Here is a 288,358-nt window from a genome sequence, read left to right as displayed (position 1 = left end):
GGCTGAAATGCATTTGCCATTGTTCACCCAAAAAAAAAATCAAAAAATAACCAAACAAAACTCCAAACAACAAATATAACTCCATCATATATTTAGTGGTGTTGGATTTGTTGGGCTTTTTTTCTTTTATTCACAATGCAGACAAGGACACCTGCTAGAGAGACTTTCTTCCCAAAGGCAGTGACTTCATAATTTTAGCCTGAGTAAGCTGCTGCTGTCTCGTTCCATTCATTTGCACAACCACCTCTATCCTCACAGCAACAATGAGCTGCAACCGACCTACTGGTAGGTGATGGAACAGCTTAGATTTGTGCACTGAGCAGAAACTGATTTTCTTTTTTTGGTGTTTCTTTCCCCTACCCCATCCTATGCAGACAAAATTACGCTCTGTTTCACCAACAATTGCCTTTCATGGTTGGTGTACAAAATCACAAGGTTAACCCTGCTATTCTCGCTATCTTCTGCTTTTAGGCTTGCAAAAATCCACAGAAGCTGCACCATCTTGAGCTGGTCATTGAGTGGTGGTGGAAATCATTTGCCATGAGGTCTTTAAGACATTTGACAGTTGTTGAGTGGTTGGATGTCTGGTGTTTGCTGCTGTGGTGAGTTGACCCTAGCCAGCAATCCAGTCACTCACTCACTTCCTTCTCCTCCAGCAAAACACAGGGGAGAGAATCTGAAGTACAAAAGCTGAAAACTTAAGGAATCAGACAGTTTGATAAGTAAAACAGAGCTGTGCTCAAGGAAAGCAAAACAAGCAAAGCATTCACTGCTTCCATGGAGTGGCAGATGTCCAACAACTTACTAGAAAGCAGAGTCTCATCACGTGTAAAGGACACTTGAGAAGCAAAATGTCATAACCATGAATGTTCCCATCTTCCTTCTTATTTCCCCCAGTTTTATTGATGATCATGATGCCATATGGTCTGGAATAACCCTTGTATCAGTCAGGGTCAGCTGTCCTGGCTGCGTCTCTTCCTTACTCCTTGTTACCCTCCAGCCTCCTTGTTGGTGGGGTGGAATAAGGAGCAGAAAAGAACTTGGTTCTGTGCGAGCTCTGCTGAGCAGTAATGGAAACATCCCTGTGTTACCAACACAGTTTTGGTGACAAATAAAAACTAAGGCCAGAACCAGTCCAAGAACCACGTTTGTATTTGTTTCCTTTCTTTTTTTCCTATTCTGCCTGTTTTGTTTCAATTTTGTATCTCTGCTGTTTTGGACAAGGTCTGTCTTTATCTGATATTTACCTACAGATGAGGCACACAGTACAAAAAAAAAAAAAGCTGTCAGTGGCAGAAAAAATATTTAAAAAAAAAGTAGTTAGGAGAGCCATGACTTACTCTTCTTTATTTATTTGTTTTGTTGTATTTTGTTTTTAGTGCATGCAGAAATGCCAGTTAAGATGAGGAACAGTGTTGTATTAGTGATATGGAAATGCTTACTAAGGAAAAGTCTATGCCTCTATGCAATTTTAATCTAAGTACACAACAGGAGAAAGGTGAACACAGCAAGTCATTCTGCAGAAGCTCTGCAGTCTCAGTTCATTGCCTTACTCAGTGATCCATGCTGCCTCTGCTTTGAGCTGTGAGGTAACCTCTGTCTTTCCCAAAAGATGCCAGTTTTCACACTTATTTTCCAAAGGTCTTTGTTATCTGGAGATAGGGTTTGAAAGCTGTTTCTATAGAAGTCACCAGAATGAAGAACTCTGCTTGAGAGGCATTTAAATGTCAGGTGCTTCCCCTAAGAGAAAATAAGACACTATGTTTGAAAGAATCTTTGAGGAGTTCTATTTTTAGTCAGCCTTGCCAGCTAAATGAAGACCTATGTACAAATATTTTCAAGAAGTCCCATGAACTCTAATAGCAGGTAACAAATTTTGACTCTTTCTTCCCATGGAAATGTGATTATTTATTTTTCCCTGAAGCAGGAAAAAACCCTTGAGAAAAAGTTGATTCATAATAATGAAATGGGGAAAACAGTGTGTATAGTTTTTTCAATAGCAGAAGTGTAGCTTATTGTGTGAGTTTGTCTGTGGATGCTGTTTTTGACTGCAGATTTACCTGAAAAAAAGAAAGACATGAAGCCAGTAAAATACTTAGAGCCACGTTTGGAGCTTTAATCATGTGAACAGTCTCCTCTAAGCCTTGGAGTTGTCATCATCCTGCACTTCTGAAGATAATTGGTGTTGCATTATACTGAAGGAAATTGAGTATACTTAAACATGATTTAGGGATGCTGCCTGCAACATGGGAATCAGATGTTTTTCTTCCTCCTGACTTCATGACTTCAGTCCACTCACTGCATCTCTTGGCTTTGCACCTCAGAAAATGGAACCAGTGAGCCCTTCCTTCCTTCTCTGGAAAGGGTCTTTCTAAAGGAAAAATGGTGTGTCAATCTCCATAGACACTCAGGCCTGAACTTCTGTTATAAAACTGCCTGTAATAACTTCCAGTACCCATAATGTAGAATTTAGACCATTACCACCTGAGCTGAGACCACCAGTTCCTTTTGTGCAAGCTGTCAAAAAGCTGTCAAGGCTACCTACTGCAGAGCAAAACTCTCTGCCAGTGCTAGTTTCCTGGGTCATCCCAGCTGCCTGTCCCCTGCCTCAACCCAGGTTCCACTCTCATGCTACATTTTTGGGGTTTATTTAGCAGCTAGACAAGAAATGGGACTGTGCTTGTGAGCCATTTCAAAGTAGAGGAAATAATACCAAGGGGAGGCACAATAACTATCTGCAGATAGAGAAAAGAATGTTGCACCAGAGGGCAGGAAGCAATTATTATCATTAGTCAGCAATGATAGAGAAAGAAGTAATTAAACTTCAGCTGCATCAGGGAAAATTTTAGAAAGAATATTAGAGAAAACAGCTGAAAAAAGGCACGTCTGTGCTGCCAAGGAAAGTGGTGTTCTCACTGTGGTATTCAAAGTCACATTTCATGAACGCCTTTCTCTAAAGAGGCTAAGAACACACTATGCCCAACTCAGTATTCTTGGGGTCTCGGATGGGAAAACATCCTTACTCACAGGAGTAGCTAAACATGCTTGAATCCCATTGACATTATCTGAAAAGGCAAAGACTTCAGGTAGAACTGTAGCTATTGAAGGGCACTGGATGACAAGGGAGTAGATGTGAATTCTCCTCAGGCACCAATATTTTTCCCAGTACAGGAGGACTGGTGAGTCTGTGCTACAATGAGCCTTCACCTCAAATGGGTGCTTGTAGAGCCAGACTATCTGTTCCTGCCCAGAGTGTCACCACACAGCTGAGACTTCCTCATGACAAGCAGGAGGTTATGGAGCAAGGAGAACAATGCCCACTCCCAGCCCAGTGTAAGGACAGGAGGGATGCAGCAGATGTTCCCTGTGGCTGTGACAGAAAAGAGCAGCCTGATCACGAGAGCAATGGGGGAGACTCTTTCCTCTCCACTACTCTGCTTTAGCCTTGCAGAAGGAATTACCCTTGAGGATTACTCCAAGCAGAAAACGAGTTTATATATTCTGAATTCTCTCTGGAAGAGCCTCTATCCTCAGGAAAAATACATGAAAGAGAAGAGCAAGTTCTCTTCCCCTCCTCCCTGTCCTCACCCTACCTAAAGCCCAGGCAAGGGTAGGTCACAGCTTTTCTTTTTGTTTTGAGCTCCCTTCCCTGTTGCAGTCTGGCTCACTGCAGCCCCCAGTCCAGTCCAGCCAGGGGGAACATGGCAAAAAAGTACAGGGACAGGAATGATGGAATTGCCTGAAAAATAAAGAACTTTAATAGTAAAATAGCAAACACAGAAGCCACACAATGTGAGGGGCAAGATCCAAGGACAGGGGGCATGGTGAATGTAACAATATATAGGATATTCTGAGGGGCAGGGCTCCAATCACAAATGTAAAGTCAGAGCATGACCTTATATGTGACAGGTCCTAAACCAATTGAGAGCAAGAACCAGAAACACGACCTATTATAGAAAAATTCCATTAACATACCATGAACAAACCAACTCCTATGACCACACTCTCCTCACCATAACCAGACCTGATATCTCCCTTTCAGTATCCTACTTTCCATGGTCTCAGGTTGATGTCTCCTGTATGTACCAGTGAGGTTAAACTACTCATTCTAGCAAGTTGTGGTCCCACACTTCCCACTTGGTGGATGAGGCAGAACAGAGAGACAAATTACAAGGAACTAGAATTAGTATTTAGAGTAAAATCAGAAAGAAGGAGAGAGAGAGCATGTAGACCTAATGGCATGGTTTCTACTGCCCTACTGCCTCCACATTTCATTCATTTAGCTAATCCATTGGAGAAATGGCTCGCTGGCAGGCAGAATCTTGAAGCAGCCATTTAAATTTGCTTGATGGCCCCCAAGGCAAGTCAATTTTCAGTCTGACTGGCTTTAATCCCAGTGGAGAGCCCTGCCATGCCATTACATGGCACAGCAGGAGTAAGAGTGGGGAGGCAATCATATTATAGTACCATTCCATTTAGCCATAATCTGTAAGGATCTCATGAAAGCATCAACCATTATTATGATTCCTGATGTCCTTCAGGCAAAGTCTTTGTGGGGAAAAGAAAGAGAAAAAAAAAATGTCCACCTGTCAAAAGGAGACAGGCCCTTTCATTCAAGGGAAAGGGAGGTGAAATGTAAAAGTGACACAATATTATTTAAACATCCTATTACTAAAATTACAGTTCATCTATATAAAACTGAGCTATAGGACCTTAGTCTGTCAGCCAGATTGATGTACCTGCCGTGGTCACAGAGATGCAACGAGCTGAGGAAGCATTTGGGAGACAGAATTTGCTGCAAAGGCTTCCAGCCTCAGTCCACCATGCCGGGTGTCCTTCCCATGGCACTAAATAGCTGCAGGAAGCAATGCTGAGGAGGGACAGGATGTCTTTTCCTCAACCCATTGCTGCTACATTCACATCCAGAGGCTTGAGGCAACTTTAGCATTACCACAGCTGATTTGGGGCCAGCAGCTTTATTCAGAATTGTATTTAAAATCCATCTCTGCCATATGACTCTCTGACCTCTTGTGGCAGATGGAGGCTGATTGCACTCTGTGTGTGGAAATAGCTGGCATCAGTGGCTGCAAATCTGCATAGCTACTCATTAAAGTGGTGAGCTCCAAGACGGAGTGTGGATGAGCTGGACAGGGTATTTGGAGATTTGCTCCTATTTCCACACCTGCTTTGGATGTTTGGTAACTCAAGTCAGATTTTTGGCCTCTGTTTCTCTGTTTGCAAATGAAAATTCCTGCCCATGTGTATAAATGGACTAGCAAATGCAAACAGTCACAAATGGGATCATGGAAACAACATGTCATCTGACCATGAGGCAAGGGAAAACAGTCCATTTATGTGGCCTTTTTCTCCCTTTTTTTAGCAGGAATATTTTGTGAACTGGCCCAAGAAATATCAAAGAGACAAGTAGAACTAAAGAATCTCAGTTTTGAGGGGTGATATACAGAGGGAAACCAGCAGGATCCAAAGGGCACATGGAGTGCATCCATGAAGATGACTGTTTCCCAGAGATGCAGGACAGGGCCAGGGAGAAACAAGGATGACACACTGGCAGGACTGAAAGTGTTATATATTGGCATTCAGCCTGTAGGAGAGGATGCCAAGAATGGCTGTAATTCTTAGGAGGGCATCGATCCAGGAGATGATGTGTAGTACCAGAGAAGCAGCTGACAGCAATCCAGGGCATCTGAATTGTGCTGGGACTCCTGATTCTCAGGGTGGGATGAACATGGAGCACCACAGCAGGAAGTCTAGGCATACCAGAGGGATAATGCTGGGGATGCTGAGGCACAGCTGCAATGGATATTGGTGGCCTGGGGTCGAGGGGAGTTCAGTCAGAGCAGTGAGTTCACAAGGAGCACAGGCCACTACTCCCTCAGTGCCATACCCAGCGACCTGGGTGCTGCAACAGGTATCTCTGGCAAGAAGGCAACCAAAGAAGGAAATGCTTGGATAACTGGGAGAATTTGAAAGAGCTGGAGTGCAGATCTGTCTCAGAAGGAAAAGGTGTTAAGCTTCCAAAACTGGGAAAAGTCACGAAAGGCTTTCCTCCTGAGTTGAGAACTGGTTTCTACAGTGGACTCAGGGGTGGGACAGATTAAAAAAAGGTAGAGGAGGAGGTGATGTTCTCCTGCAGGAAGGCAGAAATAAGAATTCATAAACAGTAGAATGGGGTGAGACAAAAACCAGATGAGGAAGAGGGTGCTTGAAATAACATCTTTAGTCTACCTATCCACTGAAGGGATACAGGGGAGGCCAAAGGGGCTCAACCTACAGACACTTGTATGGATTTTGTTTGCCTGCTGCGAATGGGTCATGATGTGCCTGACCTGCCCAGGAAACTGTGAAACAGGACATCACACCTTCTGTGAAAAGTTCAGGCATGCAGTCCCAGGGAAAAGGCAAAATAATAACCTGGATGGATGCAGTACTGTTCTGGCAGCTCATTGAGAAGGCAGCATCTCAGACCATGCAGGGCTTTTCTGTTTATAAGAAAAATATACATATAAATATATATATGTAACCAGAGATTTATGGGGAGAAAGGGCATGGAAAGTTTCACCCCCCCTGCTGTATTTTAATGTGGCACTCGATGACTTGTAATGGAAAAGATCTATTGTTTCTCCTGTAGCAATAAAGTAAGGTTAAAACAAACTCAAACATAAATTTTGCAAACAACCCCATATAAACACAGCTGTTCAATGAACTCATAGGACTGGCTGCTAGCTGAGGACTGCCCCCTAATGTTATCATTTCATTGAAATGTCCTTTACAATATCTTTTATTAATAAAACACCATTATCATGTAGGACAGTGGAGAAAAAAAATATCATTTTGAGATTAGGCTAAATTTAACATAAATGTAAAACTGACATAAACAGATGTTGTTTTGGCTTGGTTACCTACAAAGTCAGTTATTTTCTACATCATCAAATAGCTGATGTTTACAAATACTTTTAGAAACTTGTTGGAGTTTTTTGGAGGTTTGTTTGTTTGTTTGTTTGTTGTGGGGTTTTTTTTGTTTTAAGGTGTTTTTTTTTAGAAAAAGCTTTTTTTTTTGAGAAAAAGCTTGCTGTGGTTAGATGAAGTTGCTTGGAAAGCATAGCTGGGAATTAGTTCATAAACACCTCTTTTTTTGTGAGCAAAATTAGCCTGAATGTCCAGCATCTGGAGCAGTTAGATCTTGCTCACAGCCTTCCAAACGTTTTGATGCTTTTCAGAGCCTCTGGGAAATTGAATTCCAAAATGGACAGGATCTCCTAGGGGTTTCTGGTGCCTTCAGCCTCTTAGAAAAATGGGACTCTCCCTTCCTCCAAGATGTTTATATCAGTCCATACATAAAATTCACCTTTCATGCTATTTTAGAGTACAGATGGTTTGTATAGATATCCAGGCACATTTTCCTGTGTGGGCCCTAGAGATGCAGCAACATGAGAAATAACTCATAAAGTTAAATGTTGGCTTTTGCCCTGATGGGGATGATTTTTATTCCTTTCAGTCTTTTTGTTAGAATGGACTGATCAGCTCCATGCCCTCATGGTGCTGGAGAGCACCCTGGAGTGCTGAGCCCAATGCAGGCTTTAAAACAACAGGAAGGTGCATTTCTCATCACTCTCCACAACATTCATTGTTTTCCAGGCTTCTGCAAGCCCTTCTTCATTTTTTCTCCTGATTGCACCAGTTTTAACCTTTTCTCCTCCTGGCAGCACATCCCATCACCATCCATGCAGGATGTGGGGTGCAAGGGAGCCAGGCTTTGAGGTCAAACTGCGGCACAGCTGTCTTGCAAGAAGGCACCAAGTGACAGATCTTGCTCATGGCTCGGGCACAGATTTTCCCTGGTGGCAGCTGGCTCTGACTCACCTTTCCTGAGTCACTCTTCCTGACACTGTCATACCTACCTGACAGCATTAAGTCCCCCACTGTCACTTTACCAAATCCTTCCACCGTCATTTGCCTGGGACAGAACAATTTTCTTTGGGGGGCTATTTTTCATTCTTCCTTCTCTTATTGCTGTTTGACAGGAAGCCATCTCCTGTTGTTCTGCTCCAAAATGTCACCTGTCTGTGGAACTGCAGTCCCAATTTGCCTCCCTTCTTCCCACACCCTGCTGGTTTGCCTGACTTTAAAATGGGATCCCAGCAGACGTTATAGAATCCTATATTTATTTATTTATTTATTTATTTCTATTTCTGCATAGCAAAATGCAAAAAAAAATAAATAAATAAAAAAAAAAAAGAAATATATATGCCAAAAATTAGCATCTGACATGGGAATAGAAAGAAGAAGTTTCAGGGCAGACCTCCATGGTTTGAATTATAATTGTAGAAGCAGAAGGAAACACTGAGGTGTTGACTACGTAGATAGATAAGGTAGTTTTTTATATAAGAGCTCTGACTATTACATCTTAAAGGCAAGTGCCTTTATGCAGATGTGAGGTCTGCTGCCATTTCAGAACGGATAAGGCTATGTGCTCTAAATTACTGCAGGAAACAGAAGCACAAATAGCACTGTCTCCTGGATCTGGACAGATTCCCTTTTTATTGTCACCTGCCTGACAGCCAGGCTGTTGGTGCTTACTAAAACCTGTCTGTAACTGAAATCCCCAGGGTAATAAGCTCTCTGTGAAACAGGCTCCTAAGTGGAAAAATCTGCACATCTCCAGATTAAATCAATAACAATTAAGAATTCTTTGAAATCTAATTGGAAAAGCAGCTATTTTGATCAGCACCATGATGTTATCTGGAAATTGTATTTTGTTTATCTACAGCAGAATGTTTTCTTCTTTGTGGGATTGGTTTGCCAGCCTCAGACACATCCTTTGATCTCTGAGATGATACAGTGAACTGAAACATGGGGGCAATCAGAGGGATTATCACGGGATGGGGAAATCATTTGATCTATTTTTAAAAGTAATTTTTATGAATAACTTTGGGGGTTGGTTATCATTAGGAAAGGAAGAGACGTCTCTCCCATCTTTAGCAGTGTTATATTTCTCTGAAGAAGACTGATTCATGTAGTTAATAATACTTAGCATTTATATAGTGCTTTCTAACTTCAAAGCACTCTACAAATACTGCTCACTAATACTGCACACAAAACTTCTGTGTTATTACTTTCAAGGAGGAATGAGTCTATTTGATGTCTCTCATATTCCTGTGGATGGTTTTCTGTTCAGGGCCTTCTTTAGCTGCCTCAGGTTAACTGGGACAGAAAACCCCAGTGAGAGAAGAAAAAAGACTAAAGTTCTGGTCAAGAATACAGTGAGACTCTTTCAAGCACATCATCTGAAAAATCTCGTGCTCATCTTCAGAAGGCCTCCTACACCTTGCAAGGACTATCCCACCAAGTTAACTGAGTTCTTAGTGCTTATTGTAAGGACAGAACCCTTGTCTGAAGATATCTAGCAATAACAATCCTCAACAAAAGAAAGAAAGAAGGGATCGTATGAAGTCAAGAACAGAAGACATACTGTGCTTTGTGTTAACCTATCCAATACTTGAAACAAAACAAAATTGAAACTTTTGAATGAACTTAAATCTTTAAAAGGTTGGTGAGGGGTTTTTTGGTTTTTTGTTTGTTTTTTTTTTACCCTTCAACCTAGTTTCCTTATAGTACACATTCATGCCAACAAATAGCAGATGGTGATGGCAGATATGTACTAAAGCAGCTACAACTGTGTTCTTTGCAGGAGCATCTATCATGCTGATAGGGCTGAACAGTCTGTACTGGCAGCAATGTCTGGTCCATGACAGGAAGGAAAGATCAAAACCTTTCTCAAGATTTCCCTGGATGTTATTTCAAGTGGCTCTACAAAGGTAGAATTGGTCCTGTGGTGCCTGGGCACTGCTCAAGGCAGGAATGCAGCTGTGTTAGCCATGTGTCTGCTCTGAAAGGGTGGCTTGGAACAGGCCAGCATCAGGGATAGAAAGGAGGGACCCTGGGTTCATGGTGCTCCCCTGCTCTGGCAGGGAGCCTCCCTCTCGTGGGGAGTTGAAAGCAGCTTTGCTGCCCTGACAGCTGCAGAGCCTGGTGACCCAGGGCTTCTGCTTGGGCTTACTGTGGTGCAACCTTTCCTTCTTTCCAGAAAGATCTCCTAAGAGGTTTCTGAGTCTTCACGTCTTTGGATTCTGTCTGGTTTACTGCAGTCAGCTGTGACTTTGTTTCTTGTGCACAGCAATCTGTTTACCAGGAGCTGGCATAAGACTGATTTTGGAAAGGGTGCTAAGCCTGTCATGGATATGAAAGAATTAAGGGAAGCTTAAATGTCCAAGGAGCTCATCAAGAATTACAGTTGCCCTTCCCTCTAGGAGATCACTCCATCTGTGCCAGCATATTAAAGAGGCACTTTGGAAGGGTTTTCAAATGCTAAGATTTATCATCCCAGTCTCTCAAAACTTCAAGTGGCACAGACCTTGCCCTTCCCAGTCATTTTCCTTTTCCAAATACTTTGGCACAAGACTACAGGGTAGGATTTTCTTACAGAAAGAGCAGGTGGTCTGAGAGTCATAGGTCCTGGGCTCTGAGCAGATCTGTCTCTGGTTTGTGGTGTGGTCTCAGGCCAGTTCCTGAGTGCCTGGCATTGGGGGACCCACATCTACCACTGGCCACAGAGTCTGATACCTTGTTTGGTACCTTGTTTGGTACATTGTTTGGTACCTTGGAACGAAAAATCTTTGACTGTCTGGATTCTTTGATGTCTGTAATGAAAAGATGTGATTTCTCATACCTACCTCTGTGGGGTATTGTGCCACTTTACTGATATCCATACGGCACTGTCAGATGTAAACACTGTGAAAGAAACTACAGTAACCCCATTATGTTCTTCTCAGTGTTGGTGTAGCACAAAGCCTTGGCTTTGAGGAATTGGCCAATTTTTTTTCTCTACAACCCTCCAGGCACTTCAGCACACTGATCTCTCATATTTGACAGAGCTGGCTTTCTCCAGGCAACCTGGCTGGTGATTTACGTGGCCTTTTTTGTAGTGATACTCATTTTCCCCTATTCACACTGCCTACTGATGAGATGATTTGAAGTTACCTCTTGCTCATAGGTTCAGTCTCTTGTTCAGTCCCTTTGCACTCTTTTATGTGATTACTGAAGTGGAAACTGGGCCTCGCTCTTAGGCAGAAGCCAAGTCACAAAGCAGCACCAAATCCTGGCATGCAGGTCCAAGCTTTGAAAAATGCAAGTGTGTTGGGCTCTAATAGAAGAGAAGGCAGACCCTGCGCCTGCAGGGAGCTCAGCCAGATCCAGCATTTTTCATAGATGCCCCATGTCTTCATCAGTATGCAGATCCATCTGCGCTGCTGAGATATCTGCATAGCACAGACAGGGAGTGGGGGAATACATTTATAAATAGGATCACTTCATCTTTCCCTTTCCTGCTGTCCCCACTCTCCTTTATTCCCTACTGATGGAGGTACTTCACTGCTGAGAGCTGCCAGTCCCACCCTGCCTTCATACCTGCTCTCATGTCACCAAACTTCTTTGCATTGCAAAAGTGAGAGGAATAGACGGAAGGAAAGGGAGGGATGGGCTCCAGTGGCTGCTAGGACTATTAAAGTAACTTTTACCATTCAATTAACAATGACAGGTACTAGAAATGGTAAGAGTCTGACATTAGAGTGCCTGCCTGCTATTTGTAAAGGGTGTTTTTCTAATTCAATGCCTAAATTCTTAGAAAGGTTGCACACTATCTACCTACCTGCATAGCACAGCAGAATACTTCAGAACACCAAGTACAGCTCACTCTTCCTGCTCACTGTGCTAGAAGGTTGTTAAATGTTGTATGGTCACAGAGAAATTAAACATTGCTCCTACTCATGCTTACTCACAAGAGAAGCTGTTGGAGCTGGAGTCACACTGAATGCAGCAATCATGTTAGTACATCACAGTAACAGTTGCTTAGAAGAAAAACACAGGGGGAAAAAAAACCAAAAAGCCAACTATATGAGACAGAGCTCTTTTGCAATTGGGTTGAAGTTTTTTCTCCTGGCATCTTCGTGTAATTTTCTGGAAGTCAGAAGCATTCCAGAATCCAAATTTTCTATTCCTGTGCCCCAACACATGAAAAATTTCTAGTGAAGTTGTCCCACAAGCTATTGTGGTTTGGCTCCACAGCTTTCATGTGTGGTTTTTTTTTTTTCTTTCCTCAAGCTCACACCAAACACCCTTTGATAAGTAGATTTGTTCTTGTTTTTTTCTGATTGTAGATGTAGAAACTGAACTTGGTCCTCTGGCATCAGAGAATCCAACACAAACTCCTTGAGAGAGACAAATATCCTTCAAAATAAAGTTTTAAAAAGTCACATTTTCAATTTTTTTTTTCTTATTAAGGAAGTAATAGAGGAAATTCTACAAATTCCATCATCAGACACTGAGGATGTAAATGTTCACGGATAATGAAGCAATGCTTTCAGAAAGTTACTTTTGAACAAAAGATGAAAGGGACGCTGAAGGAATTTAGCCTCTAGACAGATGACTGACAGATTTGTCAAAAAACAAAAGGTCACAGCAAACACTTGGGGCAGTTCTACTATTTCCCCTGGAAAATAGATGTCCTTGTAATTGTTAAGTGATGCCTCTTGAAACACATAATTCGTATACATCAACCCACACAGCCGTGAAAGCAAGGGAGAAAAGCAAGTGTCACATGGACACAAGTCTGGAGAAACTCCATGGATTGATGGTACAATGGCAATGAAAGTTCATTGGCAGATCTGTCCCTGGATCCTGTTGTAATTTAATGGGAAAAACCTGCTCTGAAAGGCTTTGAGAACAGCTTTGTTTAAGGTGGGACTTTCTCCTTTGGAAGACAATCTCCCAGGACCTTCACAAGTGTCCAGTGGGACAGATGAGCAGAGCTTTTTTCTCAACTACTGTCTCCCAAAATGTCCATGAAGAAACTGTTCCCACTGACAAAGAGCTGTTGACCTCAGGAGGGAGTCTGGGACAGAAAGATGAGCTTGCCTTAGACAGGGAGACAGTCCATTCCCAAAATTATTCCCTCAACAGGGAGGAGCACAGATTGTCCCTCACAGACAATCTAACTCAAATATAAAGCTGCAGAACAGTGTTTTCTAACCAGCAAGGTGCTTGTTATTGAGGGAAAGCTCAATGACACACTGTCCTCAAGGTGGCCTTGCAACACATCCCTGGATGTCAAGTGCCCAAAACTGTTCTGGATGGGGTAGTCTGGCAGAAATCAATGCACTGCCTGGTTTCCAGCCCAGAAAAGAAGAGAAAGCAGGCACAAGCTATCTAAGAAGGGACAAGAAAAGGCATACATGAAGGGACAGTAAGATGGAAGGGAGAAGAAATCTGGGAGAAGAGGATGGGACAGGCAGCCAATAACAGAAATAGGAGATAATGGCAAAATGCAATACTGGAGGTCTCAAGAGATAATTTAACCTAATGGAGCCCACTGGATTGTTGTATTTGTTGTACCATAGCTCATGAGCTTCAGCCCTCCTGCACTCCTGTGTGTCTGCCTTGCTCCTCATGTTCCATCCCTGTTTGTGTTGCCTTCACCTTGGCTGGTGGAAGTCACCTCAGCAGCCCAGCTGACCATGAGCTCACTGAAGGACATCTTCAAGGCTCTGTGTCTGGTCACTGTATCAGAAAAGGTGCTGCTGCCTGGGTAGACCCAGAGCAGAGTGAGTATAAACTCAGGATATGTGCTGAACACCCCTACAGCATGTGCCTAGCTTGACAAATGCTTCTTAGAGGGGCCAGATTTTGTTCCATATGTGTTTGCAGGGCACCCAAACTGCCTTTGCACAGATTTACATCCAGGAAAAACCAAGAATAACTATGGCAGTCTTGGGCATTTGCACTGCAGGCTGACACTTGTGGGATGCAACAGATGGGCTGGCTGCCCATACACTGCACAGCCTGCATGTGCTCACTTCTGACAAGCCCTGATGGAAAAAATGGCAGTCCTGTGTCAAGACCAAGCACTCAGAGAGCTGCTGTGGTATTTGATAGTGCTCTGCATTAGAAAGTGCTTGTGGACATATAAAGTAATAGCAAATAAAGTCTTTGAGTCTTCATATATAGAAACTTGGACATCAGCAGTGCAGAACTATGGCAGTTTTCCCAGCTGACACTTGGCTCTGGAACAGCAATTCACTCCATCAGCACAATTGCTACTCTGGTGGTTCTGCCCAAGCACTTTCTCAAGCATCAAAGTCCAGCACAGACACACCCTGACACTGTCCCTGTGAAGCAAAGCAGCAATGATACGAAAATTTAGTTGATAACAGCCTGTCAGGTCTGAGCAGAACTTTAGGACTTGCTGACACACTGCTTTAAGTCTACCAGTACATTTTCTGGTTGGTAGCCAGATCTCACAACTTTGTCGTTGTCACAGTAAGATAGACCCTACAGATCAATCACCTTGCTTGGCAATGTCATGTCAGATTGGGATGACAGTGGATTTCATCAGAACCTGGCGTGGGTGCTTTTGTCACTTACTTCACATATGGAAAATCTCATCTATTTTTGCCAAAATTTAATGTGGATGATCTGGGAAGGGATGAGGAGGTGTAGAAGGGGAGAGGTGTGATAGCAGTGTCAGTCTGTCCCATTTCTGACATTTGAAAACAAGAGATTTTCATTTCCTATTCTGTGCTTAGTCCTGACCAAAAAAAATTGCAGTGTATTATAAATGGAAAGTCTGAGCTAAGATGTTATGTTCTGAAAAAAAAGTATTTAATTTCTCCCTAAAATTTTCATTCATGGAATTTATCAATATTTTTGTTGGGTTTCATTCTGACTTGGAACAAGCATGGACTTCAAAACCATATTCTTCCTTAAAACAAAGTTCTCATGGTGTCTTCCTGCAGTGCCAAACCCGCGTGGGCTCAGGAGGATGGCACTGCCAAGAGCACAGTTGCTGACTCCACTTTTATGTCTTGGTCTCACCTTCTGTGTCAGAATGTTAATTTTAATTCTTGTACAACCCCTGAATATTTCATGGGATAAACTAAGGGGCTGTGGGTACAGATATGAGATTTCTGTTATGCCCAAATCAGGTAAGACAGAGTGTCAGAAGTCAGAGTGGCTGGAAAGCACCAAGTCCACCACTAACTCTCCTTATTGCCACCTGGGCAATCCTGGACATGTTAAATTCCAGGGAAGTGAATAAAGTAGAGTTTAAGGCACAAGTAATGGGAGGAGCAAGCAGTCAGCCAAGAGGAATAACCTTGACTGATGAACAATAGGATGTGTGCTGTTCTTTCATGTGAAACAAAAGGCAAACATGAGACTTCACCCGTGTTCTTTCTGCCTGAAAAACACTTCTGAATGCACACTGCAGAGGTGAAGTTAGAAGTCAAACACAAGCCCTCAGTATTCTCTTTTGCAACCACAATCAGACAACAGACAGAAGAGGATAAAAAATGCAAATGTAGAGCCTTGCTAGAGGGATCCTAAATACAAGGAAGGGACTGTAGGCACTTTGTAATTTTCATGTCCTCTTGAGTGTTTGGAAAGGAATTGCTGAAGGGAAAAAATATAAATCCATTAATTACTGAGGCCATGTTGACTTAGACTATCCAAGCACCTCCTTCCTTTTTTTCTCTTTTTTTTTTCTTTGAAGGATGTGTGTCATTGTTTGAAGTCAAACACTGAACAAAAATAGATATAAGCAAATCAAAAGATTCCAGCTGAGTAATGGCTAGGAGAGACTCTCCAGATAAGTGATGGTGTACAACACTACAGGTCATTCAGAGCCCTTCATGACCTGATGAGAATCAGTCAGCAGCCCACAGAGACACTCACAAGACAGTCTTGCATTAACCAGAATAACCAATAGGCCACACTGGATGTAGGAGGGATCTTGGTTCACATTTTTTCTTGCTTGCTTACAGCGGTGGACTAAGATCTGCCTCTAAACTTATTTTGCAGCTGGTGTCATTACTTTCTTGGCTTTTCTGCACCTTTCTATGTTTCTCTGATTTTGCTCAGAAATACTACCTTAGGATCTGCTCCACTCAAGCACCTAAGTTCTATGGGAGCAGAAAAAAAAAAGCAATTTCTGATGAATTTTAATTTCTGAATGGAAAGCTAAAAATAATTCCCAACTAGCTGTAATCAAAGCACAAGTATAAATCACACATGATTCACAGTTCAGCATCCAGTGGGAGTTTCTTGGGAGGGATTGCTTCCCCAGGGCCCTGGTTTTCAATGTGACACTGATGTGTTTGGCTTCTCTCCCAATTCTGTAGAGCACGAGTAAGATTCCAGCCTCAAGACTACAAATTCACTTGGGATGTTGACATCTGCAATCACACTGAATGGTTTAAAATGGTTCCCTTCATCCCCATGGGAATTCATTTATTCTAATCTGTGGTAGGTGAGATACCTTTCCCTGTTTTGGCTATTACAAGAAAATAACAATAAAACTTTCACTTTTGTTTCTCTTTCTCCTGAAATTTTCTACATGCTTTGAGCTCTTATGGACTTGAGAATTCTCTGCTAACACAGGCCCAGGAACATCTCAGTATCTGTACCCAGAGATTTCTTTTCCTTTCCCTCCACATTTCACTGTGTGTCTCGGGTATTGTTCTACTTTCTCAGTTGCCAATGACTAATTTAAATCGTCCCAGTTTTCAACTCCCTCCTGCTGGCCTCCCCCAGTGATCCCAGAGGAATTTCCTGAGACACAACCCCTCCTTTCTTTCTCACACTCTGTCTCCCCACTCAATATCTAATAATTTATGTAAATTAATTCATCAGTATAAAACTTATATTGAAGGGAGAAGGAGATTCTGACTGATCATGTGGACAGCTCTGGGAAAACAGTTTTTCTTTAAATCTCTATGTCCTGCAATGCACCACATAAAAACTGCCTTAATCAAGACTGTTCATGTTAGCCAGTGATACTTAAACAATCTTAAGATAATAATTTTCAGGCGAACTGCCTTTCCAGGCAGTAACCATAAGTCACGTCCTGCAGCTCAAGCCTAGTAGACCATTTCTAATCCTTAAACCTAAAATGATCTTCACTTATAAAACTCCCCCTTTAAAAGAATACAATCCCTTGAAATGACCCTTTCTACAAGTGTGCTTCCACATGTTCAATATAGCAGTATGAAAACAAAGGTGGTTTGCTGATGAATCTGTGGCGTTTGCCAACCCTGAAGCTGTGTAACTGCCAGAAAAAAGTTTCTCTGGGGCACCTGGGTTGCCACAATCTCTTTTCCCCACTGGCATTACTGCTATGACTAAGAAGTTGTTCATTTATTACACAGAGGTTCATCTATTTCACTATCTCCTCTGGTAGCTTTAAGTTGTTCTGTATTCAGATTTTATGCTGCAGATACATCGGGCTTGATGAATGCAGACAGGAATTTTATTTCATTATCTTAAAGTATTCAAATTACACATGCACAATAAATATTGACAGGGAGGTGAAAGGAAGACTTCACTGCATCTCACAGCAAAAGTTACAATGACAGAAGGAAGTGTGTAGAGTGGGTGTGAAAAGCACAGCAGAAAGCCTTGAATCTTTGACTGGGGCACTGAGTGGGGACTGCTGCTGCTAAACCCCTGAAGAATCATGCCCTGCAAATGAGCCATCCTCTCCTTAGATCCATCTCCAAGATCCTCTGGGGGTGTGGGATCTTTTATGTTTCTGCACTCATTAGCAATACCAAGGGACCAGGAAGTAATTGCATAAATTCTCTTGCTCATATTTTGGTACTTTAATTGGTACTAGAAAATAAAAAGGGAAACATAAGAAAATTCAGCCTAGAAAAGACCTCAGGAGTTCTGTAACCCAGCCTCCTACTCAAAGCAGGGTCAGCTCTGGAATCAGGGGAGGTTTTTTGGGGCTTTATTGAGTCAGGCCTTAAAAACCTCAAGGGATGGAGAATGCACAACCTCTCTGGACAACTTCTGCTTCCAAAAGCTCACCTTTGCCTGCACTCTTGCATCTGATATAGATGTCGACTTTTTTTTTTTTTTTTCAGCTCCTGGAAGCTCCAAATAGTCAAACAACATTTTCTAGTTGAGGACCTTAAGCAACTTGCAGTCTACAAGCTGCCATTGACTTGCAGTGCTGGGTTTCCAAAGCTGTCCTACTCCAAGCCCTGGGCAGCCCCCACTCCCTGATGTGTGCAAGGTCCTGCCTCAGGTCCTGCTGTAAGTCTGCAGGCACACTTGGCTCAGATTTGCTGCCTATTTCATACTCAGGAAAACCCATGTGTAGAGAAGTTTGTGATGTACAGGCTGGCAGTGTAAAGTCACTTAAAAAGATGGGAATTTCCATTCACTGCCCTCAGTGCCATTCTCTACATCACCTCTCTTGCTGTCTATGCAAACTTCAGCCCAAGTCTGCTCTTAATGCAATGGATTTATCCCATATGGGATCCACAGTCAACTCCTTAGCCGCCACTTGCTTTTATTGCCTCACCTTTTTTACTGTATCTATTTAAATTTACAGTTAATTCATAGATCTTGTTCCTAATTTTGATTCTCTTCTCCACAAGACCATCATTCCCTGTTTTTCAAAGCTTTTCTTCACTGTGTTCTGGGCTGGTGTGAATCAGACCAACTTCAAGATGCTGCCAGGGGCAGCATCAGGGTTTGCATTTTTATGTGCAGTTCTGAAATCTGGCAATTAAGATGCCAACAGACAAAGTCCTGCCTCTGGCAGCCCCTTTGCCCTTCACAGCAAGACATCTGAGCTGCTCATCCATTAGGCTGCTCATCACTGCAGCCATCAGCACCACACTTTATGGAAACTCACCGCCAAGTCTGCTTTCCTTAAAATTCTGCCCTGTGGTCCTGGTGCTGTTTGAAAAGCAGTTTAGTTATTGGTGAGTGGGATGAGAGTAAAGTAGGGCAGTTTGGGGAGGGAGGAAGGGGGAAGTGAACTGGCAGTGATAACCTCATCAGCTGCTCAAGATAAGTCGCCTCCTCTCATCGCTCAGGGTCCCTAATCACAGAGGAGCACCAAAGGAAAAGCAAAACTTCTTCACCAGAAATAACCCTTCCTTTCCATGGCACAGCACTGCTGCCCATGTCCATGTAAGAGGGGTCTCTGTAATGTGAATATTTCTCCTCTGTGAGGAAATTCACTAACAAAATTTATTTCAGATTGATACAATATAAGGTAGATTTCTCGCTGAAAGTAAATTTTCCTTTCCTCCCCAAAATACCTTTACTGGGATGATCCACAAACTCCATTTGAGCCAGAAAATCAACATTTTGTTTTCAACATCTTTATTACATGCCATGAATTACTTTAATTCACTTTTCTTTGTTTCATAAACTTTCCCTTTAGAAATTTTTCTTCCAAAAAGAGAGGAAAATGTGCCCTGATATGACTGGCATTTTATGAGTTTTCTCCAAAACTAAATCCTCATTAGCTGATCTAATTTCTATAAATATTTTATCTTAATGGAATCATATATTTCAAAAGGAACACAGTTCTACCCCATGTCTTCTGATTTTCACTGTACTAGTTTAAAGATGCTTATTCCAGGCTGCTATGAGAACTTTGTTGGATTTTTCTATAACATTTTCATGGACCATGTAATTCCAGCCACAGGTAAGTACGATGGGAAACGCCTTACTGACCACATTTGCCACTCCATCCTCCTCATGTGTTATTTACATAATAGGAGGGATACGACCTGCTTTGATTTCCAACAGGTATCCAAACTTTGCTTGAAGTAGGAAGGTTTAATTTGTGTGAATCCTTGGAGCCTTGTTCCCCACACGGAGCCACGCACAGCTCCGGCCACGTCGCTGTCGCCAGCGCCAGCGGGGGCTCTGTGGATCACAGGGGCCCCCACAGCGAGCTGAGAACGAATTTCCCCCTGAGCTGCCTCTTTGAAGTGCTGCTCCAGCACAGCCCTCACAGGCCACGAGCAGCCTGACATTTTGTGCAGCTCCTGTTTGGCAACCAGGCTTGAAATAACAGCAAAGGAAGATCTTTGACCCTGGCTGATATTGCATGTAACTAGATACACTTCTGGAAATGCAGAGTTTTCACTGGCACGATATGGGAGAGGAAGAGGCAAGACAGAAAGAAACTTTTAATAAAGAAAAGCACAGGTATTTGTTTAAAAATACTGCATGGGAAAGAACATTGTTTGTTTGGCTGAGCTCTAGTCCTGAATCTGTTTGCTGTGACATTTACTGTTAAATCACTACCAGATTATCTCCACTATTTAAGGAAAAGCTAAAATCCACTTGTTTTTTCTCAGGGAAATTAGTTTGAGGACTGTGAGCTTGAACTCAGTATGTTCAGCTAGTGTCCTTTTCCAAATTTTCTCTTCTTTATGTTGAAGCTGTTACTGTTTGTAGCCAAAAATTACTTGTTCTCCACCCCCATTTCAGCACTGTTATATCTATGCTCTTCAACCACAACTAGCTGAAACAACTCTAATCACCTATTTTTACTGTTTGAGTTAGGGAGTGTTCACAGGACTCATTTTGCCAGAAGAGCTGAAATCCTTGCAGAAAGGGAAAAGGGAAAGGGATACAAACTCAGAGCTGCAAAAGAGCAGCTGAACATGATAATATCATCAGCTGGCAGAGGTGGCTGCACACTGAGCATCTGTCTGTAGCCTGAAATGGCTGTTTTGTTCGGGGATTTGTTTCTATGTTGGCTGGAGTTCTGGTTTGTTACGCTGCAGGATCACTCCTAACTGCTAATACAATTAAGAAAGAAACTTCAGAAAAATGAACAATAAGTCCTACGGTTTTTAATTCCCCATTGGGTTTTAGGAAGAAGTAATTTGTGGCAAACAAGGAAGACAAACCTGAATCCTTTGCTGCATCCTTCCTCCTGTTAAAGAAGATTTGTGATTCTACATCTAAATCCAAGAACTTTCCATGTGGCCCTGGTAAGTTACATAAGCTAAACTTTTTACAATTTGATGTCTGAAACTAATCCTTTAATCCATATTTAGGATCCTGTAATTAACTCGTCTTAAATGTTATCTGCAGGTGCTCAGACATACTGAAAAATTGATAAAGTGTATACTTATTCTTACTTAAGGCATCCAAATTTGAATTTTTTGACCATAATGACTGTTTCTAGGTGTTAATGAAGACTTTCATACATTGAAGGGTTCTTCTGATTAAGAAATTTTAAATCATGCTTCTCTGTAACTGCTGAAAATTACGCTTCAAGCACCAAAAGAAGTCCAAAGTGGCAAGAAGCAAATTCTAGCAATCTTTTTCCTATACCATGACAGGCATTTTTAGTCAATCTTCTTTTTGCAGTGTTTGGGGGAACCTCTCTCCTCCCATGAACTCTGTATAGGGCTGGGTGACTCATATGTTTAACTTGAGAGACACTTGCTGAAGGTCATGGTCCTGGAGATGGGGGGAATAAGAGCTGTCTATGCAGAGATTCTGCCTGAACTGTTGGGAAAACAAGTTTGTCCTAATAGCTAAGGTGAAGGAATTTAACTCTTTGTTCTCTGCCTTGTGGATTACAGCTACAGAGAAAACTTTTTCTCTGAGAAACATAAGCTTTTCAACAAGCTCCCATTAGTTTAGAAGTAGCAATACATCCCCACCTGTCCAAATGGTCCAAACACTCTTACCTCCTTTCCCATCTGTCATCATCTCCCTCTTCCTAAGATTACTGGATTGTTTTCCTTTAGTGGAGGAGTAACTGTGGGATTTCAACATTACCTAGTAAGTGGAAGACAAAGGGGGAAACAGGCCTGTATAGCAGGATAAAATAAATAAAGATGTGGTGTTTTCTTTTATCTGACTCTCTTAATGTTCCTTCCCTCCATTTCTATTACAGAAGCACCAGCCTGACAGTCCCTGTCAGATGATTTTGGATGAGTAATGAGGGTCTTGGTTACTACTTTTCTATGGAGTGATGCACAGGATTTGTCAGGGGGCTGGATTTTGGGGTAGGAAGAGCCAGGTGAAATCTCAGAGGCTGCACTCCTAAGCACTGGCCATTATCTCTTTCCCCAGGGCTGAGCCATAGGACTAGGAGCTGAAGGTGGTGTGACACTGGTGTGTCACAGGCTTTTGTTTCTGGAACAGAAATTCCCCAAGTGGCTGATAACAGGCTCAGTCTATTCTGTGAAGGATGTCTTTAGAGCCTGCCCTGATAAATTTATCATAAACAAAAGCTACGGAATGTTAAATTTTGTCTCTAACAAAATGCTGTTCTGGCTATTCAGATAAAAACAGGTTTGGCTTGGGGTCTTCTAGATGCAGAGCTGCCTTTGCTGTAGGAATTCTCACGTATTAAGGAAAGATCAATACCACAGCTAATGGCCTAAGGTATCAGAAAAGCTCACTGGAGGAAATGAGAATGTTGTCTGGAAACCAGATGATGATAATCCTCAGGATAAATGGATTTAGAGATTTCCAAAGCTGTTTTAGTAAACAGAGGACAGACTTAGGCAGTTATTTCAACAAGTTCCTTTACAAAAGACAAAGAGATTGCCATTTTCCTGTTTGGTTTTAGTCTTGACATTGATGAGTTGCAGCAAATACTTATTAACCTCTTAGATGCAGAACCGACCTTTTAATAAAGCAACCTCTTCTTCTTTACAGAGAAATCTTAACACCAGTTGTTTTGTCTCGCAAACATTGTCCTTGCACATGCTGTTTACAAAAGCTGGCAGAGAGCCATTGGTTTCCCTGGAGTCGAGCAAAGGCAGGTGGAAGACTAGTAAAGGACTCAAGGCAGAGCTCAGACAAGTGCCAGGAAGCAGAGGTGCCTTGACTCTGCTCTGGGTTTGTGGCTGTGAACCAGCAAGAACCAGAGCAGAGCAGTGTTCAGCGTGGCCAGTGAGTCCACCCAAACAGCCCTGGTGCCCAGGTCAGAGGTCCATCCAGCCCACCCAACCCCATTCTTCTTCTCTCTCACCCTTCCCCAAGACAGTGATTCATAGCCTGGGTCATCTCTTCCCCTGTGAAAGCTATTTGATTTAGTTCACATGTATTACATTTTTTACATTTACTGCTTCCTCTATGAGAATAAAAAACCCCAAATGCAGCATTTGAGATCTGTGAGCTTGTGGTTCTTCTGCAGCTGCTTAGCAATGTGTTCTGCATTGCTCACTGTTCTTTCCTGTATTTTCTTTCCTGTTACAGAGGGCTGAGCTTAAGTGTTTCATTTTCTCACTCTTTGTATAGAAGCATTTAATCTGCTTTTCAGGTTTTCAATGGATTTTGGTGCATCAGCTAAACTCCCCAGGCTGTGTGCAGAACGAGATCATCAAAAAGGTGAAACACAGAGGTTTAAACCACTCTAAGTGCCAAAGCAGTTGCCTTGCAGTCAGAGCAGGGTCAGCTATGCCCACTGACACTGCCCAGAGGAGCTGTGCCTGCCCCATCCCTTGGAGTGTCAAGGCCAGGTTGCATGGGGTCGAAACAAGTCTAGTAGAAGATCTTCCTGCCCATGTCAGAGCAATCTTTAAGGTCCCTTCCAATCCAAACCATTCCATGGTGCTGTGACATGTCAGATTTGGTTCAGCACTGCCATTTTCCACATGTACCACATCCTTCTGCTCACATGGTTTTGGGGCAGTAATAACCCATCCCTCCGTCCCGTGGGGCCTCATTTTCATCAGACATTTTGTCTGAAAAAATTAATGTGATACTGTTAAACGGAGAGCAGTTGCACCTTGCCCTACCTAGTTTCTCATCTGTTTCCTCTGCTTGAGAATTGTAGAAAGGACCATGTGCATGGAAACTCATCTGCTTTTTTCCAGGTGTCTCTGTTGGTCTAATAACAGATATTACTTCTCTCCAGTAACTTTTCCTTTCACACGTCCCTAAAACTTGGTAGTTGTAAGAATACTATCACTACAATATGTTATTATGGCTATTGTATTTTTGACTGAGACGTAAAATCAAGGGATCCTACAGTCATTAAAAATCCCCCTACACTCCTCACAAAAATAGACATGTTAGTTCAGGTTCCCTGGCCCAGTGAGCACAATCTTTACATAATGTTTCAGCTGAATTGTGGCTCCCTTTACTTTCAGTTGTAACTGAGGGTTGTTAAACAGCTGCCATGATTCCCCACGCTCCCCCAAGAGACCAAGCTGCAAATGAATTATAGATGTAACACAAGCAGCCTTTCACACGCGTCACCCAAAGCCTCTTACGTGGGTCAGAGTCATACGGTTATTGTCCTGTCAGATCACTGAAACAAAATCCGTGGGCTTTGTGAGGCAACCCCAGTGTATTGATGGCCATAAAGGAGACAGAGAATCTTTGACTGGAGATAAAAAGATATCAGACATCTGTGATTAACGATCAGCAAAACTTGAGTGTTGCAGAGAGAGCTTTTAATTGATTCTGTTAATGTTCCTCTCTGTCTGCATATTTATGCACCAGATGCGCATATGCAAAGTGTTTTGATGTGCAGATCCCACGTGTGACCATAGATAAAATCTGTGAGAGGAATGTGTGGCAGGGCTGCAAGAGTCCCCACACACTGGGGCTCTGCCTGCCCGCTCAAGGGACCATCATGGATATCTCAGGCTGTGGATCCCCTCACTGATCCTTATCCCCACCCACAGGCGGCAACCCAGCCTGGATGTGGCCAGGGGAGGGGAGGGGAGGGGATTTTGAGTTTTCACACGTAAGAAGGAAGCAAGAGAGGGGAGGAAGGAAAAGAGAGAGAAGGCAAAAGAAAGCAGGAAGAGGAGGAGAAGGAAATGAGAGGGGAGGGAAAATGGAGAAAAATAGAGAAATAACTACAGAATACAGTGCAAATACCTTCTTACAACTACAATTAAATGTAGACTCCTCCAAAAGAAGAAACAAGGAGATGACAGTGAGGACTGAAGCTTGGATTCTGTCCAGATGCTCAATTGACTTTGTCGTTCCTGTCCTATTTTGACCTTTCAATTTTTCAAGGGTAATTAAACACTCCAGCTTCAGATTGGATCTTGCTTCAACTAGTGATTCACCTCCACTGACAAGGTAAAGAGCTACACAGGAAAGGTCCAACCTGGCTGCCCAAACAGCCATGTCCATATTGGTCTTATTTTATGTGAATATAATGCCACCAAGTAATTAGCAATAAAAATACTGTGCAAGAGCAGTGTATGACATTAGGTTTGAGTAATTTGGTCTTTAACCCATCTAGAAGCTATTGCAGGATGCACTAAGTGACTGAAAACCATATATCTCGTTATAATAAATATTTTATAGATGACATCTCAGCCCAAATCACCTTCCATGACATTGTTTTTAAATCCACTGGCAGGTGATAGGGTGATTTCAGTGGCTGGTCATTGGAAAAGAAGTCTTCCATTGCCACGTTAAAATGAACCTATATTTATTACCAGCCAAGTGTTTTCATTTGGTCCGTGTCAAACATCAACAGCGCAATAAACTGGTGACCCTGCTTCAATTTCTGTCACTCAGAGGACGAAGGACCACTTCTTCCCCACCTTGGGTGCCTATTTACCACTTCTCACCCTTGGGCTGACGCCTACTTGTGAGAAAACTCTCACAGTGGACATCCTGCTATATTTGTTTTGCGGAGAGGCAGAAGAATTTGCTATTTAAGGCTGTAAATCTGGCATTTTCACAAGTGCTGAAATTCACACCTTTGCATTTCCTGCTAGATCCCTGCTATATAAGGTGAGCAAAGGTAACCACACTGCTGATATTTGCAGTAGTCCTTCATCTCACTCCTGTTGGGACTGTTCCCCTGTACATAAGTACTCTTCATCTCTGACGTCTGAAGGCAGCTCTTTATCCATTCTTATGTGGCTGTGAGTGACAAAGCATCAGAGAAAGCTTCCTAACTGTGAAATTTATTAGACAGGAGAACTAAGTCCTCTGGGGGAAGTGTTGGAACAAAACTCCATTAGAGGAGATTTTGGAGGGGATAAAACATTATGGAGAGAGGTGTAGTGTTATGGTCCTGCAGTGGCAAGAGTTGAGCAGGTTCTTAAAACTACTTTTCATTCCCAAAATTAGGGCAGAACATGGGGAAAACCTTCCCTACTCATCAGATGGGCTCCTTTGCCAATGTGCTACATTACATTTTTCATTAATTAAATGTATGCTCTATCTTTAAATCACTCAGGATTCTCTCCACACCCTCCAAGAAGGGGGATATCTGAGTGATTAAAGCATCTGGGTCATTCTTCAAGTACCTCTCCAGACCATGAGTAGAAGGCCATGCTTCATCCTCCTGTAAAAGGGTCATGACTATTCAGACAAGACTCTCAAAGGCAACCTGAAGAGATGCTAACCAAAACATGTGAACATTTAACACAGCTGATGCAACTGATATCCTGGGCTCCTAGGAAAAGGTGAGGATGTTTCCTTCAAAATTAATAGATCTATTTGTAAAAATATAGCTCAGTCAAAGCCAACCCATAATCAGTTGACTATCCCAGGGTCTCACTCTCTTCATGGCTAAAACCTTTCTCCTAATTTGCAACTTAAATTTATTCATTCTCAGTATTCTTTTGTTCTTTGGACAAAAGTTTTCTTCAGACTGCTCTTACTCTTCACTGGTGTGTAGTCTGGTGCCCATTTATAGATGGCAGTCGTGTTCCCTCATCCTTAATTGTGTTAAAATTAACAAGCCAAGCTGTCTTGGTGTAAGACAGGCACTTCCATTTCCCAGACCACTGTTAGGGAGAATGCAATGAACAAGAAATGATTGTTTATTGGCTTTTTAAAAATAAGAATTAGTGACATTAGAGGAATTAAAAAGGTTTGGCTTCCAAAGAAGAAAAAGCTGATGTTTCTCCCACATCTTGTGTCTGCAGAAATCCCTGCTGCTGCAGACGTGTTGAAAGGCAGCTGAAAGCACAGTGAGTAGAAGAAGGTATGGGAGGAAATCCAGCAGAGGAAAGAGTTGCTGGAAGAAAGCAAAAGCAGAGATAATGCCTCTTGCTCAGGAAGTTTTAAATTGAAATTTGCTGAAGATTGACAGTGTTTTGGGGAACTATTACTCATGCTTATACTATCTTACATTTTTTGTTAAGCTTTTACTCTTGCTCACCATCAGAAACACTCTATTGCACTGCAAATGCCTTTAGTCTGATTCTTTATGGCTTTTTTTATCATAACTAATAGTTTTTTTACTGAATCTCTCCCAGTCTGAGTGCATTACTCTTGCAGGAGTTTAACCAGCATGGCAGTCAGTATTCCAGGTGAGTTTTCAGAAAATCTAGTACTATTAAATTCTTCACTCTTCCCCAATGAAAATATCTTCCCTGAAACAACACAGGCTTATGTTTGACTCATTTCCCTGATCAGCTGCCATGTCTATGCCATATTTCTCCCATCAAGTCATGTCCCCAACTATTGCAGAATGGCCAAAACCAGGTGAGTTTGCATTTTGAACAGCTGAACTTCATCCCACTGCTGCTTCTCCAACACTTGTGATCACTTTGATTTCCCTGTGTGATATTTCCACCTGCTTTGAACACCTGCCACCCCTGTGTGATCAGATGTTTGTTAATTTGTATGACCCCCTGGCAGCTTCCTCATGGGGTACTGTGGGGATGGAGTGTCACCATCCCTCACACCCCCTGCCACCCTCAGACTCAACACATCCAACAGCCAAAACTGTGTTTTGTGGCAAAATTACAATTAGCCAAAAACAAAAGCCTGTGATGGCAGCATTCAGGTTTCCTTGAAGAATATAGTAGAATTGCCCTGATCTGGGGAGTCCCAGTCATTCTCCTAAAAATAAAGCTAGTATTTGTAACCTAGACTTCCTAAGTCAGATGGAAATTCTATTTTTGTCTGGTTTTTCCTCTGTAATTTTTGTTTGAAACTTTATGCTTTGCTAATTCTGTCTTAGCAAAGGTCAATTGTTGGAACCTCAGATTTTCATAGACTACAAAACTCATTTCACACCTGATTTTACTACTTCCTAAACAAGCTGAAGCAGGATTTTTCATAACAGTACATATAAAGATGCCTTATAAAAACTAAAGCAGCTGTGGCTTCTTTGATAGCGTTTGTATTATTTTTGAAGTGCCCTCTACTTACCTTTCCAGTTGGTTTCTAATCTATTTTTTAATCTATAACCCAAATAATCTTCTAACTTTACCCATATTTTCCCTTTGTGTCCTTCAAAACTATCATTAACCACATGCTTGAGTTACTTTTTGTTCAAAATAATTCATCAGAAAATGACAAGTTAAGTCTAATCAGTCAGTCTTTGCTCCCTCAAAGACTTCCAGCTGTTGTTAAGTAATATCCCTTGTCACACTTTAGATAGCCCAACAGGCCAGGAAAAGAAACAAAAAAATACTTGTTATAACAACAATGATAAACAAAATCTTCTCTGAAGCTACTCTAATTGCCTTCAGAGTCCAACACAGCCCTTGGATTGACCTCTTTCTGGGGAAATATAACAGCCAGAGTAATTATTAAAGTATCAACCCAGACTTAAATCCACATACAGATTTCCAGCTGAACATTAAATAACACTTGGTCTTTGAACAATTGGGCGCTACAGTCCTCAATCAGCTTCTGTCCCTCATCAGCTTTACAGCACCAGGGAAATAAAGGACAAGAATTTCCTGGACACACGATGTCAGCAGCTGGAGCACTGACCCATGCCTGCAGAGGCTGTTGCCCTACCAGGCAGGGTACTTGCATTAAGATTTTAAAACTGTTATCATTCACAGGAGTTCAAAGACTTTTCTTTTATTCCCATGGAGGTTTCTTTTACAGTGGGCTTTGCCTGCCATTTAAATGTTTTCACTCTGGATTTATTGCTTATTTTATCCGGTCTGCAGACGAGGTTTGTTTTGGGCTTTTTTTTTTTTTTTTTAGCAATATGAGTTTCTAAGCTTGTTAAAGCAGCCACAAAATGTTGTGCTGCATGTTATCTCAGAAAATGTAAAATGTGTGATATTTCAGCTATGGTAGGGCTGGTAATAAGGAGACCATAAATTTAAAAAGATGAGTATTAATTTTAGACTTCATGCAAACCTTTGAGGAAGCTCTGCTAAACTGAAAGCACCATCTCTTGCTTTAATTAGACATATCAAATATTCCTTCTCTTTTGAAATCAATTTAATCATTAGATATGCTAAAGGATCAGACTGCAAGTTCCAGTTTCCCATAACCCTTTGCCATTACCAGCTGTTCCTTACAGACACTGGCCCTGAGATGAACATTCAGGAGGGGTTTAGATTAGGGGAACATGCATAACTGTTTCTTCCTGGCTTGCTACCACAGCTCATTCATTCTGTAGCCTCAGAAGAGGCTCTGAGACACCACTCTGTACTTTCTGTCTCCCAGACCAGCTCAATCAGCTCACCCAAGTGTGAGAAGCTTTCCCAACAAGAGCCTCATTCAAGGCAAAGATTACAAGCTCCCCAAGTTAGTTCCCTTTTCTATTGATCACTGAGACTTTTGGAGCCAGGGAAGTGCTGCCTCCATTTCCTAAGCTTTTTACTGGCATCTCATTCCTGAAAATGACTGCATTCATCCAGGTGAAATTTGCAAGCAGAGATGTGTGGGCACATGGATGTGTCTGCCCAGCAGCCAGGGATGAAGTCTCAGCTTCTCTGTGCAACACTTGGCTCTGCACAGACCTTGTCAAGAACCCAATCACCCCTGTCCTCAGTGAGACTGAGACCTCAGGAGAGGCTGTGAGAGAGAAAATTCTTCTCTGCTCAATCCCATGTTTCTGCAAGGGAGCTGTCTTCAAATAAACACGTTGCTGCTGCTGAGCTCTATTCTGCAGACAGTTTTGGGCTGAAAATCTGTTAAGAGTTTCCTATACTGATTCTGGGTGTTATCGAGATGGAGGGGAGACAAGGGGGAATCCCATATTTACACACAGGAGGACAGTGTTGGCCTGACTGATACAACTGCTTGAGATTTTTTTAAGCAATTGATTCTAAAATGAACAAATAAGTGGAAGGAATATACTTTTGAGCTTTCTTATAGATGAGTTAGGAAAAAAAATGTTCTTCAGAAATGCCACACTATATTCAATCACATTTAAGAACAGGAAATCAGCCAGTGGCCTCCTCACTTACACCTAAATGTGTGTACACAGCTCCTGTTGAACAGGCTTTTAAACCTAGACAGAATAACAACCTTGAATTCAGGAGAACAACTATTTCTATTAATCACTGTAATAAAAAACCTGCAAACTTGGCAGCACAGTTTCACTCAAATGCTTCCTCAATACTCAGTGGCAAAACCACCCCCAGTATTACTCAGACATTATTATTTTATCATTGCAGTGTCTCTTAAGCAGGCATCTTCTTATTGCCTCATGGAGGAAACTAATGAATCAAAGTATGAATATCCTTGAAACAGATCTTTTAAAAGAAATATTAGCTCAGAAGGTACTGGTGGACTTCTTTGGCCTAGAAGTTAACTCTTGTTTTGAAAAATATGAAAACTGAATATCATAAATAAGCTTTTGATTTGGGTTTAATGGAGGCCATCATTTTGGACTGCTGCTTTCACCTATTAAAGAGAAACCTATGGAGATTTTAAATGGGATCAATTCTGCTGTAACATAGTTAATAAAAATGAATAATTATTTACTTATCAAATAAATTTTGTGGGGAATTGGCACAAAACAAGGTGATTGGAAGTTCCACTCAAAGATGAATTGGGATTTTAATAAATACTTTAATTGATGAACCACCAGTGGTGGATGGCTAACCCAGAATTGCAGTCTTGGTCACTGTACGTGGAGCAAGTAAATTCACATTGGAGGGTAAATTCTGAAACCTGAATCCTGAGCACTTTCCTTGTAAATCCCATTGTCTAACACATAAAACTGAAATGAAATGCATGAAGTCCAACTTGTTGAAGGACTAAGCATATACAATCCCTTCTAATTTGAGGTACTATTTACATCAATCCATCTTCTGGAAGGAAACTAGTTTGGAGTCACCTTCCTCATCCTTGTTGTTCCTTAAAGGATTTTTTAATTCAAGGGAAATTTCATGGATTTCAATAGTAATGCCACTAGAGCTGCTATTATCCCTCTGAGCAGTAATACAAGCAAATACAGCCACTGCAAAAATAGAAAAATAATTCCTACATGCACCTCATGCTTGTTAAATCTCATCGTGGCTTGCTGTGATTAATCTCTTGCAGAGAGTTTTTTTTTTTTTTAATTCTCATTTAAGGATGAATATCTGCATTTCTTCATAGTAAATAAATAAGCTTTTGCACCACCTCCCTTGTGACAGAAATTAAAAATAAGCCATGAATTTATTACAGTTAGTTTTGTTCCTCTACAGATCCCATGTCAGATGAGCCGACCATTCTTCTCAGTCTGTATTTTTGTTTGATGGTTAAATTTATGTACAGATTAGTTTTCAATGGCTTTTGATCACATTTTAAGGACTGTGGGTTTTTGATCACATTTTTATGCACTTTGTTTCTGTGCATACAGGTCTTGATAGCGGGGATGTGTTTTTAATAAATATTTTCCTGCAAGTTGCCTGCCATCCTCTTCTATTACTGCTTTTGAGTAGATAGCATGAAGTTTGCATGCATTCCTACATGCAGTCCCCTCAGATGAATGTTTCAAGCAAAAAGGTAGAGGGGATGAGTGCAGCTAGAAAGAGGAACTCATTTTTGCTTTGTGGTATTCAGAAAAGTCCACTGGGCTGATATAGGGATGATGGTTACTATTGTTGTCTGTGTCTAATTACTAATCATGCACTCTTTGTTTAAGAAAAATAAATTAAAATTTTCTTTCATCTTCTGTTCCTTCCTACTTAACTCCTACATGTCACTAATAAAGCACAATATTGTACAGTATTACTCCGAGGGTAAAACTCCAGTTTCCCTTCTCCTAGCCCCATGCTTGGCTGCAGCTGTGCTGCTTTCCCAAATGAACATCCCAGATCTCTGGGATTCTCTCTGCTGGCTCTAATTCCTGACCTCAGAGCTGAGTGATGAAGGCTGTGTCCTGACACCCACCTACAAAAGGGTTTTCCAAGGAGCTGTTTAAGCCCCTGACAATGTGAGTCACTGGACCACCAGCAGGAGGCTGTGGGCAATGAATGCAACAAAATGCTGGCCCTGGCTTCCATTCCATTTCAGGTCAGGGCCATGGGGGAAGCCTGAGGTGACATTGGGGAGAGGAGCAGCTGAGCAGCCTGGATGACTCTGTACAGGCACCAAGTGACAGAGAGGAAGATCCTCCCTGCAGGAGAAGTGCAGCACAGACCCTCCCTGCACCCTGAGAAGTGCAGCCCCCCCAGAGTGGTCTGGAGGAGGGAGGTCTGAGAGGCTCTGCTGCATTTCCCTGTATGGTTCAGCAGTGGCACACAGGAGCAAAGTCACTGTGGCAGTCCCAACCCTACTGAGGAGAAATTAGGAGCTGCTCGTGGTGGCCCAGTACAGGAGGTCACTTGCCAGGTGGTTTCTTTGACATCTTCAAATTTGTGGCACGAAATATGGCACTGAGTTTTCTTGAGGAAAAAAGGAGAGGAAGAAAAATGAAACTTCTGCCTTATATCAATTTTCCTAACTCCCCCTTCCTTGAAAAAGCCTTTTCTGAGCTGTGGATGCAGCAACATTGGAGCCATCAGAAAGTTTTGCTAAATGAAGGACTTTAACAAAGGACTTTGTCAGGTAGTCACACCAGGCATAATATTTTCTTTAACAGACATGGTGGTTGGAAATGCCACAAAAACTGCACAGCAGCTGTGCAGTTTGCCCAGGCAGAGGACCAGCCAGGGGCCCTGCTCTGAGCCTTTGCTTTGGCTGCCAGCCCAGGTGAGTTTGGTCCTGGGTGCTGGATGACTCTGTTGATGCCACCATAAATTCAGGAAGGGATTGCAGTTTTAGTGAGATTTCTGTTGGATGTTTGGTAAAGCACCATCCACAGCATTGCACAGCTTATGGAAATCTTTTCTCTGTATCACTTATCTATTATTATTTTTTTTTCCAGAAGATAAAACAAAGGTATCATCATTTGCTGTGAAAAAATATAGGTTAGAAATGTGTCTTGGGGTTTGTTTTTTATTTCATGTTATTTCTATTCCCTTTTAACATCCAGGAGGAAGAGTGGCCACGTGAGTTCAGCTCCTCTGCTCTCCCGTAATCTACCCTTTGATGTAACTAACTGGCAAAAACATATTTCTAATCAAATATAGTTTCTCATCCTTAATCAGCTCAGCTTTAAAATGCAGATCAATGAGATAAGAAAGAGCTGATTTAATTAGCCCAACCTCAGCAATGTTACAGCATATTCTCATTTACAGAAATAATGGGGAGAAACAGGAAAGAGATTCATCATCATGAAAAGACTGGGGAAGGCAGAGGAAAGCAGGATATTTCCTATGTTAGCTAAGGGTGATTTTCATTCAGGCTAAAGAGCCAGCACATGTTTTATGAGCCATTTAAATAACACTTAGGTCTTGTGCTTCGTCCCTTAGCCTAAGGATGAATTTCTTTCACTAAGCAGCAATACCTTTGGAAATCATCACTTCTGGGTTTAATTGATGAGCCAGAGACAGCTCCCACCACTTGGTGAATAAAGAAGAGGAAATATGGCAGGCAGGAGCATGGCAATAATCCACATTTATGGAGCTGCTTGGGAACACTCTCCCACACAAGTGCCAGGTCAGGCACTCTCACTGGAGAGGCTTTAATGGGAACAGCACAGGGTGTGCTCCCTCACCCTGCTACTGCTTTAGGAGTGGCCACATAAGGCAGGTCACTTCACCTCTGCATTTTTGGGGGTGTGTTTTGTTTCTCTTTGCTTCCTTCCTCTGTCCCATTAGGGTTTGGAATTTCCTGCAGAGTAAATATCTTCCTTCCTCCACAGCACAGGTCCCCCCGCAAAGCAGGAGGGTGGCACACCTGGAGCTCTGTGGGATTGTTGTGCAGCTGCTCAAAGAGCAAAACCAGCACAAGTTCTCAGCTTGCTCCTCCTGCTTGGCGACTTCAAAGCAGCAGAGCACTACCTTACCTCCAGCAGCCCTGTCTAACCTGACTCCAAATGCTCCTCTGTGGGAACTCAGTGCATCACTCCGGATGTCCAGAGCTACCGAGACAACCCTTGGGGGGCTCGGAGGCCCTGGAATGTTGCCAAAAGTACCTAGTGGCTTGACTTTGATCCTTTTAAAGAAATGACACTTGAAGGTGAGGAGATGAGAGAATTTCAAGTCTGAATGATGAGGGGATGTTATTCACTTGCTAGAACTTAAGTTAGAATGCACTGTACAGGGGGGTTTTATGTATTGTATAGGGGGGTCTAGAATTCTGTGCATGGATCAGGAGTCCCAAGATGGAGGAATTTGGGCGTGCCCTGTCCTTCTTCTTTCTTCTCCTTGGCATCCATGTTCAAGATGATGTTGGCATGTGTGGATTGGTTCATAGAAAGAGTACACTTGCTAACAAGGGCAGAAAGTATTGGGAATTAAAAGTAAATATCTAATACGTAATTTTCATTATAAAAGAGACAACCGCCTCGTGGGCGGGAGAGAGTGCCTTTGGCTGTCTTGCTGATCAGACCTCGGCTGGACAGACAGAAAATCTTTGTAGATAAGAAATAATAAACTCAACTGAAGACCTAAAAGCAAGAGTCCAGACTCCTTCTTCGAGAGCGCGGCCTACCCAGAACCACTTTTTCCCGTGCTGGGGCAAAGACAAGTAACAACCGACCCCAGCATCCTCCATCCCCCCAGAGCAGGGGACTCACTGAATCAGGTTAGCCCAGGTTTGGTCAATGCAAGCAGAGAAATGCTGCCTCCTCCACAAAGAACACCCAGAACATTTCCATGGCCAAACCAATCTTGTAGAGGCCTCAGCAAAGGAAAATCAGACTTATCAAAGTCCAACAAGTCTTTTCATGGGCTCCAGCTGTGGAGTTGGGCTCAGAACCTGAACCTTTGGTGAGGTACATCTTGACATTTGTGCTGTTACAAAGTCAGGCCAAATCCACACAAATGAGGATATGCCAGCTCCTAATTTGAGTTCTGGGAATGAAGTTTGTCTTCGTTTGTGCCCATCCATCATTTTGAATGGAGCTATCTTGTGACAGCCACATTTTGTTGTCTCTGCCTGGGAGATAATTGCTCATCACTGAGGGGAACTCACACAGCTGAGATAACCCTCAGGCACTTTCTCTGCAGGGATGGGAGCACCAGAGGCAAAGCAATTAACAGAGCAATTAAGCCACTAGCCAATCATATCTCTTTTCTTTTCCCTCATCTCAGATTTGTGCCACTCTCCAGTGCCTCTAAAAACAAGCAAGGAAAGGCCCCACTCTCTAGAGGGATAATTCCCTCAGGTGGACTGGGGCTGAGATTAGGCTCTAAACCCCATTCCTGACCCTTATCATCATCAGCCAGGGCTTGTGGGACATGGCTTGGCTACTGCAAACAGAACCAGTGGCCATTTCCCTTCCTGAGAGCCAAGAGACAACAGTGGTCACTTAGAGCTCTTCCCTGTATTCTGCTCCTTCCCTCCCTCAGGCTTGTTCTCCAGGTAATAAATCAGTCTTTTCAGAAGTATTAGATCAGGTATCCAGACTCTGTGGTTTCATGAGAATGTCCCAATATTTTTCTGCAAAACTTTCTCACATGCACAAGGGTTGATAAACTGCATCCATAGATGATGGCATTCACCAACACTAAAAGTGAAATTTACTTTGGGGGAATGTAAAAACACAGGAACAGAGAGGAGAGAGACATGAGAAGGAGAAAATTCTGTCACAATCAGGCCCTCCCAGGTCCCTCTGACTGTTCCTCCCCCATCTCCCTGTCTGAACCCTTCTCTGGGCTGCAGCTCTTTGGGGGCAGCTGCTCCTGCTGGGGTTCTCCACAGCCACAAATCCTGCAGGAAATTGGGCTGTGGAGCTCCAAATTATGCAAAGGGCCAGAGCTTCCTGGCTCTGTGGAGTCTGGCAGTGTCACAGACATTACAGCAAGTAATTTGCCCCCCACCTCATTCAGAGCTTGGTTCTAAATTATAAGAGCCTGAAGGACATGGGGCTAGGCTGCAAACCCTAGCAGGAGACTACATTTGTTCCTCCAGAGAGCCACCTGAGCTGCTGGAACTCAGGATCAAGTCACCAATCAGCAACCAAAGAAAGATCACCTTCTCTTTTCAAAGCCTTGAAATGAAGCTCTCCATCAGTGACTCCTCATCATCAAGAAATTTGCAGAGTAACACTCACCCCATCCCTGGTACCTGAAGCCTGCACATCCCTTCATTTAGAGGATGCACAATGCTTTTGTTAATTAGAGCCTTAGTTTAATATGAGCTGTCAAAGTTCACTTAACTTCAATTAATTGTTTCTCCTGAGCTTAATTTCTTTAGTTAAGTATTGATTAATCATTGCTTAATTATGCTGAAGTCTCACTGGGTGATATTTCAGTTGCATACCACAGCAATGCACTGCTTACTAAAAATACTCAGAGAATCATCAGAAATTTTATGTATTGCTATTATTGGGATGTCTTTTAATATATATCTTTTCATCCCTTATGTTCCAAAATGTATATTTAACATTTTGTGTTTAATTCCACTGGTTTACAACTCATTTTTCTCTATGTTGGTATGTCATACAACGGAGTTTTGGTCTGCATGGTGAGGGGAGAAAAGTTTTGCCTCTGGCATTCAGTATCTTATGCCAGGAAAACTTTCTCCACCTCTCTATAGATCTCAACAGCTCTGTAATGTCAGGTTGGGTAGCAAGTATCTTAATTTTCACAAATAAGTATAATAACTATTAAATTTTCCAAGGTCTCTCTTGAATTTCAATGTTTACCCAAATTAGAAGTTAAGTTTGATCTGTAGTGAGAAAATAAACAATTACCTTTTCCCACACAATAATTTCCCTGGAGTCTATTTAGGCATCTCATTTTACCTACACACAGAAGCATTTTTTATTATTTTTCTAGATGAGAAAGTGTAATTCCCCAGGGAAAACTCCTTGGCTTGACATGGTTTTATCACAGTCAAGTTTTAACTTTCTCCCTTTGGTACACATTCACTTTTTCAGACATCTCTCAACACACTACTACTAAAATTTAATTTTGAATGTGTTCTGTGCTATAGGAGTACTCAGCATTATTTACTACTGTCATCCCAGATTCTCCAATGAGCACTGGTAGCAATGTGCTATAAAGAGAGTCATCAAAATGACATCCTTTTCTACTACCTTTCACCTGCTCAGTGGTGTAAACATCTGGCACCTTGGGAATGCACATCTCCAAATAAATTGTTGAAAAGACTGATTGTTACATGGATCATGGAAAACACTTCTGTTCCCTTATGCTGAATGACACAATAGACTGAATTTTCCAGAGAGGGATGGATGAATTAGTCCAGGATTAAAAAAAGTACTGACTAAACCCTTCTTCAGAATTTCAATAAGTGCTAATCAAAACATTTCCAGAGTACAATTAATCTGTCCTTTGTTATTAACTTCCTATCACAACTCTGCTTTTTCTGGATTCTGATGAAATGCAGAAGCCCCACTTCTATAACACTGCTTGGTTGTAATAAATTTGTATCAATACATAATCAAGAAACTGAAAAGCAAGTCTGTTGTCATGGCTCTCACTGCAGCTTCATTCTAAACTCTGTCTCCTAGTCCAGGTCATTACTGAGGCAGGTGCTGAACAAACACACTCCTGCCCTGACATGCTCACTGGAAAAAAAAGAAGCAAAGAATTGGGAAAAGGAAGTTTTGCCTTCCCTGCTTTCTGTAAAGGAAACTGCAGCATTGAGACACAACAAGCTAAATTTCCCAGTGTGATTTGGATCCATATTCATTAAAATGACAAGTCATTGATCTTAATCACAATCCCCAGAATCCTGCCACGTGGAAGTCAAGCTGTTTGTGGAAGTTTAGCAGCATCACCTTGATGCACATCCTCAACTTTCTTATGCTAATTCCTAAAGACAAAAGTATTCCCATTTTGTCAGCTTTCTTGGTGTCAGCCACAGTTTTACAGCTCAGCATTATTTATTTATATTGTAACCTACCTAAAAAGACAGAGTCATCAACCACAGCTCTATCAGGGGCTTTGCTACCAGGAAACAAAATTTCTAAGTCCAGGTGTGAAGATGAGACCATGGAGATGAACAGGCAGTTAAGTGGGAAGTATGAGTTTATCAGGGCAATCAGCCTGGTCAGAAGGGACCAGAGCTCCTCCAATCCCCTTCTGCAGACTAAACCGTGCCTGATTAATGTTAGGAGAGATGGCTAAATCTTATGTGCCTATGAATGTTTCAAACATTCCAATACTCTTTACCGAAGGAATACACACAAGGCTTGCATGAGCTCTTCCATCTGTCACATCCAAACTGCAAAATCAAGCACAATACCATGCAACTCTATACCCAGTGGTCTGCTGGAGTTTGCAAGTTTTCTCTCCCACTACATTAATAATGTGACATGTCCCCATTACAATTATAAGACAAATAAATAAATTTAAACAAAGGGAGCCATGGCTTATTTCTTTCAGCATATCTTCAAGTGCACAGAATTCCTGGCTTTCCAGGCTGGGCTGTCACAACCTGCTTTCTCTTAAGGTCTCTTAACCACTTTTTTCATCCTTCTAGCTCATTTGGGAAAAGAACAGGAGAGCAAAACATTCTTACAATTGCCTGTGAACTTATACACTGAGAGTGGCCTGTGGGAAGTCTGCTCTGCTGTGGATTTCTGGTCTCTGAGACATGAGGTCTGAGAGGCTGACTGCATTCAGGATACAACACCTTGTAGAGGGAGTGCTGTGATATGTTGAAAAAAATCGTTCAGGCATAAGAGGAGAGAAAGAAGTTGTAAAAGTTAAAGCAAGATCCTCGAGGAGCATCAGCACTGCCAGCATCTGTGAGTTCAGTGCGTAGCCTCTTTTCTCAGCACATTTGCTTTGGGCAAAAATATAATAATAATTCATCAGCTGAAGTAGGTAAGTGTGCCTGTTAATATATCTATCCTAAAATACTTCTGTTATTAATAAACAATCAAGTAAAAGTTGCAGGTCACCATAACTTTATCAGACTTCTCACACTAATAATCTGTTTCCATTTTGAATTACACTGTGCCATTAACTGCACAGTGCTTCCTTGCTTTTAAAAAATTTCAGTTTGCTTCCTTGCTTTATAAAAAACAATTGCTTCATTTGGATTTTGCAGATTTTTGATAACTAAATTGGCTTTTTTATTGTAATAATTTCCCCTTCTATTTCTCCATCTTTCACTTTACAGGGGCTGTAGTTTGGTTTTGAATCCTGCTCTCCTGGCACCAACAGCATTTTCACATGGGCTGAAGCTCTTATGGCTGTTTTCATCCAACGTGGTCGAGCAGGCTAAAAGGAAGAGAAATGCAGCTGAATTCTGAGGGATCAGGTTCTACCCACCTCTAACATATTATTTAACTTTTCATCCTTTAAGTAGTCTTATTGATTTCAGTGGAAGAATTTGTTACTGCAGAATGTGAATAAGATGTCAGAATTTCACCCTAAATATTTCACTTTACAAAGGAAGCCATGATGCAGAAGAAAACACACCCTGGGCTGCAGCAGGATTCAAAATTTGCAGTTACAATAAAAGCTGGGAAGCCTTTTTCTTCTTTGTGATGGTGGCCTCCTATTGAAAGTGTCTAATAAACAGAACCACTTCTGTGTGAATTAAATGAAAGATGCTCATATACAAACTGAGAGTCTTCTAATCCCTACAGCACCACAAATAATTCAAAGAAGTTTTGAAGTGCCACGATAATGGCACAAGATGGTTATCTCTGTATTATTGGTTTTGTGTACATCAAAGAAGGCTCAGTGGGAAAAAATAATGTTGCGTAAAAAAATCCTAAACACATTTCTTTTAAGAAAAAGCAGACAATTAAAATTATCCAGAAGTTAAGAAAAATATGAACTAAAAATATTTTGCCTTTGAAAGTCTATATTACCCTTAAACAATTTTATGGTGGATATTGCAGGCCCTGGATTAACATAAACGTCTGATTGAAAATCTTTGTAAGGATGTTAAGATTAAGTACACAGCTCTTAAGTTCTACAAACACAAAACTGATTTCAAAGGAATCAAGTGATGAGAATGGATGTCCATGAAACAAGAATAATGTATTCATAAAGGCCTTTTTCACAAGTCAAGGCATAAAGTGACAAAAACTGGACTTGTCACCTGCTTTAAAATGGCTTAAATTAAAGCTTATGGGCAACACTGAAAAAGGAAAGAAAGAAATATGAGCCAGCTGTACCTGTGCTATGATAATGTTACCTTCAGGACAGACAAGGCACTGGTTGGTCAGCTTCCATGTTGTAATTTTGGATGTACATGAAGTAAAGAGAATGTGGTGCTGAATGAATGACCAAAAAGTGTACAGGGCAAAATCCACCTAGTACAATGTCAGCAAAGCCTGGGGACTTGTGGGGAGGGAAGGGAAAGAAACCTTACTCTACATGACATTATAAAACAAATCACAAAACTAGGCATGCCCTACTCCAGTGGGAGCAGGATACACCAGGCAGAAGATCTGCCCCCAGATGCTCTCATCTCTCCCAGAATATTCAAAACCTTTCACAGATGCAGAAATTTGAGTTCCTGGTGAGTCAGGGCCTCCTGATGCTTTGCACAGCCCCAGGAGCATTCCATGTGGAGGTGCAGTGGGACTGCCTTTCATTTCTCCAATAATCAAACCACTGGACAAAGGAGTGGGCAAAATCCTGAATGTTTTGTGCCTGCCTTGCTGTCATGCACAGGGCTGTGTATTTTTCTTTGTCCCTTATGCACGTGGGGTCACACCCCATGTCCATACTGCAGCAGAAACAGCAGCAATGTGTGACAGGCTTTACTCCACACAGAGAGACACTGAACTATGGCATCCACTTATTTCCTGCCATACCTTTAAATCAAGGCCAAATGAGGTGAAAAGCCAATAGATTTTCAGCCCCTGTAAACTCACAGGGCAAGCTGAATGGATAAACTGAGATGTTTCACCATCATATATTATCCTGGTGTGTTAGAGTTGGCTTTATAATGGGTTCATGGCCATCTCAAAATGAATGGAAAGGTGAATGCTTCCATTGTGATTACTTGGCTAAAAAATACACGACAGTAATCCCTCTTCTGCCCTTCACCATTTAATTGTAGTAGTTTAAGGTTAACAATGGGAAAATGCTATGTACTTTTGAGGGGAAACTGACTGGGCTTTTTTTTTTTCAGAGATAAATTACTTAGAAACAGATAGAAAATAATATTCTATTGAAAATTACTCCTTCAGGTCCATGTCCCTGTTGGGCCAGGTTAAAGGATGTATGGGCACACTTGCACAAATTGCAGCTCTGCAAGTCTGTGGCTGGAGGAGAATCTCAGCTTCTCTGTGTGAAGCTAAAGGGAAAAACTGTGTAGGAAATTTCAGTTCACCTGCTTGGCTGGGATGAAAAGTTTCAAGAAAATAACCAGAGTGTATCTAATAATGTGCCTGAAGGCATCAGCAAACTGAGACAGCAGCTCAGATTAGGGTCACCTGGCATGTTCACTTCTGTAGGATTCTAAATCTGTAAATCTGTCCTCAAGGGCCTTTAAGGAGCTGGTCCCCATCTTCCCTAGCAAATGGCTATGTAAGAAAGGAGGAGGAGGAGGAAGAGGAAGGATGCAGGAGCTGATTCTCTTGTCAATGAGAATTACTGAGCTGCCACTTCTGCCTTCTCTGGGGTTCAGGATGTTTCTCCAGCCCATCTTTATAATGAGTGTGAGGATCATTTCAGTGGGAAAGCATAATCATAGTGCAAAAATAATCTCATGGCCACAAAGTCATTCTTTAAATGTGAGCTGAACTGCTTATGAGGTTAAGCTGAAGTCACATTTTCATGTCCAGTTCTGCTGTTTGGTTCCTGGAGCACCTTTTGTATTGATCTGGCTGTGGTCCACTTGTTCAGAGTGCGACTAAGGAGCTGAATGAACTTCTCAAGTAGACCCAAGAAATGTTTTTCAGTCTTAATGCATATTGAAGAGCTACCAGATTAATTACAGAAGTTGCTCTTTTATTCCTGGTCTCTACAGGAAAAAAAAGAAAAGCACTTTGGAAGAAAATCTGCCCCCATGTTCTCTCTGCCTGTTCACAGGATCAGGAGGATCAGATAAACCTCCTGGCTTTTCCATTCTCCAGTAATACCAAATTACAGTGGCCTGGCTGGTTTTCCCTGTCATGTTTTGAGCAGTTTCGAATGAGGTAGATTAAAACCTTTTCATTTATTTATAACAGTTGCAGTAAATTTTAGGGTAAATCAGGAGGCTGTTGGACAGCAGTATTTTGTTTCATTCCCTCCTCAAGTTAGGGCTGTGGAACATGGGGAGCTGATATTAGGTTCTGGCAATTTAAGTCTGTTTAGCAAGGTTCTTAATAATCTCTGCATGTATATCACAGAGAACCTTTCGCATATTGCTTTAAATAATTCAAAACTGCTCCAATATTGTATTAAATAATTCAAGAATCGGACAGGCTTTGTGATTAATGATGTGTACCTGGAATTTCTGCAAACACAGCAAGGAGTCAAAGTATGCTCTAGATACAAGTGTCCTGGCATAAGATCCCATTTACTCCTTGCCAAGGCAATAGTATGTATTAGAAAATTGGAAAAGCGCCTGCTACTCACTGGAAAACTGACTGAGGCCAATGGTTAATGTGGCAGCTGCTGAAAGAGTTTGTTCTTCCAGACAGACAATACTAATTTGGCTGAGAACCTCTATTGTCTTCTGACTTCCATTTTTAATCTTCATGAAAAGCATTGGTACCTGATGTGAAAATTAAATGGAAGTATAAATATTTCTGCAGGAGCTGGACGTTTGTCCTTGTATTTTACCAGTCTTTATTTGAGAGCATGGAAAGCGTTTGCTTTGTAAAGCAAAGCACGTGAGAGCATATTTTGTATGTTAATTTAATCCTAAAAGGCTGGGAAGTTGCTGTTCTTCCCAGCTGTGCTTGGGTCTGCAGTCATGAAAAGCACCTAGAAGTCTGTTGTCCTTCTCCATTTGTTTTTATGGGCAGATGCAAGTGGAGCAGCATTATTAAGGCAAAAAAAAAAAAAAAACAAACCCAAAGCCTAAATGCTAGAATTGCTGAGTTTTCACCCTGTTGACACAGCAACCACTTTCCCTTCTTAGTAGAGATGAAACAATTGTGGTTTAGACAGTACCAGCAATAGTTTTGCCTAGGAAATGAATAGATTTCTGTAACCTTAGTGTATTTTTTGGTTAAGGGATTTCTTTAAGACACAAAGAAAATCAATGCTACATTGAGCTAGAAATAAAGCAAACAAATCCTTCTAGATAGCCTTTTTTTAAAAAAAATAAAGGATATGCTAGTGAGCAAAACGGAATACCCAGCAAGGAGATTACAATTATCCGCATTATTGGAAATACTCTGTAGATATCTTTATGGGAGTCTGATAATGCACTCCCAGCCCAGCCACCTCATTTAGCAACCTCTTCACAAACATCAAAAGGTCCAGCTGATTTTATTGGGTTTTGGATATTTTCAATGAAAGACTCCACAGGGGATACATTGCTAGGTGTCCAGCTTTAATATTTAAACACATTCAAGATTCCTAGAGGAAGAGAGAGCAATAAAGAGGGCTGCTGCTGTGGCAAATGCATTTGGCATGCCACGGCCAGTATATTCCCCTCTATGTGCCTCTCTGCTCCAGCAGCAGCTGGTGGCCTAAGGGCCATTTGGATAAAATGAGGGACCAGCTTGGATGAAACAAAATTTTACAGATGCTGCACAGGGAATACTGACATTAGATGCACAAGCTGGGGGAAAGATTGGTGGGTTGGTTCTTAGTTTTTTCAGTTGTGGTTTTTTGCTGTTGCTGTTGGGGTTTTTTGTTGTTTTGGTTTTGGTTTGGTTTTCTTGTTTGGGTTTTTTTTTTTCTTTTTTTTAAGAATGTGCATCTCAGGTATTTAAGGGCAGGGACAAAACCCAAGTTGTATCAGATGACTGATATCTAGAACAAAGCTCTGAATGCACATTTGCATTTAAATAGTAGAAGCTATTAGAAATTTCCCCCACAAATTTTTGTTTCAGTGGTTTGGAGATCCACATTACAATAAACTTCAGCATTTTTACACAGGCTGTCTTCAAAATGCTGCCCATTGTTTCCTAATAAATTGAAACTTCAGAAGGATGACCAGTTAAGATGTCTCTGTAAACGTCTCAGGGATGAAACATCTTCTTTAAATAAAAGGGAAACATGCTAATTTTCTATCCCTGCAGACTAATTGAAGGAGCCATAGTCAACTTTTTGTGTTTTGGGGAAGAGCAGGTAGGAAGGGAAGAGAGAAGATATTGCAGGTTGGCCACTTTTGGATTTTGATGGAGTCTGCCTCCTGTAAAGAATGAATAATTCAACCACCCACGCCCCATAACCATTTAAATTACAGTCTCACTGTTATTATAAAGCAATGTCTCAAAGGAATAAATAAAGTTGACAAAAATAGTCTTCATAAGGCTTGACACTGATTACATCAGACTGAACTCCCTCACTCATGGGGCTCGTCCACCTTTAAATGTCATCATGAGATGACACCTGTCTATCCTGCTGTCATTCTGAACAGAGAATAAGTCTCTGTTCCCAGTGGCTTCTTTTCCTAACAAGACCAATTCTAAGTCATAAAGCACAGGATGACAAGTCTTAAACCAGCACAAACTGAATGGTTTCTTGTTACTCCTACTCATAGTAGGAGGGGGGAAACCACTAAGAGGAGGAGTGAAGGGGAACTTCATGGCAGATAAATTTAAAATAAATAAAATGCTGGATGTTGCTTCTGTAAAATTAACTTCTGCAGAAGACCATGTAGGAGAATGAAGTGACTGATATTAGACAGAAATTCTTTCCTGTGAGGGTGGTGAGGCACTGGAACAAGTTGCTCAGAGAAGATGTGGATTCCCTATCCCTGGAAGTTCAAGGCCAGACTGGATGGGGCTTTGAGTAACCTGGCCAAGGTGTCCCTGCCCATGGCAGGGGCATTGGAACCAGTTGATCTTTAAGGTACTTCTAAACCAAGTCATTTTATGATTCTGTGACAGCAAACGTTGTCACTGCAATGCTTTGGGTTAAAGAGCAGTGGTCATTCATAGCCAGCTCCTTATCAAGGACTACTGACCTTGTGGCTCTGTACTTCATGAAACTGGTCTGTTGGCACACATTTTATTTTTTTTAATTCATTTTTACTGATGATTGTTCATCTTGTAAGATAACAGGCTCAGAAGACCACAGGTACTTCCATATCAAGCGAAATCAAAGACCTAACTAGCCCTGAAGGAAACAGCCTGTTGAGAAAACAAATCATGGCCAGTCTCTGTGACATGGTTCATCTGAAACAGAATGAGAATGATATTCAACTTTTCTGAACAAGCCCCAAAACCTTTTTCCTTAGTCAGAAAATAATTTATTTCCTGATGACTTCCAGTTGTTTTATTAAATTTCTAGCACTGAGGACAAAAACATTCCAAAATGTGATTGTTCACCGAAACAGATCTTTTCCCCCTAATTTTACTGCAGTTTGTATTTCATCTCAGTACAAAAAATTGACATAGTGCCCTCATGCCTCTTTCTCTTCCAGGGTGCCTCAGATATTAACAGTTCATTTGCCACAGATCAGCTTAACTGGCCTCCCCTGCCCAACAGCACAAAAAGGGATGGTTATGGACACTCTGTGATACAAACTGATATCCCCTAAGGGCAGCACATACATTTATAATTTAATTCCTATGGCTTATTTCTTACTATTAGGATGGTTCTCTGTGCTGGTAGGAAATCCTAATTCTGGTCCCATATGGACGGCTCAGATAAAGTGCCTGCCTGCCTGTGCTCCTTTTGTCCTGTGCACAGCAAGTCGGGCATGAGAGGGAAGGAAACAAACTCACCTCAGGCTCCCACTTCACAGGTGCTGCCAGGCTCAGTGTGGTCATGATGCTGTAAAAAACCACATTTAAACAGACATGCCAACACAAATTCACAAGGAACACTGCATGCATTAGCTCATGGGAAACTTCAGACTTACATGATGGGGTCTTTTGCTATTATCCAGTGCTTTTCCCTGTGTGTCATTTCACTTCTTTGAAGCCCTGAAGATGCACTGCAATCCAGACTCTCCCATTCAGCAAGTGTATATGTATAAATGAAAGAAGGAACTAGTTGCTCTGAGCTACTTCCAAATCTAAATTAAGTTGCACTTACCAAAGAATGTGTTCAACAGCAGCAGGAGCACCTTGTTCATATTTTGTGTGTATTAAAAAAGAGCCATCCCCATTTTGTTCTAATAACATTCTATTCAACAACTTCAGGTAAGAATACAGAGGATTAAAATGGTTTTACATCTCTGCCAGCTCCTCAAGCAGCTGTGCTATGCTGCAGCTGCACACATTGCCCAGACAAGATACAGCAGCAGGTAATTCTGCAATCATTGGCCCACAACATACGCTGGGATCCAGCAATCCCCTGGTTAGTCTGGGTTTTGGAGGAGAAGCTAAATCCTCTAAGCTAAGTCCTCCTAAGAAAAAGGAAACAAACCTATTTTATTAAACAAATATATTTGACAATAGCATTATCTGAGTTTCTAAGGTTAGCATCCTGCCTTTCTCCAAAAGGCACTGAGCACACCTAATTAAAACTATAAAAGAAACTAAACATATTGGTTGGGTACTAAGATTTTCTTTTTGCTCTAGTTGCATTGTCATGACTAAATAAAAAGGACTGATGTCTGGCTTTAAAAATGGAGGAAGGAGAGGAGGTATGGTGAGAAAAAGGAATTACCCATTGATTTATTTTTTTTACTTAACAGCAAAGGGGAATGAGCAATTTAAGGTCAGCAGCACATTGTTCAGCTGGCCTCAGATACTGCAAAATTACCAGCACTGTGTGTTGCAATAAATTGCATGCTTTTGTCATCCCTGTTTATTTGAAATATGTGTGAAATGAAGAGGGAAACAGCTAAGACCAGCATTAAGAACAGCCCTGATCTGCCTAGAAGGTGAATGGAGACAAAATAGTCTGTTTTGTTGCTGATAGGAGAGCCCCTCTAATGCACAATCAGTCCCACAGCAGCTTTTGTAGCTGCTGCCTTCCCCGGTACCAGGGGCACACACAACCAGGTGGGTCAGGAGGGCTGCTGGAAATCCCAGCAAAACTACTCCTCCCATGTCTCTCCCTCTGTACCCCAGTGATCCACCCCAAAGGGCTCGTGTCTGATTCTGCACAAAGTCTGTGTGCTGTTTCTGTGTCCCTGTAGTGCTGCAGGCTGCCCAGCCATCATGCCTGCATTTACTCTAACAGTCCCTAAAGAATTCACCCTGTGCAAAAGGGATAAATTAAACTCAGAGGTGTGGCTCAGCCAAGGCACTGCATCACACAGTGAGCAGGTTACTGACAGTCCAAGTAACTTTTCAGACTAATGACTCTCTCATCAGTCCAGGAAAACAGGGCCTATTGCTCCAGAAGGTCATACTGGCCTTTATTTTCCTCCTGGTGATGCAAGCACTGATTATAGTGCAGTATCCAAGACAGGCAATTCATGTCAAAATGTGGAGAAAGTGGCTTTGCTTATTGATGTGTTGTCATCGCAACATTCAGCCTTTCTGTTCAGAGCTATTCACGTGAGTTACGGCAAACAGAGCCTGTGCCTGGCATTAACCTGCTCCCCAGGCAGCTATTACTCAAAATGCACAATGGCCTGCAGGACACCGAGAGATTTGCCATTGCTCTATTGACCAGACACAGCCTTGTGCTGCACTGTGTGATGAAGTAGTGTCAAAATGGCATTCCAGACTGGAAAAGTCAGAAAGCCACAGCTTGGACAGGTGCACTCTTTGCTGAGTCAAGAACTGCCTGGGTGGCTGGGCCCAGAGAGTGGGGGTGCTGCATCCAGTTGGTCCCCAGGGATCAGCATTGGGCCCAGTCCTGTTCAATATCTTCATTGATGATCTGGGTGAGGGGAGCGAGTGTACTCTCAGTAAATTTGCACACAACAGCAAGTTGGGTGGGAATGTCACTCTGCCAGAGGCTAGGAGGGCTCTGCAGAGGGATCTGGAAAGATTGGATCAATGGAATGAGACCAGTTGTATGAGGTTCAATGAGGCCACGTGCCAGGTCCTGCCCTCTTGTCCCGAGAAGCCCCTGCAGTGCTCCAGGCTGGGGGGAAAGTGGCAGGAAAGCTCCCAGCAGGAAAGGCCCTGGGGTGCTGGGCTGGTGTGTGCTCAGGCGGGGCAAGAGGGCCAAGCAGCCCAGTGGCATCATGGCCAGCGTAGTGTGGCCAGCAGGACCAAGGCAGTGATTGTCCCTCTGTGCTGGGCACTGGTGAGCCACACCTTGAGTGCTCTGTCCAGTTTTGGGACACTCAGCTGAGGGAGGACATTGAGGGGCTGGAGCAGATTCAAGGAAGGGAAATGAAGCTGGTGAAGGACCTGGAGCACAAGACTTATGAGGGCCAGTGGAGGGAGCTGGGGCTGTTTAGCCTGGATGCTCTGGGGAGAATGTATCACGCTCTAAAACTCCCTGACAGGACAGGGTGACCAGATGGGATCAGCCTCTTTTTTTTTTTTTTCACCAAGTAACAAGTGATAGGACAGAAGGAAATGGCATCAAATTGTGCCATGGGTGGTTTAGGTTGGATATTAGGAAACTTTTCTTCACCATAGGGTGTCAAGCAATTGAATAGACTACTCATGGAAGGCCTGGAGTCTCCATCCCTGGAGATGTTTAAAAGACATATAGATGTGGCACTTGCGGACATGGCTTAGTGGTGGCAGTGCTGGGTTAGCAGTTGGACTCAATGACCTTAAGGATCTTTTCCAACTTAAATAATCCTATGATTCCATGTACATGCTTGTCCTTCCCTTGTATACTCTTACTTTATGGGCACTGTAACACCTAACAAAGGAAGTGCCATGAAGCTCCCCATTTTTCATTTAGGCTTCACTGAGCAACAAGATGAAGCCACCCTAATGCTGCAGCTCAGCGAGCTGTGCAGCAGTGTGAGCCACAAGGTACCATGCATGGGAGGACTGGAAATTGCTGTTTGTTGTGCCTGATCCTCTGTCAGCAATTACTTCAGTCTCATACTGCCTCTGTGTATGAAAGTACTTTTTCCCAGCTCAGCCACAGGAAAGGCAGGAATATCCTTCATGCAATTTACCCTTGCTTAAAAAAAAAAAAATTACAGTTTTTACTGTGTGATTTGATTCTCTGTGTAGAAAAATCTTTTTATTCACTTACATTTTACTAATCAATACACTGTCTCTCAGAGGACACAACCAGACTCATCAATGGAGCTTTCTGGCCCTGCAGAGGCATTGGGATCTCCACGTGCCAACTCCATACTCGCACTAAGAGTGATGGAGGTGGAGACCCCTGAGCTGGAGGTGTCACACAAGTTTTGGTCACTACTAAATGCCACTCCTCAGAAACCACCTTTCCCAGTCATTTCTCCAGTCCTTGGCTTGGTCTTTGTGCTCAACACACCTACCCTCTGTTACTGATGGGAACAGAGGCTGAGGCCCCTTGCCACGGTAAGGATTACGCTTCTTTATTTTAGATATCATCCTTTCATGGCTTGTCTAGATGAGTAACAGCATTCCAAATCTCTCAGCAGACAGAAGGAGAAGTCACTGCAACCCCACAACCGAATTTGGTGGGCTGCTGCACCTTCTCCCAGTTCCTGCAGGGACTGGGGAGCTGACTGCCCCAGGAGTCACTGTCTCACCAACACACACAACACTTTGTGCAGCACCAAGCATCATCTGCAGGGGCTTATCCAGAGTCCTTGATTGCCTGGATCTTGCTTCTGACCTGGGCAAACCCCAAATTCAGTAGGATCCAAAGTCTCCAGCCTGTCACAGAGCAAGGGGCAGTCACCTCTCATGGAAACAAGGTGCTGCCCACCATCAACCATATTTCCAGCCATACCCTGGCCACAGGGTTTAACAATGCCTTTAATTTGCATAAACAATGAAAGTTTCCCCAAAAGTGCTTATGATATTAGGCACATACATTAATGGAGATGTGATCCAGCCCTCATCTTCCAGAGGATTTTCCTCTAAAGAAAAACTCCAGTGTCATCCACAGTTTTGGAGGTCTAGAGGAAGCTCTTCTAAGGGTACACACAGTATTTAGCACAGCCCCACTCACTCAAAATGCCACTTGTGTAACTGACAGACCTCTGAAAACAGATTTTAATTTACAGCAACAGGACCATTTTTCAAAATTTCTAAGAACTTTTTGCATTTTACAGTGAAAGGATATTTACTGCCACTTTTATGTGTAAGCTGACTACAGCTCCATATTATTTTGGGTATAAAGCAGATGAGCAAAAGGCCTTTAAACTAGTGTTGTTGCACTTCTGATCTTGATTGATGTTGACACCAATTAGCAGAAAAGGAATCTTCCAGATAAAGGAAAAGAAGATTTTATTAAGCCCTAAATGCCAAGAGTCAGAATTCAATGCAAAATTCATTAGTGCTTATGGCAGGAGCCCTACCAGCTATTGCCAAGGGGTTAAAGGGAAATAAAAATTACATAAATAGGATTTTCAGGACTTTTAAATCCTAGCTTGAACAGTAAACTTGTTTGGGTGATTTCAGCTTGCTGTTCTATACCCTGATACATAAAGGCTGTTCTGGTACACTCACTAGCTTTAATCAGAGGAAACTTCTATTGAAGTCAGTTGTATTCCTCTAAATAAAGTGGAAAATAGAGGTCATATTTTTTCATTCAGTTCTAAATCTATTTTTGTAAATACAACATTCATCGGGTAGAGGAAGAGGTCTTCAAATGATATAAGTTTTAAATCTATAAATCTGTAAATATACACGTGTGTGTATGTATATATATGTGTGTGTATATATATATATGGGATCAAAATCTGATTGAAAATTTGTATTTCATGTACAGACAGTGACACAAAAATAATGATATTTGCCTTTGCAGACTTTTACCCTTAAACAGTTGCTCAGAAAAATAAAGGAGCTTTGCAAGTTTTTTTATGTTGTATCTCCAGTAAATCCTAGTTTGACAAAGCTCTGAAACAAGACTTGAAAACTTTATAACAACAAAGGTTAAATATGCTTTTTAGAACTAGAAATTAAATAGTTTGTACAGTTTGGAGTCTGGAGAATCTTGAGTGGCTGCTCTGTAAGAGAAGTGACACAGCTGCTTGTTATTCTAATTCACAGCTCTTACAGGAACTCAGTTTTGGAACAGGAACAAATACTTGGGCAAATGGAGGTAGTTCCTTCCTAAGCCTCTACTCACAGCACTCAGAAATTTTACTGAGTATTTATGTCTCTCCATGTTCACTAGATCATGCTTTGCCTTTTAACACCAAGCTCTTCAGCTTGGTAAGGAAAGCCATAGGTCCCAGCTCCCAAATACCAGGCACTGCCTGCACAGAATCACATCACAGGTTTTCATTCCTCTCTGCTTGCAGGATATCTGCTCTTTCAGTTCAAAGGACTGCACACACACACACACACAAATTTCTTGCAATTCAATTTAGCCAATGATAACTCAATTTCAGCGTGTCCTGAGACATGTTCTTCCACTGGCAGAGGATCCTGATGACCATCAGTTTACATCTACTTGTCAGAGGCCCCAGGGCAAATGTTGACTCTGAATTTTCCTTCCAGTCTCATTTGCTGCATCAAATGTCATCAGTGCTTTTGACAGCAGCATCCTAGACTCGTAGCTAGGAAGTTATTGCCATTTTTGCTTGCTGTGCACACCACGGATTCGGTTGGTACATCTCTCATCTTCCAGGGTTAAGCACTGCAGTTTTCTGTTTCATTATATGGGGATAGTGCTTTTCACCTGAAAAGATTTAAACCAACTCAGATTTATTTTAAAAATCAAAGCATCCCTTTCCTGTCTTTACATCATTTGCTTCTGCCCTTCAACCAACCCTACCCCCTTCTTCAGCACATACCTGTTGTCCTCTGCTGCTTAGGGCAGGAGTTCATCTTCCTGTTGATTTGAGCAACTTTGAACACAGTGAGAGCTTTGCTCTCTGACTGAGGCTAAGCACTGATTTTGTTACTAAAAACCCTTGCAGGTTGCTTATTAAAAAAAAAAAAAAAAAGGCAGCTAAATAAAACCCAAACAAACTGAAGAAACAAAAAACAACAACAACAGCAAAAAACCACCCATCCAACAAAAAAAAAAAAAAAAAAAAACAAGCAAACAAAAAAAAAAAAACAAACGAAAACACAGACAACACTGGGCTTTGTTATTAAACCACATGTTTTGAATATTGGTGAGCCTGGAAACTCTGATTGGAGAAAGGAGAATTATTCTAGAAATGGGGATGTGGGATTTATGGAATATGTTTTGCAGACCCCTAATCTTATCTAATATTATATTGCCTCAGTTTCGTCAGTCCTTTCAAACCACGTTATGCTCTCTCAGTATTTACATATTCTGTGAAGGAAGATGGATTTCTGCTCATTGATGGCTGCTGTCTAAGCTGCTCTGTTCCTTGATCTTGGTTGTACTTATAGTGTACCAATTTTATAATAGCAAACCTTCCTCAACTAAACATTTAAATGTGGAGAGAAAGGGTTCCTGTTCAGAGAGTAAAACCCATCCAGCAAAATCTCAGAGCTGGAGCCAAATGCCACCACTGTCCATCAGTCCTTCAACCCTTCAACAGCATTGCAGAAAGCTGTCCCCTCTTCTGAAGGATCTCAGCAGCCAAAAAAAAAAAAAAAAAAGAAGAAATTGCTCAAGACTTAAAGACTGTGACTGCTGTCTGTGTCTGTACACAACAATTAAAAAAAAAAAAAAACAACTGTGAAAAACAGTATAAATTGTTTCAGCTACTGTATCTCTAGAAGTATCTCTCCTTCTGTATTCACAGACCTGTGGAGGAAGGTTTGGGAAACTAGCAGATTAAAGGTATTTTTGTTCTCTTTCTGTTGCTTCTTGATGAGGAAAACATTGGAAAAAATGTGACATGGAAGTAGAGCTTGTGAAGCTCTCTCATAACTGTGGAGAACTCCTTGGAGGACCAGACTAGGGCATTTACAAATCTGAAATAATGGAGCTTTGACTCAGTCACACAATAGATATACTCTCAGTTGGTTAATAAAAGAAGAAAGAATTCTTGGTTAAAAACCTGTTTGCAGGGAGTCAGATCTGTTTCAGTCTTATGCACAGATTTTCTTAGTTCTTTCTCCATTGCAAAGAGAGATGAAAGAATTTCTTGGGATTTCACATTTGCAGTATATCAACAAGAATATTTTTAATCAGAGATGCAACAGCAAGGCAAAATTTAGAACTCTGCCCCTTTTCTCACTCTGGAGTTGCCTGTAGCAGCCTTGTAGAGAACAGAAAATGGAATATTCTTCATAGATATTAATCTATAACTGGACCCCAGCAGAAATGCTTTTTCACTGCTATCCCTGTCAGATTCTATGAATCCACAAATCCTGCTAAATACCTAATATCACAGCTAAAGATGTGCCTAGATGTGCAAGCTGTCAGTTACCTATAAAAGCTTCTTACCAGGACCAGCACTGACAATAATATCTGCAAGAGCTGAAGGTCCCTCAGCTGCCAAACAAGAAACCATCAACCAGCTGTGAGATAAATGGAAGTGCCAGCTGTTATGTCCACAAGCACAATGTAAGGGAATAAACATCCAGGTCACTAGGAATGAACCTGAAAAGAGAAAAATAGTAGGGTCATAGTTAATCCTGATCCTGTTGTCTTTGTCAATAGGGGACAGTAGGAATCTGCCTAGAGGTGTCAGCAGCATTTCTGTTACTTTTCTCTCTCTGTCACCACGCTGAATGGTCAGTTTTGATGGTGGTCAGATGTGAGGCACTGGCAGTAAACTTACCAGCCACTGATTCCACTGGTGCTTCAACACAAGCCATGATGTGTGGAAGTCATAGAAACATGGTCATGTGCATATTTTGGATCAAGTCTGTGATCCAAAATGTCTTCAGCCAGGACTGACAAAATAAGTACAACAATCTGTATCAGGCCTCTGTCCTCAGCACCATTGCTAGATGGAGAGGAGAAAATGCAATATTAACCATTAACCTGTGTAACATCTTCCAAAAACCTTAGAAACTTTTAGTATCCGTGTTATCCTGTGGCAGGGAGCTCCACAACTTAGCTGGAAACTGTGCAAATTGCAGGATGTAAAAAATACAAACAGAATTTTCTTGACCTGTAAAGCAACTTATTAAGTGAGGATATTTTTTCCTGAACTGACAGAAGATGGAAGTCATGCTCCAGAGAACATGTAGGCATAACCCACAACAGCAGAAAAACACCAGCAATTAGTCAGAATCCCTCTATTGACTGACAAGAAGTAGACATATACTATCACTGTAGACCAATCTTCTGAGCACTCAAAGTGTGTAAATTAGACCTAACGTGTAAACTGCACAGTAAATGACAAGAATTTCAGAACATTGATTACTTTGAGACAGTCATTTGAGGAATGAATCCTTTCAAGAAATATAAAACTGCTGGTCTTGATGGCATCTGACAACTGAGTAGATGAAATACCTTGGTTGAATGACAAATATCCGAATACTCCAACCATTTACTGTGTATTGCTGTCAGTGTGCTTGTGCTTGTATCTCATGGCACTCCAAAAATCAGAGAAAGATGCTTCAGAGCCAAAGAACAGTGGGTTGTGTCCATACGGCATCATCTTCACAAATGGCATCAGCATCTGATCCTAATTAAATTAGTTATCACCATTTGCTAAATGGTTCCTAATACCAGAGCAAGCTGGACTGTTCCCAAAAAATCCCTGCTGTCTAAGTGCTTAACATCACTGAGCAGTTCCAAGAGAGCCTTGGGAGGGCATGGGCAGATAGTCTATGCTTGTAGATCCATCAGCAGCTGCTCATGACACTGGAAAAATCTGAAGTATGGTTTTATTTGTAATTATTAAATTACACAAATTGATCATCTCTTCATAGGGATTGCACACTGAAAAGGTTACATAAACCATGTGAGAACCAGACCCAGTGGTGCAGACTGCAATATGAGACATCAGAAAAGGGCACTTGTACCAACATTTTTGGCATCTGTCAAAATAAACAACCAAGCTGTGATCGTATAAAATCTAATTTCTTGCAGGTGACTAAGGCATCACAATCCAAAACTAGGAATGCAATTTTAAGAACTTCATGCAAAATCATAGCCATGGTGACCTGAGCATCCTTCCTGGATATCTGATTGGTGCATCCAAAGATAACCATATATGAATTCAGGGGAAACAGATGTGAGTCTCCTCCACCTTTAGAATCAATAAGTAATTTTGCACATCCAAGGCTGAGGGCGACTCACCCTTGACTAGCACGTGATCTATCTGGGTATCATACTGAATTGCACACTTTGCTGGAGGCCAGAGAGATCAAAATGCAAAGTGAGTGCTCGTAAGAGCTCAGTTCCCAAACGGAGGCAAGGGGGAGATGAGGAGGCTGATGGCAGCCACACAGTGATGTGGACTGCTCAACCCACACAGTGACACTCAGACCTGTGCGTGTGCTCTGGGTCTGAATGACCAGGGTTTGCAGGGTTAGATAGGCTGCAGGGGATCAAAATTGTCTAAACTAGGTATCTTGGATAAGACAAAATCAGACTGTCTTTCTGGGAGTCATCCTATCTGATATCATGAAAGTAAGAGCTATTATCAGAGAATGCACTCTGAATGTTTATGGTGGTGCTGAAAACTTTTCTAGTTGCAGCAGAAATAAGGGAGCTGTGGTAGCTACATAATTGACAGTGCACAAGATAATCAGTAGGGTACTTAAAATTAGCATAGATTAAAAGAAAATAAGAGAAAATTACTTCCCCTAGTAACCTGAGAATGAAGTTGACAATTTGGAGACCTTCTCACTCATGAGTTAGCTGGAAGAACCAGAACATGCAGAAATGTGATTATTATGAATAAACAGAAATGTGTGAACATAGAGCCTGGTTGAACAATACAGCACATTGTGGTTTGTGGCATCATGGAAGAGTTGTAAATTATCAAGGATTTAGCCCAGGCAACTCACTGGTTCGTCTCTTATGTTGACTTTATGAAACCTCATCAGAAAACAAGCAAAGGAAAAAGGAAGCACAGACATAGCTGTGCAGGCATGGAAGAATAAACAACTCTTTTATTCCTTTTCTTCAAATCACAACAAGGCAAATGACTGAAAAGCTTTTTTTCAAATCCTACCCGTCCTTGACAGGAAAGAAGAAATAATGCCCTAATTGCCAAAAATGGCAAGGAGAGGAGAAGAGAGAAGGCAGAATGTCACGGTTACAATTTGTTTCCAATTCATTCTCTCTCTCCAAGGTTTCTTCTGCCCTTTAAGAAATCTGTACTTAAAACATAATGGACTAGACCATTTCCAAACCATGAGCTTGGTATCATTCATTTTAATGCCACTCCAGTTGGCTGGGCAATACAATAAATTATCACACTGCAAGAGAACCCTTTGGTCCAGACTATGTATCAGACTGAACTTTGAGATCTATGGCCTATTTATCACGAGTCTGTTGCCACACAAGGTTATCATGCTGGTAAGCAGTATTTCTCCATCTCCCAAATTTGGTTCTTTCAGCCAAAATGGAGCTATTCAACAACAACAACAATGAAAAAAAAAAGAAAAAAAAAAGCCTATGCTGGCTTTGTCAGAGTCACATGGCCAGAGTTCAGTATCCACCATGACACTCAGGGAAAGCATCAGCAGACAGTATGGTTTCACAAAATATTTAAAACTATCTTTTTTTAGTATAAACCACTGTTTAATCTCGGAAAGATGCACTCTAATTAGTTTCAGCTACACCAGATATTCTTCACTGCTTTTTCTGCTTAGAATAAGCTCCATGAGTAAACAGAGGATTTCTTTTTTCTTAAGGTTATGCCCCTCAGCACACACACACACAAAAAAATCTGCATGGTTTTAGGCCATTTTTTCCCAGATCCTGTGACAAAACCCTTGGAACACACCCAGCTTGCGGTCACTGACAGTTTCTCTACCAAGAAACCAAGCCAAAAAGTCCAAGATGTCACAGGAGACATGTCAAAGACTTGGGATCAGAAAAAGTGTCACAACTAATTAATTTGTTTTGGAAGAAAGTTGGTACTTGATGTTTCCGCTTCATTCATGGGAGGTGAGTGCTCTGAACTTCTGACAAATCAAGTCATTTATTCAAACACTTTACTGTGAACTCTGCTGCTGGGAATTGGTGCTAGGATCTTTAACAGTGTAACAGAAACAAAATCCACTTTTGCTCAAAGGTCATTGTCAATAGTGTTTTTTTTTTTTTCTGGTCTTGTTTTCTCTTCGGCATACTTGTATTTTTGTCTATAAGTGACAAGTTTGGCCAGAGCAGTATTGATTAAACCAAACTCACAGACTCACTCAATATTTCAATAACTGAGGATAGCTGGAGGAAAAGAAATACTTATTTTCACTTTGCCTTGCATTTCCAGCTAGGAGCAAAGCAGCAGTGATATAAATCTGCTGTGCAAAGATTTCTCTCTGCTGTTTCCATCCAGAAAACCTCAAGAATTCCCTGACAAAGCCTGTTCCCATGAATATCCCACCTTGTTCCAGTGAGCTTCTGAGGTCTGAAGAGCTGAGTCAAGGTCCCTTCTGGCTAACTGGACTGCTACAATCTCTCTGCTGCCTGTTTTCTTCCTCTCCTTAACATTCACAGGGCTGCAGCTAAAAATTCTGATCCATTACCATTCAGATTGTGAATCTACTTACTGACAGTCCTTAACTTTTTTCATCATATTTCTAATTCTGCCATTAAGGCCTTGTGTTGTTTCTTTCTGCCCATATTTGTGCTCTTATCTCTATCATTTACCCCTTTTTCTGCCTTCACACCCTTTCCTTGAGCTCATTCCTTCTTCTGGTCCATCAGGGCTGTATCACCCTCCTGCTTTTGCTCGACTCCCTCACTTTCTGTCCCCTTGACAGACTTCTCCCTCCATGTTCTGCAAGAATCAGAGCTGCATTCTTGGGGTGCTCCTGAGAGTCATTTGTTACTCCACCCTTCTGAATCTCTAAGAGAGAAGAAAACAAAGCACAGGAGTAGTAGAGGAAAGGAAGGAAAGAGGAGATGAGAAATGGAAATTGATTGGGTGGAGCAATCCACATTTTGTTGCTGCTAGTAGGAAGTGGCAGCATCAGTAGTAACAATGCTGGGCTTTTACTACTTTTTAAGAGAAGTGATGTTTGGATCAGGTCAAAGGAAAGGACTGTGGCCATCAGCATCTATAAGTATCTGTCCAGTGGGCTGTAATTCCTTCACTGGGCAGCAGGAAAACAGCATCAAGAGGGTCTGTACTGCAAGTGTTATCCCACAAATGCCGCATGCACCTGAGGTGGCATGAGATGGCATGACTTGAGGGCAGGAAAAAAAAGTCAGAGGTGAGATTTGGCAGCGTTTTCACCTGTGGGTAGCAGGGGGAAGGGCTCTCACACTGAACCAGTCTCCCAGATCAGCCTTGAGCCCAGACAGGGAGAAAGATGGACTGATTTTACCTAAGCCTTCTTCCTGGGATACAAGCATGAAGAATGCAAGGCTGGTAAGAACAAAAACATTCTATCTAGGAAAAAGTGACTGAGAAACTGTTGTCTCAGGGCACTGAACTACTATATTCTTCATCCTGACAAATTTTGTGTTCAGCTCAGGGCAAATAGATTTGGCCAAAATCAAGCAAAGGCAAGTTTCATGGCATTCAGTGCCAGATGAAGAGCCTAAACAGGGTAGTCCTATATGATATTGTTAGGTAATATCCAGGGTGGCAGATCTCAAATGGCAGTTCCTTAAATGAGAAGTGGTTGCTAACATTTTCTGGCCCTTGGCTATGCCATCCCTAGGAAGCCATGGACCTAAAGCTCTTTGAAATTATTTGACTACTGCAGATCACCCTGCAGGATGCAGCACTGAGTAAAAATTCAGGTCAGATGGTCACAGCAGGCAACTGGGATGCAAGAGTCCTTGCATAGGCACATTATTCTCAAACACTGATATGAAGAAATTGATGTTTTTGTGCTTCACTCAACACAAGCTCAGTTAGCATTACTTGAAATAATAGGAGGCACATTCCCTCAGTAGTGCTGTAAAGCTGTGAAAGTGTAAAGTATCATAGAACAGTAGAACAAGATACCCAGGCTGTTTCTACTGACAGATACAAAATTCAGGGTTCCTGCTGATTCACAATTTCAAGGTAATGGTTAAAAAAAAACCAAAATACAACCTATTAGTCAAGATAACTTATTAAACAATTTGAGACTTTGTACTACTTGATCTGGGTGCAAGTTTAATCAGAGAGTGTAGGGGTGAATTGACACAGAACACATTTCCTAACTTCTGCCTTAGGGCCATTTTAGATGCCACAGTAACACAACATTGCTATTTTATAAACTACCTGAAAATCAGCATTACTCTGTTTTGCTGGTTTTGACAACCACCAGGGAAAATAAACTTGCTGCCCCCAATACCTTCTTCCCTTAAAGAGCCAGGCAGGATGGTCCCCTTCCCACTTCCACCCCCTGGTCTTTCCTCCTGAAATCACATCCCCCATCATGGATGTGTATGGTATGGAATATTCAACACCAAAGCTCTACCCCCTGGCATTGTAACCATAACAGTGTGTTCTGCATTTCCATAGCGGACAGAGGAAATCTTATTCACGAACACCTATTAACTATTTCTGTATTTAAGGTGCATTTAAAAAGTAAACAGAGACTGTAAGGTGATTAAATGTCTCTCACCTGTACTGACTCCAGTGGTAGGAGTCACCAAGGGGTTTGGTGCAGACCTGCTGGTACAGTCCTTTTTCTGTTCAGGATTTTTATTCAAGCAGACAAGTGCAAAGCATGGAGACCTGTTTGGCTTCCTCCCATCTCATTCCTGGCATGGCTGATGCCCCTTAACTGTATATCATTGTTTTGGTTCCATAAGTGCAGCCCAACAAACTTTCATCAGGCCTCGCAAGTGGAAGCTTGAGCTTTTCCAGTGATTCACTCCAGAACATGAGTAAAACCAAGCCTACCCATTTCAGGTAGGCAGCCAGTAAATAAATCCTGTGTCCTGTCATTGAAGGTCTTTCTGTTGTGTGGCACACTGCTTAGAAATTTTCTTAAAGTAACTGTTGTGTTCCACTTGTTTCTTTTTGACAGTTAAAACTCCTTCCTTCTGTGTAACCACAGAGTGTTTGCTCAAGGCCTGCTTCTGTGCCCAGCAGAATCTGTGCTGTATTTACAAAGCAGAAGCCAATACGAAGAGTGCTGACTGTAATGAACAGTGTTTGGAACGAAATGTCTAATGAGCATAGATGCTATCAAAGCTGTTCTCTTGCTCAGAAGTGGATGTTAATGCCAATTACTCATGTTTCTTGATTAAACTCTCACCGAACGTTAAGTACTGCAGAGAAAAGGTCCTCCATCACAAAATATGCACATTGCAGTTGAGTCAGAGGCTGGTACCAAGAATCCAGGGACATGGTGTACTCTGTGTTGTGGTCCTTCAAAGAATACATGGGAGTACATTGGGCATGATTTATGAAAGATGTCTGGGCAGAATGTGCCACTGGATCACAGCCAAATAAGTGCGCACCAGACTAAGATGTACCTTCAGGACAATGAAATACTTCCATGAGTAAATAACTGGAAGAAGACATTTCACATGGACAAGTAGGATGTTCCACTAAAGATGCGACAGATCGCAAGATCTACAATGAGGAATTGTATAAACCAGGAGTCAGACAGTGAACTCTCATAGTTGGAGTTTGGGCTACTGCTCAGTTTGACTGGATCCATGTACACTACTCTCCTGGATAAACCATTCTGGGGTAAATCTGCAGTAATTTTGTTCTATGAATATTTTGCTATGATACAAAAGGGTCAGAAACCTTGCTGTATTTATATGCATGCTTGAGCTCTGAAATAAAGGGAAATGCACCAAACAGGAAGAAAGGTGAACACCTGATTTCTCTTAAAAAATAAAAAGTTTTATTGATGAAGCTACAGGAATGTGTGTTTGTTTTCTAATCATCAAATCAGTGCTTAAAAGCAGAAGGGGTGCATACATTATCTATTCCCAGCCATCTTCTCTGTCTCAGGCCATTGCATTTATACAGCTCCTGCTGCCTTTGGTCAGATGTTTCCTAGAGCCATGACACAGTGACACTCTAAACCCCTGGCACTCAAGTCACACAGTGGATGTAATATTGGAAATAAATAATAACAAGAAAGTTTAAAGAAATAAAATTGAAGGTGGCTGGTGGAAGAGCAATTTTCCATCCCTAGATTTAAACTAGGATAAAATCTTCCACACAAAGAGGATCCTGAGGGTCTCAGGAGCACCCAGAACCTGCTATACCTGCCTTTCCACCAGCACCTGTCAGAGCACTGCTCACCAGAAGAGTTCACAGATAAATAGATACATTATATAAAATCTGAAAGGAGTGACAGGGATGAAATGTGTCTTGTCCAGGATAGGCAGGAAGCCATTAGCAGAGATGGAAAAGGCCACAGATGTCCCAATTCCAAAGACTGCTTTAAATATTAAACTACCCAATGTTTATCCCATTTGTTATCAATAGATCACAGCACCTGGCTTAAATAATGCTTTACTCCTTGAAAATATCACTTCATAAATCTTCATGACAGGCGTGTGCAGAGGGTGGGTACCAGTGTTATCCCACCTCTCCAAACTGGGACATCACTGCAGGGAGATGAAAAACTGACAAAAGATCCTCCTGCAGCCACTGGGCTGGGGAGCGCCTGAAATGCTCACAGAACCCTCTCCACGAGCCTTGCAAAGAGCAGAGCACTGTGATTTAAATCTAAAGCTGTGGCTGCTGGGGGATGATTTGCAGGAAGAGCAAGAGCAGCTCTGGCTGAGCAGACAATGAACAGGAATGCTTGAGCTAAACGATCTCTGTCGGGAAGAGGGATGGCAGAGAGGGATGGGTGGGGAAAAGGGATGCCTGGATGCTGTGCCTGCCCCTGCCGAGCCCCGACCAGCGCCAGCACTAGCACTGCAGTTCTCACACAAATTCAAGTTAGAAGGAGAAAATGTAATGGGGGACATATGAATCATATCTGCAAGACTTGAGTGTAATTTCATTTTGAAATCTAAGATTTAAACTAATGTATTCCTTGGCCAAAAGTTATTCCAGCTTCTCTGGGCAGGTAGTAACAGAAAGAAATGTGATCTTTTTGATTAAGCCAGAACATTTACTGCCACTGGGAAGTGCTGCATGTAATGTACCGTGGGGACACAGTGCTTTCTGCAACTCCTACTACGACTGCAATATCTGACAGAAAACCTTCAAAAATACAGTATATAGGAAGTCTCAAATAATCCTCCTTAACTGCATTTATACAAGAGAGTACCTATCTATTAAGGTTTTAGAGGTGCTTCTAATGAAATAAATTAAGACTAAGTCCTGATTCTGCTTCCAAACACCTGGTATAAATCCAGACAACTTGTCCTATTTCTGTAGCATTATACCAGATTTAAATCTATTCAACAAGGCTCTTAAATTTATTCCTTACTAGGGAACTTGAGTATTTCTACCAGTGGCATCAGGGCTGCTCTCATAAGCTTTAAATCTTCAAAAATTTAAACATGTGCCAGGGACTAAAAACTGACCTCTGAGGCTAAAAACAACAGATTGTCAGAAAACTGAAAGCTCATACAAAGCCATCAAGGAAAATCAAAAGGCACAAGAGCTTGAGGAGTCAAAAAGAGAACTTATAATGCTGAGAAAAACAGTAAAATCCTGAAAGGGAGAAGAAGAGGTGAAGCCTGGGAACATGTACCTACATTTCAAATAGTCCAATATTTAGTCCTGCCTTAGGACCTCATCATACAGATGCTTTCCACAGAGAGACTGAGCCTCTGCCTCCCCAAAAGCTTACACCTGAGATTTTCATACTTAATATTTCCATTTGTCTGTAGCTGATTAATCATTCTACAAATTCCACCATTATCAGCAATTTTCCTTCTAGGGAAGTAAGGTGCAGGAAAGAGAAAGAACTTACCTAAGGCATTCTCACACACTCAGTCACTAGAAAAAGAGACCTGGGCATCCATAAATATGGAAAAAATCTATATATGTTTGGCAATAAGCTTTTGGGGCTTTGCTTGCCATTTGGACTCAAGCAGGAAATGGAATTTTCCTGTTCTTGTCAACCTGAAATGCCTCCAAGGTCACAACTGCTCAGCTGGAAGATGGTAAATACCACAGCCTCGTTTCCTTAATGCACACAAGAAAGAGATAAACTCAGCCTAACCTTTTCAGTTTACTTTACTAAGTTTACTCTGGGATCATCTTTATGGCCCAGGTGACTCCCAGCTGAGCCAATGCAGGATGCTTAAGTGATATTGTAATATGAATAGTAAATCTTAACTTGGGGCCGAGCAGGAAGCTCCTGAATGCTGACAAACAGTGCTGTAAAAGTCACTCCAGAGGTCTGTGCAAGCACAGGGGAGAGCTCTGCCTGGCTGTGGGCATGTCAGGCTGCCCAAAGAAGCACATGGATACTTGTCTTGCTGTCTGCAGGTAGGTCTTTGCCCATCTTCTCCCACACCACGATTTAGACCACATACCTGATTGACACGTTGATTTCTTCCCTGAATAATCAACCCCTTAATTAAACTGAATGCTGCTCAATTCCACCAGCATGTAAATGCTGCATTCATCACCCAGAGATCTGAGGGAATTGGAGGGAAACAAACACTCCTCACAGGATTTCACACCCACTCCACTGATCTGCAGAGATCTGAGGTGCAGAGTGAACCCTCCTGTCGTTCTTCAGATGTGGGAAGGGGCAGTGGCAGATCACCCACCAGGAGGATCAGGGGCTCTTCCTTTAGAGAGACTAAAGCCAAGGGACATTGGAATATTTGACTGGAACCAAGGAGAGAATAGGACTGCCCTTCCAGGTGGTTGGTATTGATCTCCCACCTCCTTCTCTGAAGCACAGCAGGGCTGCCCGTGGAGCAGCTGCCACCCCGGGCGTGCTGTGAGCCCCAGTGTGCCTGCAGGGCTTGTTTGTGTGTTGGAGCACAAAGCTCAGGCTCCTGGCTCCCACCTGGCCCACAGCTTGGAGAACTGGAAGGAAATATCCTCTCCCACTTGCTTGAGCAGCATCCAAGCCTTTTGTTCAGATTATCCCACCCTGTAGGGGAGGATGGGGTCTGTTTGAAGCTCCCAAGGACGTGGTAACTCAGCCTTTTGGATGAGCTACACACAGAGAATGTGTACTCTGCCTTGGCCATGGATTAGGGTGGGCGTCTCCACAGGGCTCCATCTTTATCTCCTTTTTCTTTTGAGGCTGCTGAAAAAATACCGATAGGACAGTGCCAAAACAGAAAATGAAAACAGCAAGACATAACCACAGAATGGAGGGAGAGGGATCAGGAGCAGAAAAGACAAATTTGAAGGTGGATGTGCATTTTCAGAGACAGTTCCAATTTGATGCAAAAGCACTTAGAAATTTGAATTGAATACAGTGAGTCAGAGCAAGCCAAAAGCTGAGCTAGTTTCACCTGGAGCAGTGATATTTCATTTCAGCTTTCACAAGTATTTTGCCTTTCCCCACCATGGGCCATGAAAAATCAGTGGAAGTTGCTGTGGGATCACCGATGCTCTCCCTGTCTCTGGCTGACCTCCCAGCCTCAGCCAGCACAGAGCTCTGCATCCCCATTTTCCCATTCCCAGAGGACTCCTCTGGAGTGCAGCTCTCTGCCTCCCAGCTCCTGACTTCAGTACCACGGGGAGACAGCCAGGAGGAGAAATATTAAAATATTCCCCACTGAGGAAGCCACTCAACAAAGTGAACTGACTGGCATTTTTTCCTCCATAATCCACATTTGGAGCTGGTTTTAAATTTCTCTGATCAAGTAGAGATCTGAAGGCAGCTGTCTCAGATCACCTCAAGTTTGGGCTGTTTCTGCCTCCTTGCTTTTATAGCTCTAGGTTTCTTTTTTTTTTAAAAACAAAAAAAGGCTTCCAAACAAAATTATCTTTTTCAGGGTGAACAAAACACCCAATTAAGTCTAAATGAAAGCTTTTGAAAACACGGAAAAAATATAACAGGATGATCCAAAAATATACTGCCTAATCAGATCAATATCCAAATCAGATTCTGTCAAGATTTTTCCCCACAATACCTATGCCCTGGAACCAGACAGTACAATTTCTGGTTGTACAGACATGCCTTCCCCCCATTTTCCTAATTTTTTCTTCAACTAATTTTTTTTTTTTTCTCTACATAGACATCCATAAGGAGGGGTTTTTTAGGAGAATTACTCACTGAAAATGTTTTTATTAAGTTCCTTAAAAAAAAATAAGTTAAATGTGCATGCATGAATTGGGAAAGCACATATGTTCAGACATAAAAATTTCTGAACATAGTCACACTTATTAAAAATTTTCAGTGAGTAATCCCAAATTCAAGGCTGTTTGAGAACTGCTTATATTTGCTTTATTCATGACAGAGTTATTTTTTTCTGTGCTCAGTCTGAGATTGGACTGCTGGAACATCTTTATTCATACAGAAAAAATAATAAATATTAAATGCCCTAAAATCCAGCTATCACCATTCAGCCAACTACTCATGGCTTAAATAAAGGTTTGATTTTCATTAATGACTGGCCATAATTTTTATATTTGTAAGGTACATAATAAGATCTCATAAATAATATCAAATAGAATTTAGACTTCAGGGTCTGAAATTCAAAATTAGGCTTTCCAAGAGTGTGACTCTCCTCAGCAGTTTGTCTTTGAGGAGACTGTTAACTAGCAGTGCTGGATAGGAGGTAGGATAGCAGCAATGGGATTATCAGACATCCTGTTCCTATTACTGACACATGCAAAAATCCACATTCTTTTATATGAGATTTATCAAGTATAACATTATGACTGTCAGCTTGGTATTTTTTGATTTTTTTTTGTTTGTTTTTTTTTGTTTTGTTTTTGTTTTTGTTTTTTGGTTTTTTGGAGGGGTTGGGTTTTTGGGGTTTTTTTTGTTGTTGTTGTTGTTTGTTTTTTGGGGGTTTTTGGGGTTTTTGTTTTTGTTGTTTGTTTGGTTTTTTTAAGCCTAGTGTAAAATTGTGGCAGAGCTAAGCAAAACCCCAATTTACAAATTTGAAGAAATTTTCAGAGAGTCTCAGGTACAAGAGGAATGGTTGTAGACTGATTCTGCAGAAAAAATATGTTGAAAACATAGAACAGAGAGATGGGCAATTTAGAGTAATAAGAGGAAATTAGACTATAATGAGCACTTAAACAGAGGGAAATAGACTGATACAATAGAGAATGGAGCTCTCAGCACAGATAAGAGTGGATAGATACAAAAGGCATCAGAGCAATACCAAAGGCACAGTAAGGCAGGAAGACCAAACAGCAAGTGCAGAGACAGAGCCCTTCAGGCTACAAGATAAACTGTGAAAAAACACACTGAGTCCCCATTTCAGAAGTACATAAGCTACTTCATCTGTGTCCTTTGCAACAGTGAAAGCAGCAGCTGTCAAGGTTTGTGGAGGTGCAGAGGACAATAGGAAAGGACTGAAAGAGTGCATGGCACAGTGATGGAGGCACCTACATCCCCAAGAAATGATGCACCAACAATAATCATATGCAATATCAGTGTTGAATACCTTTTCTGCTTTCCAGCAGCACTGAAGAATCAAATTTGTACAAATATTAGATTTAGCTTTTTTGTTCTTAATCTCTAGAGCTGGAAGCAATGGGATTTTCTTGGGGTGAAACACACTCAAATGTCTTAGTGGGTGGAAGAACATTTAGTGGCAATAACAGATGGGCAGGACTGGTGACAGCTGTCTCCCTCATAAGTGGCACAAGTTAGTTGTGCCCCCTGTCTCAGTCTTTGTGTTTGCACAGGGCTGCTACTTCACAGTCCTACTGGGAACAGATCAATAGTGCAAGGAGGACACACAGGATGTTTTCCTTATTATGGAGCAGCAGAAGATGCTTTGGAAGATTTCTGCACAGGCACTGTGCTCTGTGCACAAAGCATCTGGAGTGCCTGTGTGATCAGGATCCCCTGGGTTTTCTTACAAATTAATATCCGAGGAAGAAAAATGACACAATGCAAATATTCAACTGCAAAAATACAAACAACTGTTTCATTGACTTCTTTTTCAAGCTGATTATCAAGTGCAGGACTGTGTAGCAAACTGGTTCTCACTTCATCCACAGCTCTCCATGTCTATTCCACGAGAGCAGAGTCTGCAGGAGGAAGGGTGAGAGAGGCTGTCCAACTGCAGGACTCCCCAGCCTTCAGGGCCATGTCACATGAAGTGAATCAAATTAGTTCCAAGGGAAACTTTATTAAAGATGCCTGAAGTCCAACTTATCTGTTAGCTTGTGAATTCTCTAGGGGGGGAAATAAAAAAATAATGTTTTTTCGGGGTTTGTAGTGTGGCAGGTGTTTCTGCAAATAGAGCTCTGTCAGACTGAGTGACTTGCAGGCTCCTCCTGCCCAGGTGACACCTGAGCTACAGTGTTAAGCTGGTGGCCTGTGTCCCCATTACCCCTCCCTAGAGTCAGCTGCTCCCACACCTGAAAACCTATGCAGAAAAAAAGTTCCCTCATAGATTTTATCTCTGACTCAGATGGGATGGATGACTCCTGATTTGCTGACATAAAGGAACATATACCTGACAGGCACTGAGACATAGAATCAAGCAGCATTTCCAACACTGTGCAGTGGCTTTTTCCCAAAGAAAAGTTAAAGTTTGCACAGTTTGAAAACAGCTCCTGGAGAAGACAGCAGCAGCTGAAGGAGTTTGGCTGGAAATTGTGCTACCCCTTGATCCACCCGCGGTGCGCAGCAGCTCTGTGAGCGACTCCCGGATCGTTTGAAGGTGCTTGGGATGGCTTCAGGCTTTTGGCTTTTTTATGCAAGCAGATTTTCATGCTTTGATATCTTCTCTGACATGACTTTTGATCCAGTGAAGGTGATGCTGACACATTTTTCACAGTGAATATTTTGTGTACAGTGCTGCTGGAGCATTGCAGTTGCCTGCTCCAGTTTATTTTGGAGGAACTCTTTCAAAAAGATGCAGCCTAATAAATGTGAGGAAAAGTGAGAGTCGGGGTGTCTGCCCTGGTCCAGACCAAGGCATTGCAGCTTGTCAGCATGCAAGGACCATCAGACACGGTCCAGGAGAGTTGTGGGAGAAGGGGGAGCCCAGCACAGACTGATCAGGGGCTCTGTGCAGTGAGAACAGCATTTTGGAATACCCAGATTATTCCCCCCCACAAAAAAGCAGATGATGTTTCAAGCTGTCAGACTGGCAAGTTTGGGGAAAAGTGAAGAAACCCTGGTGGAAAATCTGTGCTTTGCTGTTCCTGCCAGAGTAAAGCAGCACAGGGAATGAGGGTCACCAGCCAAGGAGTGCTATGTGCCTCAGGGAGCCCCCTGCTGAAGGACTTTCAGCTAATTGAGAAAGTCAAACATCCATATTCCTGCTGAAAAAGAGGCTGCACTACCTTCATTGGGCATTTCAGCTACAAAGGGAATTGTTCATAAAGGCAGAAGGAATTAAAGGAGGGAATTAAAGGATGCAGTATTTAATGGGGCAGATTGATGTGCACACTGATGAGATATACTTCAAATTGATTAAATGTCTGTTTTGGCTGAAACAGCTTTTTTTTTTTTTTTTTCCATTGGCCAATGCTATCTGTGATTTTTTGTTGTGTGTAAGTCATGCCACTTGCTGTGACCCAGCCAGAACTGAACCTGGCCAGATAAAAGGTGTGCTTAAAAAAATTAAAAGAAAAAAAGGAAAGAAAAAGAAAAGTCAAAATCACTACGTGCCCTAATTTCTACCATTCCAAAGCCCATGAAAGGAAATGAGTTTTGTGCTAAGGTAGGTCTCAATGCAGCAAAAATAAATCCCAGCAGGGTTGCAGCCTGCCTGGCTGCAGTGTAAGGACTTGTTGGAGCACAATGGAAATCACACCAGTGCAGCCAAACCCGTGATCACCCAGGAGGAGACGTGGGGCTGTGTGCTGGCACCTTCTCTTTCCTGAACTGCTGAGGCAGCCTCATTTCCCTGTGTGTGTAATGGTATGGAAGCACAGCAGCTTGGACCTTGTAGGCATTAGAAGGAGCTAAGCTACCCTGGAATTAAATTCATCCAACTTTTCCAGTTGATGGAGTTCCCCAAGTGCGAGCCCCCGTAGTGGGACTTCCACCAGAGTCAGTCTTGCGTGGATTTCCTTTCTGAGGGAAAATAACCCAACCAAGCTAAATCATTTCAGGCAGAGCAGTTGTAAGAGCTTGTTTACACGAATCTGCTCAGAAAAGTTGATCTGAATTTTTAAGTGGATTAGTTAAACTGCATTAATTAAAGCCCTTTGTGTGAACTGTCAGAATTAAAGTGTCTTTGATTTGATTTGGTTTACTTCTCTTCCAAGGCTAAGTCATATTAAGGCCAGTTTACTTGTGAAACGAAAGGTTTAATGCAATTTACTTAATTCACTTTAAACTCCTGCCTTTAGTTAATTTAAATCAACTTTCCTGATTTTCCCTGTATAGACATCCCCAAGGAAAATGAAGACCACTGAAACAGAAACACCTAAGAGAAACTTTGAATAAATCAAAATATTTCACTAGCCCCACCAGGACATTACTATCCTTGTCACCAACAAGATTTGGTAAGTGCAGGTAACACTGTCAAGGTCCAAGGACTGAGAAACAGATCTTTGGTGCTAAGCTACAGTTGCTCATCAGAGACAGGACAGCCAGTTCTGCAAAAGAAAATTTTACTCCAGCCTAAAATAAAAGATTAAAAGTTAAGTAAATGCCTCCTAGCCCTCAAAATAAAAACAGGGCTCAGGCTATGGTATGTGGAGAGGGAAGAAGAGCTGCTCCTGAATATATGAACAAAGGAAATTTTATTTAAAGCTCCACTGACAATATCTGCATCCTTCCTCCCTCCTGAGCCAGGAGGCACAAACAATATTGGTAAAATGCTGTTGGAGGAGACCTGGTCTCCTTTTCCCTGGAAGTATCATACCTGTTTCAGGCACTGGTACAGGGAATACCATGCAGCAGCCTGAAGCTGGGAGTTCTGGGGCGTGGAGGCAGGTGACTTTGCTTGGCATCAGCCCTGGATCTGCAGGACCAGCCCTGAACCAAGAGCCAATCTGCCTGAAAATCCCAAAGAATCCCAAAGTGTCACCTAGGAAAATCAGAATTCTAGGTGACTCTTTGAAAATCATCTCTTTCCTCATGTGCAGCCTGCTTTCACAAGACACTTCAACACCCACAAAACCCCACAGCCTCTGTGCATTGCCTTTTTCCAGCTCTCAGGCTGCCCATGCAGCTGCACAGCAGCCAGCCCTGCCACAGCCAGCAGCAGGGACAGTGACAGGACCACTCTGCCCCAGATGAATGATCAGAGCAGGGACTGCCACGTTAAATGAGAAGGAGTACAAGACAGGCTCCTTGTGCTGCCGAGATCCACTTTGGTGTTGAATCATCCTCCAAGGCAGCCCGAGTGAGAGCAGAGGTGGTGATTAGCGGCGCCGTGTCTGTTTGGAGAGGGCTGCGTGCATGACTGAGCATGAATGCCCTGATTATGAGTGGGTGGAACTCCACTCAAAGGGACTGAGCGGGCAGAGCTGAAGCAGCAGTGATTAGCTGCCATGCAAGGTGAGTTATTGTCCCCTGGGATGCTAAAGATATACTGTACTTAATAGTTCACTGGCCGCATGCATTCCAAAGGTTGATATTGTCGCAGCCGGAAACATTCATTCACATAATTAGTTTACTTTTCCAGTTTAAGCCAAATGGAAAATGCCCCTGTACAGCACTCTTAAGCTGGCTGTTGGGCCAGTGTTGATCAGCAAAGTCCTTTTGACTTTGCAAAGTTGCCTGGGCTTCCCCAGAAGGACATGAGATTGTTTAACTACCTACATTATCACAGTGCCTTATCTCAGGCATTTTAGGGACACTCTGGGATTTTCTCTGGATAATCTGACCCCAAAATTTGTAACAGCAGACACTGAATTCAATGGAAAATGAGCCTTTGTGTGACAGGGTTGTCACTTGTCCATGATCTTAATTCCAGGTGTGTGACAGGGATGACAGGAGATGACTCATCCCTTAACAAAAATCCTCTGTGTCACAGATTTGCAGTTATACCTTCCTCCAGAGGAACCTCAGCTACTTACCCATAACAAATGATCTTCAAGTGACTTCCTCTCCCTTCTCTGGGAGTCATGAATATTTGACTTAACAAATTAATCTTTTCACTTCCTTTCATAGGAAGACAGATACCTTTATATATGGAGTGCCTGAAACAGAGGCTTAAAAAAAAGACTACAAAGGCAAGAATCTGATTTTTGAGTAACTGTTCACTGCAAGGATTAGACTCTCAACTGCACCAGAACAACACCATTCAAATTAGCAAATGTACTTCTCCATCTCTACCTCACTGCTCCCCCTTTGCAAACACCAACTGTGTCAGGGCTGGGAAGGATCCACTGAGGTCCTCAACACCAGCATAACCACATCATCAAACTTTTCATAATTTGTCAATTGGTGAAGACTCAGAAGGGCTTTACTCTTCATGCCCTCTCTTCTTAGCAGGCCCAGCAAGGTCTGCTGCCTTCTAACAACTCTGTTTCACCAGGGCAGCACTTGGATTTGGACTGGACAGGAACATGGCTCAGGAACATGGCTCAGGAACATGGCTTTGGGGGAGAGGACCCTGATCTTCATGTTTGGTGTGAATATTGTTCTCCATCACCTCCATGGCAAGGGAGTATAACAGCAGTCAGGATGGTGCCAGCATTTCGTGCTGCATTATTCTGTCTGTTCATTTTTTGAGAAATTTTTGTTAAGCCTTCAGCAGAAAGGCTGGGTTCTGGAAGGGGCTGCTTGGATGCTCAAAGACCTTCTTGTGTGGCATTCTCCCCTGTGAAGAGCCCAGGAAGTACAAGCAGTGCTTAAATTTCCACACACCATTTCCAGTCACCCCTAGAGGCTGATTCTGCTGTGATCCTCAGCAGGATATCTATGGCTCGAGCCCTGTCCTTCTGTTTACTTGTGTTTGCTTCTGCATGCTTTGCTCCTCACCTATTCAATGCATTATTGAGCCCTGCAATTATTTTTCCATTCATTTTCTCCTTTCTTGACTCATTTAGCAAGCAAATACATCTTGACCTCTTGTGCATTGAGATGCACCATCTAGCCCAGTATGGTGGAAAGTGGGAATCTGCTGCCTTTGGAAACCCTGCAGGCTGGTAGCAGGGAACAGTTGTCCCCTGGATATGTTGCTCCAGTTCCATTCCAGAACTTGCTCATGCAAAAAATCAATTTTTGGCCTGCATTTGTGCAAGAACAACAAAACAGCCAGCTCATTTTCTGTCTCCAGGCAGACTTCCCAAGCATTATAGGAAGGGGAAGGGTCTAGGGGCTTTCTGGCCAGGAATGCAACAGACCATGGGACAAACAAGCATGTTAGCACAATCAGGTGGCTGCTGTGTCCAAAGCAGTTTTGGGCTGCCTACCTGCTCCCTGATGGTCCTGCTGCACTCAACTGCCTCATACCTGGGTCCAACCCCACAGTGCAAACACAAGGGGCTACTCTCCCTGAGGGTTTCACTGCTCCATTGTTTTTTCTCTGCATTTTTAATGAATTCTTGAGAAAACTATAGTAGTGAGAGATTTGTGCAAACAGGAGTGCACTGCATGCCCCGAGTGCCTGGGATGAAACAGCATGCTCAAAGCCTCCATGCTGAGCTGCCAGCGTCCTCAAAAGCATATCTTATCCCCACTGGCTCTTTGGGATTTTAAGGTGGCTGTTCTCATCACAGGGAAGCCAGCCTGCCTTTTTTTTTCCAGCATTTCTGGTGCAGAACATGTTCTGTTGTCCTTCTGCAGCTGAAGGGAAAGGAGTCGGGGGATGTGGCTTCTGTGATGCTCTTTTGGCATTCCCTTTTGTGTCATGCTTTTTTTTTTACTTGGAAAGGCAGGGCAGGGACAAGGCTGGCCTTATGTGATGAAAAGCATTTTTGCTATCAGGTAACAAGAACAAAAGGAAGACTGGAACAATGGTGAAAGATTGGAATGTTATTTCCAAAAATTGAAAGGGGACATGTGCCAAGAGCTGTCATAAAGTGAGTCCTTGCTGTTAGAGTGGTGGTCTGTCTGGTAACACATCAATGTTTTCCTCCGATATTGAGGAAGGAAGGGTCCCAAAATATTTTCCTAAAATGACAGCACAAACCAGAAGAAACAGCCAATGAATTCATCAAGCTCAACATTTATTTTGAGGTAAATCTCACACAGAGATGGTGGGTGGTGCAGAGCTCCCTTTCTCCATGGCTGTGGAAGCTTTCATCAGCTGTAGGTTCTTGATGGGGTACAAGGATGGTGGGTACAGTGGAGATCCCTTTGTCCATGGCTGTGAACAGTTTCCAGCCGCCTGTAGGACCATGATGGAATACAAAGGCAGTGGGTGGTGTGGAGTTCTCTATGTTCACAGCTGTAGAGATCTTCCAGCAGCCTGTAGGACCATAATGGGGAACAGACCAGGGATAAGTGTGTTTCCTTACCTTTAGGTCAAGGTTCTTGAAGAAAGTTCCTTGTAGAAAGTTTCATACTCTCTGGGTGATAGAGGAAGAAGAGGGAGGATGCGTGCCATGTGCCAGTCATGTCCCTGTCTGGGGATTTAGTTGTCAAAGACAGGAACACCAAAGGATGGAGCAGCCCCACCTCCAGCAGCCCCTGCTTCCATGACTGAGGCTCTCCCAGCCTCAGGTCGTGGCTGTCCAACCCATACCTCCCTGAGGGACAGGAAATGCCCAAGCCCAGCCATGTCACCAACCCCACTGCAATGAAGGCACCACCAGAGGTGGCCACTGCCAATGTTCTGCCTGCTGTGACACACCACCAGGGCTGCTTACGTGGAGAAAAAAGATGTGTTTGCCATACCTGGAGGGGGCTCCCAGCTTGGTTGAAGGCAACTGTAAGACCAAAACAGGGTATAAGCTGGGGGTCGTCACCAACACACACTGCCACTGCCAATGTTCTGTCTGCTGGGACACATCACCAGGGCTGGGGCCTGGAATTAGCCCTGTATCACTATGGTATGGCTATTATCTACCACCATTCAGCTGAGAAGAAACAATTAAATAATAAAAATACATAAATAAATTAATTAAAATAGGTAAACAACCTCTGGCAATATTGTGGTGGAAAATTAGGGCAGCTGTAGCAGCTATTTAAAGAACACAGCACTTCAGAAAATGTTAAAAAATAATTTAAAGCAGAAGTCCTATTCACTGCCCAAGTGTAAAGAATCCTGTGGTACTTGCTGCTGAGATTTGTGGGTTTGAAGACTAAATTCTTGAAAAATGCTTGTCAAGTTGACTGCAGGCAACATTTCACACTTTTAGAAGACCTGTCCAGTGCAAAATGACACATCCACAAAGTGGCTGAGGGTGCTGAGCACAGATCAGAATGAACTGCAAGACTCACATCTTTCTTTCCCTTAAACAAAACAAAGAATTTTGCCAGAGACTGTCCTGTGCTACACACTTCAGCTGGACACTAGAATAAAATTCAGGAATTACTTCCCTTCAGCTTGGTTCACTGCAGGCTGCTGACTGCAGTCTCTTTAACTGACAGGACCAAAGGAACTGGGCACAAACTAAAATGCATCAGGTTCCCTCTGAACATAAGGAAACACTTTCTACTCAGACTGAGAACTGGCACAGGTTACCCAGGCAGTTGTGGAATATTTAACCTTGGAGATATTCAAAAGCCACCTGGACACGGTCCTGGGCTAGTGGCTCTGGGTGGCCCTGCTTGAGCTCAGGAGTTGGACCAAATAACCCCCAGAGGTCCTGTCCAGGCTCAGCCCTTCCATGAGTCTGTGATTCAGGCACCAGCCACCCCAGTAAGTGACTGACACAATTTGTGTGATGCCACAGCTCATGGGCTCACAAGGAGCAGTCAGGGATGGCATCCTCTGCGTGCAAACTCTGACCTTCCTTCAGAGACCACCAGAAGAGCAGGTAAATTACAACTATCTAATTTACAATTGTCAGATCATCACACTACAGTTTTCCAGGCAGTGGACCTGGTAGCTGGGCAGTCTTCGTCTGGGAGAAATTAACATCCCAAAAGAGTCACTAGTCCAATGTGCTCTGGACTGAACCCAAGGCAGCTGTCTCAGGCAGCTCATCTGCTGCCTTCAGTAGCCACATTGCCCCTGAGGAAAGCAAGTGTTTTCCAGACATCCCTAAAGCTTCTGGGATGAGAACCAGGCTGAGCAGCTCTCAGCTGTTCATTACCCATTCCTGTACCTGTGTGCAAAAGAAGGTGCTGATGTGCTGTAATCCTCCAGCATTTTTCACCTTCTCTGCTTTCAGTCCTGTGGTTACACAGGGTGCAAAGCAGTGGTGACTCCAGCCTGCAGTGTTTCCAGATGGGAAGAGCAGCACTGGCACTGGAGAGCCCTCCTGAGAGCTCCTGCTTGCTTTGAAGATGCTGTGACTTCATGGATGTCAGCTGAGCTCCAGATAAGCATGTGGACTTTGTGATGCTCTTCTGAACCCAGACCAAGCTCTGAACTATTTAAGGTTTTGGTCACTTGTAATTTCTCATTTCCTCCTTTTAAAGAAATCTTCACTCCTTTTTAAGATACTGTTTAAATCTCTCACTGACTAAACCATGTATGAAAGTGAGTGAGTGCACCTTGGCCAGGTTTACATGCTGCAGGAGGTGTGGCAGTTTTAGAGATGACAATTCAATAGTAAATAAATCCTGGCTGCATGGTTTTTGCACCTTTTTTTCTCCATAAAGAATCCTTTGGAAATCCAGCACAGCTGGCACTTGAGTATTTGGGCTATTTGGCTCCCTGTTTAGCTGCTCCATCGTGAAATGTAGTGATAGTCAGACGAGTAATTGCATAAAAATGGCACCTAGGTGCTGAAAGTAGGTGTTTTCTGTGGGCCTCCTGAGGCATGTGTGCTGAGTTTAAGGACTGATTGGTTTTTTTCTCCCTCTCTCATTCCTGTGTCTGGGATGCACTAACCATGTTGTGCTCAGATGTCCTGCCTCTCCCACTGCAGTGCCAGCTAATGTCTGATTCCAGAAGCTTTGCAGTTGGCAATGTTTTAATAAGCAGAAAGAGCACAGCTTGATTCTCAGGTAACAGGCTGAGCTAGCTGTGCTGGCAGTCAGAGCAAAAAACATGGTATTGACTTGAAGACTGAGTGAATTTGGAATAGAAATTGCGGAGGAGGAATAAATGTGGCATACCAGGATGTCACTTTTACACTTTCCAGATGATAACTGCACTCTAAAGTGGAGAATCTCTGACAGTGACGTCCTCTTTCAAGCACCCAACATCTTTGCCCGTACTTGGTCCTCCTGCAAACCCCCTCTTTTCCCTGCTTTGTCTGACTCACTGTGTATTCTTCACAAAACACACTGTCACGGGCTCTGTTTATGAGAGTTACTCAAGCTTGTTTCCAAGTTAGAATTCATGTTTTATGGGGAGGTGGATAGGTGACCAGGGGAGAAGTTTCCTCTTGGGCAAGGGCATTGGAAAGCCCTCACTGGGGATAAAAGTTGCAGGCTAAGCAGCACATCTCTGACTGTGTTGCATAAAAAAGTGCCTGGAAACTCTTTTCTTGACTCTCACTACAACATCTTTCAGGCTATCCATGAAAACAACATCCAAGAGTAGTTTATCTCTTCACTGTCTGCTACACCACTGACCAGGATGTTTATTCCTAGGACATTAGTGCATCACCTGGAATCTCAATTGCCTGGGATATTTGGGATGTCACCACATGATATCATAGAGGGAGCAGATGCCTTCTGAAGGGAAAAGCCAAATCTGGGTGGGTGTCCTGGTACAGAAAGGAAGGGGAACAAAGGCTAGAGGCAGCTAGTGTCCTTCTGGTGGCAGGATCAGTGCTTGATGTAAGACCTGTGGCAACTGAAATACCTAATTTATTTCCAGGAAAGGGTGAAAAAAGGATTAAAAGCAAGAAATCGGGTTCTTTACGTTTCTGGGAGAGAGAGGCAGTTTGATAATAAGCTGCTTTGCCACCAGCAGCTCAGGGTGATGTACTTCCCAGAGCCAGGTCCCTCAGGGCAACACCCTTGGCCAGTGTGGCTGACCCTCTAAAAATCCTGTTAAGAGTGTGAAAGCAAATGTGTGTGAGTGAATGATGCTAAAGCCTCCTTTAGAGGGCAGGGAGCTGGCCTTGCAGGGAGGGATGTTTCACAAACTGCCTTGCACCAGGATGCCTCCACCCTCAGGAGAAAGAAGCTCCGCTGTGTCCACCTCACCTGCTCCCAGAGGCAGCTTCTCTCTTCCCCAAAGAACCCCAAAAATGTGTCAAACCATGTGTGTCTACAAGACATCAAATCATAATTTTATCAGGCCACATTTGGCACCAAGAATCAAAATTGGGCCTATATAAAAATCTTTAGCAATATCAGGGAAAAGTCAAAAAAATAATGAGAGCAGTCATTTGTTTGCCCCTAAAAGGTATGTTTGCAGCCCAATTGTAATATTCCTGGAGAACCCAAATAAGGAAACAATTATAAAGAAAGCTCAAAATATCACACTCCACTCTTCAGACCTTGTGTAATGTAAACTAAATAAAAGTTCCTAATGGAAAAAAAAAGGGTAAATTAGTTATTTTTAAAACTTATTTTAATGGTGACTGTGTTATTAATAATGTATTTAGAGAGTTATTTTCAGCTATGTCCCTAGATCCAGTGAAATAATTACATGCTCCAGGAGAGGAGTAAAAGGATGAAGGACTACATATATCTTAGTGACCACTTCTATAAATAAGCTGCTAAAAATTAGTAACCACTGTCATAGCTGGCTCAAGAGAGACTTGTTAACTAATTATAGATCAAGCTGTGCTTTAAAATTAAAGCCATTTGCAAGATATTACAGTAAATGTAATGTTCCCAAGAGATGTTAGATTGAACAATCTTGGAACCTCAAGTGGCTGTGTAACCTCTGCAGCTTGAGCAGTGCAAAAAAACAAGTTTTCAAACATTATTTGAATGTCATGGAGGGACTGGATAGAAATGCTACCTAGGACGGGTCATTCCTTGGATTTCTTGACCTGAGGACCCCATAGAAAATGTACTGGCAACAACACAAATAGCCTGGGTAGGCTCCTTGGCTATTGGCAGGTCTTTGGCCATTGCTGCCTGGTTCTGTGTTTTACAGTTCTGCATGATGGGATCTCAGTCCATGATCAGCAGCCATGATATGAAACACACAGAATTCCGCATTTCAGGAATGTGAAGTTTGTTTCCTGATTTAATGCTGCCACAGTCAAGAAGATTGGGTGCATTACATAGGCCTAATGAGAATATTTCATGAGTATTTTAAAGTTGTGGGTAACCTGAGAAAGAGGAGAAAGTATATTGGCAAATAAAGCATACTTTCAGGTAAATCACAGATAGAATTTCCAGGAATTTATGCTGGGAGAGAATCTGAGGGCTGAGTGGCTGACAAAGGTTGCAGCCCAGTGAGTGCACACAGGGAATCTCTATCACTTTGAGCTGCAGCTTGATTACCAAAAATAAAAAATAGGAAAAAAAAAGAAAAAAAATGCAATACACAGTGCAACCTTGAACATCAAAAGGACCAAGCAGGCTGTTAGAGAGGAGTGGGATACTTCCACCTGCTTGATTCCTTTGCTCTGACTAAAATATTATTAATATTTTAGTATATTGAATGCTGCTTACTTTTCTGGAGCGACACCTTTAAAAATCAAGCTGTGCAATACAGAGATGAACCTGGATGATGGCTGGCTGAGATCAACTGCAGCAGACAGCATTATAAAAAAAAAAAAAAAGACAAAAATATGGATTGAAGCTAAGCCTCCCTTTTTTTTTTCCTTAATTTGGATTAAATTTTCCATTTGCAAATATAGAACAGAGCATCTGGTTGCAAAGAAGATGGTAGCTGGACTGCAGCATTCAATTACAACTAATCTGCATCACTAGATACTTCTAATGTGCCTGGAAACTATTTTGATCCAAGGCTAATTGGTTTATTGTACACATTTACAGGTACAAAAGAAAACAAAAATTGTGACTGAGCTAAAATTCAGCTCATTATTTGCTATTGTGGCATTAATTATTGACCAGATTCTCCAGTTACTGAACAATTTAAATCTGCCATGAGCAGTAGTCATTCTCCTGAACAATGTGTTGGAAGCTGGTCTGTGAGAGATGAAACCTTAAAATGTAGAGTAATAGCACAGCCCAGTGGCTTGTCAAAGCATAAACCACCACTTAGGGATCCACTGATCTGGGAAATTGAACGCATTTTATTCAAAAGTCTGGGAAAAGTGAAAATGGGAAATTATTCTGGGGTCAGGCAGAAGTGAATTCTTTCTTCTAATTCATTTTCTTTATCCAAAATTATTCTGAAAAACTGCTTTCAGCTTTGCTGGCTACAAAGCACATTGTCACACTCGTGTTATTTTATATAGAATTCTTTAAGACTGTTATTCAAGACTATATTTCGAATACTAATTTCATTTAGAATAATTAATGCCCTTTCATTTAGAATAATTCATGCTCTAAATTATGTTATTGTTGTAATTCTATTGTTACAAAGAATTACTCTTTGTCTCATTATTCCCTTACACACTTGCTTGGATCTGCTTTTATTTTCATGTACAATTTGCATATATCCAAAGAGTCCTCTGAAATCTATTGACACTGGCTTTTGTGAACCCATTTATTCTAGAAAATGGTTGATGTCTGACAAAAAATGCACCACCACCACTACCACCCCCAAATTAGTCCTGGACTAGAGGAGAGGGGTGGGATGTTGTGGCTGCACGAGCACCAGGTGGGGTTTGGGATGGGGTTGGGGTTGTGCCAGGGCTGGGGCAGCAGAATTTTCATCTGGGCAAGGCAGGAGGGGTGGGCTGGGAGGATGTTGTGTGCCTGTTTCCCATCCCACCAGGAAGAGGGAATGTGTTTAAGAATGGACACAGGCCATGGAAGGGCTGCCCAGTTCCTCATAATCATTTCCTGTCTGGGCTGGGCTGTGAGAGAAGGATCCAAACAGGGCTGTTGGACAGCTGAGAATGGAGCTCATGCATGTTAACACATGGATAAGACAAATACCTGTCCAATATATTGTCCAATTTATTTCACCAGGAAATAAAAGGGAAAGTGCTGTGCCATAGTATGCCTCCTCTAATTAAACAGAAATACCTTAATTTAAGAAGCATTGCTCTTTCTCCTGGGATAAGTAATGACCTCATCTGTCCACAGGTAACAGAGTTTGTCACAAAACCTGCAGAGAGTCCAGATCTGGACTATGGATACAGCAGATGGGAGGGACAGGATGGGAGCCCCTATGGTCAGGGAAAATTCTTGAAAGGAAAGAAGATCATATAGGGCTCAAAGAAGACCAAAAAAGTCTGATACAGAAGTGACAAATTAAAAACAAAGAACAAAGGTTTTGAGGCTGCCATTTGAAGCAGAGTTGGGTCAGAGCCTGTGTTAGTAGTGTAGCAAGCATGAGTCCCCAGCAACACAGATTTCTCTCTGTTGACTAGAGAAAAGAATCCACCCCTCCTCGATAATTCTCTAAATTAATTCTACCAGAAGATGCTACAGATAAGAGGTGACCTTGCACACTGAGTCAGTTTGTTAAACAAGGTATACCTGACATGGCCAAGTCCTGCACACCACAAGTTCCTGAATATGAATTTTAGCACTGTGTGGCTTAAATATATCAAATCACGTTTTCACCATTGCTAGTCCCATGGGCAGCAACAAATTGGATTACATAATAATTACTAATACAGCTATAAAGAAAAAAAAGAAGACTCAAACTCTGAGCTGTATTTAGTACTTTTAAATTTCTGTACAGACCCAGAGGCAAATAAATGTAATATGCTGGCATTTTGACCAGCAAAAAAAGTAGTACACTTCACTAACAAAGTCCCTGAGGATTTAAGGACTCATGGAGACAGACATAGGCAAAGGCAAAGCTCAGCACCACTCTGGGCTCTGGATGCTCACAATTGCAAGCAGTGCTGGTTTCACAAGATGAAGCCTGAACTCCGCATGGCACAGGAACTCTGGAGCCATCACCTCTAGGCTGCAGTGTGGTGCCAGCACAGAGTTTCAGCTGGCCATTACACATGGCAGTGACCCAGGAGCTGGAGAAATGAACAGTGTGGTTCTCAGAAGCCCTGCTCACAATCAGGTGGCAAACATGACTAAATCTGGTGGGTAGGCTTTGTTGTTTGAATTTACCCAACTTCAGGAGGCTGCAGTGACACTACCATGGCGCCAAAAACTTCCCCAGAACCAGTATGGCAGAGAATCCTTCCAAAAGGACACATTCCTCTTTCACTTATTTTCTCTCAGACCTAATCCAGTACTTTTCTCCAGTACCTAATCCAGATCTTTTGTTGCCAAAAGATCTCTTGCCTTAATGTTCTCTGGAGACAGAAAAGTGACCTCCAAAACAGGAGGAAGTCCATCCCTGTGGCTCCCAGCTCCATTGAGATGCTCTCTGCAAGCTTTGTCCTGTCCTAGGCATGTTGACCAGCTGTGAGCAAAAGCAAACTGAGTAGGACAATATTATGGTTCCCTGATCATCATTTCCTTCCTTCCTTCCTTCCTTCCTTCCTTCCTTCCTTCCTTCCTTCCTTCCTTCCTTCCTTCCTTCCTTCCTTCCTTCCTTCCTTCCTTCCTTCCTTCCTTCCTTCCTTCCTTCCTTCCTTCCTTCCTTCCTTCCTTCCTTCCTTCCTTCCTTCCTTCCTTCCTTCCTTCCTTCCTTCCTTCCTTCCTTCCTTCCTTCCTTCAGCACAGTGTGCTTCCCTGCCATTCAATTTTCCTTCTTTCCAACATGTCAGGCACCAAGCCTGTCTCTCTATCCCTGTTTTCCTGCTCAGGTGTGTCTGACTGAAGTTCAAGCTTGTGTAATTTGTCTTCCACCAGGAACTCCCTCAAGAATCATGTCCACACCTCAAGTACCCAGACACAGATCTCAGCCAAATGACAGGAAAACAGACATTTCCTTCCCCTTTCCTGGAGTTATGGATGTCCTTTCATCAACACCCCAAATTACCCTGATTTTTTTCTGTTCACTTGCTGTGGGATATTGGCACACAATTCTGACATATTTAAACACTGGTTCCACTGGCATTATCTTCTCAATCCCTGTTGATTCAAATGTTTTTGTTTTTTTTTTTTGGTGTAGAAATACTATGGAACTACTGTAACGCTGTTCCTTGTCAGTCTTCCTAGAGGAAATACACAGAATAATGCAGAATATATTTTCTTATTGCTTATGCATTGTTCTGCTGCTGTAGGCTATTTCCATTCCCTTATTTATGACAAATTCATTCCAAGTTGTCACTAAACTATTGCCATATGATGCCCTTTGTTTTGTGAGGACTGCTACCTGAAGTAGTTCTTACTTTACAAAGTATTATCAGTTCTGTTCTTCTCCTGCCTGATATTAGCATTTCCATAGTTTCTTGAAGAATGTTGTGATTTCCAATGGCAAGCATGTGATACTGGAAGCTGCAGATCCCAGAAGTGTTTTCTACTCAGGAAAAAGGGCAGGATGCCCTTCAAAGTACAGTACAGCTTTTCAGAGACCTAATTCCAATCCTTCTTTTTTTCTTCCTTTTTCCTTTACCCAGTCACTTATCACTGGAAGGAAGACTGTTTCATTCTACTCCTTGTCTCATCCCTCATGAACTTTGTCTTTTCCATGCACATATTACCTTCGATTTTTGCCTTCCTCTCTCAGTATCTGAATTTATACAATTTAGGGCTTGTAATGGTTTCAGGCAGATAAAATATGTCATTCAGGAATGGCTTGGACTGTGCTTGATATGTTTACCTTCCTCACTCAGAAGGTGAAAAGTTTCAATAAAATGATGTCCTTTTTGTCTAATTTCCTGCTTTGACTTGGTCTTTTCACTCTCCTTGAAAGCAGAGTGAGTAAGTACTCGGGGACTATGTAATTCACTTATAATTGAAACAATAGACCATAAAGGCTCCTTGAGAGCAATTACATCTATCGAGCCAATGAGTCAGTTGTGCATTTGCACCAAGTCCAAGCAGTAAAATATATTTATGATTTTTTTTTTAATGAAAGTTACTGCTCACTTAGTCTTTGGAGTCAGCACAATGTATCATGAGACCGAGAGGCTTAAATGTGAATCTTCATGAGCAGTGTGCATGACTTACAATGAAAAAGGATTGCAGTAGGCTTTGTCTGGGCATGCTGCACCCAACCAAAGAATTAGTATGTATCTGATTAAATGTGGTCTGAAGCATAATGGTTAATCTAAGAAAAGTGAAGGAAAAACTAAAGCAAATTTGAGAGCGTGGTGCTTAGGACTAGATAGTGAGAAGGAGATAAACTGAATATTACTAAAATTAAAAGTGCCTCAATTCCTTTGTTTGCTTTTATCTTCAACCACAACCTAGGCTGACTCTGCTGACAAGCCTAGCTGAGGTCAGGAAAAAGCAATTACACTACACTAAGCCACCTGTCCAAGGGGGATTCTGGGCAAATCAAATCCTGTGCAAGATGCTGATTATAAATGAAGGAGTCTGGGATCAGCTACTGTGTCAGAAACATGGTTGTGTGTATGATACTGGGATCCAGCTGTGTCTGTGCCCTGTAAAGCTCTGTGATCCTGGGCATGTCATGCAGGTGGGGGCCAATACCCAAACCATGGTCTCCACAAAATGGAGAGCAAAGTGCTCTTTACCTTTTCCTTCTGTCTTTTTTGGGTGATCAGTAGGGCACCTGCTCCTTCATTAGGCAGCACAGAGATGGTGCAGTCCAGGAGGCCTTTGCACAGGTCTAGCAGCCCAACCCAGCCACAATACATAGGAATTCATAGAATCATTAACGCTAGAAAAGACCTCTGAGATCATTAAGTCCATCCCTTAACATAGCACTGCTGTGCTCACCCCTAAAACCCCAAGTGCCACATCCACACAGCTTTCAGCAGTTCCAGGGATGAAAATTCCACCACTTCCTTCTGTAGCCTGCTTCAGTGCCTGAACCACCCTTTCAGTGAAGAAATTTTTCCTAATATTTTACCTAAACCACCTGTTATGATTTGATTATGAGAGATGCCTCTGCCTGAGTTAAGGTGCAAATGAGGCCATATGCTGAGTCAATAGTATGGAATTTATTTAACAGTAAATTTATAGTAGAGAAATGGAAATAATAGGAAGGGGTGGGCAAGAGAAAGAGAGTGAGAGACAGAGAGGTTAAGCAAAAGATATCACCACCACTGGATTCCTACATCATCCCACTGGTGCTTCTTCACCCTGGTCCTCGCTGGTGGAGGTCCCAGAGTCCTTCTTCTGGAGGTACCACTTTTGTACAGTCCAAGTTCTGGGTATTCAGGGAGTACAGATGCCATTCCCATAACTTGAGCTGGCACGTGCATAAGCACTTGCTTCCTTTCCCACAGTTTGCCATGGTGGGAATTTTTGTCTGGATGCTAACCAAACCTCTACCTCCATTAGGACTGGAATAAACTCCTTCCTTCTGTGCCCTCTGTCCTTATCTCAGATTCTACTGTGGCGACTTATCTTATGGGGACAGTATTTTGAGACATGTAACTGCATTCTTTAAGTCCTCACACCACCCTGGCCACTTCCTCTAGTCCTGTCACTTGTCACTGGGGAGAAGAGACCTCCACATCTCCCCTCCCTGTATGAGACAGAGACAAAGAAAAAAACACATTTAGAGCCTCACTGAGCTGGGGCAGCTCTGTTGTCTCACCAGTCTGGAGGTCCAATTAAACAATTAAATTAAACAAGGTGGTTCCACGGAATACCTATGGATTAGTGTGGAGAGCACTTTGGCCTCACTAATTCCAGCACCCAAGCCAAGAGCCTGGTCTTCAGTGCCATGTAAGAAGAGCAGCACATTCAGAGGCTGCTGAGATACTTCTGCTGCACCTCTACAGTGTGGCTTTACAATAAATATGTGCTTTATGTGCTTTATGTGATGAGGCTTGTTGCCTGCTCTGCAGATATGCTCTTTTCCGTGGAGAGTGTTTCAGCTCCCTCTTAAAAGTGAGCGTGCATTAAAGTGCTTCTCACCTCGGAGATAATTGAGTACATGTACAGCATCTATCACAATAAAAGCCAAACCTCAGACAGATACTAGGGCACTATCAAAGACAAAAAAACAATAAATAAGAATTCATAAGGCTTTCAGGCCTATGCTTTCTGCCACCACTCAATCCATTAAAAAAAAATAATCAAATGTTTGTACAGCACCTAATTCTACACAATATACAGGCACCACTGCAACACAAATACAACTTACAGCTATTACTACTAAAAATAATTAATAAACCTATCATTTGTTGATTCTCCTCTCTTTTTTAAGCCTGCCTCTCTTTTCTGCTTTTTGGAACCTTTCATATTTTTTCTACTTGAAAAATTATCAAGTCATTAAAAAGAAAATTGAATTTTTTTATAACAGATACCAAGTAACAGCAAATGTTCACATCCAAGTTATAAAAATGAGGTTTATAATGGCAATACTTATAGATCATTCCTGTTACCACATCAGCAGGGCATCACTACAACATAGTGCTCCACAAAAATGACATATGGAGCAGCACTGAAAATAACAAGACATTTTTGGTATGTCTGATTTTTTTTTACTGTTAATTCAATGAGCCACCAGCCCTGGTTTCCTTAGTTTGTGTTTTTCATCTGGTTAGATTGTTTGGGGATTTTTCAGAGATGCAGAGGTTATGAGAAAATGGGGGTTCTTTTATAGACACCATTTTAGTTTTGATATTTCCCCTGACTTGTGAGAGAGAAAACACTATTTAAATACCACTTTTATAATACTGATAAAAAAGAGAAGAGAAACTATACCTTTTCTTTCATGAGGTCAGATAATCTTGAGGGAATACATGGGCTTTTTACAACCTTTTAGAGTTTCTTTTTACTTCTTCACAGAACAGCAGCAAATTCTTGAAAGGACGGACCACCTGCAACTTTGGCTTCATGGAAAAAGGGATGGAGGTTTTTAGCACTTCATTGGAGTCAGGCCAGGTTCTGTACTTACAGTGGCATTTATTTAAAACAGATTAATGGGTTTGTGCTGACAGAACTAATGCTCAGGAAGAAAACCACCTGTCAGCAAGCTGGGCACCTCATCCAAACCCGCGTGCCAGGTGGTCAAACTCATCAGCACCAGCTTCTGAATGCTCCAGGCTTTGCTTCTATGAGCATTCCTGGCATGAGCATCCCCAGCTCTTCCAAGCTTCAGCACCCCTTTGTGTGCAGCCTGATGCTTTGCAGGCATTCCCAGAAAGTTTATGAGCTTTTTGACTAAGACACAGATACACTGACTTTTAAAAATAATTTTAAAAAATCATTACAGTTGAAAGTTTCCCTATTTGGAATTTGCACAACAGTCCTCCCTTTGTTTCTGAACTGCACAAAGCTTAAGATATCTCATAGAGGTTTTGGATAATTACCTCAAGGAGTGCAAATTCCTCCCTCTCTGCTCCTGTTGAGCTTCAGTCATTAATAAAATAAAGTGTACGAAGCAGCTTGGCTGCAAGAGAAGGGCACAATGCAATACAATACAGCTCATCCCCATCCACATGGGGAGGAAAGGGGAGGAAAGCACAGGTGAAATAATAGTCAAAAAGTTTTTAGATGAGGCAAGCCTTGGGTGCATTGCCATGGGTAAGAGTCTTGTACTGGCTGAGCTGATGTTGACTTGCTTTTCAACCCCTGGCACAATGAGAATAAATCTCTGAAATGTGCCAGTGTGGTGCACCTGTGAATGCCCGTGTCTGTGTCAGTGCTCCTGGAGCAGCCCTGGCACACACACCCCACTCACACACACACCCCACGCTGTGACAGAACAAACTGGGACTGGGACAGCCCATGCACAGCTTAAGGCCAGCTGCAAGATGCCACAAATGACAAGAAAAGGTCACATTCCCTTCTCCTCAGGGCTAAACAAAGCTCATGTTGGGAAGGTGGTGTGCCTGCTGAACACAGCCCCAGGTCTGCTCTCCTGTGGGGCAGGGAGGAAACAAACATAGGAAGGTGCAAATTGAAGCAGGTCAGAAAATAGCAATGTTTGTTTTGACAACACTTGACTTCCTGAGTTGGTAGGATTTTCCTTGGCTTTAAAACCATAGTTTCAACACTTACTATGCCCAAAGTGTGCCAGCAAATTAATGCAGTTTCAGGGGTGGGGGAGAACAGCTAATCAAAGTAAGAGGGTGGAGGAGCTGAGAGATCTTAAGAAAGAATGTTCTGAGGGAAGAAATTGCTGCCCTTCTGGATATTGTTGTGATTGCTCTCTTGTTCTCATGGGACATTTTACATGGGCAGATAGTGATAGGATGAGGTGGGGGATGGTTTAAACTAAAAGTGGAGAGATTTAGATTAGATGTCAGAAAGAAATTGTTTCCTGTGAAGGTGGTGAGGCACTGGAACAGGTTACTCTGAGAAACTTTGGATGCCCCATACCTGCAAGCATTCACAGCCAGGCTGGGTGAGGCTTTAAGCAATGTGGTCCAGTGGAAGGTGACCCTGACCACGGTGGGGGGCTTGGAACTAGTGATTTTTAAGGTACCTCCCAACCCAAGCTTTTCTGTGCTTCTACAATTCTCATATGTCCTTCACATTCACTGATGAAAGATGTTCAAAAATATAACACAGAAACAGTCAAATTCTGAAAATATAATGTATCTACCAGAGCAGGTCTAGAATTAATGAGAGTCTGTGCATTTTCTTCTTACTGACTTTTCCTTAGGATGGGGAAATGGTGTGAGCTGCATCTGTCCTTCAGGCTTTCTGCTTCTCCAGCACTGTCTTGACAAGTTGTTTTGTGATTGTGAGCCTTCCTCAGAGAAACTGCTGCTGACCTGGCTTCTCCTGCCTGGGAGTGTAGGACTACAGAGAGAACAGTGCTTTTCTGTTCTCTCACCCTGTCTGAGCCTCTTGGCCAGAGGATGTGGATCTGGCCAGCTTCCAGGGAATGAATGTGGTGATAAGGAAAAGCAGAAAGACTTTGGAAGACAAAGATACACTGTTACACTGGGCACCAGCAAGGAAGGTAATGTCATTACTGTGATGGTGGCATGCAATACTCAAGGGCAACCTCAACCATGAAGTCACAATTTATGCCAATACTTGGAAATGACTGGATAGTCACTCAAAAAAAAAGGGGGAAAAAAAGAAGAAAAAAAAAGAATTTGTAATATTACCAAGTGAAAAAAGCAGCAATTCTTACTTCAAAACATTATTAATGTGAAACAGAGAACTGAGAACAGAAAAAGCAGGGCCACCTCCTGTTTGTTGCCACTAGAAATGTCTCCTGCCCTGCTCTGCAGATGAAAGAAAGCAGGGGAATGGGGAGGTTCCTTTCTCAGGAAGCACAGTGCAGGATGGAAACTCAAATCACACCATCTCACAGGTAACTGGAAGGTACTGACACTCTCCAAAGCTGCCTGCTGACCCCATCCTGGGCTGTCACAGCCTTCCCAGTAACTCATCCCCACCTCCTCATTGCTAATTGTTTCCTAATGTCCAAGCAAGGTTGTTCTTAGCATGCAACAAATGCCTCTTCAGTCCTAGTTTTGGGAACAAACAGTGTTTATCCCCTTTGCAGCACTGCTCCCAGTTGAAGTCTGTTTCCACATCCACATTTTTATACCGTTTTTATTAAACCAACGACCCTGCTTTGGTCACCCTTTCTCCACAGGGTCACACTGTACCAATCTCTGAGCTCTGCTGTGGCTCTGCTGAGCTCTGCCCTATGCACAGATGTCTGTGTGCACATACACAGCCCGTTTCCTAAAGCATGTGGGCCCAAAATGAGACACACACTCCAGCAAAGGTCTTGCCCCTGCTGAACAGAGTGGAAAAATGGCCTTTATCTCTTACATGTGGCACACATAAGAATGGCTCAACAGCATCTTATCTGCTGGCTTATATTCAGCTCCTGGTCTAATGCAGACCTGTATTCTTTTTTTTTTTTAATATACTGGGGCATAGACTAATATTGACCATTTTAGATTTTTATTGATTTTGTTTTTCTTTCAAAGACAAAACATTTTGCACTTGCTTTTATTGAATTTTGCTTTATCAGTTCTAGGCTATTTCTCAAAGTTATTATGATTATTTGAATTCTAACACTCTTCCAAACACTTGCGTCTTTTCCCAGAACATTATCTTACAGAAATTGTACCTGAGTAAGCTCTGTATCACCAGGAAACTTGGCAATAAGAACACCCAACCAGTCTGGTGCTGGGGCAAACCTGTCAGCCCCAAATGACCTTGTTGGTGCAAAGTGACTAATTTATAATCTCTCTTCAAGCATGACTTTTTTCAGGCAGTTGCACTCTCCCCCTTAGAGTGATTTCTTCTGGTGAAGGACATTCCTCCTTGACAGACATTTTAGCTCTGCCTTCCTCCATCCAGTTCCTCACGTCTCATCACAGAAAGTGGCCTTGGGGATCTGACATGTGCTGATGGGGGGTATCACCTGGGTTAAGCAGAGCCCTTCTAGACCAGTTCTCTTTGCCTGTCAAAAACATAACTTCCACAGGGCTGTGGCAAGATTTTTTATAAAGCCAAGGCAAAACTGCTTTGTCTTTCCCCACTGGGCTAAAGAACTACTGGATTCATGGGATATGCTTTATTCTTAGAACTCCATTTTGGCAGCTTCTCACAGGGATGGAGCAAATAATTAATTTCTTTATAAGTATCATTACAAGTATTAGAACTCCAGTGTTTGATTTACAGTTGTGGATCCTCCCCTCCCCTCTTTTTTAAATACATAATTTATTTTAATATAAATTACCAGACCTGTCATGCAGGTTACACCCACACAAACAGATGGAAGAATGCAGGGAAAGTTTTTGGACACTGGGACTGAATTCTCCCTATCTTACACTCTGAAAAGAGATGTTGTGGTTTTAACCAGTTAGTGTCTTCCCTAATAATTCCTGCACACCATGCAAGAGCTGGTACAGTCTGCATGAGCCCATCCTGTTTTGAATGGTAAAAATTTAAAAACATAGCTATAGCCAGCTATGCCAGTCAGCCCAAAGCAAGATAATAGCCCCACTGTTACTTATTTTATGGATTTTTCCAATTTTGTTTATTTTTGAAATTTTGTCTCACTGATCACTGTAGGAAAAAAAAAATCAGAACATTTTAGGATATATGAAATAATTAACCAAGTCGGTAAATTAAGGAATATGATCCACTTTTTACCAAAGAAAGAGACTTTGGCAAAACAGCTGATGCGAAAAACTTTTGTCTGTTTAAAATATTCCCATCAGTAGGTGTCTGACACTGTAAAAGAGAGTGTCACACATCACCCTTCAGGACTGCATCTCAGTTGCTGGGGCTGAATCACTCCTTCTGCTCTCCATCCAGTTTGTCCTTAGCATTTGGGGTTTTTCAGAAGAAATTTTGGATGGGGTAGAGATTGTCATAGCCATTAATTCCTAGCCAGTCTCTGCAGCTACATTAAGCAAGGTTTCTGATAATATTTCCAATTAAGTTTTAGGTAATAGCGATGCATGGTGTTCTGCAAGGAACGCTGAAGGTTGGTGGAGGTTCATTCATCAAAACCTGATGGGAACTGTGGCCTCTGTGGTGTACACAGATGTTGTTCTGGTCTAGAGAAACACTGGAGAGAACAGTTAACACAGTAAGACAAAAGATATATCACAGTAAAACATTTCTAGGCATATAATTAAAAAGAGAAGAGGGTAAAAGCATATCTATTCAGCAGAGAGAGTGGAGTAATAACTAAAGATAATCTAATTACAGACTGAAGCAAGAAAGAACTTTTTTCCCCACAGTTTTCAGTGAGATGAATTACCCTCTATTGTAGAGGGGACTCAGAAGTGAGCAGAGATTATAATGATCTCCAGAAAAGTCCTTCTGGTAGGACAGCCAAGGTGTGACAAGGGGGAGATGTGATGACAGGTTTGACATGCTGTGATGGCACCAGAGCAGAGCCAAAGCCATAGTGCTGACCCACTTGTGAATGGTCCTCAGGGTGAGCATACCAAACCACTAAAAGAGAGTTGATGATGAAGGGTTTGCTTTTATTAGAAGACAAATTAGAACAATCAATTTCTAAAATACCTAAAATTGGATGCTCTGGGTGAGAGACTTCAGCATTAAAGTTTTTGTAAGGAAGGTTACCTCCATATGCCCTCCACTTACGAGAGTCCATGAAAACTTCTCAAGATCCAGCTCCAGCAACCTCAGCAATGAGCCAAGGAGCAACTCCAGTGGGAGCTGGCGTGGTCAGCCTGGTGCTTTGGCAGGGTTTGGCCACATCCAGGGGCAGGCCATGGGGCTGCAGGGTGGAGAGGCCAGGGCTCCCCATGTGGGACACAGCTTATCCCAGCTGGCCCCAATGGCTTCACCACAGGGACATCTGAGCCCCTTGGGTAAGCAGGAGTGTCCAGATGATGTTCTTACTCATCAGGTTCTGCGGTAGGATATCCTGCAAGGAGAAGGGAGTTGGACTCCAATATCCTTATGTGGACTTTTCAACTTGAGATATTTTATGATTCTGTGACCATAATCCCCATTTCCACCCAGGGCAACCCTTTGGGCCTGTTTTCTCTGGCAGAGCATAGTCTGGGACCATCTGAGAGCTGTCTTCAGCTACAGCAAGATGAGAGCTGTAAAGACAGTGTAGAGAAATGCTCAGCCCTGGCAGACAGGATAAGAAGAGCAATGGCCAAAAAAATGTTCCATGGAAACTTCAGGCCTTCAGGCTGGACAAAATTACCATTTTTTTCATTTGAAAGGTGATGAAGTCCAGGCACAGGCTTCCATGGAGAGGTTGTGGATTTGCTGTTCCTGGGGATTTTTAAAGGTCAAAGCCATGGCTTATCCCAGCAGGTGCTAGTACAATACCTGCTTTGAATGAGTGGTTGGACAAGAGACCTCCAGAGGTCTCCTCTGACCAGCACTTCAATGACTGTGATTATAACAGCTGTAAATCAAAAAATGTGGTGGACTAGTTTTGAAAAGTAAGAAAACTAATGTAACTCAGGAAGAATATTTTCAGCCACTGCAAAAGAACTCCCATGCTTAGAATAAGGAGTCTGAAGGTTAAATCCTCCTGAGCAAAAACAATAAAGTTAAAGGTGGTATAAAGAAAGTTGGTGAGATCATAAAAACAGATGACCCTGGGAGGTAACGTGTCCTTTATTTTCAACATTTATTTTACTTTGTTCTGATTTTTAGGGAAAAAAAAAAGTGTTGTGCTGTCTTTTCAAGGGAAGCATAGCAGGCAATGGTTCTTGCAGGAAAAGTATAGCTGGGGAACAATTGCTGTGTTCCTGCAATTGCTGGAGGGCTGCTGGGATTGGACAGAGGTGGAGGATCCAAAACTGAGCAGAAGATGAGAGCTGCCATCTGACATACAGGTATGAACCTAACTCATCTCAGACAAAGGGTTTCCACAATACTGGGAAGGAGGAGAAAGGGGAATCACAGCCTCCCTGGAGGGAAGTTAACTCCAGCCAGAGGATCTGCATGGTCCTGCCCTGTTGAGGGAAATGGCCGAGTCTGGAAGCCCACAGCCCCTCAAGTACTCCACTGGAAGGGGCAGAAATGGCCTGTAAGGCACCATGACTGAGACATGCTGTGGATCCTGTATGTGTGGAATGACTGGAGAGGCTGAAAGCAGGACTCTGAAACCTCTGGAGTGCAGCTGTGGTCGCAAGCAAACACTTCTGCCCCTCCAGCCTCTCTGAAAAACTGCACCCACATCTCAGTGAATGAATTCAGAAAAGACAGATTCAGTGTGGACTAGGTGAAAGGAAGGGCTTTTTGAAGGACCATGGGAATGGAGGGCCTATTTTATAATGTCCTGTTTCATAAGAAGCCCTGTTTAGTCTGGCAGAAGAGTGGCTGCAAGGGAACATGACTGCTTTCTAAAAATACAACAAGGAGAGAAACACTGGGGAAAACTATTTAAGTGAAAAGCCAATTCTGGTGCAGAAACAGGTGGTATAAATTGTCTCAGAAAACAAAATAATTAGTGCAGATTTGTAACCAACTGAACAGGGAGGTCTAATTGCTGAAGTGTGTTGAAATTGGGGGGCATCCAAACTAATTTTGTGACAAAATTTGACAGGTTTGAGCCTGCTCATGAGGCTGTAGCAGACAGTGGGACTCACTGCCTCAGGAGTTGTTCTGCCTCTGGCCCTGTGGGGCTGGTGTGTCAGAGGGCAGAGATGCTGTGACCCCCATGCTGTTGTGTCAGGGCAGAATTACACTGTTCTTTAAACTGCTTTGATAAACACAGCCTAAATGTTTTGCTTTGCTTTCACAGATTTCTTGTTAATCTCAACATTTTGTTCCGCTGGTGTCCTGGGGCGATGCCGTAGTCCAGCCAAAGGACCAACGCCTTCTACTCTTTATCTTCTGGTTTTTCCAGCATTGTCTGGTACTGTCTCTCAAGCAGCATGCTAGTCCCATGTTCTCCAATCCATCAGTTTATCACCATGTTCTCCAATCCATCAGTTTTTTTCCTCCTTATTTATTTTCTTCTGCCCAATGCTACATCTGCTTGATCTTCTCTATCATCCTGGATCTCAGATTTCAATTCCCAGCTCTTCTTCTGCCGTTGTCACTGCTTGCCTCCTACATCTTCCTGAAGAGGGGCTGATATTTGATACTTCTTACTTCCAGCTGATAATACATGGGAATCTACACTTCACAGATTCCATGTGGAGTGTGTGCCTAACAGAAGTATCGTATGATGCAGAACAGAAATTAAACCAGAGCAAATATACATCGACATAAAGTGTGACTTGAGGGACTACAACTGCTCATTTCTATCCGCCACTCCCGGACATTGCAAGGCTTGTTTTGGGGAACAGAGAAGCACCACAGCTGGGTTAAGGAGGATTTTGCTTGGGTATTTGCCTGTTTTTTTTTAGCCTTCTAGCTGAAAAGAAAGTCCTTTTCTTTGCTACTTAGCTTCTGCTATGTGGCTCTCCTCTGGTGTGCAGAGACTCTTTAGATTTGAGCATGCACACAAAAGAACAAAACACACTCTGCTCAAGAAAACATGTTAACTCAATGTCCATCAGAAAAGCATGATGATCCCATACCCCATACCCTTGGACACTTAAGGCCAGGTCAGCTGGATGCTCTCTAGGCTCTGCTGGCTGGGTCTCTGTTGGCTCTGCTGGGAATACAGACACCCAGCTCAGAGGGAAGTGCCTGCACACAGCCCAGTTACATTTAACCAGCTGAAATGCACGTGCCAAGAGTCACTGGAGATGCCCCAGGGTATCTCAGATGCATTTATAGGGCTGTCAGAAATTACACAGCACCTACAGTGGACTTGTGTCCCTCTGAAGCAGAGATGTAGTTGTCTAGGACATCTTAAATGGCACAGAAGTTTTATGTGAGGGCAAGTGAATCACATTGTGTGTATCTTAATTTGGAGCTAGATTGTGGCTGAAAAGCTAAAATAAAATTTTCACGTGCAGCTGAAGAAACCAAAAAAACTGGTTTTGCAAGCTCTAGAAGTTCAGTGCAGTACTTGCAACTTGATATTGATCATCTGCTAAAACCAACACAGACCTAAATCAAAAGGAATCACTCAAATCTCCAAAGAGGAGCAAAAGCAAAGTATGAGGGAAAGGCAGGTGACTGTTAATTGAGTTATATCACAGGATACAGTGGCTGAAGACTTTGATATTGTAAATAAGAAAGCAGTGTTAGAAATGGCCTAAACTGAAATAAAACCAACCTTGAATAAAAGCAAATTGTTTGCTGGCTCAGAGATTTGAAATTAACTTGGCTGCTGATTCAATGGATCAAAAATTGCATTGATCTAATGCCTGTGACTTTCCACTAACGTCCAAAAAAATGTAACTTAAGTACAGCTCGACTGGAAGACTGCTGTCTGAACAATGCTTTCTTTTTCTTTTAATGGAAAATTTCAGCTCAATTTTTCCAGCAGTCCAAAACATCCTCTGCTTCCCACATTGTGAGATGACAACAATGCTCAGCTGTCTTTGGCCTGAGTTGTGGCGCCAGGCCAGAAAGTATCTCAAGTTGTGAAAAGTCTTAAATCAACACATTTTACCACGAAAGAGTGAGGAAAAACAGTTTCTAAACCATATGAAATATTCATGTCTAGCATCTTGTGAGATACCATCTGGTTAGATCAAACCAAAGCAGAGCTGATAGTGACAGAGAAATGCAGTGGATAGAAAGTGGAGAGTGTGATTTGAAGATTCATTGTTTCATGTCCTATAAAAGAGCACTACAAAAGCAGAATTACTTCAGGAACAATTAACTTTTCCATACAAAAAAAAAAAATCTGAAATAAAACTGTTGATCTTTTGGACCTGTTATTAGGAAAATAACAATGTATTTCAGAAAATATCATACTTCTTATAAAGGCATTGATAATTAAATTGCAATTTAATATTTGCCTAAATATTAAAGTGCGTAAGAAAAAAAGACAAACTCCCAAATTACCAAACAAGCACTTCTACAGCCAGCAAGAAGAATAAGCAAAGAACAAATCCTGCTGCAGACATTGTGATTTTCCAGCACTTTATATTTATAATCCCAGAAGTAAATATGTCCTTTTATCCTAAAAGCTCCTGTTAGTGGGGCATAGCACTTGGAAGACCTGCTCTTTTCTCCTGCTAGAGCTGCTTTTCTGATACATTACCTTGAAACAAATACTTTGTTGTGTTTCTGCTTCCCCTCCCACTTCCAGTCTCTACCAAATGGCAGCAGGTTTGCTGTGCCTTGTACAACGGAGCCTTCACGTGCTATTGCAGTGTAAATAGTGGCAGTACAGGTGCAATTGTGAGTAGAATATGGCTTTGATTATTCAGTTACAAGGTCACCTTTGGGTGAAAGGATTGCTACATAAAACACTGCAGAGCCATCAGTCTGTGGCTGCCTCCTGGTTACATAATAATGTTATTTTAAATGCACTCAAAGTGTTTAAGGCTTTCCCAAAATTGCCAAGTTTGTGGTGCAGTGGAATGTCACTGGTAAAATGGTCCATACAGGTGAGTATGAACACAGAGATGCTTACAGTGCTGGGGCTTTCCCCACTCTCTCCCTGTTGTTGGCAATTTACCCCTTCCTTTTCTCAAGGTTAATTAAGCTTCGTGCCACTTTGGAGAATAAGGAACTATTGTACCCGGCTCCGTGAAGGGGGAAGACAAAGAAGGTAGAAATTAAATGGCTGCTTGGAGCACAGAGCTGGAATCAGGACCAGGATGCTCTCCTTTCCCTCTCTGCATACCTTGTGATAAAATCAAAATGCTACCCCTTTAACAGCAGTGTCACTCTCATGGTATGGGCTCTGCACAGTCTTTGAGAAGCAGGGAAGAGAGCATCAAATGTTTCAGCCCACTTAATTTGAAAGCTGCCTATAATAAACATTTGGGAACATGCAAAACAGACAGGTCAAATTACATAGTTACATAAATATCACTGGATTTCTGGCACTTAGGAATAAAAGGTTTTCATCTATTCAGTTTAAAAGTACCTAAAACATCCATGCAGTATGTTAAAATCTAACATTAAGTGCTTTTCTTTTTGTACTTTCCAAAAGCTTAGCTAGAGAAAATTTGGATACAGGATGACAAAACTTCTCCTTAATAACATAAATATCTATACACAAGTAATTTTACATGGTGTGCCATTGCAAAATATTTTATATTCACTGAAATGACAGTCCTTATCTAGTTCTTATCCACAGAAACCCTTGAAGAAACAATCCATTGCCCTTTAAAAGCCCCTCTCAATTCCTCACTTTCCCATCCATCTTATTTATAGCTCTGTCTTTGTAAAGAGCTCCAGGATCTACGAATGAGAAGTGGTTTTTAAGCATGAGAGCCGGGATTTGAAATCAGCAGCACTTATGGATGCTATGCATATGAAGGGAAGGCCTGAGTGCAACAGCCTCAGCACTCAAAATCAACCCCACATCCGTGTCCTCATCAACAACTTTGCTTTAAACCAGTGCTCACTCAACATCTGTATCAATGCACCAAAATGCCTCTTAGCCCTTCTCCCACTTATTTTCGACAGGCGTTTCACTGTGTCTATGAGCAGGGATCCTCCCTCCCTGTTTTCCCTCATTGCACAATTGGCTTTCCATGGGCCTCTTTGGCAGCTCCAGCCCTTTCGGAAAGCAGAGTTCATTCCTCCCCTCCTCTTTCAGCCTTGCATTGAGGAGGAGATCTGTGGCAGGGACTCGAAGCAGCAGAATGTCAATGCCAAAAGTGGCCTTTCTCATGGAAATCAGGTGAGGGAGCCTGGCATTTTCTGTGCAAGAATAAGACACGTTGTCGGGTTGTTGTTTTTTTGCCCCCTCCCTTTCTGGAAGATTATATTTGAACCGATGAGCTCTGGCTGTCTCATGCCTTGTGGGTGCCAGATCTTTCCTCAGGACTGATTGCTCCATCTCCTCTCTCACCTACATTGTTGTGCCATCTCCTTTCGTCACATCCAATTAGTCACTATGGGTTTATCTTGGCTTTTTTTTTTAATTTCATGGATAAAAATGCCAAAGAAATGTATTTGTTTTGAATTAACTCATGCTGAGGACTGTATTTATGTCCCCCAACAAACACTGATCACACCGCTTGACCCACAGGGAGAAAAGAAAGGGCTTCCCTTGCTGAACTGGGGAGCAACAGGAGATGTGCAGAAAGGAAACACTGAGGTCAAACTGATGTATCCCTGCTGGCCCATTTATTTATGCCCTTCCTAAAAGTTTGCTTTTTAAAGTCTTTTTCCTGGTCGGTAACATGGACACTGCACTTTTTCAGCATTAAAAATATGAAGGTGCAAGTTCTGGTGGACACGCAGTTTACCCTGGCTGACAGGCACATACAGCCTGGATGGTTGTCTGATACCTCAGAATAAGGTCACTCCTGGCTGCTCCTGGGTGGCCAAACTCATCCCCTTCACAGCCCTGCAAGCTGGCCACAGTCAGGCTCATGGCTTGGAGACTGGAATTAAAGGAACCCATGAAAAAGCAAATTCCAGCAGAGGTGGCACCTACCAGAACTGCTGCAAAGCTGGCAGATGCACATATGGCATCCTGGAAGAGGCTGGCATCACCCTCACTGCCCACCACACAAGAGCTGCCTTCCACCCAAACAATCCTGCTCTGGACAGCAGCCAGTTGCAGTGGTTTCACAGAATCACAGAATATTCTGAGTTGGAAGGGACCCACAAGGATCACCAAGTTCAACTCTTAATTGAATGGCCTGTATAGGTATCAAACCCACCACCATGGAATTACCAGTCAGTAATACAACACTAAATCTACGTGAGCTAATAAGAAATAAGCCATGTCACAAACTCAGTGATAGTTAAAAATGCCTCTTTAAAATTATTTCCTTATTGAAACCCTGACTTTAAATGAGCAAGAGCCAGATCATGCATGAATTCACACCGCAGATCCTGGTCATGCCGTGATAGGATTTAAACTGTTTTTTTAATTCTCTAGAAGAAAGGCATTGTGCATTTCAAAGGCAGGGAAACTGTATCCATGCCTTTTTATCCACCTTCAGGAAAGGTTTGATGAACATATCTCAGCTTGTATTTTTGATGAATATAGGACTGTATTTCTGAATGAATATCATGGTTAAAATAATTTGAAATTTGTCACAGCTCCAGAAATGACAGCAAGTGGCACACATAAAGTATGCAGTGTGTTCTGCATGTCGGGCAGATGAAAGGCAGTGTAATTGCTAATTGATAGCATATTTAAATATCATGTCTGTGTACTTATCTTGACTTAAAGCCTGAAATATGTAACATGCTGATAATGCACACACCTTTCATGAAACAAAGTACAAACCCAGAGTCAAACACTGACCTTACACACGTTGCAAGCTGCATGTGCTCACAGCTGACAAGTGTTTGAAGCAAAGCATTTACACATAAAACATTTATGCACACATTGTGCACTGAGGCATTGAAATATGCAGCCTTCCATATGTTATACATATTACATATATGATTTCTATGCCAAGTATTTTGGGAAAAGAAAAAGCAATTACCCATATGTTCTCTAAACAATGGGAACGTGCTGCAAGTTGTGGCACTGGAGAGGCAGCTTGATCCCCAGGGAATATTTAAGTGCCATGGGATGTGGAAGAACACTGGAGATGGAAAGGAGCATGCAAACTGTGATGGCACAAGCTGGGTTCATGTAAATGTGTGCATAGAACAGGCAGCATTTAAATTCACAGAACAGGACAGGACAGAATCAAAGAGAACATCCTGAGTTGGAAGGGAACACCAAGGACCACGGAGTCCAACTCCTGGCCCTGCACAGCACAATCCCCAAGAGTCACAGGATGTGCCTGAGAGCATTGTCCAAACTCTTCTTGAACTCTGTCAAGATTGGTGCTGTGAGCACTTTCCTGGAGAGCCTGTCCCAGTGCCCAGCCACCCTCTGGGTGAAGAACCTTTTCCTGACATCCAACCTAAACCAGCACTGACACAGCTTCAGGCCATTCCCTTGGGTCCTGTCGCTGGTACCTGAGAGGGGAGATTGATGCTGCTCCTTGTGAGGAAGCTGCACAATGAGGTCTCCTCTCGGTATCCTCCAGGCTGAACAGAGCAAATAACCTCGGCCACATCTTGTATGGCTTCTCCTCCAGACCCTTCACCACCCTCATGGCTCTCCTACAGACACTTCCTAATGGCTTAATGTCTTTATATTGTGGCACCCAAGGCTGGCCCCAGCACTGGAGGTGAGGCCGCCCCAGCGCAGAGCAGAGCGGGACAATCCCCTCGCCTGGCTGGCCACGCTGTCCCTGGCACCCCAGGACACCGATGTCCCTCCTGGCTGCCAGGGCACTCCTGTTCAACTTGCCAGGGCACTCCTGTTCAACTTGGCACCGACCAGGACCCGCATTCCCTCCCTCCCTGCAGGGAGGAGGGAAGCACTGACTCCATGAAGGACTGAGTGCTCAGGCTCCCACATCCTGCGCTCCCCGGGCACAGCTGCCCACAGGGACATCAGGCTGTCCCCGGCACTCAAACCCTGCTGCCGACAGCAGTTCTGCCCCAAGGTTTGTTAAAAAAAAAAGTTTAAAAAAAAAATCCCCCCCCCAAGGGCCTTGTTCTGTGAGTGTCTCAGAATCCTGCTTGTGTACTAGGCTGCTGGGGGTGGCAAAAAGAATATACATATACATACACAAGTGTATATATATATATATACACACAGAGATATAGGCACACGCACACATATATAAACATAAATGTATAATATAAATACATGTAATAACACTATTATATATTTATTATCGGTTCCGTGCCCTGTGGGTGACTCCGGGGGGGCGGGGCCAGGCCGCCCCCGCCGCGCGCTCATTGGCCGCGGGGGGCGCGCGGCCCCGCCCCTCCCGCCGGCGGGCGCGTGCGCGCGAGCGCGCGGGGTTGGAGGGCGGGGCCAGGGGAGGGCGGGGATTGGTTGCCATGGCGGTGACGTCAGAGGGTGCCGGGGACGGGCGGCGGAGACACGGAAAGGTCAAACGGGAGGCGAGGGCAGCGAGCACGGCACGGCACGGCCGGGCACGGCCCGGCACGGCACGGCACGGCACGGCACGGCCGCTCCGGGGACCCCCGCGGGACCCGCCGGCCGGGCGACGCAGCCCCTCGGTCCCCGCCGCCTCCCCGCACAGGTACGGCAGGAGCGGCGCTCCGGGGCCGAGCTTGGGGCGGGGGGCAGGCGGCGAGGAGGGCGCCGGGGCTGGGGCGGTGAGCGCCTCTTGGAGGACCCCGGGCTGTGGGGTGGCGGCCGGCCGTCCCCGCGGGTGGGGGAGTGGGACGGGGCTCCCTGCGCTGTGCGGGGCCGGACGGGAGCCCCGCGCCCTCCCGGTGCTCCCCCCGTGCCCGGCTCCTTCCCCCGCGGAGCCCCCGCGGCTGCGACCCCGGTGACCCGCCAGCAGAGGTTGGGTTTTTTGGTTTTTGTGCCTTTTTTTCCTTCTTTTTTCCCTGTGGGCCTTAGGGAGCGCTGCTCCCCGCCCCGGCCCCCAGCTTTGCATAACTTGCCTCCCAGTTGCTTGTCCCTTCCTCGCTGCACTTTGCCCTTGCCCGGTGGTCTGCGGCGTGAGGGAGTAAAACTATTCAGGGACTGGGTTTTGTTTCTCTAGGGAAAGAGCTGGGTCACAAACGAGGCAGGCTATCTAATAAAAAAAAAAATATATATATATATATATTCATTTTTTCCCCCACAGCAGTATACAGGCAGGATTCTGTGACAGTACAGAACAAGGCCCTTGGGTGTGATTTTTTTTTTTTTTTAGCAAACCCTGGAGCAGAGCTGCTATTAGCATGTATAGTTTGAATGCCACAGGCAGGCTGTTGTCTCTTCCTGCTGAAAGAATAATTTAGAGGAGCAGCAGTGACTCATTAATAGAAAGTATTAGTTGCAGGAAGGCAAAACCAGGTGAAGTTTCTTACTTTACCACAGACTTACTCTGTGACCTTGGATCAGTCTTTCTGCACCAGCCAGTCCTCCGTTTGCTTGTGATTTGGGAATAGCGGTGCTTTCCAAAAACGTTCTGTGGATAAACATACTAATGACTGTGAAATGCTTATCTGCTGTAGTAATAAAGGGTAGATAGCGATGCTATTTCTATCACAGAAGCAGAAAGGCTCTAGGCAGGATGTGAACTGTAGTAGCCACGCTTTGATGGAAGTAAGAGCTTGCTTAAAAAGACATTTAATAACCTGCGATATTGTATGATTTGCACTGTGGTCATCTTGTATTTCATATTTTGATGTAGTGTGTGCTTTCAAAGAGCTGCTGTTCCACACTGAGAATACTTTATGGCTGGCTTTTTTTTCCATTTCTGTTTGGAACAAACCTGTGTGGTGTCCTCTTCCACTGCTAAGGAAGCCCTGTGAATTTCTAATGTAGCAGATTATCCCTTATAGTTGACATCTCTGAACTACATGGTGCTTTTGAAAGGAAATACTTAAGGGAGTGACAATAAGTTCATTATAGCTGTAATAAAAGGCAATGTTAGTTTTAGGAACGGTATTTCCCCCCTCACCTTATAGGATGCTCTCTGTGGAAGATGAGAATACTTCAGTATTTCATAGGTAAAAACCTAACTACAGGAGTTCTGAAGCTGAAGGACTTGACTGTCGTGGTTCACACACTGCTCTGAAGTGTAGCCACTGCGATAACAAATGGAAGCAGCCAAGCACAGAGCTGGGAGTTGCTGCTGCAAATCCTGACCTGAGTGAAATAAGTTTTCTCTCTTTACAGTTTTGCTTAATCCTGATTTTTGCAGTTAGATTAGTCATGGTTTTTTCTATTTTTTTAAAATATATTGTATAAAGATACACCAGGAAGAAGCAATGCTTGCCTCATACACTGGGAATTTTTTGAAAGTAATTTGATATATTGTGTCTCACTTACCTACTCAATTTAATATGAAACTTCCATAATCAGATTAACAGTAAGTAGGAAAGCTTTTGTGTTGAAGAGGAGGGTAAGCACAACCCAGCTGGGTTTGGTTTGGAGTTTGTGTTTTTTCTTTTTTTTTTTTTTTTTAAATGAACCTGAAAGGTGCTCTGGTAGAATGGCAATTCATTGTTAATTCTTAATATGTAGGTGCCCTGGAAAAATGAAATACCTGGTTTCATAGCTACCCTTAGGCATCTTTAATTTATGCAAGCAGGGCTCACTGGGTAACTACTGTAAGTCTCATTGACCTTAGTAGGTTTGCAGAGGTCATGTTTTAAAACGGGTAAGTTGTGCTTGAACTGTTTTCTCAGTAAGTATTAGGAGCAAGTGTTTGTTTACACAATTACATACTTTTTCCAGTTCTCCATTACATTTTCTGTTTTTCTTTAGATTCTTGATCATCTTAAAGAAAGCTGTCATTAGGAAGGAACACAGGTTTTTGAAAACAAGTTCCTTTTCAAGATGTGGCCCTAGCAGAGCAGACTGTGAGGATTTGCAAACAGCCAGAAAGGCCAGTGTTGGGTTCAGAGAAACTTGGCCCGCGCAAGCCGAACGTACACGAGTGACATCAGCATTTTCTGAGCCATTTATGCTGTTCACTTGTGCTGGTTCCCAGCAGTGCCTTGTGTCTTATGTAAGCTCACACTGTACATCCTGTCCTGCTGTTCTCATGCATGATAATTCACTGGCGTTATCTTACGGGAGGGGTTGAGAGCTGCTGCTTGTCTCAAATGTCTGCATGCAAGTTTCCTATGAGCCAGGAGCATAACAGTGTCCTGGGAGACATCTGAGGAATAACTTGGAGTGAGACACAGCTTGTCCCCTGCCCCTTTTGGTAACAGAGCTGTAACCACTGTGAAGCCATGTGACAGAGGTTTTACTGGACTGAAGCCTTGATCTGTATCATATGTAGATGGGCCACTAATGCAGTTTTGATGGCTGGTGATAAAACAGCCATAAAACCCAAAGAACTTCAGTGTCAACAGAAGCCTCGATAATGCTAAGACTGGAAAATAAAGGCTTTTATTATACTGTCAGTGCACACTTCTTGTTACAAGGTCTTTGGGAGGAATTGAGTCTTCAGATACTGATCCTTCAAACTTGTCCTTGCAGTTAGCATTTTATCATGTGTAATGAAAGGACTGCCACTTGATGGGTGAAATTGAAACAAACCCTCCATTATAAGCACTAAATCCAAACATTTCTTCTGTTTTTCTTGCTTGCTAAATCTAGCTGAACTTTGCTGGCATAAAATCCTGCAGTAAAGCAATGTGCATAATCTAGTTCTAAGTAAACAGCACCTTCTTTGAACAGTGTCTAATGTTTCATACTTCTGTCTCTTTTGTTAGTGCTGTAGCAGTGTGAGGGAGCCAAATTCCTGATTACCTGTCTTGGTGAATGTGGTTGTCCTTGTCTGACTCCATGGCTTGTTAGGAGCAGCTAGAAAGTTTCCTTATGAGCACTAATCTGGCACAGCCGTCTACAAGACTGTGAAATCTGTAGCTCTCTAGGGGAACCATCTACGGAGGGAAGAAGGGTTGACCTGGAGGAAAAGTGCACCTGGAGAGGAGTGCTGATGTTCCCTATGGAAGTAACAGAAATCTTTCCTGTGACTTTCTAGAGTGACTTGCTCTGTACTGCACAAAACAATTTCTTCTTGTAGTGGAGAAACAAGAGGAATGCAAGACTTGACAAGGGGGCTGGTTATCTAAAAAGGAACAGGTGCAGTCCTTAGATGCTGAAAAGCTGAACAGATTCCTTTAAGTAAGCTGTTCTTGCAAGTTTAAGGACATTTATTGGCAAAACATCTAAGAGAAACTTGAAATTATATTTTGAGAAGGAAATCGAGTTATCACTGTTACGTTTATTGACCAAAGATAGGGGTGCATGGACTTTTCCTAGTGCTTTTGTTATTTATGGAGGATATGCAAATCTGTTTTAAAACCATATACAGGAGAATAGGCAGCAATGAAGTTGTATTTTAGAGCCTTGTAGCAGCTGTAAGAATAAATACTGTAAAAAAAGCAAACTCCTCCAAAAAAACCCCAAGCTTCAAAAGTATCTTCACGTGGCATGTTCAATATTTCACAATATCTTATTGTGTGACAGATACTTATATAAATATAAAGGTTCACATATATGTTGTCATGAATCAGTAGCTTTTTTTAGTAGATGTGGGCAAATAAAATGCGGTCTGGATGCTTAAATCTGCTAAAATATTTATAAGAAGGCTCTTGGAAAAAGTTTCCCACCGGATGCGGTGGGTGTCAGGTCTAAAGGTCAGCAGCAGAGAGAGTAAAGAGAATGATCTTCTGCATTTATTTTTCTCCACATTTTTCAAACAAGCATTGTGTAAAGAAGCAAAGAATCTTTCTTTCTTCCTAAATTTCCAAGTGCTAACAGGCACTTGGAGGTTTGTTCATACTTCAGCTGTTTGTTGCGAGCTTCTTTATTTGAGAGAGAGGAAAAAAATCCAAAACCCCTGGTGCAGTTAATACATTCATGAACTCTTAGTACGGAAGTTCCTGGTGTAAGTCATAAAAGCCAGATGGAGTTTTAAGTGACTGTCATGTACAACTTGGGGAATGAACATTCCTGATACTAATAAAAGGGCCAGATTGGAGCTGCGTAATTAATCCCAACGTCCTTTTCAGTGCATGATAAGATTTGGCTACAACAGCCATGGAGTTAATAGAGACAACTGTCAAGTCCTATGAAGCAGTGGATTGTTTGCTTAAAATAAAAATACCTGTGTGCTTACTCTGGTATTACTTCTGGTGATTAGTGCTCAAATTGCAGTTTAAATGGGGGAAAAAAAGAGTGTGTGGCTGACTTTGTTTTGAATCGATCTCCTGTCTTAAATATGTATGTATATATATTTATATGTGTATTTAATATGTATAATTTTTATCTGCATGCATATTATATACATATAAATGTTTTAAAAGCAAAATATAAATATATAGGGCTTTTTTGAGTGTTACATGGCAAAACCTTTTCTAAATTTGAGTTGATTAGAAATGTCATGCCTGGGGTGCTCCAGGAAACAATCTTAAAATGAAGTGTATTCCCTCTGTGTAGCAGTGTCCTGAAGGAAGTATGCAGAAAAGTGCCAAGAGAAAGGCTTATGAGATGGCACAAAGTCTGTGTCAGATACAGACAGGAGGAGGAGTGGGCAGATGGCAGTCAGTACAGAACACGTGAATAATCAGATTGAGAACAAGCTGAATAGACTGTCAGTATGCTGTTGCATGCTGCTGCATTTTGGGTTTGGTGAACAGGCTGGGGATTTTTTTCTGTTGTGATCAGTGTTCCATACTCCAGAGAGGTAAAAATCTTCAAGGTACTTCAAGGTACAAGTGTGTCTGAGGGTGAAGGCATGCCCACCAGAGTGAAGGGAACTTCTGGGATGAGGGAAAGGTCAGTGCTTTCAGAACTATCAGGACTGGAAAACATTTAAAAAAATCTGTTCAGTTTGTTATAGACTTCCTCTGCAAGTTTTTTTCAGATCTACCTTTGGCATGCATGATATGGAATAATATTAAAATGATCCAAAATCTTAGTGCCTGAACATGTGAGATGATAGATCTGTTTCTTTTTCTGAAAAGATCTGGAAGGTAGTATGACTTAGTTGTGATAAATTGTATGTATGAATTAGTTGTGATAAATTGTTTGCATAATTTACTTTATCTGATTTATTGGAAAACTCTTTGGGTAGCTGTCTGGCCTGAGTGTTCATTGCCTGGCTCAGTGGTCTTTCCCAGATTGTTGGTTGGATGTCCTGTTGCAGTGTGGAATGGAAAGAAGAGCAGGAGGGATGGCTGCACTGGTGAATGTTTGATCCTGTAACCTCCTGGGCAATGATAAGGGTTGTAGAAAAAAAATAAACCCAGAAATATAACAAAAAAAACCCCAAACCCTCCTTCCATACTGATTCTTACTTGGAAAAAGTTAAATATCAGTTTATAATAACAATAAGATATACATATGGGAGAGAGTGTATTGAGGTACAGTTGATCAATAGTAACTTGGTTCTGTTTGTATTTGTTTCAAAATGTTCTTGCTTTTTTCTTACTCGGGAAGTTCCATAGAGTAGTGAACTGGTCTAACTGGAGAATGTCCTACTTCCCAAAAAAGAGGCAGTGTCTGAGCTGGCATTTGAATGGAAGGATCACAACATACCTTTCAGTTTAAAATTTATTTAGTACAGATAATTTTGCATGCCTGCAGTTATCCTTTAGTAATACCAGTTGGCTCCTTATACACTGCCTCAGTCTGAACAACAGCAGGAAAGAGTTTAACAGCATGAGAAGGTAGAGCAAATGTGATCTGTATTTCTGCAGAAGTGAAGGTTAGAAAGATAAAGGGAAAATGATTAAAATATTCCCAAGAAGTGCCCTAGATAAGATTGTTTCGTGTCTGAGGGCATGATGAATCCTGTGGGAATGAGGAAGCTAAAAGGCTGTTTAATTCTGATGTTTCACACTGAATCAACACGTTAGATATCAAAGTGGTATTAGTGAAATTTGTAAGAACATGGACATTTTATGTAAAGAATATAGAAATAAAGTAAGTTAGTCCAAATCAAATCCTTTGCTGTATCTGAGCTATGCAGAGAATGAACATTGGAGGCTTAACGTGAGTATAATAAATCAAACTGCCAGCTGAGCCTCAGAGGGCTTTATTCATGCACTTCATTGTTCTCTCTGCAGCTACAGCAGGGTTCAGCCAAACGCAGGGCTGTCATTCTGCAGATGTTCAGAGTGTTTCCCAGTGTTCTGAGGACTGAGCTGGTGTCTGTGTGTTGTCCACACTGCTCCCTTCACCGCTCCAAGTGGCCGTGCTCTGACTTCCATGGGGACTTTCACATGCAGAAATCACAGCGTGAGTTTGCAGTTTTGGGTGAGTGGGGAGCTGTGTTGTGTACTGTTGATAACTCCCAGAAAAGGCTCAGATTTGTAGCTTCTGGAAAGTGCTTTTTGGCAACAGAAGATGCCCTGCTGACCCTCTGCAGCTTGGCAGAAAATGTTCCTCGGCGCATGAGCTTCCAAAGCACCTCTCTCAGGGTACTTCTTGGAGCTGCTGGCACAGAGCAGGTTTTTTAGCCTTCACCAAACTGTCTCCTTTCCCCATATCCTCAGTACCAGGCAAACAAAATAGTAAAGCAGAAGGCAGACTTATTAAATAAGATTGAAATGGGAGACAAAAGGGTAAAAGCAGAACAGACAGAAAATTGTGTTCTGGTATATATATATGGTGACACATCTGGCTGTTCTTACCTAGAGTTCTAAAGCAGGTCTCTGCTCTTGGGCTTGACAAGACAGTAACAGTCTCATTAATGTTAGCTTTAAGTATTCAAAGTTAAAGTTGCTGAGTTTTCCATCACATCTTCCTATCTTTTACCTCATCCTCACTTGGGCTCTGGCTGGAGATGGGCACCTTTGTGTTGAAAGAGTTGCTTTTCCATTCTATCTGTATTCATTTTCCTGGCTGACTGGTCCATATTTGATATGCATCAGTACTTTAATGAACATGCTTGCAACATGCTCATATGATTCGTGTAATGTGTTTTGTTAACTCTATGTTTTCTGGGAGTATCTTGAGCATGTTATAGAGATTTCGTGATAGATTTTTAGCCCTGCTGATAAACTTTAACTAAATTATCTGATTATATACAGATCATGCTTGTAATTAAATATTCTTTCACATCTTCTCCCTAGTCTGCTTCTTTTGGAGTTTTGCTTATCTTAAATTACTGTTCAGTAAACTTACCCAGTAAAACTTTAACTTAAGAACAATCAATATTTCACTTGCAGAAGGATAAGTAAACACATTTTTTCCTATCAAATTAGGTTAAGATAAGAAATACTACAGCTAACTAATTTTTAATATTAGTTTGACAGGTGTATACTTTCTCCCAGTGCAACAAAGGCAGTGTTCAGGAATGTTTTTCTTGGTGGTGGCTCTGTGAGCATAGCCCTTGGATCTCCCTGTAGGTAAAGGACAAATTTCACACAGCCCTTTGCAGTGGGATAACTAAGCTGTCTGCTGACAGGATCAGGTACTTTCAGGTCACTGGAACATTGGAAATGTTCTGGTATCAGGGCAGCCAGTTTTTGTGCAACCTGTCTCTCATCTGTTCTGAATATATTGAGGGAGTATTTCAATGAAAATGCTAAGGAAGGTGAAGGTGACTTCTAGGGCTTTCTGAAGATTGGTGTGCATATCTCTAGCTGAAAAGAACTTGCAGTGTTCAAACTTGACTCAGCTGTGATGCAAGACAGATTCTTTAACAAGGAAATCTGTGATATTTTCTTAAACTACTCATCTGTCCATTTTGACTTCTTGTCTTTTTATGATTACTCTAACTTGAAAAAAGCGTTCCCATGTCTGATCCAATGATTTATTATCATTAATTGCAAAATAAATGTAGTAGTTGATATCCTCAGATATTATATGATTAGGCACGATTGTTTTGTCTTGCATTCTTCATTTGATTTCAGCCTGCATGACTGCTTTGAGTTCAGAAACCTAATTAAAATTTTATGGTGAGGTTTTTGCTTTGAATATGGTAACTGAATGACTTGTCTTGATAAACACACTAGTTAGATCAGGGTCTGCTAAGCTGATGTTTCAGTTAAGAGTCAGGTTATGCCAAATATTAACTAGAAGCAGTAAAATCTCATGTAAGTATAATGAATCTCTGTACTTAAACATTCCTTGGTTCTAATGAACTGATGGAAGCTGTGATTCTGTATGATAATGTGAAGTTGCATATTGCAAGATCAGGGAGAAGTTTGGTGTCTTTGTTGTTCTTTCTTACACAACATGAACTTCAGTGTGAAGTTCCTTCTTGTTGTAGTTAATAATTCCTGACTTCTTGCTTATATAGAAATTGAGAAACAACCTTTATTTGCACAGCTTGAATCACTGTAATGTGTAATACTACTTTTAAATTTCTCCTGAGAGCATCAGACATCCCAGTAAAACCAAACCTCTGCTGCAATTCTCAAAGACTCTTAATCATTAATTTATTTTTGGCAGGGGGGAAGAAGGGGTAAAGTTTGCTTAATTTGCCTTCTTTAAAAGAGGTGACTGTTAGTTTTCTGTCAGTTTACTGGTATGCTACAAATCTATTTCTTAATAATTTAGACAGTTTATAATGTGCAGGTAAGTTGAACTATGGCTGTTTGCTTTAGTCATTTATTCCCCCTCTGGAGAATCAAGTTATTTTGGCTGTCTGGTTAATCTTTGCACAGATGGAACTTGCAGATCATTGGAGGCTGAAGCACTGTGGTGTACAGGCTATTGATAACTCTGTGGTGTTTCCTGTCTTTGAAGCTACTGGTTTAAGTTGTTAAATATAATTAGCTTGAGGTGTTGTACTTTTAAGTAGCATTTTAGTTAAGTTGGTATTTGCAAGATTAAATATTAGCTTTCACTTGCGTTCGGAGCTTGTCAGATTTTGCCAACTATGATTCTGTTTCCTGCATTTAAGTGGAGCCTGAGGCAGCTGACTGTGGCTTTGTGCAAGAGTGGTGAGTTTTGGTGCTTGAGTTTATTGTACACAAATGACTGGAAGTGTGTGTTTGCAGCATTTCCTAAAGTGTGCATTTGTAGGTCCCATTGTACAGGTTATCTTTTAGCAATATTCACAAAACCTCTGTGTTCTAGAAATGCTACTGCTGATGCTTTTTGCTCTAACACCAGCTATATTTGAATGCTTCACATTGAAAGAAAGCTACAAACTGCACATGAAATTGATTGCTCAGATGGACTTTTTGCATGTTTCTACAGCATTTCTGTTGAGCTCATGTGGTTGTAGCTCTTTCAACAGGCAAAGTAAGTTTTAAGGACTGTTGCATCCTTGCACTTCAGACCTCTTTCAGGGGACATCATCTGGTTCATAAACTGAGTATGGCAGGATTCCTATGGAGAGCCATATTTTTTGCTTATTTTTATATTTTTGTAAACATTTTTCATATGCAAATATGGTGAAATTAGGTGGGCAGCTTTAATTAATTTTTTAGCTGATTTATTATGGTTAATGCCTAGTTTTAATGAGCTTTATTTCAGGCTCTTGTATAGAAAATAAAATCTGCAGTGCAGAAAGTCCAGATTTAATAACATTTTTGTGTGGGAGCTCTACTCTTGGGCTTGGCTTTCATCACTCATGGTAATTCTGCACAGTTGTACCCTTGACCTAATGAAGTAACTGATGCTTATGTGTCAGCAGCACGTGTGTCATTTCCAGTCAGTGAAGGAGGACAGAACCACATCCTTGGGTGGAGGTTTTCACAGATATTTTTTGGGAATATTAGTATTCAGCAACGTTTTATACCAGCAAAGTCTTCAAGGGAATTTTTGCCTGAGGTGCTTTAAGATGCTTCTGACTACTCAGAAAGGTTTCTGTGTCTTCTTGTGCTCTTTTGCTTTGCCTTGGCCTCCCCAAGGGCTGGGTGCTTTTGGGACTAACCTGCACTGTACCAAGAACTGGCAAGTGGAGCATTGGGAACAGAAAACAGACTTGGGACTCCTTCCAGCGTTTAGGAGAAGTGATTGCTGTGGAATTGCTCAGCTGATTTCCATGGAGGTGGAGTCTGCTGACTGTGTTTGGCACAAAAGCCTGTGGGAAGAGCTCCATGTTAATGTGCAGTGTTAACAAAAGAGGCTGAAGGACAGTGTTCAGACTTGCAGTGGGGTTGAACTTCAATGTGGAGAGTGAAAAGCAACTTGATGTTCCTCTGCTGATTTTTTTTTTTCCAAATGTCAGGTTCCTCTTGCAAGGCAGGGAAATACTGAAGCTGCATCTAATGGTCGCAAAGTTAATACTCCCTTTGAGGAAGTGTGGTTTTGCCAAATTAATTTTTTCTTGTTTACTCTTTCTCTGAGATCTACATCTTGCTCATGGTACTGTTCCCCACTCAACATGTTGATACCAAATGTCTTAACTATTTCTGTCTTTTTAGGGAGCCAGGGGAAGGGAAGGTTCTGTTGTGGTTAAACAATTCACCTATCTTGGTTTAGCACTGCATCGCCACCAAAACAGGCAGTCCTGGCCCATGCAGTGCCTTCCTGTCAGTGCTGAGGATCAAACTGCTCTCCAGTAATTGAGATCATCTGCCTTCTGTTGCAGAAAACTCATGGTTTTTCCTCTATTTTTTCCCCATTATTATTTTGCAGCTAATATAGTGGTTGTCCAAGTAAATTGCATCATGAAATCCAAAAATTCCTGGAGTGGTAGAGGAAGTAGGAATCCCTCAGCTGGAAGACAGAGAACTTGACTACCCTTCTGTCACAGTGCTTTTGACATGTTCAGTTTAAGCCATCCTGAAAATGTAGCAGCAGTCAGGCTCTGTGGTGTGAGTATTCTTTTCATGGTTTTGGAACAGTCATTGTGCAACAGCCTCTCTCATTAAGATAATTATAAAGCAATGCTAAGTTGCATTAAATGATGTTCTTGTTGCGCAGTTGTTTTCTGTTTGAAGTACGACACAAAATTCAGCTGCACGTAGTTGTTATATTCTTGTATTACTCTGTATTTTGCAGAGCTAATAAAAAATGCTTTAAGATTAACGTGAGAACAACTGTGTGTTGTTATCCCCAGAATGCCTGTCACTGTAGGCTGGGTACTGGCATTCTTTGCTGCTGATCCTGCTGAACATGCAAGTCATGTTTTGGAAGAATGAGAATTGAAACATGTGCTTCCAGACTTCACTGATGGGTTTAGTTTGTGGATATTTAGACCTTAGGCAGGATTAGAGCCTGTTCTGAAGTGAGCTGCCCTGGGGTATGTGTAATTTAAATACTGTCTTCAGCACAAACTGTGGTTTCTCAGATCTCCTCCCATGGCAGTACACTACCCACTGATGTGGGCAGAAGGTTGAGGTTTGTGTTTTTTAAGAGGGCTGCTTTAGTTAGCTAACCAAAAGGTATGAAAAGCATCAGTCAATGCAAGCAAGAGAGTTCGTTTTAGCTCCTAATCTGATAAAATTGAGTAGCTCATTGTTAGTTTGAAACTTGGTGACAGTGTGGGAATTTCAGGGTTGCTGCACCAGAAGTACCCAAACCCCCAGATTTCAATATCAGGCAATGATCTAGGTTTCCCCTTCACCAAGCTGTTTTGTTGGTTGCATTGAATTGTTGCTTAAACTGCATTGTCGTGGGAATGAGTTGCAGAAACCAGTCCTACTCCTGAATTACTTCTAAACTGTTTGTTTACTGTAAATGGTTTAATTCTGATTATTACAGAAACTCTGCACTTGTAGGATGACTGAGAAATAGTTTGGATCATACTGTCCACCTTCAGTATTTAGTTTATGATGGTTTGAAAAGCTGTATTCAATACTGGCAGAAAACAAAAGTGAGATTTGCTGGGGAAAAACAATAGAGACTGAAAATCAGTAGTCAGTCCTTAAATGTAAGGCATCCCTGTGTACTGCTTCAGAATAACATTTTATAGTTTTTGTGTTCAAAACAGTGTATTGTAGGAAACATTCTGCTGCCTTTTTCAAATTTGAGGGAGTCCCTGCACACAAGCTAAGTAAAAATATCTTTCATATTGCTTGTTCTTTAATATACTGGCATAAAATTATAATCTTGAAGGGTTCTTTTCCTGGAAGAACATTGAGTCATCTACAGAAGTGACCATGGGATTGTGTTTGGCAGCATATTTAAGTACAGTAGGCTTAGGTATGCAACTTCTATTTTCTCTGCAATTTATTTTTTTAAATATTTGGCATCAGCTGATAAAAATAGTGTTAACATCAAGTATTTGTGTTTTCAGAACTGTTGGACCTGCTGGCAGTGGAATCTATTGATAACACCTGGTTATTTATAGAAAAGACTGTACTGATGTAATCTATGGATAGTTCTATATCCAATATTGACTTCATTATGTCTGAGGACAATTATATAAACAAGACTGTAGTTGCTGGAAGCATATCACAGGAATTAATGAGATCATGGAATTGCAGGTGTAATGGTCAGAAGAGGCTGCTGGGGGTCTCTGGTCCAACCACTCATTCAAAGCAGGGATAGAAGTAGCACTGGGTGAGAAGTCATGGCTTTGACCCCTGAAGCTGTGAAAACCCCCACTAACAGCAAACTCATGGCCTCCGTGTGAAACTTGTGCCTGCTCTTCACCACCCTCCTAGTGAAAAAGATTGTCATTGTGTCCAACCTGAATATTCCATGGTGCCTTTTGTGCCCATTGCTCTTCCTTACCCTGTCTGCCAGGGCTGAGAGTGTTTGTGTGCACTGTCTTTACAGCTTCCATCTTGGTGTAGCTGTAGGCAGCTCTCAGAAGGTCTCAGTCCTCTGTGTGCCAGAGAAAACAGGCCTGTCTCCCTGTGCCTCTCCCTCTGTTCATGCCCCTGAGGCCCCTGACCCCCTGGGTACCCATGGCTGGACCCTCCTTGGTTCCTCAGGCTCCTGCTGGAGTGGGGACCCCACCTGGGCACCAGATGTGTGCAGAGTGGCCTTGCCAGGGTCTGGCCAGGCAGGGATCACCCTCTTCCCGCTGGCTCCTGTTCCCTCTGGCATCTGCCCCAGTGCCTGGGCCCTTTCCTGCAGGGCTGGTGCTGTGCCAGCCCTCCCCAGCCTGTGCTGGGCCTGTGGGGTTCTTCTGCCCTGGGGCACAGCTTTGCTTTCCTGCCCTGAGCCTGATGAGGTTTGATTTGGCCCCATCCTTGGACTTATCCGCGTATGTTTGTGTTTGGGGAAGTGCTGCCCTTCCCTGTGTGAGACCTCTCTTCTCCACTTTCCAGTCCTCTGCCAGTTTGCTGAGGGTGTGCTCTGCCTCAGCTTCCTGGATCCTGGTGAGTGTTTGGGGCTCTGGGATGGCCCCTGGAGTCCTACCTGGCCAAGATGCAGCTGGTTTTCTGCTTGCAGCTGTGTGATCCAGAAATCTGGCCAGCTTCCCTTCTCTTCATGGAGCTCTGGGCACCTCAGACTCCACATGAGCCTGTGGTGGGAGGCCTGTCCTGAAAGTTGTCCTGAAGTCAAAGAATGTTCTCTGGGCCATTGAACTTTCATCAGAGCCCCCCAGGAGTCAGCTATGCTCTGCCTTTGGTAAATATTTGTTAATTCCTTAAGATTATCAACATTAATTTCATCCAGACTTTTTCCATAGTTCTTCCAGAAGCTGATGGGACTCTATACTTTGGAGTTCTCAGGCATGAGGATAGTGGGAACCTCCTGCGAATGCCATGATGCTTTAGTAGGTGACAACACTCACAGACACATGGTGTGATTCATGGGGTGTCCTGTGCAGGGCCAGGTGTTGGACTTCATGATCCTTATGGGTCCCTTCCAAATCAGGATATTCTGTGATTTGATGAATCTTGGCATAATGCCGCATAGAATACAGAAAAAACCCCAACTAATTTAGTAGTTGGTAAGCAAAATTTTTAGCAGTCAGTATGAAAATCAAAAATTATTTTCATTATATAGGAAAAAAAATCCTACTAAAAGTTACTTCTGTCTTCTTCAGAAAGTTTTATGCCTTATTATATAAGTCCAGTAACTAAATTTCAACTCTTAAGTTGTTTCAAGTAGGGAAATATAACTCAAATTTATCAGTTATATGCCCAGAAAATTTACAAACTAGGAAAGTCTATTTTAATTCTTGTTTGTTATAAATTATTGAAGGAGGTGGCTTAATGCTGGGGGAGATGGTGTTTGAGAGGCTCTGAAAGCAGTAATTTTCCAAGTCTATTTGTCAGATCTGATGTAAGATTGATTCTATAATATGGAGTTAATGTTTTCAAAATGAGCTGCTTGGCCAGCGCACTGTGTCTGGTTCCAATTACTGTCAGTAAATCTTGAAAATTATTTTCTGAGGCAGACTTGGTGAAATCTGCATTTTAAATAGAGATAATCAGTATGAAAGTAGCTAAAAGGAGTTTAGTAATATTTCATGCTGTATGGTTTTGGTTTTGAGGTTGTTGATTCTGAAGTGGATGCCATGACTGTGCTGTTCTGGCGTGCACCGTTTCCTCTGTGGAAACAGGATTACAAGTATGCTTAAAAGAATGGATCTCCTGAGTATTATTGCAAAATAAGTAATTGACTTTCTTAAAAAAAAAAAAAAAAGAAAAACTTCTGCATAAGAACAAAGATGTTTTGTAAACCCAAGTGCTGTGCACATATCTGATGTTTGTGAGTTGCATGCTTGCTGGGTTGAGCTTATTTTCTTTGAAGTAATTTTAAAAAGTGTATATGCTCTGGGAGCAAGGTTAGGATTGATACCAGTGTATAGATTGCTTCTCAGTCTGATATCCTTTATATATTATTTAATTGCAGTGGAGCAGTTGAGCCCTCTGTATACAGCAGGGAAAATAGGTGGTTGTGACACTGTACTTTCAGCAGAGCCTGCAGGCTGCAGCAGCAGCCTCCAGACTCTGCTTTCAAAATTCAGTGTGATGATGCCAGGACTTGTCATATTTGCAGCTATACTCATTTGGAAGGATTGGAATACATTCACAGATGATTATCCTTAAAATGGGAACATTCTCTGTGGATCTCTTGGTGGCCTGGCCCTTACCAGCTTCTGCAGCAGTTTAGTAATTGCTGCAGACTTGGTTGTTGGACCCTGCTGTTAGCAGACTGTCCAAATGTGCCCTTGTTCAGCAAGGTAAGCAAAGGGACTTGGAATGTCTGCTTGCAGTTCTCTACTCGTTCCCTCACAGTGTTACAGAGAACTATTGTTGGCAGCTGATATCACCAGAGAATTATAATTGCAAATGTGAGTGAAAAGTCATTAAGTGAAGGAGTGTGCTAAATGTGTCATTGATTGGAGTCTGGGACACCAGACTCAATTGATATCCACTCAAAAGAACCCCCAAACAACCAACAACCTACTTAACAAATGACATATTTGTATAGATTTTTTTGGTTTCTGTCTTTTTAGGGAGGTTTTTCCATCTGTGCTCAGCCATGTTTGAATTGGCAGGTGTGGAGACCTTCAGTAGTGAACTTACTACAAATAATTCAATCTTTACCATTCCTGATATTTAGATTATTTTTTTAGAGGGCACTGCAATGAACATCTGTTAGGTGTATTCTTCATTTCTATTTCTTGTCAAGTTTAAGTGTTTTTTTTGTCCTTGTACTTCTGTCTTCCACTCAGACTAATCAGATCACTGGTATGAACTTCTTTGGTATTTTTTCAGATTGGAGCATCTTCTGAATTTTATGCTTTAAAGATGCCTTTAAAATGAAAGAGGCCAGATTTACAGGCAGTTTTGTCATCTTGGATCAGTGAGATTGGTTACCTTGAAAGAAGAAAAGACATATTGTGGGCCCATATTAGGAGTTGGAAGATTCTTCAGTATAACAGGGAGATATGTCAGGTAGAGGGAGATGTGGTTTGTTTTAATAGTTTATTATTAAATATGTACAATAATCTGACCCACATTGAGCAATCTGGTTTCCCTGTAGGTCTTTACCAGGAATGAGGCAAAAGTTCCTTTCCTGTAAGAGGGAGCAAAGGAGGTAAATAGCTGAAACTATGAAATTGAAACTATGCCATGGGTAGCAGTAATGAGGTACAATGTCAAACCTACTTAGGTTGTATAATCAAAATTTCTTGCTGACACTGAGAAAGGAATTGTTCAATGAAAACTTGAGGGAATATTTATGTGAAATCTGGCCTAATACATTCATAGTATTCATATTTCTGCTCTAATTTTGTAGTTCTGGTTGTTCACATGTTTCTTGTGAATTGGGATGAGGCTGTCCTGCTGGAAAAGTTTAAAATCTAGAAAGTGAAAATAACAGTACATGTTGCTGTATGTCCTGTAGCAATATAAACAGCTGGATGACTGTGTACTGAGGAAGAGAAATACAAGTAAGGGTAGTAACACTGTTTCTTCTTTTTTCTGTTCTTGATTGCAGGTTAACTTTCTGGTTGGGATTTATGAGGGTAACTCATTATGATAACTTTTTAGTGTGGTAGATGAACTTTAAATTTTTTCAGCTCATTTTTAAAGCAAAATGACCTTGAATTAGCCACTTCCTACCTCCTGTGGTGGCTGTGGAGATTACCAGTTACTGCAGAACTTCCCTGAAATAAAGACTTTAATTGGCCTGAATGACATTTTGGGTATGGTACTCCACCCCGTGGAGAGCCAAGATGCTGTTCCCTAAATAACCATATGGTTTCTTTAGGCTGACCTGTGTTGCTGAGCCAGAAAAATGAGACTCTGGTGGGGAAGAAGGGGGTATGTAACTGCTGCCATCATTGTTAGGCAGAGCACACTAAATTCATGACTTTCTCGAACTTTGTTCAGACTAAGATGTGGAGCAATCTTGAATCAGAATCTGAACTTTATTTTGTCTCACACCATTATCCTTTTTCAGTAGTTTGTTCTCCTTACAACTCCTTTTGTCAGATGAAAATTAATTTACCACATAGGCTTCTAGTTATTTGTTTTACAGAAATAATTTCATATGGTATATGCATCCAGCCCTCACTGAAATTCCATCTGAGGTGTGCTAGTAACATTCTACTTTCATGGTTTCCCAGACATTTTTAAAATACAAAGGCACTTTTTTCCCCTCTTTATTGCCAATTGGTAATGTTAGATTCAATCTCTATCATTGTGTTAGAATTCGTGTCCCAGTTTAAGAGGTCTTTCTCCCTCTTGTATTCATTGCACTGTGTAAGTATTAGTGGTCAAAAGAAGCTGAATGTGTTTTTCTGAAAATACACAGGAAATTCAGTGTTAAAACTACTTGTGTTCACTTCCTACTTCACTGTAATTCCTCATGATGGGTATTGTTAACTTGTAGTGCTGCAGTGAACTCTGTGTGGGTGTCAGAAGTTCACTGCAGTTCACAGTGGAAGCTCTTGATTTCCACTGTGAAGTTCTTCCTACTGTATTTCAATTTGTGTGCAGTTCAAGAATTCCTTTAGGAATTCCTAGTTAGGTTTTAATGTTTAATTCTCAGTTCTCTTCTGGTAAATATGCATCACTTAAAAAAAAAAGCCCTCATGGCAACAGTGAGCATCTGTCTGCCTCTGTCATTTCTCATCACCCTGTGCTTGCATCAGGCATCTGAGGCTAAATTGCTTTGACTGACAAGATCTTGGCTCCAAACACACACACGAGCATGCACACACAGGCTCCTTGGCTCCATTCACATTTCAATATTTTTATGTCGCAACTGAGGCCCCAAATATGAGTTTCAGTGGTGAGTGATGGTGGTTGTAGAGTGAGGAAGTCTTAAGATGTGGGAGAAGAGAAGGAGGAAGCTCTTGGGCTGTTTGCTTCCTCACCCTCTTCCTTTCTTCTTTCTCCTTCCTGTCTTGCTGGACCTTTTGCTCAAGGTGCTCATGAAAGGTGCAATAGAAGTTCTGTGTGACTGGTAAATTATTGATGGAGGCTTGGGTAAATTGCAGCAAGTCTTGGTGATCTGCATGGCTTTGATTTGGAACTGGTAATGAACACAGTGTTGTAATGGTGTCTCTTCTAAATCCTGAATTTTCCATGAAGTAAATCCCGTGAGGGTTTTTTTTAGTCATGCATATTGACCAGAAGAGAATTGAGAATTAAACATTAAATCCTAACTATCAAAGGGATTCTTGAACTGCACACAAATCTAAATACAGTAGGAAGAACTTCACAATGGAAGTCAACAGCCAGCATTCACAAGTTTTCTGGTAGTTAAATAAGGATTTTAATTTGTTTTTGTTGTTGTTATTCTGGAGTATGGACAGCTGAAGAACAGTTCCTAGGCGGGTGATCTTACATGGCTGCTATAACAAAGAGGTAAATTTCAGGTGTCAGAAGGACTTCATGTATTACTGAAGATCTGCATTATTCCTTGTGTTCTCTATGTGTGGAGTTAGAGGGGATTTCACACTTACAAAGAATGATATATTTTGTTAGTGTTCTCAAGAGAAACAGTTAAAGGCATTAACAGAAGCCAGCAGCTAATGCTCTTCAGCTAGTGATGATATTAGAAAAAATCCTGGTTATTTTCAGAGCTTCTAGTCTTTAGAAAAACAAGAGGGCTGTACCATTAAGAAAAATTGGAGCATGCTCTCTACTTTGTTTGAAAATAAGTGGTTGGGAAAATACCTAAAGAGGCTTCTTAATGAATGTATGGTTTCAGTTTTGACTGAACTTTTCTAGAAATTTGTGTCTTTCAGGCATGTAGTTGTACTGTCACCTGTAATGCCTCTGCCTTTTCCAACACCACATTTGAAAATTAAAATTTCAAGTCCTTTTATAGAAATATAATTACTTGGTAAGATGTCATGCAGGTATTTATAGTTGATAGTGAATCCAATAAAGCAGCAAGAGATGTCATGTAGATCGGCATTTTTGTGATGATGTATATGGTAAAACAAAACAAAGTTGTGGAGAGTTTGTTCTCTTTGGGCAGGTAACATTGTAGTAACCTTCATTATTCCTTAAGAAGTGTTAAAGAAAGCAACCAAAGAAATGGCTCATTGCAACTTAATGCTCAGCAGCCTAATTAGTCAAATACCATGTGCCTACCTCTGCATGAAATAGCCTATTTCTTTCCAATGTAAAATAGGAATTTTCAGTTTTGGAACAGCCTGAAGAGGCCTTTGTTGCAAATGACCACTGGCTTTTTAGTTATTTATTCTCAAAAATAATGAAGGTCAGCATGGTATCCATAGTGACTGCATGCAGCTTCCTCGTTAATCTTGGCATGCTGCTGTAATAATGCAATTCACTTACTGGTAACAATTTCTCGTGTTCCAGAGGGAAACCTTTCTTTGAAAACTGGATGTGATTGGGTTTCTGTAACAAGAAATCTTGACTACTGTAGTTTTTTTTTTCAGTTTCAAACTCCTTGTCATAACTTCTGGTTGTATGAGTTGTTGTGGAGATCTAAACAGAGAAAAAGCAACCTTGAATTGCTGTAGTTTATGTATAATCTGGCACTGAAAAACTTGTGACTTGAAAAATTATTTCCATTTGGAAGTGATAAGGACTGCTAAATGGGGAATATATCATTCTGCTTGCAGCTCTGTTAGTGGGAGGAAGGCATTCTGCTATAAACTACAAAATTAAGGCTTCTAAGTAGTATGTGAATATGATCAAGCCAGAATGGTTGAACGCTCCCAATTCCACGGTGTGAAATCAGAGCATTAGGAGAAAGTGTACATTACACCAAACTATTTTACTAAAAGCATTTCACCCAGTTAGTTGTTGCACTATTTCTTCTTTGAGTATTATACGGTATAAATGCTGAATTTTAATATTATAAAGGTTCTTTTAACTTAGAGAAATTGAGTGCAAGTGTTGTGGGAGTTTTGATAGGAGCTTGAAGATGGGAAGTGAAATGGTTCCATCCTGAGGTTGCTTTCCCTCTCCTTTAATGCTTACCCAAAGAGAATAGGTTTGGTTTGGGTTTATTTTAATCAGTTTGTTGTAATAGAGCTTTAAACTGATCAGGCAGGATTCTGACCTTGAGGGTAAATATTTTCAGAATTCTGTCTAGTTTCTGTTTCTGTTATTTCTTCATTAAAAACATGGCTTGTTTTTGCTTCTGTCTTTAATTTTGCATAGAGCTGTATTTAAAACCATAAATATTTATGAGAGAATAGCCATTTTCAAAATTCATGGGAAAGTTCAAAGCCAAAGTCTGTTTTTGAGAGCTCCAGGAATAGGGAAGTAAAGTCAATGTATCTGTAAAATAATAATTATTTTATGTCCATTTTAAATGTATAAATTAAATATATATTTATAAATAAATATAAAAAAATACATAAATAAGAATGAATCTGTTTGAACCTAGAGACATCTCAAAATATATATTGAAATTGAGAATTTTTCATCTAGTTGCTACATTTAGAAATGTTAATTTAATCTAAGTTGTGTGTGAATCTAAAACTATTTTCGCCACTGAATGTAAAAACATGTTTTCTTCAATATTAGCTGCACAGTAATTGGCTGGAATGCTACAGAAGTTAGTCTTAAATCCTTTCTTTTTTTATTTCCCTCTCCTAGAGGTGACCAGCTGCTCTGCACCAAGGCCCTGCAGTGATGTATGGTAGTCTGTTGCTGTAAACATCCCCGACTGGAAGCTGTACCTGCTCCAGCTTTCAGTCAGATGTTTGCTGCACCTGGCTATGCTTGGACAACAGCAGAAGGAGGAGCTGTCATGAATACATATGTGCATTTATATTTGTCAAGCAGTGTTTCTACAGACAGGGATGGATTGCCTCCCTGTGAATTATCCTGTCTGGTAGGTGTGATCTCCTGAAATCTGAGCTGAAATGGGGATCCAGAGCTGAGCTCTTTGCTGCTTTGTGTTACAAACTACAGGATTAGGCTTTCTTGGAATGACCAGTGGTGGTGAACTTCTGCAGTTACCCATGAACCCTTCATTGCTTCATCAATGGTCAGTTTTAGCAGCTTCTGTTACTTAGGGCTGTGGGGAAAAAATATTATCAGTGCTGCCCAATACTTAGCAGGCCTCAAATCTGCTGTGCCTTGCTTTTTGTTGTTTTCTCTGGAATTCTGTATTCCAAGTCTCCTTGTAAGAAGGTTGTTCTCCTAATTGTTAGATGGGCATAACCCAAGCCCAAAATAAAGGTTAAAAACATATCACCCAGTCTGTTTTGCTGGTCTCCCAATCCACAGTGTATGGCCTTGTCTGTGGTGTGGTTTGTGCTGCCCCCACCATGGTTTGCTTTTCATGGAAATAACAGCTTTCGAAAGTATTCCTTCTGAAGTCTTCACTGGTTCAGTTCCTGAACAACTTAAAAGTCATGACATCAGGAACAGTATCTGCAGACAAGCTTCAGCTTTCCATTTTTCCCTAGTGGGATCTGCATATGCTGTTGCCTGGATCTTGCCTGGGATTTCTTTCCTTCTTTGTTTCACTCTAGTCTTCTATTTTTAAAGGGATGGCCAATGAGAGTAACTGCTGCTAATAGAAAAAATATTCTTGCAATAATCCAACTCTCTGTTCTAGCCCCCCCAAAATGTTATTTTTTTTATTCCCTAACACTTAATGAAATACTTTGTTGAATTTAAATGTTAGTATTCCAAACCTAGGTATTTATTTGTTTAGGTTCACTATAGTGATTCTGTAAAAGTTGATTATGACCAAAAATACAGATACTTTGTAAAAGTAAAATATTTTCTCCTTAACTCATGAGAATTAAAACTAGAAGGATTTCTTAGTCCTGGGAAAGCTGGATTAATAAGCATTGGAAAGGTGATGGTTTTGAAGCTGTCAGTGAATGACCAATGGTGAACCAAGGACAGCCATTTTTCTGTCATCGTCCCATTGCTGTAACCCCTTTTTCCTTACCCTGTGTCCTCCCTGGTGACACAGGAACATGTGTGGTGATGAAGGTTGTGAACTTATTTGTTGATCTAATACATTGCTAGCACCTCTACAAGGATTTTTAAAGCAACTTGCACACCTAACATAACCTTAGTTAAAATAGCTTTTTTAAAAACATCGGTCTTATTTGGTTTGATATGTCATGGCTGTATATTTATAAAAAGGACTTTGATGCATAAGCTGCAGAGCTTGATGCCTTAAAAAAATGCTGGTAGTTATTTTCCAAGCTTTCTTTGCTGTAAACATTTAGCATTTCCTAGTTCTAGACAGTATTTGGACTTAGAAGAAAGGAAATTATTTTTGTTAACAAACTTCTTAGTTCAAAGTAAACGTATTGTAATTAATCTAGTGTTCATTTTGTTTAGTTCTGTTTAGCCATTCCACATGCCACAAAAGTGCTGGTTTTTGGGTTTTATTTACAAGCCTAGTTCATGTGCAGTTTGTCAGTCCTGTCTTGTGGAACTGAACTTGTGCATACCTTCATATTGAACTGGTGTCTAATTCATGTACTCAAACACAGCTGTTTCATATCAGTACATGAAAATGATTTGGAGTGGCTTGTAATTGCAATAAATAAATAAATTTTAAAATCCACGTTCTACTTTTGTTTGAGATTTTGTTTTTTGGGGGTTTTCTTGTTTTATTATTTTTTGCCATGTGTTTGAAATGAAAGGATCTGCTTTCTCTGGTCATGAAATACCAAGTCCTAACATCTTAACATGTCCCAGACGTGGCTGTTGTTTGCAGCTGAAGAAGGTGGGTGTTGTGTGTTGTCCAAGTGTGTATTTATGCCACGATCCCAGGTGAGCTTTGCAGCACTGGGATGTCTGGGAAGGGGTGATGGGGATTGGGCCTGGCAGCTGGGCAGTTCTGGTGGGGATGAGGAGTTGAAGCAGCTGCTGCAGAATGAGGCAGGATGGGCTCTGTGTCTCTCCTGCGGTCACGGAGCGCTGGAATGCCAGCTAGGAAGCTCCCTGGGTGACCAGAGGGACACACAAGAGAGGCTGTCCTGAGCCTCTGCCGAGGATTGTCGGGTGGCAGTGGGTGCAGCAGCGTGGGTGACACTGCAGCAGGACACCATGAGGATCCCGGGGTGAAGAGAGGAGGGGACACTCATGTGCAGTCCAACGAAGCTTTATTCAAAGGATGGGTCAAGGACGAGTGACAAGGGAGCAGCAGCTGGGGTTTTTAAAGGGGGTTTGGTCTAGGGGGTGGGAGCATAACAAATCCAATGGGGAAACACTTTGGGAGGAGTAAGGAACTAACAAGATCAATGAGGTAAACACAGGGGAGGGGAGAAGCCTCTGGGACAAACCAGCTGTTAGCATCAGGGTAATTGACATCGAGCATTCGAGAGCAAAAGGGGTGGATCTAGGTTGATGGGCAGGGGAAGGGCACAGCACATCTTGGATTGACAAGTCCACACAAGGGAGGGAAGGGAGGAGCAGGGGGACAGGCGCATTGAGCAGCAGCCAAATGGTGGGAAAACTTCGGGGTAAATAACTTGGAGAAACCATCCTGAGGGGTTAAACGGGGGTACAAGGATCACACCATCTTGCTTAACTAACATTGAACCACTAAATATTGCAATTGAAATAACTATAAAACTCATAGAAACACACTGCCACAAAGCTCACAAACACAGCAGTGAAATTTGGGAACAGAAGATGCAGATTTGACACATCAGCCTGATGCCCAGCAAGCAAATGACCTCATCTTCATGTGAAGCCAGTGTTGTGTGACATGGATCAGTTCCTGGTGTTATATTTGCCCATCAAAAAAACCCAAACAAAATTAAATGTAACAGCAATTTTAATCAAGTAATTTAAAATATATAAAATTGAATACACTTGAAATACTGACAATATAATTTGGTTAAAATAAGGAATAATTTGGTTCTGATAATAGCGCATAAGCAAAAATAACCGTGTAGGGTACGAAGTGCAGGGCTTGACCCCTGTCACATCACGTACGAATTGCCAAGCTCAAAATTCCCTTTTATGTTCATCACCATCTTCTCCTATTTTTTATTCATTCCACTTGTATCTCCACCCTCATCACCACCTCCACCACTCTTTTAGGTGGTCCCCCACTCTTTGGGGGTCATCCCTGATGAAGGCCTCTCCTCTTCCTCGATGTCCTTTGAAGCCAATATGATGTTCTAGCATCAAAGCAATAAATGTCATATAATTTGCATTTTCCTGGGACCCAACCAAATTTTCTGTTCTTTCTGTTAATTTTAGTAATCATTATCTCTTGCTTCTTCCTGTCCTGAACATCTGCAGGAGAAAGGGAGGGGAACCCCTCCTCTCCCTTTCTTTCTTGGCATTACACCATTAACTGTTTTATTATTTCCAAATATTAATTACTGTATCAATGTTGATTACTGTTACAATTTTATCAGCAGGAATCATACCTGTTTACCACAGTGATAAAAGCTTGTGATGAATACCAAGGCCGCCCCTTGCTGAGTAGGTGGAGTGTCTGTGAAGTCCAGTTTGGCTTGCCTGTGGTGTTCCTCCGAGCACTTTTTGTGACCACTTGTGAGCAAAACCCCAAAGTCCTTGGTGACTCTGCACTGGCCTGCTCAAGCTCTGTCTTTCCTTGCTCAGAACTCACAGCTGCGTTCTGCAGAATTGCTTGAGCTCATGTTTTCCTTCATACAAAGAACAACTGTTAAAATATTTGGAGGGCTTCCCCCCTCCTCTATGCATGAAATAATCTGCATCTGTGATTCCTTTTACCCAGTAAAGCTGCAAACACCTGTTCAGAGAAGAACTTGGAGAAGGCTGAGGCTTGGCCTCTTGGCTGACTGGGTTCATCAAAGTTTTGTCTTCCTGCACTGCTAAGGTCTTGTTTGTTCAAGACTGGACATCAAATTAAACACACGTGTAAAATGCAAGTTAAGATGCTGAGGCTGAGGAGTGTTTTGCTCTTCTGCTATTAAAATGACTTGTATTTCTGAGTAGCTGAAACTGGAGGTGAAAATAAGAATGAAAATAGTTGAAATAGTAGAAGTACCTTTAAAAAGTTCTAGAGGAGAAATGGGAATTATTTTAAGAACATAAATATAAGATGTACAAATGTTGCAACAAGTGCTGTAAAATTTAGCATACTAAGGAAACTGGAAATATAAACAAAGGGTTGTTTTTGCATAGAATTTGAGATGGACATTTTTGAGGATTCCCAGTTTGTACCACCCCATTTATCTCCCATATGTATTTTAAAGTTGAGTTTCAGTTTTAAAAATTGGGATTTCTAGAAGGTGCCTGTACTGAACATGAAGGGCCTTGGCATGTAAGTGCAATAGCATGCTCTTCTGCAGGGGCTGTGAGAGAGAAAGATTTTTGCTTTTGGATCACTACAACATCAGGGACTGTACATGGATATTACTGTGTTCTGATATTCAGAAGATTAAATGTTAAAATGCATGGACTGACTTCATAATGTTAGTGAAGGTTAATAAGAGTTGCATGTACTGTATGAGTGGTGCAAATAACCAGAGTATGTCTGTGCAGATTTATTTTTTGATATCCTGAAAAGCACTGCTGTATTTGTATAGTTCAGCTAATTTTTAGATCCTGTAAACGTCCTACACTCAGCTATAATAAGTGGTGGGGATGGGGGGTGGATGTTTTCTTCAACTGATTTGGAAAGGCAGCTTTCCTCAATGACCAAGTGACATTGGCAAGCAGGGAATCCTATTTTTCAGTAGTATTTAGTATTGTAAGCACTAATTTCTATGGAAGCAGTGTGTATTTCTAGAAATCTGTTCATACTGAAGTTATGATTCTGGCTGTATAAAGGCCTACATGTTTGTTGGGAAACAGTCTTTAACTGATGGGATCTGTATCTTTCTAATTGCGAATAAACTGTGACAATATATCTTTGCTTGAAAAGCAACATCTCATACCCAGATGACAGAAATAATCTAAAACTTTATCTTGAATGTACAATTCTTAGTTGCAGCAGTGATTTATTGCTTGTTATCTACTTGATCATTGTCAAAGAAGGAATAGATTTACAGGGTACTGTAAAATCAATTCCCAAACCAAGAGATCATTAAAGTAGTAAAACTACTAAGCTTTAACAATTTCGGTTGCCCTTTTATCTTAAAAAAATGATAAATGTCTTTGATAGGGGAAATCTGCATAAGAGAAAAAAGACAAGCATCTCTTGTTTTTCTAGTAGCTCTTCTTGTGTCATGTCTTAGAAGCACTGATGATTCTGCTGATGGGTGTGTTGTTAAATGAAATATGGCTTCAGCATTTGGGCATTCTTAGGTACCAAAAGATTTAAAGAAAGATCTTAAATAAATATTTTTATTCAAATGGAAGAATGGGGTACATGGAATTCCTCATCTTCATAAAGTATAAACAGGCTTATTGAGGGTTACTTTTACAATCTAGTACCCATGTTAATATTCAAAACACTCAGACTCTAAAATCTAATAGTTTCTACTTATGAGGCCAAATACATTATAAAAATCAGTAAGAGGATTTGTCCTCATTGAAATTCACACACATGAGCTCCATTTTGCTATAACTGAACTTTTTGTTGTGCTTCTATTTTTGCTTACAAACTGAAGAGGTCTTTTTAATACATAGAAGTCCTTGGGGGCAGGTGTTATGCAATATATGGCACTGGAGGATATTGCATGGAAGAGATAACATCAAATCCTGTATCTGAAGATCACCTGTGTGAACACTGCACTGCAACCGTGTGTTTGCTGTGTGTGCACTTCTGCATGTACAAAACTGTTCTAGATTTTTATTCAGTGCATCTGTTTAACAAAACACATATCTCCAGCTGGGATGAACTAGGGAAGAACGAGGGACGCAAGCTCTCCTCCTCAGGAGAGATGATGTAATTAAAAACAACTTTATCTCCAGAAAGAATCTGCATGTTTGTCTATTCTATTCCATTTCCCAGAATCAGGTGCTTCATGGTGTCCCTGACTCTGCCTGAGAAAACTTTCCTCGAGTTCTGCTGTCTTTGCTTCACCCATTCTGCTGTGGGTTGCCATGCTCTGGGAATGCCGGGTTTTGACAGCTGTGCTGAAGCAGGAGGGAAGTGCCAAGACAGAAGGATTTCCCTGTGAGGCTGTGACATCTTGCAGCTTTGCTGTCACTTGTTATGTGGTGGTGAGTGCTGACACACACTCCCGACCCATCCCACTGTGATTTCTGCCCTTGCTCCCAGGAGGGAGCACGCTCTGTAACCAGCACAGCTCTCTGGTGTCCCGAGGAGCAGTGAAAGGCTCTCACTGTCCTTCCTCAGAATGATTCATGTCCTCACTTTGTGTACTGTGTGCACCACAAGCTCATGGAGCCACACAATGAGTACAGTGACCAAAAAAAAAAAAAAAAAAAAAAAAAATTAATGGCAAGAAGGAATCCTCAAATCAACAGTTACTGCAACCAAAATGTCTTGAGATTCATCTTTTCAGCCAGTGCCTCTGTGTGGAGCTAATTTCCTTGGTAGCATGGACAGTGAGTAAATCTGAGCACATCAAATGTGGAGGCACATTTGTATTTCAGCAGGTTTTTGATTATTTTTTTTTAATGCATTTGAAATCTAGAATTCATATTGCAGAAACTCAAGTATGATCCAACTAGACACTTAACTGTTGTTTTATTAAAGAACAGTTCTGACTGCTTCTGATGCAGCCCTTGAAAACTCATTAGGAGTAAAATATAAATATAGTAAACCAATGAGACTGTTGCAGCTTTCATTAATGTAAGTATTTGAATAGCTGGGTTTTTTAAGAGTTAGAGTTCTTTTGTGGCTCCAGGTTTGTGGATTTTGTTTATCTACTTCTTGGTTATATAGGCAGTAGAGTAGGTTATAATGATACTGTATCAAATGATTTCAAATAGTTTGGCTTCTCCTGAGGGAGCAAACACACTCACTGAAGAGTGTCAGGACCAGTATTTGGTGGGGGAAAGAAGGGGTTGTATGTTTTTGGAGTTTTTAAGTGAGGATTTGATAGGAGAATGAGTACTGTGCCTGTGTGTACCCTTCCATGGGCTTGGCTGCACTTGTGAGTGTTGTGAGTGCTGACTTGTTTTTTGTGAAAATCTTCATTTGAGAATCAGACACTGATTTTGGTACTGCTCCTCCTTGTTGAGGTAATGTTTGGCATTCTGGTTTGTGCTAAACTAAAACTAAAATTCTAGAATATGTGTTCAAGGATTCCAAGCATAAAATAGCCCTGCAGAATTTGACACTGTTTTAAATAGTGTAGTTTACTTTTTTCTTCCATTCTGTTGATGCTTTTTAGGTAAACATTGATAATTCCATGGTGCCAGTGATGGCCTAAACCAAAATGGGATAAATATCTTGGGCAAAGAGAGAGGGTGAATGATTTATAAGATTGTCTGGAAGTTTTTTATAGATATGACATCAATGGTAAGTCACTTAAAAATTAAATTTCTCTTGAAAAACACAGAGGCACAGTTAATGTGGATTTTTTTCACAGCAATTTTGAAAATACATTTATTCATATGTTTTATTCTTCCTGGATTTGTCTTCTGCTAAAAATAGAAGTAGTTCAATAGATGTTTATTGATATTTGCTTTACTTGTCTCTTGTGTTTACTAAGACTCTTCCAAAATTCAGCTCACTTCCTTTTAACCAGCTGTGCCAGTTCTGAGCAGCTTAATTCATGTTTTATAGAGGTTCTGTGTCTGGGGAAAGTACAGACAAAGGCAAAACTGCTAAAAACTTGAACTTAAAACATGATTTTATAGTAGGTGAGTATGAGTAGTGAGGGTCTTATCTCTGGCACTGGGTTTCTCTTTCTGTTAAGGAGCAGCAGATCCCTCACTTTTGCAGCCAAGGAAAGCCTGATCCATGGAACAGTACATGGGCCCTGGAAGCAGAACGAAGGAAATGCAGTTTATGTCAGTCAGAATTGTTTGTTGTCTGATAACATCACTGTCTCAGCAGGGAAATCATTTCCTGTAAACAATATGGCTTTATCTGAAAAATCTGCTATTTTAATAAAGTGAAAAATTATTTTTCCAAGCTTCACAGAAGCCTTATCTTTGTCTGACAGGAAAAAGGGAAGCGGCAGGGATGAAAGATGCTTTGTGAACTGAGCTCTGTTTACTTAAGGCTATGGAAAACATGCTGAAAGCATATACATTAAGTGCATAGCTTAATGCATTTTTTTAATAAACACATTTCCCCACATATTATTAAATTAGTTGAATTGACTAACTACCATCTAGTGGAAAATGAGATCTATTAACCATCTCTTCTCCCGGATATGTTTCACACTTATTCTAAGGAATTTATAAGATAGCAAATCTCTAACCTGGATCACAGTCCAGTGTTGGCAGTCCACAGAAGCTTTTTAAGTGTGTGATGTCCCACTAGACACGAAGTCTTGTTCATCCCAGCCTGCCATAGCTGCTGTGGGCTGCTTCCTGCCTGTCATGGGGACATGACACACCCAGGCTTTCCACCATCACAGCTACTCTGGTTCTCCAGGCAGAGGCACTTCTTGGATGCATCCCACACCAAGGGGTTGACATTGGTCTGTCTCTGTCAGCTGGAGACACAAACTTTGTACCTTCAGAGAAGTGTTAATGAAATCTGGCTTCTGCTAGAAACAAAGAAATGGCCCTGACCCGTTCCTACTTAAATTGGTCTTATTAAAAAGCTGGTGTTATAGGATAGAGGCAAGAAAGCAAGAAGCAAACTCTTGTCTTATCAAAAGATGAAATCTTTGAGGGGCAAAGGAGAGGGAAGATAATTCTGTAGTGTTATCAGATGAGAAACAGTAGTGTGTATGTTTTTTCTTTCTGTTCTGCAGGAATTTCAACAGTGATGTTACATCTCCCACTAGTAAATGTATTTATATCTGTGTTTAGCTCAGGCATCCACACATCCAAAAACTTAGGGAAAACTAAGTTAAGAAGTTGTGAGGAATCTCTTCTATGTTCTTTATGCTGTGATGCTTCTTGGTCAACTAAATTGATAGGTGTTTTGTAGGATTTTGAAGCACAAAGTTCCCAGATTTCTCCTTTCTGAATTTGTTGCTGTATAAAGTTTTTTTTTCCTATTTGGAATCAGTGAATTCAGGAAATGGAAATGTAGCCACTTCACATGTTTAGTACAGAAAATAAATATTTAAATAATCTTGGATGGTCTTTCATGGTAAGAATAAAGGTTTTGATACAGTTTTTCTTTTTTTTTTTAATAGTAGAAAAAACAATTGCATGTTGAACAATCAGAAATAGTTTCCATATAGATGCTCATCTTTAAACTATTTTTTTTCTATTTATTTAAACTGCTTAAAGTGCAGATCTACCAAAAAATCTGTGTATAAACGCACACACACATATATTAGTGTAAGAACAATCAAGATCTAGTGAAGTTTTTCCCAGGGCAATGCTAATAAGAATGTTTGCTTATTAATGCTTCAACTGATAAGGCAATAGTTAATATTGTGGGATGCAGAATGAAGGCTGCAATTCCTTCCATCCAAAACACCCTTTTTGATGTAGATGCCATTTTCATTAAACATCCATGTGCGCTGCTGTGTGACAGTGACCATGTGGAGGATGGCACTGTGCCAGGCTCTGCCCATTCACTGGCAGCTCTGGTTCTGGAGCTCTTGCAGACATGGCCTGCATGCATGGGAACCACAAGGGATGTCAAGGTTCTGCTGGTCCTTGGCTGGATGTCCTCCAGACGGGATATTAAGAAATCCTGGAATACCAAACTTCCCTGAATTTTTGTTTGAGCTGCAGCATTTCTGCTAGAAAAATAGGTAAGTAAGGTCACACTAAAGTAGCAACTTCCAAAGGCTTGATCTCAATGACAGCTCACATCTGTTAATTACATTTGATGGTTGTTTTTATGGCAGAATAGTGCTGCTAATGTGGGACCGTGTAATCTATCTAAAATTGTTGTGACTGAAAGCCAGATTCTGACTCCATAAAATTCCATAACATCTGAGTGACTTCACGGATTTCTAAGGTTGTTTTTTTTCTGGCTCTCATTAATATGAATGAGATTGTAATCAGGCTTCAGTTATGGTTCAGAATATATCAGAAGATAATAGATATGACCAAATGTAAACTGTCATAAAGCACGTGAAGTGTCCACAACACATGCACGGGTTTAATCATAAATGAGTTTTGCAAAATTGATGGCTGAGCTATAACAGGGATGAGTAATTTCTCAGCAGAGTTTCCTTGTACGAACATAAAACCAGAACTCTTACAGTTTTATTGGATGTTTAAGTAGTGGTGTCTGTGTTACAAAAATAACCAAACCCAAACCCTTGCCATGGTGTGCTAATGAAAGGAGACTGAGCAGATGGTTTTTAGGGACTGCACTTCACGTGTTATGCAACTGTGCTGTTCTTCCAGAGAAAGAGAAGTGAAGCAGAAAGAAGTCTAGCTAAACCTTTAATGCTTAAACTTCCACTCATTGTTAACACAGAAAATGACTGAAGAATGCTCCAAAATTGAGAGAGTGTTCAGGTATGCAAGCTACAAAATTTATTAGCTTTTACCCTCCAGTTTGAACAATTATCTCATTAGAGCAGTGGAGTTACAAATTAAGCACCCTCAACATGTTTTTATCAAGGAGGAAGGGAAAAGGAATAATAAATTATTCTTGAATGAGGAAAAAACCTTGCAGCATGGCCAAGAGAACAAAGCCAGAATACAGAATTGCTTGGGTTTGAGATACTGCCCAATGAATCCTGAAGATGAGAGCTTATACTGGGGGAGTAATAAAAAAAGAAATTCAAACAGCTTATTCCAATTAAGGAGTACAACTGGAGTCTCTGTCAGCCTTAGTAAATGGTATTTAGAGAAGTGAAGTCACCTTCTCTTACACAGACTGCCTGTAGACTACACAATTCAGTGTTGTTATCACATTTCAGTAGCTACAATGTTCAAAAGATAAGCAGTATTAGTGATTTTTAGGAAAACTGTAAAACTGAAAATGTTCCTTAAAACATTTTGTGGTGTATTCTCTATACTACTTTCAAAATTCCTCTGTAAGAAGGAGTTAAAATGTGCAGTGCATGTGTTTTCCTCCTTGTAAGGAGCAAAGATTTAATAGGTGGTGACTGGACATTTTGTCAGCCAAGCAATATTACTCTGAAAAAGGATGTATTTACAGCTTTCCCCCGTTAATGGATTTTCATTCTATCAGCACTATTAATTATGTCAAAGAGGGCTGTGATAATGTGGAAGATGCGAAGATTAATGAGCAAATCAATGGCATCGATATGACAGAGATCCCTTAGCTTTTCTTTCATAAGGAGGAATGTGCTCCTTTAGAGTCTTGTTTATATAGTCACAGTGGTCCCATCAACCTCCTTCTGTAGTCACTGGGGCATTCTGGATGCTTCTGACCCTCCAGAATCTTTAGGCAGACAGACCTAGATCATGGCATCACAGAAGGGTTTGGGTCGGAAGGGACCTTAAAGGTTATCTGGTTCCAAACCTCCTGCTTTTATCCAATCCAATCCATCCATCCATCCATCCATCCATCCATCCATCCATCCATCCATCCATCCATCCATCCATCCAATCCATGTCTCCAATTTGGAGACAAAGATGTTGTGTGGGAGAGTCTCCAATGCTTTTCCATTTCCATAAGTCCAGATACTTGATGATGTCAGTAGGTAGTGGTGGTGGTTCTCATTTTTCTGGGAGGGAACTTAAGGTATGAAGTATTTAATGACATGATAATCTTGCAAAAAATTGATAAAGATTGAGAATTGAGATACAGCAATCTGCTGAAGTCAAACATACGATGCAATGTCTAATCAAATTACCATCATACAAATCATGGAGGAGCTGTCATATCATGCCTGTCAAATTCCTCCTGTAGAGCTAATAAATCAAACCCAGCATGACTGGTGCTGTTTCCCCTCTCTGTTCCACTATCCTATAAATAGCTCCCTGTTCCATGAGAGCAGTGGCAACTTTCCCAGCAGAAATATGATAACAAAGATGTCTATCCTCTACACCTCTCTTTGTGCCTTTTTCAGTACCACGCAGTGGTGTAGAGAATATTCTATTTGTACTATGAATTTACCTTTTTATTTGGTGTGTATATATATTTCCTTTTGCCCTGAATTACAGCAAATGTGAAAAGAATGAAATCAAGGTGCTGTTTGGATATTGTGCTGCACTTTTTATATATGATCATAAATATAAATAATCTTCTGTTTTGACAGTCCTACATTTTGAAAAGCTTAAGGCAAAGTTTGCTTTCTCACATGCATTTCTATCTCAGTCCAGCTGCACCGTGTTCATTTTGTACTAGACTGAAGAAGCAGCACATAATAGCATTTCTTAACTTTCATTTTTCTAATATAATTTCTTGTCTTAGAGGTCCCTGTGTAAGAAAACAACCCCCAATCCAAAAGTACTTAAAAGAGCAAGGAAAACTGCCATTTAAACCTGCACAGTGTTCCATCCTGTGCTGCTGTCTCCCGCTAGTCTGACACCACCTACCAAAGGAAAAACATGCTGTACAGTTGTAATAGGATTAAACAGTATAAACCTGCAAGCAGAAATGTGATTAATACAGGGTATTTCTGAGTCCTGCAGTGACTATATTTCTACACTGAGAAAAACAGAATGTTTATTAGAAGCATTTTCAGTATGTATATATTTTTCTGAAGTTATTTATAATTGTTGCTTTTCTCTCAGACTGCAGGAGATAATTTTTAAATTAACTGTGCAGTGTAATCAGTATCAGTAGAATATACAATCCTGAGATGTCAAGAATTATGATAAGCCTCATACTAAGCTCTGGAGAGATTTGTAACTGCGTAGTTTGCACTGCCCCATTTTTATTAGCATTTTCATTATAAAGTTGTTACTGGAAGCATAAAGTTAATGTTCTGTAACAAGAAAACAGCAATTATGCAGTCCTAAACAAGAACTCAACATTAAACATGGCAGATAAAAATAACAAGCAGATACAGTTACTGCAGACAGATAATGTGGAAAAAAAAAATGTAACATTTACAGGAAGGCAATTCTAACTTTTCTTCCTTAAGCATAAAGCTGGTTGCCAAATAACCCCCTATAATTTCTGAGCATTCATGTTTGCATTTTCAAGTAGAACTTCCGAAAGTGCAGAGCATAAGCTCAAATTGTTTTCCCTTTGAAATCAATGAGAAAATAAAAATCTGATAAAAAATATGTGCTAATTAACTTTAAAAATTCTTAAACCTATGTAGCTTTTGAGAATGCTCTCTTCTGTGTCCTCCCCCAGAATATATATTAAATGGATACTGTTGATTACCTCCACAGCTGTAAATACAGCTCAAGTTTTCCCTTAGTGGAAAAACAGTTTACAAAACCCAGGAAGAACTGCTTAATTACTTTACAAAGTTTAGTCTTTGGTCCCACTAAACAATGGTCCCTTTTCTTTTAAAAATAATGCAACACGTCCATGGGGCCGGATGGGATCCACCCCAGGGCAGTGACGGAATGGAGGAAGAGCTGCCCTGGCACTCTCCAGCATTTAGCAGCAGTCCTGGCTAAGTGGGGAGGTCTCAGATGACTTGAGGCTGGCAAATGCAGCACCCACCTATGTGAAGGGCTGGCAGGAGGATGTGGGCAGTTACAGCCTGAGCGTGGTGCCAGGGGAAGTCATGGTGCAAATCCTTGTGTGTGTCACCACATAAAGAGCAATCCGGGGAGCAGTCCCAGCCAGCACGGGGTCATGCAAGGCAGGTGCTGCTTGACCAACCTGACCTTCTGTGACCAGGTGATGAAGTAGTGGGTGAGGGAAAGGCTGTGTCTTTTGTCTACCCAGACTTCAGCAAAGCCTTTGACACCTCTTCCCACAGCATTCTCCTGGAGAATCTGGCATCCCACAGCTTGGGCAGGTGCACTGTTTGCTGGCTAAAAACCTGGCTGAATGGCCGAGCCCAGAGTGCTGGTGAGTGGTGACACATCCAGTTGGTGGCTGGTCACTAGTGCTGTTTCCCAAGGCTCAGTACTTGGTCCAGCCCTGATTAAGATCTTTTTTGATGACCTAGATGAGGGGATTAAATGTACTTTCATTAAGGTACACCAAAGGACATTAAGGACACCAAACTGAGAGGGAGTGTTGGTCTGCTGGAGGGTAGGAAGGTTCTGCAGAGTGATCTAGACAGGCAGCACTGACAAACCCAGACCAGTTGTATGAGATTCAACAAGGACAAGTGCTGAGTCCTGCCCTCGTGTCCCAACAAAGCCCTGCAGTGCTCCAGGCTGGGGACAGAGTGGCTGGAAAACTGCCCAGCAGGAAAGGCCCTGGGGGTGCTGGCCAACAGCAGCTGTACATGAGCTGCTGTGTGCCCAGGTGGGCAAGAAGGCCAGTGACATCCTGGCCATCTCTGTCAGGAATAGTGTGGCCAGCAGGACCAGGCACTGGCTGTCCCTTGTCACAGGTGAGGACACACCTCAAGTGCTGTATCCAGTTCCAGGTCCCCCACTACAACAAAGAGACTGAGGTGCAGGAGCGTGCCCAGATAAGAGCAGTGGAGCTGGGGAAGGGTCTGGAGCACAAATCTGATGAGGAGCAGCAGAGGGAGCTGGGGGTGCTCAGCCTGGAGAAGAGGAGGCTTGGGGACACTTAATTGCTCTTTTCAGCCACCTGAAAGGAAGGTGTATCCAGATGGGAGTTGGCTTCTTCTCCCAAGTAACAAGAGGCAAAGGCCTCAAGTTGCACCAGGGAAAGTTTAGGTCTGATATTATTTTATATTCACAGAAAGGGTTGTCACGCATTGGAACTGCCCAGGGAATTGTTTGCAAGCAAGCACAGGAAACTCAAATGCAGTAGAGTGTATGTGTATTGTGTAATTATTAAAAAAGCCCAGACACATATTTTGGGCTTTTTCCATTCTATAGCAAGTGCACACAAAGTTGGAGATTTTTATTTTACACCGTTTCTTACAATACTTAGCTTGTTAGGTATACCTGAGTTCTGCTGTCTTGTCAGAATGCTTTATGCACTCTACTTCATAAAATGCTAAAGAATTTTTGTCTTAAAATATTGGTATTATAATAAAAATCAGTCAGGTTGGAAATTCAAGCATTGGAATGTTGTTAAGTGTTTAAATCAAAGATGTTGGCATGTCTCTTTTTATCCTCTGTTGGGATTTTTTGTTGCAGATCCTTAGGTCACAATCATATAATTTACTGCTTTCTCTCACTGGACAACTGCCTCATTTAGCCAGTTATTTTATCTTCCCTCTACAGAGCTGTGCCTCATTTTGTTTGGGTGCTTATGGGACATTTATTGATTTGCTATTTCAACAGAAATCACTTTATTTTCTGAAATGGTCATGGAAAAAGAAAAGTGACACACCGAAGTTTAGGTAAAGCTTCCCTAACTGAATATCTTCAATATATGACATCTAGGATAAGGGGATTTAAAAGTAATTATCACATTTAAGCACAGATGCTATAATTTTAAACTACAGAAATACATAAAGCTTTTCACAGCACATTGCAAATGCCACAATGAGGAAGCAGAAAAGGAGGAAGATGCAATTAATGAATGCTATTTTTATATCATAAATGAACTCAGAGAAAAATCTGTTCCTAATCTCCCTTCATAAACCTCATGTTTACCTCTCAACATTTTGCAGCTTCTGTAACAAACCAAGCAGAGTCTTGTGTTACAGATGAGCCCCTGTGCTGTGTAGCCCTCATTCATATCTAGGTCAGGTACGTCAGCAACGCTGAATGAGTCAGAGATTCTGAACAAATGCAGTGTATGGCTGTGGGATGTGAAAGATTCCCAGAAATAGCTTATGCAAATGGAAATGAAAACTGTACAAAGCAGTACTAATTCTAACTTTTGATTGATTTTATCACCTTAATTCTGTGGGGCTGCTCTAATGGAACAGCCAAGCAAGCTGCACTCTCGTTTCACACTTGGGAATACACATCTTCAGTGAAATGCTTTTCCCATTTGTGAATAAAACCATATAACTTGGAAAAGGAGAAGTCAGCATCTGCTGTGCCCTCAATAAGGGCATCCACACTCTGTTCATGGATTCCAGCTCCAGATGCAGGCTGAAGCCCTGTGCAATACTGAACTTTCTCTGTATTTGAACTTTGCATTCTCTAGCACTTGGTAGAGATTTTTGTTGTTTCTTTATTATTACCATACAAAAGTTGGTTCAGGAGAAGCCAACTCATACCAGCCAGGCATGGAGGCTATGAGAGGGAGCTAATCAGTGGGCTGAAGAAAGGAACTGGGAGCTGTATTTGATAAACACTTGTGTGTGCAGGAGCTTATCTGCAAGTGCTAGAGAGATGTCAGGGGTGAGAGAGAAAGTGCAGAAAGTATCTGGAAAGAGCACTTGAGAAAAACAGGAAAGATATTCCTGTGAATGAAAACTGGCACTGGCACCTGAAAAACAACAAAAGAGGTCAGCCAAGGGGATGTGCAGGAGGGACAGGGAAACCACAGGCTGAGTTTTTGTCAATAAGGAAACTGTGACAGAATGAGATGAACAGACTGGGATCAGTGTCCTGCTTGAGATGGGATCTGTTAATGGAATCACAGAATACCCTGAGCTGGAAGGGACCATCGAGGATCACTGAAGTCCAGGTCCTGCACAGGACAGCCCCAGGAATCACTGCTCTCTGTGTCGAGAGGGCCTCACAATCAATGATCCAGTGAATCCAGTGCCTGGATCTGTGTTGTGTGAGGTGAAGCTGAACTCTGCTGGTGGCTTTTGACATGATGCCACTTCGAAGAATGTAAGAGTATTTTTATTTAAGCTGTGAAATTGTTGATTCAGAGCTGCAAAATCTTTGCTTCCTGTGGCCCTGTGACCCGGCCAGGCACCTCAACAGTGACAGCTTTTCTTTCTTTTCTGACATCCAACAGACAGACCCCTCCAAACTTTTTGACTGGGCCAGACAGCAAAGCTGAGCGATTCCAACTCTGATTTGTTGTCTTAGGTAAAGAACAAGGCTTTATTAATGTAGCCTTTTAAACAGGCTTGTGATTGTGCAAAGCAGAGCTGTATGTAAAAAGTAAACCACGTGGCACGTGGATGCTCAGGCAATGGTTCTATGTGAAGACAAGTGCTTTTCTTGGCAGGACAATCCACCCCACTTGTTGCAGTGAGGCTCAGTGACTCAAAGACCAGAGAATGTTCTTTCAATGCCAAGGTAAGGATGAATATTCTTCATGTCCAAAAAAGAGCACAGTCCTTTCCTTTCATGGGCAGTATTTGCCTGAGCACAACTGTGCTTTCATCTTTATTGCTCCTAGAAGTATGAAATGTTCTCCAGAAGATATGTGCAGGGGGTGGGAAGAGGGGCAGAAATGGGCACAAGGAGTCCAGAAGGTAAAGAGGGCAGGTCAAGGCAGCAGGCTAAGATGGGTTCCCAGTATTGCTTCTCATGAGTTCAGACCACCCAGTGATGACTCTGCTATAATGATGCTCTGTTATTTGCATTTGGTCAGAGGAGACAAAAAAATTTTGCAGAGGAGCAACCACAGCCTCTGGAAAGGTCTGGTCTTTCCCTTCTGCCTTCTACTTGGGTCTCTCTAAACTCCAAGGAACATGTTTTCGTAAGAGTTGTCTCATCTAAGTCATTCTCAGTAAGGGAAGCATTGATGGGTAAAGTGATCGAGCAAAGCTCCATGTAAAGCTGGTAGAAGTTGTGACACCAGCGAGGAGAGGTGACTTTTACACACAAATGAGCCTGCTTCTTCACACTTGCCCTTTCCTGCCCATAAGCACCAAGGGTGTTTGTTCAGATAGTCCTGCCAGTTACCTGTGGTGACACAGAGTACCAGGAATGCACACCCTGGTTCCCCATGATCTCAGCTCTCACCTCAGAAGGTAGGTTTAATTAGGAAGAAATCCTTTGCTGTGAGGGTGGCAAGACTGCAGATTCACAGGGGAGCTGTGGATGTCCCATTACTGGAAGTGTTCAAGTGGGACGGGGCTCAGAACAACCTGGTTTGGAGAAAGGGGTTTGAACAAGGTCTTTAGAGACCCTTCCACTCAGTCCATTCTAGGACCACCTCGTATGTGCTAAGGTACCAGGCTCATTAAAACACATTTTACCCACAGGTGGTGAATTAAAACGCCTTCGGCATCCCGAGGCTGTGTCAGCCTAAGCTGTGCAGCCCCGGCCTCTGGGGGTCCAGGGGCGGGCGGCGGGTGCTCAGAGGGGTACGGGGAGATGAGGGCGGGGTGTCCCGGCTGCCCTGGGTGTCTCCTGTCTCGGTGTCCCCCTGTCCCCGATCCTCCTCCCGCCGCTCCCTCAGCCCCCGGGCGGCGCCTCAGGGGACGCGGCCCCGCGCGGCCGCCACTGCGCAGGCGCCGCCCCGCCCCGCGGAGCCGGGCCGAGCCACCACTGCCGTGTCGGCCGCGGCAGATTCGCCATAAAGCGCCTCACGGGAACCCGATTTTCGGTGTTGGTTTTTTTTTTTCTTCCCTTTTCCCTCGCTCTGTTTACCAAGCGAGCCGCGCTCGGGCCCCGGCGCGCTGTCCCGCTGAGCCCCCGCGGCCATGGAGGCGGCGGCTGCAGGTGAGCGGAGCGGGGCCGGGCGGGCGGGGGAGCGCGCACGGATCCCCGCGCGGCGGGCGGGGTGAAGTAGTTCCGGCGGGGTTGCGAAAACGCTCCTTCCGCACGAGAAGTAGTTCCCGCGGTGGCGGCCGTCCCAGCGCCCATCGCCCCGCGCTGCCCGGCGGGCTGGGGGCTGTGGGGGGCTCCAGAAGCCGCCGGAGGGCTCGGGCAGCCCGAGCGTGGGAGTCCGGCTGTGCCCCGGCTGCCGCCTCTTAGCAGCGGGAGCAGCTGCTGGTGCCGAATGGAAGCGTGGAGACCCCACAGCAACCTCAGAGCGTGTGAAGGGCCCTGCAGGGAAGGCGGAGAGGGATCTTCCTCAGGAAATGTAGCGATAGGACAGGGAGTAATGGGTACGGAGTGAAGGAGGGGAATTTTAGTCTGGATATTAGGAAGAAATTCTTTACTGTGACGGTAGTGAGACACTTGAACAGGGTGACGAGGAAAGTTGTGGCTGCCCCAAGCCTGGCGGTGTTCAGAGCCAGGCTGGGTAAAGCCTTGAGCAATCCTTGAGGGGAAGTGTCCTTGGCCATGGCGGGGAGGAGGGGACGGGATGGTCTTTCAGGTGTGTTCCACCCCCTTTCCCTGCTCTGATTCCATGGTTCTGTGCTCACCTGGGTTTGAAACACTCGTGAGCTCCTCTGGCAGCCGCTGTAAATAGTGTTAACAGCGCAAGGTCCCCACAGTCAGCTGCAGAAGGCAGATGTTTGAGATGTGTTAAAGGTGTTCCCACTGCGCTGTAATCTCAGGTCTTTGTGTGCCTTGTACTGGCCCGGCTTTCATTGGAGCAGTGAACAAAGTCACTCAGAGGTGGCAGCCCTGGGAGTGCTGTGTGTGTGCTTTCTGCCTTTCACAATCCCTCTGGGCTGTTGCAGTACAAGTTTGTGATGTCGCAATAATTTGATGCCTGTTCATTACCCTGTATACTCAAATTTGGCTTCTGGTTGTCATTCCACAAGTTGAGTTCTTAATTTTTAGAATCTTGAGTTACTTCTGCCTGTCCTGTGAAGTATTGTTGCATAGTTTACAGCTCAAACCACCACTAAGGGGTAACAGCCATACTCCAACATTCAGAAAGTTCAACTGCAACATGAAGAACTTCTTTATGCTGAGGATGGTGCTGGAACAGGTTGCTCAGGGCAGTTGTGGAGTCTCCTTTTCCGGAGACATTCAAAATCCACCTGGATACGTTCCTGTGTCACCTGCTCCAGGTGATCCAGCTTTGGTGGGAGGGTGGATCTAGATGATCTCCAGAGGTCCCTTCCAACCCCGTCCATTCTGTGATTCTGTGAAACAGGATTTCATGCCAAGGAGAATTGCACTATCAGGAGGATAACTGAATAGCAGAATAGCTAACAGGTGCTGTGGTAATTATATTGTTAAAACATTTCAGGACTGCTTGCTATCCTGGGATCCAACTTTCAGTGAGAAATAATTGTCTTACTACTAGTGCTGCTAATAAATTCATATTCATTCAAGCACATTTGCCTTAATAAAAAGTGTTCTGAGTGTGATTGAACCCAGAACTGTTGTGAGTGCTCAGTATTTTTTGATTTTGCTGCTGCTGAGGTGTATCTGATCTCATGCTTTTCCATTATGGCTGCTTCCAAAAATTTGGTTCAGAGTGTTTCATATGGTGCATCCTGAAGTTGCTGACTGATCATGTAGTTTGTGCTTCTACTTTGAGGGGTTCTGAGTGGCTTTGGTGTCTGGTAGTGCACCTTACACATTTTTATATTGTGCTTTAGTGTGGAACCTTAAGCAGTGTTGTGTTTAGCCACATGAGGGAGATCTTAGAACATGAAAATAAAAATGTCTTGCTATAAACGTATCTGCTATGGATTTTTTTTTTCCTTAATGATAGAAAAGCTATCCTGTTTCTGTGTTTGATGAAGTGATTATTCTAAACTGAAAATAATTTTCTAGTTATTTGCATATCCTATTAAATCCATGTTATATCCAAGTTATGAATTTTATATATTTTAGCCAACAGAAATATGTGGAGACAGTTGTCTTCTTTTAAAGAACTTTATTTACCTTTTTTTCTAGGAGCATTTGTGAAGATGGTTTGTGTAAAACAGAAAAAAATACACGTGCTTTTATTTGCCATCATCAGCTAAACTCCAGTAGTTTCAAATGCAAGTTTCATTTCACAAATACAGTATCAGAGTGGGTAAATACAATGTGTCTGGTTTAGGTGAGAGTGCCTGAGGTGGCCTGGGTGAAACCTGGGGAGCTCAGCAAGGCCAAGCTCCAGGTCCTGCACCTGGGGCAATCCCAAGCACAAACCCAGACTGGATGGATGGGTTTGGGAGGACTTGGGGTGGGAAGGGATGGGAGGACTTGGGGTGCTGGTGGGTGAGAGGCTGGACATGACCCAGCAATGTGCTCAGGCAGCCCAGAAACCAAACGTGGCCTGGGCTGCACCCAGAGCAGGTGAGGGAGGGGATTCTGCCTGGCTGCTCTGCCCTGCTGAGACCCCACCTGCAGGGCTGTGCCCACCTCTGGGACCCCAGGCAGGGCAAGGAAGCTCTGAATGCTGGAACAACCCAGCTACATTAAAGTCTACATTATGCAGTGTTCTTACTGCAATGCACAAAATGAAATGTCAGAAAGTACTGAATGATTTGGATCTTAATTTTGTTTCACTCCTGACATTTCATGTGCCTGACAGCACACGATGGATGTTTAAACAGAGAAGAGTAAGAACAGGGCAGGCACATGGTGATACTTGTCCAGAATATGGACTTAGACTTTCTTACAGGCTTTGCTGAGCCAGCCAGTCTCTATCAACCTGGTGCTTCCTGGTCAACTTGTAAGAATTCTGGACACCAAGTGGATGTGTGCCCACCTTGGAGCTGCAGCAGCAGGGAGAGATGAGCTGCAAGGCAGGCAGTAGTTTCAGAGGGGTCATGTCCTTCATGACACCTGGTTTTTTCTTCATTTTACACTTTGCCTTTTCTCCAGTCTTCAGTTTCATCCTTCTGGGCCAATAAAATAAAATAAAAATCTGATTTATTTAACTACTCATGTATGGAACCATGCTGTGTTATTGTACTTCCTTATTTCTGTACCTTTTAAGGATAATGATAATGATTATTATTATTTCAGCAGAGGAACAATATCCAAAGATGTAAGCCCAATATGAACCTTTTTTATTTTTTAATAGGCCTTTGTATTATAGGACCATCTCTTTTATAGGTCTGTCTGTTTTAGCTCTAAGGTTTTGTTTCTGAGGAGTGCAGTTATTGGCCTTGTTTTGAGGCTGTCTTTGAAGTGTTTACTATAATTGAGAGATCTTTCATAGGAAACCTCTCCAAACCATTAGAAAATGACAGCAAATTGAAAAACTTATTTTGCTATGGCCTCAACTTCTTTGAAGGGTCTTGTCCCTATACAGATTGCTTTTTATTGCACAGGCTCTTGAGCAGGCCTGTTACTGTTGAGATGTTTTTAAAATGTTGCTGCATTCTGCTTTTTAAGTTGCTAAAATTACCCTTAATGACCTGCCTCACTGTTTTTTTTACCTTAAATTGGACACAATTTAAATCTTCTTTTGCTTTCCTCATTTTATGAAACTTCCATGAAGATGTTTTCTTCTACTGAAATTTCATTTCACTGCTATTTAGCTGTGCTAGATTTTTCCTTCCTGTTTCTAAAACCTTCTTTGATGATTAGCATCAAATATGATGCTTTTAAATAGCCTTCACGCTGCTTTCAAGGATTTAACTTGTCTTGGAACTTTTTAGTCCTTTTTGTGGTTTGTTTTGTTAAAGATGCTTTTTATCTTTATATAGTTTGCATTGTTGAAGTGAAGCATAAACATTTGTTTCTTTATCACTCTTTTAAGAGTGCTTTTGAGTAGTGCTTTAATCATAGTCATAGAGTAACTCTCAAATAATGTCACTTTGAAAAGGGTCCTGTGTTTTACTTCTGATAAAGTCAAGAACTGTTTCTCCTCATGTGGTTTCCCTGTCTGCTTGCTGGGTGAAACAGTCATTAATGGTGTCCAAATGTGTAATCTTGGCATCCTGTCCTGACCTGACATTTAACCACTCTGCATAAGGCTAATTAAAGCCTCCAATATATTGTTTCTGGCTTTGTAACCTCTTTTATCCCCTCCAGTGTGCCACAGTCATTGGTACCCCTATGGTCAAGGTTGTTGTTTCTGTGTAGTCGTTACACTGTAGTTTTCTGTGCACTGTATTTAAATTCCTCAGGAATTTTGCTACTTGTAAAATAGTCTTTTAATCAGATTTGACCCTAAGCTGCTTCTAAAATACCTTATTTTTAAAAATAATGCATCCTACTTTGTCCTCAATATTTTGGTAGTGGTAGTAACCCACTGGCATTACAGCAGTGGATATCAGAAACTTGTTTGAGTGCATGAATGTCAGTAATCCTTGTTTACAGCCAGTTAGGTTTATTTTTAACAAAACAACTACAAAAACAAACCTAACACATTGTTTTATTTCCTGTAAAAAAAGTACTAATTTCTATGTTGCCTTTCATTTGTAAGTAGTCTCTGATTTTTCCTGCTGCAAAGTGAATCACCTTCATTTTTTGTAGTCTTTTGCACTTATTACCTATCCTTCAGTCTTAATTTAAAACCATTTTCATACTTCCTTAAATTTTTGCTTGGATACACCTGATGCTCCTCCATTTTTATTTTTCAGCTTGTAGTTTTCCCTTAGTTAGATACAGAGCTTCCAGCTTAGTTCTGCTCACAGTGGCACCATGTTGAATTCGTACCCCAGGCACCTTGACTAGTGTGCTTTTGTTTTTCAGTCCTAGTATATTTGTACTATATAGATCATAGAATTACAGAATGGTTTGGGTGGGAAGGGACCTTAAACATCACTCAAGTCCACTACCCTGCCGTGGCCAGGGACACCTTCCACCAGACCAAATTGCTCAGGGCCCCATCCAGCCTGGCCTTGCACACTTCCAGGGATCAGGCATCCTCAGCTTCTCTGGGCAACCTGTGCCAGTGCCTCACCACCTTCGAGGGAATGGTAGAGATTTTAAAGTATATTATTTCTTAATCATAAACATTCACAAGCTTCAATGTAATTTAGTCTTGTTGCAGTATCTGAGAGCCTCTACAGTTGTAGGTTATTGAGTGAATTTCATTTACAGCCTGGCTAGGAAATACGGTGAATGTAAATGACTGGGTTTTCCTAAAACCATATTAAATGAGATCGTTTATAGCCATCATTTTTTAGTGTTTGCAGGAACACATCCTGTACTGACATTGCTATAGCAGTCTTCCTTAATGTTAAAGTAAAGTTTGTGGCACTTAACTAATGATAATTAAATTACCCTGATTTTAGTTAGCAGCTGGGAGTGAGAACAGTCATGATTGGGGGCTTCTCTTTGATTGAATGCTTTCTGCATGGCTGGTTTTGTCTCACCAGTCATTTTGTGCTGGTGAAGTAAAAAACTGTTGCTTACTGTTTAGAATTGTCCAAATTCAGATTAAGGAAGCCCTAAAATAGCTTTTGATTCTCCAGCTGCCACTTCTAGTGTGGTTGATTTGTTAGTTTTGAGCACAGGGTTTGTGTGGTGCTGCTCTTTTAATGGTAGAAAATAGTTTGTTTTATAGACTTTATATACTTCTTTTTTCTTTAACATTTACCAAGGACAATGCTTTTGATTCAGAGGTGTGCTGTAATACTGGATATTAATTTCTTGATTAATCAAATTAGAGAAAATAGCCAGAAACCAGCATTGATTTATGTAGTTTTTTCTTTAAGAAATAAAATTAGTTCATACCAGCATCTTTGTGATAATAATGATTAAAATATTGTGTGGTCTATAGAAAGTATATTTTAAGTAAAACAACAACAGCAGCAAAAGAAACCCTACAAAAAAATCACAAAACCAACAAACGAGTATCCTGGAGGTGAAGCAATAAAAATCAGAGATACACTGTAACATGTGCGTGAAAATTTTGGATGTTTGAAATGGCTTTGAAAATGGAAAGCCTCTAACATGCTCAGGGAGTAAGATCTGATAAGTAAAATATTTTTAAACTATTTGACAGTAGTACAGGATATCATAATTTCTTCTCCTGTATTTACCTATTCTTTTTGTTCGGTTGAAACGTTTTATTACTAGGAAATAATGTTGCTTGTCTTAAACAAAAGTTATTGGCTTTTTACATGCTGCTTTATATTAACTGCTACCTCACATTTCATTGCTTCTACCTAAACAGAAAAAGTCTTGTTTATTGTTCTTAGGCACTTAATATCTTACATGCTCAACATTTATGTGCGAAAAGTTCTTTTACAAAACAAATAATTTTATTGGAATAGCTGTGCCCATTTTTACCACTTTTTATTGTACTTGATATCTGTACAGAAACAGCAGAAAGGGGAAAAAACACCAACAAACAAAACAAAAAGCCCAACAAGGTCAAGCCCAGTCTGATGAATGTGATTTTTAATTGCAAAAAGTTCCTGTTAAGAATTTGATGGTGATGCGGCAACAAAGTTTGTTTCAGCTCTGTAGTAAGTTTAGAAAGAAAGAAGTAATTATTCATATTTAGAACTTAATTGCTGCATATTTTGGAAAGGTTGACCAGACAGATAATTATTGATCCTATCAACTTTTTACACAAGTCAACAAATATCCAGTGATGTTTTATTTTTTGTATTTAATTGTGGAGTTCTAATTCCTTTTAACAGCTCCCGAGCTTTAAAGGCACTTCCAGAAGTTGTTAACTCTTGCCTGCTTTGAAAGGAAAGGGGAAACTTTTGGATCCATTAGAATGATTTAGGGTACATAAATACAGATTTGTCTTTGCCCTGTGTGTCTTGTAAAAGTAGGTATTAAAAATAAAACAATACCCAATGCTGAGACTTCCTTTTATGTAAAATTAAAATTTTTGGTTAAGTAAAATTGATTTTGTGCTAGGTTTTGTCATACACTGGTTAAAAGTACATATGACAATAATACATTTCTTGATTCTCTTAGGTACTGTTAATTTCAATGATCTTTCCAAGATAAGTGCTTCTTTCTTGCTCCTTTCCCCTTCCCCACTCCAGCTTTAAAGCAAAACAGGACAGATATTGTTTTATGCTTTGTGAAGGGGATTGGGAATCAGGGAATCTGCTCCCTAGTCTGCAGCTTGCTCTTTGTTTTTAGTAATCCATTTTTTAAACTCCCTTTGCTGTATATATGCTTAGTGTGAAGGAAAAAAACCCTACTAATTAAGCAATACGTTGAGGGTTTTGGAAGAATTAGAAAAAAAAAAGCTTTGCTTACATTATAGCTCAATTTTCCACATAGTCAATTAAGGAGAAAATTATTGGTATTATTTATTTCAGTGTATATTTAGCAAAGTTTATAGGGGGAAACTGAAGATAATGAATTACCACAAACATGTTTAGTGAACAGAATGTCCCAGATTGATTTTGGCTGAATTTCCTGATGTTTGTGTACCTGCATACTTGATTACTGTTCTTTTCTTTCCCTGCATATTTAATTGCTGCCTAATTAATTGCTCAGTTGATTTCCTACATAATTAATTATTCACTAATTAGTCATTGATTCCATGCATAGTTAATTAACTTACTCCTTATTTGATTTTTATACTTAATTGACTATAATTCATTGCTTTATCGCTACACTGCCTAATTAGCAACTGCATAATCAATTATTGTTTGCTTATTCCATACTTGCTTAGTCTGGTGATCAGCAGACCTCTGCTCTCTGACCTCCTTTTCCAGGCATTCTTCCTAAAAGAATTATTTCTTTACTCTGGTTTCCATCTCACCTCTGAGAACAGCTCGTGCATCTTCTGTGTGTCCTCCTGGTGCTTCCTGCACCTTCAGTGACACTCGGTGTGCTCTGCCCCCTGGGCTGTGCCCTCCTGGCTTTGGGTGGCCGTGCTAATCAAACACCTTCAACACCCACGGAGGCTTCTGGGCACTCTCCTTGCTCTTCTGCCCCTCCCCAAGTCCTCACTGGGAGGAGTGAGAGATAAAGTGGTGTGTGAGTACTGATTGCAGCTGTTGAATGAAGAGACAAGAGAGAAAACACTGAGCCTAAACTTCTAGGGAAAACAGCCAGCAGGTCAGGAAGCAGAAACAGTGACAGATAAAACCTCAAAACAGAAATGTCAGCTAAATCGTGGAATTTGAATTGGTTAAATGTTTAGATAAATGTTCATAGGTTTTATTTTGCATTTGCATTTAAAGAGAAAAGTTGTTATCTGCTGGGTCAGTAACAGGCTCCATGCCCTTAAAAAAAAACAAAAAAACAAACCAACAACAAAACAATAATGCTAATTAGGGCAGAACTAGTTCAAAGGAACATTTCAACATACTGCAATCAAAACAGAAATATCTGTGTGCTCAAGACAGCAGAATGCCTGAGAAGGAGCCCAGCTGAGCTCCCAAGAACACGTTGATTGTACCGTACACGTGTGTGTAATAAGAGGATATTTTGAGCAACAGGAGCAGTATTGGAGTTGTTTTTTCAGAGATGTTTTGGAAAGCACAGGTTGCCTGTTAGTTTTGAGCTGTGCTTTTGTTACATTTCTAGGGAAAATACCTGTAAAAGAGACATCTCTGCTGCTCTTAACTTTCAGGACACCTTAAATAAATATTTTTTTTTTAGGGGGGTGAACTATATAATTAGTGTGTCATGAAAGAGATAGAATAAGGTTCAATAGGGGAGTGCTTAGGTTTGTTTTAAAAATAAGTCCCAAAATACAGCTTCCCTGTTCTCTTACCCCATATTCATCCCAAAATTCACAAACTAGCGCTTTATTTCTGTACTTACCCAGTGATCTCTGGTTTGACTTGTACCTCAAAAGTGCTGCTTGTTCCAGTTTGGTTTCAGTGGGTTTATGTCCCTAATTTTCCATAGGGATGTGTAGGGAGAGTAGCAGTTGAAACCAGTCTCTGGACCAGAGCTTCATACATGTAGCTGGAGAACAAATGTGCTGTTAAAGTTGGTTCTTGGTTGTTTTTTTGTTCCATTGGAACCTGAAGGGGATAGGGACCCTTCAAAAATCAACCATTAAACCAAAAGATTGCAGTGTTAGAAAAGAGAAGTCCTCTGAATTTCTCTGGCTAAAATCTCTGGCTTTTTTAAATCTGGGATTATATTAATCCTTCTTTAGTGTTATTTACTTTCTTGACACTTTGCTTTCACATCATACTTCAAGTACCTGTGAATTAAAGAAACATAAAGCTTTGCCTAAAAAGTTTTGTCAAATTTCTGTTTAAAGCATTGATCCGGGGGCATTTTAATGACATTCTTCATTTGCTCCTGCTGCTTTGAAGGTTTTTAGTTTATTTTTGGTTTTGTTTGTTTTTCTTAAATCAACAGGAATTTTTCATGGAACTTGATGAAGATGTCATGTCTTATGTATAATTTTACCATATGTTTGAAAATATATAAAATTATAATGATGCTTCAGGCTGAAAGAGGAAAAAGGTCTTAAATTGTTCTTGCTTTTGTGTCATGTTGAAACATTTCTAAGCTTTTAGCCAGAAGAAAATTTTTGGCCTGTGAGGATCTAGCTAGGAGTTTACCTGTTTTTTAAATTAATTCATTTGGGGATATATTATGGATATGTTTATTTAGTGGTAAAACATTTGTAATTTCACCTCATTGCTGCCTGTTATGTGTCTTAAGTAACTATTTTAGTTACTGTGTTGACTGAACTGAAATCCCAGTAATTCCTGGTAACATAAATAACTTACATTTGAAAACACTAATTCCTTGTTTTTAAACTTGTTTTTTCAGGGATCAATTCCATCTTCATGTGTAAGCTTTGTAACTTATTTTCACCAAGTAAGTCCGAGCTGTTGTCTCATGTCTCAGAGAAACACACAGAAGAAGGCACCAGTGTGGATGACATCATTATTCCTCTGCAGCCTCTAACAGTACCCACAAACACAAGCAAAGATGGAGAAGGTATGTTCAGAAATTGAGGGGAATGTAATTTTCAGTGTTACATATTTTTTTAACCTCTGGTTTGATGACTCTTCATTGTGTATAGAATGGTTTCCATAGTTGGTTTTTACAATAAGCACTGTGCAACTGTCACCCCAAATTTCATTCAGCACAGAATAGGTCTCATGGCAGATATGGATAAACTCAACGTGTCTTAGGCAATGATGGCATTGGTTCATTAATTTTCAGTGGCAACTATAGCAAAGTTTGCTTCCTATGGCTTTAATTTGAGCTCTGTAGTAGCAGTGGGAAGATTGTCTAGCAGCAGTGCACAGCAATCAGGACACATGGATGAAGATGTGTCTTGAGGCTTAGGTGTCCTTTTTGAGTAGTCTAACTTGTTTGTTGTGATTCAGGTAATGTTAATAGTTCTATTCCAAAAAGGAAGTAGCACAATTCATAATTTATAACTCTGTTTTGATAGAGATGCTGGTAAATAAAGCAATCAGAGGTTGAATTAGTTGCACATAAAAGTTTTATTGTGCAGTGGAAGAAGTTACATTCATTCCATTCCATTTTTAACTGATCATAATTTCCATCCTTTGGAATAATAGCAATGGGTTCAAAATAATTCAGACTTTTTATCTTCTTTTATGTCCTTACTGAGTAATGGATGTATATTGCTGGCAAACCTCTTATTTAACACAAATACTAGGATTTTTCAGTCATTATGATTTCTGGATTTTAAAACCTATGTACTTACAAATCAACCGCCCTCTATTATCATACGTTCAAGAATTTTTTTGTTGTTGTTAACATATGTATATGATGTTTCTTTGCTTATTTACCAGCAGCAATTCAGTAGTTATATTAACTTCAATGTAAGAAGATATTTCTAATAATGGTCATTGAGTATTTCACTAGAGCTGCTGCCTCCTCAGGTGGCTGGTGAGGAAAGATATCACCAGAGTATTATTCCATATAATGCCCAAAATTACCAGTATATCAGAAGATGATGAATAAATTTCAAATCAGTTTTCAAAATGTCATTCTGAGTTTATTTTTGTAGCACAGAATGAATTCCTTGGCCATGCAGAATGCATTTTCCTTTCTCAAATCTTTGTTTTCTGTTATCCCTCCACTGCATATGTTTCTGAGCACAGTGAGACTGGTACCTTGTAACATATTCTTATTAATTTTAGTAAAAATTATCTTCTGTAAACATCTCTTTGCATTTTTGTCAGGAGTATCTGCACTTTCTGTATTGCATGTGTTCAGCATGCATTGTACATTTATGAGGGTAGTTCATAATTACCATTATAATCTGAAGCAACAGAAATTAGACATAATTAGCTTTTAAGAAAACAACTTTGTAAATCTTATGTAAAATATAACATTCTTAAGTTGTATATTCATAATTTACCTTTTTCATTATTCTTGGTGAATAGTTTTATTCATCTGATAGGCTTATATGGTGCCACCTTTTTCAGGTTATGTAGCCCAACTCTTTGACATCTGCTGTCAGTAAGAATGTCAAGATAAATTACTTTTCCACATTTTTCATGTTCTAGGTATTCCTTAGCATTTCTCCTTTCCCATCAGACACATTGATTGGAGAAGAGGGTTCTGAAGTCCCATTGAAATATTTTCTGTGTTTTGTTTAAAAAAATGCAGTATTCTACAATTGAACATAGGATTTAGAAAGAGTTCTTCTTTCAAAGCATCAATTATTCCCTCCTGCTATGGAATCTGCAGCAAATAAAACTTAGAAAGTTTGTAGTATACAATTATTTCTCAGTGAAACAGTCTTGGTAGTAATTCAGGATTGTCACTGAAAGGAGAAGTAATTGGTGAATGACAGTCTTAGAAATTACAACTTTTAGTACTTGGTGACTAATAGATGAACATCTTTTTGTCCTTTCAAAGTGTAATTTCTTGTCCAATTATTGGTAAATACTGTAGCTACCCCACAATTGGTACAGAAGAGAAAATGCTGAGTTGCTAATGGAGCTCTTTGTTCTGCCTGAGTAATGAATTAATGATTTTATAAGTACTGGGGACAAGTAAAGTGCTGGGCATATGTGTTTATTACTCTGACGTTATTTTATTTACAGTGCTCTCTGCTGAATTTTGTTTTGTCATAGCACTTTCCCATCATTAAGCCATGATCTATTTAGAGTTGATTTGTTCTAAATATTTTGGCACAATGATGTTAAATTTTTTTTATCAAGTGGGACCAAGGATACCAGGGAGATGTTGCTGTTATAGATCTGTGCACAGGTCCCATTTTGTCCAGCACTGGAATGTGGCATCTTTGTTTTGGGAAATGCCAGGTATTTACTTGGTAGCTGTAGTCACTCATAGTCCAGTTTAGCCTAGGGCTTTTTATAATTCTTCCCAGTGATCTCCATTTCCATCACAGTGCTTGTCAAAACTCAGCTTTCTTTTGCTTCTGCTTAGTCAGACTGCTGAGGATTTGTGGGACAGCATCTATTCATACTGTTATTACCTGATGGAATGTTGTTTGGCTTGGGCTGTATCTGGATTATGGGATGCATGTCTCTGTCTGTTATGAAACCTCAAAGAAAGTTACAGTCTGAGTATCATAATTTCCTCCAGGGAGTGCAGCCATTAAGGTCACTTAGAGCCACAGTGTGTGCATCAGCCTCATCCTTGCTGTTGCAGGTGCTGTGATACAAACACAGAACTCTAATAAAATAAGGCTGGGGGTGAGATTTATATGGGTGCATTTATGTGGCACTGTGTGCAGAAGAGTCTGAATATGTTGTTCTGTTGTAACTGATGAAATGCAAGCTTTTTATACTGACATTTGAGGAAGGATTCATGTTGTATCAGCCTGTTAAAATATGGTCAGAAGGTTTAAATGGCGTTTGCACAAGCGTTTTGTGACCTCTGATAAACTTTTTGTATTAAATAGATTAATTTGGACAAGCTTATGTGAACAATTCCTATGAAGGAACAGTATAAAAATAGACACACAGTTTATTTCATTACTCTCTTTTTAAAGTGTCTTTTTTATGCCTTTGAGTACATAATTATACAGCATAGCACATAATGTCTTCCCTGGATATTGCCATTCCTCATCCAATAGCAGTCAGCATAAAGATTGGTTTCAGTCAGTCTATAATGAGTGCAAAATCCCCAGAAACAGCTGAGTTGTTCTTGAGGGAACAGGATCTTAATTCAAAATATTTTAATGACCAATTTAAAACTTCTGTTTATGACTAAGCATCCTTGAAATAAGTGTTGGGGGGGGTTATTATTTATTTAATATACTACTTTATTTTTAGCAGTTAAATAGGTTCTTTTTTCTAACAAGCAATATTTGATTAACTTGGTTATGTACTGGCAGATGAATGACAATGTTCTGCTATTAAATTAATGTATGCTGTTGATCCTATGTGGTTTGAGCTGGAATTTGTATACTGCAGCGTGAAGAGCTCACAGGGGCAAGCTGGGTAGAGAGACAGCTGGAATTTATGGTTTTGTGCATCATTAAAAAATTAATTCTGACATTGTTAACTCAAAGTAACTTGAGATAAGTTCTGTCTTGGAAAAAGGAAACCAAGGAGCAAGGAAAGAAATTACTGTAATAAACCTTGGAAGTTCTGGTGATGTTTCAGTTGCCCACATGAGCCCTCCTGTTCCTGTGTCATTGCTGCCTGCCTCTTGCCACCAAACCTTTTACATGGTAGAGAGCTGCTGTAATTCTTCTGCTGCTGAACACATTTACAAACATTTCTAATATTTGCACATTCTTTGTTTATTTGCCACACCATTAGTAATCACAGTAATGAGAACTGCAATTTTGTAAGCCATAGCAGAGGGTCTCTCACCAGCCATCTAAAGCAGCACTTTCATATTTCTACTTGCATGCAAGATTTTATTTCAACGTCTGTCTTAATGGGAAAGTGCTATTCTGTTTTTCATTAAATTTTCAGTAAAACAGTCAGGAAGAGGCATCTCTGACCTGGTTTTTCTTAATTTTTTTTTGTTCGATAATCTGATGATTGCATTCTAAAGGAATGAAAATAATATAATACACAGAGAATATGGTGGTTGCATTCTTCCAAGCCTTGGATTTAACTATTTTATAGTAGTCTGACCAGCATCCATATGTGTATCCCTCATGTGGGCCAGTTAGCAAACTGTGGCCTTTTGAGGGGTTAATGTAAAGGTTATTGTTGTTGGGTTTCTTTTAATTGTTTGTTAATTTCTTCAATTTAAATACTGATTGCTGTGATGGATGGCATCATATTCAAAATGACATGAATGGTAACAAAGAGAAGTTTTGAGAGCACTGAAATCACCCCTTTCTTTTTGGCTGAAATTGACAAAACCACTTTTCTTAGAGTAGCATGAAAGTTCAGGACTGATGGAGAGTTGCAAAAAGTTATGGGAAACAGTTGTTTTTTTTTCTATTCATAGTAAGTTTTTTTTTTGGAAGTTTTATTACATTTATTTAAGCAGACAGGTATTCAGTCACTCCTATAAGAAGACAGAATGCTTTCTTTTTTCATCTGATAGTAATTACATAGTTATCTCAAAGCTGTGGTCTCTGAGTGTGGGGTTTTGTTTGCCTGGTATGTTTTAGGGGAATGCTGTCTAGGTTATAAATAACATGGTTATAAATAACCTTCTTCTGTTCTCCTGCATCATCTTCCTTTAAGATTCCTTAAGTAATTTATTTTTCCATATCCTCTAAATCAACCAATTCAATAAGGTCTTTCAGCACCTGAACTTGTAAAATTTTTGTGGCTCGGCTTTTTTTTTAATATTCTCTCTTTTCGTGGTTTTTCAGACTTCTACATTGTCAATCTCAATTTATCAGTACAGCAGTGATGAGGGAAATCTTGAGCAGGAAATATAATTGACATGCATTTCTGTGTACTGCATGTCATAGGTTTCATCAATATTTCTCTACAGAAATATGGAAATTTTAAATTGAATTGTATTTATTAGGAGCTGTGGATGACTTCCAATTTTAATTCAGGAAATATTTTTTGCATGAACTTCTGGAATTAATTTGTTGCCAACAATTTTTTATGCCAGCTTTTGGCTAGAAGGTGCTGACAATCAAGAACCACAAAAAATATTAGGGAATAATTGTTCTCTCTATTAAAAGGACAATGAAATTTTGGTTATCTGATTACATCTCAATAACTGGATAATTTATTTGAAAATTATTGAAATTAAAAGGCTTTTGTAGTGTTGAAACACAGTAGAGCAATTTTGTAGAATACATGTGCTGATACAGTGCTTGGAGTGTAATTAAGTAAAACTGTGGCACTTTGACATCTGCTGATCTCAATAACACAAATGTTATTGCTTTGCAGCTACCAGAAATGCCAGCAAATACCACTGCTTGAAATAAGTTTTTGTGTTGCTAACCTTTTTTAAGCTTTTGGGATGCCTCCCCTCAAACTTCATTTAAGGCACCTATTTTTCAAAGATCAGAGGGATATTAGATAGTTAGCTGTGGAGTTTAATTGTAGTTTACTTTAAACTTAAATTTTCTTTTCTAGAGTTTCTTGTAGCGAAGAGGAAAAGGGGCAGACCAAAAGGGTCCACTAAGAAGTTTTGTGTGGATGAAGATGTGGCAGAAAATAACCCTGTTCCAAGCAAGGAGACTCCAGCTGGGACAGAAGAAGGCCCAGAACCATCTGAAGTCTCACCAAGCAGCCTGGAATGCAGGAAATGCAATCGGAAATTCTCCAACACACGTCAGCTGACTAAACACATCTGCATTATTGTTCTAAATGAAGGAGAAGAAGAAGGAGATGGAGGTAAGAAAACATCCAGCAAAAATATCTGAAGCAGGTTGTGGGACAGTGTGTTCCCACCATGAGACCTGGCTTGGAATCCCCAGTGCTGGCTTTAAATGGAGGGGAGTTGTCTGTTCCTTGTAACACAAAAAAGCAAAATTGAACTTAGACGAGGTATTTAAACTTCTTTCAAAATGGTCAAAATGTTTATTACAGTAATGATTGTCTTACAACTACCTGAAATGCTTGTTCTTCATAGCAACTATTCTGTTTCTCACAAAGTGGACTGTAGTTTTTCAGTGAGAAGTAGTATAGGCCCTGCAGGTGAGTATCACACATGGGTGAGGAAGGATGATCCTGTACAGGTGTTTCTGTCCTGTGTCTTCAGAAACATGAGTTCTGCTCTCTTCTGTTGACAGAGTTTGCTTTTCTGGATGGCTTCTTTCACTGTATAAAAAATAATGTCAAACTCAAACAAAGCTTTATGTGAATGATTGTCTTTGGCATAGGAGAGTCCAATGTTTAAATTTAGCTTTAAGATTGATTTGGATATATTTAACCTCTCAAATTTTTAGCATAGAACAGAGCAGAATGGAGTTATTTTCAGTTGTAAGGGACCTACAATGACCATCTCATCCAACTGCCTGACCAATTCAGGGCTGAGCAGCAGTTGAAGCTGCTGCTAAGGGCATTGTCCATATGGTTTCTTAAACACTTATTGGCTTGGGGCATTGAACCCTAATCTGCTTAAAAAGACAACAGTGAATATTTGTTCAGAATAGAGCAGTTGAAGGGATGTACAGTAATATCTCCTCTACCTGCCTATTTAACTTTTCCCTAAGGTCAATGTCACACACATGCAAAGCAATGGCTTAGTCCAAATTACCTTAACTTTATGTGAGTTTTGAGTTAATGGTAAAATTCAGGTTTTGCCTTTGTTACAGTTGCTCACTATGACATTGTGGATTCTGCTTGTAGACAAAATTTGCCACTGATTTTTTTTTTTTTGCAGTTTTCTGTTATTTTTCCAGTCTGTTGTGATTATACTCAATTAGTATGACAGTTTTACTTTCACATATATGTAGAATTTAACTTCTGTGGCAAAGCTTAATTAAAATGAGCTTAAAATATGTTGATAGAGCTGAGAAACTCTTGCTTTCATAAAGTACCTGGCTCTATTTTACTGTCATCAGTGGTAGAATTTTTCAACTATGCAAAATGACAATTACTGCAGCTGTCTCACCTCTGACATCCCAAGTGTCCATGCCCTCTGCTGTTTGTATGTGCTAGCTCCAGTGTTAACATTTGCATTATTTTAGAAATGTCACCTTTTCTAATGTCCTTTTAAAATAAACTCTCAGGTCAAATTATAAACTCAAATTACCTGTTCTTGACCTGTTAGCTCATTAGAGCTCCTAAATCTTATCTTCTTTGGTTTCTCTATAAAATACGCTGCAAATTTTCCAAACTAAATTGCTCATCCTTTTCCTTCTTCATAAAGAAAATTGCCTCAGTTTTGGGCAGATGAAACATTTTTTGTTTATTCCCTGGTAAAAACAAAATGGTCAAGCAACAAATTGCTTGGGGTCACCAAAACAAAGGGTTCCAGCTTTTTGAAGCTTTCTATCGTGACTGCAAACTGTGAAGCGATTGGGGGCTGGTTTTATCCTGAAAACATAATTCTTCCTTGGAATACATTTGTAAAATTCAGTCTTCAGCTGTCTGCTGATTACTGTTCCATCACAGGAAAACTTCACTTCTGGCTTTAGCATATGAACTGGTTTGAGACAACTTTTCAGTTTCTGAATATGTAGATGAAAGTAGCATGTGCATTATGATTTTCTTCAGAGAAAGTGTGAGTACAGTCAGTAGCTGGAAACACTGTGGAATGGGCAAGAACAGTGTGTTCTCTGCCTAGGGTTCTCTGTAATAGTCTCTATAATATTCACTTTTGCATAGTCACAGAATCACTAAGTTTGAAAAAGACATCCAAGGTCATCGAGTCCAACTGTTAACTCAGCATGGCCATGTTCACCACTAAACCATGTCCCCAAGTGTCACATCCACAGACCTTGTGAACACTCCAGGGATGTTGAGTCCACTGCTTCCTTGCACAGCCTGTTCTGATGGTTGATCACCTTTTCAATAAAGAAACTTTCCTAATATCCAATCTAAACCTCCTCTGGCACAACTTGAAGCCATTTCCTCTCATCCTGTCTCTTGTTACCTGGGAGAAGAGGCAAACTGCACCTGGCTACAGCCTCCTGTCTGGCAGTTGTAGGGAGTGATAAAGTCCCCATGGAACCTCTGCTCCAGGGTGAGCACCCCCAGCTCCCTCAGCTGCTCCTCACCAGACTTGTGCTCCAGACCCTTCCCCAGCTCCATTGCCCTTCTCTGGACCTGCTCCAGCCCCTGAATGTCCTTCTTGCAGTGAAGAGCCCAAAACTGAGCACAGGATTTGAGGTGTGACCTCACCATTACTGAGTACAGGGGGACAGTCCCTGCCCTGGTCCTGCTGGCTACATTAATTTTAATAATGTGTCAAGGTGCCGTTTGCCTTCTTGCCCACCTGGGCACATTTCTGGCTCATGTTCAGCCACTGTTGACCCACAGCTCCAGGTCCCTTTCTGCCAGGCAGTTTTCCAGCCCCTCTGCCCCCAGCCTGGAGCACAGCATGGAGCAATTGTGACCCAAGGGCAGGACCTGGCACTTTGCCTTATGGAACTTCACACAGTTGGCCTCAGTCCATTGATCCAGCCTGTGCAGATCCCTCTGCAGAGCCCTCCTGCTTCATAGCATGGCATGAGGTGGTTTTCTTTGTTGTTCTGCTCTTTTCTTAATGTTTCCTTTATATTATGGTTGATTTTTCTGACTCCTTCTTACCATTAAACTTAGGTTTTCAGGTGAGTATTTAGAAATACAGACAGATCTTTCTTGTACTCTGAGTCAATTTAGAGCCCATCATTTTATTAGTAATTTTTTTTTCTTGAATCCACTGTTGCCAGTTTTCTAGAGCTAGATGGAAGATTTTATTGAAGGTCTTTGAATCTTCCAGAAATATAATACCTGCTTCTGCATGTCAGAGACAGTTCAAAATAGATGGCTAAAATTCACAAGCAGATTTGGCTGCAGGCTCTTCTCACTTAGTGTTTGACATTTTACCTAGTACATAAGGTTGTTTTTTTCTTTTTATCCTTGTATTTTCCTACTTGAAATTACTAATCTGTTTTTTTTTTAATGCTTCTGAGATATTTCTATAGTTTTAAAGTTTATACCACCTTCTCATGCTTTTAATTTCTTGCAAAACTTAGCACTCTGTGGACATCTGGTTAATAGTCAGATGTTTTCACTTTGCACTGTGTCTAGCTGCAATGGAGTTAACTTCTTCATAGCAGCTCATATGATGCAGTGTTTTATATTTTTTACTAAAATAATGTTTTGGCTATTGCTAAAATATGCTAAGCATGAAAATATTAAAAAGATATATATTTAGTTCTTCTGTGTGATATTCTCTACTCAAAGAAATCTAATATATGTTTTGAGCTGGAGCTCAAGTATTCATAGAGGTATCGAAGTAATAAAATGTTTTGCTGTCTTTTATAGGTTGGCAAGAAAAGTGCTGAAATCCCTAACATGACCAGCATTAAAAACAAATAAATCACTAGAAAACTCTAGTTGAAACTAGACTTGAAACTTCATTGAAACTGCACATGTATTGGTCAGAGGAATAGCTGGTGATGGAGGGGGCCTCTGCTGTTCCTTGCTTCTGTAATTAGTGATCTGCACTGATCTCTGAGATCAGTGACTCACTGACAGTTCTCCTGCTCTTTCCAGAGTCACCAGGCCCTGCTGGTTACTGACACCCTCTGTGCCTCTAATTTGATGCTTTAAAGCATAATGATTGCCTTCACCTTGTGGGCCCATTCACTAAGGAAAAAAAAAAAAAAAAAAAAGCTGTATTTTTTTCAAATCTGAAAGAGTTGACCCTGCCTGGACTCCTGGGTGCCCAGGAAGCAGCTCCTCAGCTGGACTGGAAAGGGAAAATACAACAAAAGGCTTGTGGGGAGAGATCACTCACCAGTTACCATCACAGGAAAAACAGACACAACCTGGTGAAATTAGCTTATTACCAATCAAACGAGAGCAGGATAATGAGGAATGAGCCCAAATCTCCATCAGAGAAGCCAAACTGTATCTCCTCTGCTACCAAAACATGGCCACACAAAGCCAATGCAGCACAGTATTAAAAAATGTCTACTGTATTTCCAATTTCCCCTTGTACATGCTTAATAAACATATTTTTATATGTGCCTGAGCAAGTTGCTGTTTTGTAAGCCAGACTGTGTGCACATCTATTTCTGTTTTAAACAAAATTAACAATTCTGACTAATTATTTTGGATCTGGCTGGCAAGGACATTTGATGGCTGGGGAATGGCATTTGGGTGGAAGACAGATTACAGTCCCTTCTCTGGAGTGAACCATTCAATCCTCCTGAAGTGGGAGCCTATATATCTTAAAGATGTCACTTTTGGCCTTAGTTTAAAATGGTTTTGCCATCAGCTGGATTCTAATTTAAATTAATTCTTCCTGCAAGTAGAATGTCATTCTCCGCAGGAGAAACAAATGCCTGTGTTAATTTCAAATGGCCAGTTCACTTTCTTCTTTCCAAGCTGCTTTCCTGCTGCTATAAAATATCACTTCTTAGAGGCTAAAAAATAGTAATTTGAATGAAGAGTAGTTTAAAAACATACCAGTTAAGTCTGTGTAGCTATGCCTGTGAAATGTTGTACATCCAATTACAAATGCTGAGAGCAATCCCTCCAATTAATGACTCCAAGAGAATCCTGGGACAGATGAAGGATGCAGTTTGATGGGACTCAGGAAGCCCTGATGAAGTCAGAGCTGGCAGTAGCTCTGCTGATCAGCAGCCCTGACCATTCCTGGATTGTGTTTGAGGCGCCGGGGAGAGGAGGGCACTCTGTCTGTCTGTCTGTCTGTTGGATCCAGGTGCCAGCTGACAGAGTGCTGAGCTGGCTGCTCAGCAAGGGAGGTGCACAGTGAGACAGTTTGTCTAAACAAACCTGTTCAGGAGCAAGCAAAGGCTTTTGCTGCCTGGGGAAGCTCAGCTTAGCTGTTCAAGTGGCATATACTCCATTTTCTCATAAATCATCCTAAAAGGGTGTTCCTTTATAACCCATGGTTGTTATTATAGAGTAGAACTCTCCTAGTTAAGATGGACAAAGCATTTATTTGACACTCTAATCCATGACCCTAACAGTGAAGGAATTTTTTTCCATGAAGGCAGCTAAATAGTGATGACATGGCCACATATTATAGAAAGGCTGTTTGAGCCCTGTGGTCAAAGTTGAAGCTCTGTTTCATTAAAACATACATTTGTGTGCCTTTCAATCCTTTCCTAAAGCACACCTTCCACTTCAGAGGTTTTTTTTTTTGGTGTACAGAGTTCAGGGACAAAACAGCTGCCATTGAGAATTAAGATGTTTGTTCATTTGGGGATTTGATAGGGAGTGTTGGTTTGAAGGATTTTTAAGTCTCAGGTTACACACAGACCACAAAATAGTTCTGTTTGTAGCAAAAAGTGTTGTAAATATGTACACCCCAGCTCCTTATCAACAAATTGTTTCTGGAAGATGTTTCTTCCTCTCAGACAGGGGTAGATGCCATCAGCAGGCATCAAATTAGTGAATAATTTTTAATATTTAAGTATAAGAACTAGATCATTGTAGAAAGAGAATTTTTTTTTTAAATCAGGTATCATGTGAGGGTGAGAATGTTCTTACAGATCCTCAGCAATAGTAGCAGATGTACGATTAGGAAATGAGTGGAGTTTTCTCACTGCTGTTTCTTACCAATCTCTGTGTGGGCTTTTTTTGTGTTAACTGAGATTGCACAACACTCAGTAGCTTCCTCACACCTTTGCTCCTACTGAATGTAGTCCTCCTGTTAGGGGATGGGTGTTTTCAACTCATATTGAAAAAGCTGAGATATTTTTTGTCATATAGGTACTTGAGATTGAGTTCTTTGTTTGAAGTACTTACCATCTTTGGGTTTTCTAGGAAAATTTTTTTATGGCCATAATTTTTAGTGCTTAGCCTACCTGCACAAATATTCTATGCATATGAAACAACACCATTTTAACAAATAAATATTTTGATACTGCAATTCTGTATGTTGTTTTTAATCTTTTAAAATAGTATTTGTGGTCTGTTTTGAAAGCAGGGAGACAGTCAGCAATGTTTATTGTAATACATCTCTTGAGCTTGGCCCTGGGTTGGACTGCAAGAACTGACAAACTGATCTGCCTGACAGAGGCAAGTCAGGAAAGAAAAACAATGTGAAACATTTGTTGGCTACTGTGGTCCTAGTTGTTCACTGATATGGATCACAAACAAACTCAAATGTGTGGTTCTCCTTTTTTTGGCAGAATTCAAATACTCAAAAGTTCATAGAGTTGCATATTAACATGAAAAGGTAATAAATGGTTTTGTTATTTGTCTTCAGACACTTCATCATTAACCTGATTAATGGTTAGAATCTTTCTAATGGTTAGAAAGGAGAGTTTAGGAGTAAGGTGCTTGGATTCCATTCATGTAGCTGCTAGGAATTACATGATCCTAGCATGTGGTGAAAATTCCATTCCCCTCATCAGGGCTTTCATTCCAATATATGCTTCTGGATTTCTTTTAGCTAAAGCATGTTTTGTCCATAGGCATATAAAATCATTTGGGTTTTTTTTCCTAATGCTTTTCAGTTTTGCTTACCGTCTACTGAACAAAAGCAGAGTAATTAATTAATTAATTAGTTAAGCCAGTATGTGAAGCACCCTCAGGGAAACATTTCAATAAGCAGATTACATTCTCAGGCACATGGTGTGGCTCTTGGGGACAGTCCTGTGCAGGGCCAGGAGTTGGACTCCATGATCCTTGTGGGTCCCTTCCAACTCAGTTTATTCTGTGATTCTGTGTATTCTGATTCTTTATGAGAAAACTTTCTTGTGTTGGTAACCTAGTCCTGCTGAGAAATTTGTGATGATTCATTTTATTCTTGCTAATAAACTAGCAGAGGCTGTTTAATGAAGAAAATGTGAAAATATGTGTTTGTTTCATAGAATCGCTAAGGTTGGAAAAGAGCTGTAAGATAGAGTCCAACTGTTTTCTTCCACCCCTGCTCAGCACACCAAAAGAAACCACTGCACAAGCAGGTTCTGTTTGAAGGGGATTTGTCTTTATCTTCAAATATCCCTTTCAAGTATTGCAGAAAAATATCAGTGTTAGAACTGTGTGCTTTTAGTATAAATGAATAATTTACAACTATATTAAGGAGTTAAATGGGGACATTATAAAACTCTTTATACCTCTAAAGCAGCAATATTTTCCAAAATCATAGAAGCCCACAGAGAAGAACCTAGTTGAGAAGAAGCATAGATCAAGGAATTTTTTGTAATGAAATTGGAAAAATCATTAGTAGGTGTTGAAAAGCTGGGGGCTCCCTGGACAGAGGAGCTGGAAGCTGGGCACAGCCATGGCTGGCTGTGTTTGAATTCAGTTTGCTTTTTCATTGTTCCTCATTCTGGAGACTCTAAATACTAATTTCAGGCATAGAGTTTGGTATTAAATCACTGCCAGTTGCCAGCGTACAGATTTCTGTCTTAGGATTCCTGAGAAAGCTAAACTTCTTCTGCACAACTTGTTTCCTTCTGGTTCTGTGTCTAGCAAAGAAATTATGGTTTATACAAGTTATGTGATCAGCTTTACCCATGCTGCTTCAGCTTCTGCTTGTGACCCTGATTTCTGTAAGGAACAGCCAGGACACTTTAAACCTTTGTTCCATTAGAGTCAGGCCACAGAGAGAGTCTTTGTTTCAATCTCAGCTGAGTATTTACAAAATATTACTGGAATTAAAACAGCTGCTTCCATGTTGCATATCTTTTCACTCCTTCTGCTGTTTGCATGACAGAAACAAGTCTGGACACACTACAGCTTTGTGGTTGTTGTTTTTTTATTTATATTTTGTTTTCCTATCTCATTATGGCAGATACAGCATATAGAGCAATGGAATTTCTCACTCTGGAGATTGAATCAACTGATGTAGATTGAGAGAGGAAAAAAAAAGAAAAAAATCACTGGGTTTATTTATCATTTTCTTCCACTAGTTTCTTCTTTCCTTGTTCATTGCCTTTGGAACATTTGCATAATGCCTTAATTTGCCAACTTTGTTTTTTTCTTGTCTGCATCTTCTACCACTTCATCTAATATAAGAAATTTCATTTGTATATGCTTAAGAGTTCTCTGTTTTTTCATCTATTCTGCTAATTATTTATCTATAAAGACACTGTTGGGTTTTTTTAACTTTTATTTTTATTATTTAAAATTTCAGTAAAGGAATTAATCATTTGCTTTAAAAAAGAAATCAGCTGATTACTGGCTATTCATTGTTATCTCCAAAGAATGTTTTGTATACAACTGTTGTGTGGCTTTCTAGTTAACAGGTTGAAAACTTGTCCTATTTAAGAGGTTGAAGACATTCTGAACAGCAGCAGGGAATGATTTGGAAGTTCAGGCCTTCAAAATGAGTAGTTACATGTCAAGAGTTAGGTTGAACCAAAGAATTATTTTGAACCCTAATTATTCTTGAATCAACACTAAAAAGAAAATTATGTTTCTGGCTGTTGATTTACAATAACAAGAGCAAAAGAAAGTCTAATCCAAAGAGATTGTCAAAAGACTTTCCCTTAAATAAGATGGATAATGAAGCCAGTACTAGAAAAAAGAATCCTAAGATTGTCAGAACAATTAAATGTGGGAAAATATAAAAATAAATTGTTCATTAATTGCAAAATCATGAGAACTTCAGTGAAGTTTATAGCATTTTCACAGAAATCCACAATAATGTGAATGAATTTAGACACACGTTTCTGAGTGTTCATTTTTAATTTTGATTTTTTTTTCTCTTATTTTCTTTGTTTGTAAAAGTATCATACTAGTTTTATTAAATAGAGTGGAAAAAAGTTCTCCTTTAGGGATCATGCAGCACATCTTGTTTTGATAACATCCTTCTTTCTACTGGAGCCTAAATTGTCTCCCCATTTGTTCTTGCAGTGTTAGTAACTGTGTTACCTGCATTGCTTTTGTACATAGTTACCTTCTTTTTGATGTTTGCTCTTTAGGTAATGATTCTGACGTTGACCTTGACAGGAAGGAAGATGAGCGAGAAAAAACTCCCAAGAGGCCCAGAGCTCAGAAAACAGAGAAAACAGCATCAACTAAGGAGACTGAGCAGGTTTCAGGAGCTAAAAATCCTATTATAAGTGTGGTTTTGACAGCCCATGAAACTATTCCAGGTAATCAAAATCACCAATTATATAATTTTTTTTTTAATTATGCTGACACTCTATGAAACACTCACTGGTCTAAGACAAAATTGTTTAGAATATTTAGTGTATGAAAAATATTTAGCATTATTTGTTTATCTTGATAATGTCCACCTCTGGCAGCTAAATAATTGTAGAACTTCAGTCACATTTCTATGTAGGTACAATAAATGCTGGACCTGGCTGTAGTTAACCTCAGTTACTGAATTAACATCAGTTATGTTTAGTCTCTCAATAGTTTTAAAGAAAATGCTAAAACACTGACCAGAGAACAGAAAAGTGCATATATATTTGAAAATCAAGTTCTGTATAATGATTAAAGGATTCAAACAATTTAGTTAAACCTAGATTTGCATTTGACTGTTTATATAAACCATTAACTGGTTACAAACCATTAACCATTCTGACTGACTGTCAGAATCCCTTTTTTTATAGTTTTGTGTATTATTTTCAGCTTTGCAGTTTTGTTCTCCTTTTTGTTATTGCTGACATTTCTGAGCATTTGTTTTGCTTATAACTATCAGAAGAACTTTAAGGTCTTCATTTTGTTGTTGTGGGTGGGAAGCTAGCAGGATTCTCTGTGTTGTTAATATCCTTTGATATTGAGATATGTGATATGCTGATTCAGGGACTCATGGAGGTTTAAGTAAATTAACAACTTTAGGTGTTAATTTATGGATATAGACAAACCTCCCTTCCTCAAGGCTTTTGGAAAGAGCCATAACTGGAAATTCCCCTTTCCTGGTGTAAATTTTATGCACTTTATAAGAGTTTTTATCTTAGACCTTTGCATTTCTAGACTAGAACTAGAAGAATTTACAAGAGGGGAAGGAAAGACATGGTGGATAATGCAATCAAAGATCCATTTCCTTACAAAACTGGCCTAAAAAGGCAAATGAAATAATAATAAATACAGATAATGAAGCAAATGTAGGAAGCAAGTGATGCAGAAGAGGAATGTAAATCTAGTAGGTGTTGTTGCCTTAATTACTGCCTAGTAAAATTTTTCTTTGAAAAATCAAAATTTTTGAGGTACTCAAAATAACTCAAACTTTGGAGGCCCTTGGGCATATTACATCAAACATTCAGAAGGCTTTAATGAACCAAAGGGATTTATGGTCAAGTATGAAGCTAGAGTAATTTTTGAAGATCTTCTTATCTCTTTGACTGACAATTAATAATCTTACTACATTCAAGTTCCCAGCTAAATTATGTGTAATAAAAAGTCAGTACTCTTCAAAAAGTTATGAATTGTCATGCAACTTTTCAGAATTTGGAAATTCTAGAAGAAACTATATAAATGATTAAAGATTCAAAAGAAAAATATTTAATGCAATTATTGTATAATTTGTTTTTCATTTATTTTCCTTTTTTTTCCATTAATTTCTACAATCTAACTATATCTTAATGTCACTAGCAATTCTTAGACAGTTCCCCTTGCTCAGTAATACTTAAATGTCTGGAGTTTTTAATAAAGATCTTTCACAGACTTTTACATAGTCCATTTTCTGGAGATTTATCTTGTGCTGAAGAGATTTACTGCTGTACACTGCTGTTGAAGAATATAAATAGATAAAATAGTTCTCCCTTCTCTTCTGCTTTCTTTGTACCAGACATCTGTAAAGTTAAGTTAAAAATAAAGTTCCTTAAGCACTATCTAAACTTAAGTCCTTTCTCTGCAGGCATTAACAATCTGTACCCACCTGTTACCTAGTTTTGAGGGTGCATAGAAACATCCCTTTTTTGTGTCCATTACAATAAAATTCTGTTGGAAGATTTCAAATGGCAATTAGAAAAATAGAGAAGGCCTTGAGAATTAGCTGTATTTTATTCCCAGTACTAAGGGACTACTTAGACTGTATTTTTCTCCTATTAAATAAAAGATTCTTTTAGAAGTATTGCATTGACACTTTGCTGTAACTTTGCTAAACACTAATGAGGTTTGGGACAATGCTTTGTATAATTCAGATTATGACTAAATGGATGTTTTCAAAATCCCTTTGAACAAACAGGATCAGTCAGTTTTTAACTTCCCAGAAAGGACATTTGGGCAGCTTTGATTTTCCCTACTGTTCCTCTTCTGTAATTTTTTTCCTGGGAGGCATATGAAAGGTAATGGATTTACAGCTATAGAAATCTGAAAGCTGGCATTAACCCAGAGTAAATACAGTTTGAATAAAAGTTGTAGATTTTTTTTTAGTGCAGGCCTTGAAGTTCTTTGACAGGCTTGAGAAGTGAGCCTGGGCAAAGCTCCTGCAGGGCAAGGCCAAGCACAGGGTCCTGACCCTGGACGTGGAGTGATTGGATAAGGGAAAATAGCCTCAAACTGAAAAAGGGTAGTTTTAGATTAGGTTATTTTTTGTGTGAGGAGACACGAATCTTGACTCCATGTTTCAGAAGGCTGATTTATTATATTATATGTTATATTACAATGCTATATTAAAAACTATACTAAAAAGAATAGAGAGAAAAGGATTCATCAGAAGTCTAGAAAGAAAAAGAATGGAATGATAACAAAGGCTTGGGACTCCCAGAGTCTGAGCTGACTGTGACTGGCCATTAATTAGAAACAACCAACGTGCAACAATCACAGATATACCTGTTGGTAAACAATGTCCAGACCACATTCCACAGCCATCAGACAGTTAATTGTTTTCATTTCTTCTCTGAGGCTTCTCAGCTAGAATAGGAGAAAAATCCTAGCAAAGAATTTTTCATAAAACATCATGGCTACAGGTTATAGGAAGAATTTCTTCACTGTGAGGGTGATGAGGCATGGAAAAGTTTGCTCAGAGAATTTGTGGATGCCCCATCCCTGGAAGTGCTCAAGGCCAGGTTGGATGGGGCTTTGAGCAGTCTGGTCTAGTGGAAGGTGGCTCTGCTCACAGCAGGCAGGTTGGAATTAGGTGACCTTTGAGGTCCCTTCCTACCCAAACCACTCCATGGTTTTATAACTGGAGGCATGTGGAGACCTTCAAGAGAAGGAGTGCTGAGTTTCTGAGCACACCAAGGCATCAGATCAAACACAGGACAGTTTTTTGTAAGCATCACAATTAAGAGAGGGAATAACTACAATGATATGCATATCTGAAAATTGTTTTGAATGGCAGACACTTTTTTTTAAAGTCTGTTTTTAAGAACAAGTGGATAAAATTGTCCAAATATTCCATCTTCTGGGTTTTTAATGTCTTTTGTTTCCCAAGTTTAAATTCTGTAAATTATCAAGGTGTCAAAAACCAATTTATTATTCATGCTCAGTTAGTTTGATTCAGGAGAGATGTGAGCATTTACATTACTATTCTGTGTAAATTCTGTAATATTTTAAAGACTCAGCTTGTTACTAGGAGATTAGTTTTAAGTTCCTGTAAAGATGGCCAGTGGTAGATTATTTTTTTGTTTGTTTTCAAGAAATACAAAAATATCATGAAGTATTCAGTTTTTTGAGAATAATTATTTTTTGTTTTCTAAAGGAGTTGGATTTTTTTCATCTAGAAATTCTTAATACAACACCATGAAGGCTTTTCTCTCCCTGATTTCCACTGTTCATAAAAATCCTGAGTTCTCACCTGAGTTCTTGTGCTACTGTGTGAGAAGATTCTATCTGTAATCTATGAACACCTAGTTCCTTCTTCCATTGAAATTTTTGGGCAGTGGGGAAGAAGTGGAAGAATATAATTTTGCCTATTATTTGGAACTGGATTAGTTTAACTGGTGGCAGTCTTTTTAACTGATAACAGTCTTTTTTGTTTAAGATAATTTCTCTTGTGTAGCTCATGGAATGAGGTTGTGGGTTTATGGCACATCTGAATGGATTTAGTATCAGGCAAAATGATCCTCCTGGGGAAAGGTGGAGGACTGGGACTGCCCCTTTTCAGAGTATCTTGGTCACTAAGTACAGACTGCTGTCACAAGCAAGTGCTGTTCTCCAGCCCCAGTTTTCTGTCCTTTGAATCATTGTGCCTGTTTATGCACTTCTGTAGTGAAGTGCAATAGAAAATTAATAATGAATTTGCAGAAGGAGAGATATGGTGTAGGTTTTAGGTGGATCCCCTCTGGAACCCTATTCATGAGTTCCTGGGCTGGTTCTTTCCAGGCATCACCAACATGCAGTTGCATGGAGGGCCAGAGAAAAGATGCTATCCTTATGCTGACTTAAAGCAAACATTGAATTAGGCAAGGTTAGGAAAATGAAACCTTTCCCCTCTGAATGTGAGCAGGTGTTCATATTATTGTGGGTTTACAGATTGATTTAGCTCAGCCAATCTAATGTCCAGCTCTGGTGAAAAGAGGAATCTTCATCCTTCCATACATGGGTCTGTGTTTCTATTTTTGTCTAAATTAAAATGGGTTCAGTCTCTGGGTGACCTAACCTACACAAATGATAAATCGTCCTTTTGGTTTTTTTTAGCTTTATTTTGGGGTTAGAGGTAACTTCGCTTGGAGAGCTTTGGGATTATGGATGGGGTTGGTTTCTGATTATTTGACTTTCAGGACTACTTACTATGGATCACACACATTTGGAGCACATTTCACAGGATATTATGCAAGCTGGAAAAACACATTCCTTCAAAAAGAGACTGAAGGAAACAAATATTCACTTCATATACATAGCACATTATTTTAACTGTCCAGACCAAAGTTATGGTCTGTGCAGTTAAAATCTGTTACATATACTTACATTATGAAGACTTTTTTAATATACTTTAATTTCAGCTAAAGTTCTTTTTTAAAACAAAAAAAGTTGGTCTAAAGGCAGCATGCAGCATCTCTATAGGAAAGAAAAAAGGCACTTATTATGTAAAGTCTCATGGATTCTGACAGTTGTCGAGCTGGTGTTTGCATTAGATTATTACATTTAATATGTATCAGTTAATTTGTCTAAGTCCCATTTTGAATGCATTTATATTTTCAATCTCTGTGGCATTATGCAGTAATTGTTCTATAACTTAATTACATGTGGGGTGAAAGTGCATATTCTTTTAGTTTAAGTCTGCATTGAACTGTTTTGTGTGGGCTGCAAGATAATGATTTTTTGCACTTTTTTCACAGTATTGCTAATTACAGAGTTTTTTCTGATATTTCACTTTCAGTTGCCCCTTTTTCAAGCTGAAGGTCTCTGAATTCTGTATCCCTTTCCCAAACAAAATACTTCTGAATTTGTCTTTGTTACTGTTTTCTGATTCTTTTTTTTTTTTTTGTGATCTGTACTTGAAGCTTTAAGATGTTTGCAGAATTTAGTTAATTAATAGGAATTAGGTTGATGTTCTTTCCTAGTTTATTTCTGATCCATTCCTAATAATTCTATTACTTTTTAGACTGCTAATAAGTATTGGAGAACTCTGTAGTGAAGGTCAGGCTGTTTTTCTAAGGGACAGACTGTAAGACACTGGAGGCCATCTCTGAGTTTGAGCCAGAGATGAGGCTCACTGGGTAATGCTTATCTGTAGAAGCTGCTGTCAGAATGCCATGAAGAACTCAAATCTTATTCTTCTGAAGGCAGATTTACTTAGGTGATATTGACTGAAAAGAGGAAAGCAAAAGGCATAAATAAAGTCTAGTAAACTAAAGTCGATTCTGCCTTTAAAATAGAGATATGATAGTGCTGGAGGAAGGATTTTTCTGAAAGAAATTATCAGTACAGTAAACTTTTTTACCCTGATATTTATATGATTTGACTTCTTGAAATTATTGCCTAGGGAAGCAGGAAAACCTTTATCTTCTTTAGTGGCATTTGATGTTTTTAATGAAAAATAAGACCTTGTATGTGTTTGCCTTGTTCTTAGGCATTTCCCTAACCTGAATACTGAGGGCATTCTTTTGGGATTTGGAACATATGGGGACTAGGCTGGGTAGAGCCTAGGAACCAATTTTCTGACTTCCTGGGCATGGGCTGTAGTCATTAGTTTGTGATTTAGTGGAGGTTGCTGTGGCTGCTGGTCTGTTGGCACCCTCAGTCAGCATCCCAAGTGGATGGAGGCATCTAATGTTTCTTAATGCTTCCCTATCTTCTAAGGGTGGGAAGTAGCAACCTCCCACTAGGGGACATGATTGCCTTTTGTGAGCAGGTACTTCATCAGCATGACAGAAAAGCTGAATCTCCCTCTTCAAGTTTTTAAAGACATTTGTCTCTCTGTGAAATGCATAGGTAATTTAGAGGCAGTAACATGAGGATAACCTTGGAGCATTCTTTCCACTCAAAGTATGCAAAATACTGGTATTTATTTAGTGAGTATATATTCAGTTCACCCAATTTAGGTGATTAAATTTTTATAGTGGTAGTATGAAAGTCTATTAAACAGTTTGGTAGTCCTTTTAGGAAATGCTCAAACATCCTGAAATGCAGAAGGGCACAGAGGAGAGTTAGTGTGGAGCATTTAATGAGAATCTTTGTCTCACAGTCAAGGAATGGGAGGCCTAGAAGAGGCAGTCATGCATATAAAGCAGTTTAAGAACTATTTTCTTTTAACTGAGTCATTCTAAATATGGAATTTGCTTCTATTTTAAGTATTGAAGTATCAGAACGCTTTTCTGGTGTCTGATGTGTATTTTGTTACCTTTGTACTGAACCCACAGACTGAACCATGGCTCCTATGCTGTAATGACAAGGTCCCATCTCACTGGGACAGTGCAGTTTGGGAGATGCAATCCTGTGGACAACCTGACATTTTTGGGAAAGGGAGGAACAGGAAGAAGAGAAGTTGTAATGTTCTGGTAACATTTAGGGTGGAAACTTAGAAGATCAGTTCTGTTGAACCTGCAGAATCTTTGGTAGAGAACTGAAAACATTATTAAAAAACAGTAGTCCAAAAAAACTGGTTTTAGGTGCAACCAGTTTAGTGAGCAACAGAGCTATTGCAGTTTAGTTATTCTGTTTAGTTACAGAGTTGCCTGATGTCCAGTCTGATAGGAAAAGCTTCAATAGCTTTAGGTACTTCCATGTGGCCTCTTCTCAAAATATCTCAATTTCCCACTTAAAATCACTCTGAAGGACCCACAGAATCTCTTTTTTTCTCCTTGTTGTCTACAGCACTTCTTTTGTCCATGTAATATCACCCAGTCTTTCACACCTATTGTGGGATAACCCCCACTGTGGTTTCAGAGACTTTATGTTAGTACTGCCTATATTTTATAAATAATATCTCCGGGAATCTGGGCTAAATGCATTCAGTAAAGCCCCTTCTGCTCCCAATGGAGACTGAGAAGTCCACATGGAACACAGGATCAGAATGTCCTGAGTTGGAAAGGCTCAAGAAAGACTAAGTCCATCTCCTGGCCCAGCACAGCACAGCCCCAAGAATCACACTGGCATTGTCCAAACAATTTTGGGCTCTGTCAGGCTTGGAGCTGTGACCACTGGCCTGGGGATCCTCTTCCAAACATGTTCTTTCATTCTGAGGGATGGCAATATGCCCCAAACTATAAGGAGTTTAAGGAAAATATGTACATAGCTTTAAATATAGACTAAACTTTCTTTTAGAGTAAATTTTCCCCAGCCTTTTTTGTGGAACTGATTCAACAGCTTGGTGTAATTTTTCAAGGGATGTGGTATTAAGCAGAAACAGAAAAATTCAAATTTTATTTAGAAGATTTACAGTCTTTTGAAGGTGGAAATATTTGGATGTAGGATCTCCTTGTAGCAGGCATCAAGCACTATGAATAATTCTCTGAGCTAAGTCCTGGCAAGTTATTTAAGCAGAACTGTGGTGTAAGTACTGATGGCTTCTGGAAGAGTATCCATCATTAACAACAGAAAAAAAAACCAGTCAAACTAATGATTGCAGATTTTATTGTTTAGTTAACACTTTTATACTATAGACAATGCATGTTTCTAGTGTGAGATTTTTAATGAACATTCTTTTAATTCTTCCTTTAGGAGCGAGAAAAATTGTTCCTCTTGAGGCTTCTCCTCATGAAAGTGAACCCAAAACTCCAGACACAACAGACCCATCACAACGAAAAGGATATCAAGAATATGCCATTCAGCAAACCCCATATGAACAGGCAATGAAAACAAGCAGGTAGTTTTGAAGTGCTTATATGTGTGTTCATGCAGAATATGAATTAAATGCTTCCCCATCCATTTTCATGAAACTGGGGTATTTTTTTGAGACCTTTAAGTAAAGGAAGAGCTGAAAATTAACTATGAATAAGCTGTATAATTTAAAATGTCTTTGGAGAACACATTTTTAAAAACTAAGCATTTCTGTCCATTATAAATGTCTAGGGAAATTTTCACACATTATGTTACCAAGGTTCACTACTGTAAGTATAACTGCTTGTTTGGATTTTTTTAGGTTGGGTCCAACTCAACTGAAAATTTTTACATGTGAATACTGTAACAAGGTGTTCAAATTCAAACACTCCCTCCAAGCACATCTGAGGATTCATACAAATGAGAAACCTTACAAGTGTTCTTACTGCAGTTATGCCAGTGCCATCAAAGCCAACCTGAACGTTCACCTGCGGAAGCACACCGGGGAGAAGTTCAGCTGTGATTATTGTACCTTCACCTGTCTCAGCAAAGGCCATCTCAAAGTCCATATCGAAAGGGTCCACAAGAAGATTAAGCAGCACTGTCGTTTCTGCAAAAAGAAATACTCAGATGTTAAAAATTTGATCAAGCATATGAAGGAAACTCACGACCTTCAAGACAAAAAGGTGAAGGATGTTTTTGATGAGCTTCGCTTGATGACACGAGAGGGCAAAAGGCAGCTTCTCTATGACTGCCATATCTGTGAGCGCAAATTCAAAAACGAGCTGGACCGCGACCGTCACATGCTCGTTCATGGTGATGAAAGACCCTTTGCTTGTGAGCTCTGTGGGCATGGAGCCACTAAATACCAAGCCCTTGAGCTTCACGTTCGAAAGCACCCTTTTGTGTATGTGTGTTCTGTGTGCCTAAAGAAGTTTGTCAGTTCTGTGAGGCTCCGTGCTCACATCAAAGATGTGCATTCAGATCTGCAGGAGGATTTTGTTTTTAATAGTTCCATCAACCAAAGCTTCTGCCTACTTGAGCCAGGAGGTGACATCCAGCCAGAAGCCCTTGGTGAACAGCAGACACAAACTGCAGGTGAATCGACTGTCACAAGTACTGATGCAGTTAACACCCCACAGCTATCTGCTTCTGAAGGTGAATCAACAGCTGCAGATGTAAGTGTAAACCACGATGGTCATCATAATGGTGATGTAAAAGTTGATGCAGTCCTTTCCTTAGAATTAGAAAATCCTCTGGTGAAGAATGTAGCAGAGACACTGTGTCAGACAACAGACGTAGCAGTCCCAGACATTCAGCCCTGTGTAGCATCAGATTGCTTCCTCCTAAAAAATGGTACTGCTGGCCCTGAGGAGTTAAAAGGTTCTTCTCCAGATGAAGAGGAAGTTACTCAATGCAGTTCTGTAAACAAACAGGGTGAAGAAATGAATCTTTTACTATCTGAAGACAAAAGTTTGAATGCGGGTCAGAACAACGCAATGACTGAGAACCTTCCAGTTCTTGAAGAGAGAATCCAGTCTGTTCCTCCTGGTGAATCAGAAACAAACAACCCACCCATTCCAAATTCAGCAGAGCCCACGGACCCTTTGGCAGCAGCAGAAACTGGTGCAGCCACCAGCCCACAGGCAGCCCCTTCTAACACAGCTGCAGCCAGTGGGGGGAATGGATCTGTGGCCTTCATGCAGATCCTGGACAGCTTGCAGAAGAGACAAATGAACACTGAGCTGCGGGAGAGGATAAGGAAGGTTTATGGAGACTTGGAATGTGAATACTGTGGTAAGAAGCAGTGGAATTGTGTTTGGGGTTTTTAAAATCCTGTGCAGTGAGTTTCACTTTCCTGCTCCTCCAGTTTACAGTGATGTAATTGTACATCTTTGCAGCAGCATTCATTTTGTAGTTCAGTATGGATTCTGGGGTCTAGTGGGATTTATTTTTTGCTGTAAAGAATGTGAAGTGAGTCAAATCTCCTCAAAAAAACCCCACTAGTAGAATATAGCAAAGCAGTACCTTGCAAGGCTCAATTTTCTGTTGATGTGAAATTTGATAGAATTAGATTATTTCTGTCCACATGTGTCTCCCAAGTCACAACTTTCATTGGGGCCAAGCACAGCAGATTTAGGCATGTGATCAGCATGAGTTCAGTCCATGCTTTAATGCTTGAGCTTCATTATCAGCTTAGTAAAAAAATCCATTTTTTTTCATATGGTGTAGGAGGATGTATAGTAATATACATTCTGTACAATAGATACATATATACTGGCATAATTTTGTATCGTGTTTTGAACCAGGTTCTTTGAGAGAAAATTTTAATTACATGGTATCAGATCAAGACTATCCTCATTGTAATTGTTTGGCTTTTTTAATTTATGGAAGTGGGAATAACACACAATTTCCACTAATTCTAACTGAAAATTTTTGTGTTTATGTAACTGGAAAGGAAGCAAAATATATTTGGGATATATTTTGTAGTTTTCATTCTTAAAAAGGGAAAGGACCCAAAGTCTGAAAAAACAAGTTTTTGAAACATCACATCATGTAACATTGTACTTTAGATGAATTGCTATGAAGTATTTGGTGCCATTATGCCAAAAAGGATTTTAAGAAGGAGTAACATGAAAGAAAGTAACAAAAAATATTTTGACAATCTCTTTTAGTGTACAGTTGCATTCAAATTCTTTGAATAAGAGAACAGATATAAAGGACTTTTTCTTTAGGAAAAAATCATTGATATGTACTAGAGTTGCTCTTGTTAGGCTGTTTCAGGACATATAACAAAGGTGTTATAGGTGTTAGGTAAAGGTGGATTTGTAAATATATTTTCAGTAGCAAAGGGTCTGTAGACAAGCTTTCATTAAAGACAAAAGGGACAGGATTCAACCAGTGTGTTTTGTCCTGAAAGAAAATTGGTTATTTTTTTGAATTTTCAAACAATTGTTTAGGAATTACTTTCTTCATGTCTAATTTAATTTTCAGGCAAGTTGTTTTGGTACCAGGTGCACTATGACATGCATGTCCGTACGCACACTCGAGAACATTTATATTACTGCTCCCAGTGCAATTATTCTTCCATCACCAAGAACTGCCTTAAGCGTCACGTCATCCAGAAACACAGCAATATTTTGCTGAAATGTCCCACAGAACATTGTGACTACTCCACTCCAGATAAATACAAGCTCCAGGCACACCTTAAAGTTCACTCAGATCTGGTGAGTAGCAAACCAAATGTGTGTTTGCCTGAATTCAGTGTCTTCTTCAGTGTTTGTAATTCTGTGGTAATACTTGAAGAGTAGAGCTTAAATAGCTCAGGGTTCTAACCTGTGTGTTCTCTGCACACTTGTGGGAATACCTGACTTAGAGTAACTGGATATTTGGACCTTCTCAGAGCTGTTTCCGGGGGATTATATCTGTATCCATTTTCTCTCTTTGGTTTTCCAAGTATTTTCAGATCCTTTGAGCGAGTAGAATAATGTTGGTACTATTATTACATTACTTCATTCTGTAAACCTGAATTCCCTTCAAAAATACATGACTTGGGTAAAATTAAAATATGTTCTTTTTGATTACTACAGACATAAGATATTTAAGTTATTGAAAATGATTTTAAAGGTTCCTATCTTGCTCAGAAAGCCCTCCAGCTCAGAGTGCCATGTGCAAAAACCAGGTATTGGTAGGCTATTGGTCAGTATTCCCAACAGCTGAAGTTACTTTAAAGATATTTGGATATTTGGAACAGAAGAACACTTCACCTCCTACTCCTCTTAAGCATTTACTTCTGAAGAATTTTAAAACCAAACAGAAGAGATGACACAAAAAGGAAAATTTTTCCCCCTTATGTCCTCCCATTCTGTAAATATTTCAAATGGAATCTGAATTTGTTGTGAAAGATGCAGAAAATTCACATAATAGACACTCTTTGAATGTTTTTAAATTCATGGTGTTTGCAATGCCCACCTGATAGCAAAAATCTGTGTAATTGATGTCTAAGAACACTTAAGAAAAAAGAGTCTACAATTAGCTCTCCTGAATCCTTCTGTAAGTACCTGGTTTTCAAGTGTGATGAATGTCCAGCAGCTCCCACCAGGAAGATAATTTTCATAATTCTAAATAGAACTGAGAAAATGGATTTCATAATTAAAAGCATTGTGACAGCAAGATCTTTCAGAAACATACTTACTGATGCTTACTGTCAAATGTATTTATTTAAATGGATAAAAAATTTCATGTATTAGATTTTGGCAATTCTCATATTGGTCCTTGTGCCCACTGCTTGGTATGTTTACTCCATGCATATCTCAGTGAAAAGGACCACTTCTTCAAATATATGTCTATGCAGAGTTAAATGTGGAAATTACTGTAATTTTAATTGGAAAAATCAATTCTTAATAAATATTAAAATTCAGCTTCTCTGGAGACTGAAGATAGTGAAGTCTCAGTTCAGTTCCTTGTGTGTATGTGTATCCTACATCACCTCTTTGCTGGCTGCATTTCAGCTGGGTCCTTGCATTATTTGTGGAAGATAAATTATGGGTATTGAAAAGGAGCTTTCCCTTCATCCTTGTATATATCACTGTATAGCTACCCACTTCACTCTCTATGCAGTACCCAAGTCTTGCACTGAATTTGGGATTGGGTATTCCCTGGCAGATGATGATGGGGAGTGTGAATGTGGTGCCTCTTTGCCTTCTGTGTTTGCTACACATTCTTGTTACAGAGATTTTTACTTTTGAAGCCTGGGAATTGAGGCGGGGCTTGATTCAAAGCCAAAACTTTGTCTATATTCTCTGATTTTCAGTACTCATCCTTTTGCTCCTAGGGCTTTAGATTTTTGATGTTTGTTGGCATTTATTGAGCTCCTCCAAAGTTCAAACTGTGACATGACCAATCACTTCAGTGTCATGGGACCTAGGAAAGGGCTGGGCAGTTTCAAATTGCTTTAGTGCAATTTATATTATGAGTGAGCTCATGGTAACATTAAAGGGCAGGGTGTGGAATTAAAAAATGCTGATGTAGGTACCAGAGTTTCTTTACAACCCCCAGTGGCTTTTGCCATGCTCACTCTGCTGAGCAGATAAACATCACAGAGAAGTTTATCTCTGAACATATTTTAAGTCTATGTATGTAATTGATACTGCAACATCAGCACCTCTATAAAACTGCAGTTCAGACCCAGAACCACCACACATTTTTAGGTGCCTACATGCACATTTTGGGATGTAAATAATTCTTGTCTTTGGAAGGATGCTTAGAAATTCCATTATGTTGTTGACCTTTTATGTAATAGCGTCGCTGTTGGTAGGATGTGAGATGCTCAAGCTCTGATTGCTTATTTGCCCTTCCCTGAGGAAAGTAAATTTTCACATTTCACTGCTCTGGCTGTGTTGCCCCTGTCTTTGGAGCAGTGCTGCTGTGCAGTCAATAATGCAAGGTACTGCAAAGGGAAGCAGTTAACAAAAACATCTCTGATCTAATGATCGGGCACTCAGTTGGAAAGCAGCTTTTGCTCTTAGTCTTGACTTCCATAATGAATGTCTGCTTGGCATTTTTTTTACTGATAGTTATTTCACAAAAAAAAAAAAAGCTTAAATACTGTATGCAGGTGCTTGTCATTTTGTGAGCTGAGTTCTGCTTCTTGCCAGACTTCAGAAAAATCTGTCTAAACATCTGCACATTCTTCTGTAGCCTCCTTCACATGTGTGCACAGCTGTCTCCTAGGTACATCACATCCTTTTAGCTGAGTTGCATTTTAATGCAGGAATCTTTTGGGAAAATTTTTATTTGAACATCGTGACAACTGTGGTGAAGATTTCTGGAGTTCTTCACTCCTCAGAAGTGTAACTTGGAGGTGTAATTCTGATCCCATGGGTGTTAGAAATTAAATTTCTGTTGATCTGGATAGATGTGGGAGCAGACTTTAGCCCTCTATTCCTCTACAAAATTATGCAATCAAATGTTTTGTTAATTGAGTTGTGGGAACTTTTCCTGGAAATGTTCTGTGAGTGCCAATATTTAGTAGAAGGTTTTAATTTTTATTTTTGTGACAATATAGTTGTATACCTACCCCTAGAAATATCTTGAAACACATGCCTCAGAGAATTAAAATTCTCTTCAGAGCACTATAAATGGATAATGCAATATAGCTAATGCTTTCTTAGCACAATTTTAATTCATTTATATAAAGAGAAATGCATTGTGATTATTATGTAAGTGGCCTTATTTAATAAAGAAATAGTATAAACAAGAAAATTTGTGATAGTATTAGGCTAATTTATTTTCACTAGGTTTAAGAATACTTACATACCTAATTAAATTCCTGTTTTATGGAATGCAAACAACACTTTCAGTCAAAAACTATCTTTATTTTGGAATTATTTAAGTTTCTTATATTTTCTCAAATTGGCTAATAAGGGTGCTGAGCAGATATCAGGCAGTGATTGCCTTTGAAATTTAAATAGCTGATTGGACTTTGCAGCTGGTCTCTAACAGAGGTGGATGCAGTTCTCTCCATGCTTTGCTTCTGTTCATGCCCTTCAAAAAAACCTTCAAAGGCATTTAAAAGGCAGATATTTCAATAGGGCATAGGAAAAATAACTTTCATTCTTACCAGAGGAGAACTGACTTGCTGAGAATGTGGTTCAGGTATTACTGCAACCTCAGCCTTCAAAGGGTTTCTGTGATCACCTGCAGCCAGGGCTCCTGAAGAGCTGGAGCTGCAGAGCAGGGGAGCTCCTCTGGGGCTCTGTGTTGTGGTCTGGGTGCTCTGAAATACTTAATTTGCAACAGGGGGTCTTTAAAGGCTGTTTTGAGAGTGATGGGATTGCGCTGAAGGACTCACACAAACTCTCAGGGCAGCTACAGAGGAACACTTAAGCATTCCAAGCTGACAGCATAAGCTCCAGTACTCTGGCACTGGCCTGGATATTCTGCAAGGAAAGGTTTGGCTGCAGCTGGGCGCTCTCTGTGAGAAACTGGAGCTTGACAGACACACTTTGAAGGGACTCAGTGCTCCTAGGCATGCTCTGTTACACTACAAAAGATAACCCTTTTGAAGATCTCTTCTGCAGATCTTGGTGTAGATAACTTTCTAACAGCTTGAAAAAAGATGTTGGCATTATTTCATTATTGAAGAATATTGTTACCATCGTCTTGTGGAAAGATGAGTTCTCAGCACCCATCCATTCATGTTGCTCTGTAGTTCTTGATTCATTTACTGATTATTTTAATTTTTCCTCTAAGATATAGGCTTATAGCCTTGCCTTCCTCAAGAATATTAATAAGAATGTGAAGTTGTCACAGTTAACAGCACTTCCAGCTGAAGTAGCGTGTGTGTAGTGGAGTGTTGAATTTTTATTTTCTTATTTAACATTTGTCTCAATGTTCTGTTCACACTGAGAAATACTTAATTTAGCGAGTATTAGAGACCAGTGACACCCAACTGTACACTAAAAGTGTACTATTTGTTTCCCTTTATTTATTGTATATTTTGAAATCAGATATATAGCAAGCTTGAAGAACACATTGAAATCTGTCAACACATTTCAGCTCAAGAGGCCCTAAATTATTTTGTGCTGTTTTTCTTATATGTGCCAAATTATGAATGTGATCATGCAACTACATCTTTGAAAAGGTGCAAACATTGCTATGGAGTTTTGTTATGATTAATCTACCAATCTTTGTTGGAGTAACATGTTCAGGTAGAAATCCAAAACCATAGTAGCAGATTTAGATCATTTGAGAGACCCTAATTGCACAAACTAACAGCTCTTTTTCAAGGTTTTGTCAGCTTTGTAGGTTCCTTGGATCTCTTCCAAAACTCAGCTAGTATTTTCTGATGTTCCTTTTTTCCCCTTAAGATTCTTAGGGCTTAAAATGATGACAGCCCCAACTCCATCATAGCAAGGTACTGCCCTCAGGGTGGTAATCCTTGTGTTGCTGCCATCCCCAGTCCCTGGTGCAGGTTTTCTCACAGGAGCAAATGGCTGTCAGCTCAGCAGAATTCTCCTTGTGCCATTGCCATATTAAAGGCAGTGAGAGCTCCATATCCTACAGTCGTAGGATTGTTTATTGCTATTTCAGCCCAAAGTGTTCTAGGGCTACTGCTGGTTTTAACTTGTAAGTACTTCAATACAGGGATTTGTTTCTCAGAGGTACATGAGACTGACTGCAAATCCTGCATCATATTCCAAAACCTGTCTGCCATGAAAACCCACCAATTTTTGCTTTCCTTTCAAGAGAAGTGTTAATTTACAGCTGTACAACTGCAACACCTGGACAATAATGACCTCTTTGTACAGTCCTTGCTATTCAAAGATGCTCTTTGGCCAAAGATCAGACACCCTTAGAGTCCAGCAGCCTTAGCCTCCTGTGATCTCCAGATTTCTCCTTCATAACACAGGGTCTGTCCCATTTTGATCAATAATCTTCCTTCCACACTCTTCAGGAAGTATTTCTGTCCTGGAATAAGTAGTGAAATGTCTGTTCTGTGCCTTCAGCTCACCTTTACAGAGATCTCTGCTTGGTGGGCTGCTGCATCTCTCCAACCAAGTACTGTGTTACCTGGGCACCTGCCCAGCTGTCAGGGCTAACTAGACTCCCTCCATCTGTGGTTTTGATAATCCACTCTTAAATTAATCTACTCAGTGCAGAGGTGACTATGACCCACACATTTGATTGAGCATCCAGTGCCAGCAGGTACTTCTGGAAAGATCAGTCTCTCCAATTTATATTGTGACTGTCGATTTAAAGTGTAATGGAGAAAATTTCTACATTTTTAGGAGTTAGTTGCATTTATAAAAACAGAAAAATTACAATTAGACTAAAAAAGTACATATAGGAAGAGATAACATCAAAACTCTTCAGTTGAACTTGATTGATAATGTTAAATCTGTTATAACATCAGTGACACTGAGAAAATGCACAGCAGTCTTTCAATCAAAATACTAGAATAAGACTTTATCAGAAGTACATAAAATGCTGAACATTTATAAAATAGCTAGAAATGCAGACACTGAATAAGTGATGGCATCTGTCATTGTTAACTCTGCTGCTCAATTTCAGGACATTTTATAAATCCACACAGTGGTGGTTGTCTTCAGAAGGGTAAGATCTGATCCTGGTTTCAGAAGGGTAGACTTGTGACAAAAAAGAAGAAAAAGCCCTAAATATTACTGCTTACATCAAATACATTTTCTTCTGTTATGTGACTTGATCTTTTGACTTTTGATTTTCTACAGAGTCAGTCAGAAGATAATGCTTACATTTATTGTGCATATTCTCATCTGCTGTAACTTGGAGCCCTGTATTCATGAAGATTAATGATGTGCTTAGAGTCTTTTAATATTTCTCCTTCACTTACTTCACTATAAATACATTCATTTTTTCCTTAAAAACCGAACCTTGAATTATAACTTTGTTGAGAACCATGTATTACTGAATAATGACTATAGTGATTATACCAGTAGACTGAAAATGCAATCTCTTTCTTTCTCACTTAAGGATAAAAAGAGTTATTCCTGTCCTGTGTGTGAGAAGTCATTTTCTGAAGATCGACTTATAAAATCTCACATCAAGACAAATCACCCTGGTAAGAAAAAGATCAAGGAAGATTTCTCAGTCTATTGCAATAAATGGATAAGGGTTTAGAATGAGCAGTATAATGTGATTATATTCCTAAGAAAGAGAAGAGTCTATTTCTAATTCAGCTGGTTTAGAGTAAGAATTGTGTTGGTTTTGCAGATGTTAGAATTTAGAGTAAAAAGTGTTCCCGTGTGAGCATGTGTGTTGTGGAATATGTTAGATAATTTTGCTAAGAAATCTGGCAAAGAGTGAATTCAAATTAAGCACTGGAAGTTTGGGATCAGGCATACAGACATCCTGTAGCAGCCCAGGAGAAGTAAAATTCCCACTGACCTTACATGAACTGCCAGGAATGTGTTCAGGGCTCAGGATTTGTCTGTAGGTGCCTGATGGGAATGCAGGGCTGGCCCTGTGCATGCCCAGGTCCCATGGGCTGGGCTGGACCCCCAGGGCCAGCTGGAGTCTGCAGCAGGGCTCCTGCCAGAACCAGCTGGGATGTGGTGTGGCCAGTAGTAATGGAGCTGGCAAGCCTGGCTGGATGCAGCAAACTGCTCCAAACTCTGTTCTTGCCTTGCATTCTGGTGCCCTGATTTATCAGTGTGAGTACAAGATAACATGAATATGGTGAGTCAATGTGCTGTGCCTGAGTAAAAAATCCTTTCTCAGATTTTGGGAATTCAATGCCAGAATGCTGGTGTGGGGACTGATTTAAACCCCACTGATGTGAACTCAGCAGAGTCACACTGGCATGTCCCTCATTTCTTGCTTCTCAGGATCTGTGTTACATTGGATAGAAAGCCCTGCTTCTACTTCAGAGGAGTGAGAGGTGACACTTGCATTAATTCATCTACAGTGCTCCTTATCACCTGACATAATTGGATACAAGGAAGGAAAACACTGGTCATGCTCAGACTGAGTCTAAGGGAAAAAAATCCAATTAAAATGATGTAACTTTCCTTGTACAGCATAATAGGTAAAGTAGTAGTTTATTTTCCTACTGCCACTAGATAGTGCTAGACCCGTATTTTAAACAATTTCCTTCACTTTAATTTCATCCTTAACTCGCACTTCAGCTCTTTAGTTACTAAACCTCTTTATTTGCAGACCACTCCAGAGCAGTGTGGTTGGAGGGCTTGTCGTACGTCAGAGGACATGTCTGATGCAGGAAATTGAGATGAGAAAAGGCTTCTGAACTGTACTGTAGTCAGGAGGTATAATTCCAGTAAGCATAGAAATTGAATCTCAAGAAGTGTGCCTTTAAAGCCTTTGTGCTGCCTCAGGCAGGGAGCATAGGAGACTTCCCTAAATAACAGGACCTGAGAACTGGCAGGACCATGATATTCTCTGACCTTACATGTTGTCATTAGCCTGTACTGGTCCACTGGCTTCTGAATGATCTGTGTGTGCTATGTCTGAGGTCCAGAAATACCAGTTAATTCTGGAGCCCTGAAGTACTAAACTCAGGATTTAAATACTCCGGAACAATCATTTGGTATCTGAATCCCTCTAAAAAATGTATAGTGTAATTCCATTTTTTTTTAATTCAAGTGGGTCTTTTAAACTCTTACTGTAGAAGTAAGGTTTAAAAAGAAAATCTGCACTATTATTTTGTGTTTTCATTTTTCATACTTGTATCATGGGCGAATAGAGCTTAAAGGCAGAAGAGCAGATTTATTAGATGTATCTCTATGGCACTAAAAAAATACTACATCTGAGTTGCATAACTGTTGCCTATGCAACAGTTATGCAAAAACCCTCTTTTAATATATGGGGGAGAATTCATGCACAAATCTGTTTTATTTCTGTCAATTTTCTCCTTGTAATCAGGAAGAAATTCTTTATTTGTACACCACACTTAATTGCAAGCCATATAAATGTGAGGGGTCTGTTGGTATAAGCTGTTAAATACTGCAGTGGCATGAGTGCAGTTGTTTTCAAAAATATAAATGAAGATTAAAGGAAAGATGGGTATGGTTTAAGAGGAATTGAATTTTAAAACAACATCTTAAAAATTAATTTAAACTGAAATGCTTTCATATTTATCATTAAACTGTTCAAGAAGCCCCCCGCTCCTTCCTTTCTTAGCATGTCCTGCTCCCTTGTCTCTTCTGTTTCATCAGGTATAAAGTATGAAATTTAAAAGTAGTCCTTCCTCTTCTGTATTTGCAGGGGAGTTGAATTTTGGTCCCATGAAGGCAGTGAGACAAAAATCTCCATAGACTTTGGCAGAGCAGTATTTCAAACCAAAGAGATAAGAGAGCTTGGCTTTATTGCCCAATGATTTTTGTACTCAGCAGTGAAGGGGGAGTCTTGGGTTCTGGTCCCAGCTCTCAGAATTATCTACCTTTCATCCACTGTCTGATTTAATATATTTCTTAATAGTTCTGAGGCATGAGAGGCATCAGCTTCCATAGCTCCCCACTGAGCAGACATCCTAGCCTGCAGTCATGAATGAAGGATCTAAGCCATGAAAGGCAGAATGAGGGTTCAGACTTATGGCTGTATTTTTCATTTTTTGGTACCTTAGAACTTATCTCTGCTCAGTTCATGGGCTTTTATAGTTCCTTTTGAGGTTATTTTCCCTGTGCATATGAGTTCAGGCAGGATTTTTGTGATTCCATTCTGGGACCAATCATGAGGAGACAAGGTGATTTTTGGTAGAAATCGAAGTTTAGACAGGAACTTTCAAATTTGTAAGATTTGGGGCATAATATGTCACCAGCTTTCATGTCTTGAGGTTTAGATTGCATGAGTGTTGTACTTTCATTAAGTCAAGAGATAGCATTTCATTCATCTGACGTGCATTGAGCAATTTGATTTATTTTTAAAAGCATCTGGCAGTGTTTTCATTATGTGTCTGGGCCACTTTAATTTAAACTTCATTATTTTGAACTTTTTCACTGTGACAACCAAAACATTATCTCATATGAAAGAAATACACAGAATTGAGTGTGTCTAGCTTGAATAAGAAAGACCAGGAGAGGAATCTTAATTGCTGTCTTCAGCAATCTAATTAAAAAGAAGACAGAGGGAGATTTTTTCTTGGAGCTGTACAGTGAAGGGATGTCAGTTGAAACAAGATTCTGACTAGAACTAGGAAAACAGTTGTGACTGTAAAGATGGTTAAACACTGCAACGGGCCAAGAGAGGCTATAGAATCTGCATCCTTGGATATGCTCAGGACAGGACTGGATATGACCCCAAAGTTACTAGATGTAACTTTGAAAATGGAACTGTAAAGGTGACTGTGCTTGGAGTAGGTGACCTTAGAGGTCCCTTCCAGTCACATTTATTCCATGAGCCTGGTTTTCCCTTTAAAGTGCCTGATTATCAGAATTCTGACCATTGTAGCTGTGGCTGAAGTGAATTGTCTTCAGATCCTTGACATCTGGAAATCTGGGGTGAAAATGTGAATAAAGCTTTTGAAATTATTGAATAAAAAATTGCCAATTTAGTTTATGGGGAAGGGTCACAGTAATAAAATGGTCTTTTGTGCCAGTGGCCCAAACAAGTTTTTTTATATTTAAAATATTACTTTTCTTTTTTAAACAGGCAGTGAGGACAGTGAGTTCAAAGATCAGGAGAGAAAGGACAGAGCATCCTAGAAGGCCTAAAGGAAAAAAGGTCGTTGTGCTCTTTGCTCAAGTCAGTTTTGAGTGGGAGTAGGGGAAGTACAACTTTTTAAAAGTTGGACTGAATCAGGATCTAGCTTTTCAATAGTACTTACAAAATAAATTCCCTCATGTCCTTCTGGTTCTTACTACCTTTTGCATTTCTCTCAGAGGTTTCAATGACTACTATTTCTGAGATTCTTGGCAGAAGAGTTCAGCTGAAAGGACTTATTGGAAAACGAGCTGTGAAATGTCCCCACTGTGATTTTTATTTTATGAAGAATGGATCAGACCTTCAACGTCATATTTGGGCTCATGAAGGTAAAACTCTAGTTTTAAGTTTTTGGGCATGTAATGAGTCTCATATTCCCCTGAAACTTTGCTGACATAAAAAAAAAAACATATTTAAATTTATTTCTATACTAGAATGTAAAACTTTAAGCTACACTGGAGGTTAATTGATCAGTTTAATGCATTCTGGATCACCTATGGAACTTCACACTCAGAGCATGAACAGACAGTTTAAATGTTTTATAAAAATTAATAAAATTCTGAAGCAATTTTTTTCCAAAACACATTCATAAACATCTCTAAAGTATTCTATGTGAGTAAGGAGGAGTAAATTAAATACATGCTCAGTATTTTGAAACAAGTAATTTTCTGTATCTTCTTATAAGTCTCTGCTGCTCCTTCTGCATTTGTCCAGAAATCCTTGGTCTGGAAATCTGTTAGTAAACCAATTGAAATCCAGTTGCTTTGATGTATACATAAAATTCTGTGAATATTTTAATTAAATCCTGCAGAGCATGGCAGCTAGCTGCCACAGACACAGACAGTGATCAAAATCTCCTAAGATAATGCTCATCATATTTATGACCTTTTTTTAGGGTGAAATTCCAGTAATATGGCAACACATGGGTAAAGAATGCCTTGAATTTAAAATCTTTAGACAGTACAATCATGGGTCTACCCCTCTGTGCATTTTTATAAAAGGTTGAAGACAAGCTTACATGCTCCTTAGCCACATTAATAATCTATGGAACAGTTTGTCTGTGATTTTAGGTTCTTTAGCCATCCCTCTGCATAAGGGGGATAATGGGATTTGGTGCTCTCAAACTGGTATCTTGTTTCCAAAATGTTCCCATATAGGTAATTAAGCCTATTTGTGTGAATGCTCTAACTCTGAGCTTTCCTGCCTGTGTAGCAGAGCAGGGCTCCTCTCCAGTGGCCTTTCCTCCTTTAAGGAGTTTAGGTAAGGCAGAATTTAGGGTAGAGAAATTCCTTATGTATTCCATAGACAGAGTTCTTTTATTCTGACTGGAACTGGGAACCCATGTCATCTACCTGGCAGGAGAAAGAGGCGAATAGAAATTTCTTCCCAAATCAAAGTGTGCAATCAAGTCTGCTTAAAGCAGACTGTAATTCTTCATGCTTGTAAATCTAGTTTTAAGGTCACAAGTATCAATCTAAAATATGCAGACCCTCATGAAACTGTTGAACTGCTCTGCCAGTTCAAATTTATTCAGCTTTTCTTTGAAGGATTTACTTTGTTCTTATAGACCTTCTGTTAGATGACCCACTGGGTATCTCTCTGTGTGTTTTGGACAATTTGAGGGAAGAGAAGTTTAAGTGCTTGAATCTGCCTGAACCATTAGCAAATCTAACACTAATTAACCATAAAACACAGCTTGCACATTTAACTTCTGCTTTCATGTTAACTGCCTAATGAAGCAGTCCTCCTTACAACAGGTTTCCTCACCGTTGATTGTAGTAAACAGAGAATGGGAGTTATCTGAAGACTTCTAGAGGGAGGCATGTACACCAGCTCAGCACAAACATAGGCAGCCTGGATTTTACTTCTAAATGGAGGATAGGCATAGCAACGCCCAAATATCAGTATTTTCCTGGTCAAACTCAGTACCTGGCTTCAGTAGGGCAATATTCAGTTGTGAAAGAACTCTTTTCTCTTAGCAGGTTAAGTCATGAGCTCATGATGCTGTCATGAGCTCAGCATCATTTACAAAGAAGCTGTAGATGAAACTTCTTATTTGTAGGGATCCAAATTCTGAAATGTTTTTCTTTGTCCTTGTTGCTCACATGATCTGAAATTTCTTTCAAGCAAATGTCCAGCCTGGAAAGGCACAGCCTGGTTGTTTAGTTGTATATTTTTTCCATTTTTAGGTGTCAAACCCTTCAAATGTTCCCTCTGTGAGTATGCCACTCGCAGCAAGAGCAACTTGAAAGCTCACATGAATCGTCACAGCACGGAGAAAACCCACCTTTGTGATATGTGTGGGAAAAAGTTCAAATCAAAAGGCACTTTGAAGAGCCATAAACTCCTTCATACTGCTGATGGTAAGTGCATTAAATCTGTTATCTATTTTAGAACGATAAATATTGGCTATACCACAGGCCTTATTAAAAAGTGCTTTTTCAGTTGACCACTTAAGTGTGATTTACAGATTTTGTTTATTCCCAGGAGACACCATTTGGCAAATCAAAACTTTGCGAAATTAATTTCTGTGAAAGACAGCTGTCTCTGAAATATTAGCTTTCTCTGAAACTCATGTTGGCTTTGTATGCCTTCCTTGTTCTGAGAAAATTGTTTATTTCAACAGAAATTTGAAATTGCCAATAGTTCTGTCTCTTACTATTAAGTTAAGTCTCTCACTGTTTTATTCTGTGAAAATATTATTAGGATCCTGGTATCTAATCAGCCAGTGGCAAACCTGGGCACTTACTCTCTGCAGTCTCACAATCAGCACCTCATTTGCCCTGCAATTTTATAATTTTTTTGGTGATAACTGAAAAAATCAAGATGCACATCCAGAGAAGTATCACATTTTATATCAAAGTTGAGAGAACAACAGTACTTTATTATTCTCTGATTATCATATTGAAGTAATTGAGTAATATTGAAGTAATAATCATATTTAGCAGAAAAAGTTCTACAGACCTTCATTATGACTTAGTAGCTTGATCTTTGTTACTAATGCAATTGTCTGAAACCTCATTCCACTTTTTATTGACCATTTCATTTATATTCTTTTTTTTTTTTCAAATTGCATTTGCAGAGAAAGCACACAATGCTCTGTTATATTTTTAGACTATATTTGAAGTTTCTGTATCAGAGATATTTTTGATGCTTATGTCTGTGTGTTCAAGTGGAAGAAACAATCCTTTTTACATCAGTATGCTACATCTTACAGGAAGATTATTGTTATTGTTTTGTTGCCAGAGTTATTGCAGAAATGCTATGTGTTGATAAATCACCTGTTATTCAAAAACTACTTTCCAGTATTTTGAAGTAACTTGATAGTACCAAGTAGGTCTGGCATATGCATCTAAGCTTCACATTGAGAATCAAGATTTTACTTACCAAACACAAATCTCAGCTGATTCCTTGCTAAGAGAAGGAGGCAAGTTGTTGTATTTGAATCAAAAGAATGAGCAGTGTATAAAGAAAAATAAAAAGGTCTCTTTCTATGGCCCTGTAAAAAAAAAATCACTTCATGGGGTTTCATTTCAAAATTTTCTGTTTTGTTTTCATCATCTGGCACAATCAAATAGGGAAATTCAGCAATGAAAGTTGAATTTGTTTTCACCTGTGTGTTAGTTAGATTTCTTGAGCAAATTAATGTATGTGTAAGTCATTACTGCAAATCATCTGAGGCTGCTTTGAAATTTAGTGTTGTTAAGAAAAGCACTATAGTTGAGCAGGATCTAGCCATGTCTGGATTTGATTTAAAAGTGTGAAGTTAGCTTTAAACATTTAAATCCATGTGAGGAAATGTTTTCTTTTATAAGTTACTGCTAGGTCAGGCTGAAACCTTGGCTCTAGGGGCATTGTTAGTACCAGGAGCCTTCTTTATCTGGCTTCAAACTCATAATCTTCTGGAATAACTCCAGTGACTTCTAATGGAAGGTGTCCCAGCCCATCACAGGGTGATGTGAGTTGGAACAAGATGACCTTTCAGGTCCTTTCCAACCCAAACCATTCCATGACTCTGGGTTCGTTTTTGGTAAACATCCATTTTTGACTGGTACAAATAAATCCAAGACTTAGGCTCTTCTGCCTTGCTTTTCACACTTCCAAAACTGTTCCAAGAAATTTCCCGTAGTAGAAGCAGGATCTCACTGTATGTGGAGTCTTAATCCTCACTAAGTCCACCCCATGCATTTCAAACTCTTGTGAAAAAGAAGAGGACATTTGTCACCAGGAATGTGGTTTGTCAGGAGACTTTCAGCCTTCTGAAAGTTTCTCTTTGCCCATTGTCCCTTCCTGTAGTTACAGCACTGCAGAAGTTCTTAGCAGCACACATCTAGTGTTCTTCAGTTGTTTCACAAATAAGTGAATTTGAAAGCTGTTTCACTGTTTATGAGTCTTGTCTTCCTGACTTATGAATCCAAGCAATTTTTGTTCAAATATCAGAGCCCTGCAAGGTCAATTTAAGTCATGGAATATAAAGTAGTTTTGTGTCTGATTTATTCTTTTCCACAAGACAGACTTCTCAAGAGTGACATGATAGAAAGCAATTTTGTAGTCCAGGGTCATTACTGCTTGTGGGTAGAAGTAAACCAGAAAGCCTGATTTTCATTATTTTATTTAGATACCAGAAGGCGCTTCTTAGCTGTGCTTTATAGAAACTTTCACACTTGGTATAAAATGCTTTTACCTTTTTCATCAGCATCAGGAATGTAAAGAAACCCCAACCCTCTTTGTGATAATACAGAACATTATCTATTCTACTTCTACTTTACCTTTTGGTTCTTTTACTTTTGGAGTAGTTTTTAGCATATCCTTATTCCACATCAGTCAAATACAATTTGCCAGCTGTGCACATTTAATTCAGAAATGAAGTCCCTCAGTATTTAATGCACTTTGTAATTTTGCTGCAGGTAGCAGGACTGATAGAATCTTAGAGGCAAAAAAGGAGAAAGAGAGTGTGAAAGCCAGAGAATTAAAGGAAGGAAATTGTGTTCATTTAAATCATAAGGGGAAAAATAAATTAGTGAGAGCGACTGCTTTGAGGGGAAAATGTATTTGAATCATAGCAATTCAGTGCCTGGGACAGAAATAATTAAACCTGTGTGAACATAATCAAACATCCATGTTTTAAGGATTTCCAAGTGTGCTTTACAAATAGTAAAGTAGCTCCGCCTGCAGTTGTAAATAATGGATTTCCTTCTTCCATTTAGGGTGCACTATAACAATTCATTTTCTTCTTTCCCAAGTGACTGTCCCAGGAGAATCCAGCATTTAATGCTTATAATTTAAAGATTGCACTCGAACTTTTTTTCCTCCCTTATTCTGTTCTTAGCTCTATTTAACCAAAATTTTGCAGACCAAGTGCCAGACTTCTTGTATTGTTCATTGTTCATTCTTAGCATTTGGGAATTTATCTTTATGAGGAAATAGAATCAGTAGTTTTCTGAACTTAAATAGAAAAATTATTCCATTTGCTATTGCCATTGCAGGAAAGCAGTTTAAATGCACAGTATGTGACTATACAGCTGCCCAGAAACCACAGCTCCTACGTCATATGGAACAACATGTCTCTTTCAAGGTAAGAAAACATACAAATCATACTTAAAGTTATTAGGAAATACACAGAACTTTGGATAACAGTATAAAAACTGGCACATTTTCTTGTTTGATAAAAACAGTATATAAACATTTTAATATTTTGGAAATTTTGACCTTCTATTGTATTTTGACCTTGTATTTTGACCTTATATTTTGACCTTTTGAGATACGGTTATTTTGTTCATGACCAATTTGTAATAAGTAGTTTTTACTTGACAAAAATATCTGTATGTTGCAATATGAAACAAATTTATTTGGTTTGATTATCAGTCCTTGAGTGAGTGAATGTAATATGTACCTTAAAATGTCCTAGGGAGGTATGAAAGCAAATCCTCTCTATCACTGTTCATTGCCCACCTAAATTTTCCCTGAAATTTGCCAGTCTTTTGTACTACAGATGAGTTCATATACTTGAAGAAAATTGAAGAGAATTAATTTTAAAACACTTACCTTAAAACATTTATCTGAAACATGCATTGCATAGAGTTTTGAAAATTGTTAATGTTTATATGAAATATTTAGATTAGAGATACAGTTTATTTTAATAATTGGTAGTATGTTTTTATTTCTAAATTTCACATTGGTTCTCAGTGTGATAGGCCCTAATGTAATGTATTGTAAAATGTTATATTCAGTAAATAAGAATTGTATTCCTTTTCCAGAAAATAGTATTTTTTATATAAGAAAATGTTCATTTTAATGTGAGACTTTATCTTAACAGTGAACATACTTATTTTTGAAAACATGATACTATTTTCATATGTAGCATCTTTCATTATCTAACAGATCATTTTACTTCTATAAAGAGTAAACTGCAGGCATTCTTAACAAGTACCATAAAGCAGCAAGGCAAGCAGTTTCTTCAACGATGGTTTAAGTTTTGGAAGACAAAAGAAGTCGTCTAAAGAGATTATACATTTTGAACAAATAATTTTTCTGGCTTAAGTATGTGGTTTTGCTCCGGACTTACATTTTTTAAATTTTTTTTTTTTTTTTTTTTTTTTTTTTTTTTTTTTTTTTTTTTTGTAAATGGAAAGACATAATTTTCCTTTTTGATGGCTAAAGTGATGAATGTACTCACAGTGCAGTTCTTAAAATGCAGCTGGTTCTGACCTTGGGATCTGCCTACACATAAGTGTGGTAATTCAGGACATTGTCAAGAGAACTGAACACTGGATTAGATCAATCAGTATTTGTTTAGAGGAGTTCAAAAAATGTTTGTTTCTTTCTAGGACAGTTTTTCTAATGCTTATTAGACTCAGAGAAATGTCACTATTTATGTGACCTAATGATCCTTTAGGATCCATCATATTTCCCAGCCCCATGAATTTGTAATCCTGCTATCCAATAGCAGATAACATGCATGACTTGCACAAGTGAGTGCTGCAAGAGCGCAGCACTCTGTCTGGATTATTTTCTTTTAAAAATGACAGTTTTAGCAATAGAAAGAGAATACCCATCTCTGAAATATTGAGTAGCTGAATTTTACAGTACCCTCTGAAGCATAAGGTTAGGCGAGTCTGAACATCACTTTTCTTGCTTATTTTTGCTGTGTGGAACCTGAAGGAAGATCCTGAGCAATGAGCTTAGGAGAGTGTTCTAATCAATGTACCCTGACTGCAGACATTTCCCTGCTTTAAATTCAGCTCCTGGATGAGCATTTTTGTACCAACTATTTTCTGCTGAGGAGCTTTAGGTGGGACTGCTGTGCATGAAACATTTTCCATCCTATTCTGAGGTATTTGACTTTTCCCTGAGGATTTCAGTCAACATCTGCATGCTTTTACAGGACCTAATGGTTGTGTCAAGCTCCCTATAACTGTGATATATCTCAGTCAGAAAGTTATTACCAAAGCTTACCTTTAGACTCAAATGTTTGTTTTCCTATTTTTTTTTCTTTAGGAATTTTTCTCCCTGTCAGTTGAAGAGAGATGTGTTCTTAAAAAATAATTAATTTAGTTACCAGAATCAGCTCACCAAATGGTCAGAGAAATGAAAATGCCAGGGAGTGGTGAAAGGAAAACAGAAGAGGAAAATTAGATTGGCTGTACAATCATGTTGTATTTTTAGTTATTTTAGTTGTTTTGCTGCCCTTTTTCAGACCAAAGCTCACAGCAGCTGAGTCATTTCATAGTAGAGAGTCTCCACATGGTCCCGTTATCATCAATTATGGAAACACACAACTTAATGAATTACAAAAACTGCGTAATAATCTTATAATAATAATCTTCTATAGTGAGAATATTTGTTGTCTTGCACATAATAAAAAGTACCAACTTTAGGTAATGTTTAGTTAAAACTTCAATTTATTTTGAATTTTCGAGGGTTTCCTTGAAAGATGCCCAAGCCAGAAATGAACATGGTTTCTTGAGATCAAAACATTGCAGCTTAGTCCAGTATTCTGAGGAGGTGAGGAAATACAGTCCAACATTTTCCTTTTTGCTCCCAGCCCTTCCGCTGTGCACACTGCCACTATTCCTGCAATATATCTGGTTCCCTGAAGAGGCATTACAACAGGAAGCATCCAAATGAAGAGTATGTCAATGCAGGGTCTGGGGAGCCTGCAGCTGAAGCTCTTATCCAACAAGGTACATCTCCACCAAATAAGATTTGTTGAATTGTTTGGTTTTTTTTCCTGAAGCAAACTTGGTGTGAAGCTAAACTTCTGTGCAATATGTCTTCTTCAGTTTATTGGGTGCTATGTAGTAAATCATAATTCCTTTTTTGTAATTCTGAAATGGCCACCTTTTACCCGTCATTCAGTGTCCTTTGTTCTTGGTTTTTAAGGGTGTGGGAACCAAAGTTTTGTTTGACCTTGACTGTGCTATTTGTTACTGCATACATTTATCATTTACACTTGTCTCTTTTTGTAAGTCAAGTATCACTGCATGTTGAAATGAATGATAAATTTCTACCATTCTGCTGATAAATTTCTGTGACAATTCTGCAAGGTTGAACTCCAGGTAAGGTTGAGCAAACATAAGGAAAGAGAATGAAGAGTAAATGACAGCAAATTATTCCCCCACTAGAAAAATCTGGGGAGAAAAGGGAGTACAGGTAAAACAGGTTAGGAATTATTATGCTCAGAATGTTGTTTATGTGCAAAGGAAGCACACCTTGTCTGTGTAAGTAAGCCAAGAATTTATCAGTAGTGTAACAGAAATCACAACAGTCTAATTTAGGATTAGTCTGACTCCCATAAGTAGCTTTGCTGTTACACACTGGGTAGATGAACCAAAGCAAACAACAGATGATACAGTCAGGTACATTTATGGGTGTAAAGCTCCTTCAGTTCTAGTGCCTGGTGTGAGGAATATTGACCAAGAAGAGGAGAAAGACAGATTGAATATTAAATTGTGTGGAAAATATTTTAATTCTCGGTAAAATTAAGTTTCTGTCTTTGTTAGTCATAATTTTAGAAAGTGTTTTCCCTATTTTTTAATAGAAACTACCAACAGCTTCATCTTTTGGAATCTTCAGTTTCTGATTTTGTTGAAGAAGAATAGAGACCAAAATAATGCTGTTGTATTAAATTAAATGTAATTCTTCTTAAATGTAATTATTTCTAAATGCTATTTCCAAATCATTAGTCTTACACATAACATTTATCTATTGAAAGCATTAATCCATGTTAAAATACTGAAATCGTGACACAGAGGAAGATAACGCAGTTGGGGACTCTCCCTTTAAACTTGCTCTACAAGGGGAAAATGTTTAGCTACAATAAGTAATCTGAGTCTGTCTTGGTTTTATATAACATTTCTTTGTTTCCTTTTGTCAAAAAAAACCCCAAACAACCAAGTAATTTAAAAAGTAAATATCTATAACAGAGTAGGAATATATAGTATAATTTTATTATTATTTTCACAAGCAGTACAAGTCCATGGGGAACCTGCAGTTATTTTAATGAAGTAATATTTGCTTGCTCAGTACTCAGAGCCTCTATTTTGCAGTCACCCAAATGAAGAAAACACTCTTCACTATGGGGAGTTTTGTTTAACTTTCCAAATATCTGAGCACTGCAAGGGATTATTTGTCTGTAGCTTCTTTTAGGGATTGATATGAAAGAATGAATTATCCTAGTATAAATTAGGGATCATATTTGCAATGTTTGGAACAAAGAAAATTAATCTTACACTGATTAGGCTTTCCTTCCCCTTTGGGAGCCAGATAAATGCATTTCTGAAGGTAATTCTTTTCCACTGAAACAAAAGAACTGTACAGTTGTTGAGATGCAAGAGTAGCCTTAAAATGGAGACATTGGAGTGAGATGAGAGTGAGGAGACTTTAACCTTTTGCTATGGTGGATATCCTTTTCCCACCACACTGGAACATTGGACAGGATGAAATTTAACAAGGTCAAATGTCAACTTCTGCCCCCGGGGTGGAGCAATGCCTGGCACTAGTCTGAGTGGGGAGATCAGCCCTGCAGACAGAGATCTGGTTGGCAGCAGCTCTCCAGGAGCCAGCAGTGAGCCCTGGCAGCCCAGAAGGCAAATCCCATCCTGGGATGCACTAAATACAGCATGAGCAGCAGGAGAAAGAGAGGATGATCCTGCTGTGCTCAGGGTGGGAGCCCTGAGTGCAGGGCTGGGACCACCAGGTGAGGATGTGAAGGTTCATGACTGTATCCAGAGGGTAACAAAGATGGTGATGGGGCTGGAAGCTGGAAGTCATGTCCTGTGAGGAGCTCCTGAGGGCTCTGGGCTTGTCTGGTTTGGAGGAGGCTGAGGGGCAACCTCATTGCTCTCTGACAGCTTTCTGAGGGGGGAAAGGGAGAGGGAGGTGCTGAGCTCTTCTCCTTGGGATCCAGTGGTGGAACATGTTGGGATGGTTCAAAAGCATTCTTGAGAGGTTTAGACTGGACATTAGGAAGCATTTCTTTACTGAGAGGGTGGTGAAACAGTGGAAGAGGCTTCCCAGAGAGGTGATCAATGCCTGAAGGCTGTCAGTGTTTAAGGGGCATTTGGGCAATGCCCTTAGCAACAGCTTTAACTTTTGGTCACCCCTGATCTGGTCAGGCAGTTGGACTGGATGGTCCTTGTAGGTCCCTCACAACTGAAACAGCCTTTTCTGTTCTTTCCATCTCTGGCTTTGCATCCTTATTTCTTTTCCTCTCCTTACACAGCATTTATATTTCCTGTGCTGACAGTAGTGCTGTGCCTGTTTTCCACATTCACCTGTGGAAAAATCAGGCATTTTAGAGTTGTAATGAGGCATCAAATCCATGCAGGAGCTATGAAGTCAGTGTCTCTTCTCAGGGCTCTGTAATGAAGCCCTGAGCTGTATTAATAGGTGTGATTTTCCCACATGCAGCTTCCTTTGCCAACTCAATTTCCTGTTCTGCAATGCATCAAATATAACTTGCACCGGGGCTCCAAATAAGACCAGAGATTCTTTATCATGCTATAGAAACATCAATTTTTCTCAGTGTGTTGGTATCTCACTGGGGGAAGAATTGTTCCTGGTGGGAGACATTTGCATTTGGAAGTGATAAACATGAATCCTATTGTAGTTAATAAAAGTTTTCCTGATTTGGAAATCAAAATGTTTTCTGTATTTGGTTCGCACAGCACAAACAGATTACATTATGCAGTATGACAAGTAAGTCATATTTGTCATTTATGACACCTGGATGTCATACAAGATAATAGATGTTAGAAAGAAATTTTTTACTGTGAGGTACTGGAACAAATTACCCAGATAAATTGTGGATGCCCCATGCCTGGAAGTGCTCAAGGCCAGGTTGGATGGGGCCCTGAGCAACCTGGTCTAGAGGAAGGTTTCTCTGCCAGCTGGCAGAGGGACAGAACAAGATGCTCTTTAAGGTCCCTTCCAACCCAAATCTTTGGATGATTCTGTGGGTTTCTGAGCTGCTTGGGCCAGGAGTTGCACCTTGCTGTCTGACAAGCTTCTGTTTAGTTTCAATTACTGTATTCATAGATCTGAAAAGCAATTTTGGAAAATTATTCATGTATTCATATAAAGGAAAAAGACCTTTCAGACTGATATTGAACAAATCCTTTGAAATGAAGGGACTATAGATGACAAGGAAAAGGAGAGAGTAGCAGAGTAAAAAGAAATTGATTGGGGAATGTAACAAAGATTAATATCTAATAAAAGCTGTCTATATCTATTTGTATTGTATTCTGCTTTTTCTAAGTTACCTACTGAGCCCAGAGTGAATTGCCTCACACTTGCTCATCTCCTCTACTCTCAGTTGGTTTTTGACTGCATTGCAGGCACTGCAAATAAACTTAATTGGAAATATTTATATGAATGTAGACTGCTGGACTGTACTCAAGATTCCTAGAATGAGCTTATAAATAAATGAATGATTCATAGAGGAAGGACTGTGTTCATTGGAGCAACTGCATTGCCAAGGACAGACAGCAGTATTTAATTTCTGGGCTTGTGGTTAGAAATTGGAATCACCCAGGATCAGAGAAATGCTTGGGATTTTGCAGGGTATGTGTGTGTTTCTTTGTTTAAGTACAACTCTATGATCTGACATTTATTTTAGTATTTTAAAGTAATAAAGGAAAACAAACAGCATAGGAATTTGATAGATTCTGCAAAGGTGGCAAGAATATTATGCATCACCCACTAGTTTTTCTTCAAGACCCTGTCTATGTGCTCATTTGATGGCTTATTCTGTAGTTCCATTTGCTTTGTGCTGGGCAAGTCACATAGAATTTTTCCCAAATTTGTTTCTTTTCTCCTCACTGATACTCCCTCCCATCCATAAACATTTTGTTTACATGTCTGAGAGACAGAGTTTGGTTTGTGTTTGTGCAGCTGCTTGTACAGGCCATGTGTGAGGATCCAGTTGTGGCCTCAGTGTTACAGCTCTCATCACATGCTTGCTTTGTACAAAAATGAGAGTTGTCTTGTGGAGATTTTAGGCCAATAAATTAAAAAGAGCACATGTCAATGGAAAAAAGTTGTGGAGCTATGTAAGATCTGCCTGCAGTGTTTTGTTCCAAACATCAGTTCTGTTATTGAAAGTAGTAAAGGTGTGTAATTCATTGACACTGTCTGTATGTTACCCATTATTCTAAAAAATTATCTACAAATTAATTTTTCTGAGCTTCCATATCAAGTCACTGATATGGAGTTATATGTTACCAGTTGAATTCTATGCTTCTATTACTTACTATTTAATTAAAGTCATAATGACAAAACTTACAGATTTAATTTACCTGGTGTGTTGTTATAATAATTTTGATATCAAAGTAATGCAGAAAAGTGTTCACTGCTTCACAGCAATGTGTTTTTCCTAATACTACAGATTGGTGTGAAATTAATGTGTAATTTCATTTTCTGTAACTGATAATATTATCTAATATAATTATTCTAATCTGAACTTTTTGTTTCCCTTTGTCAAACTGCTTCAGTTTTGCTTAGAGAGGGAATTTTGAGCATCTGCTCTAACAGTGATGTTTGGTAAAGACTTAGCAAAGAAGAGGGTTAGCATAGGAATAATGATAGTAAGTGTTAGTGAAAGTAAGTCTCTCACCCTAGACAGAGACTGGGTGTAGTAACCTTCTGTTTTATCAAAATAAAAATTTTGTTTCTTTCTACCTGGTTACCATATGGTCACTTTCCATTAATGTAAAATGGGATGTTTTTTTCCTAATTGCCTTGTTTATAAAGGACTGTGCAGCCAGGACTTGGGTTATAACCAGCTTCTGTGGGTCTCTTTGATACCTTGGAACGTGATGGGTGAGAATCATCTTTTGCCACGATGGTGTGGAGTCAGGAAATGTGTGGTAGCACAGTTCCTGCTATTAGATTTGTTACAGTGAGTTCTGGTCACCTAATGCAACAATTTATCACATGCAGGTTATTATTGTTCTCTTTAGTCAATAGAGGGGAAAAAAGAGACGTACTTACATACATAATTACAAGTGAGATCTGACTTTTTACCAAATTACTTTCATAAGCAAAAGAAGTAAAACATCTTTAATCTTGTATAAAAACATTGGATTCTCATGATTTTATCATGCTTAGATTTTTACCTGTAATGCTGCACACTCACACATTAAACATTGTGCTAACTTGCTATGCATCATTTTGTAGACAGAAAACTTTATTTACAGTTTGCACGTTAACATAAATCTCAAGAGCAAAGACATTCGGGTAAAGAGAATATTACTTTGTTAATGCTTCCTAGTTTACTTTGCTAATGTAAAAAAAGAAAAAAGTTTGTTTTGAAGCTTGAGAAAACTAGAACAGCTGTATTAGAGAAGACATATTTAAAAAATATTACTAAAATATGCCACTGATGTGTATGCTAAATATTAGCATATTTCATATTGGACAAATGGCTAAAAGAAAACATTTTACAGTTATATGGCTTGGTTGAGATGGGGTCAATTTAAACAGGTTGTTCCTGTGTTGAAAAAGAATTTATATTAAAATAACTCAAATAATTTATTTGTGTTTTCTTGTAGGTGGCATTAAGTGTCCTGTTTGCAGCTTTGTGTACGGTACAAAATGGGAGTTCAACAGACATCTTAAAAACAAGCATGGAATGAAGTTGGTGGAGAATGATGGGGAGACCAAATGGGAGGTAAAGCAAAATAACAATGGCTTTGACCCTAAGATTTTTTTATATTCTGGGGAGAAAAGTAAGGATAAAAATAAGAAGTGTGAAAAAATGTGGCTCTGACTTTATATAAGATCAGAAGGTCATGGGATCTTATCTTTGCTTGAATGCATGCCTTGGTATGTCTGTTAGATTTTAATATATGGTAAGGTTAACAACCTTGTAAATGCTTATTTTTGCCTTTTAGGCTTCTAGTCTTCTGCAGCAGAAAGGATGAAAGCTTTAGCAAAATAATGTGAAATTGAAAAATTTACTGCATTTTGTAATATGCTGAATATTCACTGGTGTTAACTGTAAGATGAGCAAAGCTGCGGAAAAAAGCTTATGTCTTGGTCCAGAGAAGGCTAGAATCTAAAAAACTGAATTTTTTAATTGACCAGCTGAAAAAATGATAATGTTATGCAGAGTAAGTCTTCTACAATATGTTCTGTGTTTTCAGCTTTAATCCTGGAGATGCAGAATCAATGGGAAAACCACAGATTTAGACACTTTTATTATTATGGCCAGTGGAGTGTCTTCTTCTGCCCAAGGAGGCTGATTTTGATATCCAGTGAGAGGAAAAAGTCAGGAGTCAATTGGAGGTGGCTGACCCCCACAGTTTTAGGCCTCTTCTGCTAAATTTCAGTCTGGCCCCCATCACAAATCTATTGCCTGATTTGGAAGAGCTGACCTGCAGGTCTTGTCTAGCAGTTTTTGAGTATCCACACACAGAAGGATAAATCTTTGAAAAACACTGGAGTAGGTTCTATTTGTTCAAAGAAGCAGGACAAGCATTTTGAAATGTAACCCTTCAGAGTCCTTTATCCATATTCCAAATGATCTGTACACTTTCCCAGTAGCTGCCCAAAGCTGGAAAAATAAGGGGACATCCTGGGTGCAAGAAGGACTCAGTTGCTGAATTGGCTATAAAGAAAGAATCCCATCAGAGAACAAATGTATTTTGACAGCTTGTCTTGAAAAAAACTTAGTTTATGGAAAGCATAACTTTTCTGAAACAAAATGCCATTTTTTCAAGCTTCTGAGGTGTTTTAGCAGATCTGCGTTATAAATTAATTTTGCTCAAAAGGTCTTTGCTAAACCCTGGTACAGTACAATTCTGGTGTTAGTTCTAAGATAACTGTGCAACAAAAATAAGGTCAGGATGACTTTGCATCCTTGAAACAACTTTTGAAGTAGAATCTAAAAGAACAGTGTGGGATAATTATCCTGTCTCCCATGTAACACTCTCCTTGAATTCTGATTCACCCAGTATAGCTCTTGTTACAGTATTTGTTGTCCAAACTCATTCCTTATTGTGTTAAATCACTGAAATGAGATTATTCATGCCTTGGCTGGGTTTTGTTTCCAAGCTAACTGCCGAGGTTTCTGAAGAAGCATCCACTCAGTACCTCCATATCACAGAGGCTGGAGAAGATGTCCAAGGCACTCAAGCTGCTGTGGCTGCATTACAGAACCTCAGATACACTTCTGAGAACAGTAAGTTACCTTTTTCCTAGGTTGGAACACAAATACACCTTTTCTTCCAAAATATCCAATTGTTTTGAGTGTACTGGGCAATATATGACCTCCTGTAATCTCCTATTAGAAATTATGAAAGAAGTAATCCCAAACTTACATCTGGGAGGTTATATTTTCTTTAAGTATAAATGAGAAATTATAATTCATTATAAATTCCCATATCCTGAAGTCATTAATACTTATCACTGCCTGTTTTGCACTTTATTATTAGCTGTGTGGAATTTCCTGCCTATATTATCAAACATGCTGTGAAATTAGCTATCTTGGCAGAGTAGATGGTGTGTATCTAATGACACTTCTCTGGCTATTATTTTTCTCCCTCTCTGGCTTTAGTCAGCAAGACTGCAGCAGTGACATGGTGGAATAGCTCATTTACCACATTCCCAAGACAGCAGTAACAATCTCCATTTTGGTGGTACACAAAACTAAGTGAGCTATTCTGTATCAGATTGAGAAGGAAAAGAGTAACATTAGATAATGTCTGCCAAGTGGGAAATAACAAAAACCAGGAGAAAATAAAAATTGCCCAGATTCCTGAGAGTGTTAAAACACCAGAGACTAGAGTAGGTGCTCCTATGTATTTTGTTTTTTTTTTTTTTAATATTTAATACATATGAATAAATGCCCTGGTTATGAGAAGACAACATTTTACAATGGTTTACCATTGTAGTCTTAATAGTTCACAATGCAGATACATGTCAAAACCTCTCAGTTTTTATGGATTTTCCAAGCATGTTGCAATTAAATTCCATTATTGCCAGTTTCTGTATATTAATGTAATGAGTTGAGATTCTGAATAAGTGAAAACTTCTTGAGAACTTTTCTTAAACTTCTGTATATCTAAATTAAAATAAATATTGTCACGGAATGTACTGTACATAGCAGTCTTTATTTGAAGCATGAAGCTATAATTTTTTGAGTAATCTTCTTTTGGAGCATCCAACTTCAGGTACTCTTCCAGCATATACCTCTTAGCATAAAAACAGTAGTATCTTGTCTAAAGGCAGTTTTATAGTTAAAAAAAACAAACAAGGCAAGCAAACCTTTTTCAGTACTCAGATACACTTGTTTCTTACATAAATTACAAGATATAACTACTTTCTGTTTGAAATTTAATTATCTCACCTAGACTACCTATACTATCACACTATCAACCTCAGTTTAAAAGAGTTTAACTTAGGAAATTAGATTTATTTTATTTTCTATCTTTTTTCTATCTCTGACAGTGATTAAAGCAAATAAAAGGCAGCTTTGCGTGGCTCTGACAGTTTCTTTCCCTGTCTGACATCTCCCTCATGCTGACAGTGGGCATGTAGGAATAGTGGGCCATTGGTGGGAATTTGTATTCCTGCATAACAAAAACCATTTTTCTGCATTCAGGTCTTTCACGCCTTAGGAGAAGTGAGAGTACAGCTATAAATGTTTTGTTTGGGTTTTTTTGTAAACATCCCTTTCCTTTGGCAGGGCTACACACATCAGAGAATGTTTTAAAAAGGACAGACATGTTCTGATCCAGTGTTTATAAAATGATCAGTATGAGTTTTCCCAAGCAATTAACCTTTTCCTTCAGCAGATTAGTGATAAAACTTCTTCATTTAGGTTGAGGGGTATTGCAGGGGATCAGACAGAGGGTAACCACAGGTTTCTAAAACATCAAGTGGCTGCTATGGTTATAGCTATACTGGCAGGTTCTGTGAAGGTGAATGTCTAGTAAATACACATTTGGATTTGTAAAGTCTTGCAGCTTCCTAATTTGCAATTCCTGCTATGACTTGTGGCTGTTGTTTCTTTATTCAATGTACTCTTTTAGATCTCTTTTAAATAGGCATAGAAGTGATCAGTGTGGCTGCACTTGCTGATTCATGCATTCCCTGGGCAAATTTATTTTGTGAATACTTCCCTGCCATAGATCTGTTATTAAAATGTCACATTATTGAGCTTTTTGAATGGTACCAACAGCTCTGTGAGTCAGGGCTGCGCTGTTTGATTCACATAGCCCCAGAACTGTTCTCCTGTGATGATCTTATGGCTGCTGTCTTTCTGATAAGGTGAAAGACTGGATCCAACAGCTGTAAACATCCTGCAGCAGATCATTGAGTTGGGTTCGGAGTCCCACGATGCCACCGCAGTGGCTTCTGTCGTTACCATGGCGCCTGGCACGGTGACAGTGGTGAAGCAGGTAAGGGCTCTCTTCTTCTCTAAACCAGCCACATTTCATTTTCATATATTTACTGTGAAATGGGGGTTACTCTGCACGGGACAAATCTTAAATGATCATTCAAGACGCATAGAGAATTTTTCCTGATTTTTTCACTGGGTGTTGTGTTTACATGCCCACACAGAGGTACATGTTTATACATATATACACATATATCTTTATACATCTAAAAATGCATATAGTTTTGTATGTATCTAAAATATGAATGAAAATAAATACACCTGTGTGTGTATGTAGGTATGTGTGTGAAAATACAACTTTTTTCTAGCAGGTGTTTTCAGGCTTTATAAAATAATGTACTTCTATTTTGTGCATTGACACTTAATGCCATCGTCATCTAAAAGATTCAGGTGGTCCTTGGTGCAGCAAGCAGAAGTAAATAATTTTCAATTTGAGGTGCCTGTTGGGTTCAAACGTCAAGACTTTTGCTCAGTATTTCCTCATCACAGGTGTCTGCTAACTGCCATTTTTCATTCTCCTCTCAGTGTTCTTTAAATTATGTTTGTTCCTTCTCTTTCAGCACAGCTCTTTGCTTTTCCCTTTCCCCACTGATTCACTGGGGTCTCTGCACTCAGTGGTTGACAGGTGAGGAAAGTACATGAGAAGTTTTAACTTCTCAAAGAGTTGAAGTAACTCTTTTTATTTAAATGAACCAGAACTGATTAGTCTGAGTGCTAAAACTAACTTTTGAGTTCAGCATTTTTGGTAGTGTTTTGGACATTGAGTTCATGAGAGTTCCACAGAAGTGTGAAGTTCATGGTCTCTGAAGTACTTGGATAATTCCTAAGCTTGCTGCCCAAATGTCACAAAGACAAGGCAGAATTTGAAGTCAGAGCATTTTCAGATGTTCCTTTGCAATACTTAACAGGTATGTTGACTAGAAACTATGTAAGAGCTTAGGGCTTTTTTTGCAGAATAACATACGCAAACTTGAAAACTAAATTCAGTCATTAAAGAGAAGAGACAGTGTGGTCCAGTTATGCCTTTTATAGTACAGCCACTACCAACATGCGTGCTGTGCTGTAGAGATGACCTGTTTAGGGGTTGAATGCAGTATTAGCAATTGGTGTTTGTCAATATTATTGAAATTAGTTCTTCCCTAAAGAAATTCATCTTTTGAGGCTGTTGTACTAAAGGAATATGAGGAAGTGGCTTCTGAGGGAGAGCTGCCTAGAGAATGTTTTGATATCTGAGTGTTAAGCTTTAAATATACAGGTATTAACTCTGATCAATATCTGAGTCATCATAAAATCTATTAACTTCTTTGTTGGACCCTCTGAATTTACTGGTAACTTTTGCTAAGTAAATATTTATATTCCAAATTAATTTTCTTCTTCACTTTTCAATCCATATTTCTAGCCTTTTGAGTTTGCAGACTGCCAAGCCTTATTCATTTCTTCTTCCCTGTATACATTCAGTGATTCTTACTGATATCAAACTCTTACAAGCACCACTCCTATATTAAATGAAATATTGAATTCTCAGAGCACAGAATCTCTTTGTTACTTTTCTTTTTTTGCCCCTATCCCCCTCCCTTTAGAATCTTTTATGTTTTTAAAATTTTTCTTTTAATTTTTCTATTTTTTTTCTTAGAAATTGGGTTTTTTATCATAGTCTGGTGTGTTATACAGCTGTAGTTACTTTCCAGCTCTTGTCTTCTCACCATAAAATTGCTCCAGAGTTACAAGAACACCTAATTTTAATCTGAGGGAAATAGGTCTTTAAATGTTATTAGCTTGACTTTAATTCTCCCCTATTAGAAACAGTCAGGATTTTTTCCTTTAATACTGAGTTGCTTTCTGTGGGATACCCCTCATTTGTAGCTATGACTTGGTTGGGTTTTAATTATCATAGGTTCCTAATTGTCAACCTTGAAGTGACCTTTAGATATGTTCATATTTCACTTTCCTGCTGGAAAATGTATTCCACACTTTCTTCTGTGACCTTCAGCTTCTCCTGTGGATTGTGAGACAAAGAATTCATTCAGGGTGTCAGCAATCTATCGACATCATCTGTCACTGAATTTCCACTCCTGTTCTTTAATGGCCTCACAGAGTCCTTGCTTAGCAGCTTGGATCCATTTTTCTTTCCTTAACAACATTTATTGTAGTTGTCCTGATTTTTATGCTGTTTGTTTTTTTCTTTTTCTCTAAGGACATACATTACCCATTTCTTACATCAGTTCTTACTTGCAAATCTCATTTTTGGCAACTTTCCTTCATATTTCTCTATTTGCACCAAGAAATCTCTTCTAATTCTAAACTACTAGAATGTTTTGAAAGGATTTTTTTTTTTGCTCCAAGTGTTACACTATGGTGTTCCTATTTTGTCTCCTCTTTTCTCTCTGGAAATTTTTTCTCCCACAGCTGTCCTCATTATTACTTTAACTCATAAAATTCCCATTTACAGTTTATCCTTAAAATCCTGTATAAATCCAGCTGTATCTCAGTAATGCTGCTCATGCTTTAGCACTTCCCTAACCTGTGTGCTCACATACCTTCAGTGTGCTGTGCTTGTAGAGCTTCAGGTTAATGCAAGAATTTTGCCTCCAGAAACAAGCTCTGTATTTATCCCTAAGTCCTTTTCAGCATCTTGGTGTATTAATTAGTATCTGGTGTATTAATTAGGTCTAACTGGTGTAATTTTAAAATTGTTTTCTACTAGGTCGCAGGACATGAAGGATATCATGTTTGAGGGTTCTGCTGTTAAATTATTGTTCTGCTTGTAGTCTTACTGCAAGTACACTAAATTATAAGTGCACATTATAATGGAGGTGAAATAAAGATCAGATTGTCCTTCACAGCTCCTGAATTGCATGTCAAGAACAAAATTTCAATTCTGACTTAGGAAACTTCATATTTCTTGTTTGTCTGAATGATTATATTAAAGAAAAGGCTTTGACAACATTATAGTTGCAACCAATTCCAGCCAGAATTGGGATTTAACTTACTATTTTAAACCCCAAAAATGCAAAGTTAGCCCTGCTTAACTTGGATTATGTTTGGTAAATAGGAATAATTGTTGGCTCTGTTAGTGTCACATGTATGAGACCATTCCAAGGTTTTGTCTGGAGCCTGAAATAATTTTATCTTAATTTTGCCTGTGAGTCAATATACTAATCTGTTATTAAAGTTTTTCTAATTTGGGATAAATCCAGTTGTGTGAGCTCTGAAAATGCGCAGCTGCTAAGGAGTGTAATATAAATATCTCATCAAATGCCTGAGGAAAAAATTTAGTAATATTAATTTTTACCACTGTGATCTGAGACTGGCAGAAATCCCCTTTGACGGTTTGATCACAGCGTGGCAGGAGAAGTCCATCCTTGTTCAGTTACTAGGGATCCACTCTGGATTTCTCTGTAAAAGAGCTGATGAAGGTATTTCTTCATGGCAGGACATTTGAGTTGTTCTGCCCTGCTTAAAGGTAAAAAAGGAGAGAGGAAAGAGTGCTAAGTTTGAAGAACAACTAGGAAAGAGGCTAATAAATGCTTAGAAAAGCCAGGAAATACTCTTCTAATGGATGGTGAATATAGGCAAGAGACTTGTGGGAACAGCACATGGGAAGATGAAGGGACTGGAAGGGTAAAACGAGACACTTTCTGCACATTCAACTCTCTGTGTCCCATTACACATGTACTTTTGCCCTTGTGCCTTAGGGTGGAGATTGATTCATTTGGGGTTTTTTTTGTTTATTTTGCTAGAAGAGGCTGTTCAATCCATTATTTATAGGGGTGGACTATTTTCCTGGCTTACATGCAAAGCATAAGCAGTCAGGCCAGTATCACACACACCCTTGATTTACAGTCTCTGCAGGCCTGTCTTCAAAGACTGGTTTTTCACACAAAATCTGTGTGCTAAGTAGACTAGAGATAGTGTTTCACTACAAACTGCCTTGATGTTTAGTTGTTTCTGTCAGAATGTACATCAAACAAGGATATTAATTGTTCCATAAAAAGTTTCTTCCAAGTTAAACATTTGTTTGATTTAAATACTGAGTTTCTTATGAGGAAACATTACCCTCAGAAATGAACAGCCCTGATAGGTTATTTTTTGCAGAGGAGATTCTTTCAGTGTTTAGTGCTGTAAGTAACTCCAAGGAAACAATATTCGAAGTTGTCTTGGTTTGAAAAGACAGGAGTCTGTGAAGGAAGGCAAAAGCCTCCTGTGAAATGGAAAAGGTAAACCCCCTCCTTCCGAATTATCACAATTTCAGAATTTAAAAAAAGGCTCTCAGGCAAAGATATGGGAATGGGAATAACAGTTTTTTACTAGGAAGAAAAAAAACTAAATAACAATGTAATTTAGCACAAGCAAAAAACCACTGGCAGAGTGAGAAAAAAAAACCTGACACCCTGAGAAGTCAGGGTGCTGATAGTAGTCCAGCCAGATGGTGGCTGCTCCTCCTGGAGCGGCGAGCTGCAGAAGGGTGTAGATCCCTTCTGAAAATGCGGCAAAGGAGCAGCTGGGCCGTGGTTCCTGATTCCTCTGGGAAATCCAGCAAAGAAGGCTGTCTGTGGTCTCAGAAATGCTTGTTTTATGGTGGCAGGGATGCTTGGCTCCTCCCTCTGGGTGGAGCATCTCCCAATGGGATGATGTAACTAATCTTACCAGCCACAGTGAGTAATTCAATAGCCCATTAGCAGGACATTGTCTTCCTGGCAGTGTCATTGTTCTTGAAAGAGATAAGAAAAACTGCCTAACCCCCAACAGATGGCAAAATAGAATACATGCCTATTTTACAAGCCAGGACAGAAATGCATATTCTTGGTTTCACAATATATGAAGAATATCATTAAAAGCTTAATTCCTGAATCCCTCACTGCATTGACCAGAACATCAGAAGTGTTTCCTCGTCTTGGTCTGTGTCCATCAGCTCCAGTTTCTCTTCTAGTTGTTGCTCTTCCATTTCCACTGTTTGTTAGCAGGAATGTTTAATGGTAGCAAGATGCTACCTGATATAATTAATATTTTTTCATAAGTGCAGTTTATTTCTTGTATCAGATCCCTTTGAAGCAAAGAGTTGAAAGCATGTAGGGTTCTCTATCCAAATGTGAGGTTTTATTTTTGCCTCAGATTACTACTACAGAGCAGTAGAATTTTGAATTGCAAACCAAAGGTTTACATTGGTATGCACTGTTGTAACCAGTTAAATTTAGTTGCATGTGATCTGTTTTTTAGGGTTTTCCTCATTTAAACAGTGATAGACAAATTTGCTGCTAATTTGTTTCTTTCTTACACCTGTGATACTGCACTGGGTTTGTGTGCTCTAGAACCATCACTTACAGCTCACTCTGAAGATGGCTGAGAAGTTTGTGTTAAATCACTAGTCTTTATTAATCACTAAGGTGATTGTATCAGCCATTCTGCACAGTTGTTCATCAGAAGTCCACTTTATTTCTCAACTCTCTAGGATGTCTTTGCTATTTCAAGCCAGAGAGCTGATTTCCTCCTCAGGACCATTCTGGGGCCTTGCCTGCAGGTGCATACCTAAATGGTGCCAATTTGTTCTGAATGATGACTCCTCTATGGTTTCTCATTTCAACCTTTTATCTACAATGGTCGTCCAAGCCATCATTATTTTATGCTTCAGTTGACTCTGATAATGCTTTTTCTGACATTCAGAGTTTTATGTTTTGTCCCTTTTGTATGCTTTCAGAAAAAACCTCAAAGATTACTTTCTCTCTTCCTGTCATTGCCTTATCTTATCCTGTTTACTTGATGTTCCTTTTTATACGACATCAAACAAAATCTTGTTTTCCTTTCCTGAATTTTTTACTCCTTTCCGACTTAGAGTCCCATTTCTCATTAGCTGTAAAGATTTTTTCTCCTACCTTTGCTCAGTCCATGAAGGTTTAGTTGCTTATTGCTTTTTTCAAACATATTTCTAATGCCTTCTTCCATATTGTGCTTAGTTGTGTGGATTTTTAATGAGGAGCAATTTGTACCTCATTGTCTTCTCTCAAATATTTGTCAAAAATGTGATGGCAGCAGTTATCTGTGAATTGGCTGTTGTATATTGACACTAATGCCTGGTACACTGAACTACCACTGTCTCATTTATGCTTTACTCTCTCGCCTCCCTTTTCCTAGGTCTGCTTTCTTTGTCTTGTTTTATGCTGAAATGATACTGAAATTATAAGGCCTTTGGGGCATGAACTACTCTTTTCATGTAGCATAGCTGATGCAATCCAAGTCCTGATCCAAAGCACTACGTAAATATTAACAATAAAGTGCAGGAGTTGGCTGCTGAATTCTCTTTCTTTTCCTTCCACTCAGAAAGATGAGACAGGACTGACGTTTTTACTACTTCTGTACACTGAAGAGAAAGGTTAAATCTATTTCTGAAAAGGATAGTAACCTATTTTTAATTTAGACATAATATGTTCTGGAGAATAAGTATATCAGCTATTACAATAACTAAACAGATCTCTATCAGAAGATAACCAGAAAATATTGGATTTCCATGTGTTTCACCCTTTATTTTAGTTGCTTTCATCCTTTTATTCTGTGATCTCTTCAGGCTCCAGTAAAAGCCTACCATGATAAGTCACTTTCTTCAAAGTGACAGCAGTAGGAAGGCAGAGCAAAGATTATACATCAGCTCAAAGCAGATCACAGAAAAGAATTTTATAGCATAGCACATCTTCAAAAGTAAATACCTATTATTAGCATGGCTGTCACATCAGAAGCTGCTGAGCATTGTGCTTCAGCAGCACACCTTGTATTCAGTCTGCTTGGATTGGTCCTGATGTGATGATGGGTGCTGGTGGTAATCTAGAAAATTGGCCAGCACAGGGACTTATGTACATGTTGATTGTCGATTTTGTAGTTGCCTTAGAACACAGAGCAGTCTGATGCTTCCTGTGGCAGTAACAGCAATGGAAAGTTTTAAATGGGGCAGATGGGGCTGAGGAGTTCTCATCTCTGTAAGGTACAGATAACATCTCAGTCAAGATCCCTGTCCTGTGAGAGCTCCTAAAACAATAGTAGTGTTGCCATTCTGCCTTAAAAGGAGGTGGGGTGATTCAGCATTTTGCCAGATGAGTGCCATGTCCAGCCACAGTTCCTCTGTCAGGATATATTCAACCAGCCAATTGCTAAAACTTTTAAAAAATCTGCATCAACAGTATGAAGATTTGTTTGTCCCCTTGCTGTTTTCATTTTATGCAAAGCAACTCTTTCATATTCAAGCCTCTTATTATTCCAAAACCATTATGCACCAGATTGTCTTTGTTTTGTAGCTCATTATAGAGATTCAAATGATCAAATTACAGAGTTTTCTTTGTGTCTTTTTCACACAATATAACTGTATGTAAACCAGAACTGAGAAAGAGCTGAAATTATTCAAATGATGCTGAATAAAGCTTGTAGGCACCAATGTAAGCTGACACATCACATATCCAGGTGCTCTCTGTGATCTAAAATGCTTTAATTTTAATCCTTTCTGCAGATATTTTGTATATTTTCTTACTAATGTTTTATGATATAAATAGGAGCATCTGCAGCCTAGTGTAAAGTTTTGAAAATCTGAAAGATCTCTGTGATTAACTTTTCTGCTTCATGGTGAACTGAAAAGCAGCATTCAATCTGAAATCAAGAGAGCAATCCCACTGAGGATTTGAGGACAGGCCCACCAAAACTGTTTTGAGCACAATGGATCTGGAAGTCCTGCTGACTTCAAGTAAAATTGAAGATACTACAGTATTTCACAAAATGAGCTCTAGAGTAAGGAAAAGGCTTTAGCATCTTACTGCAAATATTTTTTCTTACTCCTTTTCAGGAAAGGGAAGACATATGTTTTCCTTAATGGCTTGGATTCATTTATTTCAAATTTAAAAATACTTTGTTTTGAGAGAAAGAGATTCTTCTAAGAGAGACCCATTTGTAATGAATACTTCCATGTATTTGGATGGTCCTTGGATATGTAAATTAAGAACATTTGGAATTTAGAGATGTTGAGCTTCTTCCGAAAGCATGGTGGAGAAAGTCCCGTTGGCTTTTGCGAGAGACAGATTTAGTTAATAAAGAATATTTATGCAGGTACTGACTTGATTTAATGTGCCAGCTGTGTGTGGCTTCAGCTCCTTGCTGTCATTCTTTAATGAAGGATAAGCAGACAGATGCTTTTCAGCTGACTCTCAAACAGAAAAGAGGTCTTGGATGCTGCTCTTCAAAAGATTTCAGAAGCCAATAAAGAGAATTGAGTGTGGTGACTTCGTTCATTCAGATGGCAGCTGTCCCACTGTTTCATCAATTTGAGGGACGTAAATTAACATTTTGAGATTATTCCCTGTGGAACAATCTAATAGGAACCAAGCAGAAGCATGTAAACATTGAACTGATTTGAAATGTAAATATCCCAAATAATGTGGTGATTTGTCAAACTAAAGGGATTACAGATAGCTGTCCAAAAAAAGATACTGGAAGCTAGAAACACCAGAAATAAAGGCATTAGTTTTCTTACCCTGCATGACAAGGGTAATAAACCCACATCGATAAACTCAGGTAGGGAGTTTAAATTAACTTCCTTTATTGGCCATTTTCATTTCAAAAGGATATAAAACTGAATAAGTATTAGATTGCTGCTATTGAATTGAATGAGATTCTGCTTTCATTTCATTTTTGTGTCAACTGTGCTTTATTTATTTTCCTCTCTTCATTATTTATGTACATTCACAGACCTATATTTAAAATTATTTATGGGCTTTTATTTGGAGTGACAACAGTGAGATCCATCTCATACTGTGCTGTGCATTCTTGCAGCTCGTAGCAAATGTAGTGTAATTTTTCTGGCCTGAGGCATGTTGTCAGAGGGTTATGTGTAGTACACTAAAACAAGAGGGATTAGTGTATATTGCATAATTATAGGGCCACATTTTAGACACCCCTATTTCTGTATTTGTTTCAGCATCTCTAGATCAAGGGCTGTAATTGTGAGCTGATTCATAACAAGCTGTAAGATTCTCATTATCTAACATTTTTAACTGCAGCTTCCTATCTGAATTCAATGGTGATTAGACTTCTCATGGCCTGTTGCAATATTCATGGGTAGATCTTGTATATGTCCTTAACTTCTATAGAGCTGACAGTGGAGCAAGTACCCTCAGGAAAGAGGAGAGGACAGTTTTGAAAAGAGAGTTTGGTATAAGAATTCACTAAAGCTCAGTTGCTTTCAATAGGATTTAAGCGTTCTTTAATAATTAAAAAATAAAAAAGGTTGCATTAAGAGCAGCAAGAGACAAAAATTTACATTTCTATAGGTTTTTTTCATGATTTAGCTTCTTGCTTTTCAAAGAGAGGCTCATGCTTCCTTTAGTGAGGGGTGCAAGGGCCTTATAAAAAGAGCAAGTGATTTTTGACAGATAGGGAAAGGACATGGGGGCTTGTTTATAAACTCAAAAAAGAGAGACTTAGATTAGATGTTAGGAAAAAATTCTTTCCTCAGAGGGTAGTGAGGCATGGGAATAGATTGCCCAGAGAAGTTGTGGATGCCCCATCCCTGAGAGTGTTTGAGGCCAAGCTGGATAGATCTAATGGGAGGTGTCCCTGCCCAAGGCAGAAGGGTTGGAACTAGATCATCTCCAACCAAACCATTCTGAGTCTATTGTTCTTTAGTTCTATGATACCTGCATTTTGAGACAATATAAATTGTTCTTTCTGAGGCTGGTTGCAAATTTTACTGTGTCAAGAAAACATCCAGCATCATCTACTTGTGTTGAGCATGAACTTCAGCAGGAGCTGTTTAAACTGTATTTCAAATACAACATTAAGATATGTTTGATAAAAGAATGTGAAAAGGACTTAATTCTGCTCCTGTATTTTTTATCCCCATAAAGAGAATCCTGTGCATGAAGCCAGAGTGGGCATTGGTGGGTATGACTGTGCTGTTGCATTAAGATCAGTGACAATGGCCAGATTCCCTTTAGATGTTAAATCTTTCACCAGATAAAATCCACATTTATTTCATTAGTATATTACAGCCATACTGACTTTGGGCCCTCTGAATAATTTAACAGCTGGACATACTCGTTATTGTTCAAGAAAAAGCTTTCTATAGCCTTATTCATTGAGTGAAAGTTCAGAGTGCTGTGAAGTCCTAAGGGGCTTGTGAATCTCTGAAATCTTCTGACAGGTATTTTTAACATGAAATAGAAAAGTCATAAGCAAAGTCACTGTATAACAAAGAGAATGGTTGCTTAGGGAAAAAAATTAAATGAGCAAAGACCATCAGGAAAACATACATATAGGGCCTATTTTTCTCCTTGCTTGTCTCTAAGGGACCAAATAATCCTTAGAATCTCCACAGTAGTTCTTCCCTTCTGTTCCCACTCCCTTCTTAAACAGCATTAATGATCTTAACTTTATTTACTTGAATTCAGTTGTGCTACCTCTGTTTACTTTTGAGCCTGCTTCTAACAAAAAAAAAAAAAAAAGCCCTTTCTAACTTCTGTAACTTAGATTCCACAATTCACGGAATCTACCATGTCTGACATCTTCTTTCTGAGATCACCCAAGAGTTCAGTGCTGCAGGAGCACACTGTGCTCCAGCAGACAGAACCATTGATTCCTAGAGTGGTTTGGATTGGAAAGGACTGTAAAGATCATCTCAGTCCAACCTTCCTGCCATGGATAGGGACACCTTCCCCTAACAAATGCTTTTAAATATGTCCTGCATACTGAAAAATTGCTGTTCCATTCTCTCCTTAAAAGTAGATTATTTTATCAGTAATACATGAGAGAATGCATTTCTTCCTTATGACTTACAGTTTCCTGATTTATTTATATTTGTCGCGAGTACTTTGCATAGGAATTTTATATGGGTCTGCTAGAGGATTAAGATTTGGTTTTGCATTCTAGTATGTAGTGTATTTCAGTAATTGACAGGCACTTGTATGAATTTGGAATTCAGCACCAGATTGTGTTGCTTTTTTAAATTTTGACAAGAAGCAAAATGTTCAGTAAAAAATCCTTTATTTTTACTTGTTTCTGTCACTCTCCTTTCAATAATGTACAAACAGTAGGCCTAAGGAACCTATTTCAGTGATATTTATATTTCATATTTTTCTAATAAAATCCCTTAAGGTTTACCGTGAAATTTGCACTTCTAAGAGCAGCCATTGACTAGGGAGAAAAAGAAAAGTGGGTACAGTAGGTGTTTGTTCACATGGCTTTGGATGCGTTGTCAACTCAGTGCTACTAGAGGAATTGAGTTCAGATTTATTTAAATAAAAGCAGTTTGAAGGAGTGACTATGAGAGATTAAAGCTATCTCTAAAGACCAGTGTTCCTGAAACTTTGCAGCTCTCTGTGCCCAGAACTGAGATGCTGTGTTGGTGCTTTCAGTATTCTGCCTAGCTACACACTCATTAATCAACAGTGCCCGCATTTTCTGCAAAACTGACGTTTTCTTTCAAAACTGCGCGATTGCTGATTTGTGTGCTGTATTTCCATTAATCATCACAACACCAGGTACTTCTTGGGAAGGTGAAATTTCTGTAAGCTCTCCACTGTCTCCTCAGGTGAAGGAAGAGGAGCAGTCAGCCAACCACACGCTGATGATCCAGGAGACGCTGCAGCAGGCGTCGGTGGAGCTGTCGGAGCAGCATCACCTGGTGGTGTCCTCGGATGAGGTGGAGGGCATCGAGACAGTCACTGTCTATACCCAGGGAGGGGAGGCCTCAGAATTCATTGTTTATGTTCAGGAAGCTGTGCAGCCTGTGGAGGAGCAAGCTGTGGAAGAATCAGTGCAGGAGCTCTAGAGAACAATGCTCAAAGGAGATGATTTCTTGATTTGCCAAAGCCAGAGGTTTGGGGTTTTTTGTCCCAGCCAAAAGTGAGCAAGCTGATGGATTTTCAGTTGATTTGTGAAGTGATCTCACTGGTTGGATAGTATCAGTAGCTTAGATGTGTTATGTGCAAAACCTCAGACTTGTTTTTTTTCTAGAAAATGCTTTTAAGGAAAAAGTGTTCTTCCCCTTCTTAGAAGATCTCTCACTTGATTCCTGTAAATTTGCACAAATATTGTCTGTTCAAAACTGTGGTATCTCATGATAAAAAACATCTGTAAAGGTAGCTAGAGTGTCTGGAAAAGTCCATACCTCCCATTTTATACATGCTTCATATGTTCTTGACTTGGCTGGAAGCAGAGGTTTTTTTTCTATAATTTAAAAGGGCCTCTTAGCTCTGAGTACATGCTTAGAAAGTGTCTGCTGAGTTGTGGATCTAGCCCAAACAAGGGCTTGAGTTTTAATTAGAAACACACCTCAGATGGACTGTAGTTTATACCTGTGAGATGATCCTTTCAGTTTGGGAGGTATTTAAAGCCATATGTGATAATTCTGGGTATCAGTAGGGATGACTGTTATTTAGCTATTTGAATAATGATAACTGTTTCCATCCCACTGAATAAATACCTGTCTGGTATATATAAGGTGAAACCAAAACTGTCAAATCAAGGAAATATTCTTTTGTTTTAAAGAAAAAAATATATTCAAAAGATTTGTAAATGCTATAAGAGATGTATGTTCTTATGTTTTAAACAGACATGCTTGTAAATATGACTGTGTGAAAAAATTTGTACAAAAAGCTTAAGTAAATATTGACGAGAATCAAGATATTCTTAATTATGCATGTATATAGTTCCAGATTTTTCTTCATGAATCTTGAATTGTTTCTGGTTTAATATTTTTAAATTTGAGCTATAAAAATTATTAATAAATTAAAAATTGTCTAATGTTTTCTTCTAATGCTTCAATTTCTTAAGTGTTGGTTTCCCTTTTGTAGCTAATTAAAAAGTGCTGGTGTGCATTCACTGTGACAAATTATTCCTCCAGTTAGTTGTCTCTTATCAAGCAAGTACCACCATGAAATACAGGCAGACCTTTCTATGTGATTTAACTTACTTATGGGTGTCCTGGGTAAAAAAGTGGAAAAAAGCTTTTACTAAGTGGATGTAATGTTGGTTGTCAGCATCTTTTGAGTCTGCTGGGTTCTCTTGGTGCTGGGCAAAATCAGAGTGCAAACCTGTAGTGACAGTTTCTCCCTTAGCTGTGGCAACGGGGAGTTTAAATTTGTTAATGGAAAAGAACTGAGACTTGCTTGACTTGGATGGCAGCTTTGTTTCCTCTGGTTTCATCCTGAGGGTGCACCAGGAGCCCAAGGGATGCTGGGTTTGTAGGGTGGAGACCTTTTTGCCATTTTGTGTCACTGACCAGAGCTGGTCACAAGTGTCAGGGTTGATTCTGTGTATGTTCAGTAAACTTGGCAAGAACGAGCCATGAAATGTTTAGTAACATTTGAAAGGTGATAGAAACCAATGCATCAAGTGTATCAGTATGATTAATAAGAAACTGTGTTTTTGTAATTATTGCTTGAAATTCAGTGTTGGTTTACAAGAAAAATGCTGATATCTAGAAGAGAAGAAAGCGGTCTCAAAAAACTTACAATTTCTTGAAACAGCCCATTTACTGTTAAAACCATATTAGAGCCTCTTGATTCCATATGGTGGTATGTAAGTGGTTTACATAAGTGGTGAACTTAGTGTAAAACATCTCTGAAAAGTGGACAGAAATATTTTTCTAAGCATCACTCAAGAATTCTGAAGTCCATTGTTTCAGATAGACTGAGTAATTGTGTCTGGAAGAGGTGTGGCTGTATTTGGACAAAGAGCTTGGGGGGTTTGTTTTAATTCCAGTATATCACAGCCATACATACCTATGTAATTAAAGGCTTGATATCTAATTGATGAGTTATATTACATTTTCCTATACTAAATCATAAACACGTGAATTTTCTGTTTCCTTTTTATTATTGTCTTAAAAATACTTTTCAATTCAGGTCTTTTTTCCCCAGCTCTGCCTCCCATGACCTAAACAGAACAAATTGTTTTTACTTTTAATGGCATGTTTTCCAACAAGATTACAGAAGTGACATTGATACAATTCAGAGTTTCAAAACAATTAATATTTTTAATTCTTCTGAAGTTATAGATTTCTTAGTCCACACAGCATCTTAGCACTGCTGTATAGAAAATGAACTACAACCATTCAATATTAATAAAGGAAAATGATTTCACATTCCAATAATTTGCTTACAACATGGACATGTGCTTTATAAATTTTAAAAAACTGAAGCCAGACCCAAAACACAGAAAAAAACCTCTTGCATCTCAAGAATGAGCAGTCCTGTTAGCACAGTTAGTAGAGAAAGGAAGAATGTAGCAAAAATCATACTGCAAGATATTCAATTCTTCAAATGATTTAAGATCCAAGTGGGCAGAAAATCTGGTGTATGAGGGAATCTTTTGGAGCTGTGTTTGCATGATCAGGACTTGCAGGATCAGGATATTTGACTTGAATTCTTCACCTGTGGAGGAGTCTGATCACAGAAGGTTCAGTGAAGTGTCAATGGAAATGTGGAAATTGACCCAGTGAGGACGTTTTACCTTTCTGACCCTTGTAAAAATCTAACTCTTGTGACAAAAGCATACTGAATGTTTGAGACTGACCACTCAGGGAGAACTTCTTTCCCAAGTCCCACCTAATATTTTATGGAGGTAGAATTATCAACCCATATTATGCCCTAAAAGACTGCAATCCTGTCTTGCCTTGCCTACACCTAGGGTTGTATTTATGTAAGAGCAGTGAGACTCAATTGAGGACTCTGCTACTAGTATTGAATAAAAATAAGGTTCATTTTTATTTTGTAATTCTTTTGATCTGTTAATAAGAATGACTGCTATCAGCACTCACAGAGCAGAGCTTTGTGAAACAGTGTGCACAAAGTCATAGTTTATGGATGGTTATATTTGGGGTTGTGTTGATGGTTGGATTTCTTTACACCAGATCACAATTTTTGCTATTTGTAGGTACGTTTGAGCTGTATCTGAAAGTTTGAACAGGGGGTGACATGAGCTCATTTGCAGTTGGCATCATTAACAAAAGTGTGGCTTGTTTAGGTAATGCCAATTCTGTGTGAACTGCAGATGTTCTGTTCCCTTTTGTGATACAATGACAGTGAGGTTACTGAGTGGTGCTGCACGTGCCTTGACCGCTTCTCAATTTGCATTTTCAGCTTTTCCATCATAGCAGACATTATTTCCATCAATAGCAGCACTACTCCATTTGTCTTTTTTCTTCCTTGAAATGAGGGCAACTTTAATCTGGGAAGACTTTCATGTTCACTCAGTTACAGAGATGTGTTTTGGCTCATCCTGAAGATCAGACTTGCTATTAGACATAAATATGCAGTATCATCTCCATTCCTGCTATAGTTCCACCAGGTAAGTGATTAAGGTGATCTTTTATGAGTTCCTGTTCTCAATTTGCCTGTATTGTGCTTTAGGTGATTAAAACAGTGCTTGAAAACAGTGATTAAAAACACACATTTCAAAGGACAGTGCAAATTACAGATCTCTCATATCTGCCAAACAAAATATCCTGTTCAAGTCCATTGTGTTCCCCATCCTGTCAACCTTCAAAATGGTTGAAGCAGAGAAAGGAAACTGGCATGTTTCTCTCTTGATAAACACTGTTGGACAAAAATGCTGTGTCTGTGTCTGATACCAGGTCTGGTACAATTCCATGCCCTGTGCTCTGGGATGATCCTTCTGGAGCAGAGAGGTTGGACCAGGTGCCCCAATGTGGTGTTTTCCACCCTGACCTGTTCTGAGATTCTGTGAAGTGCCTGTGTAACCCTGATCAGCAATGTTTAAGGATTTCACCGGAGGGGAAGGAGCAGAGCTCAGTGTGAAACAAAACCTTGGAATAAAATCATCAAGGAAAAGAAATATTAGGTAAATTAACGGAATTAACATCCTGTTGGGAAGATCTATTAGCCTATAAAGTAATACCTAAAGCTTATCTTGAGTTGCTCTGTTTTTGCACTGAGTAAAATACAGCCAGGTGCTGGGGATGAGCCTGGTGGGAAGAACAGGGCAGCTGACCTCAAAGGTTTCTCTGACACCTCAAGTTTCTGGGCATTTAATGACAGCAAAAGAGAAAAAAAACTGACAAACGACCTTTTTTATATTCAGAACCACACCTAACAAGAATGCTTGTCAGAGCTCACTCTGGAGGAATTGATGGGATGGGCTTTGATGGGATCTTAAATGAGAGCAAAATCATCACTTACATTTCCTTATTCTTAGGTCACATATTCTTCATAAAAAGTTCAGTGCAAAGCTTGAAGTGAGTAGTGGCTGCCAGTAAAGCAGAAAAACAAAATAAATGTCTCTGACAACACTATAAATGACCTTTATATTCCCTATAAAAGTATTTTTACAGGTTGGTTTGCTAAAGGGGGATAAAGAGAGAAATCACAGTCAATATGTTTCACCGTGCTTTTCCTGGTTTTTGAAATGTTGCAAATTTTCCTGAAAAGTGGAAATAACTATCAGCCTAGGTAAATTGAAAGTGATCAAAAAGTCTTCACTGTCTTGGAATGAAAACAAACAATGGGAATTTATAGAGCAAGCCTTGCTTCGGGTTTGTCTTCAGTTCAAGGAATGTTATCTTCTGGAAGATAGGGGATCATTTTGTGTTGTGTACCCAAATGAAACACACTGCAAGTGTGTTTTAGAGGAACACATAAAGATATATGAGAATGAGACCACAGGAGCTCTGCATTGGTAATATTCTTTATGGGCAAGCAGTGAAATAAGGGACAAACTATCACAGTGGATTACAGAGACAGTCAGTGTTTTTACACTTTGCTCTGGAAATGGTTCCCCTTTTTGATTAGCCTTTATAGCATTTATTTTGCTACTGCCATTTGGAGTGAAAATACTTTCTGGGAGCTGAATTGGCCCAGGGTATTAAAAGTAGAGTACAGAATATTTTAGGGATGGATAGCGTGTTCAAATACATGTTCAGATAGTATTGGTCAAATATTCCTTTCATCTAATGGTGCCTGAATGAGTTCAAATGCAAGATATGATAAAAAGGTCCAAATCAGAAAATCTCCATGCTTTGTACATACCTCTTTCTTACCTCTTGGTCAAAGGCCAGTTTCTGCAGCAGAAGCAACCACCCTTCACTTGCCACAGAGTTTGTCTAGACAGTGACATTCTATTTAGAATTTGGGTTTAGCTATTCAGGTTGCATTTTCAAGCCTTAAATGAATTGCACGTGAAGCCTTGTCTCTGTAGAGTGTAGTCCTGCTCACTCAGAGATGTTTTCCATTTCTGTTCAGGTCATTCCCCTGTGCTGGGTGTTGACTTGAACTCCTGAGTTCGAGTGCCACAGCACAAGAACTTTTTACTACCAGTTGTAGTACTTACAATTCTTATGGCATAGCTGTGCTCTTTTGTGAGGTCAGAACTTGTGATGCTACAAAAATTACTCACTGAAGTGCTAGAGAAATGTTGCCTACTTTTGAACCTAGAAATGTTCACCAGGACTGTGTCATCCTCAGGAGCTGCTCTCTCCATTTCCCAGCATTGACTCAAAGCTTTGCCAGCAGAATGGATATGTTGGCTTTGCTTGGCCAGGTTTTGGTAGCAGGGGGGCAACAATTTGGCTTCTGTGAGAAGCTGCCAGAAACTTCTCCCCATATCTGACAGAGCCAGTGCCAGCCAGCTCCAAGACAGACCTGCCACTGGCCAAGGCTGAGCCCAGCAGTGATGGCTGTAAATCCTCTGGGATAAAATATTCAATAAAGGGGAAAGAATTGTTTTTCTGGGATAATATATTTAATAAAGGGGAACCTACTGTGCAGAAGGAATTGCAGGCAGACTGAGAATATGCAAGAGAAACCTCTCTGCAGCCACCAAGGTCAGTGAAGAAGGAGGGGGAGGAGGTGCTGCAGGTGCCAGGACTGAGGTTCCCCTGGTGTAGCCCATGGTGAGCCAGCTGTGTCCCTGCAGCCCAGGGACATCCATGGGGACACGGAGATCCTGTAGCCCACACCAGAGCAGGGAGATGCCCAAAGCAGGATGTGATCCCGTGGGAAGCCCTTGCCTATTGGGCTCCTGGCAGGAGCTGTGTCCCTGTGGAGAGAGGAGCCCAGGCTGGAGCAGCCTGTGCAGAGCTGCAGCCCACGGGTGGGACCCAGGCTGGAGAAATCCATGGAGGATTTTGCCGTGGGAGGGACCTGTGCTGGGGCTGAGCTGGAGAAGGAATTAGCAGCAGAGACAAAACAAGGTGTGATGAACTGACCTCAGCCCCCATTCCCCCCTCAGCCCCCATTCCCACCCCCCTGAGCTCTGAGGGGGAGGAGTAGAGCCCAGCAAGGAGGGGGACATGAGGGCAAAGGTGTTTTGTTTTACTTCTCACTAACCTTAGTAATAAATCCAATTAATTTCCCCAAGTGTGGTCTGTTTTACCTGTGACAGTAAGTGGTGAGTGATCATCCCTGCCTTTATTTCAGTTCAGTGTCCCTTGTGTTGTATTTTCTCTCCCCTGTCCAGCTAGGAAGGGAAGTGACAGAACAGCTCTGGGGGGCACCTTGTGTCCAGCCAGGGTCAAACCAGAACAAGAGGTCATGTAGGAGCTTCCTAATATACCCCAAGGGAACTGGAGCCTTAACTTAATGCCTTACACTTCCCTTGAAGCACATTGGGGAGTTTCACCCAAGCCTTCTGCTCCCAGAGCTCTTGGGCAAGCTCAAGGAGCCAGCTGGGCACGAGCATTTTGGGGACTTCACTGATATCAGCCAATATGGGATTTATGTCTTTGGAAAAGAGCACAACAGTGACAGGATAAAACTCCTTACACTGGTATGGCTAATGCTGGGATATCCTGATTCTATGTTTTAATTTTATATTACTTGAATATATTTATTTAAATTCTTTTCCCACTTGCATAAGTAGATTATTTTTTTCTGGCAAAAGGTTTTTGCTAACATAATGCATCTGCATGAGAAATGTGGCCTGCCGTGGTTCTCTCTCTGCTTCTTAAGGGTTGTTTAAACTGAAAACATGGACAAAGCTGTAGATGGTGTACTTTAGCCACTCTCATGCTTTAATTTTCCTGGGTCAGAATTAAAAAAAAATAACCAAACCAACAAGCTGACAGAAAATTTAAATTTCTATGTAACTTAGCAGAAAATAAAGGGACTGCCACAATTATTATATTCCACCTTTTGGGGATTAGTCTAATGATATTTTTATTTTACTTTACCTGAAGCTGCACCACCATGCTTTTAGCTACAGAGCCTCTCCACAGCCTCGTCTGAAGTGAGGGAAAAAAGTAAACCTTAGACTTTTGTGTAAAGTTGCTGTTACTTTTGAGTGAACCTAATATTTCTTTAGTCTTACTTTAAACAGGCACTCAGCATGGAATGCAATCCCTGGTATTTTATTCTAAGGAGGATGGAGGATGAGGATGCACCATGAGTAAAGCTTATTAAGGATTTAAGTTTTTGTGGGGTTTTTCATTGGTTTGGTTTGGTTTTTTTTTGTTGTTGTTCTTTTGGTTTTGGTTTTTTTGACTGGTTGGTTGATTTGGTATGATTTTTTTAATCATTACCTTAAAAACTGTTACAAAAGAAAGCCAAGTATAACAGAAGTTATGACAAATACTTAAAAAAATATATTTTACTATGTCACATTCTGGCCTTTTTATTTTACTATTCATATGTAATAGAATTCAAAATTTAATCAGTGGTTGTAGTAGGTACTGTAAAATCTCAACAAAAATCCTTGCCCTGAAGGTCTTAATTTCTATCACCTCCAAGTAGGTGGGATTGATATGAGTTCTTAAAATACAGGGTTTTTCCATGTGTGTAAATGGAGAATTAGAGTAGGGGGTAGCTGTAAATCTGTGATAGGGCCAAGAGAAGCTGGGTAGCTTCATGTTGTCTTTCCTCTTGAAAAAAAGTTTCATAAATTCTAGAAACTGGTATTTCCTTGGCAGATGAGTGGAAGCACAAAAGGACAGACATTGGCTGAGTGATGGCAACATGATTTCAGTTTTGCTGTTTTTCAAGCAGTTATGGTTTTGCTTGGTATTTTCAGCAAAAGATTCTGCATGGGAACATCTTGAATTTTAGATACACTGAGTTCAGCTGTCTTGTCATATAACTAAAGTCCAGCCCCAAATGAGAGACTTTGTAGATGCTTTGGCAGGGACCAGTGTGACACCAGGGCAAGCATAAACACAGCTTTCAAAAACATGCACAAGGGATATTCTTGAAAAGTCTGATTTGGTAGTGTTGCAAACTAGAAGTCTGTCTTGAATTAATAATATTAATGTGTTTATCAGCAAAATTCTATATTTATAATTTCCTATTGGGAAGCCACTGGGACTTCTTTCCTCCTGACCACACCTAAAAGCAGAGAAAGTGTTTTGTCTTAGGCTATAAACTGTGGTTTTGACTTTTTTCTCTCTTTCCACACCCTTGTTCACCAGCTGTTAGAGTCTGTACTTTATGCTTATGTTGGTTCACAGATATTTGAGGACACTGAGTACTGTGAGGCACCAATAAAGTTTCTAGGCTGGATGTCAGGATGTCCCATGTCACAGCTCAACATGAAGCCAGATTGTCATTTAATTGCATATTTCCCAGTTGAGCCAGGTCCGTCTGAATTGGACTTTCACACTTTTTCCCTGGTGCTCTATATTCAGAAGAATGCCTTGCCTCTCTCACTCTGCTTTCAGATCCCTTGGTGCTCCTTTGTTATGCTGAATGCTTTGTTTTGTCCAGTTTTCTGCTGCTGTTGAAGGCAGTTTGCCTTATCCCCATTCTCAGAAATGTAACAGGATTCTGTGTATTAGAGGATTGTGCTTGTTCTAGATCCTGCCTATAAAACAGAAGGCACTAAGGCTTGGATACTGTGTGATTTACTGCAAACCCAAACCATTTCACTGAGCCTGACATCACAAGGGTATATGAATTTGGTTTAAATCACCCTCCCAGTGATTTAGAAGGGTTAGTTAAATACCTGATTTAGAAACTAATGATTGAGCCTATGTGAGCTGGCAATTATGCACGCAGTAATTGAGTGTGCTTAGGAGCATGTGTCATGGAAACGGGAACCAATGGGATTATACCACTTCTCAGGAGGTTTTGAGATTGAGAGGAACAGCAAGTATGGTTAAAAACAAATTTAGTTGTGCATATGTAGACATTATAAAGCATCAGCAGACAAACAACAGAACTAATTCTCCTCTGCCAATGGCTGGGAGTTCATTGCAACTAAATGAGCATCCAGCTGGGTGTGGATGGAGATGGGTGGGGAGCACTCCTGACACGGGGGTGGCTGGGGAAATCTTGCAGTATGTGGAACAGGAGATGAAGCTGCCGTGAAAACAGATGCACAAGAGCTGCTCAGGACTTGCTGAAGAGCTGCACCCGCAATCCACAGCATCCAAAGGTCAAGCCTGGTTTGCACAAACCACAGCATTGCAGCAGCTCTTTGGGCAGGTAATGGCTCACAAAGGTTCCAGCCTGCTGTGGTGACTGAGCCAAGAGCCCTTGGGGTTATGGTGCTGCAGGCAGGAGGGGAGCATGGAAGAAGTCAGTCCAGAGAAAGAGGCACATCCAGGAGTTGTAAAACTTTTACAAATTTAAAACTTTCACCTGTAATACGTAGCTGATCCTAGCAGAAATGCACAGCTAGTAATGAAGCATTTCTCCCTAACTGCAGCTCTCTCTTACATCTGGCTACACAAAACTTGTGAGGGTGTCTATGATAGAATTGTCTGCTGAGTGCAAATGGAGTCACAATCCTACAGAGTTATTCCTGCCATCCTTTGTCATTCATGGATTTGTTGGAGCAAGTCCACAGAGATGATCAATGAGCTAGAGCACCTTTTGTATAAAGACAGGCTCTGAGAATTGAGATTGTTCAGCCTGGAAAAGAGAAGTATATGTGGAGACCTTATAGCATGTTCAGGTTCCTAAAGGTGGTACAAGAAAGCTGGAGAGGGACTTTTTTAAAAATTATAGGGTGATAGGACAAGAGAGAATAATCTTGAGCTGAAAGATGAAGGTTTATATTGGATATTAGGAAAAAATTCTTCCCTGTGAGGGTGGGCCCTGGCACAGGCTTCCCAGAGAAGCTGTGGCTGCCCCATCCCTGGATGTGTTCAGGGCCAGGCTGGATGGGGGCTCTGAGCAACCTGGGGTACCTGTCCATGGCAGGAGCATTGGAACTGGATGATCTTTAAGGTCACTTCCAAACCCAAACCAATCTATGATTCTATGAACCTTATTATGTATGGCTGTAAGTAAATTCAATATTGTTTTCCTACATACTTTTTAAACTTGTAGCATGAAACTAGAACTTCAGTTTACAGTCCCAAATTAACTTGTTTGGCATTAAAAAAAAAAGCCTGGAAAATTAATTAATCTGTACATTAATATCTTTGTGCATTGGAAGACATCTGGCCACTATTGTGGTAAAGCCTGAGATGTCACTGAAGCTTTGAAAGAAGGATGTTGTCTTAGTGCAGAGTAAATGTCTGGGTTTTGGGCTTTTTTTTCTAATCTGCATATTAATTACTGTCACACAGCTGATGGAGTGGGCTGCAGCTAGATTCATCCCATTTAAGTCAGTTTAATCCTTTGCAAGCTTGCAAAAGTAATTATTCTGCATTTCCATCTAACACCGTGTAATGCAAACTTCAATCTGTTCAGCTCCTGCTCCAGACCCTTGGTGACCTTTCTGCTCTGAAACCAGCAACACTGACTGGAATTAATTTCTTCTCTCATTGGCAACATTCTTGTATTGATCCATTCTTCATAAAAGATGGTAAACTGTTACCTGCTGGACCATTCTTTGAATAATCTCTTTCTCTCTCTAATTTTTGCTTTTATCAGTGTCTTGGTTTGAAAAGACAGGTTTCTGCTAAGGAAGGCAGGAGCCCCTCTTAAAATAAAAAATGTAAACCCTCTCCCTCTGAATTATTACAATTTTGAAATTAAGGGGCTCTCAGACAAAAATATGGGAGTAAGAATAACAGTTCTTTATTAGGAAAAATAAAAACACAGTGATACAAAAAACACAGGGACAGAATACAGAGTCAGAATACAACCTGACACCCTGTGGGTCAGGGTGTTGGTAGGAATCCAATTGAAATGGTGGCTGCAGCCCTCCTGCAGTGTCAGCTGTGGTTCTGTTGGAGCAGGGATCCTGGAGAAGGGCGGAGTTTTCTTCTGAAGGTCCAGTGGTGCTGTAGATGGGCCTGGTCTTCCTCTGGGAATCCAGCAGAGAAGAAAGCTGCTTCTCTGTGAATACAGTGGGGAAAAAGCTGCTGTGGTGTTCCAAATCTCAGATTATATCCAGGTAGGAATGTTTGGCTCCTCCCTCTGGGCAGGGCTTTTCACAATGGGATGATGTAATTTTATCAGTCATGCAGTGAGACTCAATGGCTCATTAACAAAAGAGATCTCCCAGGAGGGAGGATGGATCCTGGAAAAGACAAAGAAAACTGCCCCACCTGGCTTTAACAGGTGGCCCAATTAGCAGAAGATAACTGCCCCACCTCTAACAGATGGCAAGAATACACAACCCCAGCCTTTGCAACCTAAGACAATCAGCCTCGGTGTTTGGATCATGCATCCCATGGCATGGCTTTCCTTTCAGCATGGAGACCATATTGCCATTAATTCCTGGTAGCATTTCCTGGCGCTGGGAGTCCAGCAGCCCCTCTGCATCTGTTCCCTGTGTTACATTTCTGCCTTGGCAACGAGACATTCTGTGCAGCTTAATTTGTCCTTTGGCTGGATTTGTCTGCTTCATCAGCTTGATTTAATTGTCCATCTTGTGAAGTGAACCTGAGGTGGAGCCATTCTGCTGGTGGGAGGGCAGCAGGTTCAGTGGGCTCGGCCCCTTCGTGCTGGGGATGCACCAAACATTCAAGTGGCAGGAATCTCTCTTTACAGGTTTGAACTCCACTCTGCTTGAGGATTACACAGTCTACTGCAGTGAATCACTTCCTTGTGGATTTGGGTTTCAGATTCTCCCATTTATCCCTATTTTTAAATTTTTTTTTGCAATATTTGTTTCCATGCCAGAGCTCATTGAGCTGGAGCCTTTCTTCCGTGACCATCATTAACACAATTATGATAATCACTCTTTCTGAGCTTTGCTATTATCTGATTTTCACAAGTATTAAGAGAAAACAGTGAAGGTATCCCTTGATGTGAAACTGACCCATGTCTGCGTGACCTTCAGATGGACAGGGCCTTTTTCAGGGCTGTGACTGTTTCAGGCAAGTGGCCCAGAACTGGAGCTCTGATGACAACATTCTTGCAGCCTTTCTGCTGGGCACAGGTGGCAGTTTATTTCAATCATTCTACAGAGCTAAACAAGATGTAGAAAACATGCAGCTCTATAAAAGAGGAAATTTCAACCTTCTCAGGTGATTCAGAGATTAGTCCACCTACAGTTTCTAGTATGTTATTTTTATGTGTGTGCTTAATCCTTTTATATAATCCTGCTTACTTGTTAGTCTTTCAAAGACAGATAATTACAGCTTTTTGAACTGATGTGGAATCTCAGACATGTTGTGACTGGTGGGGATTCAACAGTGATACAGACAGGTGAGCAAGATGGAGCTTATTGCAGCTGCTACATTTAGTTACCTGCATATTTTAAACTAACAGAAACCATTTTATTACATATTATGAAATTACAGAGCGGTGATAGTAATATAATTACCATTATTAAATATTTCTGTAGCTGCAGCATTGAAACCCCAGCTGGATTCTTTCACAGTTATCTGAGAAATTACAGTCCCTGTCCAACCAGTCAGCAAGTTGAATTCTGAGGTTGCTGCATGGTTCAATAAAGCACCTCTCCTGTCTTGTTTTCTGCCAGAGCTGCTCCAGGTGTTAATGCACTGCAAATAAAGGCCTGGTGTCTTGGCAATTTGGGAAGGAAAGAGAGGACAGGTTTCTGCTGCCCAACCTTTCACACTCCCCTGGTGGTTTTTGTGTCATGAAGCAACAGCAGCTGAACTTCCCCTGATTTGCATTCTGACAACACCAGGTAATCTCAGATCAAGTTGCTGTTGTGGGGTGGGTTCAGGACTTGTTCCAGGAGCAGCTGAGCTGTTCGTACAGTAGGAGAGGGAGCAGTTTAGTGGAAGGCAGTGTCAGCAGCTGCTGTGGCCATCCAAACACACCACCTTTGCACTGGTCACAGCCTTATAGGTGTGAAAATGAAAATTTGGCCCCAAAAGGACAAGGTGAAAGGAAAGATAATTTTGCCCAACACAGTAATTGCTGGATTAATTTGTACTCTCTGAGCTCAAGAAGAGTTTGGTTGATAATTTTAGAGGCAAAACTCAGTGCACTTCTTCCATGGGACTGGAAGAGAGCATCCTAAGTGAATATCTAAAAAATGTAACATAAATCAAAATTTCAAGCACTCATAAGCAATATATTTCATTCTGTATAAAGAAAAAAACTCTTTTGGCAGCTGCTGCTGATACAAAATGTCAAAGATTACATGTTAATTGACTCTCTAGCTAGGACTTGCTTATTACCTTTCAGTAAGATCTGTGTGCAAGACAAATTGAGCTTTGAGCAATGCATGGAACAGCCGTGAAAGACTTAAATGCAAAAAAACATCATGAGCAAAGGACATTGAAAGTCTGCTGCTGTTTGCTGTTCTGCCTCATTCTTTCTTCCTTTCTAGTTTCTAGTAGTTTCAGCCCTGCTGTGGAGTTTTTTAATTAAAATCTCCTCTAAAAAATGGAGGGGAGGGGGTCAAGCAGCCCCAACCTGCTGTCACTGGCTGTATAGATTGGAAAAAGAAATGGTCCCTAGTCACAAACATGAGATGGAGAAGTAAGATAGGAATGGGGGAAAAAAAATAACAACCCCCTGCTTTCTAAACCGTCAGGTCTCTCTGAACCTGATCCAAAATCCAGTGGAAGAAAGGAAATATTTTTTTTTTATCAGCTTCTGTGGGCTTTGGAGAGAGCTCTCTACTCGAGCGAGTGCCAGCTGTTCTTTAATGGCTGTAATTGGTAACAGTGCTGCAGCAGGGAAGGATAAATGAAGCAGAATTCGGATCCCCATGGAGAAAAGGATGTTTGGGTAATATTTTGTCCCCCGTGTTTGTAACAGCAGTGTGTAGTGAACCTTTGCCGAGGGTGCTGGCTGAATGCTGGGAATGCTTCCTCTGAGGGCACAGAGGTGGAGACAAAGGACTGGCTTTGGCAGCTCTGCCCACAACTTAATCCTTGTTTTGCACTTGTCTGCCTCCCTGCATCTGGGAAGATCAAAGAGCTGGAAATGAGGAAACTCTTTAAGGCTCGTGGCCCTTTCCTGGGATCAGCCACTCACACAGGTGCTTGGCTGCTCTGTGAGGGGTGCTGCACACTGAGTGCACAGAGAGATTTTGGCTGATCACTGCTGCCCTGCTGCTGGCACAGTCAGAGGGAGCCCCAAGAGGTTTTCTGGTGCCTGTCAAAACCACCCCCACCCCTTCTGTTATAGATGAGTAATGAGGTGGTTGGCCCTCACAGTTAATGGGTGAACACTGTATGTATGTTAAGTTTTTGTAGATGTATAGTTATGTTACTGTAATATGTCCCTGCATTGTTATCGTGGGATGGCCTTGGTAGTCAGGGCATTGGGGGAGGGTTGGCTTGTTACTATGGTAACCTGACCTCCAATCAAGATGTAAGGAAGTGATCTCCATCACTGGATGGCAAAGAAGGAGTCCACTGACAAGACTTTGGGAGGAGCTAGAAGTATAAAAGATGGAGATCCACTTTGAAGATGAGCACGTGGCTGTTAGTCACATGGGGAGCTCCCAGTGCTTTAATTTTTCCTTATTTAGTCCTTTTGTTGAGTTTTTTTTTTTTAAAAGCTGAATAAACCTTCAGAAATTCTAAAAAGTGAGCAGTTGTTTCTCACAACTCCCAAGCATCTGGAAAAGAGAGCAGAGTTGTTTTCTTCGGGAACCTCTGGAAGCAGCTTGTGTTGTTCAGCTCAGTGGGAAGGGATGTGCTGTGTCCTGCCTGCAGTGCCCTGCACGTGTTTTGGGAGGACTCTGGAAGGGTAATACTGTGCTCCGCCAGCTCAGGCCCAGGAGATCCTTGACACAGAGAGGAAACGTAATTATTTCCATGTGTGATCCCTTATTGTCTGCCCTAAAATCTGGCATTGTCACCTGGGACTTTTCCCAAAAAAAGAGCCTCTTTCCCCCCGGCTCTTAGCACCCTGGGGACACCATTATCCTGTGGGCTTTAGCTGGGTGCTGCTCCCAGAGCAGCATTTAAACTCTGTGCTTTTTGAAGCATGGTCAATCCAAATTTGTATCCAGAGGAAAAACAACCAGCAGAAGCAGACCAGCAGTCAGCAGCAGCATTAACATACATCTCCTCCTTTGGGGCACAGGAGTGCAGACCCTGCATTGAAAGGTGGCAGATTCTGCTATGGGAGGGTGAAGGCAATGACAGGCCAGGCCAGCACTTGTCACCACCGTGTCAGGGATTGAATGACAATGGAAGGACAGTGATGTGTCTCTCCCGGCAGATAGTCAAAGATAGTGGCCTGGAGTCAGAGCCAGTTGTCACTCAGCCATTGTGAGATGTGACAAAGCAGCAGGGCTGCCCTGCCGTTTAGAAGCAGCATGAATTATTAATGGAGCACTTGTACGAGTAAGTTAGGAGAAAAAGAAAAGAAAAAAGTCAGCCTGCTGTGCTGCAAATACAGTGATAACAATTCCTTCCACTCTTATTTTTTTTTAATCAGAAGATGGAGCATTCTTGCCTGGTTGCTTCCACCTCTTTTTAATAAGAGAGCAGGGTTGGAGTGGCACAGCCTGGGTTCTGAACAGATTCTGCACAGTTTTTCCCCAAAATAGGGTTTTGGATCTTTCTCCCTTTATAAAAACCTCTACAAAACCCTAAACACAGCAAAGTTTTTTCTCTCCCCACCCTGCCAGCCCCTTCCAAATATGTAATTTCTCTTTCTTTCCCCTGAAAAAAGTTTCTGATGTTATGCAAACTGGCAAGAGAGGGTCTGCTCTGTTGTTAAATTTTACGTGGAATACTATTTTTTTCTTTCCAAAAAGTGCATAAGATTGTGTCATGAATTGGATTTTAAAGTTTAATTGCACTCTGTTGTCCAGAGAAGTTTCTCCTCAAATACTCAAACTGAAAGGCAGCTGTGTAGTCAGGCAATAAGTAAAAAGCTTGAGATGACTGGCATTAGTATTTTTCAGGGAATCAAGGATTTATAAGCTATTACTTTATACCAGTGCTCTTCTAAATCCCAGCTGCAGGATTTCTTTGAATTTCTGATGTGCTTGTGCTAGCCTTTAATTTTCTCAAGTACTCTTAGGTGCCTTCTTTGTATTTCACCCTCACAAAGACACACAGCTTTAGTCTGGCAGCCTGAAAATTCTTAATGGGTTAAAATTAGCCCCTTTTCCACCTCCTTTGTGTCTGAGGTGCACTTGTAATGCTGGAGATGATTTATAACAGCTTCCAGTGAAACACGGGGGATATGGAAGTTCTGATTCATCATTCCCAAAATTGCCATTTATGGGTCACTGTGGGGACCCTTTTGGGTTGTGAATGTTTCATCTTGGATGCCTCAAGGGAGATGTTCTGTATGTCTGTCTTCCAGTTCAAGTTGGTTTTCTGTCAAGCATTTGTTTGTTCGTGGTCCTCTCTAACCCTCAGTGTTATGAATAGAAAGTTGTATTTTTTTTAAATTTCAGAGTTTAAAAAAAAACCAAGTCAGACCTGTCAGACTCCTTTGGTTTCGCTGCCAAAGACAAAATTTTTAATTACCCGTTAATGGCCAGTGATTAACTATTGTTCCCCTGATGCTGGCTGTTTGCCAAGAAGACACCAAGAGAAACCCTCCAGGGTAAAGAGAATGGGCAGTGACACCAGAGCCAGCATGCAAATGAGAAATGCATTGCACCCTGGGTTTTTTACAGTTTTACAGTTTTTACAAGAAAAACCCCTAAAATCACGAGCCAACAAGTGACTTAAGTGACGTCTAAGGATGGGAGCATAGTCCCGTACCTGCTTGGACCTTTTTGTTTCTCACCCTAACCTGAAAAGAAACTGATTAAAGAGACCCCCCGGGTTTTTAAACAAACAAGCCAAGGACTCCACGACTCTCCCGTGAGGACAGAGTCCCCAGCTCTGTCTGCAGACCAGTGGACAAAACTGCATCATCCTCCTCCTTCGTGCCACGCCTGAGAGCAGCGGCGGCGAGGGCGCAACCCGTCGATTTCTCCCCACCTGAGCTGATTCTTCTTAATAAAGGCATTAAAAAAGGAGAAAGATCTCCTGCCCATTTATTTCACTCAGTTTACAAAATAACTTGCATATTCCATCTCCTCCTCACTCCTGTGCCATCCAGCTGCAGACAGGCATCTGAGCACATCTGTGGTGTAACCATGTGGGAGAATGCAGAAAATGGCAGCAGCAGCCCCACTGGAGGTTGCAGAGGATCCCTGGGTGGGATGGTTTGATATTAAGTTCATACTCGACACTCGTTCCGAGGACTTGTTTTACTGGGCTCCGGATAACCTCCCTTAGGAGCAGTGAGGATAATCTTCACAGGAGTGTAAGAAAAGGCTGTGATATAAATCAGAGTGAGGTGAAATGTGCTGTAGACACCTGTGCTAACCAAAGAGCAGCTGGCAGTGCTCTATCTCACAGGGGAGGCACCCAGAGGGAAATCACAGAATCACCAGGTTGGAAGAGACCTTCAAGATCATCAAGTCCAACCTGTTCCCTGACACCTGAACTAAACCATGGCACTGAGTGCCACATCCAGTCTTTTTAAAGCACTTTCAGGGATGGTGACTCCACTACCTCCCCAGGCAGGCCATTCCAGTACTTTCTAATTCTTTCCATGAAAAACATTTTCCTAATATCCAACCCATATTTCCCTTGATGCAGCTTGAGACTGTGACCTCTCGTTCTGCCAGCTGCTGCCTGGAGAAAGAGACCAATCCCCACCTGAGTACAGCCACTTTTCAGGGAGCTGTAGAGAGTGATAAGGTCGCCTCTGAGTCTCCTTTTCTCCAGGATCAACACCCCCAGCTCCCTCAGTCATTCCTCACAGGGTTTGTGTTCCCAGCCCCTCTCCAGCCCCGTTGCCTCCTCAGGATGTGCTCAAGTGTCTCAACGTCCTTCCCAAACTGAGGGGCCAGAACTGGACACAGCACTCGAGGTGTGCCCTCACCAGTGATGAGTACAGGGGAAGGATGACCTCCCTGCTCCTTCTGGCCACGCCATTCCTGATCCAGGCCAGGAGCCATTGGCCTTCTTGGCCACCAGGGCACACTGCTGGCTCATGTTCAGCCGGCTGTCACCAGTGCCCTTAGGTCCCTTTCTGCCTGGGCACTGTCCAGCCACACTGTCCCCAGCCTGTAACATTGCAGGGGGTAATTGTGGCCAAAACACACAGTCCCGCACCAGCACAGGCTCTCTGTGAGGAGGAGATGCTGCCTGCAAGCTCTTCCACCAGGGAGGGTAAGCAAGCAAGGAGGAGCAGTCCCCAGGCATGAGGGTGTTTTATGGACAGATGAACATAGGATTTATGTCATGGCATTGTCTGGTGCCTTCTGACAATGTTAAGTACAGATGTGTTTTAAAAGGAAAAATAAAATCTTCACCTCCTACAAGAAGTTTGCAGAAATGTGCCTTTTGCTACTGCAGGGCTGCCTATAACATAGAGCTTCACGCTTCTCCAAAAGTTCTTTTACAGCCATTTAAACAGACATGATAAACCATTCTTGGTAGTAGATAATAAAGCTTTCTTTGATTTATTCCGAGTGACAAACAAGCAGAAATTAACATACAGTGCAGCCAGCTACAGGAAAAAACCTGACACTTTTTCATTTGTTCAATTTAGTTTAATTGCACTAAATTTTCAGATACTTCCTGCTTTTTTCCAAATAATTTTAAAATTAAATGAGTTCTCCTGAGTATGCAGAAGGTAGATGGAAATGCCATCCTTCTTTTTTCAGTCCTACCCTATGCCAGTGTAATTCCTGATCCCTTGGACATGACAATAAGGACCACAGATCTGGAAAAGCAGAGAAGACCTGAGTTGCATTTTTGGATTGTAAGAGATGCTTTACGGATGAAAGACTATGAGAAACAGAAAGCAATTTTCCTTTCAAAATGTTGGCACTGTAATATCCAGCTGAGACGTGAATGCACAGGAATGCATGAAAATGAAAACTTACTTAGGAAGAAGGGAATTGAACTAAATAACCAGGCTCTTTCCAGCATGGCTTTGCAAACATGGGTAGTTTCCTAAAAGCTGCCTCACCCACTTCTACCCCCTCGCCCAGTGGCCAGAACGTTGGTGTGGATAGGCAGAGAAATCATCTCGTAGCTAAATTTAACAAGAGTGCTTTGTAGTGGTGTAGTAAGTGAAAGTTGTTCTCTCTAGGAAAATGAAGAAGTGGTTTGTTTACCTTGTTTTGTACAAGTGCCTTCCAATAATAATAACAATTTCCTTGCAACTTACCCTGTTGGGAAGATACTGTGTGCAGGGCAGTCCTCAATTGCTTTACCTCTGCCATCAGTAATACACAAAAATGTGTGGGAGGGAAATTCTATAATGAGCAATCTTTTGCTCACACCAGTTTGCACGTGCAGCTGGCAAAGAGGTGTCTCTATAACATGACACCATTCTTCACCACTTTGACGTGATCCATTGGTAGTAGGACAGGCACAGGCCAGCCTTGGAAGCAGATAGGCTGCTGTCCACTCTTGGGGTGGACGATGGTCACCCACTTGCACTTCAATGAGAACATTTAAATTTGATTTTTACACAAACCAGATCAAAACTTTACATTATTGAATTACTTTGCTCATGGCTTTGAGTGCTGAAGGTTGAAAGCCCCCTTGTATTAAATCCACAACTCCTTAGCCTTGTTGTTCAGCATATAAATAAATATACATATATGTCTGAATGCTGGGAGCTGTTGTTTCATTCCCTCCCTCAAGGCACTCAGTCCCTGCATGACAAATGTGGAAGAAAAATCAAACATTATCGCTCCTGCCTGAGATGGCATCATTGGGATTCACAGCAATGAAAAGAACTTTATTTTCTATTACCTAGTCATGGCTGCTGCTATTTGAAATGAACCAGAAATGCTTTTGAATTTCATCCTTCTAAGTTATCACACTTTCCCTGCTGAGCTGAATGTAGTAAAAACGCTGTTTGTCAAGAGACTGGAGAAACTTTGACATGAAGGTTTCAAAGAGAACACTTTAGGAGATGTCGATCACGAGCGCACACACCAGAGGCCCCTGGGGCTTTCTCCTCCTCCTGGCTTTATTCCTTAGGTGATTTATCTGCACTTTCTGAACAGGTTTCCAGTCTTCCTTTCAAGAAGTGACCAGGATATTCAAGCTTCTCATTTTATGTCTGAGTGAAGACAGTTGTTTTAGTAGGGGCAACGTTTATCACCTTCTGAAAATCAGAGTACATCCCAGCTCTTTGAATTAGACACTACACTGGGCTTTTTCAATAACCTGTTCTTTTGGGAAAATGCATTTTTAATATACATAATACGTGAATATCACTTTCTTCCAAGTGTATCTTCTGCATGGAATCACGTAATTTCTCAGTCTTAAGATTATTTTTCTTGAGACCTTCTCACAACTCAAGGAAATGTGTTTATCAGGTCACATTTTCCACTTGGACTTCACTGAAGCCCTGCCTGCTTTTGCTAGCAATGTATTTCACCTCTTGCCCTTAATTTAAAGATATTTTGCTTACAGAGACATTTATCTAACAGGGACCTGTAAAGGAAGAAAAAATTTGGTTTACAGATGACTTGATTCCCTCAAGGTATGTGAATCAATCATGTAAATGGCAGTGTGTCCTGCACTTTAGCTTCAATCAATAGGGGATTAAAGTTCTTCTTTCAGTGTGGGGAAAATAAATGCCCATAGTGATGCTATTAATAACACCTGGGATTACTAAAACTCTACTGATGCTTTAAAAATCTTGCTTTTTACCGTTTATGTGTCTTGTTTGGTATTTCCACTGTTCATTTCTGCTGGGAAGGTGAACAGAGATGAGGACCTTTGATTTCTCCTAACTTACTGCCAGGCATTGCTAAAAAAAGTTTATTTCCTACTAGTTCTTTCCCTACCTGCAGTGATTAAACTCTCTTAGAACAGTTTGTTTGAGATCCATTAAGATCTGTATGGCCAGGGGACAGAGATAGCACAAAATACCATCTCTGGGAGCAGGCTCTCTCTCTGGGGGTGGAATAGCTCTGCTGGAGATGAAGGATGTTTTTCATGCTGACTTGGGGCAAACAAAGCAAGTGAAAGTGCTGATGCCATGTTATCCTTGTTGGTCAGAGCACTTGGTCTTCTTGCAGAGACAGCAGCTACGTTGCCTCGTCTCTGTGGGGCCAATATTGGACATTGCCTCTTCCACAGCATGTCCAGAGTCTGGGAGAGCTCCATTCATTCCCTCCCCAGGGTGAGAGGACTCAAACCTGCATCCCCATCACCTGGATGTGACATTTTCTGTGAAAGTCACATGGGAGAGCAAACGTGTGAGGCTTTGCTGTGTGGGGTGGGCAGATCCCTGGGCCCTGCTGCAAAGACCTTTCCAGAGTCTGATATCAGATAGGATGCTACAGACAATTTCACAGGGTACTCCTTGACAACATTTAATGGCCTGTCTGACCTTTTACAACCTTTTAGTTTTTGTACAGAGTAGTGTGTCCTTTTCACAAATTAGAGCCTGAGCACCTTGCAAGGAAATCATGAGCTCAGGCTGTATAGAACAGTCTGTGTTGCCTACCCCACTGTTGATATTTTGATACTTTTCTTTCTAAAGCTGCATCTGTACCTTCACATGAGGCTGGTGCTAAACAAAAAAGAGACAGAAGTGTGTCTGTTTTTCTAAACGTGTAAAGTACTCTGCAATAAATACTCTGGTTTTTAAATGTGTAAAATACTCTTCAAGAAATACTCTGCACTCTTTGTTGGGTTTAGCATTGGCTGCCCTAGCATTTACTTCATCTTCTGACAGTCCTCTCAAATCCTAGGCAAAAAGCCAAATTTACTTATATACATTTTTTTGCTGGCCCAGATCTATTATCACATATTTTGTTCCACTGTATGTAGGATTTGAGATAAATAACATATTTCTTCAGAAATGAAATTGATATACTATATTATGCAATATGAAACATTATTTCCATATCAGTGTAGTTTTGAGCCAATAAATCCATTGCAGTTGTGAGTTTTAGAATGATCTCCTGCCTGCTTTAGATGGTTGTCATTGATTTTGCAACGTGCTTGGTGTACATGAAATATGATTTTCAAGATTGTGTGGTTTGAACTTTGGATACTTCTGCTTTAATTTACTGCAGCTCTCAAATGCTTTTGGCAAGGAAGGCAGCCTGCCTCACGTAGGTCTGAAACCAGATGCAATTAGGAATGTTTCCCATCAGGACAAGCCTGCCCTGGCTCCTTGCATGACTGTTTTTGTATCATCATTCTCTGTGAAAGCTGTTGCAGGGAATTGGTGTCTGTCTTCACTGCAGTCTGTCAGTGACTGGGAATCTTATCAACTTTTTAGCATGTTTTGACTCACCAAAGACAAGATCAGCTTTAGCTAAGCCATCCTGGCAGATGATGATCTAACCTGCTTGTAGACATCTCTGAGCAATATGGGCTTTACAATTCTCACAGGCAGTGTTCTTGCCAGAACAGCTCGTGCTGAAATTAAAAACCCAGCATTCCTTTTCCTTCCCCCATTAGACCTATTTCTTTCCTAAATTACCCAAAGCAGTCACCAGCTGAGGTCCTACAAGGGCTGCATGAGGAAAGATGTCCTCTTGTGGCTTTTGTCATCTGCTGTCAGTGTTCTGTGTTCATTGACCCATGGTCTTACTTTTCACAGCATGGCCACAGGCATGGTTTGGTGCAAAAAAACATGGTTTATGGGTTTGGGAGGTTGACTCTGGCTGGACTGCAGGTGGCCACCAAAGGTTCTCTGTCACTGCCCTCCTCAGCTGGATGGGGGAGAAAATATAATAGGCTTGAGGGTCAAGATAAGGGCAGGGAGTGAGGAACACTTTCCAAATACCATCATGTGCAAAACATATTTTTCTTGGGGAAAATAATTTATTATGAATCCATTTAGAGTAGGATAATGAGAAATAAAACTGAAATTTTAAAACACCTTCCTCCCAATTCCTCCTTTCTCCACAGGTTCAAATTCACTCCAAAATTCTCTTCCTCCTCCCCTGCACTGCACAGGGGACAGGGAATGGGCACTGTGGTCAGTTCATCACATGTTGTGCAGATCGTGCCTCTGACCAAGACATGTACTGGGGCTCTCCCATTGCCCTTGTGCACCTGGGGTCCTCTCTGCATGTGCAGAAAAGCCTTTTATCCTATAACCTCATATTCTACACCAGTAAAAACAATCCCATGTTATTTTGAATAATTTAGAAAAATACACATTCCATTCCTGGCAAAGGGTGCTGCACACCCTGTGTTTAATAAATTTGTTTCCCTTACCCTGGTTTTGCGGAACTGTTCTCCCTGTGACATCCTCCTGATCTCCATGGCATTATCTTAGGCAAACTGTGATCACATCCTCTGCAAGAGCTGCTCTTACTACCTGGTAGCCAGCACTTATATGATTACAAATACTAATCAATATCTTCAGCAGGGTCTACAGCCTCACATCCTCTGTAGGCTGCATGCTGCTTTGCACAAAGCCCACGATCATTTTTGCTTTTTCACACACCAGGACATTGTTGACTCATCTCCAGCTTGTGACTCACCACATCCCCATCCCCTTTTCTGAAAGCTGCTCCCTGGGGCCTTGGTCCATATGGTGTGTTTGTACAGTCAATTCTTCCCGTCCTGCATGTGTTCATATTGAACTACACCCTGCATATTTCAAAGATCAAGATCATCTGCAAATTTGACCTTGTTCTGTAAGGACTTAAAAAAAATCACAGTTGCCTGTCTCAAACACTGCTAAGGCCACAGAAGGACTTTGCAGAATGGAGCAGGAGGGTGGTGCTGGCTCTGGGCCTGGCACATCCCAGGTGGTGCATCCAGGCAAGGGTTTCCAAACTGTGTGCACATGTTGCTGGTATCACCCCAAGCTGTGGCCAGATGGCACCTGCCACCATGGGAACCTTCTCCCCTCCCACTCCTTCCCCTCATATCTGCCTCCGTGGATTCCTGGAACTGGGACAGTAAAGTAAGCCACCTGTTGGGAATAAGACAAAGGTGCTGCTGTTGTCCAAGTGCTACCTCAGGCCTAGGGGAGCACTGGTAGTGGGCACAATGATCCCACAAGGGAAGCAGCTCAGCAACTGTGCTGAAATCAGCCCTGAGGAGGTGAAAGGTAATTCCAGCAGGAAGGGATTCCCAAAACTCACTGACTCAAAGAAACTCAGTCAGGACGAGTGAAAGATTGAGCATGGGGCTAATCAGTGCTAGAAATGAGGGAATAATGTATCCAATAGAACTGTTTAGCAAATAAGCATTAGTTCCATTGTTTGCTAACATGTATAAATTCAGAAAAGTTTTGAGCAACCTCAGGATCCCCAATAGAGAAGCCCAGGGTGAAGAAGGACCAACAGGATGCTGCTGGATCCACAGGCTGTGATATCTATCTACCTAATCTGTCTCTTTCTCACACTCTGTTTCTCCCTCCATGCATTTTCAATTTCTTTTGATTTATCTATACCACCTCTAAAATTTACTGTTAAATAAAATCTGTACTATTGACTTCGACATGTGGTCTCATTTGCACCTTAATTCTGGTAGAGGCATCTCTCAATAATGAGATCATAACAGCTCTCAAAGAGGCTCAGCAGTGCCTTCACACCACTTGAAAATTCATTAAATCTTGCAGTTAAACACTGAACAGAAGGATGGGACCACGCCCAATGCATTTTTTTCAAATTGGCAAGAACTACTGATAAACATCCTGACCTATGAACACTATTAGGGTGAAGTGCAGGTGTCTCACTATATCTGCACCTGCCATGTATGATTTTGTTTATACTGCACTTGTTCTTATTTATAATACAGTTGTCCCAATCCAAAACTTCTTTGATGATGTGTGAACTTCTGTCTAGCTTTGGAAGGAAACTAGGCAGGTTCTATCATGATTTAATTCTTGGCACATATGTATTTTTTCTTCTCTGACTCCTTATTTTCCAGATTCTTATACATGGCTGTTGTGATTATTTGATCAAGAAATCTATTGTGCATTTAAGCCAAGCTGAAAGGTCTGTATTTCCTCCGGGTCCTCTCTGTTTGCCATTATCAGGACTGAGAATGCTTTTGACCCTCACAGTCTGTTGGTAGTTCATCCACTCTTTACAAATTCTCACAGCCTATAACCAGCAGACATCAAGGTTAACCTTGCAGGCCAATTTGTACTGAGAATATCAAAGGCTCCAATTAAGTTTTTGAACATAGAATGTCATTTGGATGCCAGAGCATATCTGAGCATCTCCATTGTCGGTGGAGTGTCCTGCATCTTTCTGTACCAACAGCTGCAGGTGGGGTGAACATCTCAAGTAACACTTGGGTCATTTAATATCCTGAGTTGGAAGTGACCCACAAGGATCAAGTCCAACACTAGGACTAGGCAGTGCAGCCAAAAGCCAACTTCTTCCTTTTTTGGTCATTGGCATAAAATGTTCCCTGGTTTTAGTATAAAAAAGCAAGTCCTCTTGTGAGTTTCTCACTGTCATTGGTCAGCAGTGTCCCCTCTCCACTGAGAAGCTGATCAGCAATTTTTGTCTTCTTTGAACTGATAATGTAAATGTAGTTTCCTCTTCCTGTTCTTCTGTGTGGAGACCTCATTCTACTTTCCTTTTCCATGGACATAGCTTACACTTTTGCTTTAAGTGTGTTTTCTCTGAGGAACTTAAAACCATCTTTTGTTGTGGTCTCCTTCACACTCTCCTCCTGTGACATACAACTGGTTCTATCCCTGAGATTTGTTCAAGACCAAATGTGAAAGGTTGTCTATGAGTGAGTGAAAATTCTAGATCTGAAATTGCAATGAATTTTGGCAGGAGCTACTCTTTGGGAAACAGGTATTGGAAGTTGGAGGACTCCCACCACACACACAATCACAGAACCACAGATTCATTTAGGTTGGAAAGGACCCTTAAGATCATTGAACCCAACTGCAAGCCAAGACCACCACTAAACCATGTCCCTAAATACCACATCACATGTCCTTTAAATACCTCCAGGGTTGGTGACTCAGCCTTGGGCATCCTGTTCCAATGCTCGACAACCCTTTCCATGAAGTGACTTTTCCTAATGTCTGATCTAAACCTCCTTGGGTGCAACTTGAGGACATTTCCTCTTCTGCCGTCACTTGTCACTCAGGAAAAGAGACCAACACCCACTTGTCTACACCTTCCTTTCAGGGTTTGTAGAGAGCAATGAAGTCCCCATGGGACTCCTTTTCTCCAAGCTAATCACCCCCAGCTCCTTCAGCTGCTCCTTATCACACTTGTGCTCCAAACACTTCCCCAGCTCCATTGTCCTGCTCTCAACTCACTCCATCTCCATTTTTCTTGCCCTGAGGGGCCCAAAACTGAACTCAGGATTAGAGGGGAAGCCTCCCCAATGCCCAACACAGAGGGACAATCACTGTCCTGGTCCTGCTGGCTACACTGGTGCTGACACAGAATGCTGGGAGGCCAGCACCCTCAGGGCCTTTCCCACTGGGAGCTTTCCAGCCACTCTGCCCCCAGTCCGGAGCACTGCAGGGCTTGTTGTGACACAAATGTAGGAGCTGGCTAACAATTTTTCCCAGATGCTTATAGAGAGTTTCATGTGCCTCTTTGTCCTGGCTGGACAGTCTATAACAGACTCCCACCAGGATATCTGCCTTCTTGGACTTCTCCCAATTCTTACCCATGAACACTTGACTCTTTCATCACCATCATCAAGTTTTAGGTAGTCAAAACCCTCCCAAACACACAGGGCTACCCCACTGTCTTGCCTTTCTTGCCTGGCCCTTCTGAAGACCTTATAGCCATCCACTGCAGCTGTCTGACTCATCCAACCACATTTCTGTGATTGCAACTCTATTGTAGTTTTTCAGCTGCAGAATGTTTTTCAGCTCCTCATGTTCTTTTTCCATGCTGCATGCATTGCTGGGGATGCACTTCAGCTGGGCTGCTGTTCCTGCCACCTCTGCTGGGGGGAAGCCATGGTTCCTGTGGGACTGTTCTCAGGTTCTTCCATGTAACTTCTTCAAACAGCTTTTACTCAATTGCTGCCATATGGATCTCCATCCCCTGCTCCATGGAGATGGCTGAGGGGTTCCACACATTATTACAGAGAGACATTTCAGATGTGCTTCAGTGTGCTCAGCACAGCCTGGAGCAGCCTGAGGGGCTTCTCTAGAACAATCCCTCAAATGTTGGTGTGTTGCCCCCTGGCTTACCTCTAGAGAGCCTGGTTTATCTATTTCCCCTTTTTCCATGAGCCTTAGTAACTCAACAATCAATGCCATTGCTCCTTGGTCAAGCTGGCTAAGTTACAGCCTCAGCCTGTGCACCATTCCATGAAAACTCCCACGAAAACTGCTGCACCTGCTCTCTTGTACTGTTTGTGAGCTCCTGAGTTTCTTTGATCCATGGCTTGGCTGCTGTTGCCCTGATCCTGCCCAAGTCCCATCAGTTGCTGTGACATGTGCTGGGGTTTTCTGCCACTCTCTGTGTTTCTCTGAGATTCCCCCAGCTGAGGAATTCTCTGGAGTGCTTCACTGCAGATTGTGCTGGCACTGGAGCTGCCAGCCTTGGCAACTGAGTTTTTATTTGCTTCTTTCATTTTTCTCCTTTCATTTGCCTCATTTGCTGTCAAAACACAAGGTTTCTGCCAATTCTTTCCATCACTACCTCTTCTACGGGTTCTCTGATGAAAAATAGCAGTATTAAGTTAATTTGCAAATTTGATCCAGTGCACCCAATAGACAACACAGTTTTGTGGAGCAGTTATAAATATTTTTTTAAAGTAAATGATGGAAATGGAGTGTTGAAGATTATTGGCATGTAGCTGCTTACTTAAATGACTTCATCATGAAAGAATATCTTAGTAGTTCCAACAATTAAACTGAACCATGTTCTCTTGCTCCCACTTGTTAAGTAATGCCAAATGAAAACTGTCTTTTGTTATATCTCCAAAATTGAAAGCATATTCTCCATAAAAAAATTATTACTTTAACCTGTCTTTTCAGTTACTCATAACTGAATTGGCTGTAGGCCTGCAGCTGTGAAAACAGCACAGTATTGAAAATCTTTATTTCTTGCAAGCTTCTCCTTTGATCATCATCATGCTGTCTCCATTAATAACTCTTTAGGTTACTGGAATCTGCTCTGAGAATGGAATCAATGACATTCCTCTGTAATTACATCTGAACTTTTCACTTGTCTTTTTGGTGATGTTTTGGTCTCTCCTGATGGAAGGTGATGATGATTCCAGTTCCACCAAAATCCTTGTCAAGTAAATATTCATGGACCTTTAAAGAGACTCCTTTCTCTTTGTTAATAACACAGCATTTCAGCAGTATAGAAATGACACACAGTTTTAATAGCATGCACTTAAAGCAGAGGATAGCACAAAATCAATGCAAAGTTTGACCAGAATAAACACATAGAGTATGATATACCCTGGCCATTTTTAATTTTCGTGTTCAGATGATATAAAACCTGGTTTTCTGTTGCTTAAGAGAAACTATCACCAACTTTCTGCTATGAAAAAATAAAATGAATCCTGTGGTGTTTATAGTAATATTTTAATCCTGAATTTTGTTTATTTTATGCTGTATTTTCTGTTTACTTTATGATGCATTTTTTTTCTATTAACAACACAACATTGCATCAAGAAATTTAGTCCTTGTTATCAAACATGCATACATTACAAACATACATTAGCCTGTAGTGCTTGTTAAAGCTCTAACTGAGTCCAGTAATTAAATAGATGCTAAATTCCCATGTGTTTTTTAAGTCAGTCACAAATAAGGACAATTTCCTGAGTCAGGAGTAATTGATCAGGCTGCTCTATTTTACTTTACCAGTAATGTTAGATCAGAAGGGTCATCAGAATCTGCTTCCTGCTATTAGAGGCACACAATTTCTTATCCACATGAACTGCTGATCAGGACCTGTCTCAAAACTTCTTCTTATTGATGTTTAATGGTTGTGATCCAGAGAGCTGGAAACTCTCTAGGCTCTGTCTAAACTGTCTGGTTTCTACCTCAGTGTATTCATGCCCAGTTTGTTTGTCCTGCATTAAGCTGGTTGACCCCCTCTGGAATTGAAAAAATGGAGAAAAAGAAGTACTTTTTAATAAAAATCTTTCCTCTTTTTGTCATTATGGCTTGAGCAAGCTTGGTGTGCCCAGATTCCTTTTGCACTCCATTCCCAGACTCTTTACTGTTGATTTCTTCACCATGCCCAGTTTGGGGCCTTGAATGTAGGACCTCACAGTCTCAAAGTACTGCAAATGAGGGCTCTCCAGGAATAAGAGATTCAGTGACATTTGTGTTTCATTGTGTAATCTGAAAAGTTCTCATCTGTCCTAGAAGCCCCTTGCTTTTCTCACAGGTGCAGCAATGGTGACTCTCAGTTGCCCACAATGGGCAAATTTGAAGCAGCTTTCCTTCTCAGTTGTTCCAAGTTATTATTGCCCTGTTTATATTACTCCACCAGCTAAGTGACATGACAGCTAAATGTCAGTGATCATTTCCAAACAGCATGCTTAAATTTCCACTCTTCCTGATATTATTTTTCACACTTTCTAAATATTGTTTATGGCTCTATCCCTAAGGTAGTTGTCTTTTACACCATATGCTGTAAATCCCTTTAGGTGTTCTTTCTGTGTCACACCTTTAAATTATTCTGTTGGACTTTCAACCTTTCTCTGGCATAATTTCAATGTGTCAGACTTTTGGATGCCAGTGTAGATCCTATTTCTGCATGCCAAAGCACTTGCAAGGGCCAGCAGGAAATGTGCTGCTGCACAGAATCCTATTCTCTAGGCAGAACATCCATTTAGCAAAAGAAACAGGAGAAATTTCTACTATTTTACTTAATATCCAAATAACAACAACAACAAAAAGAGCTACATCACATTATATGAAATCGTTGAGACAGCCTGTGGAAGCAACAAGATTTAACAGAAGGTTTAGAAACAATTGTGTCATTTAAGTAAATTGTGGCTCATCTTCAGTGCTCCAAGCTAATTACTTGTTTTTCTGAAGCCAAATATTTTGATGTTTAAATTTATATCCAAGAGGGAGGCATATACATTAGAAAATGTATGTCTGAAGTAAAAACAAGCAAATAAACCAGCCACTCTTAAGAATTAAATTCTTAAAGACTGTAAGAATTTGCTGTGTAGGTAAATAAGTGCTGTACTCACTCCTGTCTCTGTGAAATATTGTACTCATTCAAATCAATTATTCTTTTACAGATGTGATTTCATAAAAGGATAATTTTTTCATGTCTGGAATTGTATCAGGTAAAACAATCTATTTTAATTGTTTCTATATCAATGAACTGAAGCACATTTTTTTTCTATCCACAAAACAAATTTAATCATCTCTGCCAAATAAGAGCTCATTTGTCACTTGAATGATGAAGTTGCTTATTTTCTCTGTCAGCCAAAAAAAACCCCAACAAACCATATATCTGTATGCATATGTTCCTTGCATCTGTAAATGTACCTATTTTAGCCTTTTCTAAAAATTCTCCTGCGCTGGAGAAGAATGTAGGTGATTCTATTTTCTTTCCATTATCTTTCATAGATGTTTGTCCTGGGTGCACAAGGACAGTGCCTGGCAGAGGTTCCTGCTGACTCTTATTTAAAGGCCATTTTAACCAGGTGAAATTAAAAATCTTTGCCCACAAGGTTGTTTTTGAAAGTCACATATGACACATGAACCATGAAAGATTGCCTTTCATTTTTTCTTCAGGAGAAATTTATTAAACTGACCCAAGTAATACAAAAGTGAGGGAACTTAATGGATAGACAGCATAGCTGGAGAGAATTTCAGTCAAAACACAGCAGATATTTTCCCATACACCTGGATGTGGGAGGTGCACTCTAAAGGCTTTGCTCCAGCTGATCAGAGGGGTGGATGTGGATTCACAGACCTACACAGGGTTCCCTTTGCAGAACTCACACACCAGGGGCACTGGATTTGCCTTGTCCCCTGCAGCCACAAGCCCCAGCCCGTGCCCTGCAACCAGCACCGAGCCTGTGGGTGTGCTCATCCAGACTCAGTGAGCTGGCACTGAGGAGGGAGAAAAACACTTCACCAGTCTGTGTTTCACAGTCTCCTCTGTGCCCTGACTCCTCTGTTACACGATGGACCAGGTGCTCTGTTTGTGTGTGCAGAGCAGCCATCCCTGCTGGTGACTTCCTTGAGCATACCACAAGAACTGGGTGCTAACAGACCTTTCCCAAGCAGTGAAGTGCCAGCTCTGCAGCCCTTGGCATACCAAGGCTACCTCTGTAACTTCCAGCAGAGTCCTGGAACGTGGTTCCATGTGGCAGTAAATCACTAGATTGTTCTCTGTCAAGAATTTATCCTCTTCCAACTTGTGAACTCCTCAGCAGTCCCTAGATATACTTCAAAAGATTGCACAGCCCAGGGATCATTCCCCAAAAGGTTTTTTTGTGCAGCCACTGTGTTCTGGGTGCTATCATGATTTACTAGTGCAGATGCAGGCTGATGTGCACCCCCTGACTTCAAGGTCCAGGAACCTTTATTTCCACACAGGCTTCCAGCCTGTCTCACCATGTCCCTTCCTTTGTGCCTGTCACCTCCCTGGTGGCACCTGTCATTTCAAATCTCAGCCACTGCAGTGACCCTTGTTCCCTCTCAGTCCAAGCCATTTTCAAAAGCCTTCTGCAGGACGGGGTCAGGTCTGTGCTGAGATGTGAGCTAACCCCATCACTCAAAGCAGGCTCAGAGCTCTCTGCTCTGAGAGGCTCCTTCCACCAGGCTCAGATTGTCCAGCAACAGCTCGCTCCTCTCCCTGCCTGTCACTGATGCATCTGCCAACCAAGAAAGGAGCTGCAGCAACAAACAGCCAGCATTTCCCCCACAATGAGAAAAGTAGGGATCTATTTCCTGGTGCATTTATTCCTGGGCTCTGGAATACAATATTCTGATAAAATTCTTATTAATAGTAACATTAATAGTAACATCACTGCTTGATGAGACAAGTGGGATAGCAGAAATGTAGGCAGGGTATTTTGAATAATTTCTTTTCTGATAAGACAGATCTCTGGAGCAGAAGGCAGAGCTCTGCAGCATGTTTCCTGATTCTTTGTACATTGATAGCTGGGTAATTGAGAAAACAAGGGCAATTCAGACTGATTCACACTGGATTTACCTGTGCTGGCTGAAGATGTTACCTGCCTAGATGATAAACTCTTCAGCTGTTGCAGCTAAATCAGAGAGAATTGTGAATCTGACTTGTCAGCTTGCCCAGTTTGCAACCTGATGTTTTAATGTAAACTGAGATTGATCGTGGTTTACATTTACTGGCAATGACAAAATCAGCACCTCAGCTAATCAGTGACCTGGCAGGGACATTTTTGGATGGCAGGCTTTTAAGTCACCCTGTTCTGAAGGGCCAAATCTTGAAGAACCCTGAAAAGTGGGTTTTTAAGGACAGGACTGTTACATCTGACTCTGGTTTCACAACCTCATGTTCATCAGCCCTTTGGATTTCAGTGGACTAAAGAAAAATAGCTGACCTGTGGTATTGTGAAAAGTATTTTTCTTTGGCTCATTTTCTTTGCATATATCTCTTGATCTCATTGGAGATCTTGTCAAAAGAACTCACTGGAGAAGACTTACCAAGCAGATAAAAAAAACCCCATAAAAATTAATACCCAATTATTTTGATGCCAGTTATGCCTAAGACTTTATAAGAAATTATTATAGAAAATATAGAAATACAGATAAATAAGTTAATATGTTATAAGTCTTTGTAAAAAATCACAGAAGAATCTGAAGTCTTCTTTGATAAGATATGAGATTTTCTATATTAATAAGTGCATTTTTCCTTTGACCTTTAAGAAATTATTACTTAAGATAACTAAACTGGATACCAGTACAACTGTGAGATAACTGGAGATAAGGAATACAAGACTGTCATCAGACTTCATCTCGAATAGCATGAGAATTCTGAATTTTTCTATGAGAAAAAGAAATACAAAATGAATCAGGCAGAGCACAGTATAAGCAGTATAAAATAAATTTATTGTATTGGATGAAACAAAAATAACCTAATTTATTTCAAACAAAATTTATTTTATAACAAAAACCCCCAAACAACAACAACAATAACAAACAAAAACAAACAACCCCCCCAAAACCAAACCAAACAAACAAACAAAACCCCAAAACAAAACAAAGAAAACTCCAAAACCAAGAATATGTTTGTGATAGGTATGTGTCTCCATCCAGGTGGAGAAGACTGGCAGGTCCCCTTCCCCTTCAGTGCTGCATGCCTGGTAGGGAGATCCAGTTTGATGCCAAGAAAGTTAAAAATAAAGTATTGCAAGCCATTATGGGGAAAAAAAGGATCAGTTGTGCCAAGGCCAAAACTCTTCATTGCTCTTTGAAAGCTCCTGAACAAGCACGTGACATATGGACATTTTTCCACTGGAGGAGATGAGGGAGATCAAATGGAAAGTGGGACCCCAGCTGCTCAGATTTTCACTGTGTGGGAATGCAGAGGGATGTGTCTGCCATCACTCTCTTTGGCTGGAATCTTTCTTGTTCATCTGGGCTGTGCCTTGTCCTGCAGATTGTCCCAGGCACAGGCTGAGTGCCAGCAGCACCCAGGGCACCTTCCCAGCAGCAGTTTCCTGACACCCCCACGGCAGCACAGGCAAGTCAGAGGAAGAGCCCAGTGCTCTGCACTCAGCTCCAGTCTGCTCAACTAAAACTCCTGAGCTGTCAAGTCCATGATCAGGCTTGTGAGGGAAGGATGAATTTTTCTGTCAGAGTCTGGAGTGAAAGAAGGGATTTAATAAAAATATCTACGCTTGTACGTCATTCAAGCTCTATGAAGAACACCATGCCTTGTTTATCTGTTGGTTAAACAGCTGTAACAGACTGTACCTGCTTCAAAGAGGATTCACAAGAGACAGCAATCAATAAATGCTTGTGAAGACCTTTGATGCTTGAAAATGGAAAACGCTATTTTCACTAGGCTTATACAACAATTCAATTACGGTTTTGGAGAAACAGAGGGAGAAGAGCAGACAGATTTGATCAAGACTGAGGTTCTCTGCCATGATTACACTGAGACCTAGCTAAAAATAACTATAGGCTAAGAAAGAACTGATTCAAATTGTTATCTTTCAGACTTATTCTAAGTACATGATCTAGAAATTATGAAAAAAGTATTGAAGATAAATAAGATAGTCAAGGGCCCTTCTGTCAGATCAGCTGTTTCTGTGTTTAGGCTAATGGAAGCAGCATATCAGGTTAGAAAGGCAGAGTCACAAAACTAATGAAAATTTAGGAGGATGATAAATGTGTTTTGATACCAACCTAAGACTGAGGTGTCCCTGAAGAGCTTACTTCAGAGATAAGTGCAGGACAAAATTCAATTCCATGAAATTGCAGTGAAGGCAAGATTGAAGTCGCCTAAATTAATACTGAATTTAGACTAATGTTCTGCAGAATTTGTGTGCCAACAACTCAGACCACTGTTCCAAAGCTGCCATTCTCTTGATGCTCTCCTTATTGTCCATTGTTTGTGTGTGCCTTTGGTCAGCCTCAGAGCTCCATACACATACAAACATTGCACATCTCTGCTGTCACCCATTCAGACCAGCTTGGTGCCCATGTCACCCTCAAGATCTCTTGACATTCAGGTTTGGGCACCAATGTCTAATTTCACCCAAAAGCCTGGAGAGCTTGACCTGTGGTGCTGTATTTGCAGGAGCCCACTGCCATGCACAGATCCATAGGGCTGGCAGACCACAGATGTTCAAACCCATGATGGAAGAAGTCAGGACCTAAAAAGCAGGAATTGAACTTTTCCAGATGTGGGGAGTTTTGAGCCTCTGTCACTCCTGTCCCCAGCCATTGTGCTCCAAGAACTTGTACTCCATCCCTCCAGATGCACAAGTCTGATCTCAAGATTTGTGAGACCAGAAGAACAGGAAAACAACAACCTGACTCTATTCTGAAAAAAGCAGGTGAAGGTTCTGACTGGGCTAATAAAACTAGTTGAAGGAGAGAGAAAAGGTAGTTTTTATTTGGTCCTGACCACTACTATAGCAACAGTTTATTATTTGGAAAGCGCACTGTGTCCTTGTGCATGAAAAGGATCTGCCAGCCCAAACTTTCTTGTCATTAAAGTCTTCTTCCCATGAACAGACCTGCTTAAAGATGCCTCCCTCCATGTGCTGTTCCATAAGTCTCCTAAAAAAAGGAAAAAAAAGTGGTTTGAATATAATGGAACACCTACTCCCGTGATTAACTGCAATGAAGAAGCCATTGAATACAATGATTTGCTAGCAGGAGACTCATATATCTTTAAATCAATAGAGTTGCATTTGCTTGCTGTGATGAGCCCACAGCCCACCTATGGCTGGCAGAGGCTGAATCAGCTGGCTGGCTGGAAGAATTATGAAGAATACATTACAAAAACATCAAAAAGAGCAAATCTGTTTTGTCAGGAATTCTGAGAATAAATCCTGTGCTGAGCAGTACATGAAGACCACACCACAATCAATCTCCTACCCAACATCTTAGCCTGTTTTCTGTATCTCTTTTGGGCATGTGCAGTCTCACCAGGATGCTGAATCTGGCCCTGATTCTGCCCTCTTGCCTGCCCCATCTCTTGGCTTTGTCACTGTGGTGACACCATTAACTTGCTGCTTTTATATCATGTGGCATCTTCCCTTCCCCTTTCCTGTCCTTTCAAAACACTTCTGCTCATGTCATCCACCCTCTCTTCCAGCTGCTTTTGCTGTTCACTGGCCTAGGGTACAGGCAGCAGAAACTTGTTGAAATATTTCACAGCCTACATTTTTATCTCCTTGCCTTTTTCATCTTCCTTATCCTCAATCTGGCCGTGGCATCAGCTCAAGTGCTTTGTGCCTTCAAGTGAGCTCCTCTGTGCCTTCTCTTGTTTTCCCTGGCATTAGTCAGAGAAAAACCTCAGACCAGTCTGAAATATGTTATGATTCTCCTTAAAACCCCTCCCTCAAACACCTGTTTGCTCTGTGATTGGGGCTCCTGTCCTTCCTCTCCTGGAACCACTAGATTTATCACTTTCACCAGTGATGTGTGCTCATTTCCTTGTGCTTTCCTTGCCTCTTCTGTTGTATCCCATCTTACATTTACCCTGTGAGCTCTCTGCAAGGGAGAGAAGTTCCCTGTGCCATGTTCACAGACTGTTTAACTCCAGGAGGAGGATGGGACAGAGCTACTGCCCAAATAAATTAATACTCTAGAGGCAGCTGTTTGGTCTTTTTATTAAGGCAGGATCCATCTTCTATGAGTTCTCCATGTTACTTGACAAGGTAGCAATATTCCACCCTGCTATGCTGAATGGCATCAAAGCCACTGGGCTGTTGGGAAACACACTCAGATTGGTTTGAAAAACCCAGAGAGAGAGAGAGAAAGAGAGACAGAGAGAGAGAAAGAGATTGAGAGAGAGAAAGTTATCAAGTATTTCTCTTGGCCACAGCAGAATTTCTGCAGCCATTGTTTTCGAAAAAACTTTCCAGGCTGGATATTTTAAGTTTCAGCTTTTGGCCCTTTTGTCCCAATTATGTCTTCATTAGGCACGTGAAAGAACTGCTGAAACCCCAGTATATTCTACAGATACCACCAGGTCACTTTTCCACTACATCCTGAACCTTCAGGAGTATAAGTACCACTTGTAAGTACCACACCAATGAAATACCTAATAATGGTGATATAATCCGTTATTAACAAAAGAGACAAAACACACAAAGTGCAGAATATAGAATCAAAACTAAAGGCTTGAGTAGAGACCAAGACATTTCATAAACTGAAAAATGAAGGCTTGAGCATAGCCTAAGACACTTCATAGGATGGGATATAATTGCTCTTGATTCCTTTATATTGGCTTTTTATCTCAAAGAAGGCAGATGACAAATTGTCAAGTGATTTTTCATAAGCCATTAGTACATGGTTTCCCTCCCTGTCTCCTCCTCCTACTTTGCACATTTTGATCCTTTCCTTTTAATATTTGCAAGTTTACAGTTTGGAAAGGTCAAAAATTGCAAACCACAAAGCTTTTGCTCTCTTCAGCTTGCTGGCCTCCTTCTTTCTGTTTATACACTGCAGTTGAACTTGGGGACATCAGTCATCTTTGATGTTAGACAAATCCATTTCAGAAGGTGCTCCTGCCCTAAAAGATTTGCACTGAGTAGATGAGCTTCTGAGAGAAAGAAGATAAAGTACAGGGACTTACCCCAAGTCAGTGGGCAGTCAAAGGGCAGGCCTGGGAAGGAATTTTTATCTCAGTGATGCCTTACTCACTGTTTTTCTCATGCACTAGTGTCCTTTATTTAGGACAAAAATTGTTGTGGCTGAGAAATTGGGTGTTTCTCTAAGCTGTCAAAGGCCAGCCAGTACATAAAGGGACCACTGGGGTGAGCCAATATAGCTTAATAATGTCTCAGTGTACCTGTACCCCTGGAGAGCATTTTTAAGCTGATGCTCAGATCCAGGTTTCCTGGCATGAAGTAAGGCTGAAATTTCTGTGCCCCTTCTTCTCCTCACATTAATGGACCCCATTGCTATTCCCCCATCACAGCACTCAAACCTGAGCACTGTGGGGCCCTGGCACCCCCCACCCTTTGACTGCTGGCCGTGGGCAGCTGCAGGCAGCTTGCAATGCTGGCAGCATCAGGGTGCTCATTTTTCATTCTCCCTGTGCTAGGAACAGAAGTGAGGAGTTCAGCACCCTCCCTTACCTCCACTGACATCAGTGCTGTGTCAGCCCTGATGGTATTAGAACAATCTTTTAAAACCAGTTCATCTTATTACTGAGCTGTGCTCTCCCTGAAGGCCATGGACAAATGTTAAAGTCTGGAAGTTCGTGTGATGTCACGGAAGAAATATGAAACGGCGGCTGAACTGCTGGCTGCTGCAAGGGCAAATTCTGGTTAATGCTTCCTATTAACTGCTAACTCCTTCTGTCATCCTGCTCTTGTGGTAGCGAGAATCTAAAGGAAATAGTTCTCTCATCTTCTGCTCAAAATTGCCATTTCCCAAGGATTTGCTAGAGGTCTAATTAAAGCAGAATAAATGTATTTTGCATTTCTCACCCAAGAGGGTAGTTTAGATCGGAATCAGTGGAATGAGTACAGCATGTTTCTGATGGAGTTTCAAGTGTAAATGAAAGGGATACTGTAAATGATGATGACAAATGTACTTCAAATGAAGAATTAATACCACTCATAACACTAGGAATATAAAAATCCATATTATTAGAACAAATGCATTGGTAATATTACTCACTTCTGTGTCTAAATCTCTGTTAGAATACACAGAAGGAACAGACAAATATTTATGTTGATATTTAGTACTTAGTAATGCTGTGGCTGTAATTTATATTCCCCCATAATCATGTCACAGTGCCACTCTGTGCTTTGTGTTGTGCCATTTTCACTTGTGATTTTAATGTCCCTGAAGCAACACTTCATGGGGAAACCCCTTCTTCTAGCCAAGAAAACAACTTTTCTCAAATCTCTGTGGTGCTCTCTGAAATACAAATAACAACACTAATAAGACCCAGAAGCTTCTGTATTGAACAATGCAAAACTAGCTTGTGAGAAATGTTTTCTTCACAGGGGACCTTATGTTCTTAAACAAGACTCAACACGTGATTTCTGCAAACAAGCAGGGGAAGCATAGTTAACTGAGACATGGTTATGAAATCTATTTATAAATGTGAGTTGCAAACATGCCACATTTTTACAGACAGAAGGAAGCCAAAAAGTGTTCATGAGATCACAAGCCTTACTAAGCAGCAGCCTTTGCGCTCCTGCTCCAGGATCATTCAGAGATCTATGTCCTGTTGACAGCCTCTGCACTGGTTTTTCTCCCCAAACAGCTGCAGGGCAACATCTGCAGAGGTTCTTAAAGATGGATGAGATGTTTAACCAGATCACTCACTCCCATACTCATTCTTGGAGCTCCCACAGCTTTCTCTTGATTATGCCTTTGGAAGCACAACCTTGACACCCTCAGCTAACTCTCCTTGCTTCTAGCAGCCAAAAGGACCAGTGAAGCACATACCTCTGGTAACAATTATAGAATGGGATGGCTGGAAAGGACCCTAAAGATCATTTAGTTCCAGTCCCCCTCCATGGACAGGGATACCTTCCACTGGACCAGGCTGCTGATTGTTTTGGTGGCATAAGTGACTTGAACAGGACTCAGAGTTGTGGAAAAAGGCTGAAACACTTGGGGTTGTTCAGCTTGGGTGCAGTAGTTTTTAAATAGCCTTTTGGCTCACAACTATATTCTATGGTAATTCACCATCATCATAATTTGTCTTAACCATTGCTATTAATACCTTAAATTTGTTCTTATTCTTATTCTTATTCTTATTCTTATTCTTATTCTTATTCTTATTCTTATTCTTATTCTTATTCTTACTATTACTACTACTACTACTACTATTATTATTATTATTAATAATAATAATAGTAATGATAATAATAATAATAATATTAAGGGATTGCCCCAGACTTGCCTACAAACTGTAGCTGTCTGCCAGACTAACTCCATTTTCTTCTATTTAATAAAGTGCTGTAATAGTTTCCTCGAGCATAATTTTTTTGTCAGATTTTCAATGTGTTATTGCTGTTTACTCACGAGCAGGGTCATTGGTGATATCTTGGTTTCTTGGATAATGAAGAAATTGGCTTACACAGTGAATAGGTGTTCCTTTGCCATCAAGTTTATGTTAACATTCACAGTATCAATTAAACCAAAATTGAGGATCAAATATGTGACAATAACTGGAGGGCCTGAAATAATTGCAAGGGTGAGGTCATGGTGATCAAGCTTCCAAATTCATTTTACAGAATGCTGATGTGAAGTCTGTGGGTTATTTCTCCTTCCTTCAGGTGTCAGAACTCATTTAGGCTTTAGACAGTGCCGTAAAAGGCAATCAGCTCTTCCCTTCCAATCTCCAAAATCATTTTAGCACAGGTAATATCAACAGAGTCACATCATTTAGAGCCTCCTCCTGCTGCCGTGCAGCTGCTCAGGCAGTTAATTACAATATGTTCCTGGGATGAGAGGCTGAGCAGGCAGCGCATTTCCGCGCTCCATTAAGACGAGCTCAGCCAAATTAGGCTGATAGGATAATGGGGATGCTTCGTGCAATTCCTTCTATTCCCAGCAACAAGGATTGTGCCAGATATTGCTCTCTTTGTGTAAATTGTATACCTGGTGTTTGTTTCCTAGGAATAAGTAATGGCTATATTCTTTCATCTTATAGCAAGTTGCTAAAGGACATTTTTCTAAGGATTTATAAATTAATGCATCATCTACTCAAACAAAATAACAATACATCTACTGTCAAACTTTGATTTAGCAGTGAGGAGAGGTAGAAGCTTGAAATATTTTTCTTAGGAAAGTACAGGAAACAAACCACTCCATGAGAACAGGTGCCTTACATGATATATGCCATTCATGCACCTTCATAATTTCAAGTAGAAATGGTTTATGTTTTGCAACTCTTCTCTATCACCTTCAAGAGCTGTTAAGACTGGAAATTCAAATTATTTTAAGAGCCCTGATTTGTCCATTGTTGATTCATTTGGAGTGGGTCAGGGACCCAAAGATGGGATTTACCTCATCTTTCTCTGAAAAACTGTCATCTACATTCAGTGTAAAATAATTAGGGAACAAAATGCCCTTCAGGGAAGTCTAGCTTAGGAAAGGAAGTACCTCTGAATATCAAAAGTTCTCCCAAACCACCTTGAGACAGAGAGTCAAATGTGAGGCACTAATGTCAAAAAGGATGAACTCAGGACAAAGGCGCCCTTTTTTTGAACCCATCCATTAACAGGCTTTACTTGATTAACAGAAAAATGTAAATTTCAGATAAAATAATGTTATTTATTGTAGTTGGATTTTTTTGGTGGTTTCATTTTGCTTCATTTTCAGGCTGTACTTCCTAGTTTCTGTTTTTCATAGTAGCAAATGGGGACTTTGGCATTCCCTATCATCATCCTCTCAGCTGAGAACAGAGCAGAGTAAATAGGGGAGTGTGGATTGTTTAGCATGTCCCTTTAGGCATCTCTGACAGGATAACGAGTGGTCAGTGTGGGTGGCTCTCATATGGTGCTAAGGAGACAAAAATGCTGTGTCCTCCTTCACAAGCTAGTTTTGGGCCTCATCTCTGGGACATCTGCAGCAAGCTTGGTAGAACCTAAACTGGAATTTCCCAATCAAGACCCAAACAATGAACAAGGTAATCAAGTCTGACTTCTGGTGGCTCATCCCTCCTCGGGAGTGGCTCCCTGGACAGAGCCAGGCCCCTCTGCAGGGGGAGCATTGGAGGCATATTTTGCTGTAGACTCTAAATATTACACCTGCAATTTCAGAGTTTCATGGTCAAATTCCAAGCCAGAAATAAGCCCCCAGTGTCTGTTCCTTTATCAACCACACTGCAATGAAGATGACAGATAGTGTGAGGTTATTACTTTTAAACGGCCACGGAGGGAAGCAGGAATCCCTTGCTTTGGTGTTAGCAGGAGCTGTGTTCTACAGATAAGTGAGTGAAGCAATTGCTGAGAAAAGTAAGACATTATTCCATATATCATTTGTTGCAGACATACATATTATCTATGATATATGGATAAACCAGGAGGGATTTACATTTTTAAAAAATGCCTATTGTTCTGTAGCAGTGTGGGGGTGTGTTTTTATGAACAGACATACATGTGATTCCAGTGTGTGCAGCTTTATTGTATTCAGAACTGCTGAAAATAATTACCCACAATATCAATTTCCCTTCTGGAGCTTAAGAAGCAGGTTGAGAGCAATGGTGTTATTAAGAATAATTTCAGAGCAGTAAATATAGCTATCTAATCATCTATAATGGCAGGCTAGACATCTAAATTTGACTGAAATGAAGAAATATATCACTACACATTCTATTTCAGTGAAAATATGCATACATCTCTCCTGCCTGCAGCAAATGTGAGGTACAGAAAACATTCTTCAAAACACATTGTTCCTTTAGTGATCCGTTCCTAACCCTCACTCTTTAGTCCAAAGTATTAAAACCAAAACACTACATAAAATTCTGCATCTACTCTCTTATGTGTCATGATCTGCTAAAGAGTTGGAATACTTTAAATACATTACATATAAATATAAAAGTTATTCAGAATCAAAGCCTATGAGCTGGAGCACAATGAGACTCTCACTGATGGTTCAGCTGTTAAATGATAAGGTCCTAGAGGTTCTGTTGGCATTCGGTAGTGAGTCCATATCAAACACAGGCAGTATTTGTCTGTCTATACAACAGCAGTTGTGGAGCTGCATTAACAGATGGGACTGCTGCTCTCAGCTCTGGAGCATGAAAGGTTCATACCCCCCTGGCAACAAAGCATATGGTCTAATAAATATGAACAGGGTCAACACTTAACTCTGTGCTCTTGGGATGTTTTGTACTCACCTAATGCCCTTCTGGGAGAAAACCTTAAGGGACGTGGCCAACATATATATAAATATAACCATTCATATTCTACTTGGCACATAATGTTTCATATTTTTAGTATGTGAAGTCTGCAGATTTTAACAGGTTTATGATGCTACATTTAGAAATAAGAGCAGTAATAGTGGGTGAGAGACTGAACATGACCCAACAATGTGCACTTGCAGCCCAAGAAGTTAAAGGTGTCCTGGGCTGCATCCAAAGCCCTGTGGGCAGCAGGTGAAGGAAGGAATTCTGCCCCTCTGCTCCACTCTGGTGACATCCCACGTGCAGTGCTGCATCCAGCTTTGGGATCCCAGCACAGGAACACTTCGTCCTGTTGGAACAAGTCAAGAGGAGGGCACGAAGTACCTCTCCTATGAGAAAAGGCTGAGAGAATTGTTCAGCCTGAAGAAAAGTCCATGGGGTCACATAATTGTAGCTTTCCAGCATCTGAAGGAGCCTCCAGGAAAGATGGATGGGGAATTTTTGCATGACCCTGGAGTGATGGAACAAGGGAGAAAGCTTCAGACTGAAACAGGATAGGTTTCGATTAAGTATGAGGAGGAAATTATTGTGAGAGGTGGTGTGGCACTGGAACATGTTGCCCAGAGAATTTGTAGCAGCCCCATCCCTGGAAGTGTTCAAAGCCAGGTTGGATGGGGCTTTGAACAACCTGCTCTAGTGGAAGGTGTCCCTGCCCATGGCAGGGGGTTGGAACATGGTGATCTTTATGACCTTTCAACTCAAACTGTTCTGTGATTCTATGATTCCATTATTCCATGATTCTATGGATAAAGAGGTGGCTGAGACTGAACTTGTCACAAGTTTTGCAAATTTTGTTTATTTGGGGGAATCTCAGGTATCACTTTCTGCATCAAGAGTGACTGTGACCGCATCCAGGGCTCTGTGGGTTCAGTGCCATGCACTGGCCTGCATCTCTTGGGAGCTGCAAGACAGAGTTCACCCTAACAGGAAAACTGGCTGCAAACCACAGCAGGTTTTGCTGAGATATTTTAGATTATTACTTTTGTGAATGTATCTTAATACATTAATATACTTTTTAGAGGAAAACTAAAGTATCAGTTAGGTTAAATAGTTACTTCTACAGTGAATACCAGTGTCAAATGAAACTCTTTAGTGCTGGTTACCCATTTCCAGGTGAGGTCCCCTCTCTGCTCACATTCATTACTCATCTTCAAATGGCTCACTGGGTGATTTTGATTCAGAAGGGTTCATGGTGAATTACCTGTTCCCAGTCCACTCCCAAATTATGGCTTATTTTAGGTGCTTCTGTGTATTTTCTCACCTGGGCATTATTTATTAAGTGCAGTAGGTGACTCTCTATGACTGATCCAGTTTATCAATATCTCATTCTCCACCGGACAGTGTTTGCTTTACAACCTTTGTCAGGGTCTAGTAAAAATGCACTTATTGATGAACCTTATTAGAGAGATACCAGGTGGTTGGCAAAGGTGTATTCTGGGCATCAGGTAGCCCATTATTAATGTTGTTAGATATGTTCAGAATTTCTACTAATTTATTTTTCAAGCAGTCATATGACAGTAAGTTATTACCCATAGGACCTTCACTACACAGTGCATGCAGTAAAAAAGGTGAACAGTGAAGAGCTGGCTCTTGTAAATACACTTGACCCTCCCAGATGTCATTTGACACTCTCTCAATGTAAAAATAGACTAGTGTGTTAATTCATATCTCTGTGGGTTTTCTTACTTTTCTGAGCTTGGAAAGCCTTTTCTGATACATGTTCTCTTACCTCTCTTCCTGACAAGGAAGAGAGGTGAGAGAACATGTATCAGAAAATCATCATCAGTCACAGCTTTTCAGTGCAGTTTTAGTTTTTTTCTGCTTAACACTTTCAAGGTTGTATCACCAGACAGGTTAACTAGTAAATGTACTATGAGAAGAAATTTAACACAGAAAACATTAGCATCATCACTGATAGTAATTAAAAAAGCAAATTAAAAAAACAAAACAAAAACCCCAGAACAACACAAACCCCTACCTTCCAATGATTAGAGCTGTTTTTCTTATGTAATTAAACCAACCAGCTCATTAGTATTAACCACACTACACATTCTAATGACCCAATTTATTTTAAACTACAGATTCAAGCAGATCTGATAAGGCTGCAGTTTCCTAATTCTAAAATAATGCCTAATTTAAAGCAGCCTTGTAGGCTTTGGCTGCCACATTGAACCATGTCCCATTACAATTGGACTTACTCAGCAGACCAGTCCAGTTCATCATGGAGAAATTCAGGAAGAGAATTTGCAAGCTTTTCATTCCATAAGTTCTTTATGGGAATTTGATGAATTTATTTTAATTTAAATCTATCTAAGGACTGAAATTCAAAACTGTTATGGAAAATGAACTCTTTGCCTTATGTTAGAGATTGTTCAGTCTCCCGAGGGCAGCATCTGGCAGATAATACAGTATGTTGTGCTGGAAAGCAGCTCAGACATATTTAAGCAGCAAATTGTGATTACAAAGGCAAAGCTTAGAGGATGATGTCTTTTGACACAGAATTTAATCTTTTAGCTCTTATCATCAGTCAGGTTTCTTGGCCCTCCTTGGCTTTAGAACTTCAATGAAGGAACCATAGATGCCCTCCCAAAAGTTTTACAATTGCCCAGGAAGTGGCCATGCTTACATGATGGTGACTACCCCAGAGCAATGAACTCGTGCTCTGAGCATCCAGATCCAGCCCAGGTGACAGCAAAATTTGGGTCAAGGTGTTCTGGCAAGCTCAAAGCAGAGCATGTTCACATCCTTACACTATCCAGTGCAGCCACACATTGGATGGAGTCACTGTCTGCCACACGGGGATCTCCCGTTCCTGAGAATTTCAGTGCTTATCAGAGATCCCTGTTAGGAGATAATTTTTAATTTAAATCAAGTAAGCTCATGTTATCTTCAAAGTGGAAGGTCATTTGCTGTTATCAGATGAGATGGCAGACACTTGCCTTCCAGAAGAACTCCATTAAGTGAAATACAACTGCTCATTAGTGAAGAATTAAGCTCAAAACATAAAAAATCTGCATCCTGGGATTGATTCTGGACACACTTAGTACAGAGATTAATTTAAATATTTGCTGCATCTAATCTTTCCTTATGTACATCTGGATGTTCCATAAAGCAAATTACCTCAGCTATGAAATGATCAAGCAGCAGAGATTCAAACTATATATAACTTCCATGCAAGAGCATCAGAACATGACATTAATCTCCTTTCTAATTTCCTAAGCTCCCATTTTGTCATACAAGGTGACATCCCTCACAGCAAGTGGATGATTTATATTGTGGAGGGTATTCTTAACTATCTTTAATATTGGTGCAACAGCTCATCCATCTTGAAACAAATTATGTATGCAAGATTATTTATTCAGGACAGGCAAGGAATCATTAAAAAAAGGTCTTATTTCTGAATAAACACAGCATATCTATCTTTGTCTCTCAGGTACAAGTAAATTACATGTGTCCATTATGAGTATGTGCAACCCTCCCAAAATAGGCTGACTTTGAAGTCTTATGGTGAAATACTTCTCTGAAATAGAATAAGGACTTGAAAAATGAAACTAAAGGGAACTTATTGCCTTATTTTCACAATATAAAATTGATAAAATACCATAACACAAGGTCAGAATTAGCAAAATAATCCTATGTAGTTTATTCTAGTCTTACAGTGTCAAGGATTTTTATGCTGGTTGCATGAAGGACACCCTTATGGTTTATCCTTACCCATCTATTAACATCTTGATGTGTAATAATTAACTTCTTCATAATGTTATGAATAGAAAGTTGTATTTTTTTGAGTTTCAGAGTTAAAAAACAAGTCAGACCTCTTTGATTTCGCTGCCGAAGAAAAGCTCTTCAATTACCCGTTAATGGCCGGTGATTAACTATTGTTTCCCTGATGCTGGCCGCTTGCCAAGAAGACACCAGGACAGACCCTCCAAGGTAAAGAGAATAGGAGTGACGTCAGAGCCAGTATGCAGATGAGAAATGCATTGCGCCCCGAATTTTTACAGTTTGTACAAGAAAAACCCCTAAAATCACGAGCCAACAAGTGACTTAAGTGACGTCTAAGGATGGGAGCGTAGTCCCGTACCTGAATAGACCCTTTTTGTTTCTCACCCTAACCTGAAAAGATACTGATTAAAGAGACACCCCGGGTTTTTAAACAAACAAGCTAGGAATCTGCTACTCTCCCGTGAGGACGGAATCCTCAGCTCTGTCTGCAGACCAGCGGACAAACTGCATCATCCTCCTTCTCCGTGCCACGCCTGGGAGCACCGGCGGTGTGGACGCAACCCGTCGATTTCTCCCCACCTGAGCTGATTCTTCTTAATAAAGGCATTAAAAAGGAGAAAGATCTCCTGCCCATTTATTTCACATAACACTGTGTTTTTGATAGACTTGAAACTTGTTATTTCTCCCAAAATTGATAAACAAGTTGACAGCTGCAATTGCCTTAAGTTCTTCTTGCTGAAGTGTAGGAATGAATGAGGTTGTCTCTGCAGTCCAGTGACCAGGAGTTTTGTAGGATCAGACTGGGTTGCCTGTTTTCTCTGAGAGAGCATGTCGCTTCCTAGGGCTGCACGTGGTCTGGGTGGAGAGGGGAAGGATGACAGAAGTCTAATATTTCTTGGCTTTAAATTGGCAAGGGGAAGGTAGAACTAGGTGATTTTTAAGGTTCCTTCCAACCTAAGCATTCCATGATTCTATGAAATACTCTCTTCTGCTAACCAGTAACAAACCCTGTAACACAGGAACTTGAGAGGGAAATGAGGGGTTCAGTGAAAGGCGTGGGGTGGTGGGAGTAAGATGTTTTCTCCCAGTTGAACATTGAGCTGCTGTTTAGTGCTAGCTGGGTACCCCTTCTGAGGCTCACACTAGAAGGGCTCATTCAGGACCTCTCTTCTACTTTTGATGATGTTGTGCAAGGTGGTATCCAAAAAAAAAACACCCTTGTAAAGGCTGGATAAATGGTGCCTGCTGCTTCCTTCCCAGCCCAGGCATCTTGGCCAGTCACAAACAGCAACAGGTTGCTCTGATATGACATGTCAATATGCCTGCTGCTTCACTCCCTTTTAGATGTTCACAGACAGTTTGGTTACATTTTATGCTGTTTTTTTCCTACTACCATGTATAGGAATGTGCCCCTGTTGACAGAGTGACAAAACTGTCCTTTATCCCCTTAAAAAGGAAATAAGCCCAGAAGCTTCTCTCCTCAATTAGGTGGAAAAGGCATCTCATAGGACCTGGGGGACGTCACCTCAAACTTAAGGATGGTTAATTGGACAGAAGCCAAAAAGTCCCGCCTGAGCAATTTACTAGACAAAGAAGAGAACAAGAAACTAATCACTTTTGTGCGGTGTTTTACCAGGGGCAAGGATCTCTTGGCTCAGTTTTTCTCTGTAAAGAGTTTTGTTATTTTGCCTTTTAATAAAACTTTTTTGTTTCCAGCACTACCACAGGAGCCATCCTGCTGATTTTATGCCTTCAAAGATAGCTGAGCTATCTTGGGTGTGAAACAGATCTCCAAGAGCTTATGAGACCTGACTTGAGGAGACCCTTATCTCAATCATGTGCTTGCAACAAGGTCCCCCACAGCTGACAGCCTCTGTAGTTTGAATTCCTCCACAGTGACAGCAATAGAGAGAGCAGCTGTCATCAGGGCCATGTTCAGGGCAGCCATGATCATCTTTTTTCTCCTTTGATTCATTTATTTGCATGAAAATATTGCCTTCCATCTCCATTCCCTCCATAGTAATTGACTTCTTGTGGGTGAGCTGCCTTGTATCTTCCAAGCTTTCATTTTGTTAAGCTAATAAATCAATTTTCCATACAGGTAGTAGGGTGAAATATCGCCCAAATCTAGTAAAATCAGAGATAAGAGAGAGGTAGAGAGAAAGTCCTGAACAGTCTGAGGAATTCTGGGACGGCACTGGGAGACTATCAAACACTAACTAAAACATGCAGTTTTAAAAGGTTTTGGTGTTGGTTGCCAGTTAGACAGCCCATATTCCATTGCCTCTCTCAGAAATACATCCAAGAGAGGCAGATTTAAGCACATTTGTCTTCCTCATGCTGAAATCTAGGAAAATCAGGAACCAACAGTCTTAAAAGCCAAGCAAACTTCAGCTTGCTCTAACTCAAAATTTGTGGAGGTCAGTGTCACAGTCTTCAGGATGTTTTGAGTAATTTCTTCAGAGAACAGCCATAATCCATCCCAGCTCTGAGGAGGGCAGAGAAAAATCAAAGCAATTGGAACAAAAATCCAACTCTTCAGGAGAAAATTCCCCATGTCTTTATTAGGTGTCAAGTATAGAACAACACATTACTACCAATTTATCTTTCACAAAAATTATCCAAAAAACTTTTTGTGTTGAAAAGTTGGAGTTCTTGGGGTTTGTGGTATCAGTTTTATTTCTTTCACAGGAATTGCCTGAAATATAAAATTCATGCCTGAAGAAAGAAAAATCAATCAAAGCATAATAACTTATTCAATAGTATAGACTAGTGCTGCCACTGAAAATTGATACAGGGATAATCAGAGTGCGTTCGACCCCATCCTTTCCTGAATTACATGAATGCAGCTCCTGATACAGCAAAGGCAGTTTTGATACTTCAGAGCCATACAAAAAAGCATGGGACCAAATCTACTCCTATATTAATTTTATGCCAGGGTAATTTCATACATTTTAATGAGATGGCTTTGTATTTACACCGATGAGAAAGACAGAAGAAAAAGCTTAAAAGCTTCCACAAATACCTTTTTTTTTTTTTCCCAAGAGGAGGAAAAGCTATAATATGGACATCATAATTTTCAGAAACATGATTCTTTTATTCTTTTCTTTTGTGGAAGGATGATCTACAATACTGAAAATACAAATAATGGACATTGAGCAAGGTTCATACATTATGCTGTCAACAAAGTACGGACCTGAAGACTGAAAACAGAAATAGAAAAAAAAGTAATCAAAATATCGATTATAGCATGGGATCAAGTAAATTAACTTTTTGTTATGAGAGAAGCCATGTATAAGGGGAAGCTTCAGACTGAAATATTTAGCTTTCTTTTGCTTTTGCTGTAATCATTTTCTTTTAACCTTCATCCAGACTGCATCCTGGAGAAGGTCTCTCTGCTAATAAGGTTACTCATTCAGCCCTTCTCACCTCCTGTAATTTTCCTAAATTATGGAAGGCAAATTAACCCAGCTCCAAACAATATTAACAGGCTGGTGCTACCATCATAATTAAGTCACAGCAGATGCAAAGGGACGATGGAGACTTGGTAGTAAATATATCAAGTGTTTCTGATGACAGTAATGCATTTTATTAGGAAAAACTATCATCATTGTTATGATCTAATGCACATTTACCCTTTTCTTGTCCTTCAGTCACTGGGTAGGACATAAGCTAAATTGAATTCCTGTACGTTATTTTTTTTTCTAGTTAACTGATATTAATATTACCTTCTATATTATTTAATAGTTACTCTTGCAGCTGCAGTTTGTGCTGTCAATAAGGCAGAATTACTTTTCTCGAGAGATGTTGGTGTCCTGCACTGTTGTCTCAACAAGAGTCCTGTGCAATGGGCTCCACAAGAGACACAGACTCAGCTCTGCCTGTTCTTCCTCTGAGCTGGGCCCAAGCAGGAGTGGCAGGAGGGCTGTGTGGAACAAGGACAGGGCTGTGAGGAGCATGGGGCAGAATCACCTCAGCTGGAGGGAACTGCTAACCTGAGTTTGCAGTCCCTGGAGGTGTGCACTGATCACTGGGCTGGCAGCAGGGTCACTGCTTCCTCCAGCCATAATTTGTGAGCACAGAACGGACTATTTGACAAAAATAGCATTGTGGGTTCACTCCAGACGGCAACCAAGCCCCACACAGCCACTCACTTGCTCCCCTGTGATGGAATGAGAGAGAATCAGACAGGGAAAAGTGAAAACTATCGAGGCTTGAGATAAAGACAGTTTAATAGATAGATCAAAAACTGTGCACACAAGCAAAGCCAAATGTGGAATTAATTCTCCCCTTCCCATGGGCAGGCAAGTGGTCAGCCATCTCTAGAAAATCTGGGCTCCATCACACATAATGGTGAGTTGGGAAGACAAACACCATCCCTCCAAATGTTCCCCCTTCCCTCCTCTTATTTCAGCTTTATGTGCTGCTGTTGATGCCTTACTGTATGGAACATCCCTTTGGTCTGTTGGGGTCAGCTGTCCTGGCTGTGTCTCCTCCCAGCTCTTGTGCACCCCCAACTTCCCCATTGCTTGAGTGAGGAGCAGAAAAGTCCTTGACAAGCAACAAAACCAAAAGTAGCCACTAAGGAGTACAACACTTTAAATTTGATCAAGCACATTCCAACCAAATCTGTTGTTACCTCAAAGCCTTTGAGCACCAGAAGGATTATTGTGGTTTAAGCCCAGATGACAATTAAGCACAGACAGACACTCACTTTCTCCCAGTGGGATGGGGAGAGAATTGGAAGGGTAAAAGGGAGTTGTAGCTGAGCATCAAGGAGGAAGGGATGTGTCTCCTCAGAATCTCAAATGTCTATATTTTACATGATGTCCTGTGCAAATGTGTGGCACACATGGACTTGGATACCTGAAATTCCCAGGCCAAAGAGAAATGTCAGTACTTGGTGACTGCAGAGTGCCCTCCTTGTTTGTGCTCTGCTCAAAGGCACTCCCCTCTCACCCTGCTTGCAGGGCAGCTCAGGATTAGGACTGGGGTTGGGCACTGCTGTGCTCCAAATCCTGACCAGGAGAGAGCACACAATATGCTGTTTATACTTGCAAAATGGTATTTTTAGGGTTGCCACACATAGCCCAACTCTCTGGACTTTAATCACAGCATCAGTGTGGGTGGCAGCCTCAGAGATGTTGATGCTTTTCTCATTCCCACAAGTCTCTGGGGTGTATTCAGTTCTGATATCCTTAATTTCAATTTAGCTTGTTGTCTCCCTGTGCTACGCAGCCTACACATCTCTGCTTGTTTACACTTGAGAAAGAAAATCTGCTCAGAAAAGAAATAAGGCTCTTTTCCTTAGCTTGGAGCATCAATCAAACCAAGCAAGGGGAAATGAAGTGGAAATGGAGTGTGACATCTGAGGAAAAGCCTTCCTTTGATCTTTCTTGATGTTGTTGGTTACAGCTAAAGGGGAAACACTTCACAATTCCTTCATTACTCTTTGGTGTGTGAAGTAATTGTTTTGGATAAGGGTAGTGGTTGAATGTCTGCATCCTACAGCCTGTGCTGGGAACAACGTTGTGATATTGACATTGCACAAACCACTGAGGACAACTTATCTGTTGGGAAAACTTAATTAATAGACTTGTGTTCATCCAGACTTAATATTACCTATAAATAGTCCAACAAATTTTAATTATGTCAGAGAGGCTGCAAGATAAAGACACTATCAGAATAGTGTAGACACCCTCTACTATACTCTTTCTCCTATTACAATGCTATGTTAACTTGCCTGTATACCATAATCTGTTTATGGAATACATAAATTTCACGCCACTAATTAGCTGTTTAGTGTTATCTGGAGAGAAAAATAGTCCTGCTGCCTTCTATGGCTTGATCTGCTGAAATGCAAGTCTGGATTGCTTGTGGTTATAGAAGAGGTGCATGCAGGTGTCCTAGATAGTAATGCACTTCTTATCATAATAACTTCCTGACACCAGCCAATAGTAAGTTCAATCAGAAGATATTTCCCATAATCAGAATGAAGAGAAGGTGTTTCAATCATAGATTACATCTGAGCTCTCAGCTCAGCAATTATGAACTTCAGTGACTTACGAAGCATTTTTAGTTTTTTTCCTTTTAATGCCAAACAAACCAATTTTCTCCTGGAAGAGATGATGGCTTTTCCATTCTAAACTAGGGGCTTTCACAGATTAAGTAAATATTTATGGGATTGTCCTTCATAAAACATTTGCAGTCAAATCCTTTATCTCCAATTAGTCAGAGAATGCTGTAGATGGTCTTTTCATATACGTGTATATACATATATAGATATAGATATAGATATAGATATACATATACATATATATAATTATTTCATATATATATGTATATAAATATTCAGCCTTCTGGATCATGACAATCTGTACTTTATCTGAGTATTTAATATGAAAATAGAAAAACAGCAGCAGAAAGCAGGCACCCCTGTCTGGAGGAGACATTACTCCTTGCAGAGGTGGAACCCCCAGGTGGGCACCCAGGACCATCCATCACTGATTTTGGTTTCCATTGTACCCTGGCTTGCTAGAAGGCCACATCCCTTGTCACAGATGATGATCTGAAACAGCTTTGTCACACTTAGATCACTTTCCACTCAGGTGATCCCTGTCTGCTTGCCAGCCTGAGGAAACTCCTGGTGGTGCAGGACACCAGAGTGGCCCGTGCATACCTTGGCATCCTCAGAGCTGTTCCAGCCTCTCTGACTCCTGTGTCTTGGACCTCTCCTCAAGGAACACAGCACCCTGGCACAGGAACCTCTGAGTGGTGCTCTAACAGTTTTAAATCCTTCCCATTCCAGAAATGTGATCTATAATCCTGCCCCTCAGATTTTACACCCTGAGGCCTTCTGAGCTCGATGCTGGGCACTCCAGCTGGGTAGAATATAAATTCACAGAAAAGATACATTTTTTCATTATATGTGCAGCAATATCTCTAAGGAGTTTGTTTTCCTGTGGCCTGACTACAAGTGAAAAAAACCTAAACCGTAGCAGAATACTGTGAACTCATTGCAAATGTCTGCCTCCAATCTTGACAGACTGACAGGCATCCCAAAAATGGGATATTGTTTAACTTATATTTTGAGCTGTATAGAATTTGAGAAGTATTGCATCTATAACCAGAGGTTGTCATCTAAGAAAATGAGTAGTTGAAAATGAGCATCTAATTTTAAACTCTGTGTTTGGACAAACTGCAATGGTCCATGTCAAACCCATGCAGTAGAACACCTTTCATCTCTGGCCTCTGGCCTTTTCTCCTCCCACACGAGGGATTTTTTGTTACTGATTAAAAACAAAATTCACTGGTTGCTGGAGTGCCATGAGAAACGCCAAAAAAAAGTGATTATTACTAGTTGCTCTGCAAGAAAAAATTGCCTATGTTTTAAATATTTTCCAGAAAGGACACTTTTTTCCCCAGATCCCTGAAATAAAGCAAACAATTCCAGAGAGGATAGCAGTGCTTATATTTATTATCTGAAAAGCCTTATGTAGCAAAATATTACATCTTTCCATATATTTTGGCTGTGTGGGAGCTGATGCCATCAGAAATGAAATACCCAACTTCTGAGAATGTTTTTTGGGTTTTCTTTTTTTTTTTTGGTTTGTTTTGTTTATTGCCTCATTTTGTTTAATGAATGCAGCCTCCAGAGCCTGTTTATTCTCTGGCTTCCCATGTTGCTGTGACTGCTACTTTGGGTAGTTGTGCCATCACTTACACTGTAAAACCCAGGGGATCTATCCTCATATGAAATGTGTGAACCTCCAAAAAATGAATTTGAAATATGGGCGATAATAAAAAGCTTCATGGTTTTATTATTGTTCATATTGGGAAAAAAAAAATCAGTTTGTCCTTTTTGTAATATTTAAAAGAAAAAGAAATCCTAAAAATGAGAGGATAAAATCCCAGCTTTTTCTCAGTTGCAAGCCCTCTCTATAACCAGCCAAAGGGAGAAAATTTCTCCAGCAGATAAAGCCCATACAGAGACCAAGTGTACAAACTGCTCCAACCAAGACCAGCCCTTCAATTAGGGCAGACACTGCAAGAGAAAAGAGCTTGGGGAGCTGACCCTTTGTGCCAATTCTCTTCAACACATAATCTTACAGAGCAGGGGGAATGAATGCCCATGGCACTAGGAGAGAAGAAGAGAGATGAAGGAGAAAAATAGAATTTTTTCTGAATAAAATATGTTTCCTCAATATATTTGTCCCTTCTCTCCTCCCAAGAGCACAAATTTCTATCAGCTCTTTCCTGAACCATACTTGATTCCCAGAAGGTCTCCATGCCCATTCCTCTGGAGGCCTTGAATATATGCACATATTCCAGTTTTCATTTGCTGTGTCTCTGCCTTCTATTTTTCAAGGCTAATAGATGAGTGTGATGTTTTATGCTATTTTATATTCTGGAGAAGTTTTCCAGCAAAAACCTTGTGAAAGATTGCAGCGTGCAGCTGCAGCTCACCTCACTGCAAGCTGCCCCATGGACTTGGAGCCCTGTGATTTTCTTCAAATTCTCCATGCATGGCAGAGGTGTCAAATGTGCTCAGAGATAAAAGGCAATTACAACTTCTAACCATGGTCTGTAGTCTTCATCTGTAAAGTTTGAGCCTCATATTGCATTCAATAAACAGCCTCTCTTTAAACTAAATATAGACCACTTGCTCATGCAAATGCGCCGAGTGGCGCACGGCGTTACAGGAATTGCATTTACAAATGATGGGAACGTGCCAAAGCCTTTTGGGAAAAGGTTTCTTCCTCCACCTGCATTAATCTTAAGGTTCAAAACTGCATTGAGATGAAGGGCCTGTTCGCACCTCAGGCTCCTTTTGACAGCCTTCCATCAATTCACGTTGGAGAGCTGCCCTGGGAAAGAGGAGGAGTGGATGCTTGCCCATGATTTTCCAGGTGGTGCTCCTGGTATGGCCGTTCACATCCGAGTGGTAAAGGGCTATAAAAGGCCCTCAACTGAAATGGAAACACTTTACACCTTTTTATTCTGGTAGTATTTGCACAAGAAGAATGACAGCATCTATATGAAACTATAATTGAAAAAATATTAATAAATAAATGTTATTTTTAATAAGGGCTGTGGCTAAGAAGTTGATTAAAGCTACAAAGCAAGAGATTATGGCTCTTCCTTCTACCTTTCTGCTACTATTTATATTTGAGAACTAAAAATCTTATTGCAAATACAAGTAGTTGCATAAAAAAAAAATACCTCATAAACCACTTTACTGCCTCCAGATCTTTCCAGTGTGAAAACCAGCAAACTAAAAAACCTAAAAAACTGGAAAAGCTAGTAGAGGGGAAGATGAAAATTCAGCTTCAGAGGAGGCAAATACAAAATGAGCGGAAAGGTGACTAAGATATAATGTGGCATGAGGGATTTAGACATAGTTTCAGCACAGAGACTTTGTGGCTTATTCCAGAGGTGGTCCAAAACTGGCAGATCTCAGAAGATCTGTGTCATCTCAAAGATAACATTGTAATGCCAGTGACAACAGAGAAACTCAAGGAAAAGGACAGGGGCAGCTGAATAACCTACATCAGATTTGTAAAAATGGACCTCTTTCAGACAGGGTCTGCTGAGGCATTTTCAACAGCAAAACCAGCAGCTGGATCTGATAGGAATTGCCTTGTGTTCACATGGGGAGCAAAGCTTCCAATCATGGGAACGCGAGCACATCCAAGCAGCTCCTCAGCCCCTCTACTCCTGCTGAGTCCAAGGGAGCCCAGGACACTCCCCCAATGGCAGAAACCAAGAGGAGCCACTAAGGGTAAGAGCAAACTTGAGGACATTCCAAAGGATTAAACAGAAGGGTGAGGATGGTTGCAAGGAAAGGAATATGAGATTTTAAGCAGTCTGCCTAAGCTTAATTGCACATTCCCTGAGTGACATGAGGTAATAATGGATCTTGGGGAAGGTAAGGACAGAGAGAAGAGCTGTCTGCAGGGAGTAAATCTGATCTGGGGCGCAGATGAACAATCAGACCCACTGTGAGGCTGTGGGGCAGCAAGAACTCATGGATGGTGGATGGAATAGTGAGCAGGAGGGAAACCATCTCCCAGGTGGATGCAATGAGACATGGGCTGGGCTGTCAGGGCAGTACCAGCCTGGCTGTGACATTATTGCAGCTGCAAAGGGTGAGGAAAAGGACCTGTGTTCTGCTGGGAGCAGCCAGGGCACGGGGGGTGGGATGTTTCTGGACTGGATATGGTGCTGCAGCCACAGCAGCATAACAAATCAGCATCAAGAGCTGTCAAGAGGACACTATTATTAATGTAAAGCTGCTGTTAATCAATTCAAGGAAACTGCAATATTAACCTGTCTTGGGAGAGTGACTGAATAAATGTGACATGGAGAACATAAATGGAATTGTTTGGTTGAGCCAGTATGGGAAACTTGGGCAAGAAACCCTGTGATTTTAACCCCAAGAAGCAAAAGCCATACATTTAAATACATTTGTATTTCCCCCCTTAGTTCCCATGCTTTCCTTTCCTCCCAGCTTCTCACTGGCCTCACTGGCACATGGAGAAAATATAAGCACAATCTTGTTGTGTCCATGTCAAAGAGATCTTTTCCACGGGCTTCTAGGGCAGTAGGGTCAAATCAAAGTTTCCTATGTGCTCCCCACGTGGGCAGGAAAGTCAGGGTCCTGCTGCTTCCCTGGGTGCACGATCACTGGCAAAACACAGAAAGTGAAATGCCAAGAACAGTGAGGGGAAAAGTAGAGCAGAGAAAATCCCTCTCTATGGTCCCTCCACTTGGATGATCTTGGGAAGTGTCTGCATATAAACATCAGGCAGAGAGGAGGAGGAAGAAGAATGAGTAAAAGACCAGAGTAGACAGGGAGGGATGGATTTGTAGATATTGTAAAGAAAAATTACAAGGAATTTCAGCTGGCCTGAGCCTTGGGGAAAGAGCGAGCATAGTGAAAAACTTCCTGCTGGTCTCATTAAATCAGAAAGCTCCAAGCTCTGTGGCATAGCTGTGCTGAGGTATTGCTGTTGTCTGTAGCTCTGGATGGATTTTGCTGGAGTTATGTGGAAATACTCAGAGATCAGAACATGGCCAGCTTTCAGCTCATCCCAGGCCAGCTCAGAGCAGCTGCCCAGCATGCAGGACATGTGTGGCCTCAGGGGACATGAGGACTGAGAGCACCTCACCAGGAGCCCTCAGCAGACACTTGCAGGCAGCATTCTGTGCCCGAGAGGCTGCAGTGTGCTTGGGAACTGGCACTCACTTACAATGAAACATATAGCTGTCCTCTCAGATATGCTCTGGGCATTATTTTCTCTGCAAAGACCCATGTCTCTCTACCTCAGAGTCCTTTCGTGCAGCCAGACCAACAAAAAGAGTTTATAAATGCACCAATTATAAACTCGGGTCAGACTGTGCCAGTGCTCAAGCAATTCAAAATGAGTTGTACATGTGCAATATATAGATTCAAATACACCATCTACTTAATTTCAAGTAAATCTTTCTCTCCAGGACAAAAACACTAAATAAAAGCTGCTGTAGTGCCTGAGGCATTCAGTTTCTCTAATGGTAGAAAGCAGACCAGCCTCTTAGGGATTTTTCTAATTGGCAGAATGTGATTAAATAGAGAGCAGTGAGACAGGAAGTGCCCCAGGTGTTAAATACTTAAAGCTGTTTTGTGCCATTGTGAGTAAATGGAATCGATGCTCTGTATCATTATTTAAACACTGTAATTAAATTTGGAAATTCAGGTGCTTAATGTTCCCTCTGGGCCACAGCCAGAAAAAAATTATGGTCAAAGGAGAGGGGGCCAATAAACCAGGAAGGCAGCTGAGGGATGTGGAGATCAGAGGTGAAATTAGTTCCAGGGTTCTAATTGAAATCAGTGGACTTAGAGTGAAGCCCAACGAATCTCAGGGAGCTGAGAAAGGTTTGCTTTCATTTTGTGTTGGCTGGGAGAGATGATGTCTGGGACTCTCTGCTTCCACCCTGGGCTGCTTCTCCATCATCTCTGTTGGTGACCATGGGGAGGATTTTCCAGAGATATTTACCATGAAAGGCTATTGTTCTCCACAGCATCAGCCAAAGAAAAGCTACTTGAAAACGTTCACAAGCAGAAGAGAGTGACACCACTGTTTCTAGTGATGAACTCCTGCTCACAGAAGGACCTGCTGCTGTCCTTGAGCAGGTGCTCAGAGCTCTCAGGTGGCCCTAGAGAACTTTGCTGATTGCTCCCAGCAAGGCACAGCAATGACAACTCACTTTGGCACCTCTGCTCCTCAGTCCTCGGTGGCTCTAAGCTGATTATGTAGATAAGGGACAGAGAGAATGTCTGACATGGCCTCAGCCCAGTAGTTACTGGCTTAGAAAATAGCAGGCTTGGTCTAAATTTTGCTATTGAATCAATTTTTGTGACTTCTTTAGATGGAGGCACCTGTAACAACAGACTGAACAGGGACCATTACATCACCTTCCCTGGGTATTGCCTTCTGGGTAATCCATTTTTCTACACAGTCGGAACATTGGTTTCATGGCCCCACTTTTAATGACACAGTAGGCCATGATGAAATATTTCTGCTTCCATCATCTGCACAGGATAATTAGGTTGGTTCCCACAGGCAGCCTAATAGCTGGGTGCTGATGCCAAGGAAATCCATAGTGAAAACAAACTTTGATCATCAAGGCCAGTTGAATGTTCTGTCTGCAAAGTCTTCAAATCAAGAATGTGAAATTCCCTGGAAGTTACTACTTAGGCAACTTACTGAACTCAGCATGGAAGAGTAAAAAGTGCCTGATAGTAAGATGAAGTCAAACTAACTGATCAAATAATCCTCGTCTGTGAGAATCTGAGTCATTGGTGCAAAAAGTTTTTGCAGCCTCTGAATTTGTGATACAATCCTGGATTTACCGTTTTTGTTTTTTTTTTTTAATTTCAAAGTTAATAGCAAAAGATAATTGATGCCAACCTTTTAAAAGCAAACTTTATATTACATATGAGCCCAGGACAACAAATTGTACAGTCATATTAATGCTTCTTGTGGAAAAACTGCCTCCCATTGCTTGAAAAATTGTTAAACAAGGTTTGTAAGAGGTTTTCTTATTTTCGTCCAATCAGTTTTAAGGTCAAGCTCTGTAATTTGCCACTGACAATATTTTTAGCCATTTTGAAGGGCTGGGAAAATAGGGAAGTTTATGGTTTTTTTCAATGTGTTCTCCTACCAGTATTTCATTCAGAGAGGTGAGTGTCCTTATTCAATTTGCATTTTTCTTAGTATATTATTTTAACAGGTAGAGCTGTCTTCAGCAATCCACTCTAGGGGGAAAAAATACAGATCAAAGAAAATTACAATGTGAATTATAGAGAGACACCTTCAAGCAGTTTCTGTAAAGATGAGATTTCCTGCTAGAGATGATCTTTAGAGCAGTTTCCATGGAAAGTGCAAACAACCTTAATGTAAAATTATGCCCAAGTCTCTTTCAGATGTTCCTTTATCTAAAACAAGCAGCATAAATAACTCATTCACACCACTGCCTCACTTCACAAACAGAGCCACTGAAATCAGCAACAAGGATGATGAATTCCGTCCCTGATGCTTTTTAAGAGGATTACAGTTCTGCAAGATGTTCAGCAGATCCTGAGGAACTGACATGGACTTGGGTGCAATTAAGACTTTGCAGTATCAGACTGATAATTATCAGGCTTTGATTAGTGTTATCTCCTGGGTATGAAGGTTTTATTTCAAGTTTTGATCTCATTAGGTTCTCTAACTTTTTCTCATTGCAGTTTCTTGCAATAAAGTAATCTAGTAATTTTGACATGCAGATTTATGAATATCTCACAATTTATTGGCGAAGACACTAATGAATTTTAGAGCATATTAATTAACCCAATGATTCTTTTACATTATTCAGGCTTGAACTAATAAAATAAAACTGATTTTCAGATGCATTTCCAAATTTGCATAGATATAAATACGTTATGTATACAAATACAGACATAATTCTTATGATGTTGTTATACAGTTTAAACAAAACATATTACTGAGATGTGTATCTCTCACCCTACATCAGAGATGTCACCCTCAGATCCCAGTTATGACCCTTGGACAGTGAACTCCTTGGGCAAGGAAAGCCAGACTCTTGCTTTGCATTACAAAAAGCAACTTTACCATCTGTTTTGTGCAGTTTTGCATGTGTTGTATGAGAGATAAATAGAAATAAAGCTTCTGTCTTTCATAGCAACATTTAAAGATGTTGCTGATTGGTGAATGGCTAGATTAAGGGTTCCAAAATCTAGGATAGGCAAGAGATAAGGTGAGGGTGTCCCATTCTCAAGGGATGTGGTGGGGTTAAAGGGGTTGCTTGTGAATCCAGAGTCTGGAAATTGTCCATCAAGGATCAGGGCTCCCAGCAGTGGTGGCTATGGTTAGTGGAACCTCCACAAGCTGCTCCATGAAACAATATTGACTTTACAGCATCTCCAGGTGAAGACTTGCTGATTTGTACATTGACCTGCCAGAAATTTCAAGATTTCAGATGTTTTGTTCTGAAACTTCTGGGACTACAAGCCTATGAATGAAATCATTCATCTAGGAGGGAGGAGAGATTGTTTCTTTAAAAAGAACAATGTTTGGGAAAATAATGTGGGTGGGAATCAGCAGGATTGGGAAACAGCAGACTAAAATGTCACTGCCAGTTTATTCTACATTTCCAATTAAAGATAGTAGTACACATGTGCTACACATTTGTGCTACCTCATGTGCTACATACAGTGTCACATTTGTGCTACCTCAGCTTGGGGCTGCTCTTCTGAAAAATGTGTTAAGACCACACTGTAGGAGATGTCTGCAAAATTGTTATTTTCTTTTTCTTTGGCAAGGACCATCCTTGAGGAAGGCTAAGCAGTCTAGCCTGGCACAGACACACAGCATTTGCTCTGCAAATAGAGAGCTTCCATCTCCAGCCCCTGCTGTCTGACACATTTCATATTTATTAATACTACAGGAAAAAACCCCGACGTTAATGTTGTTTTTTTAAAGCAGCTGTCCAATTAGCTACTGGCTGCTATTTTTCTCTTAGACATGCTTTTGGGAGATTAATGGTAATGAAAAATTTTTGAATCCCCTTTATCCCAAAGAACATACATTCCAGCGCTTCAGATCCAATTCCATAACCTGTGACATACTGTTGGATGCTGTACTGCTTTCAAGTATTATCCTATCTCTGTTTTGGGGAAAGGTAGGGCTTATTTGCTTTTGTACATCCACGCCTGCTTTGATCCATATGTAATTTATGGTGTGCTTTCAACTGTTTAGTTAACTCGCCTTCTGTGCATATTCCACAAAGCAAACACAATTTGTAAGTCAGTTTCTGCAAACTTTGAAGAGTTCTACTTTTTTTGAATTGTTTGATATACTACACGTATTTGTATAAGAAGCCATGGTGCACACATTGTTACAGACTATGCTTAATGGATTGGAAGCAGGAAGCTTTTAACACCACTGTGAACATGAGCATCCACTGTGTTTGCGGGCTGCCAGTCACAAAAATCAACCAGAGCAAAACATTTTCTGCCAAGAAGAGCAGCTTTGTGCTGGCAGCGGGTGCTGTAGAGCAGCAGGAGGAAGGGAGGCCCTGCACTGTGCCCTTGCATTGCCTCGGAGTCAGGGAGCCTAAGGATCACTGGCTGCAGAAAATTCCCTCAGCTGAACCGTCCTCCTGCAGAGCTCCAGTTCACCCTGCTCCAATTATTTTCATTCAGTCCTTTTCTGCCTCTGCTGGAGCCCTTTCTTCTCTGAAAACCCAAGGATGAAAAATCACTCTCCATTGTAAAGGGAAAGTTGGGGAGATGGCCCCAGGGTGGCTTCACACCTCCACTTTAGTTGCCTTTGGCTGCAACCTTCACATCAGTTTTTGTCATAATTCTGTTTTAGCCATACAGCCCTGACTTTGTAGCACTCCAGAATTTGGGTAGAAGCCCTTCATATCACACTCTATATAAAATTTCTCTGTAATTGAAATAGAAACTCAGACGTTAATTGCACTGAGATATACGAGTCTGGAAGAACATTCTTTTTCTTAACAAGTTCTGGGTATTTGATCTCTGCAAGATGAGTGATGAAGCCCCACTATCACAGTTGTGGTGGTAGATTGCTCTACCAAAGGGCATCTCTTCAGCAGAATTATTTTTATGAACACTTTCAACTGCTGTCCCATATGTTGAGCACACTTGGGAGAGGCTTGCCTGTGCAATGGGGCTTTTTATGCCAGATGAAATGGCAGATCTCTGAGGAGTGAATTATTCATACTGATACTGTGACCTTTCATTAATAAACTCAGTTTCAAAAATAAACTTTAATCCTATTTAATAAGTCTCCATTACTTTTTCTGAACATCTTTCTCTTCTCTCAGTAACACACTGATCCTAAAACTTCAATGTGAATTCCTGAGAAGACTATATTTTTTTTATCATTCCCCAACCTTTTTTGTTAATAAGTTCAGGAAATTAAGAAAAGTTCCTCCTATACTCCTTTCACAAAACACTCCAATAATTTCACCTTCCATAGAAGAAACTTACTGCAGTCCTATGTAATTAAACTTCTACTACATCCTAGCAATTATATGCCACTTCCTTTAGGGAAATTATTTTCCCAATTCCTGAATAATATCACAAGAAATATATAGTATAATAATAATAATTTATTTTAATATATATTTCTCCTCTCATACTGCTAAAACCTGTTTCATTCCCAAACTTCTCTCAGCACTTTAATATTCAAGGACTCTTGCATTCTTATTAGTAAATAATAGATCTTTAAATTCTAGCTTCTTCCAAGTGTAGCACACTTTTCAAATATAAGGATTACCTCAGTATCATAATTTTTAAGCCAGATGTAGATTACTTGCCTTGTTTAAACTTCCTTATGCAGCACAAAGCTTTGCTAACATGCCTTTATTTTTCTTACATTTACATTTGCAAACAATGGGTTTGCAAATTACCTCCTCATTTTCCAGTGTGCAGACTGTCTTTTAAATGATTGCCAGTATATCTTGGATTTTATCTAATTAAACCATACTCAGCTGAGTATGTACTTCAGTTTTACCTTTCCTTGTACAGTTATATTCTTCTTTTTAGGAGGCTTTTTGGGTCAGCTTCCCTTAGTGCTCTTAAAATAACTGCATAAATTCTGGAAAGAATAGTAGGAAAATTTATTCTGGGAGTCCTAGTTCACTGTTTCAGAGGAGGTCTGATCCCATGACTAGTGAACTCAATAGAATGAAGCTTGATGATTTTTGATTAAACCTTTTGATTAAACCTGATGCATTCAGCTTTATTCTCAATCTTTCAGATCCAAACCTCTTCTTTCTTCTCCTTTTCAATAGCTTAAGCATGGACAAGGGCCAAAAGAAAGTTGGGCTCTTTACCTGACTGGTGTAGAATACAGATCTCTCAGTGAGACAAAAGACAGGAAGAGAAACTCAAAACTGTACAGGTCAGAGATAAAAACCTGAGGACTCTGCTTCTCTCCTGAAAACACAACCTCCCCCTCACCACAGAGCCCACAAAAAGCCCAAATCTCTCCTGAGCTGAGAAAGTAAAGCTGGCTTTGCTCATATCTTCTTCCTGGATATCACTAAATCATTCAGGTGAAAGAAAGACCATCCCATCCTCTTGAGTGGCAAATGTGCCCAGATCCACCTCCTGAGACACAGTCTGTTATCAAGATCAATTATTCTACCTCTTTCTAACTACTATGAACAAAAGTGGTTAAATGAATTCGGCTTTCTACCCTCCATCACAGCCTGAGTTTAATTGAAGATTGTTGTCTGGAAAGAGAACAGAATCCTTTCCTAGGGGCCTGTTTCAGTCACAACCAAAGTCACTTACTGAAGGAACCATTGATAATTCTTTGCTCTGGCTAAGATTACGGAAAAGGTGGATGAGTTCAAAAATGGGAAACAGACGACACATTGCTGAATTTTTAGGTATTCATATATAGGGCACCTTCATTCTTAGTGTGTGTGCTGGCATTCAGAATTCATAGAAGGCTTGGGTATTGTGAGATGTCCAGGAACAGGAGTCACAGGCCCATGTGCTGTGCTTAAACTCAGCCCAAAGGATGCATTCAGGTGAGGCTTAATGTCTTTGACCCTTTAGAAACCCTCAGTGGAGTTTCTTCTGTGATTTTCCCCATGAATTGCTCCCTAGTCCCTGTGTCAGGATTCAAAGACAAATCTATTGTAGGAGAGAGAGTAAAGCAAAATAACCTAGTGTGAGAGACTGGAAGGGTTGCTGGCTTGAAACATTTTGGGTGAGGGGAAGGAGCAGCTTGGGCTTTGGCTCTGGGGAGGTGATGCCCTGCCCTGCACACCCCCCAACCCCTGGGTCTGTGTCCCAACCCCACAGTGGCTGCCAAAATCCCTGGCACACCAAGGCAATGCTCCACACTCTGCTCCTGAAGCCCCTAACCCAGCTCCTGAGTGGCCAAATGACCAGGAGTCACACCTGGGGAAGGACCCAGGAGGGCCAAGGGGTTTTTAAGGCCAAACACGAGGCAAGCACATGTCTTGACCCTGCTTCCTCTTGGAATTTCTTTCAGCTGCACACTGCTGGAACCAGGAGTGGTAGTTTTGTTTATTCTCTTCTGTTATCTATTCTGTCTTTTTGTTGTTGCTGTTGTTGTTCTCATTCCCCCTTCTTGGAATTTTTGTGTAACTTAAAATCAAACAGGCTTAAAGTTTGCGAAGTTGAATGGGTTTAGTTAATGTTTTGAGAAGTGTTTTATCTTACTTTTAGATACTGATAAGGTCCCCTCTCAGTGGTAATACCTCAAGGCTAAACAGGCCCAAAATTTGTCTAGGTTGGAGGCAGATGTAATGTTCACATGCCCAGAATCTGCCTCTGGGCATTTAATTCCCTCTTGTAAATAGCCAAATATAAAGTTCCAACACCTTTCTTTGGGCAAATTGCTCCCAGATGTACTCAGCATGCACTTTTACAATTGCAAATCTGTTTAAGTACCTGTATAAAAATTCATGAATCTTTCTCTAAGTCTCCAGTTTTGAAAACTTTGGTTTAAAGCTTACATGGTTCAATAGCTTCCACTTCAGTGATTTAGAAAAGATAGAAAAAGGCCTGGAAAACTGCTTAAAGCAGAATTGTTCCAGCTGTCATGACACTGTGAAGCATAAATATCTGCAAAATAATTTACTTTATTTGTATATGTTGGAAATGGACGTGGAGATGCCTTCCTGTATCTACCTGGGTACTTCTACCAAGTGCAGCACCTTAATGTACTATTCTCTTTTGCACCTGTGCTATTTGATTAAATATTCACTTGATCTTTTTGCACTGAAAATGCAGCTAGTGCACTAATACTTATTTTGGCAAATTTTGGCATATCAACAAACCTCAAAAGTTTCATATGAGGATCTACAGTTTATACCCTGAATTTAATAATTCCTTTTCAAAAGTTATAGGGAGCCAACTTAGGCAACCATAAAAAACACACAAATCAGGTAAAAGAAAAAAAAAAAGCACAAGGTTTGGTCTTTTCAGAACTTGACTCATTCAGGTCTCAATATCACTATTTAAGCTCCTTTGCTTTGGGGGAAACTAATTAGTAAACCAGTTAAAAAACTTGATTATACGAAATGTCCTTGCATCCTGCTCTGAAAATACCAACTTGATTCACCAGCAATTGCTTTAGAAATGAGTGTATGAATATTAATATTCATGTGTTCAGTTGATGAAGCCTATTCACACCTTTTCAGAATTCTGCATTTTAAAAAATATGCTCCTTTCTGTACCTTCTTTGGAGTTTATCATCTTAATAAAGAGCACATTTAGAGCCTCTTCCTTCAATGTGCTGAGTGCTCTACTTCAGCCCTGAGTGCCCTTGGTTTTGTGAGCTCAGAGGTATTTTGTGGAGCACTGATTGTGCTCAGTACATTAACAGAACATCCAGTTTCTTTGTTCTAGTCCTTTGGTCCTTCTCTTAAATAAGTGGATTATTTTAGCTTAGACAACATTGCTTCAAATAGCTCTCTTTTTATGAATTTTATCTTCCCTGTCAGGGCTTTAGAGAAACAGCATCTGATATTATTTGTTGTTGAGGTAGGTGTCAGAAAGTTCATCCCCAGCTCAGCCCAGGTGGCCCAGCTCCCATCTGGTTCGTGAATAGAAAAGCATGGCAGACCCTGCCTGGAAGATGCTTTTGCATTTTAATCAAAGGACAAAGCTGAGAGGCTGCTTTATCAGGAACTGTGACTGAGCTATATCACCTGTTCAATTTCCCCCAAAGGCTGCAGGCTTGGCAGCAGACACAGCCACCACTTTCTCTTGGGATCTTGCCTTAAAGCCGCACATGCTGTGCCCGAAGCTAAAAACTGCTGAGACTCTCATCCTCAAAAATCTGGACATGCCAAAAACATTAACAGATTAATCTTTGTCCAGAGAAGAGGCAGTGAGTGGTGTTACAAAATTCCTGTTGTGGATTTGTGTATCTAATGCAGCCCTGGAGCTGAAACTGAGCTGGTGCATCCACACCCTTGGGATCCCATGTATCAGTGGCACAGGACTTCAGTGTCACAACCCTTCAATGAGCTATCCCTTCCTACCTTGTCACAGCTTTTTCCAGTTCTCCACATCCCCTGGGGGATTTCAGAGAAGGTGCAATGCTCTTCCTAAGGCTGTAACAGGGAAATAAATGGAAGATGACAACTGAAAGTCCTTTCCTGCCCCTCAGTCCCTGTCAGTATGAATACAGACTCTAAAAAAATTCCAGTAAAACCATTTTATCTTGGTTTCTCTCCATCTCCAAGGATTTACTCTTGGCTGCTCTATTCCAGTTACCAGGAGAAACAGGGATTCTAAAACAATTGTGCTGGAGTTATCAGTTTTTTTCTGGCTCCTCCAGCAATGAGTCAGAGATCCCATACTCATTCTCTTAACCCTGGATGATGCCCTGTCTTCACATATATTAACATCTTGCCCCAAGCCTGCTGGTCTATAATAGGAAAGGGGATATCAGCATGACTTAGGCTGTAGTTTTCAGGTAAAGAAACAGGATTTTTGGGCAGGCATAGCTGGCCAGATGCATTCAGTACTGCCTTATGTTGGCATATGTTTACTGTGCTCTTTCAGGCTATCTGAGGACAATTTCTAAAATGTGAGCACCTCTTTGGAGTGATCTGAGTTCATCAGCTCATTTTGCAGAAGCCCTGCTTGCCAAAAAGCTGTCAGGTGGTAATTCCTGGCTGAGCCTGCAGTGGTGACCTGGTGAGCTGGCTCTGAACCATTGGTTTGTCCTTCCAGGCAGAGATAATTCTGTGAGATCAGCACCAGCCTGTGGGATCCTGGTGCTGCTCACAAAGCAGTGCCCAGATTGATGAGGGAAGATCTGCAGCACCCACACTGAGGGACATCTGGTTACTTGCTATCCTTAAAACTTAAATGCAGTTCAAGAATAAAAAAAGCAAACCTAAGCTCTCCCAGCTTAAGCCAGTAGGCACATAAACATCCATGGGAAACAAAGTGATTCACAATTGAACAGCTTCAGTTTTAATTTAATTTTGCAGCTTTGTTAGCCAGAATACACATCTCCCCGGAAAAAAATCCAAAACTTGTGGTCTGGCAAGAAGAAAAACAGAACAAAACATTAGCCAAGTGTGCAATAATGAAGACCAATCCTGGCCTGGCAATGAGAAGGAACAGATGACCAAAGCAGTTTTTTCCATCTCAGGCCACAGAGGTTCAATAACAGCATTCTGTTGACAGCTGCCTTCATCCAAAAACCAGATCCAAATTTCTAAGCACATCAAAACACTATGAAAGAGCTGAGATACAGGCAAAATCCCTGATCACCTGATTTTAACCATGAAGATGAAATGCTAATTCCAACAAGTTTTTTATTTTAAGATCTTCATCTTCTTAGCCCCAGAGTAGCTTACAAAAAAAGAATTCATATATAGAGAAAATCACAGCATGTATAATTCAATATCCATGTGCCTTAGCTATATCATTAGAGGAATGGGAGGTTTTAATCTATGGCTCTAGTTACTGCAATTCAAGTGAAGGGAATTCCAGATACAGGAGAAGACCCCTGTCTTCTAAACGGGACAGTCATTAGCAGCTTGTTGCCTTTTTTCACACACAAATAACAGCAGTGAGGTTTCATCATAATGTATTCCTTGGAGCAGATAAAGTCACAGGTGAAATGACTGAGGAATAGGTGTTACTTATGTCTCCTTCTTGGATGCTTGCCAGCATCTAGATTTGGGACTGAAAAGGGGGAGTGAAATATTCCACATACAAACAATCTTTCATTTATCACCAGGAATTGGAATAAAACCAAAAAACATCCTAAATACTAGAAATACAGAAAAATAACAGGAACACATGGCAAACTTACATGGAACAGTAAAAATAGGCACAGTGTTTGCAAAGCATGAGATTCAGCCAGTGAGAGCAAATGACCAGTTGCTGTCACATTTAGGTCTGTGGTCCACTTTGGGGATGTGCCTAAATTGGCTCCACCACCACAGCAGTCCCTCCTCTTATCTCACAGCAGGTTTCCAAATCCTCCCTACTCCTGTTGCTGAATTTGGGGGCAGGAAGGGACCCCAAACCACCTACCTTGGATAGGTAACCCGGGGAGCCAGGAGGACAGCAAATGAGCAGGGGCATTGGGCTTTGCCATGATCTGCTGGATCTGTCCATGTCCCACCAACGGGATGGGACTCTGACTGGTTCCAGACTCAGGATTTATTATCTATCTGTATCACACAAGCAAGAAGCAAGAGACACAGGAAAAAAAACATCCATGCAAACCTAGTTCAAAGACAAGATGGCAGCTTATGCAAAGCCTTTTTCTACATATTCTTTGAGCCAATGCATAAAAAAGAAGGTGTAAAGTCATTATACTCTAACTAATAAGAAAAGGACCCACGTGGGTTTAACATTAACAAAAGGACTTCCATAATCCTCAAAGAATACACAATAATTCATTATTTAAGATTGAAACTTTTTCTATCTTTGCAAAGCATATATCTAGAACTTCTCACATCTTGAACTACCAATAAGTTCTTGTTCTTTCTTGTTCCTTATGATAAATATAATTGTATTCACTTGGTTTTTAACTTCCTAATTTCCCGTTAGAAGGTTTAGAAATTTCCCAGCCTTTCTTAGCTTTGTGTCTACTTTTTGAGGCCTTTTTGCACTTTCTAAAGTATTTTACCTTTTTATATACCTACAATGGTGGTGCAGTGATCCTCAGCTTCACAGGCTGCCTCTTGTCTCCCTGGCAGCTCACACAGGTGCTGAAAGCTTTGAGAAGCCAAATGGTGTTTTCATACTTCCCAAGGGGTTCCTTGTGTGTTTTCTAAAGTTGGTCTAAAAGGCCAGAAAGGTATAAAATGGCTACAGCACAGCCTGTGTTTATTTGGGCTCATTTGTACACAGCACTAAATTCACTGTTTGCATGTAGCTCAAAATCTGTAGCAGCACAAAAATTTGCATGTGCACGATGGAAAGGATCATTTGGAGCATGGTTCACAGCTTCAATCACTGTGCTGATTTTATCTTGACACGGCTAAATCTAAACACTGTCTGCCAACATGGTATTTAGAAAACAAGAGAACCTGTAAGATGTTTTTTCTTATGAAATAAATTACTGAATATCATTTATTCTCTCTTTAGCTGTTCTAGTCCAAAGTTTACATATTGCAGACTGGTTGTCTTCTGCAAATTAGTTGCAAAACTAAGTCTTTGGAATATTGACAACTGTAAAAATCCCAAACTACAAATTGCAAAATTAGAACACAAAGGATGTGTTGAAAGGCTGATAAATGGACAAATTAAACAAGCTTGCTCTAGAAAGGTTTGGGAAACCAAAATCTAAATAAATCCCAAATCCTTCCTTCACCTCCTCATAAATATTTTCTTCTTTACATCATTAATACAAAGCAAGTTCATATTGAGAAAGTTAACAGTGTCTTCAAAGACAGGAAAAGTAAATTTCTTTTAAAACACTCAACTGAAGACATGCATTGTAATAATTTTTATTGCTGAAATATTTTCAATAATTTTTGGTTCTGACTTAAGAGTGATATTGTGCTTGAGAGTGAGTAGGTAGCAGCAAGGCTTTATTACTCAGCATATTTTATCACTGTGTACATGCAGAGTTCCATGTGCATAATGCCAAAAAAAGGCATTTGTCCTGTAGTGGGCAACCATGGGAGCTGGAAATGGTTTTGTTTTGGCTTATCTGTCATTGACTGGAATCCTAATCAAAATACAAGACCTGATAACTTTGAGATATGAGTCAGCGCTGAAGAGTTTGTTTCAAAAGGAACTTACAGGTAAACTGATGAATGAGAAGGGAAAAAGCAGTGATGGAGCATTTGTGTCCCAAATCTGATGGAGAATCAAAAGAAACAGCAGCTCCAAAGGTGTAGCAGACCAGCTGCCTCACATCCAGCCCATACACACCCAGAGTATAAAATTTCCTTCTGTGTCAAGTCTGTATCAGCAAAAGTTTTCTGGAATTGCTGATTTCTGAATAAGAGAGTAGCATGAATTTAGGAGGCATCATGCCTAAATCTCAGTGGCAATGGAACTTTTTGAAGGAGCTTCTTGATGACAACAGATTTAAGAATGTGAAGGCTGTTCCCAGATGTTGCTGGCAGCATCCTGCAACCTCTGGCAGAGCAGAATTAGATCTATCACAGGCACAATGGTCTCCAACACCAGCAGCCACAACCAGCACAAAAATTGGCTCTTTTACAGATGATAAAACATTCAACCAGCCCCTGACTTCAAGCCCATGAGTACAAAACTGCAGTTGGAGATGTAAAAAAAAAAAAAAAAAAAAAAAAGTTTTACTGAGTTAATTAATTTTCACCTGTGAAAATGAAAAAAAAATGAAGAAAAGCACACAGTGCAAACACTCAGGATTTGTAACTTAATATTACTGCTCAGAAAAAGAAAAGCAAACATAAATCTGAAATATTATCTGTCACAGTGGAGTGAATCAGAATCCATGTCTTCATGAGGGACAATAACCTTTTTCAGATCCTTGGTATCTGAGTGGAAGTGGTGAAAAAAGCTTTTCTGGAAAATGAAGGATGTAGCTGAAATGGGAGTTTTAATGAGAGGAAGTTCTGACATTTCAGTCAACTGGTTTCAAAAGCTGTTTTTCAAAGCTTTAAAAAAGCATTTCATAAAGTGTCCATCAGCTGCATTTTTCTTTAAACACAGTTCATATTTTC

The 288,358-nt window shown here is 40.6% G+C and overlaps 1 protein-coding gene and 4 long non-coding RNA genes across 19 annotated transcripts; all 5 read left to right on the top strand.

Moving 5' to 3' along the window:
• The first annotated feature begins 20,743 nt into the window (after positions 1-20,743).
• On the top strand, positions 20,744-39,896 carry LOC135285575 (uncharacterized). Of its 5 annotated transcripts, XR_010350388.1 has the most exons (7): positions 20,744-20,882; positions 26,072-26,300; positions 26,766-26,824; positions 27,099-27,152; positions 27,259-27,327; positions 38,530-38,797; positions 39,175-39,896. It is a non-coding gene; the product is annotated as an uncharacterized LOC135285575 (long non-coding RNA). The 5 variants fall into 5 exon arrangements; XR_010350385.1 differs by lacking the exon at positions 27,259-27,327; XR_010350387.1 differs by having other exon boundaries at positions 26,766-27,152.
• A 60,723-nt stretch (positions 39,897-100,619) lies between these two features.
• On the top strand, positions 100,620-123,486 carry LOC135285567 (uncharacterized). Of its 5 annotated transcripts, none has more exons than XR_010350376.1 (6): positions 100,620-100,749; positions 111,729-111,907; positions 114,314-114,364; positions 114,438-114,617; positions 116,720-116,899; positions 121,538-123,486. It is a non-coding gene; the product is annotated as an uncharacterized LOC135285567 (long non-coding RNA). The 5 variants fall into 5 exon arrangements; XR_010350378.1 differs by lacking the exon at positions 100,620-100,749 and adding an exon at positions 107,234-107,429; XR_010350377.1 differs by lacking the exon at positions 100,620-100,749 and adding an exon at positions 107,234-107,447.
• A 4,336-nt stretch (positions 123,487-127,822) lies between these two features.
• On the top strand, positions 127,823-129,908 carry LOC135285561 (uncharacterized). Its single transcript, XR_010350374.1, has 2 exons — positions 127,823-128,029; positions 129,697-129,908. It is a non-coding gene; the product is annotated as an uncharacterized LOC135285561 (long non-coding RNA).
• A 10,333-nt stretch (positions 129,909-140,241) lies between these two features.
• On the top strand, positions 140,242-217,412 carry ZFAT (zinc finger and AT-hook domain containing). 7 transcript variants are annotated; one of them, XM_064397930.1, is made up of 17 exons: positions 140,659-140,820; positions 150,230-150,400; positions 155,926-156,186; positions 165,354-165,527; positions 173,431-173,575; positions 173,852-175,326; positions 176,524-176,756; positions 183,043-183,130; positions 186,906-187,055; positions 188,916-189,089; positions 192,213-192,301; positions 194,771-194,909; positions 200,778-200,896; positions 202,282-202,408; positions 204,499-204,629; positions 205,189-205,253; positions 216,186-216,283. In XM_064397930.1, the coding sequence occupies exons 1-17, from the start codon at positions 140,712-140,714 to the stop codon at positions 216,187-216,189; spliced, it is 3,654 nt and encodes a 1,217-aa protein (XP_064254000.1). In that variant the 5' UTR covers positions 140,659-140,711; the 3' UTR covers positions 216,190-216,283. The 7 variants fall into 7 exon arrangements, with proteins under 7 accessions (XP_064253975.1, XP_064254000.1, XP_064253957.1 ...); XM_064397938.1 differs by lacking the exon at positions 205,189-205,253 and having other exon boundaries at positions 140,692-140,820; positions 173,852-174,707; positions 174,966-175,326; positions 216,186-217,412; XM_064397905.1 differs by lacking the exons at positions 140,659-140,820; positions 205,189-205,253 and adding an exon at positions 140,242-140,431 and having other exon boundaries at positions 216,186-217,412.
• A 10,742-nt stretch (positions 217,413-228,154) lies between these two features.
• LOC135290107 (uncharacterized) lies at positions 228,155-231,399 on the top strand. Its single transcript, XR_010352821.1, has 3 exons — positions 228,155-229,152; positions 229,430-229,600; positions 230,518-231,399. It is a non-coding gene; the product is annotated as an uncharacterized LOC135290107 (long non-coding RNA).
• Positions 231,400-288,358: the final 56,959 nt, after the last annotated feature.

Source organism: Passer domesticus, chromosome 1 (genome assembly GCF_036417665.1).
Source record: "Passer domesticus isolate bPasDom1 chromosome 1, bPasDom1.hap1, whole genome shotgun sequence".
NCBI classification, from domain to species: domain Eukaryota; kingdom Metazoa; phylum Chordata; class Aves; order Passeriformes; family Passeridae; genus Passer; species Passer domesticus.
Note: the sequence above shows the minus strand (reverse complement) of the source record. Positions and strands in the feature narration are given on the sequence as shown.

What these genes read in the sequence shown, in the direction of transcription:
- ZFAT (XM_064397887.1), top strand. Translation starts at nt 140,712, where the DNA reads ATGGAAGCGTGGAGACCCCACAGCAACCTCAGAGCGTGTGAAGGGCCC. An exon ending in ACTCCTTCATACTGCTGATG is followed by an intron (nt 189,090 to 192,212) that starts GTAAGTGCATTA and finishes TTGCCATTGCAG; the next exon opens with GAAAGCAGTTTAAATGCACA. An exon ending in CAGATACACTTCTGAGAACA is followed by an intron (nt 202,409 to 204,498) that starts GTAAGTTACCTT and finishes CTTTCTGATAAG; the next exon opens with GTGAAAGACTGGATCCAACA.